The 285,359-nt window shown below is 43.7% G+C and overlaps 1 protein-coding gene and 1 non-coding gene across 8 annotated transcripts; both read right to left on the minus strand.

The window, feature by feature from the left end:
* Positions 1–53,092: 53,092 nt before the first annotated feature.
* Positions 53,093–178,183, minus strand: ETS1 (ETS proto-oncogene 1, transcription factor). Of its 7 annotated transcripts, XM_057491036.1 has the most exons (11): positions 178,072–178,183; positions 166,572–166,745; positions 165,318–165,400; positions 152,231–152,375; positions 84,895–85,014; positions 83,099–83,299; positions 80,205–80,282; positions 79,001–79,249; positions 74,552–74,812; positions 57,816–57,934; positions 53,093–56,862 (listed from the first exon to the last, which is right to left on the minus strand). In XM_057491036.1, the coding sequence occupies exons 3-11, from the start codon at positions 165,384–165,386 to the stop codon at positions 56,647–56,649; spliced, it is 1,458 nt and encodes a 485-aa protein (XP_057347019.1). In that variant the 5' UTR covers positions 165,387–165,400; positions 166,572–166,745; positions 178,072–178,183; the 3' UTR covers positions 53,093–56,646. The 7 variants fall into 7 exon arrangements, with proteins under 7 accessions (XP_057347019.1, XP_057347021.1, XP_057347022.1 ...); XM_057491038.1 differs by lacking the exons at positions 80,205–80,282; positions 178,072–178,183 and having other exon boundaries at positions 166,572–166,730; XM_057491039.1 differs by lacking the exons at positions 74,552–74,812; positions 178,072–178,183 and having other exon boundaries at positions 166,572–166,729.
* Positions 91,036–91,142, minus strand: LOC118934677 (U6 spliceosomal RNA). The gene has a single exon (XR_005033545.2). It is a non-coding gene; the product is annotated as a U6 spliceosomal RNA (small nuclear RNA).
* Positions 178,184–285,359: the final 107,176 nt, after the last annotated feature.

A 285,359-nucleotide genomic window follows, 5' to 3' on the forward strand; every position in this document is an offset into this window, starting at 1 on the left:
GTTCATCTTTTGTGTTCCTCTAAATTTTTAAGAATACTTGAAATTGGGTTCGTTTGTATTTTCATTTGCTGCTCCACAGAAACCAATCTCACATAAAAGTCATTCTGAAAGTTCTTGTACTAAGATAACTGTTTGGTGTTCATAGTCAGTTAAAATTTTTTACAACAACATTAAAACACATATTTTCAATCTAAAATTTCCTGAATAAACTGTGTTTTTAATATTTAGTTTCAGAGTTTTGCCGAATTTGAAGATGGTCAATTTTAGGCCACCTCAGAAGAATTCCATTTCAACTATAGAATATAAATATATCCAATAAAAATTAGGACCTATATCAAAATATTTTTCTCAAAATATATAATAAGGAGCAAATCTAGAATTTCAGAAGCAAACCCTGTGCCTTACTTAAACTCTCTTCAATGATTAAATTGGTTTCCTCTCTCTTTGAGAGTAATAAATTTAATGCATTTCTGAGTACATTCTTATTTACAAGCAATTTTTAATAATTAAAATTTTCTAAAAGCTACAAAGATGACTCTCAATTTCTTGTTCTTTGAATGCTTCAGCTGAGGATTTTCAACTGATTTTGGAACAAATGTGATCAAATGCAGAGGACTCATTTATTAAAGTTTCAATAAAATTGGAGCCTACTGAAGTTGATTTACAAAATTCTTCATTGCAAGTTCACACCTTTCTAAAATTCAGTTGATGCCAGACAGCAAAGAATAAAAATGCACATTGCCATGCTAAAGAAATGATTATGTTGATGATCAAGTGTCAGTATTTTGTTTAATTTCATTACACACAAAAGAGAATAAAGATGTATTTTTGTCCTGTTTTGCTGTTAATCATTCACAGTTCTAATCATCTAAAAACATTCACTATGCATTTTATTCTATTTCCCTCTAGTCTTTTTCCCAATACATAATGTATTTTTAAGAAAATTACCAATCTGATATATACTTTCCATCTACTTTTTCTTATTACATCAAAATTATTTTTCATGTGAGTACATATTTTCAAAAACATGACTTTCATGGCTAAAAAAACACCATTGAGTGTTTTGTTTTAACCTAGTTGGTTATTTTAGGTAATTGACAATTTCTCTATTTTTATAATACTACAATAGACATCTCTGGGCAAAAGATTTTGGTTTTGTTTTCAAATTTAGGATTATTTCAGTAAGGAGAGTTCTAGAAGTGGAATTATGGTTATCATTGTTAAGAGTGAATTCAGACAGATTGTAACAAATATGAGGCTATCAGGCTAATTAAATATATACTGGAACTCTAATATCTACCTCAGGATCCTCACAGAATCAGCATAAAATTCAACATTAAACCACAACACTAAACTTATCATGGTGAGCATCAAAATATATGTAACTGTCACATCATTATGTTGTACACCTGAAACCAATATAATATTGTGTATCAACTATACTTAAAACTTAATAAACTAATTAAAACCAGTATTCTTTCTAACCGTGTGTTATTTCCACTGTATCACAATACCACGCTAAATAATTCACTTTAAGTCACATATAAGGACCTAAAGTTACTGAAGTATTATAAGAACAGCAAATGAAGACCTGAAAGAGAAAATTAAAGATACAAATTGCTTAAGAAAAGCCTGTATTTGATTCCGAAGCTTGACAATAGTTTCTTCAAAAAAATGTGTTGAAAAGTAAAAGAAAAAAGAAACGTATTCAGTGCTTAGAATGTATTAGCTTTCATCATCATACATGTGACTTTTATAAATGAGTCCTCTGCATTTGATCACAAGTTATAGCTGCTCTCACCTCATTCCAGATACTTTAGCTAAGGTTTACATTTGACATTTATAGTGATCGACATATAACTTTTGCCCAAAGAAAGAAACAGCATGTTATGGACATTTACTAAATATTTGTTATTCTCTATGTTAACTTCAAGAAAACTTGACTCCATTTATGTAGCCCAAGGTGACAAGAACATTTACATAATCAATTCTAATTACATGAAATAGTCTTGTCACCCACAACTTGGTAACTACTAAATTCAATATAAACCAAGATATGACCAGTTGACTTGGTATTATGTCAAGTCTATGATTCTAAACCAAGAATCTCCATGGAAGCCTGGGCTGCAATTTTCAGGGTCACATTGAAGACCACGTGTTGTGAGATTTGACTCCCTAGTATCAAGAGCTCCAGACAGCTGCCTTTAAGGAGGGTGCTTTCAATTGGGTGGTCATATGTCTTGGATTTTCCATGGCAGCCTTATTTGAACATATTGCTTCATAGTATTTTTTACAGTGCCCCGTTTCACACTCAAGAGTGTTCTGCTTTGAACAATAACTTATGAAATAGCCTAGCCATATGGGGTATATTTACTTATTTAACATTCAACATTTAGTGAGCCTTTCTCACACATGACCCTGTGCTCAAGGCTTAATAGAGATTATTAGGCAGATTTAACTTCATTTTACCAGAGTCATCATATACTAAAATAACTCAAAGCCTGTCTGAGTCCTCAGACTAATTCCATAGCTGACATGGGGTGGCTTCTGAAATTACGTATCCTTTATTCTTAATTCATATAACTGTGAAATGGGAATAATTGCATCAATCCTACCATACCAGGTAATAAATAATGGCCTAGGAGGTAATGAGGCTTAGGAACTGGATATAAACTGAGCAATATGCTTAGGCACTAATTGGCAGTATAGTTTAGCACATTATGGTTGATTGATGCTCAAATGAATACAAAGTGACTAACTCACCTCTAATTTTTACTGCCTTCCTCATCTGTTTTAATTGCATATATCTTCTAAGTGTCTTCTCTTTAGAAAGTATCAACCCTGAATCAATAGGGCTGGGTGCTGTTATTTTTTCTGTGCTATCAGCATCTGTTGACCCTAACCGTGAAGGGATGTTAGTTAGCATGACCAAATAAAGTAATTCCATGTCACTGAATATGTTATTCTGCCATTGTAAAATACCATAACAAAGAACCCTATATTTTATATAAGATACATATGTAGTTTAGTTGAAGATTGGCTATTCTGCTCTTAGGAGTGCCAGGCTTCATTTAAATTCTGTGTGGTGGATGTTCTGATTCTCATTTTGCAGATGAGTTAACTAAAACTCAGAAAACATCGTAAATAATGTATCCAAAGTTACAGATATAATAAAGGAAAGAGGTAAAATTTAAGCTCAGACCTCCTAACGTCAAGACTGGTTCTCTGTCCTCTGTATTATGTACCCAACACCGCGTTGCTGAGAGCAGCAACTCAAGTAAGGAGGTAACCCCCAGATGCACATATTTTCCATGCTGGAATAGTTAAATCCCTTCCTACAAGAAAGGCATATAAATAATAAAAAGCTTTTTCTCCACATATTTCTCTATTGCAGATCCTTAGAAGTCCTGCTTCTATTTTTATTCCTTATGTTTTTCTGGTTACTGAATTCTTGTGCAATTATAAAAAGAAAAGCAAGAGGGGAAAAAAGGAAAATATTCTTTGGAATTTCTTTCATGCTCTGTTCCCAGCCTGTGCGTGTATTTCTTAGTGTTTTTTTAAAAGGTTGCATTGACTCAGCAACAGGATAGCCAGCTAGGTGACAGTTCATCTCTGGTTTCTATTACCCGTGATTAATGCCAGGGATCGTGTTTATACTCGGAGTCTACACACCAGTTAAGGGCTCAGGGAATTTGGTTCCGGCTCTGATAAAAAAAATTTTTTTTAAATAGAGTGTGGGGGTGGGGTGTGTGGACAGGATGGGGCCAAGCAGCTAAGCAGGGAGTTGCAAGCTGTTCACTGGCTGTAGGGGTGGGCAGTGATGGGCAAAGGAGGAACTCACCAATCCTGGATTCCAAGTGAGCAGTATATGCTTCCTTGTTCTTGATGACTCCCAGACTCCATTCAGGGACACACTTAGGAGAAGGTGATGGAAGTCAGAGCTGAAAGCTGTGTTCTTGTCAGATCAGAGAGGCCATAACAATCATTCAGTTAATGAATGAACCCCTCTGCCAGCCATGAGTTCATTAGAACCAAAACTCAGAGTGGGTGATGGGGTGTTGGGGGACAAATGAATTGTTGAGAGACTGCTTTGGAAGGGCACCAGACACCATGTGTGTTCACGGGGCACTGGTTCTTTCCATGTCTTAAAGAACAATTCTGTATCAGGGTTGGTGTAGACTTGGAAAATCACCTGGCCCAGCCTGCATTTCATGTTAGAATATCTTCTATCATGTCTCGCCAAAGATCATGTCTGGATAATTTCAAGAATGAAGAAGCCTTGTCCATTTTGAGACAGCTCTTAATTCTTTGAAAAACCATTGTTCATTCATTCAACAAATATTTATTAAGTGGTAACTAAGTGCCGAAGCCCTATTTTAAACAGTAGTGAAAAGCAGTGAACAAGCCCCCAAAAAGCCCTACCCTCACAGAATTACGTTCTCTATGTTAAGCCACAAGTGTTTAAATGTCTACCCCACTAGGCTACTTATAATCTTCTGGGTCCTCTTTTTAGGGGGAAGAATGTTCTTAATTATTCTCCCTTATAAATGTGTGAAGACAATGATGGTGTCCAGGCTTAGTTTTGTCTGTCCATTACCTTCAGCTATCCTTCGTTACATTGTTTCAAGACTCTTTACTACACTGATTCCACATTTCTGACCTTATTCTGGTTTGTCCATGTTCCTTCTAAAGTCCAATGCCCAGAAATAATGAAGCTACTCATGAGGAGTTCTGACAAGAGGGAAAACACAGGGGTATCACTTCCTTTTTCCAGGTCTCCGATGTCCATTATTACCATCTGAGTTTACATTGCCATTTTTGATATCACATCTCACTGCTGACTCATAAGAAACACTCAGCTAATTTTTCCAACTCTGTTACTCTGCTAGGGTATCTATCTGCCTTGGAAATAGGTCCTATTTTCACTGCTAACCAACAGCAACCAAACCACAGTGCAATGAGCCTGAAAAAACAAGTTTGGGGCTCCTCAAAGAGGTCTTCCTAGATTTCTAGGCAGTCTGAGGACCACAAGTGTACCCTGGTGCCAGAACTCTCCTCCACCGAGTGAGAAGTTGCAGATGCTAGTTATAAAAGTCAAACCTAAACCTCAGCTAAACTATCTGGAAATAATGATGCAAGAGCAGTTCTAACGGCATAGCATTGTGATGACAAAACTAATACATTTGAGCTCTGCATGCATTATTTCATTTAACCGTCATAACGACCCTTTGGGGTGAGTGCTAATTTTAGCAATACCCTGATTTATGAATGAGAAAATCAAGGTTTATTGAAATTAATAATTTGTCCAAGCTCAGACACATTTTAAGGATAAAACGGGGCTTAAGCACACATTGTTAGACTCCAAAGCGCATCTACCTGACCACTCCAATCACATGCCTTCTCACCTCCATTGCTAGCTGCCTGGGAATGTTCCTGAGCGGGAAGGAGACACACTGGCCCTAATTCTTAATGGAATTCTTGGAAATTCTTGAAAAAGTTAATTAAAAAAAAAAAAGGAAATGAGTAAAAAAAAGAGAGGAAGGAAGGAAAGGAGGGAGGCAAAGAGAGACCCAACTGATCTATTAGCTTGAGAGGGACTAGGCTGGTTTCTCCCAAGGGGTCTGATAAGCAAACACACTATCTGGGATCCTTTCATGAAAAATCCCTCTGGTTCAAACTTGGTGAATTATGACTTTCTCCACTTCAGAAGTCAAATGGGGGATTGAACTTGACAATAAATAGCACTTTCCTTGTGTCTGCGTCTTTTTCCCAGAGTTTACAACTCTTGACTGCATTTTATCTAATGGCCTGACTCAATGGAGTGGTCTCTAAGTTAGGCTGCACAGACCCACGGGGTGAGCTAATGGAGAAGGTTCTGGATCTCAGCATTCTCAGCACTAAGCTGCGCAACCAGACTGCACCCTGCCCAGGCGCTGGCAAGGTTCCAGCTCTCTCACCAACTTCAGGTAACCCAGGCATTGGGGAGGGGACTTTCACAGACTGGAGAGGACACCCTATTAATCAGTGATGAACAAGAGAGGAGTTTCAGATTCTTGCGCAATGAGTACATAATTAAGTCACGATTCTCATGCTCTCCTCTCTGCTTATACAGGGGAATTCATTTTCTTTTATTTTTCCACCTATATATGGAAATTCATTTTTTCTTATTTTTTCTGTGCTCCTTCCCTCTCTATTCCCTCTCCCTATACTCACTATGTATGTCCAACAGAAACAACCAGACCATGTAACAAAATTGGAATGATTAGTTTGCTATAACTTTTCTATTCGATTTACTGAGATGGCCAATGGTCAAAATATTGGGTAGTAATCCATGTTATAGCAAAAGTAGATAAACAATAGTGCATTAATTAAACATTTACAGGGAGAGTTTAGATGTAATTTTTTATTCCCTTTTCATCCAATTTAAACTGATATGCAAGGGCCTTTCTCACAGAAGAGCTCCTGTTTACCTGGTATAGTCACAAAACTAGGATACCGAAAAGCATATGGCTCTAAATCCAATTAGGACCCAAAAGGGTTGATACACTGACTTATTTTTCAGATATGGAAGTTTACTAGATGATATGCTAATCTTACAGCCTCAATGTAACATAAAGTCAGAAAAAAAAAGAGCTAATATATTACTTAACAGGTATCTATAATCACTGAGCCAAAAATTCACTCAGAGAAGACTAACATATCTTTGCACTAGAACATTCTTCCAATTTATATGGTAAAACTTCTATGGAGATCTAGAATGTCAGGGCCTTAAGTCATCTTTTCAAGTACTAATCCCAGAGTGGTATTTCCCTCTAAGGTCTTTCTTCATAGGAGATGAGAAGGCCACAGGAAGTTCACTGTAAACTCCAAAATCTGCTGGTTCTTGGAAGGACTGGTTCATCCTCAGAGCACTGCAGATGATCTAAGAGTTTTGCTACTTGAGGGTTGCTGAACAGGTGGTTTTAACAGCTTCAACAGGGTGCAAGCAGTTCCAGGAATATATGGTTGATGGTGACAGCAGTGAGGAGTAGGGAGGCAAATGAGCCACATGAGATTTGTCAGCCTGAATCTGTGCGGCATGACTCTTGATTTATCAGGCTGGAGTGCACTGCAAGATGGGGATGGAATGATATAAGGGTCTGTGCCATTTATTCCACTAGACAAATTTGCTCAACTGTCATATCTGTGCACTATTAGCCTAAGAACTTGGTCAGCCTTAGAAATGCTGTTGACTGTCAACCTTACAGAAACTTTGATTCTAAAGGTGAGTTTATGATTTGAACTTATGGTTTCTAAGCTTTGAGTGAGTGTGTTCATGGAATGTGCTCAGAATCACAGACAATAATGATGATGGTGAAAATAAAATGACCTGAGTACAGCTTGTATACAAACCCCAACTCACTGATCTCAGGCTTGACTTTCACATTCAACCTAAGTAGGATTCTTCCTTAGATGGTTATTTCCTGACCCATGACTGCAGGGGCTCTTTGTGCTGTCACTTTCCTATGTTGCAGTGTTTCTGAAAGACCTTCAGGGAATTTCATCTTTTTGGGAAGCCAAACACCTGAGGACTGGACCAGAAGACCCAGAGAACCCAATTTCCCAGCCAATTCTGCCCAGAAGTCAGTTACTTTCTGGGAACATGGTATACACGTTTGAAAGCCAAAGGCATTTTGGAGACCAGAGAGCATTAGACTGACAAAGATTTTCTATCCTCAACGTTGACCTATTCTAGCATAGTTGCCAGAAGTGGTTGAAGTAGTAATGTTCCTTTAAATGTTGAGTTCTACCATATGCATTAAACCCTTTACACAAATTAACTCACTTCTTCCTCACAAAAAAATTATATTAAGTTCGTTCCACATCTCTGTTGAGGAAAAAATTTCAGATAAGTAACTTGCTAGAGACACAAAACTGGGAAATGACAGAGGCTGGATGAGCTCAGGCACTTGCACATCATGCCAATGTTGCCTTTGAGGTGCCTTAAAAATGTCTGGAACCTTCCATCCCAAATCTTCCTAACCAGGAATGCTGACTTGGCAAGGGTAGAGGTGGGGGTGGAAGGTGAGGAGGAGTCTGTTATAATTTATAGTGTTTAGAATTGCCAGTGCATGGAGATAATAAAGAAAGCAGATTGACTTCCATTATTTTTTTAAATTCTTTATAGAAAAATGCACCCTCTTGTTACCTGTATCCAAGGCAGATAGATGTCTTCATTCTCCCCCAGACTCCACCTTGGATTGACTCTGAGAATGCTGGGAGGGCTTTTTTTTTTTTTTTTTTGCTAAGAAAATTAAATCTGAATTCTGTTTGGACTGTGGACCACGCCATCACGGACTATTGGCCTAGTGTTGACAGAGCCCCTATTTCCTGGACCAGCCTCTATTTGCAGCTTTTTCTCTCTGAACTTTTGATGGAATCCCCTTTTAGAAGATAAATTATATTCAGAGGCCATAGGTTATGATTGTCAGGGAAGGAGTTTGGGGTATCAAAAAGGGGTAATTAGCCTTAGTCTTTACTCTGGGGCCATAGACCTGACATTTTGCAAATCAAAGCCAAATCTACGAGAAACACCAGCTCAAACACATCTGTGTTCTATCGCTGAGGTTGAAATTCCATTTTAAAAAGGGAGATACCTTTATAGTGGGAACACCCGGAAAATGCTGCCTGCCTTAACCAACTGGTCAAAGTTAATCTCACCAGTGATAAGACATGCTCGGACCATGTAACCCCTAATATGATGTGATAAGGTGGGAACTTCACTTTTCTCCAAACCCGTAACCCCAGTCTAAGCATGAGAAAATCAGCAGTCAAAACTAAATTACTTGGCCAGTACCACTCAAAGCAATAACAAACATGAAAAATGAGAGAAAGAAAAAAAGCTATCATAAAACATACAGGACTAAGGGACATGATGACTAAATGCAATGTGGTTTCCTGCCCTGTATCCTGAGCCATTATTCTAAAAATTGGCAAAATCTGATTACATTTGGGAGCCTAGTGAACAGCAGTGCACCAGTGTTGGTTTCTTAGATTTGAGAACTGCCCCATGATAATAAGGTATGATGGTTAATGTCGGGGGAACTGGGCGAGGGGTATGTGGGAAATCTGGGTTATCCTTGCAACTCTTCTGTAAATCTAAAGTCATTACAAAGTAAAAAGCTTAGTTGTTTTTTTTTAAGTGAATCCGGGAAAAGATAAAGGAACATAGAAGAAAGCTGTAAGTCAGTATGTGAAGGCAGTCCTATGTTCCTCATGTTGGCCCTGGCAGTCAGTGTCTATGCTTATCTTCCTGTTATATTATTAATAGCATCAATTTCCACTCTTGAAAGTGTCTTGATTGGGTGATAAAAATCAATGGTTACCTATTCTTGACTCCCATGCCTTTGGAGATATTTGCACACTAAAAACAAACCACACACACACACACATGGTTAATAAAAAGATGCTCAGCAATTCTCTAAACAATTAAATAAATATAAACAGACAGCAAACATGCGATTACCATTTTTTACCTCAGAGGCTGACTGACATTAATATTGTATGATGCTTTATTACATGGGCCTTTTATATTTTATCTAGTCCTCTATAACCAGATATTTAGATTGCATCTGGTTCTCAGGTATTATAAACAACACTGTCAAGAACAATTTTATAGCTACATCCATGATTATCTACTTCAGAATTCCCAGAAGGAACATCAACAGTTAGCACATTGGTCTACAAGTTTTCCTTTTACTAGTAAACAAAATGCCTGCACCCAGAGAGCAGAGACAAATAAGAACAATAAATCCAATGGAAGAGAAGCCACAGAACAGAAATGCAAGAAGTTGCTTCAAACCTCACAAGAATAACAGCTCAAATTTGTATTTGTGTATTCTTTCATTTGACCTACCCAGTACGTCTGAAACAAATTATCCTTCTATAGATGAGAAAATGGAGGCTCAAAGTAAATAAACAACTTGCCAAAGATCTTCTCACTCCCAAACCAGTATCTCTCCACTTACTTTCCTAGCCTTTGAAGAGTTGACAAGTGAGCGATGCATGTAACATTGATGTGGCCCTTTGTTCAGAATACAATTCAATCAGTAAGATTTCTCCTGACTGATAATTCTCTGTTTTCTCCATCTTTGCGTGTTCTTCCTACCTGTCCCCACCTCCACCCAGCCCTCTCCTGACTCTGGCTCAGAAACACCTTCTCAATGGAGTTTCTGAGTGTTCTGCTGCTTAACTCTTCTACCTAAACCAGCACCCTCAAGAAGGACCCTACACTTTTGCACTTTGACTAGCTACTTCATAATTATTAGCTATTCTTTCAGTCAACAAACACGGAGTAAGCTGGTACTATTAGAAAAAAGACCTTGGACTAGCTGGGGTCGGGAGGCAATTGCAAGATACAATTCCCAGCCTACAGTAATTTCAGTCTACTAAGGTAGATTTATTTATCCACGCCACAGATGTGAGCTGAGCATGTTATTTGCCCTCCTTTACGCTAGGCACTGACAGTTACTGAGTTAGAAATTAGTTAGGAGAAACGTGCAGGCTGGGGAAGGAATTAGATGTGATTCACATTACACAGTCAGCTGCCACCACACAAAAGGCGATAGAATAAGTGTCATGACAAAGGGACAAAGAGCACACCAAAGGACTTTGAAAGCCACTCCTGGATAGCAGTGACCAAGATGAGGTAGCATTTGGAATGGATCTTAAAGGACAGGTGAGATTTTAACGTAGGATATGAGGAAGGAGGCCTCTCCATATAGAAAGTGACCAAAGTTGGGGAAAGGCAGGGACTCTGTAGGACACATACTTGTTCATACAGTTGACACGTCTGCAGGCAAGTAAGGGGAGGAAGAAGATGATCGGACCAAGAAAAGGATCCCTTTGTGAGTCATGCTAAAGTTTTTGAATTTTATTTAATAAGTCAGTGTGATTTTTGAAGGTATTCTATGTAAGAGAATAAGAGTTCACTCATGTGTTTCCTTAAACCTTCCATCAGTCTGTAAACTGCTGGAGTAAAGGGGAATATATTTTATATCTATTATGCCTTCTTAAACATCTAGAACAGACTTTGGTCTGAAAAAGTTGGTACAATTCAGCAAACACAGGTCCCAGCAATATGAAGAAGAATATGACGTGGTTTCAATCTTCACAACTAGTGGAAGAAGGAGTGAGAACCAGATGACTCGGTGTCAGGAGAAAGATGATAGAGTTATTCCCTGGAGGTTTGGGAGCACCAGGGGGCACTAAATATTTATACTCGAAAAATGGTTGTGGCCTAACTGTGTGGGGGTGTTTGGAGCTCTAAAGCTGGCGAAAGTAGAGTGTGATTTTGAGGAGACCACCTAGATTCTGCTCATCCATGAGTGGCTCAGGCTCACGTCTGATTACCTATGCAAACTTGAGCAAGGAAGACTCTCTTTTGTTTACAAAATTAGGAGTTGAATGACAATAGTTTCTGCTTAAACTGTGATAAACTCTTATTCTACATTGAGAGATTTCGTGATCTATTTGGTTTCCAGAGCCTTCTCTCACTGCCTTCCCCACCCTGGGCTCTGGAGCTGCAGAGTGTAGCTTGATGTAATGTCCCCAGCCTGAAGGGCAGGATGTGAACACCGCAGTCCTCTCTTTCAGGAGAGAGACGGCAGGTCCAGGGCAGGGACCTTGGTAAGTTCTGTGCACACAGTCAGCTTGCAGGTCAGTGGCAGCAGGGACTCTACCTGCTCTGTGTACAGAGACCGGCCACTCAGTGTCCTCCCTGCAAGCCCCAGGACTCTTCTCAGTCCCTCGGGCAGCTGAGCCACTTCCCCCACTCCCACAGTTTCTAAGAGGGAGACTTCTGTGCTGTGTCTAATGTTATCTGGCCCCTTTTAAAAATTAGACTAGGATAGCCACAACTCCCCTCTCCAAGAGAAACCCTCATGGCACTATTTTAACTGCATGACGAATTAAGCCCTGCTGAACTGCTTTCATAAATCAGCTGGATAATGCTTGGAACTTTAGTGGGGAAGATAGAGCCCGATGGGGTCCCTCAGAGTCACCTTACAAGGCAGAAGGGGAAAGAGAGGAGGACCAGCCTTTAGCCTCAGAAATGAGTCAGAGTCAAGCTAGCAAGAAAAGAGCATTCTCTTTCTCAGAGTCTGGTTATTGTTGGCAAGTGGCAGAGGTTCTGCTGTGAGGACCTCCCGTGATGTCCAGCAGAAAAAAATAAAAGATGAGACATGCGGGTGTTTGCATTTTCATTTGAGTTATTTATAGAGCAGAGAATGCTGTGTTTACACGTTGTGCATTTTCTTTCTCAATGGCCACCGTCAGCTCTTGTGGTCCTCTCGTTATAGACACAGAGAGGCAACCCACCACTTCTGGTTAGCACCGTCTGAGGGTTAGTGCACGAAAGGGAGGTTCCAGAAGTCTCTGCTGAGTCAGGGAACACTGAGCTAGTCTCAAGAAGCAAGAGTTCTGAGGTCTTGCCACTTCTGTGCCAAAGAACCTGAAAACTGCTGACATGCCCCGGAAGCCCCTGGGGAGGAATTCTCTGTGTTAGCCTGAACCCGGCATCACAAGAGACAGGAGAAGAAACTGCAAATGCACGTCCCAAGTGGAGGAGTCAGAAAACTGAAGGGAACAACCGAAGGAAAGTTTCCACATCCACCCCCCCCACTGCTCCAGGGCATGGCGGGAGGGAAGAAGGGTCCCTGAGCGTAGAGCTGTTGACTAAAGAGCTCTAGGCAAGGAGTCTGGGGAGCAGATGCTAGTTCGACCACAGCTAGAAGTTCTGGGCAACTCACTCTGCTTCGATGCGGAGCTTCTCTTTCTGTCAGATGAAAAGGCTTGGGCTCGGTGACCTGTAGGCGTCTGCACTGTTCTTAAGCTCCATGAATCAGGGAGTTCCGTGAGAAGAGGTAAGAGCTGCCTCACGCGCTACTTCTCCAAAGCATCCCTGGCCAAGGCGCTGGATTTCCCAGCATGCCCTTGCCCAGCAGCCTAGGAGATGGTGCCCACTTCTGAAGAAAGGGGCGCAAAGCAGCATGGTCAAAATCTGCGCAATTCCACGCAGTACCACGTACACGCAGACATCCCAGATATATTCGCATGTAACAATACGCACCATGAGTATGAACCCCTCAAATGTTTGACATGAATAATTCTCTATTCTTCCACAACGGTAAGTTTGTGTGCCTCTGAAGGTAAGAAAAGAAACATATTCATCCAATGAACAATGACCCAAATGTAAGAGCATAAAGGCAAGGTTATATAGATGGAGGGGTGAAAAAACAAAAAGAAAGGAATAATAGTTGGGGACGTCCCCGCGCACAAAAGCCCCGTGGGTCCCCGTTTCACCGCTGAGCTCCTTATTCCCACCACGCCTTGATCCTGGCCACGCCTCTTAAATAGCCTTTAAACACACCTTGGGCAATGGCAGGAAAAGAAAGAAGAAAGGTTAAAGATTGAGAAATGTATGATTAGCTAAACAAGAGGTAGAGAAGAGACAGAAAGAGAGGGAGGCTACGGGAAAAATTCCCCTTCGTGGGCAGGACAGAAAAGGTAATCTTGTGCTGTACAGACAACCTCAAAACAGACATGAGGCCTGCAGAAAGCCGTTCCTCCTTCACCGCGACCAGAGGAGCCCACCCCTGCCTCTCTCCCTTCCCCTGCCCTGGCTCGGCCGCGGCTTCGCCCCCACAGCAACCTACTCCGTTTCTGAGCAACTATTCCAGTAAGTAAACAGTGTCTGTGCCATATACTTACACAGATGTAAATAGTTCTCACTGTCATGCTGACTACAGACAGACCTCATTCTTTCTACTGCTTCAATCTCTTTTGATGATAAAGAGGAAAATAGTAGGTGGGAAACTATTTTTTTAGGGACCCAGCAACCAAAGACCAAATCTTCTGATTTGGAGTGAGGCTGAGAAGAAGTAGAAGAAAGATTAACAATTAGCCGTGAATTAGCTTATATGAGCTGTGGTTGACTTCCTTGCTTGTGGTCAGGAGAGCGAGCCCCCAGTGAGTCACTGTATTATTCCTAGGAATTTGGCTCACGCTAGCGAGTTCGCTTCAAGACCTTCCTAACTGCTGTGGTTCCCGTATGCTGAGAAAGCCTTTCTGTAAGAGGGAACTGTTACCCATTCCTCAAGTTGTGCAATCATCAATTTGCAAAAACCAAAGCCCATTGCTGCTCCGCCGGATTTCATCTGAGCCCAAACAATTAAGGGACCAGTGCTGGTCATTTACATGGCCTTTGGATCCCCAACGAAATATGAAAAAAAGCACTCATCCTCAAAAGATTGGCTGAAACAATCTCCTAGCAATTTTTCAACTCTGTTAGCCCACAGAATGCTTACAAATCTCTCCTGACACTAGACACAGGCCAGTAATGATATATATATCTGATAGAAATTGCCCAAAGGGGTTCAGTATTAAAGCTCTGAAAGTTGACCCAAATTGAAAAGCACCACAGCCTGATTTTCTTTCAGTCCAACCTCATGTTTTCCTATCTCTTCTTCTAGCTAACTTTGAACAAATGGCCTGATGCTATTCTAGTTCCTTGATTTATTGCACAAGTTGGAGGAGGTGGATCGCCTTACCATAAGTAGAAGGAGACTGGCTGTATACATTTAGATGTCCCTTGTCATCAAACCAAACCACTTCTGCACACATCCCTAAGCCCTAAAGTCATCCATAGCTTCCTTGCCAGAAACATTCTGAACTGGAGACCTTAGCAGACATAAGCCCAAGGAACAAGGACCATTTAACCTTTTTCTCTGAGTGGATGAGTGTGAGGATAGCTCTCACATATGCCATGTCGCATCTCTGTCTCTAAGATGTCCACTTACATTTTCTACACTTTTGATTTTTCAGGAAGCTGTGACTTCATTCAGCATCTTCCTACTCCTAAGAAAAACGTCTATCCATTAATACATACTCTTCCCTTTTTTTTTTAAGTCTAAGACTTCCTATATTCTGAACCAGCAGCTGTATGCATCTGGCATAAACAAGACTTTTTTTTTCATTTGTCACTTCCTAGGTTTCTTTTTATTCACCAGCTTTTGAAATATAATTGACACACAGCCTTGTATTAGTTTACGGTGTACAACATACTGATTCATTGTGTTTATGCTGCAAAATGATCACCCTAATAACTTGAGTTATCCATCACTTCACAAAGCTACACTTTTTTTTTCTGAGAGATTGCAGATTCTGCCAATCTCAGCATCCCCCCTAATTTTTTCTGCTATTGCCCTCATAAAGGAAAGCTTAAGAAACTACTGTCAAATCAGTGCTGCTAATCCTATCTTAGCAAGAAGATCCACCCCATGATTTAACCTCCTTCTAGCCTGCCTCCGTAACACTTCTTTCTTATTCTTCCATTTCCCTTAGAAAGGAGGTATTTCTTCCATCTCAGTTTTGTTGGGATACACATATTCTTCAGCTGTTAGCTTTCTCACTGCAGTGTTGGCAGCAAAATTTCTCAATTTGTACCCTTATCTCCACAGTAGCTTTTGATCGCTTTATACTTTGGACAGAGGTAAGGTGAAAGGCTTGGCAGCACTTTGAAGAGAATTCTCTGGCTGTTGTTTCTATTGCCTTCTGTTCTCTAAGGTTTTTCTTGATATCCCAGGGGGACGGAGCCAAGCACTCACCCTATGATTCAACCTCCACGCCTCACACAGGATGGAATCACAGCTAGGCTGACACATCACATCGCATTCTTCTTCTCTTCATATTAAAACTTAACTATTGCTCAGAACTGGCCTGGTTCCAACCACTGAAAGATAAAAATGTTACTTGAAGGATATGTGAGTCTAAATTAAAAGAGAATGCTGATAATATTGTTTTTTACTATGTTAAGTCATATCCCATTTCCATTAAGGACCACCATATCAGGCTTCCTTAGTGAGTGAGCATAATGATTTCTAATGCCCAGCTAGGCAACCACTTTTTTCAAGAAATATTAGATATTTCTACAGTTAAGGACATTTTAAAAAGTGGATAGGCCCTTAAGATCATAATGGAATGTTGTCTGTAGAATATTATAGTCATACAGGTGAATTTCTTTAATTTTTGTTTTCGTATAGCTCCATGTCTGTCATCCCTTGATCCATATGGCTGGATTAAAACCAGAAGGATGAAGGCCCTACTCTGATCTGCAATGCCTGATGTGACCTGGTGCTTGTTTCATTCCCAACCTACTCTCTAGTCCCTCCCGCTCTTTATCGCTTTTTGATCATTCTGGTCTGAATTATATGTTCTTCCCTACCACACTCCCTAGAAATCTTTCATATGACTCTTCCCTTAGTCTGGAATGCTCTTTACCTTCTCTAAAATATAACCAACCTCTACACATCCTTCTCAGAGACACACCATGTCTTCCAAAGAGAAGCTTTCTCTGTTGTTCCCAGAGTGAACATATGTGGCTTTTGTGACCCTGTATCCATTCAACCACTTAAATAAGCCTATTCAGTCCTTCCTGGGGAAATAGGGTCCACCTCACTCACAAGTCACTTGTCTTACTCTAGTGGGGCTCCACGTGGTTCAGACCTGAGCCGAAGTGATTGATACAGAGATGAGTTTATTACCCAATCAGCCTTTTTCCTGCAAATGCTGGAATAAAGAGTCTTATTCTGTTCCACTGGACTTACAGTTGAGATGTAAGATCTAGAGCTACTGGATCTACAAGAACCTTCTGAAAATGGTAGAAGCGAATTACAGAGAGAGGATCCCTATTGCCAGTGGGAGGAGGAAATGTTCGTGCAATAAAACTCACGTAACCTTCACACTCCATGTGCCTCCTTGGTAAAAAAGACAATGTGTTAATTTTCAGCCTATTGACTCCATAGGCTGTCTTTCAATATCTAAATTGGGGCGAGATTTAAAAAAAATTTAGATACTATTTAATTTCCCTATGAATTCCAACATCTGATTCAGAAAAGGATTGCAATTTGGAAAGCTAAATAGCACTTATAGATTAAGGCTCCCAGTGGTGCCTTGATTGCAGTCTTTAGGCTATAGATGTCGGCAACCAGAGTGGTTTGTGGGGTTTTGACCTTAGGCCATGGGGCTGGTTTTTACAGTTGTGTGGTTGGCTTTTAACAAGTGCAGCTTGTGAAGGCCAATTTAGGACTTAGGCTTTAGAAGTGCACCATATGGGATTTTGACCTTTGTAAGTCACTGTACTTTATGGCAGTTTTGTCTGCAGGTGAGTAGCTTTTCTTAACCCACAGACCTTAGTAAATTGCCAAATAAAAGTGGGGGGCATAGTAAACATGTGCCGGCTGTGCCAGTTCTGGCAAGCATTCGATCCAAGGAAAAGGAGTCTTGCTAATACGCCCCTTGAGGCGTCGTGGTGGAACGTGGAGGAGGTAGAGCATTATGGGGCGCCTGCAGAACGATGACGGCTGCTCCCGCTGTGTGTCCTAGGCCAGAAAGTGGGTCTGCACTTTAAATTGCAAACACAGCTGCTTTCCATTTGTGCAAAAGATCATTCTTATGTGAGATGCTAGCTTTAAAATTTTGAAGCAAGAACAGTCAGTCCTAGATCAGCAACCCATAAATTTGTTCATCCTTTCTGTTATTTTGAAGGAGAAGTGTGGAAGGAATAACTGAATCACGTAGCTTATCTGCAGGTTCAAGAATCACCTCAGGGTAACTTAGTTAATAGCATAAGTTTAGAAGGAGGGTTTAGACTTCAGAGCCCCAAGCTATAGCTTCTCCCAGAGAAAAATAGTAGGTTGTTTTAGTAAACAAAGAAAAAGGAAGGAGAGTCTTTATTATTCAATGAATGTGCCATTATCTTGGGAGATATATATACATATATATATAGAGAGAGAGAGAGAAAGCAATGCAATTATTATAAATCCAAAGGCTAGAAAAGAAATTTAAATCCCTATGTCTAAAATGCTTGATCTCTAGGAATCAAGCCTGCTCAGGAAATTCAAGAGGAACTGGGATACTTACAAAACCAAAACATGCTTGAGTCATACAAACATAGTGGGCAATAAAATATTATGAGACATTGTCCAAAACCTGGAAAATCAAAGGGCAGGATGGTATTTTCTTTTAATATCATACAGAAGCATTGTTTAATAGGCCTGCCCAAGGATTCTTTCATTTCCCTGGGGAATTTGTTTATGTTTGACTTTCCTATAATTTGATTAGAGCCCAGACATTGTGAAGTTTTGTGTTAGCCAGCATATTTCTGTCTGGTAGAGAAGATAATCCCAAAGGTTACAGTTTTGTTGTTGCCCAGGAGGGACATTAACTGATTTGGTATCTATTTTAGCAATCTTACTCTAACATTCTTTGTTTTAATACCTATGAGACCCAGTTCCTCAAAGCTATCCTCTTTAAGCCAGCTTTAGAATCTTAAGAATTTAAGATTTGAGAATCGTATTGGTTCCCTCAATAAAGATAATTATAAATAATGTTTGAGCAATAGTCTTTCTCTGTTTGAATAAATAGTCAGGGTGTTAACTCTTTGAAAATTATTCCAACAGTTTTGGAGGTCCCACTGAGACTTTTAGATAATAAGTCTGTTTCATGAGTGAAGTCCAAATGTCTTTTCTTGGTTCCTGGAATGATTCTAAAGTGGCACTACAACTTAACTGGTCTGGACTCTTTTCCTAGTATTTTTAACCTGATTTTATATTTTTGTTGTTTCTATACCCAGCCAAGTTTGTTTCTGGGTCTGACTTGTGTATGGCTGACGAGTGATTCCCCATAGACGGCAGCAATGATTGGGAATCTGGTTTTATCATCTAATTATTTCATGATCTTTCTTGGGTTATGGGGATCTAGTCTAAGATGAGAAACAGCAGAGTAACTGGTTTGTTAATTTTTGTCTGGCTGGCTGCTTATGAACTCAGATAAATAATATACACCCTTGAGAAGAATCTTTGAGGTCTAGTCTAGTGCATTTTTGTGTTTATTTTGATTCATGGCTGACATTGTAAGACTGAAGCCAGTGACTATCTGTGTATCTATAAGTGAGGAAAGTTTACCTTTCAGCGTGTGAATGTGAAATATTTTTCTTCCTCTGTAGTATATTAAGAAAGTAGGCCAAAATTACTTTAAAGTAAAGGAGCTATGTTTTAATTAGTTTAGAGAGAAGAGTAAGTACTTATATTTTCCAAGAAAATAAAGAAACTAAACACCTAATAATTTAAATATATTTTTTCAGGGAATAAAAAGTCCTTTTCATAGTAACTACTAGACCAGAAGAATTTTTATGCAAAATTCCCACTTTATGTAATTAAGGTGAATCTGTGTTGAATTGGTCATTATGTTTGAAAATAGCCAGATTTTCAAACCTTGATTTTATTGGTGCTTAGTATGATATAAGCATATGTTTTATTTTTATAATATTTGAGTTCTTTTCTCATTAAAAGACTAGTTATTTTGAGTTTCTAAATCTCTTATATTGGCTAACTCATCAAATTAGCCAATATTACTCCTACATAATCACCATGATTGTGAAAATTGTAACACTAGGTGTTCAACTAACTAAAAATATAATTTCAATAGTTTTAACCTGTTCTATAATGTTTCAGCTTAAAAATAACTTTCAAGATTCTTAATTAACTTTAGGACTAATATAAAATTAATGGCTAATCTTTATACATCTGAATAATTACTAGGTAAAACAGAATATCAAAACATTGGCATAATCCATATACTTTTACTTTTTATTTTTGTATGTTATGGAGTGACTATACCTTTGGGTCATGTTAATGGAAATATTAATTTTTGCCATTTTAGAGAGGTGTATAATGACTGTGTATGACTACCAGGCAGTTGTCCATGTATATCATACCTTTGCAAGGCTATTAAAAATGCTTGGGAATGGACAGATAATTACCAATCATCCACCTCCCAGTTTTTTCCTGTGAAAGTAGAAATTACTTAATTTAGTTACAAGTTATAGTTAATATGGGTTATTAATATTATACCAGCTGAGATCGTGGGAAGAAAATACCACTGTGCTTGCCTAGTGAAAGAATGCATATTATTAATCAAGGAAAAGGTGACGGTGGACTAGCAGGGAAGAACTGATACTGCACTTGAGGTTCATCCGCTGGTAGAAATCCCTCTTGCTCCAGGGAGGCCAGCCGTGGTTCGATTCAAGCTTTCAGCTAATTAGATGCAACCCACCCACATTATGGAGAGTAATCTGTTTTACTCAAATTCTACCAATTTACATGTTAATCTCATCCAAAAACACTCTCACAGAAACATCCAGAATAATGTTTGACCAATTATCTGGGCACATTGGCCCAGCCTAGTTGACACATAAAATTAACTATCACACTATTTTTTTTCAAGCACCCGTAATTCTATCGTAAGCCACCATATCTACTTTGAGAACTCTTTTGAGTTTATTTTCCTAAGACTATATAACAAATTTGAAAAAAATAAAATACCATTTTTTTCTATAGCCAAGACCAATTTTGGCATTTTCCTGGAAGACTTGAACAATCACAAAGATTTATTCTTTCATTAAACATACAGACAAATACTAAAAATAGATATACTTGGTATGCTCTATACTTCTTAATTAGCGTGGTGATGTTTCCAGAGCTACACTGAAGAGTTGTTAAAGGATAATTTTATGTAGGTGAAATGTCATTAATATAAATGTTTCAGAGATGGTACACTTTATGAATTGGAAGTACCTGGAGATTTACTTATGTCTTCATTTTATTATATATTCTCATCCTTAGAAGAAACATTTGTTAAGCCTTTATGAAATAGTTATGTATTATCCTCCAATAGAGAATTTTGTACTCCTCTGTTGGGATATTACTGGTGACTGCAGTAAATTAAGGACATAAACTATGGTTAATTTAATTTCATCCACAAATATTTTCTGCTTTCCCCTGATGCTCACCTGAAGGCTCACAGCCTTTTTGGTGTTCAACAAAGGATCTTCTCAGAGCCTCATGCAAATGACTCTACCAGGTACTTTTAACTATTGATATTCCAAGGAGTATACATTCGTAAGTAAGGGCTTCACAGCTTAAAGCTGACAATGCTTAACACACTGTTAGGCTGTACCACAGGACTAAGGAGGGCTTTCCAGGAGTCTTTCTAGTTCAAAGCAGGTAAATTTAAGGACACGCATTCCTATCCAGAATCAAGCAACTTAAGAATTAATTTCCTGGACAGAATGAATTGATGAGGGATATTTAGTTATGGCTATTTATTTGACAGATTACTTATCTCCTAGTATTTAATATCCTGCTGAAAATAATAAGGAAGATCTTTACTTTTCCTTGAGAATGTACCTCAAACTTTCAAATTAGTACCCTGTGTTTTTGCAAACTAAAATTAAACGTGTCAATAATACTTGATTGTCAGGGCCTCCTCAGAATTCAGAAACAATTTGTTTCTTGCAGGCCATTTGGTCTCTGTTGCAACTACTCAATTTCGGTGAATATATCTAAATAAGTATAGTAATAAGTATATCTAAATACTAAAGCAGCCACAGATAATATGCAAATAATGAACATGGTTGTGTTCCAGTAAAATATTGCCTACAAAAACAGGTGAAGAGCCTGCCTTGACCCAATGGGGCATATTTTGTCAACACCTGATCTGAAACATCCTGAAATTTCTCTATTTGCTATCCTAGGCCCTTGACTATTCCAGTGCCCACCTAATTTTCAAGTCATGAGTATACCAGGTACAAGCTTTGTTGGTGAATCTTTTCTAAGGCCTTTGGATCGGTGAGGCTTTTCCTTCACCTTTGTCTAATGGATATTTCATCTCCAGTGTGGTAAAGGTTAATAAGCACAGCCATCTTCCACCAAGTTGGAATTAATTAAGATAGAAACACAGGAGTTAGACAGGGGGGGATCAAAATGTCAGTTTTATCACAGATAAAATCCATTTTGGAGAAAGCAGCTGAGGTGTGCAGCCAAGTGGGTATGCTAACACTTCATTCTGAATTAAGCAGAGTTACTAATGTAATCACAAGCACATCTGGACACAGGCCTCTCCATATGGCCCCATCCCTGATAAGTTAGAGTGCAAGTAGCAAGACTATATATACTCTGCAGGAATCTCTCAGGAGAGAAGTAAGGAGCAGGCTGAATAATTCATGTGCAGGTTTATGTCCCAAATTCTCATTCAGAAAAAATAATTCCTCCTTCCTAGGTTTGAGATAGGGGGTTCTGAAGCCACGAGTGTTCATATATCATGGAATTATCCACAATGAAAGATAAACTGGGAAGGAGAGAAAGGATTTCTTCCAAGAACCTTTGACCCTTTTACTCTCCTGATTTCACAGGATTGCATTTTGTCATGTATGGAAATTTAACAAGCTTCAGTGATCCCTCTTTCCTTAGAGCAACAATTCTGACATCTTGGTCTGGTATTAAAGATGCTTAGCTATCTGGCTTTAAGCTGCCACTGTAATCTTACTGTTAGTGACTGCCTAGTATGATTCTGGTCAGATGAGTCTCCATACTCTCTAGAAGATGACATTCATATTCCTGCCTCCTTTTCCATGACCATTGCTTCCACCTGGAATGCCCTCCCTAATTTTCTTATTTGATTTGTATCTATCCTTTGAAAACTTCCTCGGCCACTCCAGTTGTCAATGACCTTTTTGCCCTTGCACACCTCAGGTCTTCATTTAGTGACTGTACCACTCCTTACACATTTGCAGTTTTATGTTGTCTATAAATCTTGCACCATTATATTCTATCTCCAAACTTAGATTTTGAGCTCCTTGAAGATCAGAAACATTTAGTGGCATTCTTTCTGGTCTCAAAACAACTAGTGCAGTGAGTTCACATAAGGTGGGTGGCACCTATGTTTGTTCATTGATTATATACCCTTTAAAGTGATTTGTTTGATGCCGACAAATTTATAACAACTAGGATTCTTCCCTAATCCAACTACTCCTAGCAATAAAAAATTAAGGACTTGCTATATTCAGACTGTGTCTCTAGGAAATGTCATGCTTTTTTGTGCTGCTATTGACCCAGAACCATAAAATGAGATTTTTAGCTTTTTTAGCTGGCAGTGCAAGCTTGCTGGGCTTCCTGACCACATCATTCCTGTGAATGGCATAGACATTATGGTTATTTGCTCTCAGAGATAGAAATGGAGTAATTAGATTCTTTCTTAGTCCTTCAAGAAAGTCTGTTGAATCATCTTTGCAATGAAAGTAATTTGGAAGTGTTAGAAATTTGTATGGATAACATAGACCTTTCAAATAACACTGTTTCATAAAACATTAAATATTAATTAGTCAAAGGAAATTTTTTACATCAGTAGTTCAATGCAGATGTGGCAAAAAAACTCTTAGAAGTTTTAAGCGAATTTTGGGTCGTCACAATAGTGGAAATATTACTGTCATTTAGTGCGCAATGGCCAGGGATGCTGGCTGCCCTGCGATGCACAGGACATTGCCGTGCAATAGAAAGATACCCCATGTTCCACGTAGTTTTCAAATGTCCCTCCAGACAATGGTGTGGGTGAAAACCTATTTATAATTATCTGAGCCTAACACTTATTACATTTACACGTAAACATCTAGGACCTAATTTGTGTAGTTTTGAAACAGGTTTTATGTGGTTTGAATTTTCCATAAATGCAACTGCTATGTAAATCAAGGAAAGCTTGCATTTGCCTTATATGGAAATTTAATAAGCTTCATTAATCATTCTGAAAATTGATATTGCAATGGCAGTGCCACTTAGGACATTTGAGTACCCACTGCCCCACACATCAGACATAAGACCATCATCTCAAATATTTCCTCCATAAAGCATTTTCCAGAAACTTCTTTTCTCCAGGTGTATTAAATCCACTACTCTGCCCTGCTCTCAAAAACAATAAAAACATCCTCAATTACACATATGAACTTTGGCTACTAATTTTATTTACATGTTTCCATCCCAACTTTTAAACTGTGAGCACCTTAAGAGCAAATATGACACCTTATCCATTCTTATATCTTTAAAATCTTGCATAGAAGTCAATATATGGAAGGAACTTTATAAATGTAGTGAATACATTCATTCATTTTTATTCACTTTTTATATTGGAATATAGTTAATATATAATATTATATTGGTTTCAGATGTATAACACAGTGATTCAGCAATTATATACATTATTAAATATTTACCACATGTAGTTACCCTCTGTCACTATATCAAGATTCCTGTACCACTTTATTTTATAATTTGAAGTTTGGACCTCTTTATTACCTTACCTATTTCACCCATCTTCCCCCACCTGTGGTAATGAACTGTCTATTGTCTGTGTTTATGAGTCTATTTATTTTTTGTTTGTTGTTTGTTTTGTAAGTCAGACAAAGACAAACACCATATGATTTCACTTATACGTGGAATCTAAACAACAAAACAAACATTCGTTTGTTCTTACATTTGTTTTATAATAAATATTTATTTAGCATTTACTATGTTCAAAACAGTGTTAGATGATAGGAACATTTCAAGGAGCAAATCAGATGTGGTCTCTGATCTCATGGTGCTTAAATTCTAATTAGAGAAAGAGAAAAGTAATAATTACACAACTTTCAGCTTTGATAATGTAGATAAAATGAAAGTTCCTATGGCCAAGATTCTCACCTGAGCCAGGTCAGCTTGCTCACTACACACATGTGGACAGTAGTTATTATTGACCCTATATAAAGAGCTCCACCCAGTGCTCTGGGCTGCACGGCTGCTCCTCTGCAAGGCTGCAGGAAAGCAGAGGCTGGAGTGGTGGCAGTGCTGAGGGGCAGAGAGGCCCAGAGGCAGAGGTGTGCTTGTTGCATACAGACTTGCTCTGAGGCAGATGGGATTCTAGTGCTTGACCTGCCACCATGGGAATAAAGTTGGGTATAAACCATTTCACCCCAAGAACGTTCCATTGTCGTTTTTCAGCCTCACTGAATCAAAAGTGAACTTGCCTGGGGCTGAAACCCATTGGCGGGACAGAATTATCATAAATGCTACAATTGACAAATACAAGTGTTATGAGACTGGATAAATGCAAGAACTAGCTCTAGACTAAAAGAGAAATAGAGAAATAAAAAGTGATATTGAAGTGTATCAGTTATCTACTGCTGCCTAACAAATCAACCCAAAACTTGTGGATTGAAACAACCATTATTTGCTATTGCTCATGGGTCTGTGAATCCATTAAGAGCTTCTGTTGATCTGGCCCAGGTTCTGATCTCAGTTGCACTGCCTCAGGGGTTTGTGGTCAGTTACAGGTCAGCTAGGGTTGGCTGGGCTGGGATGGCCTCAACGAGGATCTTCTAGGAGGCCAGACCAGGTTTGTTCTCATGGAGATGGTGGGTCCCAAGAGAGTAAGCAGAAGCCTGCAAGCCCTGCCGAGGCTCAGGCTTGAAAGGGACCAATTTCCTTCTGCAAGGCAAGTCCAAAACTAGCTCAGATTCAGTGGGTGGGAAAAGAAATTCTGCCCCTTGGTGCAAAGAACTACAGTCACATGGCAGTAAGTACAGATGAGGAGGGTGCAAGATTACAGGCATTTTTATAATCAGCTGCACCAGATTAAGACCTCCAGAAAAAGAAGGAGTCAAGCAGACAAACAGGGAAGGGAGCTGTGTCAGCATGGAAAGACCCTGAAGCAGGAAGAGACATGGACATTCCAGGAAGGCAGTGGCAGCGTGCTGATAGTGAGGATGAGCCGTGTAAAAGGAGCCTGGTGAAGGGGGAGGGCCCCGCTGGGGCAGAGCCAGGTTGTGTAGCCTTGCTAAGAATTTGGGCCTTTCTCCAGGAAAAGATTTTAAGCACAAGAGGGACATGATCAGAATTTACATATATATTTATCCTATCTTAGGCCTGGACAGCATCTCAAACGAGTAAATTAGTATTTCTGGGACTAGGTACACGTAGTAGTGAAATTTTCCCAGGTGATATCAGTGTTCAGCCTCTCTTCATTAGACTAGATTTAAAAGTTATTATCACCCATTGTCCAGGTGAGAGATGACAGTAGCTTGAATGAATGTGGTTACTTAGTGAATGAATAAGTGAATGATTGAAATTAAACCTCGGGTGAAAGGTTGAAGATCTACAGTAGAAGTATAGCTTTGTTTCAAATCACAGGTCCATTACTGGCTGGGAGAGCTCAGGCACCTTACTTACCCTCTGAGCCTGGGCATCTTCATTTCCAAAGTGAGAAAGGAGTAACTCCCACCTTGCCAGTGTGTTAGGAGAACTGGGAGGGAATCCTCACGGAGCACCGCACTCCAGGCCAGGCGATGATGGGCAGTGGATGAAGGTCAGGTGCCGTTACCTCCATGGCTAAGAGGATGATGTCTGCAGCAGTACATTGTCTCAGCAGTAACAGCTTTATCCCCAAGGAAACGCTATTCTAATTGCAACCACGCTCTGTAGCCCTGATTTTGTTCATGTGGTTGCGATTAAGCCACAGCCCAAGCTGGGACCAGATACTGTTCATTTCTGCTTGGCTTGCGATCGATCCTCAGGCCGCTCTTCCTGGGGTCTATCTAATGCTCTGTCATCTGGCTTCAATTCATCTGGGGGAGGACAGGGAGAAGCTAGATGGCCATGAATCTTGCTGTCTGCTTGCAAATGTTCACTGTCTAGGGAGGACTGAGTGGGGCTCCTGTCAGGGGAAACATATAGCTCGGTAGCAGAGGCGATGCCCTTTAGCTGTGCCAGAGCCCAGGGTCAGCTGAAAACCTTCCGAGGACAGCAGGGCCCAGTAGAGGCCTGGTTTTACCACAAACTCCGGTGCAACTCAAAAGTGATATGTGGAGGAAAAAGGGGCACTGGAGCCTGAGGCTGTTTCTGCATGTGCAAGTGGGGCTGGGGTAGAGCTCAGTTCACGAGAAAGAGGTGATCTTAAATCATTGTCTGTAAAGAACTGCTTTGACTCAATTACATAAGTCTCTGCAGAAAAGAGGGGTGAAGGCTAAGATATCAGAATGGTAATGGTGATTGTCTCTGAGTGGGGAGATTAGACATGTTTTCATGTTCTCCACCTCTTCTGCAGGCTCTCACTGTTTTCCAATAAGCCTCTATTTTAATAATCAGAAAAAAGTGGAAATTTAAAAATCAAATGCTAAGCATGCCAGAAGTCCCCCCACCCACCCACCATGTTCTTAGTATATTAATGAATATAATTCTACAGTGCAGTTCTGGAGATAAAGGGTTTCGCTTAGGATATGACCAATCCTAATCTGCTCCGCTTAGGTGGATTTGGTAAATATGTGACCCTAACAAAGCAGACCCACCATCACCACCACCTTTGACCCTAATGCCTCCTCTCCCCCAACTCTTTTGCCACTTCCAATTTCCCTCGACTCTTCCTTAGGGCTCAAGAGCTCAGGTGGGGTGTAAATCAGACACTTCTCAGTAGCGTAACCTTGGCTGGGTTACTGAACTTGAGCTCAGCATCTGTAAAATGAAGATAAAAATCATATCTGCATCATAGGACTTTTGTGAAAATTAAGTGAGATGCTATGTATAATGGACTTAAAATAGTGTCTGGCATCGAGTGACATTCAAACCAGTCTCTCCAGCTACAACACACTGTATATTGACTGCACTCCAATCTCTGGGCTTTGCTCCTTTGCCTGACAAGAGATATAAAGAGGAAATAAAAGGGAAGTCAAATAAACAAATGTCACTGTTTTTATTATGCCAGTATGTGCCTTGTTTCAATTGCCAAGATGGTGTTGGCCGGCATCAAGTACTTTGGGGGGCAATATGGGTAAAGAGAACGCTGCTCCAAAGATCTCCCCACCTGATAGATGCCTCTGCCTGAATGGTGGTGATCCAGAGCAGATCTTTGAAGACAGACTTTGGTCTGCTTCCTATCTCATAGCTGTGGGACCTGGTCAAGCTACTCTCTGAAGGTTTTCCATCTGTCATGAGGGCAACGTTACCTACGTTGGAGAAACAGGGTGCAGCATTAATCCATGCTGTCTTTTGGCACACGCCCAGGAACCACCAGGAGATCGCACCCCCTCACTTCTAGCAGGCTCTGATCACATGGCAACCTCTCACAGGCTTTCTCTGGTCACTGTGTACGCAGAGCCTCGTCCCCAATACACTCTGGCTCTCTCCGTCCCCCACCTCTGCTTACCTGTTCTCCTGTGTTCTCATCTCCCCCTGGAAAGTCACACGTACTTATTTGTCTCCTCTCAGAATTTAGTGCCATGAGGACAGGCTGGTTACATGTTTTATTCACTAATACCTGGCATGTAGTACGCACTCCATAGATACTTGTTAAATGAATAAGTAAGCAAATGACTGGATTAATTGGCTAGTCTTTGGGAAAGAGGGAGAGATAACACCACAGCTTGGTGTGGGAAGAAGTCCTAAGATTGGTCTCCGTCAATCGATGACTTGCTGATGTGACACGGGACTAGTTACTTGGCCTCTGGGCCTCAGTTTCCCATCGCTAAAGTGGAGGCAATACCATACTCATCTCAAACAACTACTTGGGAAATAAACTTTAATTATGGAAATAAATCTGCTCTGAGCACTAAATCACCAAATAAAAATGAGGTGCTAGTGTCATTTTTTAAAAGTAGTACAGCAGTTTGTTTCCTGGGTGACATCCTAAGAGAGAGCTGCTCCAGTCAGAAGAGACAAGAAGAAGCTTCATTCGGGACCAGTGTCTACCCCTAACCTGCCTCACTCATCCCTACCTCACTCGCCCGGCCCCCGAGCGCCGCGGAGCTCTGACTCTGGACCCCTCCATCTGCCCCTGTGGGCCATGAGCCGGCCCCGGGCTGAGTAATGGGATCCAGAGCTTCTCACTGGGCTGAAGTAGTTTGCGTCAAAAGTTGTCGCTTTCTGGTGGTTGCCTAGTGACCATGATGGAAAATGAGCAGCTGCAGACCATACCACAGAAACCACTCCCTCAGCTGGCACACCCCTCGGAATGCCCGAGGGCCACAGCGGCATAAAGGAAGGGTGGGCCCAGCACAGTCCTGAGTGCGGGCCAAGGCCCGATTGTAGATAAAGCACCCACTCACACGCAAATTCCACCAGCGGTTGACACTCCACGGCTCCCGGACACACGAGGGTGCACTGTGGCGCCCATGCCGACTCCCTGCCTTGATAATTACAGTGGCCATGGAAGGAAGGTGGGGCACCCTAAGGTGAAGTGACCTGCCCAAGAGATGCAGCTTTCTGGCTGTGCAGCCTGGTAGAAAGAATGCTGAGAGGAGAGTAAGACACTGGTTGGTTGGGAAAATACATATGAGTTCCAAGAGGGGGAAAGGGAATTACCAGCAGACTGAAAAGAGACGGAGCTGCAGAGCCACACCTGCTGAAATGCCGACTTACCCGAAGCGTACTGAGGCCCTACTGTGCTCCAGAGGCTCTATAATCCCCCCTCCCACCCTTGCCTCATTTAACCCCAGGGTTATTATGATAACATTATACTATTAAAGGTCTTGCTTTAGAGATGAAATGGAGGCTCAGAGAGACTGAACAATCTGTCTGAGGTCACACAGTCACTCAGAGTCAGGATTTGAGCCTTGCTCTTCTAACTGAGTGTTTAATCTTCCTTCCCTAACGTCCCGTTACCACCACCACCACCCCAGAGAAAGTTCTTTTCCGCCACCACACCAGCTCTCTTCCCCTGTTCTATCCCTTTCACTCAATCTCTGGCAAGTAATACTCCCCACTCCAAGGCTGGCTTATCATGACTTCAATGAATCAAGAACGAATTCCGTTAATATATTAATTCCTTTAGTCACTCATCCATCCAAAAGCTATTTGTTAAGTTGCTACCAAATTTCAGGCATCAAGCAAGATGCTGGGGCTGCCACAGTGAATGGGAACTATGCCCCTGAACCTCAGGAAGCACAGAGACATATATTTATCCCTTGAAAAGATAGTTGACGGATCTGTGAAGCAGCACCACAAATAAGACACGAATCTGGGTGATGGTTACGTGAGTGTATTACATGTCAAAGTTCACTGAGCTGTACACTAAGATTGGTATATTGCTTTGTAGGGGCTGCAATTTAAAAAAGTGGGGGTGGGGAGGAGGACACAGCAAATACCCATCTCCACACGGTGCTCCCCATTACTCCTGCTCGGTTTAAAAAGAAACAGAATCTTCATTTTATTTCAGCCCCTTCTACTCAGATAACTCCATAAGCATCGTGTCAGTAATCATTTCAGTCACAGGGGCGATTACTGTCTGTCCAATGAAAGGTTATGAGGTTATGAGAAATAGCAAGTAATATTGTCTTGATTCGTAGTTTTAGGATTGAAAAAGATTTGCTGAAAGTGTTTCAATGAATTTGTTACCAGCACTTACATAACGGTCTGAGCTCGATGAATAATGGCTGAGACCACAGCTGAGATCAATCCCATTCATGAGCAAATGAGTAAGGGAGATCCTGCCAAGGAGCTCAACCCTCCCTGTCTGCCTCTGGGCCTCCCGAGTTTGGAGCAATCCTCAGAGTTCTGGGTGCTTCAGTTCATTTGTACTTGGCTGGAGACAGTTTCCTGTTTCTAAGAAAAGACTGCTGGGATGTCTTATGAGGTCCTTTGGACAGCAAGTCCTGCTGGCCTAGGCATGGTCCAGGGACAGCACCAGGAGGGAAGCTGTGCTGGGAGGGCTGGTTCTCATTAACCCCCTGCAGCCCAAAGGTGCCCCAGGACTCACAGAGTGAGATTATTACAATTATTTGTCAGATTGGCTGAAAAATGAAGAGAAGTGCGTGAATATGCCTGAAATATCTGAGGAACATCTATCTACATTGGCTAAGCCTAAACCAGAAGCTAAGACGTGTGCGTGGAACCCCTCGGTGAGCTGGCATGGAACGCCCCTCTTGGCTTCTGACCCAGCTCTCTCCAGCCCTGTGTCCCTCCTTCCTGCTGGGTAGCTCTACAGATCGCTTTTCCAGTGATATCCCTTGCTGTTGCCATGGAGGCAGCTGTTATGGCAAAACAGAGCAGTCCCATCCTCTCTCTGTGGCTCACAACCTGAAGCCAAAGGAGGGAGGCCATCCTGTGACCACAGGCTCTGGGGACAAGCACAAACGCAACCTCTAGGACACTCCGTGGTGGGAGTGGAGACCCTGTGGCAGAGACAAGACCCCCATGGGAGGGCGGAGTGCAGCCTCCAGCAGCAGGGAGCCCAGCCAGCCCCGGCTGTGATGCAAACAGCAGCTGCCTGGCCTCTCCCCACCCCCAGCCCCCGCCCTGCCCAAACTGCACCCATCTCCCCAGCTCCACCGGCTCCCGCCAGCCATTGATGAATCATCCCTGCCAGCGATATTTGCAGCGGCTTAGAGAGGCTTTTGATGGGAGAAACAACGCACTGAAAGTTTAAATTAGACTCGGGGATTCATAGAACTGCCTGGGTTCAAATCCTGCCTCTACCACTTATTAGCAGTATGACCTCCCAGAAGCCACTTGGGCCCCCAAAACCTCAGTTTCCCAACTAAGATAATAACTTGTCATCTGTCATCAGTTTGTTAAGATAATCAGTTGAGATAATATAGGTAGTTTCCTCCTAACAGACCCCCAGATTTCTCCTCTTGCCTCATTCTGTCATTGACCAACAACCAGAGAGCTGCTATTAAAACGTAATCAGATTCTGTCACTTCCCTCTGAACACTTCCAGTGGCTCCCGTGGGGAATCACGTTCTTACCACGGAACACAGAGCATGCGCGCTGGCGGCCGTGAAGCTGCTCCCGCGGGGCCCACTCACGCATCTGCTCCAACCCCCGACCTCTTTCTGGCGCTCAAGTTCACTGCTGCCTCAGGACCTTGCTCTTCTCTCCACCAGGATCAACTCCCCCCCTTCACACGGTTGGTTCTTCTTTGCCTCGTCCGAGTCTAGGCACTGAAGTCACCTCCTCAGAAGGCAGGTATCTCTATGGAACTGCTCCCCAGAGACATTCTATCCCATTTTCTATACTATCTACTTCACAGTAGTGATTAGCATCTGAAACTGTCTTCGTTTCTTTCACATGGCAGTTTATTGCTCATTTCCCCCAGGAGAGCACCATCTTGTTTCCAAGTATATTGCCAATTCCTAGAACAGTGCCTGGCACATAGTAGGCACTAAATAAACCTTTGTTGTATAAAACGAAAACAAAATATCTGATACAATGTCTGTTAAATACATCTTGGCTGCTTTTATTAGTACCTAATAACATAATTAATATATGTCATTAACTAATAACATACTACCTTGTGTGGGTAGTAATAAGAGTCACGTCATACACAGAACAGCCCATTACAGATTTGTGGGACGCTTTGACGTTCATACCTCACGAGTCTTCCGGCTCACCTACGACATGGCCAGCTTTGCTCTCACTGTAGATGGTGCTTGAGACCTGAAACCAGGCCTTCAGACTTCAAGACAAAGTTACGACCTCCCATATGACCTGCCTTCGGGTAAGATGTCTCACACCAGGAAAAAATTATGTCTCTCCTCTTCAAGAGGCCCAGGGAGAGTGAGGTAAGGTAGGGATTTCAGACCCGGTGGCAGGTAGGAGAGGGATGACCCTCTGGTTGCCTCCAAAACTCGAGTTCCTGCCACCTCTGAGATGGGCCATTTCTGATGGCGTCACTTGGTTAATATCTGGCAGCACTCACGGGCTAGGGCACAGAATCCTTCCACCTGTGCACAAGAATAGTCAAAATTATAAGGATAATGCAGGTGCCTGTACAGGGCAGGCAACTTGGAGGTGCCCGCTGGGCTCAGGATATTCTGGAAAAAATCCAGCTTCCTCTGGCTGAGCTGGCTGGGCTGAGGAACTTCTCCTTGGCTGGCCCAGACTTGGGGACATTTATTACCATTTTCTGTCATGCTCAGCCTTCTTTTTCTTCCCATCACCTCAGAGTGGAGGGGAGAGTGGGGGGCCGGGGGAGGATCACCCATCGCCTTCTCACCTTTCCTTTGGATTTGTTCAAGGAAACTTGTATCCTGATATTTCCAGTAATATTAGCACTCCTTTACATATTTTCAGTAATGCAATAAAAACCAAGCTCACCCTTTCCCACTCCCACCCACATGCCAAAACTGAAATGGAATTAACATGAGTACCAGGGCTAGAGATTTTACCAGCAATTTTTCTTGGGAAGGTAGAAGAAGAAAGGTACGAAACATCCAGCTCTTGGAGACCTGCCCTTGTCATACTCCAAATGCCAGTGGCGTTTACTAGTTAGAGCATTGTGGGCATGTCAAGGGACCATCTAAGGAGGTTCAGGGATAAATGCTGACTTTATCTCAGAGCTCTGTTTCCAGAGAGGGTAGACTCTGCAGTCAGTCGGCCTGGGAACCTTGCTCCTTATTAGCTGTGTGAGTCTGGGCAGCTTGTTTAACCTCTCTCCCCAAGCCTCAGTTTTCTCATCTGCAAAATGGGAACAATTAGAATACTTTTCTCTTAGCATTATTGTGACAGTTACATGACATAATGTATGCGGCGTGATTGGCACAGTGACTGGCACATAGCAGGGACTTGACAAATGTTAGGTGCTGTTATTATTACTGTTATCATTCAGTCTATGCTGTGGACAGGGTGGGATTCAAACATGGTTGTGAATTTCTGTCACATTCATAGTTGAGGCCACCCCAAAAATTGTACTTTTATTAGTCCTGTGGGATCTCTGGGAGACAATTCATTCTAAGGAAAGTTGCAACTGGATACAGGTATAGTGAATTGTCTCAGCAGTAAAGCTTTAGTCCAACAAAGCTGTGGGGAGATTCCCACATGCTCCTATAAATAGAATCAAGGCCCCTCTAATGGGACCTTGAACCTTTGTTTATAGTAGGAGTGGGAGGCCATCTGTTCCATTCAAACACCAAATCCTCTCCGCATTGCCCTCAGGCTCCAATATTAGTCATTTACCTCCTAGTATTCATTCCACCAGGCTATTATCCCTCCCTCGCATTAGTAGTACAGGAAACTTATTCTCAGGATGAAATGGAAGACTGTGGCAAGCATTATGGAAAACACGAGGTCCTTCCCTGGAATCCTAAAAAAGAAATGGGAAAAGCACTGGTGCAGTGGGAACGTTGAGTCCTTGGTTGTCAGGGAGGGTCTCCATTTCAAATCATCTCAGCTGTTATGCTCATAAACCACCAACGTTTTCTGGGAAGTGCATTTCCCAGGCTTTTCCTCACACTTGGACATGGTACAGAAATCCTTTTTTATACCATGTGAGTCTCAAATTTAGTCTGTTTGAAGTGAGCCAATTCATGAAGGGAAAGCACCAGTTCTAGTCCCACTCTAGGCCTTTGAGGGGCTAAGAAGTGGGGGAGACCACAGATGACACTCAAAACCAAGTACTCTACTGCAAAGGCCCATTCTAGATTATTCCCAGACTCCCACAAGTAATTCCAACTCCTGAAGTAAAAACTTCCCCCCAAGAATAATGGAGTTCATAATGGAGATTTATTATCAACACCATCCCTAGGGAACTTCAACCCAAAATCTACATATTCCTAATACAGCATGGCTTGATTTATCAAGGCTGATGAAACAAAGACCTGGTATTAACTGATCTACACAAAGTTTCACTGTCTATCAGAGAGATCAGACTGGAACTTGACATCCTGACAGGTTCATCTGTGATTTCCTTAGCCTGTGGAACCTTGTGCCCTAACCTGGCTCTCACCAAATGTCAACATGAAATAGCTTAATTAAGTAAAAAGCAGCTTAAATTTAAAAGGCAACACTGTTATAGAGAAAGTCAGTTTTACTACCAGCCTACAGATTCCAGAAATGGCATTTCTTATTACTTAATTTGTATGGTCTCACGTTCTCCTCTGCCTCTATCTGCTCCAAACTGGCCACAGAGTACTCTCGAGTCATCTGGGCGTGCTCTCCCTGCCCCTGTTTGCTTTCCTGTGAAGTCTGAGGGTGGCTAGCATGGAGCAAAGCTTTGGGGCAGACCTGGCCTCTGCAGAGACTTTCTCATGGGGCGCACACCCTTGTCCTTAGGGGGATGGGACAGGCTAGTGCTGGGAGGACCATGAAGGCTCAGCCACTTAGAGGCTTGACTCTCTGGTTCCTACTGAGAGCTGTAAGGAAGGGTCTGAGCCATCACCTGGACTCATCACACGCACGCCGCACACACACACACACACACACACACACACACACACACACACACACAGCCCCCAGCCCCTCACCCTCCACTCTTTGAGAACCAGGTCACAGACTTATCCCAGGCCAGGCGTTCTTTACCAGCCCTCCTCTGATGGGTCTGGTTCTCTACAGTGAAAAATGAGCCCCAAAGCCCCAGAGCCTTCTTGGTGATTTACCGAGAACTTTACTTCCACATGGGCTTTCCGGCTGCAGCCAACCCCAAGAGTCCGAGGGAGGAAGAGGGAGAAAATCATAAATGGATCGTAAGATGAGAAACAGATGTTTGGAGCCTTCGCTGGCAGGGAATCCTCCACCTCAACCCCCTCTCTTCATGAGATTAGAAGGGCTCTCGCTCTACCTGCATTTCACCTCCCTCCTGCCCCCGACCAACAGGTACTCCACCTCTCAAGAGTCTTCCTGGCACCCTGCCATTTGCGTTTCCACCTTGTTAGGTCATTTCTGTCTGATTTTAGTCAGAACAAATGAATGCTAGGCTCTCTGACCACAAACATGTATTAGACATAATCCTGTGCCATCAAAGACCTCACAAGCTAGCAAGAGAGACAGAGAAACAAACAGGCAGTTTGACATAATCCCACTTGTCTATTTGTGCTTCTGTTGCCTGTGCTTTTGGTGTTAATATCCATGAAATCATTACCAAGACCGATGTCATGGCATTTTTCCTCTATGTTTTCTTCTAGAGGTTTTAGTTTCAGGTCTTACTTTTAAGTCTTTAATCCATTTTGAGTTGATTTTTGTGCGTGGTGTGAGATGGGGTCCAATTTCATCCTTTTGCATGTGGGTATCCAGTTTTACCACTACCACTTGTTGAAAAGACTACCCTTTTCCATTGTGTATACTTGGCACCCCTGTTGAAGATCAGTTGACCATACATGCATGGGTTTATTTCCTGTCTCTCTATTCTGTTACACTGGTCTATAGTGTCTTTTTAATGCCAACACCATACTGTTTTAATTACCAAGTCTGGGTCTTACTGCTGCTAGAATCATATTTTTGGCACCCAAATTTCCTCATTGCATTCTCCAATTAAAAATTTCTTAATCACCATTGGCTATAGAGAAATAACTGAATTTCTTAATATAGCAGAGCCCTTTGGGATAAGATGCTTATTTGCCTATCCAGTCACATCTCTGGACACCCTCAGTCCCTCAATCCAGGTGACACATTCTTCCATGAAATAATCATGCTTTTTCTGTGAACCCATTGCCCTCTGAGTTCATGCCTGACCTCCTCTGCAACAACTTGTCTGATTCCTCTAGGCTGCCCTTTATTAAAGTTCTTTGTAGCCTGCACCTGTCTACATGGTGATGGGAAGGATTTGAGGCGTCAGAACACAGCATCCCTTTTTCCTACCTGAGCTCTGAAATAAACAGAAAAAAAAAAAAGCAGATGGAATGGGATATCAAAATATTACTCTTATTACTGATAATGCTGACTTAATAGTAAGGCACTTACACCTATGGGTGACAGAACAAAGGAGCTTCCTAATAATGACCTCCAGAACTTGGCTAACTTAACCTCCAAGGCACAGGTTCAGATGGACGGGGTCAGACTTCCCCACTGGAGGGCCTACCAGGGCAAGACTTATGGCATAGGCTAACAGAAAAGAGTACAAATCCCTTATGAATAGGACTAATTTCTTGTTTCAAAAACTCACCAATCAAATATATCACTCCTTGGAGTAGACAAGTAAAGGGCAGTGGAAGGCTAGGAATGTCACAGTAGTAGAGCTCCTCCCACATTAAAGGAAACTCCAGGAAGAGAGAATAAAATTGCCTGTCCCTTCCCCTACACATGCATACACATTATCACTCTGAGTCACGGCATACGGGATTTTCCTTTTGTCTCTCCATGTGGTTAAAATACTTTCATTCTGTATAAGTACAACTCAAATACTCATACTTGATGCAAAGTAAATGTTCAACCTATTTATTAAATGTTGTTGAGGAGTGAAGAGCCAAAATATGGTGGGCTCATTTAAGAAGGTGCAGCTCTATCAGCAAAACTGGAGAAGGAAAAATTTGGGGGGAGGCTTCACAGAGGAGGAAATATTTGGGCTGAACTTTGGAAGTAAGTAGACTCTTACTACACAGAAAAGTTGCATCAGCCAGTTTATTGCTGAGGAAGTCCTTGGATGAAAAAATATTGCATGGATGTAGACAGAATGTAGGAAATGAGGCAGGAAGGACTTACTGTATTTCTCCACCCTGGAATACTTCATTGAAATACCTACAAATCAAATAGCCAAAAAAGTGACTCTCAACCTGAGTTTAATTTTTTTTTTCTTTGAGTTTAATTTCAATCATGGATGCAGTTGGAGCAATATTTTCAGCTATAAGGAAGCCTCCTTTAGACCTGTCTGCTTATTCTTCCTAGTCCAAAAACAACTCATACTAAGAGTATTAAAAGCCTCCAGGCTCACATATGGGAAAACCCAGAATGCTTATGTCACTCCAGTGGTGTGAAGCAATAGGGAGTTGGAGGCCACAACCTTTGGCATCAAGAGAATCACACACTACATGTCCAGATGATGAAAAATGGGACTTCGAAGAAGCTGCTGGTTGCAGATGGTATGATTTTTCCACTTAAATGAAAACCAGGAAAATGGGATGATGTTTCCTTTATTTGCATTTCCAGAATTTTCTTTTTCATGAAATAATTATATGAAAATTTCCAGCATAAAATTAAGCTTTATTTACTCAGGAAATCTTTATCTGAACCTAAAGTTCACCAGCGATGTGCGGAATATATCCCAAATTCTGATTTCAGCTAACACATGTCCCTCATTCTATGATGTTTCAATGACTCATGCAATGGCCACCTACAGAGTGCTCCTTCTGAACTCTGTTTTCTGGGAACAACACACCCCACCCACCAAGGCTGATAACCATTCATATTTCTGCTGTGTGACCTTGACCCGTGGCTATCCCAAATTGGTCCAGGAACTTGACCTATGCAGAGAATTTGGAATTTGGACGGAATGGGTGAAGAGTCACATCCTCGTATGTGACTTAAGCTGTAAAATCTAAACTTGGGAACTGAGGATCTGCCTGCCATTGCCTTCTTAACGGGGCTGAATAACAGAGCTAGATGGTGAGCTTATAGGAAAACAAGATGTCTTCATACATGGCCAAATATCTTGGCAATAGATTGGATACAGCAAAGAAAGGCAAAGGAGTAGTCCACATTGATGCCTTGGTTTCTGGGCATAAATATTATATGAATTACAGTGCTAGTAAGAGAATAGAAGAGCAGTTAGGAAGGTAATGCAGATATTGTAGACCACTATTGCAATAGTGCTAACTGAAATGATGAGAATTGGTAAGTTCAGTGAGAGGACTCCCTGAGTGCTGAGCCCAGATCCTTTGAGGCCACCCAAATTAGGGACAGAAGAAATGGAGACTCTAATAAGTATAGAAATGAGTTAGAGATATAGGACAGATGTTCCATTTTGGGGAAAAGATGCAAAATTAGATGCTCCCTCTACCAATATTTTAATTATCTAAATTGAGTATTACATTTGAAAGACTTGGATGGAGTGCAATAGACTACAGGGTTGTTATTTTGATTTAGAAACAGTTGCTTATACACATTATTGGTGGGAGTATAGACCATTTTGGAGGAAAACATGATAATGCACATTAAAATTGTTTCATGTGTAAACTTGGACCCGATAGCATGGAAATAGTGAGTTGCCTGCCCAGACATCTATCTCTGGGCACCGCCTGCCCTACCCACAAGAGAAACACCCAGAGGGAGAGTAACTTTCCCACAGCTACATCGTCAGGGTAAGTATTTCACCCATCCTGGACTAACCAGAGTCCTTTCCTTGGGATTTTTAAATTGTGACAGAGAAAGAAAGAGGTTTGATCTCTTGCTATGTGGCTGGACCCAGGCCACCTCCACTCTGGAATTTTCTCTAGGCCATGTTTCCCTACAGTATGAAACAAGCGGAACAGTGGAAAGCTGCCTGCAGAGTGAAGGGAGAATACTGCTCAAGTAAACGAAGGAGAAACAAAAAACAGAGAGGAAGTCCCAACAATTTTCAGCTCCTGGTTCTGGAACCTCCTCAGTTCCAGCTGGCTTCCTGATAGTCACAGGGACCCATCACTTAGTCCTAAATCCGTAAAATATGTATTTCCCAAAGAGGGCTCAAGATGTCTCCTATTTCTTGTAACTAAGCAAATATCAAAAATAATTCCATTATGTAGTGCTGGTGATGGCTGTTAACTAGACTTATTGCGGTGAACATGTCACAATATATACAAAATTGAATCATTATGCTGTGTACTTGAAATTAATATAATGTATGTCAATTATATCTCAATTAAAACAGTAACGATAGGAATTCCATTTCTAAGAATTTGGCCCTAGGAAATATTTGCAAATGTGTGAAGTTACATATATTTACTCTTACTATATGATCTGGCAGCCACATTCCTTGATATTTACCCAGAGGAGCTGAAAACTTCAATAAAAGCCTCAATAAACTCTATTTGTAGAGTTACCAGTTGGTTGATGTCCTGAGTCAGAGACTAAGCCCATGAACTTGAGTCATTCAGATGCCGGTTAGCTTATTTTCAGTAGTGAAAAAATGTACCTGTATTTTTCCTAAAATTTAAGGTCACTTAATTAGATTAATGGCTTAAGAAAGCCCATGAACGACTATAAGAAAAAACTAATTTCTCCAAGCAAATTGTTTATAGGCAATAGAACTTAATTTATAGGGGAGAACACAGTGTTTTCTTTTTTCTAAAAATGGTTTCTACCTAATTAAAGTACACTCAACTGCACATATGTAAAATGTACAGTTTGATCCACTTTGAAATATGTATATGGACATGACACAATCAAAATAACAAATATTTAATCAACTCCAAATTTCTTTTGTGCCTCTAATCCATGCCCCCTTCCCCAGCTCATACTCAGCAACTGTGGATATGCTTTCTCTCAGTACTGAATAATTTGGTTTTGTCTATAATTTTACATAAATGGAATCATGCAGTATGTACTATTTCATTCCTTATTATATTTTAACATCTTTAGAAACTAGTTATGCCATCTCTCATATTCCTACTATTAGTAATTTGTGCCATTTTTTTTCTGATCAGTCTAGCTAGAAGGTTATTGATTTTAATGATCTTGAAGAACTGTCTCCTGAGTTCATTGATTTTTCCCTATTACTTGTCTGTTTTAGAGTTCATTGATTTTGGCTCTGATCTTTTTATATCTTTTACTTTCTTCAGGTTTCATTTACTTTCCTTTTTATAGTTTCTTAAGGTGGAACCTGAGTTCATTGATATAAGGTCGCTTTGTCTTTTCTAAGGACTTCTTTGTTATTAATGTCCCCTTCAGTACTACTTGAATCCACATTTTTTAGTGGTATCTTTCCATTTACATTCAATTCAAAATACTTTGTAGTTTCTCTCTTGGTTTATTCTATGACCCATGCATGAGTTATTTATGAATATGAGCTTGAAACTACTTGGGGATTTTTCCAGCTATCTTTCTGATACTGATTTCTCATTTAATTACATGTGGTGGTAGAAAAGATTTTCTATGAGTTCACGCCTATAAAATGTATTCGATTTGTTTTATAACACAAGATATGGTATGATCTATCTTGGTATTAACACTTGAAAAAAGTGTATTCTGCTGTCAGAGTGTTCTATAATTGTCAATCCAGTCAATTTGAATAATAGGGTTGCTCGATTCTAGATACTTACAGATTTTCTGTCTATATTTTCAATCAGTTAAAATCTTTGACTATAATATGGGTTTGTTTTGCATGTATAGTGAAGCTTCATTATTATTATTAGGTGCATAAACATTTAGGACTGTTACCTTAGCTTGGTGAATTGATCACTTTTATCATTATTAAAGGACCCTCTTTATCCCTGGTAATATTCTTTGTTCCAAGATCTACTTGTTCAGATAGATATTAATATAGCCATTATGACTTTATTTTGACTAGTACTGGTATTGCATACCATTTTTTTATCTTTTAATTTTAACCTATTTGTATCCTTATGTTTGAAATGCATTGGGTCTTCCTTTTTATCACTCTGCCACCTCTAGTTATTTTGGGGTGTTTAAATTATTTCTATTTAATGTGATTATATACTATATAGTAGATATTAAATTTACCAACTGGATAATTTTTTCTACTTTTTGTTCTTTCTTTATGCTCCCTTTTGGATTAACTGCATATATTTTATTATTCAATTTTTTTGTTGCATTATTTTAATGGTTTATTTAGGGTTCATAGAGTAGGTCTTTAACTTATTACACTCAGCCTTCAAGTAATATCATGTCACTTTACATATATTAAAAGAAACTTATAACAATATACCTCCATTCCCTACCTCTTGAATTTCGTACATTTTATTTCTACATATGTAACAAATCCGACATTACATTGCTCTTATGTCTGCCTTAAATAATCAGTGTTCTTTCAAAGAGATACAGATAATTAAAAATATACATATTTTATATATCCCCATATAATTACTATTTTTAAGGCTCTTCATTTTATGGTGTATATTCATATTTCCATTATTATTTTCCATCTGCTTAAAGACTATCCTCTATGATATATTGGTTCATTGATTTTTATTTTATTTTATTTGTAATTCAAGATTTATATCTGTATGTAGCAAAATAATCACCACAATAAGTACAGCTGACATCCATCACCACACAGTTACAAATTCTTTTTCTTATGATGACAATTTTGATGACTTTATGATTTCTTACAGTTCAATTTTGCTAGTGAAAAAAAATCTTTCTTTGTATAAAAGAAATAAAATTTCTAAAAATCTTTAAAAATCTATTTTAAAAATCTTTATACCTGATAAAAGTCTTTGTAAAATATTTTCACTAGGTCTAGAATTCTAGGTTGACTGACTTTTATTTCTGTACTTTAAAGATGCTGTACATTGTCTTCCTGCTTGAATTGTTTCTGAAGAGAAATGTACTGTTATTCTCACTTTTTGCCCTCTGTATATAATATGTCTTTCTACTCTGGTTACTTTTAATGTTTCTTTTTTGCTACTGGCTTTTTACAATTTGACTATCATATGCTTGGCATAATTTTTTTCAAATTTCATGTGCATGGGTTTTGTTGGGCTTCCACATGTTAGATCTATGACTCTATAGTTTTAATCAAATTTGGAAACATTTCAGCTATTAATCATTTTCAAACTTTTTTTTCTATCATACTCTGCCCCTTTGGGAATTCTAGTTACACATTTATTTAGACACTTAAAATTGTCCTATAACTCCCTGAAGCTCTGCTCATGTTTTTTTCAGCCTTTCTTTTCTATGTGCTTTATTACAGATAGTTTTTATTGCTATGACTTCAAGTCCATTAATTTTCTTCTTCTGCAGTGTTAAATCTGCCAGGAATCCCAACCAGTGTATCTTTCATCTCTTATGTTATAGTTTTCATCTCTAGAAATTTGAGCAGCTTCTTTTTTTATATGTTCCATATCTCTACTTAGCAAGTTCGGTCTTGCTTACAGTTATTTGAACATATGACTTGTTACTTTCTTTTGAATCCTGATGTACTAATTCTCTAATTTGTTTCCTATCTGGAAAATTTCCAACTGACTGATTTTTTTTCCTAATTATGCGTCATATTTGCTTCCTTCTATCCCTGGTAATATTTTATTGAATGTCATACACTGTAGATTTGCTGGATACTTTTGTAAAAAATATTATTGAGCTAAGTTACTTGGAAATAGTTGCCCCTTTTGAATCTTGCTTTAAAGCTTTATAAGGCAGGGGTAGGACAGCATTTAGTCTAAGGATGATTTTGTTCCATGACTGATTCAAAACCTTTCTCAGTATTCTACCCAATGCCCCATGAATTATGAAATTCAAACACCAGCAAACTAGCATTTGGTGATAGAAATCAGAATAGTGACTGATTGCAGGGGTTGGATATGGGAACTTTCTGGAGTGTTGCTTATACAGATTTATCAACTTGAACAGTTAAGATTTGTGAATAGCGCTATATGTAAAATTTACCTCAACAAAAAAGTGTGTTGTATGAAATACACATGCATATGTATAAATTCTGAAAGAATTTCAATATTGAAGAATATTAAGTGATTTTTTAAATCTTCTGAATATTTTTCAGGTATCTAAATTTTCAGTAAATATACAACCTTTTTTAAGAATGCATAAAACCAATATTTAAAAAGAATGAAAGTGTTTTGGGGGCTCTCTGCCCTGTAAAATGGATGAAGGAAAGGAAACTAATGATTATTGGACATTTGCTACATGTCAGGTCCTTAAAAAGGCATTCTATTATATTATTCCATTTGATCAGCATAACAATACTATTAAGTACTATCCTATTTGCAAAAGAGGAAATGGTGGTTTCAGATAGGTTGTTATGTGTCTAAGGTACCCAACTAATCTTCAGTCAATCTGTTTCTGAAGTCCATGTTTTGACACTAAAAAGAGAATTAAGCTCCTGAGATGGACTTTTGAAACTCAGAAACTAAAGAATGCTTGGCAGGATGGAAAAGTCCCAGAAATATGTCACTGTCTACAGGCTTAGGAATTGCCACACTGGACTCTGGGAGTTCACTCTTAAAAAGACAAAGTGAATTATTCGTGAAGGCAGAGTCATGAATCAAGTGTAGTTAATCTAAAACTCAAGGAAGTCTAACCTGAGATAAGAAGAGAAAATGCAAGAGATCTAGGACCTTGCACAGCAGGTGATGGGAGAGAGAATGCCTTCCTTCCTTACGTCCTGTGGGCAACTTATAAGGACAAAGGCTGCTTTGTCCCAATAGAGTAACCCCTGAAAGGCCAAGGGTCAAGGCTGTCAGGTTACCAGGAATGGGTGTATTCTCTGTATCAGCTGCCTCCTGCCCAGGCAAACCTGACTCACAGGTTGGTCACCTGTCTGGAATGAACTGCAGGAGAGCACACCAGTGAGGTCACCCAGAGAGCAATGGGCCAGAGCAGTTTCCTTGTCAACCGTGTTCAGGTCACACCCGCTCCCTCCCCCTTTTGATCTGGAGGCTGTTTCTTTGTGAGGTGAATCTCTTTCAGTATCTACAACATACTTTGAATGCTGGGCTTTAAAAGCTCATTTGCTTTCTCTTGCCTCTCCCAGCTTAGAACTGTGAATGACACATTCATTGATTCTTGTCTTAAAGCTTGGAATGGAGTCCCTGACATCCACAAAGCTCTCCCAGGTCCAAGTGCAAGAGGCAGAGGATCTGGGATTGACTTGTGCCTGAAGCTCTGTTTAGAATGGGGAACTCTGATGGGTAAGGAGAGTCCATATGTGCAAGCTGGTTGACGTTCTGTCAAAAGTAGCATACACCTTTTAGAAGAAATTCTAATCCCAGTTTGAGCAGTTACAGATGAGAGTTGGCAGAGAGGAAGAAAGGGCTCTCACATTTCAATGGCTTCACCGTCCTTTATCTTGAGTCCTTGTGTGTAAAGTGGGAGCTGGGGAGGGCCCAGAAGACCTGAGTCTCACACCCACCCACCCCTGTCCCCTGCAACACACACACTACCTCTTTTATAACAAGGTTGGGCTGTGCCAAATCCTCTGCCAAGCGCTGGGCTCCAGACTTGGTGGGGACTTCCTAGTTTCTGTGGCTCATTCACTTTGGAGACCTTTAGCTGAGTTGCATTATGGGGGGCTAATTACTGCCAATTGTGACACTCTTCTGTTATACCTTCTGACGTTAAAAAAAAAACAACTCTGCTGGGAACTAGACTAAAACCAACATGCAACTATTTATGGCACATTTGTTAGGAGGCCACCAGAAAGGCCCACCCAAAGTGGTTTGTAAACACATACACACTCAAGCCTCCTCGCCTCTTAGAGCCAAGAACAGCCAATCAGTGACGTGTCGAAAAACATAGGGTTACCTTCTCAGCTGCAAGGGAGTGCTCTCTGAGGGTCTCTTTTAGGCTTCCACAGAGAATGAACCCCACCTTAAACCCTCTGATACCCGCCGTTTCCCAGGAGAAGCAAGGTAGGAATGAAGGCACAAGAGTTCTTAGCACTTACTATACAATAAACACTGTTCTCTGAACCTTGCATGAAGCACTTCATGGATCCTCAAAACAGACTGCAATTGTCTTTATTGTGATTTTGTGGAAACTGAGGCTCAGAGAGATTAAATGTATTCCCAAAGTTGCGTTGTTTGTTAAGTAGTGGATCAGAATTTAAACTCCGATTTTAACTGATTGTAAATGTTGAGCTTTCTCCACCGAAAATGCAATTCTGACTGGCTCACAGCAAATACTCTTTTAGAGCAGTCATCTCAAAATGTTTCTGACCTTCTGCTCCCACCAGTAAATATCTTTAAATAACACTTCCAATATATGCTCACTTATTTATAAATTAGATGCACTAATGTCTATTAACACTCACTGATAATACAACACCCCAGGGCACTGATTGTCATTCATGATAATGGAGTAAATCTATATTTTAATGTAGTATTGGTGATTTGGAAATACTTTTTATCCAATATAATTAAATCATGGTTGTTTTAATATTAATATATGGCTGACACATAGTTTGTTCCAGGAGTAGAAGGTGTAATCCAGCTTGTTTTCTTGTCTCTGTGTGCTTGAATTGCTCTTATTGCCTACCACCCAGTTTCACTGCAGGAAACATTTTCAGTCTCTTGTCCATTTTGTGAGGGTTGTTTGGCTAACAATATAAAAATATTAAATATGAAGAGACATGTAAGAATAAATATGAAAAGACATTCTAACAGTCCCCTCCTGTACCCCATGTCTTATCCCATGCAATCCCTGGAGGATGCACTGTGTCCGAGGAAGACCCCTGCCCTAGGGAAGCTGACAGGACATTCCTGCACTGAACCCTGCTCAGATACAGAAGGCTGAGGGTTTGGGTGAGAAAAGTAGCTGGTGAAAACCTGCAGGGTTAGTGGGTAGGCACAGAACAAGGTGCCCAGTCTGGAGGACCACAGGAAGTGCTCAGAGCTCTGGCAGGAGAAAAAGTTCGAGGGCTTGAAGGTCACACCAGTGATGGGTCCTGGGCCATCCCCGGCAGGCCCCCATCCTAGGAGTGGCGCAAGGACTCCAACAGCCTGGGTTTCTAGCTTTCATCCTTTCTGAGCCCAGGTCTCTCAGAAGCCTCCCTCCTCAAAGCTTGCAGACCAGAGTAAATGAAAACACGCTGCAGCACAATGATCCCTTAAGGTTTGTTTCCCAAGATGGAAAATAAAGGCATTTCAGCCCTTCCATGGATAAAAATAACTTGCCGTTGATTTTGAAATCCCTTCCATTTGTCTCGCACAGACCAGCCCCACACAATGGCACTTTGTGTGAGAACTTTCTGCGTGGGCCAGCCAGGCCCCGCGTCCTTGTGCCAGCCAACAGGGGCAGGCAAGAGGGGGGCTTGGAGCTCGGCAGCGGGAGAGACTCCGGGCAGGCCCGGCGTTGCTGTTGGACACCGTTCAGAGGTCTCCACGCAGCGGGGCGTTGGTGGGGCCTGACGAGGAAAGCAAAAGAGCAAGGAGCAGTGGAAAATGCTGAGTCCTGGAGCTGGCCGGAACAGCTCTGGCCTTTCCACGCTCGCAGCCAGCCGCTCTGCCCACCTGCAGCTGCAAGAGCATGCAGGCCCACCGCAGGCAGGGAGGCCTCGGCACTCAGAGCCAGGGCCAAGCGCCTGGAGGGCGGGGAGCAGACACTCCTGTCTCCTCAAACTGGCCCTCCAGAGTCCTTGCACTGAATGCTGAAGTCTTTTCCTTGTTCCAGAAACCCAGGGTTGATGAGGGAAGTGGTTCTCAAAGGAAGGAGGAAAAGACTTTCTGGAGCTGTAGTTTCAGATTTACTAGTAGCTTCCACTAACAAACATACCACTTACTATGTGTCAAGCGCCAACATATATTAATGAATTAATTAATTAATGGCAATCACCATATCACTCCTGTGAGGTTGGTACTATTTTCCCTATGTCATGAATGAAAAAAATTAAGGCACAGAGAGGTTATATAACTTGCCCAAGGTCACAAAACCCAGAATTGTCAGGACTAGGATTGTAAACCATGTAGTTTAGTGTCAGAGTCCATACTCTTAAATGTTACTGCCTTTTCTCTCTTCAGCCTGTCACATTTCATCTCTAGAACTATAAGATGTGAGAGACAAAGAGAGGAAACTCAGATGGAGAATAAAGGGAATGGATGAGAATGAGAAAAAGAATCACCAAGGACTAGAGTGACAGAAAGATTTTTAAAGAAAGGAAGGAGGTGCTCGGCTTAGGAGAAGAGATACAGAGATGTCATGGGATGCTGAGTTGGGAATGGAAGCTCTCACAGCACTGGTCAGACAGACACCTGTTCTGTCCAATGCCCCGAATAGGATGCTAGGAATGATGCTCAGAGAATGCTCAGCACATGGGGCTCTGCCAGGGCTCAGGGAGGCTGAGAAGCAGGCAGCAGGAGCAGAGAAAGGAGCGCCTTCCCTTTCTCTTTCAATTACAGCCCAGGGTGGAGGTAGATGCCTAGGGCCCCAGGGAGACAATTAGCACCGTGATGAGAAGAGGCAGCCCAGGTCGGTCCTGCAGGGAGAGCTGTCACATCCATTCATTAGTGAAATAGCTCTTGTCCCCAGAAGGAAGAGGAAGAGGAAGGGAGGATAGGAGGGAGGAAACGAGGGAGGGAAGGAAGAGATAGACTCTTTCTTGCCTGTGTTTGGAGGGGCAAGCCCTCCATCCGCATCACATACATACCGTTGGCCCTGGAGACAGTAGATCTACAGCCAAATTTTGCCTCTCACCAGTTAGCAGTGTGATCTCAGACCAGCCACCTAAACCCTCTTACCTTAACCACTTTATCTACACAATGAAGGGATTGGACTTTAAGTTTCTTTCCAGGTCTAAAACTCACACACTGGTGATCCTGTGACCAAGGACTAGGACTGTGATAGTCATCTCTGCTTCCCACCCAAAGTCCTGGTCCCAGCCCACTGGCTCACCACCCATCCACACCAACCAGTCTCCCAGTCCCGGCAATTAAACCTCCTAAGTATCTCTCTGATCTGCTCACTGCCGATTCCCTTGGAGGCTGCTTTTCTGAACCAATGAAATCATTTTCCATTTGGTTTCCCTGCCTCCATCCTTGTCCCCTCTGCTCTGTTCTCTGCGGTACAACCAGAACGATTGGTTCACGTGACTTAGCCTGCAGGAAGACCCTCGGGGCCCCACCTCTCTCTTCACCAGCTCTCCAAGTCCTGACTCATCTCTCCCTCCATCCCATCCTTGGCTCTCACCACCACTTTGTGCTGAATCTACAAAACGACTTCCAGTTTCACTACTAATACTTAAAACTGTCTCACCACCAAGCCTCAACCTGAGCTCTTTCTTTCCACCTAGCTAAGAGCTACTCACCTTTTGGGTGCAAATTCTTCCAAATTAGGTGCTTCTCCAAACCATACTGTTGCTCCACTGGATAGCAATTCCCCCTTTACTTGCCTATAACCCTTGAGTTACTAGCAGCAGAGTAAAGGAAAAGGTCATGTTCACCTTCCCCCTATGGTTTCCCTACTACTGAGCTCCAACGCCAACTGCAAGAACAGATAGATGTTCGACGCCATGTTTCTTTCCTGAATAAATGTGTTTGGTAATGTCATCACGTAGGGTACCTTCCAGCTATATCATCCTATAGCCCCGTGCCCTATGCACTTAGAGATGGCAGCCCAGGGTGGAGGTAGGTGCCCAGGATGCCAGGGAGAGATTAGCACTTTCGGTTTCTGAAAACCAGGAGATGCAACACCTTCCGATACCCCGGGACCCACCTTTCTTAGTCTTCCTTTCCTAACCTGAACATCACACTTAGCAGTGGGTTGGAATCCATCAGAACTAATAGAAATAATCATCAAGAACAATTCTGAATCAACTAGGATCAACTTTAAACTAGAATGTGTTGTCTGGAAATTGGATGAGACTCAATATAGTAGAGGAAGAGGGATAGGACTGGGAGGGCCTATAGAATCATTTCTGCATTCAAGTCCTAGTTCTGTCCCTAATGGGGTGACTTTAGGCAAGCCTCTCTCAGGACCTGGAGATCACACATGCCTGATTGAAGAGGTAGGACTCGATAAGCTTTAAACCCCTTTTAATTCAAAATGTAAACTTATAATTCTAGTGTTTTTGGCAGAGAAGGCTATTTGGAATTTGTGGTCAGGACCCAGTTCTGGGGTTTTGAAGAGGCTATATGCATGGGTGGCCAGAGCAGCTAACAAGCCCCACTATCATGCAAGACCCACCTGGCTCCCCTATCTGTTCTTGAACAAGTAGCCTGAGCCCACAGTTAATGCAGCCTCCCAGCTGCACCCTGATGAATCCACACCCTATTCCAGTGGTCCAAGGTCAGTCACTGAAGAAAAAACTTGAAATCTTCTGGGGCTCAAATACACAGCTATGTGCTGTCTTCATGAACACGTGGCCATAGAGAAAACAGATACCTGAATGAAATATCCAGTGCCCTCCAAACATGGTCCTTGCATCTACCATCACTCATATGTTTGTTTCCTCTAATATGTATACACATCTCAGATTAAAGGGGCACTGGCTGCACTATACATATAAACTTTCGTGTTATCATGGAAACTAGAGCAACAAGACAAAATTGGTCTACCTGAGAAACAAGTTAGCAGAGAGGATTCCCTAATTCTCCTGAGATCTGAGAGAGCAGCAACCTGTGCATGTGAACACTGCACAATTACCAAAGCCTTTATGTAGACCTCAGTCCCGTCTCTCCTTCTAGCATCTGGAATATTCTTGCCTCAAAAAGGCAATCCCAGATCAAAGCCAAGAGTCATCATCAGTTTTCCAGCCAGTGGAGACTGCTGCCACCCCCTCAAGTCACTTGCAATTTCCAGGCACATCTGGGGGACAGCCCTTGAAAGGGTATAGGAAGAGTCACAGCTGAAATTTCCTGATCTGCCTGTAGAAAAATTAAAAATAGCTTGCTTCTGCCCCAAGCCAGTGGCTCAGTCTAACAGAGTGGAATGGGTGGGGGAGAAGGTAGTGGCTGTCTCTTGACCCTCAGTGATTCCTACAAGTGGCTGCTGAAAACCTCCGTGGTCCTCCACATGGTATCACATGGCGTGAACAGAGCTGACCTGACGCCAAAGCTCTCTAAAAATGCTGTGGCTGAGAGAGCACTAGAGCCTGAACGGCAGGGATGGGAGATTAGGGACAGGACTGTAAACTCTGAAGGGCTTGGGGATTGTGCAGCATGTCACAAGACCTGGTTATTGTTGATCGCCTAGTGTTGCCGCTATCTCACGTTGGGCGTCAGCACACTGAGATAGGCCAGGCAACAGAACGAAACTGGCTTTCCCAGGATAGGAATATTTTCCAGGAAAATGGAAAAAGAGAAAGGCACTGGGACATTGGATCAAACAGGAACTAGCACTGGCCAAGGTGCAAGAGAGGTCAGAGACACCTTACTCCCTAATTTGGAGTTCTGAGTTCTCAACAATTTTTTTCCCTCAACTGCAATCACCAATTGATCAACACCTAATGTTATCGACTCCTTAAATCCCTGCCTCATTGCTAGAGGTGCCAGAAAAGTGCTTCTGTCTTCTGTCATTTGTTGTTCCTAGGTGAGGATTCTCACAGCATGGAGAGATGCCCAAGGGTCGGGTATGATCAACAGCAGCAAGCTGAGCCAATAATACCCATAAAATGGCAACGGTCAGCTACCCAGAAGGTCAAGGAGCCCTCTCTCTGAGCTAGATAAAGGCTCCGTACAACTGAAACTGCATCACACACCACCTTCCCAGCGCAGCCACTGGGGAAAAGCAGGGGTCAGAAAACAGGGTTGTGGAAGAAGAAAACTTCCCTATTCAAAGAAGACTGTCCTTGTCTGGTATGTGGTGTATGAAGTGCAGTTCTTAGTAACCAGGGCTGTGGCTCCCGTGGATGGAGGGCCATTAGCCAGCATCGTCCAAGGGGACCTTTCAGACTTGTTGGGTGGCAACGTGGCGTAATGGAAAGAACGTGGGCTTAAAAGTGAGATGGTGTTGATAAACCTGATGACCTGCTGTGCTCTCTTCCCCTGTAGGTTCTAGAATAAAATGAGCTTCATGCCAAGTAAACATGGAATGTGGATAGCTATCTTCACAGGGGTCACAAACTCAAACTCTACAGCGACTAAGCTGGAATGTGAATGGGTGAGGCTGACCTACTAGAGACAAAAATGGGAAAGTCGTCTTCATCTCTCCAGGGGGCATCTTCCACTTGGCGTCTGAAGGAATGCCAGAACTAAGGACCACACCATGGCCTTACTGTGCACACCATGCACGAGAACTGCACACGCGAGTCCAATGCTGTGTAGGCCGGACTGAACATCTCTGTGGCACAGAGCCAGCCCACAGTCCCCCGTGTGTCACATCCAGCCTACATTGCCGGCCTCCTTTTACCCATGTTACAAATCTCAGTCATCCCCCTTTTTAGGTTAAAATAGTTTTTCTTCATTATAGGAAAGCCCTGGGGGCAGGTGTTGTTTGTTTGGCATGGGGCCTATAGACTGCTCCAAAGCCACGGCGGTGGCAGCCAGAACTCCTCCCAGGAGCTCTTTCCTGAAGGCCTGCCAGATCTATAGATTTTTGACCACCTGCTTCTTTCCAAATACTCTTTCCCCCGGGTCTCCTTCTATTTTCACCCCAACCCCTGCCCCCAAACCCTACAGGTGTTTTAGAAGCTATAACCTCCCTCCCAGCTCCCACCCCCCAGGCTTCAGTATGGTGGTCTCAGCTGTACCAGGAGAGGCAGGACCAGCACCCAGTTGTCTGAAAGCTCACCTCTAAACTCTGGCTCTTAGGTGGAGAAACAGTCAGGGGTCTAAGTGATTTCATTCAAGCATATCTTGTTTCTTTCAACCTGGTCAGCATTAAATCAGATACTTGGGTGCTGAAGGAAAGCTCTCTATAACTAAATCCTTGACCGAGGCAGAAACCTGTTTTGTGTATCCTGTTTATTCAGGGGGAAAATGGCCTGGATGTGTCTCTGCTTGGCACAGGAATTGTGGCTTTGCCCAGGTTTGCCCCTGACGACTAAAAAATATATAAAGACCTCAAGCCATCTTCCCAAAGTCTCCCACTGAGTGGAGGTGGCTTGACTTGGACGTAGGATCCAGCGCCCTCTTTGCAGGAGCCCAGCTCCCTGACCACTAGACCACACAGTCGGTGTTTAACGTGCACTCAGCAAACCTCAAGCTCCAGGCCTGAAGAAACAGATTTTCCAAAAACAGAGCTCTCTTTTGTGAACAATTCAGCAAAAATTCTCTTTCCAGCTGTGAGTTGGGATTCATGTTGCAAACGCTGGTGTTAATTAAAAACATCCACCTTCTACAGTTTCAACAAGAGAAACATACCATGCAGGATGTGTTCCTAAGCCCTCCTCCCCAAAGCACTTGTAAATATAATTTTATTTATAGCACAGGCTGCTGGGGGTTCTGACAGATATTATCATTCCCAATTTTCAGCCCCAATGAAAGAGTTGGGGCCGAGGAGATGGATGTGATGGGTCCAAATTGGCACAGAATTAGAACCAGAAGATGAAGCAAGAATACTGTTTCTGTACAAGGATTGACTAGAGATGCTCAACTTCCTGTGTCCATATCAGGAACTTTACCTAGCTGAAGTCAAATGTTTATCTGTTGAGTCATTAAAAATTTTCTTGACAAGGTTCTTAGCCTTTCAGACATGGACATAATGAGGTAATGTAAGGCCAGGGACATTCCACAAAGGGTGACACCATGTATTCACTGATTGGGGTATAAGATTATAGTCCCTTAGATTGTCATTACTGTTCTCACTTTACTGGGAAATCTTCATCTGCATTGGTTCTGAGATACTGACGTCAGCAAGGCTGCAGGGCACTCCTCCTGTGCTTGTCTCTGGCCGGTGAATCTGTCCTGCTTTCACACATGCGCCAGGCAAGAAAGGACTGAGCCAAACCCATGTTGTTAGGAATGAATTTCTTTGTTTTAATCTCACACAGTTTAAAATACAATATGAAATCAGGCTACAGTATATAAAAAACTCTCCAGCAAAATGATGTGCCAGCATCAGCTACTAAAATAAACAAATGAAAGACTCCCCCGTAAGAAATTTTTTTGTTTAAAAAAAAAACACATAAGACACTTAACATCGCTACATCTCTAAGCTACCTCAGTTCTGATTTTTAAAAAGCACCTGCTTTTCCTTTTTTCATCTTGCTTTTAAATTTTCAGCTTTTAAAAAATATAAATTATATGAAAATACAAGTTGGAAAATAGTCAAACACAATATAACATCTTTTTCACACCTATACTTCTCAGCTTAAAAAAAACAAAACAAAACTATTCTTAAAAAAAGTTCAATAACTGAGGCAGTATTCCTGATAGAGATAATTTCATTTTAATATATATTTTATATATGTATACGTATACATATATTTATGATTCCTTGACAATTCTTTGGAATGTAGGTATGAGCTCAACACATTTATATAGACCCCAACAGAGAAAGCAGCATGCACAGCATGTCTAGAATAGAGAAGGTGTAATTTCACCATGAAGATTAGGCAGGTTAATGCTCTAAAACCCAGAGTGTTCATCTCCAAAGTGAGGAAAAGGACATCTGATCTTTGAATGCCACCTCCAGTCCCCAAAACCACAAAGCCAGGGCTCTGTGTAGGGAAGTCCCTCCCCTGAATGGAGAAAGGAACAAAAGTTGACTCTGAACCCTACAGCCAAAACCCAGAGGTGAGGGCATCTCTTGGAAAACAAAGGTTTCACCCAGCTAAACCAGATTTGCCCATCCTTCCTCTGAAGTTAACATGTGTTTTTAAAAAGCACAAATGCAACAATTCTGCTACATTTCCAGTGTATAAACCACCCACCACTCTTCCTGGGATGGTCTCTGGCCTTTGGACAGAAGGAGAAAAAGCATCTGGCCAGATCGACAAAACTGTCTTAATAAGCTATCTACAAATACTGAAAATGGTGGACCTAAAGAGAGGCATCTTTGCAAACAAGCAGGCTGAGGAGCATGAGGAGGCACTTTTTTGTATCTTATCTGCTATGGAATTATTGCAGGAGTTTAGACACACTCACACATGGGGAGTTTTCAGCATAAATTTAAAAGAAAAGGTTGATGAGTTAAGAAAGTCATTTTATTCCTGGTTGCAAACAGCAAGCAATGACCGATGCCCTGCCTTGGTCCTACTCTTGCCCATGAATGAAATGTGGAAAGAATTAACTAGAAAATCCAGGTATTACCTCAGCTGCAGTTTTGCATGTCTGCAAACATACACACACACTCACACACACACACACAAGTGCCCCTTTGCCAGTGCCCAACAAAGAACACATAATCTAAGAGAAAACAATGTAGTTCAACAGTTCTGCCTAACACTCCCTGAGCAGCTCCTAAAATATTTCGAGAGCTTCATTAAGGCACCTGCATCCGGAAGATCAAAATACACAGCTGGGCTGATTCTGTCTCTGCTTTCCAAGTGCATGCTCCGATTTATCAGTCTGAGGAAACTCATGAATCACAGAGCTCAGTCCCTGATAATTCAGGATCTGCAGGAGGACCTGGGTGTAAACAAACCACTTCCTTGAAGACATGATTCCAGAAGGTAGGTAGTACTTCCAGTTTCTCAGTGAAAGCCCAAGAAGAGCCAGCCCTGGGAAGTCCATCTTAAATGTTTCTTCACCTCTTTCACTCAAGTCCATAAAGCCATCCCTCTTTTCAATCAGGAATCTATATGGTGGGGGTGATTATAGTTGTATTAGACACTTTTCCTCACTAGGTAGATGTTGCCCCCATGACCCCTAACCCTGTTTTCATTATTATCCCTCACAGTTGCCTCAGTTTACTAAGTCTGTATAGTTTGGGGAAACTAAAAATATATTCAAATCACCACCTTATTTTCTTCACTCGGGCTCCTTTTCTTGTGCCCTCTGCCTTCAAGTTATGCCTCTCTTCTGCAATTACTGACCTTCACTTACCCCATGCCAAGAGGCATGGACCCTAATAGCATTTGCACTATTCTCTCTACCTACACAGTCTTAACCCAACACCCTGCTCAACTGGCTTAAATTCTTCAAAAGAAAGCCCTGCATTTCTCCTCCCAAAGACAGCCAAGCCACATTATACTTAAAGGTTCCCTTAATTTCCATCTCTCTGCAAACCCAGTAAGTCTGAATAGCTTGATCAGATGCTCTTTAACTCATGTCATGTCTGCAGTTACTCTCTGACTAACCCATCAGAAAGTGTACATTTCTCTTACTGAATAACAATGGGGGAAAAGCAATACATGTGGGCTGCTGGGAAAATAAGACATAAAGGAGAAAGTGTAGAGCATTAGTTTGGAATGACATGTGTTCAGGACTAATTTCTTAAGCCCTGAGGGGTAATGCCCAGTCATACAGCTTTTGTTCCAAGTCACACAGGTTGCAGGTGTAGAACCAATAAAGAAACAGTTGAATCTTCCTCCTTTGACCTCCTTTCCATGACTTCAACAGTGCTCCTACATTTACTGTGGTCCAAAACCAGGGCTGCAAAATACATTCAGTTCAAAGACTTAATGCTTCTTGGCTCAAGGTAAAGTACAAACCCCGAGAATCCACTAATGACAAGTAAGTAGAGGGGTGTGATAATAATTTTTTTTTTTTAATCATAGATTAAAGTCACATGTACAGTTCCCTTGTACCCGAATCAGCATTAGATTTTCCTTCATATATAAGTCACATGAATATGGGATCCCCCATCTCAGTGACAGCACTTTGCATTTCCAGTGGGGTCTATATAAACAGTTTTCTTGCACTGTGACAGAATCCTCAGCCGGCAAATAAAAACAAACTTTCATGATACTACGATACTGAGACCACCTTAGAGCTTACGACGATTTTTAAGAAAAAAAAAATACTGGCACAAATTTTAATAAAGTAAGTTTTAACACAAAAACAGTGTTGGCCCTTCCCCACTGAAGTCCATCTTTGTTTCGAAAATAGAGTAAAAAGTGAATAGTCCTTGGTTTTTAGAGCATCCCCCAAACAAAATGTTTTATCCCACCTTCCTTGTTTTTGTCCTCCCAGACCTAAAATCAAAAGCAAACTAATTGCCTTTCATTGGTCCCATGACTCCTAATGGGTCAATTTCTTTTCCTATTAGACCATAAATCAAGACACATTTTTTTTTTCCTGGATGGTTATTTTAAATGACTGGACACATTGGTCTCATCCTCCCTTAGGCCAGATTCTTCAAGCTTCTAAGCAAACCCTTCTCGTTCTCCTGCTCCAGAAAATTTGCTCGAGAATTTCTTGTCCCACCCACCCCGCAAGTCCTGGCTCTCTTTATCCAACTGTGCACGATTATAGCTGCAGCTCACTTAGCTCCCACCCCTGAATGTAAAAAATGAGTTCTGGAAAATTAAAAATAGAATAACCATTAAAAATAAAGAGTCCGACCGACGCGGTTGTTCTTTGAAATGTCTCAGCAGAGTTTCCCCCGAGCCCTCTGGTGTCCATCACTCGTCAGCATCGGGCTTGACGTCCAGCATGGCATGGAGTTCCTCAGGTGTGTATCCCAGCAGGCTCTGCAGGTCACACACAAAGCGGTACACATAGCGTTTACCTGCCGTCTTGTGGATGATGTTTTTGTCATAATAGTAGCGTAGGCCACGGCTCAGTTTCTCATAATTCATTTTCGGTTTATTTTTCCTTTTTCCCCATCTCCTGGCCACCTGAAATGAAAAAGTAAAAAATAGAAAGGAGGAGGAGTCAAAATATACAGGATGATTTGAATAGACATGTTTATATCCTGCACCCATTCATTCATGGTGACCCATGACGTTCAAGTAAGATGGTTAGAGATTCATGTACATGGAACATATTTTTCTGGCCTGTCTCTTCTGAATTTTAGTTTTCAAGAGTTGGGCAAGGATGGCAGTCAAGTGGATTCTTTAAGTTAATGAAAACACAATGACCTTGAACTTCTATGCAATGGAGTTAAAGTATCTGATATTGGGAAAAAAAAGAAAAGAAACACTATACCCTCCCTTCTTTTCCTATATTATTTGTAGAATATCCTTGCTTTGAAATCATGACATTTAATGTGAGGGACTGGAGGAGAGCTGAGCTACAACCATGCCCTGCAATTATACCTGCCTTTCATCAATAGGAAGCATGTTTTCTGTACTGAGGCACAGTATCTTCTCATGTCTGCCAGAACAGAGATGCTGTCTCTTGTTCACTGTTTATTATCCTCAGAACTGGGCATGACACAAAGCAGCCCCTCAATAAGCAAGCATTTGTTGAATAAAAGAATGAACTAATGAACATGTTGTATCAATCTTCCAAGGCCCCCTGAATTGTCTGACCCTGTTCAGATTCACAGAGCCATGGAGCCCGGACACATGCTAAGTCAGAGAAGGCAACTCCAATTCATGAAGGGCTGCTGTGTGCTATGCATTTCATGTGCATCATATCAACTAATCCTGGGAAACAAATGGGCGATACAGATACTTTCTCTGTTTTTCCAAGTGATGAATATTAAGGCTCAGACGGGCTGTATACACTTGCTCGAAGTCGTACAGGCAAGAGCAGAGCTAGGATTGAAATCCTAGGAAACGTCGTCCAGGCCCACACAGTCCTCTCCAGGGCTCACCCTGGCTCTCCCAAGGCACGCCCTCCTTACCTCATCTGGGTCGGAAAGCTTGAATTCCCAGCCATCTCCTGTCCAGCTGATAAAAGACTGACAGGATTTATCAGTGAGTAATTCCAGAAGAAACTGCCACAGCTGGATTGGTCCACTGCCTGGAGACACAAGCCATGGGGAATCATCACACCAGATGTTCACACTCGCAGCAACTAATCCCATTATCCAACCCTCCCTCTCCCTCTTCCCTCCTCTCTTTGTCCCTCTAGCCAGAAGAAAATGAAGGTGACATATAAACACGTATGTTGGGTTAGCTTCAATAGACAGAAAGGTGAATAACTTCCCATCAAAAAAAAAAGAATTAAATACAACATACCATTGTCTTACCAATATTACTTTGGTTGACTTTAAGGGTCAGTCCCTTTTTATTGCTATGCAAACACTAGAAGGAAAATACTGGATCTATCCTCTGAGATGTTGTAAGGCAACATTATCTTTTGTGCCTTCAAAAACTATATCATTATTTCTGCCTTAAGGAGTAATAAAGGTGTTAATTAAGGATGTCCTTGCTACTTCCAATCAGAAGCCGAAGCTCATAAGCACTTCTCCAGAGCCGGGGACCTTTGGGCCCTGCTTCGCCAGTGAGGTCACTACCCTGGGGCATCTAACAAGGAAACAGAAGCTAGATGTTGTTTCCATCATCATGTTTTAATATCCCTGCCCACCACCATCCCATCCTCCCAGGCCACTGACAAGCAGGCACCCAAACTGAGGAAGGAGAGCTTCATCAGTTTGTGAGGGATTAACTCCCACCCAGGGAACCCCCAGGGATTAGGGAGGGCTGTCTCAGGAATTCTGAAGAATACTGTTCAGTATATTCTAACTCACACACACACGCGCGTACAGTGTTCTCTTGTATTAGCCATCAATAACGCCAAGATCTTAGTTCTGGAAAGCCCAACATGCTCTGATAGGCAATTTATCATAAGCTAAAGGATTTATACTACATAGATTTCGTTTTAAGATAACTTTCCACTCAGAAATGTCAATGCTGCCAGTGAGTCCTACACCTCATCTATGGGGGTAGCCAGAGACAAATAAGGTTCAGTCGTCCATGCTGCCCTTTCTATGTCTACCTTGTACCTTATAATACCATGTCACAGGCAACCTGGACAGGGTGGGACTGGGAAAGACCCAGTGCGTGGAGACGAAGGAAGCCTAGGATGCTCTAACTCATATAGAAACAATTGACTTTGCAATGCTCTAATCCTTAACCTGAGTTTCAATTTGTCCGATCTAAAGTAAACTGAGATTCAATAGGAAACAAGCTCTAGGTTGTCCTCAATCTAAAAAAGAAATGTCCTTTATGACCAATCAGGACAATCTCTTGTGGTATCTTATACCTCTGCAAGGTGTGTTCACATGCATCATATTGCTTGTTCCTAAAATCCAGTCCTCATCCTCCTCTACAGTGAGGCACAAGCAGTCATACTATTGAATCCTACTGGTGCAACAAAAGGTGCTCAGCAAAGCGATGTGACTTTACTACAGGGCACAGTTAGACCTGGTGGCGCTGGGTCTAGGGCCCAGGCCTTTCGACTCCACACACCAGGGAAACTGCCACTGACGTGCACCATCACTGGGCCACCACAGGAGGCGCTCCTCCAGCCACTGTGTCCCGGGTGGTCTCCAGCACACCTCCTCAGCACATGCCAAGCTAAATATGGAAAATGGAATCTACCTCATCCCTCCAAGAAAGCGCCTGAGCTCTCGAAAACCATCTTGCAAGAAAAACCTTAGACACACTCTAGAATAAAATGATTTGGGGAATGCCTACAAAATAAATGAACATCCAAAGAAACAGCGCACAGTGTTAACAGTAAATCCTTGCCCCCTTCAGTTTCTACTCCTTGTTAATAAACCGTTTATACAACGCAGACATGTGTAGCTTTCTTGGGAGCTTGGTTAAAGTCACCAGCTACCACTCCCTGTCTGGGCCCAGGGGACTAAAGGCGACATTACATGAGGAATCCACTGAGAAGCCATCCTGATGGGCAGAAGTAAGAACAAGTCTCCATTAAGAAATGCTATGGGATTTCCGGAGGCGAAAAATGAAGAAAAGGCAGGTGCAAGAATATGTGTGACGTAACAGATTTCCTAAAAAGTACAAAACGGTTATACATCCAACAAGCCCCTGAAGAGAGACATATAAAGAAAAATCAACTACCCCAAAACTGTGTCAATGAACCTTGGGCTCTGCTGGGTCAAGATCACTCACAGACATAAGACAGAGAGAGGAGTCGCTTTAAGACCCCTGGCGGAGAAAAGTGCAAACAAGAGCTATGAGTTATTGCACGCTTACGATGAAGCAGACTGTGTGTGTAATGCTCTCTACTCATCTCATTGATTCCTCACAGTAACTCCATGGGGCAGATAATACTGTTATATGTGTGTGTACCACACTCTACAGCTGAGAAAGCTGATACGCTGCGTGGCTGTGTCCACTGGCCTTGTCCAAGGCCACTGAGATCAGGAGTGGAGTCTGACCCCTAAATTCTTCATCTCAACACTGCACTGCCCCTAAACAAGACCAACCCAGAGGCTGACATCTAGTTGAAGGGCTTGGCTTGTAAAAGACACCTCTTCATCGCGGCAGCCACAGGACACTGGATAGCCAGTGAGCCTCCCGACTGTCTGACACTAGTGCCCCTGACGGACACCCACCTGCACAGGTGACATTTCCAGCCCAATCATCCAGGTCCCCCAGGGCAGCTGTTAGGCTGTTACTTCCTCATTTCTCCCACCACTGTTTACACTGAACCCTCTCTCACACTCTCTTAAAACCTCTATGGGGAGTGGGGGGCTGATCATACCAAGCTGAGGAAAGGGCACAGAGCAAAGGGCTTCTTCTCCCTGGCCGGGGAGCGGGGAGCACACGCCCAGTGCCGAAGAGGAAAGTCCAAGAGGCTCTGGCCCTTAGGACTCGGTGGCCAGGAAGCAGAGAACGGGACTTCCAACTCATGTCGCTGGAACCAGCTGATAGAGGAAAAAATCTCAGACAGAATTATTACTGCTGTTTTTCCTGCCACCGTCATTTCCCAAACTGCACGTCAGCGTTGCGGGCTCTCTGCCTGGCTCCAGGCCTCCCTGTGTGTATCTGACCCCTGATGCTGTATATATGGACACAGGCAGAGTCAGTCTGACTATGGGTTACTTTTTTTTCTTTCTCATTGTGAGTTTACCTTTGTTTGTAAGGAATATAAAACTGAAATTCGGGACCTGGGAGCGCAGGTCCTAAAAGCAGGGCTCTCTCTTTTTCTATTTAGACCCATGGGAAGAGGGGGCATAAATGCAAAACCCAGATGCCTGAATGGGAGAAATGTCTCTGGTTAGCTTCACACCAGGCAAGTCAAAACAGTGGTGTGTCAGCTCAAGTGTCCTTCCCCCAGGGCCTGAGGAGCCATCCTGGGGGCCCACCCAGGGTGGACGGCGGTGCTCTCTCGCTCCGGGTTGCCTGAAAGTCGCTGTTCACCCTTCAGAAAGCCTACATTTTGGTAGCAAATGAAAAGCTTCCATGTATCCTCCTAAGGATTCCTTTGTCCCTGGGACCTTTCTGCAAACTCCTGAACTGCCCTTTTAGTTGTGGGGAGCAACAGGAACGGGAAGGTCATGGATTACCGCCCCAGCCAGTAACACTGGGTCAGGGCAGGCATGCTGGCCTCGGGTGGGCCCGCTCCCTGGCCGGCCTGACACAGGAGCCTGCTCCCGCAGCGTCGGGCCTGCACTTCAGGCCTGGAAGGGCGATCTGGGCCACATGGAAGCAGAGCGAGTGGAGGTGGTCCTGGGCCGGAACACACACTGGCTACAAAGGCCGGCCAGCAACATCCCAGGCCAGGCCCATGGAACTGCTTATGTCCCGGACTTGTTGAAACACCAAAATGAGCCTGGCGCTCCCGGTCGTAGTCCCCCAAAGGATGTTTCTCTGCTGCTTAGCGGAAGGTCTGCCCAGTCCCCAGGGCTGCAGGGCTGCATCCTCGCCCTTGTTCTGATACATCCTAAAGCTATCAAGTCTCTTCCTCCGGCCTCCATGCGCCTCCTCTCATCCCCGGGCCCAGCCCATCCACCCACCCAACTGGACTGTGGTCCCAGTGACCTCTGTCCCAGGGAGCAGAGAATGGTACTAAGAATAGTGCCCGTCATGGGGAGGGGGGGCTCACATACTAAATGTGACTCACAATGGTGTCCCTGTCTGGGGGCCACAAAGCAGTCAACAGCGTCCTTCACCACGCTGCCCTGGGGTGTCACACATCAGGAATCTGGTGGTATCACTGGGAAACTATGCTCCTCAAGTCGAAGCTCTCAGCCACAACAACAGAGGGGTCCCTGTTAGAAGGAAGTCTTGCTCCAAAGAAGGGCGGGAGGGAGGGTAAACCACAGACAAGCCCCCCACCCCTCACTGGGCCTCCACACCCCCTGCCGTCTGCTCCATCCTAGAGCAGGGGAATTTCCTCTAAGTGCTTTGTTCTTCTCAGCTTCTGGGTAAGAGGACACTTCTTGGTACAACACTGAGAGTCCTGATTTGAAGGACATGGTACAACCTCAGAAGTATCAGGTACCCGGATGGGACCCAGGCCAGCAGGGCAAATCACACAAGGGTGCGTCCCTCAAGAGGGGCCCTCGAGACGCTTCACATCCAAGGCTACAATCTCATTTTTTTTTTTTTTAAGGCAAAGCTCCAAGTAAATTTCTACTCATTTTGCTTATGTTTTAAGTCCATCTCCTCGTCTAGGAACTGGAAGGCCCACCCTCTACCTTAATGAAGGCTGGCTATTAAAAATCCCCTGCTTTTTCGCTCCCTTTCTGAGTCTGAGAAGTGAGCATTAAGGGAGCACAGAGCAGTGGCTGGGAGGAAATTTCAGTAAGATTCTCTTGCTAAGAATCCTTGCTGTTTGGCTACTTGTCAGTATCTTTCTCCTCATTTTCTAGGCTTGGAGGGTGCCCACCCCCACTAGCAAGAACTCATTGCAAGTGAATCGGGTTCAAGGCTAGACTTCAGCTTTTCCTCTTCGTTTCAACTGCGAGTGTTCACTCTGCCATCTGTGCTGCGGTGGGAGGCTGGCATATAGGTGTCGTCCATGCCGACGGAGGACAGGCCGGGGCAGTCCCTCTCTCGGGCAGAACTCCCCTTGGTTTCCTGACACCAAAGCCAACTCTGAGGAATTGCTCTATGCCCTCTCTCTCATCACTAGAATATATGCTCCAAGGGCAGGGCTGTGTCTTTCCACTGCCATGCTCCACAACCTGGGACAGGGCCTCAGTGCCAGACACAGTGTCTGGTCTCTGACAGTAAACATTCACCGAACTGTGTTACTGAAACAATCTGCCTCTGAAGCAAGGTGTAAGGATTTAGGAAGCCACCCAAACTGCTTCTCTCTATTAAACTATATTTAGGGCTAATCAATATGGGTGACTCCCAGCTATGTTTCATCAACATGCTCCCCAAAATAAAAAGGACCACACCTCCTGTCCTTTGGGGATTAATTTGTTACTTTGAGAAGCTAATCTCTTCACCTCAACTCTCAAAGTCAAATCAAATACCTCCCAGTGTGGGCAGGACACCACATTTATTTTAACCTATGAAACTCTCATGCTTGGTCGCCCTCCAACAGGGCTGACTCTGCTCTGAGGGCACACATCTGGCAGGTGGTCCTTAAACAGAGGAAAGGGACTGGCTGGTCCCTCCCTTCCACCCAGGTGTCTCTACCCACAGCCAAACGATGATGGCAAAAACAGAACACTCGAATCCAGAAATGACCCATCTGTTCACAAGTGTATCTTCCTACCATTATACTACTGTAGGGGCGCCCCTCTGGGGGGTGCAGGGGGCAACCCCAGAGTCTAAGCATCAGCCCTCCCTATCAACCCCCTTCTAAATTATCATGCACTAAAGATTCCAAAATCTCTCCATTTCTATTAAGTCCTTATGAAAGGAAGATCAATGACAAATTAAACAGAAACATCCTGACAGTTTCTTGCCCTCTGGACCAAACCCAACCTGACGGTGCACACGTCTTCTGCCTGACAATGAACATTTCAAGAGATCATATTGCTGGGTTGTATGGCAACCAGGGCATTGGGAAGCTTTTCCAAACAAAAGGAAGGTAGGGACCACTTTATACTTTGGCTTGGCTTTATGTCTACAGGTGCCTTTTCCTGTTTCTTCTGAGCAATGCCCTTCTTTGGCTCCCACCCTGATCCAGTCTCTCCTCATCGGCAACACGATCCATCTATGGGCCATTTGTAACAGTGCCTTGGTTTAATGAACCACTATAGAGTCAGTAGGTTTTATGCGTATGTTCCTGTATCAGTAACTCAAGGGCAGCAAATGGGGATAAGAAGTTCTAATAACTGAACTCATCGCCACAGAGAACATTCTAACAGGTGCTTGGAACACACACTTCATGAACAGAAGGATGGACAATAACTTCATGAACGTGCATTTATTTAGTGTTGAAATAGCCAGTCTCTAACAATGGAAACAAACTAAAAAACAGCTCTCAAATCAGTTAGAAAGAGCCTTTGATGTCAAATCCATGTCTGTAACACATGAGACCGAAAGAAAGGAGGAATCATTTCAAAAAATTAAAAACACCAACAAGAATTATGCCAGGCAGTTAGCAACTGAGATCTGACAGCAGATAGTATCCTATAAAATTAAAATATATATATGCCTGAGGGAATACTCAGAACAAGGAGTCAAGCTTCCAGGGCTTTGATCCCAGTTCCTCCCTGATTCACTGCCTGGTGTTACACAACTCATTTCATCTCTCTGGGCTTTAGTTTTCCCATCCCTAACTGGAGAGAGTTATCCCTGCTCCTCCCTACTTTATAGAGATGTAAATTAAGTCTCTAAAAAGAAGAGGTCACAGTGCAGAAAAGTTTGAGAACAACATAAAATACAGCAGTGGAAGTATGCAGAAAATATATTTTGACTGCAGGCTGTTCAAAGCAAGACAAGAAAAGAAGATGGAATTAAAGAAAAAAAAATGGAACATGGCAAAACATCAGGTAAAATTCAATTACTCCTCCAAGAATTAAACTGGCCTTTTATACAGCAACTTCAAAAAAGGAGAAAGTTGGGGACTAACACAAAGGTTAAAGCATATAAATCTAAAATCTTTTAAATATTATAATGAGAGTAACAAGTTTTGATTTTTTAAAGTTACTGATAACTCTGACCCTCTTGCTCTAATTCAAAGCAGGCCCGACACAAAAAAGAGCAGATGCACACACTGTTTTGCAAGTGAAAGTATCACAGGCATTTATGGTTTGGGGAAATCATGGCCACAGACAGACTTAGATCCTCTTTCCCACAATGCGCCTTTTCTCCCTTATCATTTATGCTTCTTCTTCACCAAGCACAATCCACCTAATTATGATGTAGGACAGACCACGAGAGAGGCACATTCCCCACAGAGGTCAGTAGTTTGTCCCTAGAGCCAGATCCCATCAGCATTAACTGCTGCATTAAGCAGGTAAGCAAAGAGTCTTGTCCAGCCATCAGCATCCAAGATGGGCTGGGCAGCTAGCCCAGGGGTCTGGCGACGGGTCACTGGGTTGCCCTATGGGGGACAGATGCAGGGAGGACCATAGACAAGTCTGCACTGGACCTGAAACAAGACAGTTACACACTTCCGCGTATGGAGGGAAGACCCTTGATTTTGCTTGGGTTCCTCACACCTGCAAGTGTTCAAGCACACATGTGCGAGGGTGGCTGTGGGACAAAGGGGACTGTTCCTGCTTAAAGGGGCAGCCTGTACTCAAATGCAGCCACCTCTTTCCTCTAAACCCAAGAACTCTTGTCTAACCATGTTCAACATGCCACTCAGACGCAAACCTGGATGGAGAGCCAGTGAGACTCAGGTCAGGAAGTGGGTTTCTTTAGAGTTTTTTCCTCCTGATGTCTTCTAGGTAACTGATTGTTTTAAGAAATCACCAGAAATAGGTTGGGTTTGGATTTGAGGGTGTGGGGTGAGAAATGTGTTAGAAACCAAAGAAATGCTTTTTTTCATCAATGTAAATGTCTAAAGAAAATGCCTTCCTAAGAATCTAGGTAACAAGGAGGAAGATATAGTTGCCAATGAGGATTAGAAAACAGGAATTGCTAAGTCGGAAGCTGGTGCCTTTTCTCAGCAGATTCTGAACACCATGTCTGGAATTTCTTTTATCCTTGGGGTAGCTGCCCCTGCATATCAAGGATGAGTTAAATGACTAGTTAAACCTATTAGGATTCTTAGGGAGGTGAACTACAGTCCCCGTGATCATTTGAGCACTGAAGTTTTCAAGCACTTATCTAGCAAATAATTTCTGAACACCCCTCACCTGGAAGGCACTGTGGCCAGATGGGGTTGAGAAACAAAATAGAATATTAACAGCACAGAGGGAGCAGAAGAAACACTTTGTTCCACCACAATGTGATGAGAGCTGAAAACGTCCTACCTACGCCTTTAAAGAAGAAAGGACGGGAACCCAGCCTTGGGGCCTTCACAAGAAACTGCACCCACCCTGGGTCTGAATGTCAACCACCTCCACATGCTGGGCCCTGAGCGCCTCTCCAGCCAAGCCGGTCCCAGCCTCCCTCCAGAGTGAAAACTTTCACATTCACTCACCTTAGGAGAACTTTCACTCTCATTATCTCTCAGGGAGACGTGAGTCACACACGACACAATGCAGTTGGGTTACTTAGTATCAACAATATACAGCCTGCTCAGGAGCCTATCCTAGGCCGCCAGGAGCACTGGGACATGGTCTGAGGCCTGCAACACAACCAGCCAGACAGAAGAGCTGCACTGGCCTATGTGACATCCCCGATTTGTCAGCCTGTATGATGAGGAGGTCACACCACCCATGGCAGCCGTGACAACATGCCTCTCCCATCCTTCTGCTGGGAGCATGACTGACTGGATTCCCCCGTCCCCACCAAGGCCACGCTCCCTGGGGGCTGCTCCAGCCAGGCACCACGCACAGTTGGGCAGCAGGCCAGTTCCTTGGCGATGCAGAGCTCTCCACTGGGCAACTGTGACGCAAGGATGCCCCGTCAGCCCGGCCAAAGCATCTTTGGAAGTGAGCTGTGGTTAGAGGCTCTTCCTGCCCAAATCCCTTCCTGCCCGCTCTCCTTTCCCAGGTGACAACTGCAGCATGGTCTGAAGACTCCACTGCCTTCTCTTGTTCCCTCCCACTTCATCCCTCAGAGATGTCCTCCTGCCAATTCATTTCTTGCAAGTCTAACCATGTCTTAACATGTACTTCTCAGAGCCAAACCAATACCCTAACATGTCCATGAAGAGTGGACATTTTCCTACTAACTGTCTGCCATTGTGGAAAACTTTGACAAGCATCTTTGTTGCTTGCTGTGTGACTCTGAGCTAGACTCTTTCTCCTCTGAACCTCAACTCTCTCATTTGTACAATAAGAACAACAGAAACTCCTTGTGTGGTTGCTGATGACAGTTAAACAAAAATTTAATATGTAACTGTCAGGCACAATGTAGGGGCTTAACACATATGCAGGTTGAGCTGAATAACTAAAGTGACCAAATCTGATATTAAATATCTGTTGTACCCCAAGACACTGCCAGGAACAGAGTTCTATAAGTAAAATGCACTGCCCCTGACCAAAGGAATGCAGAATTATATTGGAAAGACAAAAGGCTGGAGAATAATATGAAACAGTGGTAAAACAACTAGAACCTAGAGAGCACTTCTCATGGACCTAGCCTTGTTTATGGGTGCTTTCCATAAACCACTCAATTCTCACAACAATCCTATAATTATTACCATTTTGCAGATAAGAAAACTGAGGCACAGAGATATTAGTTTGCCCAAGGTCACACAGTTGGCCACTGGAAAAGCTGGAACACGCTCAGCCTGGACTGGCTCCTAAGTCCATGCTCTGAACCCCTACATGAAATATAACCAGTGGTTAAACAGCCTGGATGGTCCCCCTCTCATGGGTGTAACCTGGACTTACATCTGAAGGGCAAACCCAAGTGACAGACGGGAGGCTGACCACCATCCACCTGCAGGCGTCACAGGAACGTCCTCACAGGGAGGACAAGGAGGGGTATGGCCTCTCTTAAACTGAGTCTCCACTCTGAGGAACCATTGCTCCTCCAGAGCAGGGAATGCAGTCCAGGGAAAAGAGAGATGCCACAGGACGAAAGGAGGCACATCTGGCAGGGCCTTTCCCAACAGAAGCTACGGGGAGTTTCCAGGGCCTGTTGTTGAAAGGCAAGGAGAACTTGCGTGGATGCCTCAGCAGCATGCTGGCTGAATTCTGCTCAGTGGAAACATGTTACTTCAAAGACAAAAAGGTGGAGCTTCAAACTGGAGGCAGAGTGCAATTCCAGAACCACCCAGTTCCATCACTTGTTAAAGAAACAGCGACCCAAAAAAGGTGAGACCCAGAGACACCTCTACAACAGGCAGGGGGCCGGCCCAGAAAAGAGGGGGCAATGTGTGACTCCCCTGCCATCCAAAATCCAGGCACCCACTAGGTCTCAGAGAGCTGTAAACAGCTTCAGGGTCTGAGATACATTTTATAAAGTAGGAATGAGCCTCTTCTGCCCCAAAGATAGCTTGCAACGTACTCCTGTAACTGAATCAAAGCAGGGAGGCAGTTCAGCCAGTTGCGGCCTTCAAAGGAACCAGGGGAAACAGGGAACGTCCACTTTCCACATTTTTAAAAGGCATTTAGAAAAAAAAAATTCATAGCGAGGGTGATTCCTCCCACCTTGTGATCTTTTTCTACCGACGGCAGATGATTAACAAAATCTGTCCAGAAGCCAATCAGTTAAGAAGGCAGAAGCAGTGAAACAGCGAAGCAAGCAACAGAAAGAGACTCCACCTCCCATCCAGGTCACATCTTTCAGGAGTTTTCCTCCTCCAAGCTCCAGCGTGTGTTTTCCCATCAATCTCATAACTGACCAGCATGTTAACTCATCGCTTTGGTGAGACCCCCAAACCGTGCATGCCATGTACCCCTTATGGACCCACTGTCAACACAGCAGAGAATCAGAATCCCTCCCAGCTTCTGAGAAGCTGGCTGGCAGCAAGGGTCTGTTCAGGCTGAGGGGGTCTGTCTGGTTTCCTGAGCCCAGGAACCTGCTGATCCCAGGGGCTTCTGAGATAAAGGGAAGACACTCCCCATCGCTGCCTTTCTTCTCCCTAAGCTTAAACCTCCTGTCCATTCAGCAGCCGTCCAAGGAGGCTCTATGTTGAGACTGATTTTTTCCAGCCCACAGGCCAGCGCCAGCTTTGCCTGGCCCAAAGAATGTCAGGGCCCCCTGAAAAGAGAGCCACTGCACAAAATGGGTACCAGACTTCTATGCTCATGCCAACAAGGGTTCTTCTAGACCCAAGTCCATTCACACAGTCTTACACCAAAAACAGAGAGTCTGGCTCGGGTAATAGATCCCCCCTCGTTAAAAAGTTCCATGCTGTTCCTAATAACATGGATTTAGAATTTTTAAAATCTTCTTCTGCACAAAGTCACACTGCACTACTAATTAGCTTGGGTGGCCCCTTTCCCCTTTCCTTATCAGTAACTTAAGCTCATACCAAAAGTGTCCTCAGTTGTTTGTACCCCAGCACACCGAGATCATTTTGCAACCCTGCTTTCCTTCAGAAAACTGTGATTTCAGGTAATGCTGCCAAATCTCAGGTTTCATTCTGAATTGAAGGGTTCTGAAGCACTTCCTTCTGCAGTGAGGTTGTTTATTTTCAAAAACATGCCTTAGCCCTAGCTTTGGGTTACTGAACCCTAAAGCTCAACTATGAGCCAGAACACCAAGGTTCTGGGCTTGGCCCAGGGACTTTCTTATTGTGTGACTTTCGACTGGCTCTAATGCCACCTACAAAACGGCAACAAGATTTATTTCAGGCCAGAAGCAAGTTGAGGACCTACAAGGGGAATGTATGGGGCTTTTTATTTCCTACAAGACTGCTACCTCTTTTTTGTGACATGTCACACAAAAATATTTGGAAGTTGAATTCCAGAAAGTCCCAAATTAGCCTTAAGGAAACTGAGGGACAATACATTCACAAATCTGCACAGCACTATAAAACATAATTTTGTGACAGTTAAGAGGGTTCAAAGCTTAGCTTTTTTTCAGGCTCCAAGATGAAAACAATGACCCAAACCACTTCATTCAAGATTGCAACCTGAAGTGTGGGGCTACACGTGGTCACTGACTTCAGGAGCATTACCACCATGCCAGCTTATTAACAACTGCAGATGTGATGGGAATGGATTGCTGATCTGTGGCAATGTCTGGCAATCTGGAATGAAGTTTGATAAAGGTGATTTACAGACCAGTAATTCTACACTGGAGCCAAAGGCTAGCACTACCTCCCCTAAATACTCCTAACCCACATACATACAGTAGTCATTAGCAACAAGCAGTATTAATTAGCAACTGAGATGCTCACTCCTTAATATGGAGGAAGATTTTGGATTCAGGTGAGACATCTGGCACTTAAGATTCAGTTTGGGAAGAACCTTCTGTACAGACTGCAATTACATGGTCCTCAATAAGTCATTCTTTGGGCCTCAGTTTCATCATCTATAAAATGGGCCAGAGGGACAGAGAGGAAGGGTGCATCCAATTAGACAATCCAGTATATTATTCTATACCTACTGAAACTGAAAAAGAAAACCAGAGAAGCCTGTGTCTCTTAAGGGTCAGGAAAGCATTTTGCTTAGGCCTATCAAATAGATAGAAAACACTGGGCCACTTCTCTCAGAGAGTTTTCTAATTAGATGGGGTTCATAATGCATCTCCGAACAAGAGAAAATGGAGCTTTCTGATTGTATCAGTTTGATAACCGTAAGCAGTTCACAGTAAGGTAAGAAGGTGCATTTTGGCGGAAGCCAGCATTGCATTTGATGTATTCTTAACTCAGCTAACAGGCAGGCTTTCAAGCCATGTTATCTGCCCCCGCATCTTGACCTAATTTAACAAGTTGCCATGGGAGCCCAGGGAAGGTTGATGCAATTTTCTTATCTTTGGAGGAAGAATGTAACTGTGCAAGAGAATGTGAAAATTCAGTTTCTAACTGATTTCCACACTTACAGTGCAGTAACTAAGACATCATATAAAGAAGTAAAATGTATTCCTTTGAAGGTGAGATGGATAAAGACTTAGGCTCCTAGTGTAATGGCAGGAAAATGATTCCCTTCACACCTCAGACAATCTCTGCACACACCCTTTACTTCAGGCCAAGGACCAGCGATGTGAAGGTAAAGTGCTCTACTCTGTAGCCACACATGTTCTGGTGCAATGGAGTTTTTAGGGAACAGACAAAAAAAGAGGGCAGAACTTGAGATAGAAAACAGGTGTAAGTTTTAGATGCAACAAAGTTTTGCAACACTTAGGCAATTATATCTACTTTCCAAAGTATTTTTCCCAACTGCAGCTTATCTTAACATGTCTGCATTAAGTCAGAGATGCATTTATAAGAACTCCAGCCACCACGTGCACTTAGGTGGCAGAGGGGGCCGGATATGTATGCTTCATCCCCTCCCCCTTCCTAGGTATGCACCTGAAATGTTAAGGGGCCACAGTGAGGGTGTGCAAGCAAGGGAAGCACCACACAGAATCAGTTTGCAGAGTGGGCAGGAGATACTCACCAGGCACTGAGCACAGGAAAAAAGCCACCAAAATTTGGGGTGTACCCCACCTGCCTGACAAATCCTGACCTTCATTCAGACCACAGCCACAAGAAAATCCAGGTCAAATCTAAGGACAATTATAAGATCTTGAACTTGACAAGACAGTGCATCCTAAGGGCTACTAGCACTTATCTGCACTCAGCACGTGCTGGGAAACATTTGCTGAAATGATTGATTTGTTGCAACTGAGTTTTCCCCCCCTGTGTCTAGCACGATGTCTAGCACTCATTTGTTTAATTAATTGATTCAGTTCAATTACATTTTCACACATCTCCTACCACCAAGATAAGGATGAACACTTCTACTTCACTAAAAGTAGCAAAAGGTACAAGAGAAATTTGCCTAAAATCACCCAGTGTGTTGGAGCTGGGAGGCAGCACAGGGGACTTCTGTTTTCTGGGCTATATTGTTCTCACCAGCATTTGAGAGAATATGAAAAGTTAGACCCCATTTATAAGGGAGAAACCACCGAGCGCCGAGATGATTTAAAAATGGCGTTTAATTTAAATTACTTTAGTCTTTGAGACCTTTGAGGGTTGCCCTCCCTTTTCTTCTACTCATTGAATGTTTCTCTTAGAAAGAGAGAGAAAGAGGGAGGGATGGAAGGAGGGAGGGAGGGAGGGGAGGAATGTTTTAAAGAGCGCCTATTAAAAACAATAAAGGGTAACATCACTATAACTCAGACCTCCAGGACATACTTGTACTTGAGCTGGAAAGAGCTTTGGATACACCTGTGTCTGGCTCTGAGTTGGCATTACCAGAGAAGACTTAGAGGCAGCATTTTGATTTTGGCTACCTTGATGGCACTTCGTGTCCCTAATTTTTGCTTCACACTCATTGCTCGGTTTTAGACCTTCCAATTCATCCCTTTCCTTCTGTCCTTGAAACTGGGATGCTTGGAATTATTCCTCAACTCTCAAATTAATTCTTGGCACGGTATCCTCTGAGCCAAAATCCTTTGGGTCACTCTCGTAGACTTCTAGCTATGCAGGCTTCTCCCACATGGGAAATCCAGTAACTCACACATGTCATACTCTCAGAGGAGTTGATTTCGGAGGTGGCGATCAGGCCTTCACCATTTCTAGAACTTCCAGACCTTTCATGGTATAGCCACGGATCCTTACCAGAATCTTATCCCATGAAGGCTGACCTCAACTGTAAGGCTTTCTTTGGCCATAACCCAAACTTGAGAACTTAAAAGTCAGGTTACTTAATCTCATTATCTACAAAAGTGCCCTAACTAGCAAAGTTTTCAGAATCACATACCTAACTAGGAGAGAAGGATGAAAACTGTCTTGGAAGAATTATGACCAAAGATGCTGATGGTGGTTATACGGTGATTCCCCTTAATACGGGGAAACTAAGTGAAGGACTTGATACTGGAAGGTAGGGTAGAGGAGAAGGTAGGGACACGGCCATTGTACACAGACAAATAACAGAGCCTAATTATCCCTGCACCACAGAGTGGAAGCAAGCACAGCCAGGTAGAGATGCTCGCCCCTCCAAAGCCACAGTCCTTTCAGAGCTCCCTGAGCCTTCCCTTTCTCTTCCTAGTAAAGCAGCACTCTCCCCTCCTTCATCCGTGTAGCCAACTGGAGTCTAGTTCTTAAAACACCAAGGAGCTGTAATGCAGGAGCCAGACTCTGGTACATCTCGAAATAGACTTAATACAGTTTTCTTCATCTGGATGTCATGCATGGAAATGGCAAACTTTCTAATAGCCTGCTATGCGGAGAGGGTGAAGGACTCCCCAGAAAAGTAGCAAATTCCCACACACTAGTACATTCAAGCAAAGACTTTGGGGGCTACTGTAGAAAGAACAGAGTAGAGGGCCTTTAAGTTCCCTTCCAGCACATGGCTTTATATATATTAGCCCTACTTCGAAACAAAGACATAACTCCTGAGCACCTATTCCTGCAATGAACTGCTAGGAGCTACATGGAATGCAACATAAAAGACATGCTCCAGATCATGGAAGGAGAAGTAATTTTTCTAAGCATTGGAGTTAGGACTCAAAAGGTCAGCTAGTTTTCTTGGTACAAACCTGAGACTTCATGGATGCAAGAGTAAGGGTATTGCGTGTTTTTACGATCGGACATACAGCTCAACAGAAACAGACTGTGCTGTTTGTCTCCACCTACACAAAGGGGTCCTGCATGGTGACAAGTCCAAGGTGGAGTAAATTATAAGAGCGTAGAGGCCTACACCACAGCTGAGCAATCAAAGCTTAAAACAAGCTCCACCTATAACACAATGTCTAATTTTTAGGAATCACTACAATTGTACAGAAAGAATCCGATCATTAACACATTAGGGCTCCCTGGATATTTTTCAGATATACTCTTCAAACACTTCCAAGGTTAGGCAGCTTATATGCTACCACTCACTTGGGACAATGAATTGTTTTGCTCTATTACCAGATTCTCAATTAAAGCCCCATGCTCTCAACATACATCTTCCTTCCTCTATGATATTTCTGTATTCACCACTACCATAACTTTCACCAGAAAAAATCAATACTAAAGCTACAAGTGAAAAAAAAGGGTTTCCCAGATAGGCCAGGATCTGGAGTTCGGGTAACGAGGGCGCTGTTCCCACTGAAGAACTGCCCCATGAGCGTGCTGCCATCGAAGAGGCTCGGGGGGAGCCCATTCAATGACGCCTTTGAGATGCTGTTGCTGGTTTGGTTTAGAAAGACCTCCCAAGAGCAGGCTAAGAAAAGTCCCTTGATGCTAGCCTACTAGGCAGTTCCCAGAAACACCAAATCAATATAGTTCCCTTCCCCCAGATGTGGAAAAAGTTCCAAACTATGTTTTTCCTACCACTCTTGGAAATGATGCCCTGGGATAGAAGGATACTGTTTGCTTCCAAAACTCAATGGCTATTCACAGAGTGGCTTGAGGGCCTGACCAGACCTCTTAGAGTCTGCTTCTCCCCACGCTCCACAAAAAGAAAGAGGCTGGGAATATGCACACCGTGCCTTCCGCTGAGCCCACCCACAGCAACGCGCACAGAGGCTGCGGAGGTGCCAGGAGGGCGCCTACCTGTGTAGCCAGCCAGGGCAGCAGCAGGAATGACAGGCTTGTCCTTGTTGAGGTCAGCACGGTCACGCACATAGTCCTTGAAGGTGCCCTTGGGCTTGTGGTTGGGCAGGGCGGTGGGATAGTCCTCTGAGTCGAAGCTGTCATAGGAGGGAACTCGCTGCAGGCTGTTGAAAGATGACTGGCTGCTCCAGGACTGCGTGAGGCGGTCACAACTATCGTAGCTCTCTATGCTCTCAAAGGAGTCCTGGCCCCCGAGCTTACCTGGAGGTAAAGGAGGAGGTGGGAAGAGGGCAGGGGAGGAGGGATTGGGAAAAGACACTGTGAAAACCCTCTTAGTGAGGTCGGGCTGCTCATCAGATCCACAGGAGGGGTGGAAGAAGGGAGAGGGCAGAGGGCATGGAAGCTTCTGCAGAAAGGGGTGCTCGGCTGCGAGCTGAGGGCCCAGTGCCGCTGCCTCGTCTTGTCATATGGCATCTAGGATAGAGATTTGAGTTCAGCGTGGCTCCTGTCTGTCAGAGGGAGACACCAGTATTTGGGACCTCAAGAATTCTAGAGCCAGAAAACTAAAGGCTGGGAATCGTGTACGTTATTAAAGACTTTCTGGCTGATGTGTTAGACCCAGTGACTAGAGGAAGAAATCAGAGCAGTATCAGGCTCCATCCCCCATTCCAACTCAGCTTATAAGATGATTTCAAAAGGGCCAATTTGGCAAAATGTTTTGGTTTTAAGAAAAAAAAATTCCATTAGACTAAGAGCAGATTGACCTTCCTTGACCTTGGAACCAAAGTGATATTTTTTAGCATTTTTTCCAAATACTATTTTTAAATGAAATACATGCACTGCCTTCTATGCCTTTTCAAATAAAGAAAGAAGTATGATGCCTTTTCCAGGAGATTAAAAAAAAATGCTAGCACTCTTCCAACACAAAAATCCATGTTCTTTATCTTCTCCAAGAACAATTTTGCACTCAAAATTTTTACTTCATTGTGGAAGGGTGGGCAATTAAAAACAAGGGGGTTGATTAAAGAGTTAAGGCCCACTAAATAGCAATGTCAGAAATCCTTTACTCTTTGAGTTGCTTAAGGCATTCTTAACTGACCACAAGATCATGCAAGTTCATTAATTTCCCAAACCAGGTTATAAACAGCTGCTATGATTGCATAAGAGCTCCTAGAGAAATTTCCACTGGCAAAAATGCCATTAAAAAGGAGGCAACAAAAAAGCTCTTTTTTGAGGAAAATAAGTACATCCAAGAGCTGAAAAGGTTCAGAGGGATATTTCCTATGTACTAGTTTTAGATACTTGTCAGGTAATATCATTTAAATCATGGGAGACTAAATAGCCACTTCAATTCAGCACAAGTCAAGAGGCAAAAGGTGTATACAGAAATACCTGTAAGTCCACTCCGAATTGTTCTAGGATAGCTGATCTACCACAAAGTTTAAATTTCACAGGGAGGTTGGCCTACCCAACCGAATACTAGTGTTTCTGGTGTAGTCTCCTCTTAGGGTTGGTTAAAACAACGAAATTCAAATGTTTCATTGTAGTGTCCAAACCAAAAATTAAACACATAGTAATTAGGAAGATATGTTGCTCCCAAAATTCTTTTTAAATATACATATATATCAGATTAAAGGTAATAAATAGATAATTTTTGTAAAATCCACATTCGGAGACTCTCTGATCCTCTTACCCTGCCAATACTGTGTATAACAGAAAGGTAGTTAATTGAAGAGCTTCATGGAGTCATCGGCCGTGCCTAACCACTCCACTGTCACACTTGTAACCCTCCATTATTATTAAAAATGAAGGAATTGTCCCTCCCAGAACTTCACATTAAAAAACTCAAGAAAATAGCCCACAACCAGAATGCCACAGCCTCTTTTTAACAGAACAGGAAATTTTGTGCATCTCATAAAAAGGTGTTTACCAGCTATCCCACTTAATTAATGGTCCTTCAATTTCTCTGTGAGGCAAACCCACCGAGACCCTTAACAAGAGAATTTATATTTTCATGAAGAAAACTCCACCAAGTCACTGAGATTTAAGCAGTATTTAGGCGTTTGTCTCTGAAACGACTCTACCAGTGATTTTTGTACTTGGAGGGCATGGGGACTGTAATTTCCGCAAGCAAGATAGCTGAGTTTCCAAGAGTCGCAGTGAGCCCTGAACTGGGCCAGAACCACCCTGGCAGCCTCCCAGTCATGAGCCAAATGCACTCTTCTGAGAATTGCGGTTTGTAGCAGTAGGCTGCTTTCATTTTAGCTCGATTTCACAATCCTGGAGCTGGGAACCTTCATTTACGGGTATTTTCTCCAAAAATGGGTTACGTCCAACTGGATCAAGCACTGAGTTATGCTACTGTGCTCATGCAGAGAAGCATGTATCCTCTAAGACATCCACTGGCCAGCTTTGCTGAAAAGTGTCTCAGCAAGGTCCTTCCAAAACTATTTGACTCCACCAAACAGACCTCAGAGCACTCAGACAGCAGATGGGGTAGCCCCACAGCAACCCACTGAACAGACTAGCACAAAGAGAGTTCTCAGAGTCCAGATACGGGGGACATAGAAGCACTCTGTATACCACCATGCAGCATGTGAATACCAGGGTGATTAATAATAATCAGCTGACAGTAATGCTTTTAGTCTAGACCAGCCATGCCATGTCAGATTCAATCAGCCCTTTGGATACATCCTGTTTGCAGCAATCCTAACATGCAAAAAGCAGCTGTGAACAAAATGGTCTTCCCCCAAGTCTGTGTGGTCTGAAGCTTGATGTGAGGGAGGGAGAAGAAGGCCAGAGAGAAATATTGCACGTCCCTTTGTACGAGTCACTATCTGGTCCATAGTCATTAACTGGCAACTGGAGAGGCAGTGGAGACCAAAACCAAGCACCACGAGCAGGAGAGGGAGAAGGAACAATTAATTACACAAATGCAAAGCTAGACGCAACTGAAAAACAATGTGACAGAAGATCTACCCAAAGTTACGACATGGCTGCACCCCAAGCCACAGACTCGGCCTCATCGCATGTATGCACAGCAAGCCCCACGAGAAGGAAAGTTGTTCTTTTGCTTTGACCTGCCTGAGCAAAAAGATCCACATACACATGTGTGTATGTATTTAAATAGACATGCCTCCAAAAATAAAAAGAGAAAGGGGAAGACAAAACTGGTCCCACCCATCCCCTTCAGTCTGAAACACAAACAGCCAGGGGCCCTAAGAAGGAAGACTGAAGGTTCAGATCTTGCTCGGGACTTTCCCTGTGCAGGGCCTGCTGGTTACCCTAAGGCCTGCTGGGAGGAAGTGGGAGCCCGAACACTCCAGGATGACGACGTGTGTGGCCCGTGATGCCTACTGGGTGATCCTCCAGAGCACAGATGCCTTTGGGCTCCCCGGGGAGCCTCAGAGCAGGCAGTCGGGTCACTGAGCAGAAGTCACTAGCAGACCCGCCAGGCCTGACTTCTGGACCAAATCCCTCCACACAGCTCCTGGATGGGCTCTCTCCTCTTCCTCTTCCTGTCCGTAATTCTTTCACGTTTATCTAGGAGAAGAGTCACCTTCCTCAACTTTTTAGAAGCCAGTGAGTTCTTCCTGGATGAACAAATCCCTCCTTATAATGGACTGCACTTTTCTCAGAAACTAAAAAATTGGGACACTTTACTAGGAGGGCTGGGCCTCTGAGTGCTTATGTCCTGAACTTAAAAATTGGGTGTCCCCAACCTTTTTCGTGTTGTAAAGTCAGCCAGCTCTATTCTGAAGCATTCACTTCACTGTCTGAATAGTTTATCACTGTCATGGTAGCCCTGTCAACAAGAGTACCTTCTTTTGGAAGCCTCTGGCCACCTCTTTCCCTGATCCTCTGGTTAAATACACACTTTCACCACACTGCTGATGACCAGTTCCAAATAAACCATTGGTTAACCATCTTGTATCTTCCCAAACCAAAGAAGTGACAGGAGGCCAGACAGCCCAGGCTGAGAAGCATGGGTCATTCAGCTACCGCGCCAAGGCCTGCAGTCTGACCAGAAATACTCTGAGAGGGGACCACCAGGAGTCATGCTAAGCAAAGGGCCTTCCGGGAGGGTCACCTGAGCTGTTTTTATTTGATTGTGTTCTCCTTAAGCAAAATCCTCTCAAAGGAAATACAGCAAACCTTTAAAAATAACCATTTTCAACTCAAGTAACTATTTGGTAAAATGTTTTACCCAAATAAGAAATGTGATTGATCGTCCTGCCTGATGTCAGTCTTGGTCATTAGGATGAACATGGCTAAAATTCCATGATGGGAAGGAAGTTGTCAGTACCTAGACATCCTAAGATGGAAGACCTGAACATCCAGGAACGCACAAGGCCCACAGTGAGAAAAAAATACATGGGACCTGAAAAACTCACAAGGTTAGGTAATTCTTGGAAAGCCAAGAGCTTCTAGAGAAGAAATCTGACCTACCACGGCTGGTCCTCCCCATGCACATGTTGTCGGGGGTGACGACTTCTTGTTTGATAGCAAAGTAGTCAGTCTGCAAGGTGTCTGTCTGCAGAGGGTCCCGGAGAATGACGGAGGGGTAGTCGTTCTCATACTTGAGGGATAGGAGTTCCTCCGAGCTGATGGGGTGGAGCGTCTGGTAGGACTCTGTGATGAAACTGGGCTCTGAGAACTCCGAGGGGGGAACACACTGGGCGTGCTCGATACCATAGCCTGCAACAAATAGTGTGAGCAGTTGGAGAAAGGACACATTTGTACCTAAAACAAGCAGCTCGTCCCCACTCACACTGGCCCCGTGATGTGAAGCAAGCTGCCTACCTTTGAGAGAATGAAAGGGAAACATTTTAAGTCAGAAGGGCCTGGGTATTTAACCTTGCCCCATGACTTAATAGCTATAGCCCTTGACAACGTACTTCCCTTTTCTGACTTGATTTCCTCATCTCTAAAATCAGGCTGACTGCAGTCTTCCTTAGAGTGGTGTGAGGAAGATCCAACCAGAGCATATATGTAAAATGCCCAGCATTGTGGCACATGGGAACCTCTTGCAACATAGTAGTTAATGTTGTTTTTCCACTAAAAATCATAATCATGTAAAAAAGATAGAATGGAAACAAATCTGCTTAAGACTCCCTTTGAAAAGCAAGGCCATCAGATAAGAACAGCCCTACCCTAGTCCTCTTCCTCCAGCCACCTCTCTAGTACAGTTTGACATCACACACTGCGAGGGAGAAGCCTTTATTTTCTGTGACACAATCTAAGGCTGCATGGCACGCTCCTGAGGAAGGATTTCAGCAGAAGTGTGGTCGTACCTACTAGTAAAAGGGACAGAGTAATGAGGGCCACAACCATATCCCTGACCCAAACGTCTGACGGCCATCCCAGTACACAGGATCAAACAGGATCAAAGCTGAGGGGTCACACTGTAGTCTCCCCTTGGTACTTTCATGCTGAAGCCATCAGAGAAATCCTGGTGTGTAGGAGCTTGTAGGTTAATCAAACATGATTTGTGGAAATAACAAAATAAATAGCAAAGGGTCTCCATTTAAGAAAATATTAGTATCTGTAAAAATTGCCATGAAGTCGCCCGAGATCAACTGGGACAGGGGTCCTTGCTAAGTTCCCTTTATGATGGTCAAGGTGAAGGCAGAAAAGAGGGAGATGGACTTACTAATGAAGTAATCCGAGGTATAACGGGATTCTGGATAGGTAGGGTTGATTCCATTCACTTGATAAGGTTTCACGTCCTCTGCAACAGACAGGGTAGGCAACCCAACAAAGAGGTCAACACATAAGTAATGCTTGTGGCCAAAAAGGAACTTGGATGCAAGGACCGTGATGATCTCAGCCCCTCTTCTAAGATATCTGCACGCTCATTAACTGAGTTGGTGTCTGAATCTGCTCTGACTGGGGCCTTGTCTAAAGATGAGATCACAAAAAATATGGCTAAATTTATTATTTCAGTAGCTATGAAATGGAATTTCATATCTTGGAAAGTGCACCTGGGAGTAATAATCCCCCAGGGCTAGAAAGGCTTCCCACCATCACTCAGATGCACGGATACTACACAGGCATCTAAGGCCTGGCAACACTTGGGAAGTCACCAAAATCAGTCCCCAGCACTCCAGCTGATCAGTTCCAAAACTTGAGTTCCAAACCGATCGCTTCCAAAACATAACGTATTCAGAAATATGTTACGATCTTTTTAGATAGGTAGATTTTAGAGCCTCCACTTCTTCTAACAGATGTCTGGTTTGTGTTGTTTTTCCCATTGCCCTCATATTTCAAGTTCAAGCCCAGATAAGAAGCAGTACACTTGGTTAGGTGATTCTATTTGATGAAATATGGCAGGACTCATACAGAGACAGAGAAGAGCAATGAAACCTAACTGCTGCCAGGTGCCAACTTCCCCAGGAATGAGAAAGGAACGTAGAGGAAGGTAAATAAGCATAGAAACACTCCCCACTGAACTAAGGTGAGCTTGAGGATCCTCTAATTACCCTGCAATCAGATGGTGTGGCCTCTGATCATGGTATGGAGGGGTCTGATTATATTTCACTCTAAGAATCAGACATGAAAAGAGAGTCCTAGTTTGAGTCTGTCCTCAGGTATTTGAGAGCTTGTTGGGAGCACAGGCTGCTGGGAAAACAAGTTTATGCCTGTACAGAAAAACAGTTCCAGTTGTGAAAAAAAAGATTAAACTTTGCTTTAGTAGCTTATCAGATTGAAACATCCCCTGCACCTTTGGCCTCCCACCCCACCCCAAATAGCTATGTTCTTTCGGTGCTTGTGTTGCTCTCGTTTACTTACAGAACAAAAGCTGTAGCCTCAATACAAACACCTTGCTCAGATCTTCAAGAATCTCAAGAGAAATGACTCTTACTGCCTCTCTCAAATGGAAATAGGTGGGATGACAGGATTTCAGTTCTCAACCAGACTCCATTATTTCCTAGTTCTCCTGAATTGGCTTAAACTGTGCCTTTGCAGGAATATAGGCCAACCCTGTCTTTGGGGCCCAGAAGCTCCCCCATGAGTCCATGTTATTATACAAAGAACAAAGGGCAGGAAGTTAAATTGTAAAGACTAGGTTTAAGGAAATGAGTGATGCTGAGGGAACTACCTACCCGGTCCCATTTTACAGATGAGGACACTAACAGTGCATGCCCTTCCCATCTCCCGGGGTTGTTTTGAGAATCCAAAGAGAAAATGTATTTGAAAGCACTTTGTCAACAAGGAGGTGCTATGTAGATATTAATTACCACTACAATCAGAGGCAGGCTCAGTCACTCCAGAACACCTGGGCCACTCCATGTGGTCCAGGGCAACACATTAACAGAATGTGTTTGGGTAGCATGGTCTGGTAGAATCCACTGTTGTGTTTATAAGCCAACGGTTACAGCCAGTCTGTCATGAGCCTGCCATATCTTCTCCCTCTATAAACAGGTCGCTCATGTCAACACATACGAGTGGGCGTGCAGTTACCCAGAGAACATGTGGGTGCTTGGGGGCAGCCTATGCAGCTGCCCCACAATCCCGGGCAACAGCAGCCGCTGTGAGATTCACCTAGTTCTTGACTGTTGGTTTATTTATTTTTCAGCAGAAGCTCATGAGAAGGAAGAAAGATAACACTTCTGTACGCAGAGGAATCTAATTTGGGTCTCTCTTGAGCATTGCAAAGTGGAAAATATCCTTGAACAAAGGAAAGTATTATATGGAGTAAAAGTGCTAATCGTGAGCTGTGCTCCCTGCCCCCAGCATCTGCGCCAACACTTGGAGCTGGTGACCACAGAGAAAGGGTGGGCCTGGGTCAGGGAGGGCAGCAGGCTTCTAGGCTTACAGTCAGCTGGAGGGCACTGCAGACTGCTGGTAACTGCAATTTATTTTAAGAAAAAATACAGAAAAATACGCACAAAAACACCCAAGTTTGCTGCCTGCTGCTGTTTCTATACTCAGCCAGGACTGTGGTACGTGAGTCACTTGGTCCAAAAAGGTTGGAAGAGGCTGGCAGGGGAGGTCATGTCACTACAAGTTTGCAACACATGGCGCCCTGACATAACCCTAGTTTCTGTCCCAGATGAAAAAGGTGCTCCACACTCGTGCAATTCCAACCCAGAGGGCAGAGAAGCCCGTCTTATTAATAAGTTCTGAGAAACTAAGCTCTGTTGTAGATGCAGCCAGGTACCACACTGCCATGGATCAAGGGAGTGGGTATTAAGTTTGCCAGAAACAAAACCAAACAACAAACTATCTTGTTGCTGGCTATGGGCCCTGTCTTATTCAAAGCGTGCATGAGTCTAAGATAAAGATTGGGATCAGAATTTTGTATCCCAAGAAGCTTCAGAAGTACAATGTTGCTGAAGATTAAAATTTAAAACTCCAATACATAAAGAGAAAGTAACTAGCATTTATGGAGCACCTGCTGAACACATGTCTCCACAAGCCACATATGCTGTGATAGGACACCCCCAGACAATGGCATCGATGCCCCACAGCAGAGCACGTCCCTCACCTACTCTCCCAGCAACTCCACGCAAGTGTCCACCTCACTCTAGCCCACACATTTACCTTTCTGCAGGATCTCAAGATGTTCCCACAGGATGTCCCCAACAAAGTCCGGGGCCAGCTCGAGAAAGCAGTCTTTCCCCAGCGCACAGAGGGCTGCTCCGTTCATACAGAACTTCTGGAAGTCCACACCCTTCAGGCTGAACTCATTCACAGCCCACATCACCCAGTCCCGAACGTGGGTTTCTGTCCACTGCCGGGGGTCTGAGGGGAGAGATCAGATAAAGACCCAGCAGGTGAGCTTCCTAACTTCCACCCGAGCCTCAGACACCACACCGAAGGATCTGAACTTCACCAAGGATGTTCTCCGACTTACAGAGGTAGGAGGCACCAGCCTATAAATGCGTGCCATGGGGCCCTTGCATAGCCTTCTCCCCACATTCAACATCCCCACATTCTCTATCTTGCCAGCTAGGATATCACTATCATCAGCCAAAAAGTAACCCATGAGTTTCTCTACCCTCCATTCAGACAAAGTCCCCATGAATTTCCTCTCTTGCTGCCTTATTTCCATTAGACCTTTTTTTTTTTAAAGCCTGGGACAAGAGAATAAATGACTTCTTTAACAGCAATAATAACAAAGTCAAGCATGTTCTAGAGATTGCACTCACCCCTCCCACTCTTAACTTAAAATTTACTTGAGACCATTATTCTTAATTATTTTTATCTGAGCTAATTATGTTTAATAATAATCACAGCAATTAGCAAAAGTCATTCAAATGGCACTTAGTAATAACAACGTTATCAGGTGCCTCTATTTATTACACCAGATGTCATGTAAAGTATACACGTCTCACAAGCCCGCAATAAGTAGCACTGAAGAACAGACATATTCTCCAAGTGTGGCCCAAAGTTTAACGTGGTTACACTAGCCAATGACATTTATAAAGCTCAGATGATGGCAGGTTGTGGTGCCTACAATACACCTGCTCTCAAGGTTACCCCTTCAACCTAGCAGATGACTTTGTGAGATGTGGAAAAACCCAGGTGCCAGAATTCATTTTATTCTGCCTTGAGACCCTAAAAGCATGTTGAGCACTGCTGTCAGCTGAGGGGCGTGGCAGGTAGCATACCTGGGAAAAGGGTTACAGCTACATTCAGTCTCTATCGAAGGCTTCGGTCAATGAGGGCTAGAAGCATCTTATGTAGCAATCTAAAGACTGGCCTGGTCTGAAGGCAGCATTACTCTTACTCAGTAGAAAAGGGTTATTTCTGCTCTCACTTGTTCAGGAAATGGCACTTGGTAAAGGCCAGTGTTCTCCAGGCATTTCTCCTTTCTGACAACTCTAGCCTCTGAGCAAACCCTTTCAGGTGAGAACACCCAAGTATGAACCCATTTCACCAAAGCACATTGGAAAAAAAAGAACAATCAGCAAATTCCAAGAAAAGTAGCTCGCTGAGTTCATCCAACGGTGGCCTAGATTGACTCTAAGACCATGGTTTTCCTAACTTGTCTGTACTCTGGAATCCCTTGAAGAGTTTCAAAACAACTGATGCTACCAGTAATTGTGACCAAATTGGTCTGGGATATGGCCTGGGTTGTGGAACTTTTTGAAGATCCTGACTTTAATGTGCAAACAAGTTTGGGAACCACCGCCCTAAGAACAGGCTGGTGGCGACAAACCTGGGAGATGGAGAAGCATCAGCAGGTGTCTAGGACTGTTCTGAGAGACGTCTGCAACAACTTGTGACTGCTGACTAAAGTGTGCTTAATATAATGTCTATCTCACACTACAGGTCCAGAGAAAACTAACGGGGCCTAAGAGTCCAATCCCATCCTCTCCAAATACACAACATACCTTTTGGGATTCCCAGTCGTTGCTGCTCTTTAGAGAAACCACTGAAAGTAGCTTTCAGTGCTTGAGACATCATTTCCTTGCTGCTTGGAGTTAAGAGTGGGACATCAGCACATTCCATATCTGTAAGAAAAAAAATAGCATATGAATAATAAAACTACACAGGTGATAGGTGGTTAGCTACACTTATTGTGAGCATCAAGTCATTATATTGTACACCTAATAGTCAATTATATCTCAATTTAAAAAAACTTAAATAGGTAATTAACCACCCATAACATATAACACGGCAGGAAGAAGACAAGCTGAGAAATAGCTGTACAAACATCCTTACCAGGACAGGTAAAATTTGGGGGGCTTTCCACAGTGTGCTAATCCTGAGTCTTGCCTAGAATGTTCTTCACCCCTGACAAAATAATATGCCTATTCTCTCTGCATAGGTCTCCTAATTCACCAGTAGTCCCTTGCTTATCCTCCACTTTCACTGAGAGTATTAATGCTACTACATACCTCCAGTTACCTATGGAAGGAAATCACAATATTCATCCATTCAAACACTAATTATTTAGCACTTGCTATGTGCAGGCAATTAGGGAAACAGCAGTGAATAACACAGACATGATTCCTAGCCTCAAGGAGCTTCTGCAGGGGATTAGGTCATTAAAAAATTATTCACACAAGTAAACATTCAATTGCAATGTCAATAAGGGCTTGATTTGAGAAGCAGAATATGAAATGCTAACATAGAAGAGGAATTCCTGCAAGTCTAAAGGGATCAGAGAAGGCCACCCCTTAGGACAAGAGAGATGTTTGACCTGAGATCTAAAGGAAGAAAGGGAGTTCAAAAAAGAAAAAATACTGCAGACCAGCAGTTCTCAAAGTGTGGTCCCCAGACCAGCTGCATCAGCATCATCTGGAAACTGTTAGAAATGAAAATTCCCAGCACTACTCCAGACCTCCTGAATCAGAACCTCTGGGTGTGCAGCTCAAAGACCTGTGCTTTTCACACAGAATCCAGGTGATCCTGATGACCATTAAAGTTCAAGGACCATGACCCTACTTAAAGGAAAGAGCATAAATGAAGGTCATGAGATGGGGAGGAAGGGAACCTTGGCCTGTTCTAGTATCAAAAAGGTCAATGAAGTCAGAGTAGAATATCAGAAGGACAATGGCTTGAAATGAGGTTAAGGAATTTATAATTTCATCTTAAGTAAAACAGAAAGTCACCGAGAGTGTTGGGCAGAAGAACGTCAAGGTTACATTTTGTTTTATCCACCAATAGTGCACAAGGGTTCCACATCCTTGTCAGCACTTGCTATTTTCTGTTTTTTTTACAGTAGTCATCCTAATGGATGTGAAATGGTTATCACATTATACTTTTGCTTTGCATGTCCTTAAACAATTAGTGATGTTTAGTCTCTTCCCATGTGCTTATTGGCCATTTGTGCACATTTCTTTGGAGAAACATCCATTCAAGAATTTTGCTCATTTTTAATAAAGTTGTTTGGTTTTTTGTTGCTGAGTTTTAGGAGTTGTCTAATACCTAAAAGAGTTGAAATAGGGTCTCAAAGAGATATTTGTACACTTATGTTTACAGCAGCATTATTCACAATACCTCAAATGTGGGGCAACCCAAGTGTTCATCAACAGATGAATGGATAAACAAAATGTAGCACATGCACACAATTGAATATCATTCAGCCTTAAAAAGGAAATGCTGACATATACCATGAAATGGATGAATCTTCAAACTCTACTAAGTGAAATAAGGCAGTTACAAAAAAGACAAAATATGTCATGTATAGAATAGTCAAATTTATAGCAACAGAAAGTAGAATGGCGGTTGCCAGGGCCTGGAGGAAGGAACGAATGGGGAGTCACCATTTAATGGGTACAATTTCAGTTTTACAAGATGAAGAGAGCTCTGGAGATGGTAATGATGGCTGTACAACATCACAAATGTATTTGATACCACTGAACTGTACATTTAAAAATGGTTAAGGTGGTAAATTTTACGTTGTTGTTGTTGTTAACTGCAATAAAAAATGGGGGAAAAAAAGAGATCTTAACTGTTCTGTAAAGATGGCTTAGGAGGCAATCATGAATGGATGTGGAAAAACTTGTTAAAAAGTTGTTGTACTGCCTGCGGTGAGAGGTGACGGTGGCTTTGACTAGGAAGGGGGCGATGCAGATAATACAAATGGACTAATTTGAAAGGCACACAAAGGTAATACCTACCCATAAAACCTGATTTACACGGGTGGTGAAGAGTGAAGTATCAAAATGTGCAAAGGCTCAAGTGTGTCATCCTTCGCTATGCCCATGTGTGTCTTTATCTCTGCTATGTCTTAATCCCTCTTGTACTTGCAGCCCATGTGGAAAGTAAAGATACATAAATATGGGTCAAGTTAAAAATCTTCTGAGTTCACCTCCAGCACAATTTCTCACAAAAAACCAACTAGCCAACCTGTGACCTTTAGGCAGTGATATACACTTTACTGCAGTAATTTCTAGAAGCCCTCTTCCTCACCTTTCTGGATATACCTCATGTGAAACTGTCTTATAAAACGGCTGAGTTCCAAGCATGGTTACTGGAGCAGTTCCTCACCTAGCCATCTATAAACCCTGGCCAGTTAAAAAATTCCCTGGACATACATAACATGTTATTGGCTGAACAGAATGGATACATATATGGAAAAAGATGACAACTGATAAAATCTGGAAGAAAAAGAAGAGCAAATATATTGCCTCTGAATATCAAAATGAATGGAAATTACATTGCATGAGAAAAAGGCAGGCAGCACTTTCCCTCTAGCTGGCTTTGAGCAATGCTGTCAGGAACCTGCTTGGAATCCCGGCTCTACCCTGGAAGAACTGCAGCTGCTCCCTAGGCCCTGCTACCAATGAGCAATCTGAAGTTCAGGAAAGTGGAGAGTTTGGGCTGCCCTGGGACAGGCCCAAAAAAGTCTAGTGGAAAAATCAACATGCTTCCAGGAAGGTTGACAAAATGATGGAAAATCCCAGATTGTTAGAAGGGAAAAATGGGGGGAGGGAATAAAATGTTGATTACATAACATTCAGCCCTCCAAACAATGGAGTAATCATCAAATGAATCACTAAGAAAGACATGAATGCTCCCGCTCCATTCCCCCTCTACAGGCTCAAGAACCCAGAAGTGGCAGGCCCAGAAATGCCTCTAGTTAGAGTAGAAGTCAGTTTTACCCCAGAGAAAGAGACCGTATTTAACCGGAGAGAACTGCTTCTGAAACAAGGGATCAGGACAGCATCCCAGTTCCCAGCACAGGAAGGACCAGGGGGGCCAATCAGTGAATGTTTAGTGAATTAAATGTTTTCCAAATTTGAATCAACTTGCTTTCCCTTCACTCTCATCCAACATAAATTCATGAACTTGCACTGTGTGGGTTTTGTTTTGTGTGTTTGTTCCCTTCATTAGATTTATGACTCGATGAAAAGGACTTTACTGATGGCGGAATTGGCCAGGACAACACATGTGGAAACTACAGGCCAGGCCAAACGGACGAGCAGTGGTTCTGCTACAAGTTGGAACTGAAGGAGACCAGCCAGGAGGCTCCAGGCATCTTCTGAACTGAAAAGCGTGGGCAGTCTACCACCAAGGTGACATGAAGGCCAAGGGCGACAGCAAAAAGCCTGAGAAAGAGGTTTCCTGGAGTCAGTTTCCTACAGCTCCACATATGCGAGCGTGGTGTGGACAGGACCACTGGGCTGACAACACTCTGTGCTCATTTCTGCTTCCTGTCAGGGGCCAGCATTTCCAGGTTCTCACTAGTTCTCTCCAAAGGAAGATGCTGGAATGACTGTCTGTCTACCTCAAAGCCATCACCCAAAGCCCATCCATGGGCAGCTGCACCTGGCTCTGCCCGTCTGAAGACCCAAAGGACTGGACTTGTAGAAAAAGTGCTCACAGCCCAGCTGGTGAAAGCAAATCCCACTCACTTAGGATACCTGCATTTGGACTTCATGAGCTCAGGAAAAGGTATATCATTGCCCTGGACACAAAGGAGTCAGACAAGAAAGTCAGAGCATATCCGTTTATGAAATGTGTGATTTTGGTTTTTAAAAAAAAAATCAAATCTCCTCTATAAGTAATTGAGCAATTAGCCAGGACTATCTTTTTCAGTAACACAGGCAATGCATTTAAATGACTGAATAATCACATTCAAAAGTGGATGTTAATTTAAAATATTAAACTTTTTCATGTAAAATATGAATGCAAAAATTCCCTCTGTGTTGCTGGTTTATGACTGTAGCAGTTGTGTTAGTCACACTGATCAACAACAATAATGAAATCATTACACAGATGGAGAAACTGATGTGCTTTGGCCCAAACAGGCATTCTCTGTTTTTCTTACCATACTTCATCTCTATTGCCTTTTGCATTAAGTACCAAATATTTCTAATTTTAGGAACAGCATGCAAAAATTAACCAATGCCTCCATAGGCATTAATTAATTGTATTTTATGAACAAGTACTAAAATTGTCTTTATGTTAATAATTAGAATTTCAGTATCTTAAATTCAAATAAAACATTTGTCTCAAAATGCTGAGAATCCGATCTGGAGATATACTATGCCAATACAGTGGAGACTGTAAACACAGTGCACTAGAAACTGAAAACATAAATATCTTACAAGTATATCAGATCCATACAAGTATACCCCTGATTATTCCTCAGGACCCTCAATCTGAGTTAATATTTGTAAGGCTTACCCTAAGTTTCTGAGAGGAGAGTTGTGCAGAGAACAAATTACCAAATTCTGTCTTACCAAGATTGCCCAGTACCGAGGCGGAAATGAGCAGGTAGCTTCAGTAGGGACATAAAGAGCCAGTGGCATTCAATACAGGGAAACATCTGCTCATTTTCATTGTGGCCTAATCCTGAACAAAAGCTTAGACACACCCCACAGACGTTTTAAGTCAAATGTAGGACAAAGGTTTTGATTCCCTTACATGTAACTCACAGTTAAGGGCTGTTCAATGTCCAAGATTCCATCGAGGCCATTTCATGGGACCTTTCATAGCATTCTTTCAAACTGTCTAAAACCCAATGGCTCAAATCAACAATGCTGCATAGAATCTAAACCTGAAGTGGCATTTGTTCAGGAGGAGTTCCAGACATAAGGCCTTTCACCTGAGAAGTTTCTGCTCTCACCATTATGAAATAAATGATTTAAAAAGACGGAGCATCTGGGATTTCAGGTGATGAGTGATACAGTCAAGGTGTATCATGTGACCATTAGGCCAAACCCTTGCAGATGATCATGGTGATAACTAGCTGCATGTAGTGAGTACTGTCCCCATCAATGCAGCATGAAGGCACCACCAAGAATTAATATACCCTTTACATCTGAAAACCACTTTATAGTTCACCAATACTCTTCATCCATTATTCCACAATATCCCCACAACTTGAAGCTTCTGAGGGGCCCGGGAAGGTATCACGGGATCCCTTTTACACCAAGCCTGCGAGAAACCAAAAGCTTGACCTCAAGTCACAGAGCCGTGACTTTAACTCTTGAACCCGAAGTTTTTCTACTCGATCCCACTGCTGCTGCAGATAGGAAAAGATCAGAGATTCAAGAAAACTAAACTTTACAACTGAGAGAGAGAAAGGGGGACTTGTAGTTCTTAGTTTGGAAATTAGATATATTTTTCAATAGAAATAATGAAAACCTTAAACAAAACCATTCCTGGATTGAATAAACCCAGAATTTCATATGCCTACCCCCACAAAGACATAATTAAAAGCTATTTACAGAATCATCTATGATCTTTCCCTGTCTTGGAACTGAGGGTAGTGAGGCTTCCTTCCTTCCATACAAAGTGACACAGGTTAAATGACAACCCGGCTTCCTTCCCTGTCTGTGTTTACCCGAGTCACCCTGATGGGTGCCCAAAATATAAAGTTAATTAGTTCCATGAAGTTCTACTGAAATCTGTTTCTCAAAATGAAAGAAAACCAAGAAGAAATATTTTATTTTATTATGGTATCACTAATATACAATCACATGAGCAACACTGCAGCTACTAGATTCCCCCCACTATCAAGTCCCCACCACATACCCCACCACAGCCACCCTCCATCACCATAGCAAGACGCTATAAAAAATACGGAACGCTTCGTGAATTTGTGTGTCATCCTTGCACAGGGGCCATGCTAATCTTCACCATATTGTCCCAATGTTATTATATGTATTGCTGAAGCGAGCACAAGAAGAAATCTTCTAGTGCATACAAGGAGGAAAGAGGAACAACTGTCCCAAATGAAAAGACAGGATTCTGAAGACAAAGAAAAAAGACATAGTGGGACATGCATCGGGCTTGATTTTTGGCTCACTGGTCAAAATCCATGGATTCCCCTCTCAGTTTTGCCACTAATATACTCACACTGGGTAAGTCACTTGATTAATCAAGGCATGGCGAAAAAGAAGTCTGTTAATAGGCAGTGTCTATATCCCTCATAGAGTTTTAAAGTTTTTTATTATGGCAATTTTCAAACATACACCAAAGTACAGAGAAGAGTATTCAAAATCTATCAACATTACTAGTTTTTATTTCTTCTCCTTCCCCACACTGAAGAACTGTAAAGCTAATCCCAGATATGTACCTACAAGTGTTTTTTGTGACAAGGATATTTTTGAGATCATACTATGAAAGCTTACATGAGACAGATAAACTCATGGAAAAAGAAAGTAAGGCTTCAAATTATTGTCCACGGTGCTCAACTCTTGGTCTACATTTCATTTATTGGCCCACCTGCACCACAGAACTGCTCTTAAAGCAACACAATCATGATCTAGAAGATGAACTTGGATCAGAGAGAGACGATTTCAAATCAAGTGATAAGCCAAGGCCTATGATAGCCATGTTCTACAAGCAGAAGACCACAGGTTCATTCTTCCTTACTGTTAATGTCCTCGTGAACTTTTAACTATAGGTAGCAGCGTGCAAAGAAAAGGGGGCTGGGGATTCTGGCAAGCACCCAAAGGACAGTTGCCAAACTGCCTAAAACAAGTCCCAGCCAAAGAGAGAAGGTGCCTTAATTCCTTCAGATCAATAGAAATAGAAAAATGGCTGTGGCCAAATAACTCTGACTCCAGGATTAACTGTCCCCAGAAAGTTGTTATCCATCTCAAAGAGGGCTAACCCAATGAAGACATTACTATCTCAGAAGAATGTGAAGGGAAATCTCAAAAACTATCTCTATGGTCCTCTGTCTCTCATTCATGGAAGAGTGCTCTAGAACTAGGGATGAAAGGCCCTCTGTGTCCTATACTTCAGACTCCAAGTCCTGTTGAAGATCCTAGAAACGTGGCAGGTAGGACTTCCAGCTGAGGGGGCAGGTATAATGCACAGAGCTTCTGGCTAAGGTTAATGCAAAGGGAAATAAGTGTCCCTCCCCAGGTCTGTTTCCATAAGCCTAATGATGGAACAGAGCAAAGAAGGACAAGCAGGAGCTTGGCTCAGTGAAAACTTAAGTAAGAAAAGGCTTAGTGCCCTTGTTGGGCCACCCATCCCAACCGCGGTCCATCACTGCCCCTAACAATGGGACACCATGAATCCCCACTATGTTAGGGACACATACAACTGGGCTCCTGCCCATCTCTTAATACCCAACCCCTCAAACTCACCAGCCAATAAAAAAAACAAGAAGGGAGAAAGAAGCTGCATAGAAAATCTCCAAGTCACCCTTCAATGACCTGACTGACCAAAAATGCAATCCAGTCTCCAATTTCAGCAGCTCGATTCTGCTGCCAATGCACACAGCCACCAGGGAATGCACACTGCTTGGGTACAACATGCCAGCACAGAGGTAAATGCCTCTTCACAGAGGGAAGCGGCCTCAGGACCAAAGAGGCGGTCCTCTGAGGGGCAAGCGTGGTCCAAGCTGTGCCGGAGGCTGGCCAGTCTGGCAGCCAGGCCTGGGAAAGAAGCCTACAGAGAGGCTGAGCCCACCGAACATCTGTAGGAAGTGACTTCAGCCCTCTCACGTCTTCCCTTCATCCACCCCCTGCCCCATCCCCCCAAAAGGAGTTTTAACACATTATAACCACTAAAGTCCTGAGGATTTGGTGAGTCACCAGGCTCACACATGGTTCCAATGAGCCCTTGACCATTACATGGTAGGGGGGCAGCAAAAACAAATGAAAGCAGTTGTAATTCGGCAGCGCCGGGGTTCAGATCTGCCAGACAAAAAGGATTGCAGGCATGTTCCCAAATCCGTTCAGGCACCTGACATGCAAAAGCTATTTTTAATCACTGGATTTATTTCTTTCCTACCCCCTCCACCTTAGCAAATGCTTGGAAGTCAGAGCAAAACCCAAATCAGCTCCAGGTGTTCAGGGAAACCCAGAGAGGCTCTTCCGTTCCAGAATCTGAGCCAGAAAGTACAACTGTCCCCCAGGTCCTGCAGCTAAATTTTCTTGCTCTTTCCCTAGAATAGCTCAGATCTTCCTCCTTAAACACTGGGCGAATAATGCCTGCAAGAGGAAATATTTGAATGAATGTGCCCTAAAGTCATAGGAATGACTCCTAAATGTGTGTTTTCTCTAGCAATCCTTGCAAGGGAAGGTGCATGAGATGAGGTCAAAGACCACTGAGATGGCGCATTCTCTCATTCTCTAGGATTCTCTACTTGCCTTGCAGTGGGGATTAAATTAGATGCGTTCTACAATGCCAAAGCCTAATACTTTGTATTAGTAGGTGCTCAATGAATTATCAGTGAATCAAACTGAACTGAAAGGTGTCTTGTAAAAAAGAAAGACTAAAAAAAGTGTATGATGTTATTTCCAAATGCTTAGAGAGACAGCAAGGAGAAGGAATCTGGCAATTTCCCAAGTACAACTAAGCAACTGAGAAAATGAGAAAAAATGAATGCAAAAATCTGATTCTGAGATAGAAATGGAAATCTGAATCTCTCTCTTTGTTTTCACAGAATAGACTGATTTCTTACCTATTCTGCAACCTCCAATCTGCTACAGGGGAAATCTTTTTTGTAGCAATAATCATCTAAATATGTGTTTTGCCATGACAACACCTCACAGCTGCAGGATCCCATGGACCTAAGATACCTTTTGGTTTTAAAAACTTCCTAAGAGTGTCATTTGAGAGTCATGGCACAAAACAAAATTGTGATTCTGTGCTCAAAACTTTTTTCTGTATGTTTGCCATTTGCCAAAACGCGAGTTGCTTTTTACCCTAGTCATCACATGCCCTTAAATGGATGACACTCTCATAGCTGAAAAGAACGTTTTAACTGAGATAGGATTTCCGTACACAAGGCCCACCTCAGTGAAATACTTTAAAGAATAAAGGTCTTACAATGATCATTTAAAGCCATTTACAGAGTGCTTCACATGTTTCAAATCATTTCCCACATAGATGATTACACTTGACTACCACCACACTGTGCATTTTACAAGTCCTGAATGTCCCAGAACAGTGTGACTACTTTGTCATGGAAAACACAGAATCAAGACTCCATATTGTCCAGGAGAGAAGTTCAAACTGGGCCCTGTCGACTCCAAAGCTTTGTGGATAACTGCACTGATTCTGATCAGTTCTTCCCAGCAAGGGCAAAGTCCTGCCCTGCCTTAAGTTAGAATACTCATGACAGAGTCAGAAGGCTTTTGGTACCAACATGGCATAGGATAACCCCACTCAAGAAGAACACAGAAAATATCTGACATCCTATATCTTGCTATGATCCCAGGTTCACTCTCTGAGATCCTGAAGATGCTAAATAATCGGGCTAGCCAATTCATTTTAATTTCATTTGGATCCTCCCTACAATTTTCAGTATTGCTATCTGAACAGAATTTTACATTTTAGAAAATGTTTTCTCCCCTATGCTAACATGATCCTGGAATCAACCAAGTTGTTAGTATTCTCTCCACCCTACAGGTGGGGATATGGAGGCTTACAAAGTTTCCTTAAGTGATTTAATCAAGATGATCAAGCCAGTCAAGTGAAAAGAACCAGCCCTCAACCCCAGATCCTAAGACACTAAAGCCAAGTGTTTCCTACCAGTACCTATTAGCAGAATGAAAAGCAGGGGAGGCAGAAGTGATGGACACAAGGACATTTCGTTTCTTCCATCACTGCCATCAGTGAGCCCAACCTTTCTGGAAAAGGGAAGCGCCTCGGTTCCTGGGGCTCTGCGGACAGCAGCTGCAGCGTCAGGGCTTCCGGCTCCAAGGGCGTCCTCCCCAGTCCGGGCCGGCCCAGAGCCCACCTGCCAACTTGGTCTGGGGGCAAGACAGGCACCGGGGGCGTGGTGGTGGGGGGTACTCCTGGGACTCACTGGGGAGGCTGAGCTGGTCAAAGTGGAGGACGAGGTGTTTTCCCCACGGGCAGAGGAAAAAAATCTGCGCAAACAAATGCAGTGGAGCCCGTGTATTTAGGCTGGAAGAGGTGAAGTTTTTCTGCACTTCTGAACTGTTTTCTCAAGGGCGGCCTCGCCCTCCCACGCAGGAAACAAACCCAGAGGCAGGCCTCTCCCGGGGAGGGCTCCCGTCGCTGAGGGCTCGCCCAGGGAAGCAGAGGAAGGGGGTCTTGAGGGAAGGGGTGGGCGGCAGCGTCCACCTGGGCGCAGAGAGGGCGGAGCTGCGAGAGGAGGCGCAGGGGCGGGGCCGGGAGCGCCGGGGGCAGCCCGGAGGGCAGGGGAGAGGGGCAGAAGGGAGGGCGCAGAGGAAGCGAACCTCGGAAAATTTTAAACCAGGAGGATAAGCAGCCAGGCGGCAGAGTGGAAGTAGGCTGGGAAGAGCCAGCGACTTACTCCCCAATGAATGATGTTCAGAAAGCAGCATTTGTCCATGAATTTTGAGAGGGAATTCTCTCTCCACTTTCTTATTTATTTATACATTATATAAATGCATTTTTAAACCAAAAAAGGACCATTCCTTCCAATGGGAAAAAGCCTTGTTGAGATGAAAGCCAGTCTTCAAAAACCCCTTAGAGGAAGCTGAAACCCCACGTCTTGGAGCTGCAGAAAGAAAAACAAAGTGGACAGTCTTCCTGTGTTCTAAGGCTTTTTTATGCAGATGTGTTTTTCTTTTAATAAATAAATCTGGACAGAGAAGGAAAAGGCATACCCGTAGCCAGTCACACAGTGCAACTATCTGTTTTCAACCCCAAGAAAGCACAATGAAAAATAAAAATATGTAAGTCCATTTTCCCAGTACAGGGACAAATACTTTCAACATGCTGACCACAGACACTGAAGCAATACGCTCTACGCTCTACAGACGTAACCCACCCAGGCTTTCCAAATCAACAAAGGACCACCTGCTAATGAGTAATAACAATAAGAGGCCGGGCGGGACCTGGGACACAGTCCCCAGACTTCCCAAAAAAAGACGGACAAAGGTCCCTTAGCACACCACCTTACTTGAGACACTCGGGCGCTCTCTACATTTTGAGCCACTCTGTTTCACTTATGGACTGCAATTATTTTTAAACGATTACATACATAAAGTTACCATCTGCCTTCTTCTGAATTCCACTTACTGGCCCTACCTAGTTTTGTTGGCTGAAGCCGTGCAGTACCAGGTGAATCTTTCTTCATCTCTGTTTTTCAGCTGCTTTACTCATCCCTTTGTCATCGCCTCGGTCGGGCTTTAAAGTCCCTTGGTTCCTTCAACCATTCACGGTGGCTTGGTTTTGCCCACCCCACCCAGAGGCATCCCCGTCTGCCTGCATTCCTGAAGAGCATGCTGAGAGTTCAGAGGGAAACACCACACTTCTCAGGAGTGGAATGAGAATACTGAGATGATGCTCTTCTGCCAGGGCAGACTAATGCTGAGTTTTGAACAGCCACCCTACTACAAAAGCCACGAGGTGCACCACCCGGTCTTCTCCATAGGAACTGCTGCTGCACCAGTTCTGCACCTTTGACTAAATGTTATTAAAATCTCCATGTAGGGCTTTGTGTTTATTGCTAAGCTTGACCTTATTTGTTTTGATCCCTGTTTCCAGGCAAAAAAAAATTTTTTTTTACACCACGAATCTGCCCTCATCCTATTAGCTTTGCACCATCTGCAATTTACTCAGCATGCTTTCTGCAGCCGTCTCTAATCTGAGCCCTAGAAAAAAGGGTTGGGAAGGCAGTGACCAAGTACGGAGGGAGCCCCATAACACACCACCGGAGACCATGCATCACTCTGACACTGACACGTTAATCAAGAGCTTTTGGGTGCAGCTGCTTAACCAGTTACAAATCCTCCTGACTTTGCTATCCTTGGATACACACATATCCTCATCTTGGCCACAAATAATATCATGGACAGACTTGGCCAAAGTTTCCCTGGAGTCAAAACACGAGGTTACAATACTCAGATGATCGATCCGACGTGGAGCTGGTTCTCCCCTCCAGTTTCTCACTAAGCTTCACACAAGTATATAGGCAGCCAAGAGAAATGGTGGAGCTGGGATGTGGGTCTCTGCACCATGAGAGAAAGACAAAGAAAGAGATTCAGAGAGGGAGGAAGAGAGAATGAGACTGAGCATACAACAGCCACTCTGCTTCCAGAAACAATGGGCAGTTAGAGAACAATGGCTACAGACAAAGTCTTGGTCTATTTATATCTGCCACTGTTAGTCCCAGACAGGAGGAACTGGAAGTCTGCCCTGCATGCACAGCTCCAACTGCACCCAGAGTTGGGAGGAAGATGAGGTCACCAAGATTGCTGCCTGCTTGGAACAGGCTCCTTTTTTTTTGGCATAGTTTCTTCTTAGCCTAAAGGATCTCTGTTAGCCAAGTGAAGAAGTTTGCTTGCCCACAGCTAAAATACAGCCACTGCTCACAAAAACTCTCAATCATAATATAATTTTGTCACGGGGATGGCAGCACAGCATGGAGAACATGGAGAATACAGTCAATGATTTTGTAACATCTTCCTACATGGACACATAGTAAACGCACTAGTGAGGGTGAGGCATTAATAATGTGGGTAAGTGCTGAACCACTGTGTTGTATACTTCAAACTAATATAGGATCATAGATCAACTATACCTCAATTAAAAAATAATAAAATAAAATAAAATACAGCCCCTGCTGAGTAGGGGTAGGCCAGAAATATAACTGCTGTTCAACCCAGCCCCAGCAGTTAGGCATTTCTCTACAGAGGACAAAGGGGGGGATGCCAAAGGAAGGTGAACCAGCAGACGGAGGTCGACACTATCATCCCTGGAACAACAGTCTTAGCAAGTCTGTTAATGACACGTGTTTAGGGGCCCGGTAAAAGAATTTGCTATGGGAAAGTTCCCTCCTCACTTCTTTGGAACTAACATAAAGAGGCCAAGAGCTGAAATTCATAGGTAACTGTGCCTCATGTCTCAATGACAATCTCTGCCTGTCCTTGTTCGGTTCAGCCTCTTGGACGGTTTCTCTATTTTCTGGAAATGTCACTTTTGCTCCAACACCACTTTGGAGTGACAATCGATTTTAATCCTTGCCAACTGTGTTATATTCTTAAACCTCCTAGAGGCTTACTAAAGAGGGCCAGCAGTGGTCACACAAACCTGTGATCGACACCAGACTGAAAATGAGCAGAGCGTGGGCCAGGGAGGAAGGCGTGGGGACAGAGGAGTGAGTCCTGCAGACGGTCACCCTGCTGCACACCTTCACTGTGAGTTCGTTCCCCTGCCAGCCCTCATGGTTAACAGGCAACTGAAAGAGTCGCCAACTGCACCCCTGGATCCAGTCCAACCTTACAGCCTTAACAACCCCAGGTGTGAACCTGAGATCTCCCAAAGGCCAGAAATGCAGGACTTAATGCACAGACCCCCTGAGGAGTAACCTCAGCTTTCCACTCAGGCCTGCAAATGCCTACCATCCCTGCCTTCCTCACACCTGGAAAACGAACACTAAATAGACAAGGAACCTCAGTAATATCATTTTCCTCCTTTTCACTTAAATAGCTTAGGATGTTTCTCTGAGAATGTCCCAAATAATGTCACCAGACTTGGAGGGGACAAGAGGCAAGTACATAAATGTTTTATAAGGTAAAAGCTTAAGCACAGGGCGGGCAAGTGCTGGGCATGGCTGGGGCCAATGTAACCAATAAGTGGTTAAAAGTGACGCACTGTGTTCCTTCCCCACCGCCACTCTCCCTTTGCTAACTGCAGCATGCATGAGTCATGACGCTCAGGGTTCAGACCATCTCAGGATGGTCTAATAAACTTGAATTACAGGAAAACCGAGATACCATGTACAAGGCCACAACAAGCAAACACTCCTGCACATCTTTCTTTCTAAGCAGATGGTGAAGACAGAAACCCAAAGGAAATATCTGACGATCTAAAATATACCAGACCGTGGAGACAAGTGGGGGCATGGGACACGGCCTTCCAACACTGCTTCCTGAACCTCTGGCTCCACTCCCTGCTCCCAAGGCTGCACATCCCCATCTTCTCCAAGGGCCCTGCTGAGTCGTCCCAGTGTAATTCACAAGAGTCATGTGGGAGCCACATGGCAGGGTGGGGGAGAAGGCAGAGACACACATCACAGTCTCACCCTAAAGTGAGGCTGACTTCAGAGAAGATGCAAGAATTCCCACCCATGGTGCGTTTGGCAAGTGCATGAGACAGCCCTTCTGTGGACCTATCAGTGTTCAAAAATGCCTGCATACCAGCTAAATACACCAGAAACCAAGGGCACTGCCCTAACATGGGACATCTGGAGTTTACAGTATCAGGCTTTATATGTCCAACAAGTCATGAAATAAAGGCCCCACTCAGTTCAGTAAATCCAAATGTACGTCCCTAATGAGGACTCAGAAATCCTGTTGCTTTGAGGGATTTAAGTAATGATTTCAGAGGACCAGCTCAAATTTGCTGAGCTGCTCAGGAAGTACTTAGGACTCAGAGAGAGAGCTTTAAAGGGATTCTGGATACTGTCCCTCACCCATCAGGTTCACTGCTGAGCCTATCGCTGGAGGCTACTCCAGGGTTTGTTTAGACCTTCCTCATCTATCATTTTGGCCCCTATACCTCTTCAGCTTTGGCCTTTTTTACAGCCATGGCCAGTAGCCACCATCCCAAACCCCCCGATTGTGTGCTCACACATTACCCTGTCTGCTCCCCCGTGCTGCCTTCTCTATGGCTATATGACACACAAAGCCTTCGCCGGGGCCAAAAAGCAGGAACAAGGAATTTACAGAATTTGCTATAAAACTTTAACAACTCCTGGGAGGCATGTTCTCCTTCCTGACAACTCGACGTAATTACAAGATGAATGAATGCTAAGTGCGCTGTGGGTAGAGAGGAGCAGCCGTGCTGTTCCTGGTCAGGGGTCCCACACCATTCCCGGAACACAGAACTTGAAGGAACTTTAGACGTCATCCAGTTTCAAGCCCTTTCTTTTACTGACGGGGAAAATGAAACCCACAGAGGTGACATCAACTTGCCCTTGGTCACATGGTTACTAATTCTAGACCTCCTGACTCCTTCTCCAGTATTTTTCCCTCTACACCATTGCTGTTGACTTACAGCAGGATGGTAGGAAGGGCACGGTCTCCCTCGCATCTTTGCTACTAACAAGCCCTGGTACATCATTCTAGACAAACAGCAGTCCTCCCCAAGTTCGTAAGAACCACAGAGGCCTAACCCATCCAAAAACCTGGCACACATGACTTGGGATTTTACAGAACCAGGATGCCATCTGCTCTCACTCCAGGTTACAAGTTTTCAATAGCGATGATCAGGTTCTACCACAGAACAGTTTCCTTCAAGCAGAAATGCCAACTGAACAGCAGGCATTATAAAGCAAGCAGTCTTCAATACCCAGTTTCAGTTGCACATCGGCACTATGTACAACAGCTCTAAAATCTGAAGGTGCTCTTCCTGTTGATCCAGACAGAGAAGGCGGCAGTTCATTTCAACGATCTATTGACCTTTAACAAGCTTTTACTGGGGAACAGATCACCATGTGTTTGTTCTAAAGTTCTACAACACTACCATTCCAGTCCTGCTGGCGTTCCAATCAGGATAATGGGGACACAGGCATAAGATTGAGGGGACACAGCAAACCCTACTGACAAAGCCAAATGCAGAATCAAGGGTGTTGGCCTGTAAGGTGAACCTGATGTCATGTGTCTAATATGAAAAGGCCACCTCCTCAAACAATACCAGCAGCTCCAGTTCCAACAGCAAATCCATTTGGAGTGCAGGGACTATGGATTCAAGGAAAATACACCTAATTATGATCTCTTTTGGCCTCCACAGGTTTATTTGTTTCCCCTCTTCTCAGAATGGTCTCTCCTAATGGCCCCAAACATCCAGACGTGGGCATTTTGACAATCCCACTGCTGCCCCAGAGTCTCGCCCAGTGCAGACAACATCGGATGCCTCTCCCTGCAGCAAACCCAAGAGGCTGAGGAGTCGCCAGGCAGACCCAGTCTCCAGATCAATGGGCGTGCTAGGCCAATGGGTAGAGAGCAGAGGGAGAGTGATCAATGCAAAAGAGGGAGGGAGCAGAAGCCGCTCTCCATCTGCCTGCATCAGGTGGGCAGGGGAGAGCGGGTGTGCAGCCCTCATCCGCTGCTAATGAATGGCTCTGCCTCATCAGGAAGCCATTAGGAAGCTGCAGCCACCACAGCCCCAAGCTCCTGCACTGAACGCTCTGCATGCAGCTGGTGAAAGCACTCATTATCTTTGCCCAGACGTACAGAGGCTCACTCCACAGTGGAGCCTGACCACGTGAGCCACAGGAATAAAGTTGGCAAGGCAGCAAGGGTTGAAAAGGACTTCAGAGACTACAGAGATGCAGGGAACCCCCCGGAATGTGCTTGGAGCATCAGAGGGGAATGGTGGGTCTCCATCAGCAAAGGGGCCCACCTCCTCACATCCCCTGCAGGACGGCCTTACCAGCATTCCTTTACCCAAAAAGAGTGCTGACTGCTCATGAGTATGGGGTTTCTTCTGGGTGTGAGGGACATGACCTGGAATTAGAGATCAGTGATGAATTGCACAACTGCGAACGTACTAAAATCCACCAAACTGTACTTTAAAATCGTGATTTCTACGGGCTGAGCAATGGGAATACCTTGGTGACTGGGAGTCATGGACCCTCCACCTGGAATTTCCCTTCCAGCAGGGGAAACAAACCCCATGTAAGAACACAAACAATAGCTACAGACTCCCCGTTTGAGATGAGCATGGTGATGACTAAGACAGAGGTTTTGCAATGGACACTGAGAGCTGTGGCTGGGTTCCAGAAGCATCGGGGAAAGGGACAGGGAGAAGCCTGCTGGGGCCCTGAGCACAGGGGCCAAGGAGTCACAGCAGCTCCAGACCTCGGCCGCGTGCAAGTCTTGCAGGGCTCCACTCACCGAGGGACGGTGGGAGAGGCTGGGCGACGCCCATTTCCAGAGACAGACACCTGGCATCCACGTCTTCTGGGGCTGCATATGTGAGGAGAAGGGACAGTCACAGGCTCCAGGAGACAAGCCACACACCACCAATTCCCCTAACCTGCGGATGTCCCCAGAAGCACTCATTTAAAGTGAGTGATATTTGCATTTTTATATTTCTGCGTACAAGGCTTTCAGTGGGAAGAAAGCTCCATCAGACCTGGCTCTTTGTGGATGTCTCCCTCCCAACCCCTGGGGCTCACTCAGATAGAACAGGGGCTTCAGGAAGACAAGCACAGGGCCGGGCTCACTGGACATGAACCGAGAAAGGTGCAGTCACAACTCTGTGACCAAAAGGGATCTTTTGGAAAATTCTTTTCCAAAAGGGATCATGAGTTTCGTCCCCTGGAATGCCCCAGAGCAGTCCTGACTGGCTCCCTGGCCCTGACTCAGATTGAGCACAGCCCCACCCTCAGATGAGTAAATACACTGACCCAAGCAATGGAGGGAGGCAAGAGGGGGCTGGCAGAGAGAAAGGCAGGAACCAGAAGAAGGCGAGTGCTGACGCTGGTTCAGGGAACAGACAAATGAAATGTCTAGTCCGTTCCAGAGACGGGTGGTGTGGCAGAATTCAAGAAATGATTCTCTGAGCCTTATACACTACTTCAGTTGGGATACAGCCCTGTCTTGGCAGCCTGCTCGTTGCTGCATTATAATATACTGAATTAGTCACTGGATTAGCAAGCACACTTACACATACTGGCACACAGCTGTTTAAAGACACAGGATCCCCTTTTCTAGGTGCCAGACTCTGGCTGTACATCAACTACGGCAATTGGCAACTGGCATACTCCAGTTACACAGTTCCTACAGACGTCTGAAGTTGCAAAGCACGTTCACAGACTGTCTTCTAGAACTGGGAAGGTCTCACAGGCATTTGCTGGGGACAGAAGGGACAGGAGGGTGAAGAAGAAAGGACAGGACAGTGGGCTTTTCAGCCTTGAGGCTTATTGTCTTCAGGAAGTTACCAAATTGATTCACCAACCCAGACCTTCGCCACCCGTTTAACGTGGAAGGCAGCAAGCTCAGCAAGAGCAAGGAGAATGGAAGCTGTATAAACAGGTTGTAGAGATTTCCTCCTAAAAAAAAAAGGATTCCAGGGCAAAGAGGAGAGCACTTCGGCAATTAAAATAATTCTACAACCTGATCACAGCAATTCCAAGGATGTGGGCAACTGGCAAGGCAAAGCCTAAAAGTAAAGCTTTGGAGTGGAACTTGACCCAGGCAGTTCCACTGGGTCAAGTTAATGCAGGTCTGGTAAAGATGCGTGAGAGGAAGAGAACATAACTGGCCACAGGGACGGCTCTGGCCCACTTGGTTACGAGGGTGTCAAGTGGAAAATTTTCTGTAACCAGGTTAACAGTAACCACAGTTTTAACAACCACTGAAGTAGTAACAGCACTGTCAGCAATGAACATCTGTACAGAACACAGTGGCCTACGAGATAATGATAAAATACCACTTACTAGGACCTATGGCAATGCAAAAGTGTTTTACAGGCATTACCTCAGTTCTTACAAAGGCCTGAAATCCTCAAAGCCAGGAAAGTTCTTTATGATGATCTCCACTGGAAGGATGAGAAAAGCCAGGCTAAGAGAAGTTAGATACCGACTTGCCTAAGGACAAATTAGTAAGCAGAAAGTCTGAATTCAGACCCAGGGCTGTCTCACCTCCAAATCTCTTTTCCAGGACACCTGGTGCCTTCAGGGAAGGGGCATCATTTTTAACCAACATGATGAATGAGAGGCTGTGACTGGTGTAACCTAAATGAAAATCCCTCTGACTTAAGAGGCCTCATCTACTAAATGGGAAAAAGAGAATTTACGTGCACTTTAAGATTATGGCAAGAAATGTGCACCATAAACAAAGCCTCCTGATGAATATAAGAACCAAGTACCAATTACTAAAAAAAGAAAAAGTGAACTACATTTAGGCTCCATTACAAGAGGAATTTTGAGAAAGTCACAAATAGGTTTGTGACTGGTTTGCGTAGGAGAAGCCTAGCGTGTATCTTGCGCCAACTCCTGAAAATTCAAATATTACTTCCTAAGAATTGGTTTGGCCATAAAAGCACTGAGAATATTCTCTTCTTTCAAAGCCAGGTGGTTGGCAGGGGCTGCTGGAGACTGGACGCATCTCTGTTCCTCGCTAGCTGTCCGCAGCACACCTGTGAGCAGCACAAGCTGATCAAACCCTGCAGCAAGTCACCAAGACCCAATCTCATTTGAAAAAAGAAGTTAATTCTTCTGTTCACTAGCACCCAAAATCCTCTGGAGACACTATAGCGAGCCTGGGATTTCAAATTTCTCCCATAAGTCCATCTATCACGGAAGAGTATAGGTGAAAGCGTGGAAAAGCCACAAAAGTCTCCTCCCCTAAGAGGAGCCTTCAGAAATACAGAAATAGAAACTTTATTAAAAAAAAAAAAAAAAAAACTCCAATTGAATCAGAGGTTAACTCCAGGTCCACTATGTAGACATTGATTCATTCCATGTGTGTGTTTATTTTTCTACAAACATTCCTGTTGCATCAAGTGGCTTCAAGGCCTAGACTTGTGCTTCTAAATATCCTCTCCCAGGAGAATTCTCAAGCACAGGTGGGGCTTTTACTTCATTCCTCGATTCCCCAGTCTGGAAAATGGGGGACACAGCACCAATTCTGTACTCAAGTTTAGTAAAATTAGTTAGCCATTCTTCATTTGTCCATTTTAAATTTGAAAATGCACAGTGGAAATTATGTGAACTATTTTTTTTGGCTTCCTATGACGCATCCCAATGGCAGATATTTATAGACACACTGAATGTTTTCTCTCTTGCCCTGACAATAATGCAGAGTCTAAAACAGCACACCCCACAGAAGGATGTTCCGAGAACCAAAGCCTCTGATGAGAATGTTAGCAAATTTTCTCTCTGAACAGATTCTAAGTTGGTAGGACTCTGTAATTAGAAAGATCTAGTTTCAAATGTGTGACTTAAAAGCTCTGTGGCCCTGGGAAAATTATTGGAGCCTTTCTGGGGCTCACTTTTTATCTTCAAAATGGGGATTAAAAACATCAACCTCACTGGGTTGTTTGAAGAATGATTCTTTGTGGAAGGCACATGGCAACATGCCTGTTACATAGTTTGCGCTCTGTAAATATTAGCTTCACTTCTCACTCCTCCAAACTGAAGCACAGATAGGAACAGAGAGCAAAAGCAGGCACCCAGCAGTTTTGAAGAACATTTGGCTTCCATTAGGAGGTGAGGAAGGTGTTACATTGAACTTTTGATCTTATGTGAAATCAAGGATGCGTTTCCTGTACACATGCACATGACTCACCCTTAGAAAGTTCCTATATATTCAGTATTGCCACTTTGTACCGTATCTCTAATTTAATAATGCTCCTTGTATCGCAGTGACTCCACAGTCCTCTCTGAAAGTGACCTCACTATCTCTCCCGCTCTCTGCCAATGACAGGCAGCTCCCTCACAAGGAGCACCTTCCTCCAGAAGAATACAGAGATGATGCAGAGATGGGGTTATTATTATTATTATTATTATTATTATTATTATTATTATTATTATTATCTGGCAGCTCACAGTAAACCCGCGCTCAGGTACCCTGATTCTCACACCAGGCAGTATAAGGTAAAAGGATGACCATCTATAGATAGCACAGAAAATGTTCAAACCAGGAAAATGCAAGACTAGGACCAAAACTATTCACAGGTGGAGGGCAAGAAGCCAGAGGCCTGAACCCCAGTTTGAGGAGGAGACACACTTCGCAGCCACACTACAGTTTGCTTTACAAGACTGTATTTTCCTGGCAAGCATTAACGTTGGTGCCTAGACTCAAAAGTGCCAAACTTAAAACTACTATCTCCATTTTTGCTGCCATCAAGTGGACCACCTCCTACTTCCTATTTCCACCTCTTCTTCCCCAATCAACCAGAGCACCTGAAGGGCACAGCTGGCTATCTGGGATTACGCCCACTTCCAGGGAAACATGCCAGCAGGATCCTTCTCAGTTTAACAACCCGTTATTTGGCCTTGGAGCGCTCTAGCTTCCAGAATGACCAAAACTAGGGGACAGAGGACTCATTTTTATCGCTAAGGGACAACGCATTGTATGAGGGAGAAAACACAAGTTTGCTGAACTCCGAGGGTATACAGGTGCTACCACAGCCAAATGTCCCTGCCCCAGAATATTCCTAACAAAGGTGAAAAAAAATCACTCATCTACGATGTCATTACTTCTCATATGCCTCTTTGGCACAATCTTTCCCATAATATACAGCATGAGATTCAAAGGTTTTTGTTTTTTGTTTTATTTTTTTTCTTAAAGCAGACCTCACTTGCTAAAAAAGGGTAAACCGGGGCACAGAAGACTAAAGCAATGCGTCATGTATTTCAACATAGGAAAAACAGAGGTTCAGCAGGAATTCTTTTCAAAACTCTTTAGATGAAAACATGTATTTCTAAAAGTCTAAGAGCATCCTACCCCAGAGGGAACTTGCATTTGTCAAGCAGCCTGTGGAGTAACTCATGTTTTTTTGTTTGTTTGTTTTACTTTCTGAAAGGGAATTAACTTGCAATCCTACTTAAAGTTTGGCAGGTGGTTTGGCATCCTGCAAAGCAATGCAAATTTTCTAGAGCCTAAGTTGCAGCAATCTATGCGACCCACTCAGATCCCAATTATCAGCCAACTTCCTGGGACCCATTAACCACACAAAAAAACCTGTGGGGGAAATCTATCTCAACCAAAAGAGAAGACTGCCTTTTTGACACCTCTGATCTCAAGCTAATATTTATTATCATTATTATTACTAACATGAACACACACCACATACTCAGCAATCAAAGAAATATTGGAAATGTGTGTGGCTGAATGAAAATGCGAGGGGTTGGAGAAATCCTGCTCCAAGCTCTAACCCTGCCACTTACTGACCGGTACCCTTGGGAAAGAAACACTGTCAGTGCTCTGCGTCTGATCACTTGTAAAGTGTTGATAACTTGAAGAATTACCCAATATGGCCACGTTACATGTCGAACTGCAAAACTCTACCATATTATAACTATTAAGTGAACTGGTAAATGATATGCACACACAGACCTAAGTGTTTCCCCCAATTCAACAAACATCCAAATAGTTCCCAAGAATTTTTTAAGCAGCGGCCACAGAGCTTTGGAGTCGGTTACAACTGGGTTTGAACTAAACTCCTCCAACTCACCAGCTGTATGACCTTGGCCAAGCTGTTTAACCTCTCTGTTTCTTCATCTGTGAAATGGGAATAATACTTAGCCAATTAGGGGTTAGGGCAAAATAATGAGGTTCTTAGACATTATGAAGGTAACTCATTAATAAGTTAGCACCTAATAACTAAGAGAAAAGAAACACAACGGAGAGGTAAAGATGAGAGGAAACGAGTCCCAGGAGATAAACTCTACACTATCATCGATGGCAGCTTTCTGGCTTTTCCCCCAAACTGGAGTGCTGAGCTTAGGTCCCTGCTGCTGAAAGAAAACAGTAAGTGTGACAGACCTTTCTCAAAATGTAGAAATAACATCAAGAAAACGATTTTCAGATAACAACGGTGAGCAGGCAACGCTTTTCCTCTGCTGCAAAAGCAGCCTTTGAAAAGCAAGGCGGCCTGTTCTCACCACACCCCAGCACACACTTGCTTCCTGGACGGCAGGGGAAATCAAAGCAGGTGGTGTCTTGTCTGTCCCCAAGGTGGCTAGGCGGCCAGTGCCCACTGAAGGGCCAGCTGGTTGCTGCACAGACACCATTCTGTGAGCAGCCAGAAGCCAGTGGGCCTGGGCTCTTCGCTTGGTACAAACAGGATGCAGGGCCTGGACTCAGTGGGTATGTCAGGAAGAGGCACCCAGGTGGCTTTCTGCAGAACGCACTCCTGCTGAAGGAGGGGACTATTTATGTACCAAGCGGTATGCTGAGAGACGGGCCAGCGTGGATGAAGTAGTAAGTTCACTGCTCAGAACACATGCTCAGCCCTGAGGATGCAGCTGGGGCTGGCTGCTACACCTACTGGACCCCTAATCTACACCTCCTTTCTCCAGAGCACAGCCTGCCCTGGAGCTGCTTTCTGCTGCAACTGTAGCAAAGGCTTATGGGAAAGGGACACTGTTTCACTGAGGAAGACCAAGAGGAAGGTATGAATCCTGGCCCAGCACCACCCCTGAAACAATGTGCCCGGTTTCTCCAATGGTAAGTAAGGAAAGTAACAATTCCTAACATCTCTCTCCTAAAAAGTTAACCTTCCCAAATGCACTTGAAGTTCCCGATGACTGACTTGTGTTTAATAGAATTTGGCAATTAGAAGAAAAATATCCCTATGAATGACATTTTATGCTCTCTACAAGCCTTAATTATTTTAAATGCTACCTAGTCATTTGTTAAGAGAAACCTTATAGGTCATCTTCTCTAAATAAATAATTTACTTGACCAATCAAGAACATGAGGTCCAGAAAAATGAAATGACTTCCCCAAGGTCACACAAACAGTTGGAAAGCCATGGCTAGAATCCAGGCCTCCTGACTCTTCAGCCAGCAATGGGCCCCCTAGAATGTATACTGTGTTTATTGTCCACAATATTTATCCCTACTATACTGACAGATCTCCCTTTATCACTCATGAATCCTCATTGCATTCTATGCTTTTAAATAGTATTTCAATGATATGAGACAACCTATGCATAGTGTGTAGCATTAACTTAGGCAAGGAATATCAAATAGATAGGAAAAATGTATAATCACTAGAAATATAAAACTCATTAGGTGGAAACTCTTCCACTGAAAATTTCCTATGACAGATTTTCTCAAGGGTATTATACAATCAGACACAACACAACACACTCTGGTTTTGAACATGAATGATAAGTAATGAACTACCCTAGCACAAAGCTGTAATTGCATAGAAATATCATTAACTGGGAGCAGATACAGTACTTGGCACATAGTAGGTGTTCGTAATTCTTCAAAAGTCACATATCTACAAACACTCACCAGATACAGGAATTCCCTTGCCCAACCTAGATATTTTTTTTTTCCATTTGTACTTTGAAGATACCTGGTTGATTCTGTCATCTTCTCTGAGGTTTAACGCTTATTCTGATAAACTGATAGATTTTTAACAACAGTATGAGTGGGAGGTAAAGTAACGCTACCAAAAAAAAGAGAGCCAAAAAAGAAAAACCACCTCTCTCATAAGCCTTTTCAAAAACACTGCTCTGTCCTTAAAATCTCCCTACTCTCAAAGGCAAAATTCATCCTGAGATTCAAAATGCTCTTACATAGGTCCTGGCCTCCCACTTCCTTTCTCTCTCCCCTTTCTACAATCAAGGTGTTTTTCTTCATATTTACATAAGCCCTTCTTTCACTCCAAACTTTTGGGTTCTTCCCACGCTGTTCTCTCTGTTTAAAATAATCCTTTCCCTGTTTTTACACCTTCTGCAGATGCCTCTGAAATAACCCATGCTCTTCCTGAAGCTGAACCATGAAATCAGGCTAGCCTAGAACAGTTGGAAGGGCCCAACAGGCACAGAAAATATAAATCATTGATCCACATGTACTTCCATAAATTCAAAACAACAGTCCTCCTGCACTTTTAGCCATGGAAGCACCTGAAACAAAGGGAATATTTCATCTAAGTTATCCTGACCATCATGCACTAAGGGGTTTAACATACTCAGAAACAATTGCACGATCAAAAAGTGGAAACAACAGACCCCAGGTTACCCATCTGGCCACCTGAGACTGGAATTCCTACCCAAAAGCAATGCTTGGTGCCTATGCGGGTTTTTCCAAAACTCTATGAAATATCACTGAAATTCTTTTATTCCTCTTTGCCATTATTTCCTTTTGCTCTTTCACACTTTCTTCTTCTTTCCCTATCATCATGCTTTCTTCTTTTTCTTCTTTTGTAACCAAAAGTGAGGTTGCAATTGAATCCACCATTCCCTTCCTCCCCCCTAAAGAATCAAGGGCTTCCTTTTTACTTGTTTTTGTTGTTTCTACCCACTTTAATGATAACAAAAAAACCTCTCTTTTTTGCTCCTTTTGATCCCAACAATAAAACTCCAGTGTAACTCCTCATCTTAACCATTAAAACAAAACAATTTGTCTTTACTTGTATAATGACGGCATGTCCCACTGAAGTTCTTTTTCTCACACGCACACACTACATGCAGAAAGTTTACAGTTACTCTGCACAGCCCTGCAAAGCAAAACTCAACAGCTTAGCATAGCTACCCAAAGCAACCAAGAGGTTTCATATGCTTGAAATGAACTTGTTTGAGGTTGATTTTTACTTGTTTCTCAGGCTCTGAGAAATATTATATTATGCGTCAAAAACACATTTAAAAATATAACTCACAGTTGGGGGAAACCGCACTGAACTTGAATCGCTTCAAACTCTTAATCTGGTCTTCTTAGATTACTTTGGATGGCTTAAACCCTAAGATTAAGAATTGACAGTAGATATAAAGAGTATTACTGTCCAAATTCAGTAACCAAGTAGTGTGATCCTCGTTTGCTGGGAGAGTCCTGGTTTATGTCTAGTTCTGGTGTAAATCATAGTTCCCATTACACACTCAAAAGTATTCTAGTTTGTATTATAAATTATATGATTTTGCTATTTACACCCCATCAAGATCCGAAATCCAATAGCCTAAACTTTGCAGTGCTAGGTTGGGTCTTAAAGCACCATCTGGGTCAGTGTCCTATAATTCTCAGTGACAGAACCAAATGCTCCAGAAAAGGACAAATGAACAAAGTTGATAGGGCAGTAAGAAGCCACATTCCAAGTGTCCAGTGACAGGCTTGAACCCAAGCAACAGAAACTGGAAAGCACCTGGGAAATATGATGAAGTTGGCCAAATAATCAATAAATATTTACGGCCTGAACAGCAATATTTTGAGTGTGTCTGTAAGCATGGCTCACTGCCAATGAAACTGGATCTACTGCCACCTACACTACAGACCAACTCCTTTCTGTGTGTGCATGGAGGCTATAAACTACACAATTAAAAGAAAAAGCTAACACAGATAGGCACAGGGCTTCAGAAAAGTAGCCAAACAGAAATAGCCTGTTTATGCAATTTGAAAAACATCTACTGATATTTTGGAAAAAGATATCTTCAACGCAACTGAAAAAGAGAAAGAAGGTAGCTGTCAACCATGACAAGTAAAAAATGACAGATGTAGGAATAGTCTTGACATTCCTAACAGTGAGTTAAAAAGAGCTTACCAACATTAAGCAAAGAGTAGACCTAGAACGCTGTGATCATGAGGATCAATGCCATCAGAGATCCCATCTGAGTGGTGAAATGGGAGTAACGTTGCATTCTAGAACAACCAGATTAAAAATATGGAGACCAGGAAAACAAAGCCTACCATTTGCAACAACATGGATGGAGCTAGAAGGTACTATGCTCAGTGAAATAAGCCAGGCGGAGAAAGATAAGTACCAAATGATTTCACTCATCTGTGGAGCATAAGAACAAAGCAAAAACTGAAGGAACAAAACAGCAGCAGACTCACAGAACCCAAGAACGGACCAACAGTTACCAAAGGGATAGGGACTGGGGGTGGTGGGTGGGAAGGCAGGGAGAAGAATAAGGGGCATTATGATTAAACACACAAAATGTAGGGGGAGCACGGGGAAGGCAGTATAGCACAGAGAGGACAAGTAGTGACTCTCTAGCATCTTACTATGCTGATAGACAGTGACTGTAATGGGGTATGTAGTGGGGACTTGATAATGGGGGAAGTCTAGTAACTACAATGTTGCTCATGTAATTGTATATTAATGATACCAAAATTTAAAAAATAAAAATGAAAATAAAACTTGGAGACTATGTTGTTAATACACAGAATCACTCTATGATGGTGTGGACCCAAAGATGTTAATTATTTATAGAAAATCTCCCCATGACACAATTATGGGAAGCAAATACCTTACCCATGGGCAAGTAGCCAGGGTGTCTGCTTGTTTCTCTACTAGCCATGGGCCTCGGAGGGCTGGCGGGTAGAAACCCAGGGCTCACCTCCCCTCCTTGTACCAGAATAACTATGAGCAATGTGCCCTGACCCATGAAATGGACTTGAAAATACTAAATTTTAGGTGGGAAAAATAAAACTTATTTGCTGTGTAGAGAGCAGATGTAGGTACCCATGGCCTCTTTGCCAGCAAAAATAATTAAACTACAACTGTATTAGGAAAACACACTGTTGCTGATCTATGTCTCTCTCATCATGCAGGTTGTGAGCAAGATTATATGCAGAGCTGGGTCCGTGATGAAAGAGGTAAAACGGACAGGATCAGGAGGTTCCAGGAAGGATGTAACCTTGGAAATGAGCATCACCACCTCCCCACCTGTGCAAGAGAGAAGTACATCTGGAAGATGTTGGAAAGTAAGACCCCTGGTTCTCTGCTTGGTGATCTGAAGCAACAAGCGTTACTCAAACCTTCAAGTTTCTTCTGAAAAGTGACACATCTGGATTGCCAGGCCTGGAGACAGCCATGGAACACACCCTTTGCCCAAGCTCAGAGGGGTCATGCAGGATGGCAGGGAGCCTCTGCACCTCTTCAACCCCTAAAGCACCAGCCATCGCTGCCTTCTCATGCCCCCTTTTCATTTCCAGAGTTTCCGCAAATAATATGAATAACATGTTCGCTTTAGGTATACAATGCCTAAAACAGCTCATCAGTTTGTAAATGTCTAATAATGTGAGCTTAAGCAAATTATGCATCTCTCTGAATATCACTTTTCTCATCCGAAAAATGGATCAAATAATACCTCTCCCCACCAGAACCAGTGTCAAGTGTAAAAGTGCTAGCTTATGTAAAACTGTAGGTAGATAATGCAGGTTCATTAGATGTTTCAGAAACATCCCTACAACTTGTGAATGGCAAGAATCTGACTTCCATGCAAGCTCATGGAATGCCACCATAGCCAGGGTGTACTCATTCTACAAATGAGAGAGGCATCTGTAACTATGCTGTCGCTATAGCCATTACAAAGTTATCTGTGCTCTTTGAAACGAGGCCCCACGCTTTCCTGAAAAATCCTGACCTACACTAACCAGCTCTCAGTTTTGCAGAGATTTTAACAGAGTCCACAGCAAGCTGGGCTCTGGGAGCTTGGCCATGGGATGGTTTGTCTTCTAGAGGAAGGTAATCCTCCTACAGGGTGGTCTGGTCTCTTTAAGAAAGAAAAAAAATTACAGACCAAAAAAAAAGAAAAAAACAGCAATACAAACCAAACAAAAATGCCAGGAATGTAAGCTCTGCCAACCCAATAAATAAATAAAATGTGAGATACTTTATAATAACTGGACATGATGCATTTCTCAAGTCTGCATAATTGAAACACTCTTTTTTTTCATCCACCCTTCAAATGTCCCTCTGGTCCCTGATCGTGGTGGCCTTCTTGCTGACCACCTCTATCACCCAAAGTGACTGACTGATCCCTGTGCCCTTAACTGTCATTTGGGACCTCGAGACACTCTGGTACTCTGAAAGCTACCTGGGGCACAGAATGGAACTTCATCAGCATGTGATCTCAACCAAGCAGGTGAAAAGGCGAGTCTCTTTAACTTTATTCTTCTTTCCCTCTCAAATAAGAAATTAGGGGGAGTTCATAACACAGAGGTGGCCCCCATGAAATACTGCAAGCACCCCTGAAAATTCTGCACTGGTCAGGGTCATTTTTTGTTAATTGTTTTTGAGTTAACTGTTAAATAGAACTTACTATAGGTCAGCATTATTTTAAGATTTTGCACGCACTAGTAGATATAATTCTATCAACCCTATGTGGTCGAACAATTATTATACGCATTGTATAGATGCAAACGCTGGAACACAGAGAGATTAAGTAATTTGTCCCAAGTTACACAGCTAGGAAGTGACAGAGCTGGGATGCAAACCCAGACAGGCTAGCTCCAGAGTACCTGCTCTGAGCCTCTGGGTTCTTTGTTCACTACTGGGAGTGCGGTCCATGGGGTCAGGAAGTACAGTGACAAAGCGATCCTAATAGACTGGGTAGCTCCACCCTTCTTTTTTGTCCACACTGATGAAAATACAAAGACTGACCAAAGGGCCTGGGAAAGGGACAAAGCTTCTTCCTATCCCTAAGGACAATTCAGGTCCCAGACGATGGACCTTCTCTGCAGTTAAAAGACAGACCCATGTACCCTTGTAAAATAGCAAACATCCAGAATTAGAACGCCCACTCCTTCCCTGGGCTTTATGCTCACCTTACCAAGAAGGCGGAGTGGGGAAGGACAAGAAACACTAAGTGGCTTGAGAATGTCTCTGCTTTGACACTCAGCCCCCACCCCTTCTCAGCAAGCTCCACACCAGGAGAAACTCCTTGGACACTCGGTGGCTTTGTTCATTTTAGCTCATTTAAGATCTGAGACCCCTGCAGTCACCTATTGCAATCAAGACGGCGTATCCAGCTTTCAACTTACAAGGAATATTCAATTCCAATGTCATTTCAAATAATTTTTACTTTGGTACTCTCAAAGCCGTCAAAAATCTTGTGAGGTCTCAATCTAGGACAAAAGTAAGTAAAGGTTCTTCACCAGGTCCAAGCCACAGACAGGCAAATAAATCCAGGACTCCTGTTTCGACACCGCCTCCCTACTGCCTTACTTTGGCTCACACATACTGGGGTGGAGTGGGGGTGGGGGGATCCTGGTTTAATCATTTAAATCAGATAAGATCCCAAAGTAGTTGTCTCCACACATATGAAACTAAATAACCCAAAGAATCATTCTGACAAATATTTAAGTCACAGCTGTGGACACAAAGCCACACTGTGAGAAGTTAAACTTTAAACACATGTCCTATATGGTCTGATGGGCAAAGCAAAACCCCAGTTAGCCAATGTCTTCTCCTCCCACCAACAAAAGCAGGCAGCCCTGGCCAATGTTTCTTCCATCCTTGCACCTGCAAGTTTAAGTCTCAACTGACGTTTCTTTGCTGAGCTTTCAAAAGTTAACTTGCAGTATTGCTCAAGGCAACATACAACGAGAAGTTAGAAAAAGGGATTAATTTTACATCAGGTGCTGGCTCACTAGATATTTTTAGGTAAGTGACTTAGCTTCTCTGTGCCTCTATTTCCCTCTCTGAGGCAGGGTGTAATATTCACATACATGTTACTAAACATGCAGAAAAAAATAAACTGAAATTTAGTTATTATACTCTCTATGTATTTTCACGTTTCTCTATTTTCCCCAAGATAGTGCCAAAAATCAAATTTCATTACAATGAATGGCAGAAGATTTTTTGCAATTGTTTGGTTCAGCTGAAATTTTGTTGTATTGACGATTGCTTACAAAACTTGTTCAGTGGCTTGTAAACCTTTTTGAAAAACAGAGGCACAATAAAGGTGCTTATTATAATGGCTGTTGACTGTAGCATTAGGCCTTAACTTTATAGATGGGAAAGCTAAGGAAAGTTAATTGCCCAGGGCTTACCTTTATCACTAACCAAAAATAACAGCACCATATACTTAAAATCTCTATTATTTAATATTAAATTGCCCCCAAAAATTGCTTTAGCTCTTCCCTGTGATCTAAAACATGTGTTGCCAGGGGCTCTTTTTCATTTCCAGCACACAAAATCCATTGTAGGTATGTGAACTGACATATCTCCACGATATATCCCAGATGACCAAAATCTGTCTCGTCCCCATAAGCACACATATAAACAAGCCATTCTTAAGGAAAGAACCCATTAGTTGAGTTTATATCTTTGCTGGGAACTGTCTTTTCACTTCTTTTATAAATGGTTTGAATCAGTTGTGACTAACAGAATTTATTCCAGCTTCCCTGAAGCCCCAAATGCACCCATCGTTGGGACACCATTTCTGAATCCTAGTTCCAAGTGCCTGAAATGCCCCCACAGTTCTAGCTGGTCTCAGCATTGCTCTGACCATCACCATCCTTGTGACAGCAAACAAGCTGAGCCTTCTTTGTGCACTTCCCAGAGAGCAATACACCGGGGTTGAATGTTAGATGGTCTTAAGAGGGGAGGACATGACCTTGTCTTCATTAACATTTCTGAAGGATCCCCAAACGACGAAACATCAGCTTGGCTTGCTTGGAAAGTTTAAGCAGATTAAGAAAGGGTTAAAATAAGTAAGAACCAGAGAAGTGTTAACCAGAGAGCAGCAACTAAATTTACTGATAATCGGATACAACAGAACATGTTACTAAAATTATTTTCCAGAAAGTATCACAGTATCACCTTCTGTCTCTATCTTCCTTATACCTTTACTTCCCAAATCACTGATCTCTAAGGACAGCGGGCAGTTCCCTATCCTCAAAGAAAGCATCTTTTCTTCTCACACTGCATTTATTCCAGGAATTCTGGAGGGCCAGACTCCATTAAACTGCTTAACTTCAAAAACTGTGTCTGAGACAAAATTAAATTTCTTTCCTACCCCATTCTTCTTCAAATCCTTCCAGTCAAAAGAGTTGGATAAACCACCAATCGAAGACCCAAATTCATATCAGGTTTTGGGATGTTTTCCCTCTTCTAACAGATCTTTGGTACTAGAGGACAAATTTATGGCAGATTAGAAAAATGGATAAAGTGAATGATCTGCCTAAACGGAATCGGGATGCGTCCTGAAGTTCGGATGATAATTTCAGTTCTCCTCCCATCTCCTTACCCTCAACCCAGAAGAGAGGAGGTAGACGGCAAAGGGACATGTGACAGTGGAGCTCAGAAAGGCAAGACATTTGAAAATGTGCTTGAAGGCCAGGCAGTTAGACCCCATTCCGCTCTCACTGCCAGGGCCCCCGCGTCCAGCTCTAATTCTGGGTAAGGGGGTGCAGGGTCAGGGGAGGATGTCCTCTGGACGATGCCCACCCCTCTAACATTAACTACTGAGGCCAGAGGTTCTCGCTCATTTAGAGAAATTTTAAAAAAACGAATAGGGGTGGTGGCCATTCTATAAGCGTTTTCCCACTACTCACAGAAACACAGCTGTGAAAATAAATAGCCCCCAAGCAAGGGTCTCGGGCCACCAACAGCCCTCCTCATCTCTACCTTGCTCCAGCTGCCGCCAGCATCGCCCCGCTCAGGCAGAAACATGCTGCCTGGAAGGGAAGAGCAAAGAGGGGGAGCAGTGGAGGGCCCCCGCCCCGCGCCGGCCTCTGGTCGAGAGCCGGGGTGGGGGCCTCGGCAGTCACCACTCACCCGGGGAGGGGAAAAGCTCCAGATCGACTTTTTCCGTCTTGATGATGGTGAGCGTCGGTTTGAGATCGACGGCCGCCTTCATGGTGCCAGGAGTGGGGGGACAGGATTATAGCAAGTTTGCTGTTTTTCTTGTTTTTCTTTTTAATGGGGATTCGTAACCAGGGGCAGGGGACAGGGGGAATCCGACTTTCTTCCCTAAAATCTGCAGTTTCCGCTGACTTTGCGCCGCGCCCAGACGGTGCGCGCCCGGCCCTCTCCCCGGGGAAGTTGGCACTTGGCGGCCGAGTGCGCGCGCCCGGGTCCCAGCCTCGCCCCGCTCCCGCTCCGCGTCCGCGGCCCGCTGCCTCCGCTCAGCCGGCAGGCAGCTCCGGCTCGCCCGCGCTCTCCCCGCGCTGTCGCCCGCCCTCGCCCGCGCGCTCTGCCCTCCCCTTCGGGGCGTGCCTCGCGCGCCGAGCCGCGACCGCCCGCTCCGCGCGCCCGGCCCCCCAGCCCCCTGGTCTCCGCGGGGGGGAGGGGAGGGGCCGCGGGGGCGGCAGAGGGGGCGGGGCGGGCCCACGGCCCGCGGCCAATCGCCGGCGGCGGCCCAAACCGAAAGGAAGCCGGGCGGAGCTCCGCCGCCCCGCGCCCTCCGCGGGCTGTCGGGCCTGAGGCGCTGACCCTGCAGCGGGGCGCCGAGCCCGCGGCCGAGCGGGCAGGGCCGGGGCCGAAGGGCTGCGCGCAGAGGCTGCCCGCGCCGCTGGGGAAAGTCCGGCCGATTCTCCACGCATTCTTGAGGGCTTGGTCACCCGCCCTGCCCCCTCCCCGCAGCAGCATAGTTTTCCGAGTGCGTGTACATCATTCATTCACAAAGACTGACACACAGGACGTGAGGCATGCGGACGAAGGGGCGTGCGTGCGAGCGGGCGCAGGGGGGATTGGGGAGCCAGTGTCCTCGAAGGGCTTTATGGATATTGGACCCTAGCCGGGTCGTGAGTCAGAAATGGGGGCTGTGTTTGTTTCCAAAGGAGCCGTCGGTTTCTTAGACCCCACCCGTGCCGTCCTTAAGAAAGAAAGCAGTTAAGAAATGACGGAGGCATCATTCGTGAGCAGAAATCTTGTTTCGCTGCCCTCCAAGGATGAAGCCCAGGGCAGCCTAGTGGAGACCCTGAAACAGAGGCCCAATTCTTTTGCATCATACTGTAAGAGTCCAGAAAAGGACCCCCAACTTAGAATTCAACCATGGGCTGCCATAAGCTTCCCGTTTACCTACAGCAGTGGTCGGGTTTCGGGGTGGGGTGGGGGAGCTATTGTTCCTTCCTCTAATTAGATCACTATTGACCAGAGTTAAGTCTTCCTTTCCACAGATTCTCCTCAACTAGATAAAACTGGCAACCCCACTACTGCCACCACCAAAAAAGTGAAGCAGAGGCTCTGAGGTTTTGAATTTCTGGAGTACATCATTGGAAGCCATGACAGAATCACAGTGCAAGCCCCCATTCCATTTAGGAACTCCAGACCCTTGGGATACTACAACATGATCCCGAATAATGAATGTTTTGCCACTGATATATTGGTTATCATAAGGGAAGAGAGTTGGTTCTCATTAACAAATCAACCAGTAGACAGAGACTAAACACATAGACATATATCCACACCTAGAGCCAGGCATTAAGATCTGTGATTAACTAAAAGATTAAACATGAATCTTTATGAACAACCTTAGAGAAAGTTATTTTTAATACTGTTTCCTGGTTTCTAAGCATATGTTGAACTCCCACCACTTGCCCGGAGCTGTGACCTCTGCCTCTGATCACCTGCTTACCTTTAATGCCAGTTTTGTCTCCTTGAAGCATTCATAACGTGCAGGTTTCCACAGCAAATGAAGAAGAAAGGAGCCAAGAATAGAAAATAAATCTCCAGCCCCTGGTTCAAACTTCAGATTGTGCCCCTCCTTCAGGGACCAGAGCAAAATATTGTATGTGCTAATCCTAATTTTTGAAGGATTGTTGAAAGCCAGCTGTGTTTCCAAAAGGTATGAGAAAACAATGCGGGCCTCCAGATGACTAGAACAGACAGTTCTGATCCTGGGAAAAGCAGGAGGAAACAGCTGATGAATGAATTGTACATTTACACATCCAAATGAGGAGCAAGGAACAGATCTTGAACCAATCCTGCCTTACCCACTATGAATAAATACATCAGCAAGAAAACGGAGCAAATCAAGAGTTGCTTGGGGAATTTTGTTTTATTGATGTTGTGTTAAGAAAATGCTGGTATTTTTAAATCAAAGTGTGAATACTTCACTATTTTCAAACAGAGCTTTTCCCCAGCAAATCATTTTCTCCCTACCCCAGGTCGCCCCTCAGCTTTCTTCCCCAGGCTAACCTAAACACTGCTGCTAACAACCCTGCCACATCAGACACTGAAAGAGCCTGCCATCATTACACATAAATACTGGCACCGGGGGAATTTATTCCTTCAACCCTTCAACAATGACAGCTCACTTGTCAATCATCCTTTTCTAACCTGAAGCACAGAAGCTCAAAATGTTTGAATGTCCAGAGCAAGGAACGGGGTCGGATAAAACAGGAGTGTTGGCAGGATAGCCAGGGACCACCACTCACCACCTCCATGAAAGTTCCTTCTACTTGAGGCAAATTATGAATAGAGATGTTGCCAGAAGTTATGCATCTAACCTCAGACTTGACTGAAACTTCAGTTTTAGGACAAGAAACACTAACACAGAAAATTTTAAATATTTCTTACATACTTGGGATATTAATCCAATCAGGCCTCTGAGTATCCTCTTTGATTAATCAGTTTTGATAAGGGATATTTTCATTCTTGTTAGTAGGACACAGGTAGATTAGAACATCTAAGGATGGCATTTGTATCTTACAATGCAAGCTGCTCAATAAGTATGTATTGAATAATAAACTGTCAAGTTCCTGGTGGTGACGGGCTTCTACATTGCCACCAGCTCTTTTTTAATTCAAAGGTTAAGTTTGTTGGATATGTTATGGCTTGTTAAGATGAACTAAAAAATGTCAGCGACTCCACCTCAAGGTCTGCCCTTTGTCCCACAAGACAGCTGTATCAAGCCTCTATCTGATTCTTAAGGCGCTAAAGAAAAATCAATCAAGGAAATAATTTCTTTGCTTTTGCTTGTAATACAACCGTCTGCTCCTCCTCCTGCATTTAGGAGAAAACAAAAGTGTATTTTTAAACATTCCTAAGACAGGGAATTCCATTCAGCCAATGCTGAAACTTCTTAAAACTAGGAGCAGCATATCAATAAGGGCCAAAAAAAGCAGCAGGAGTTGGGAGGATAGGGGTGTGCACTTAATATTATCTAGAAAATAGTCACATCTTTACAAGAATTCCCTGAAACACATGGAGTATATAAAAAACATACTTTCTTTTTTATACGCCTCCCTCAACTCCATCCCAACTTCAGTATAAAAGAAATATAAATACATCTAATTTAAAACGATCATGGAAGACAGACTTCCTCTCCAAAAGTGTGCTACAGTAAGCTGTCTATTTCCTGAATCTCGAACTTCCACACACCAAAGGATCTCTGAGTTTTGAGCTAAAATATGCTTTATTGCAGATAGGTGCAGAAACATTCAGACCACTAACGGCTGATCCAGAACAAGTTTATGACTCACAGATGTTTACTGGTTTAAATGTAAGATTTAAAAAAAAAAAAAAAAAAAAAAGTCCTCTATTAACAACCTGTCTGAGTTGCGTTTGTGGTTGTTTTTCTCCGAGAAAAGGCAACAGCCCCTGTCACACACAGAACAGGCTTCTAAAAACTTAACTCTACAGCAAGTGGTTTCTATGTGATAAGTTGAGTCATTAAAAAGCACACTGGGGAAGAAAAATGCCTGGGGCTTCAATATATACCGTTATCCAGAGGCAATAAAATGGAAAAGTGGAGATCGAAAGGAAAACGAAAACAACTCTCTTAATTAAATGCTGGTGCCAAAAGGCTGTGGGGTCAGTTCAAGAACCCAACTGGGGACTCAGAGCTCTGCTGTCACTAACTGTGGGCTGGCTCTGTGACCTCACCAAAGCCACTTAACCTTTTTGTGTCACAACCTCATCTCTGTTTCAGGGAATACAATCACCCCTGGCTCATCCTACCATATAATACAGATTCATTAGCTATTGTTTGGAAGGTACAATAAACAGTGAGCATAAGAAGAGCTGCAATTGGGAGGGAAGAGGGGAGGACTGGGGAGCCTGTTTGCCCTGGGGGGCCTCTCCACAATCAAACAAGGATGAGAGACAGTAGAGTAGGCTCTGAACAAAGACTCGGGTTCCAATTCTAGCTCTACCAAATAGCCAGCTGAAATACTGCACATAAAACACTTCAATGACCACAGGCCTCTGTTTCTCCATGTTTAAAGGAGGGACTAAAAGCACCTACCTTCAGGGATGTTTGCAGGATTAAATGAGATAACGCATGCAAAGCACTTAGCACAGAGTCTAGGGCAGAAAAAGTGCTCAGTTGTAGTTAAGTCTTTGTTACTGCTACGAAGATCCAGTAAAAGGCAGACAATGCGAGAAATCATCTTAATCTCTTTTCTGTGGTCATTCCCCCTTGCAGAGAAGCTTGAACCCTATTTACCTGAACTGTCTACAGTGAGAAAGGGAGAATGATCAAGTTTAATTGAACAATCTCTTCAAGCCCCTTCCTCAGGTCCTGACTTGGGGATCATGCTCAGCTTTGGCCTCCCTGGAGAAGCTCCAGCACTACCTGATTACAAGAGAAACTGCAAATTTGCATTTATTTTAAGTCAGAGAATAGCTGAAGTTCAAGTTCAGAAGGAAGACAATGTTTTTGGTGCCTCTTTTGGAGACAAAATTTTAGATCTCGGTTTCGTCACATGTTGAGCTAGTTGGGAATTTCTTAGAGATAGTCGGGTCCAGCCCTCTATTTACCAGAGGGAAAAAGGAGCTGGAGAGAGTGAATCATTCTGCCCAAGGCTACAGCCCAAAGAAGGCAGTGTCAGTGCTAGAATGGGGTCCCCTAATGGCAGTTCTCTCCTTGGCATCTTCTTGCATTTATAGATACCACATTTGCAGAAGTCACTGTCATTCAGCTTAGTCTGTTACTGAACCCTCCTGAGGCATGAAGCAGGACACAGTGTATACAGGAACAGATAAATGATCAGACTCAATTTCCAGAAATCTAACAGTTTTCTCTGCACCGTATGTGTTGTCTTTGGGCATTTACATTGCAACACAGCCAACCACACTACCATTCCCCGGGGGAGACAGCTTGGCATGGGCTATAAGGAGGGAAAGGGTCTGGGTTGGCTCTATTGCTGTCTGCAGTTTCTTTAGACTGTAATTATGAGCCATTCAGCTGCATCTGCAGCCCCAACAATGTGGGATGGATTGGCCTCATCCACAGACCAAGTGACACTTTAAAATCCACCAATTTAGACATCATGTAGTTCTCTTACAGTGAATCAGGCTGTGCTCACATGGAAAGAGGTGAGCAGCTGCCCTTCGAGGCTACAGGGTTCTGAGGCTCCCTCCACACCCAGGGTCAGTTTGCTTTCTTGAAGCAGACTGAGCATATTTCCTGGGAGTGTGGCTCCCTCCTGGGTCTGGATAACACAGAATGCAGGCTCCCCTGTGAGCCTTGGGGGATCTTGCAATATGTATCCCAATTTAAGTTGCCCTAAATTGGCCTCTTGAAGCAGTGGAGGGATGATGGCATTGGCACGATGGCAGGAGAACCAATGTTCTTTAGTAACATGGCAGAAGCAGGGAACCCAGCCCCTAGCAAGGAGCTCCATACCCCAGAAGAGAAGCCCAGCCCCAGCCCAGGCTGCAGGTGGTTTCATCTGGTAGAAGGCTAAGCCCTTCCTCTGATCTTACCCTGCTTTTCTCCTACCCTGTTTTCTCTTGGGTTCCAAAGACACCAGACTTCAAAATAGATGTTCTCTGCAGTTGTGGTCTGAATCTTAAGATAATTTCATTGTGCAATCTTCCCCCACCTCCTCCCCCTTTCCTTTTGAAATGCCAAGTCAATTGCCCCAAAGGATGAGCATTTACCACCCTAGAAATAATAGGAGCAGAGATGGGGTAGAGAATTTCTCCATCCTGTTCTTGCTGAAGTCAAGCAGAGGAAGCATACGGCACTAGATGAAGAAATAGCCCTGCCTGATAGGAAAAGGGAAGATGGTACAGCAGGAAGCAGAAGAGACTCCTCTCAGAAGAGTGGAAAGGAATTTTGCAGGAAGGAGAGACAAGACAGGGAGGTAGCATCACAGTGATTATATGTCCTTGTCATTCTGGGACTTCAATACCCAAGATTCCAAAATGAAATTAAGGCCTGGTAAGGTATCCAGAACCTTCACAGAGCCGGTTTCATTGCCATACCTGGCCAAGAGTCATGGAATGACAATAAAACAAGTCAACGGGAGATCCCCCAGCTGGAAGAGTTGCAAAAGAGTAGAAAGGACGTCAGGAGAAGGTCACAGTCAGTGCAAGATAAGGTCAAGTTAAAAATCTACAGGGAACACACAGGGTATTTCTCAGTCTTTCCCAGACAAGGACATTCGTTGTATGCAAACATCTCGTTCCCCAATGGGGCAAGGTGCCCCTAGTGTGCTCAGCAATGGAGCACAACCCTAGTGAATATTTGAATATGCATATCTGCTCCCTGGGCTGCCTACAGTAGCCACTGGTTTCAGTCACTATAACCTCCCTTGCTCAGCTCCAGATGGTAGGAGCTTGATAAACTATGTTGATTATTTTATTACAAACAGATAACTTCCCAACATCCCAAAGATGGATCTTTAACTCAGATATCAGTTTTATTTCTGTGGGACTTTGTTTGTTGGTTTGTTCTGTCAAAGCCACCCAAAGCTTAAAATTAAAGAGCTAACCAAGTGTTTCTTTTACAACTGAAAGATCTGTATAAAGTTTTAGTCTGCTCCTCTCTTCTCCTACCTCCCATGCCCTTAAAGGAAAATGTTGCTTAAGGCCACCACATTCATTTTATTTTTCATCTGAGTACATAGGGATGTATCTGTTTGTGAAAAAAAATGGCATTTGGCTTACCACAAAGCAAACCAGTTGTTTTGTTGTCCTCTGAATTTTTATACAGCACCGCTTATGTTCTCAGCCTGCTGCTCAGAAGCAGTACTCAGGACTTTCTGAACTTTAAGTGGGATCTTTTATTTTCATGAAGGTAAGATGTACAATTGCTGTATCCGTTATTTGTACTGTATGCAGTGAACCCAATTTTCTCCATCTTTGTAAGGAAAAATAGACCGTTAGATGCTTTTTAGTGAGCCTAGTGCCTGTTAACAAATCCCAGCCACCTTCTCTAATTTGCCGTAACTGGTCAGGTCCCCAGAAGCGTTGCATTTCTTATCCTGTGGCCATACCATAGGCATCCCCGACTAAGTGAGGCAGGGCATGGGTGGAGAGGAGATGGCAACAGAGAGCAGGGACAGTCCACAGAGCTGCTGCCACCTAACAAGTGGCACAAAACACATAAAGTAGGCTAGGCTGTGAGTGACTGCTACTCTGCATGCTTCTATCTGCTAATGGATAATGGACATGTTGCAATGAAAAAGAGGGCAGATTTTAAACCATGGAAACCAAGGAAACATGGGTTTGGTTAGGGTCCACCATTGCCACGGAGCTGCGATGAGGGTCAGGAATATACATTATCGTATGTCACTTCCTCCAGACCTAGGTCCATGTAACAGGCCCAAGAAAAAAATTGAACAGGTCACACTGAGAACATCTTACAAGCCGGTAAATATGACATTCTTTGAGTGCATCATCGTGGCCCTCTACAACACCTTACTCAGGAAGCCATTCCTATCTTACCTTCAGCATTCCTGTGTCATAGTGAGTGAATACAGACCTGCCTTTGCCATTGCTGAATCTAGTAAGAGAAAGGGGAGCACACAGCATATTTTAAGCCCCCTTGCTCTTTCAAGTCTCTTTTTGCATTGTACTGTCCTAGAACATGTGCTCAGGATCTGAGCTTCATAAACATGCAGGAACATAAATCCATAAAATCAAGTCTAGGGTGTCCAGTGTAATAATTCATATTTAGCAATTACCGAGCACCAAATATGCCAAGGATGATACAAAGCTGACGGTTGAGAAACAACCTCAAGAAGGGATATGTCAGCTTCTCTGGGGTGACAGCTCACATTTACTTCTCTGTTCCTAAGAGCCAAAAAGAAATGAAGCCTTCCTTCATTTACAAGAAGCCAGCTGTGCTCGCTCTGCATCTTGCATCACCCCTTGTGAAGGAGTCAGAAAGCAGTGGATGATCGTGGCGCTGACGCATGAGGTGGAGCAGACCCCAGCTCACATCTCATCTATCTGGATTGGCTCCAATACAATCAAGACCTCTCTTCCTTGGAGTTGGTGAAGAGGAGAGAAGCAAATCCGGCGTGTGTGACGCGCAAGAAGGCGCCATTTAATCAGTCGGGCCTCTGAAGCCCTTTCAAGTATTCAGGGCTCGAAATGATGGGTAATGATAGGTAACGTGGAGAATGAGCAAAGTGGAAAACGTTAAAGTTACTTCTTCATGGAAATGTATTTCATCAGGTTGATCAGAAACATGTGTTTTCCCCAGACTGCGAAAGCATCTTGAAGGACTTTATCACAAAAAGGCCTTGGGTGGGAAGGGCCACGAGGGACCCGGGGGTGGGGGGAGAGAGGGGAGGTGCAGCTGGGTTGGGAGCTGGCAGCTGACCACGGAGGAAGAACAAAGGGCCCTCCACTCTCTTGTGGCAGGTTCCCCGGGAGAGATCCCTTTCCAGGAATTAAAAATTCTAAATAATGTTGTGAATTTTTAAAAATCAGAAAGATGATGGACTTTTCTTTCAGGGGATTCCACAACTTTGAGAGAGATCAGATGGCTGGCCACAACTGTTCCAGATCCAGGAGCGACCCAACGTCCATGTTTACTGCTCATTTCCAGCGCACTCATATTTTCTCTCGCGGAGGGTATTTTTCAAATTGGATTGACTTGAACCGAGGTGTGGAGGTACAGAGACAACTCCAAATGAATGTTCCTGCTTGCGAAGAGCCCATACAAAGACCCGCGCTTTCTTGCCAAAACGACTTTCAGTCTTTGGTTTCCTAACTACACCGAATGCACTCAAACTCTAAAATAACTGAGGAGGCGGAACAGTTAAGTACAAGCTTAACAGAGCACAAGCTTTGGCAGCAGAGACAGATTGGGTTTCGGGTTGGCCCCCTCCAGCTGCCAGTCCCTTGGCCTCACAGAGCCTGCCTTCATTTCTTCATCTATACAATGGAGCTGATCGCAGTGCTCAACTCACAGAGTTGAACTAAAGATGGAATGAATGTGTGCCACGTGATTCACATAGTGTCTGACGCAGAATGAGCATTCCGCATTGTTGCTCTTATTATGTACGAATTTGAAAAATCAGAATTGTGACTTTGGATTTAGGGAACATAAAATTTCCCAGGGAGTTAATCCCAGCTGTGGTGTATCATGTTCTCACAAAGAGATTAGGAAATGGTGGTCCCTCTTGGTGTGTGGCATTAAAGCATGGCATAAAAATAAAGATAATTTTAGGTTTAAGTATGCATATCACACGAATCTTGACACCATCCGCTTGGATGAAAGAGAGTGGATTCCCATTATGTGAACATGACGTGCGGTTATGGGAGTTCTAATCATACGCTCACAGCTACATTACACATTAGCAGCAAAGAGAGAAATATTTGCCTTCTGGAATATTCCTTCTAATGTTGAATTATCTCCACTCCAGGTTGCAGGTTTGATACCCATTTTGTGATTTTGTACAACCTGCTCAAAGTAAGACCTTAAGCAAAAGGACCTTGCTTGTGTCACCACTTCTTGCACTTTCCCTGGCTATCTCTTTTTCTGACAGCCAAAATGTTCTAACAACTTGTGCTGTAAATCTGGAAACCTCTAACCATCTCTAATTGTGCCACACAGGTGCATTTTAGTCACAGAATTCTGGACCCATGTAACACTCCCTCTGAGCTTGGACTCGCTGCTGGGAATTCAGATGAAGTGTTTTACTTGCTGGTGTTAAATACCTGTGCTGACCAGTTGCTCAAAGAGCCCCAGGGAAGGTATCTCACATTGCTCTTCTGCCACCAGTCAGAAACCACTGTAGCTCTGCCAATGCCCACTAGCAGAACAGATTTTACTTATTTAGGGGCCATCCCAGCTCCATAATTTGTATTCTGGCACTCCCAGGGCCTGGCACCTAGCCGTTGGGGCTGGCAGCTCAGAACACACAGAGTCTCCTCACTAGTTTCCTGCTCCATTTTGGCAGGATTAGTGCCATATTAATGAGAAAGTGGATTTAATTGGTTTTCGGGGGGTGTTTAGTTAAGTCACCCCACCTCAGCTCCAAGTTGATTAAAGTGTAGCTTTGCCCTTTCCAACAAGCGTAGCAAATAAATGATGGGGAAAGACTCCAAAATGCACAAAACTGGGTCCTCGCACTCTCTTTTTTTTCCTAGGGACTTTGGGGAGGTTTGGGCACTGATCCTGCATACACAATACTCTTCTTGTTCTTCTTTTCTTTACAGAGCAGCCTTGAATAGCCCTGTCTAAAATTATAAGCAGGGGCAGCCCTAGGCTTCAAGAGATCAGAGCCCTCATGCTGGGCCTGAACAAAGACCCTGCTTTTTCCCAACAATTAGCCCTGCAAAAAAGGACATCTATCTCCCTCTATTAAAACCACCACGTGCCTTCAAGTCAGCCCATTGTAAAGCTAATTAAATGACACGCCTCTCTCCCCATGCAGGTCTCCTGATTAGCTTTCCTCTGTCCAAAACCTCCACAGAGCGCCTAGAGATAGACAAGCCCATGTCCCCCTTCTCATAAACTCCCCTCTTGCCAATCTTTAGCCTCTAAAAAGCCATCTTATCAATACAATTGCATTTGTTCATGCTCTGTATTCATCCATAGCTCAGACTTTAGCCAACTCCAGATCAAAGGAACAGGTGCAATTTACATTATTTCAAAAATTGATGACTGGGAAGGAAGCATTTCTGTGACAATGTAAAGCCTCTGGTGGGAATCATCCACAGCACTGGCGTTAACTGCTGCCACCAGCAGCGGAGCAGAGCGTTGGTGAAGGACTTTCATCAGGTCACCGAGACTGGCGGGGCCCTGTGGGCAGCTCTCTACCCACTGGAGAAGTGCCCAGGCATGCACCAAGGACAACGCACAACTGCTCCAAAAGGTTTGACAGAGGAAAGAGAGATAAAGAAAGCTACTTGAACCAACATTTTTAAAACCTGATACAGAAATAACAAATTCCCCCATTCCTTGTTGCTAAGTGGATGAAATCCAAGCACAGCCCAAGAGGCCAAAATTGCCCCCTGCCCACCTTGCGGACCACATTTCACCTTCTTTGCCGAAAGTGTCCTTGGACTTATTAGAGTCCCTGAACACACCCTTGTGCTTCTGTGACCTTCTACAGGCCCTTCCCTTCTGGACAGCCCTGGTTCACCTGTCCCACACATCTGCCGGGACACAGCAGCAAACTTCCCCTCCTCCACCAAAGGCTTCTTGGTCTTCCTGGAAAAAATCAGGCACTTCCTGCTCTGTGCTCTCTCAACAAACTGCCTTCAAATCAGCACATACCAGCTGCCGACTGAGCACTTTTTACATGGCTGAAAATAATCTCAGCTCTTGAGGGCAAGAACCATATTCTATTCAAATTTTAATTTCCAGCTTAAAACACAGTGACTTGGACACAGTGACACAGTAAATGATTGATAAATGTTGAAAGAATAGTGAACTGAATAAATGAATAAGTGAATGAAATAATGAATAAACTGAGGAATGAATAAAAATGAAAAACAACTATTTGATGTTAAATGTGATCTGAGATGGCAAAACTAAGCCTAGATGGCCTTGTGTGCTTGGAAAAGAGCATTATTTTTATGGGGACATGGTCCTCTCCCCTTGAAATTGACCAATCTCCTATACATGCACACACACACACACATTTTTCAGATACAATTTCTTTTTTTAATGATAAAATGGAAGAAGACCAGGTTAGCCATTTTCTAAATCCACTTAATAGCTCTAAAGCTTAAAGCTTCAAACCACCTACAGTCTTTGAGATTTCTAGCTCATTTAATCATTAGACTATATAAACCTTTCCTTCCATGTTCTTTAAGAAGACTCACCAATCTTCTTGGATGTCCTGTACAGATGAGTGGATGACTAAATTATAAAGTAATCCCACATTCAATTAAATTTCCCATGAAATACTCATGGGCCTCAAGATTAGCAGTTAAAAAAAAAAGTTAAAGTACTTGGCAGAACAGATTTTGAGCTCTGCCAAATCCCCAAACATTTAAAAACAGCCCAAGTCATTGAATGATTCCCATCCCTAAAACATAAAGCCTTGTAGCAAAAGTTACTGCCTAAAGATGCTTGCATAAATTCCCTTCTACGCACAGTGCTATTTGGAGTCTCAACTTTTAAAAAGATGTGGTTTTCTACTATCCAAGGGCACCTTCCCACTGAGGGAGATATCAAGGAATAAAGACGAAGACGAAGATCCACGACCACACTGTAGCCCAACGTAATTGTTTCAACAAAAAATGTCCAGCGTCTCCAACCTGAGGCTCAGGGAGAAAGCCCTGTCGTTCACTTGGCAGTCACTTTGTTCTGGCGAGCTTCCTACTTGCTAAAGTGGAATGCCCACTTTATAATGATCATAATAGATTGAAGGCTGTAAAATTGGATTCTGGCTGGCAATAGCTCTTTATTACTTGCTTCTACCATGGTGTGCCTCCATTCTCAGACTTTGCCTGAGAGGAAGACTCATCCAAGACTTCTAAGATATGCAGAAAATAGGATAATGAATGAAGACAAATAGGTCTTCATTTTTATATAGATCTGTCTCCTCGAGTTGTAACTTGCTATGAATACAAAGCAGCCATTGAAGTAGTAAGCATGTAAAAAAATCACACCTGTTAATTTATCAAGGACAGATCAAATAAACTACATGGCAGAAATAAGCAATTATGACAAAAATGAATAGAAAACACTGTAGAAAGAGACGAATGATTGGAAATGAATGCCATAGTATTACTCAAATAGAAATATCAGATGCATATAATCAAAGCACTTTAATCAAAGAGTAGGAACATCAGATAAGAAGTTATGTACTATAAATGTGAATACTGTCATGAAGATACTGGGTATAAGAATTAAGTACATTGGGTAATAGAAAATAGCATCATTTATGTGGGAGAGAAAGAGCTGCTTTCTAAACCCAAGTGAAGTTCTGAGAAATATCAAAAGGCATAATAAAGACAAATCAAGACACATAAGAAGGCTTTCGTTAGAAGGAAGAAGAACTTGGAATTGTGCAGAGTATAGCTGTGATAGTTCATGTCAATACATTCCAATATTTAAGCAATGATTTCAGGGTAAGCTGGCCATGTCGCTCTGCAAATGCAATCCCTTAGAAGAGCAATTAAGAGACATTTATTTCCCACTATCTTCATAGAGTTTAGGTCATTTTAAATCCTTGATGTGCCAAACTGCCCTCAGAACTAAATGTAAGTGGGCACAGTGCCTTTCATGTGATTGAAATAACACAGTGCTTTACCTCTTCTGGCCTGGGAGGTCACAATGCACTTCCATCAACACCATCTCCCAGCACCTCTGAGAAATGTCTCGGCAGAGGGCAAGCATCCCAGCCCTGAGCATGCAGTGTCTGTCTCTCCTGTGTTTCACACAAGTCGGATCCAAGTCAGCTGTGCAAAACACTGAAGAGACACATCCGCTCCCTCTTTCCAATTATTCATATGTCCCAAATCACTCTCACCTACCACTCGGAGACCTTTAAATGTGGTTTTCTCCTGCCAAGTATTTTGTCATCATTTCTTGGATTTCTTATTAGACCTTTTCTCACTCATGTACCATAAGCCATCTGAGTCATTATCTTCCCACCAAGAAAGTGCAGGTAGGGGGAGAAGGAGGGAAGGACTGGTGTGGTGGAGAAGAGACTATTAAAGTATTAAAGCATTCATTCCTACCCATCTTCTCTCAAAATAGGAATAAGCCAAGATGCCATTGGGAGGTGGATACAGTAGGATCCCCAGTGATGCATCTGCCTGTGCTCAAGAGTGAAGCAGAGGAGGAATAAAATTGGGACTGGAAATTCAGGGAAGGAGAAGGAAGACTCAGCCCCTTTCCCATGGGAATTACAAGGCAAGGGAAACTGACATGAACTAAACTCCTGCGCTCAGAGTGTTCAAGTCTGCCACACCTCTCTCTCTGCAGCAGGAAAAAATTGGGACGCATTAGAAATAAGAGCAGCGGGTCATAATAGGGATTTTACAAAAACATGTTCCAATATAGACTTCAAGTAGGACATGGCATTATAGATGCACAAACAATACATTCTGGGAAATGTTCCATTGTTCTAAGGTCACATACCCCAAATTCTTTACCAAAAGTCAAGTAAGCACCTGAAAGAATGAAAACAAAAAGAGATGGGGAAGAAGACTCAAGGGGCTGATTTCAGGCATAATACGTCTTGACACCTCCAACGTAAGATATTTCTGCTTCCCTTGGATTCACAGTGGTTATTCCTTCAAGATGCCCACATTAAATATATTAATTTTATTAAAAGTTTCTATTTATCGCAAACTCTATAGATTCGGGATGTCTGCCAGACAGATGTCAGTGAATTTTTTTGAAACCTATCAGAAATAAGACAAAAAACAAAATAAGGAGAAGTACAATATTAATGACTTGGGCAAACAAACTGGCATTAAATGAGATTTATACAATTTACTCATAAAATGAATTAATAAAATTTTTTCAGAAAAGTCTGCATTTTTTTTTTCTTCTTAGAGTTAAAATACACTGAAGTAACTTAAGAATTAAATATTGTTTGTTTGGGTTTAATGAAGGTGTTATGTTCCTATTTAGAGATAAGGAAATTGATAAGCATTTAGCATAATTAGGTTCTCAGATTTTTGCATGCTTTACAAATTGCACACATAGTAGCTGCTTCCTGGTGCCTTTTCCTGGTTTCTATTATATTACATAACCTGCTCAAACCCAACACAGTACTTTAACGCTGGGCTACAGAGTTGAACTAACTTGAGCCAAAATTCAGGGACTGAAACTTAGCACCAGTGTAACTTTTGGCAAGTTACTTCAACTATAAAGTTCAGCTTATTCATCTATAAAATGGAGTTAATAATAACTCACAGGATTTTTTTGGTAAGATTTAAATAAGATAATGTATGTAAAATATTTGACAGCATCTGGCTCAAAATAAATAATGAATGTCAATTTGGGTTTTTTTTTCAGGTTCAAAATAAAATAATCACATTCCAAACCAGACTTTCAAACTCAGGTATCTTCAACCCACTAAGTTCCCCACACATCAAAAAATACTCATTTAATCATACTGATCAGTGGTGAAGAACTACTTAATACAAATGATGATTTATGTCATAGGTTAAGAAAGCAGTTCAGAATATAGGTGGCCTATGTATTTAAAAATAGGCTTACCAGAGTGCCAAGACAATAGGGAAAGAAAAATCTTTTGACAAATAGTGCTGGGACAAGATATACATATACCAAAGAAAGAAACTGGACCCCTTACTTTACACTATGCAGAGAAATTAACTCAAAGTGGGTCACAGACCAAATGTAAGAGCTAAAGATAAAAAACTCTTACAAGAGAACATAAAAGTAAATATTCCTAACCTTGGGTTAGGCAATGATTTCCTAGATATGACACCAAAAGCATTAGAAACAAAATAAAACAGATAAATTGGGTTAATCATAACTAAAAACTTTTGTGCTGCCCATTTTAACATCAAGAGAATAAAAAGACAGTCTGTATTAGGGCAGAAAATATTTGCAAATCATATATCTGATTTGAAACATACATATCTGATAAGGAACTTATATATCCAAACTACATAAAGACCTCTTGCAACTCAATAGTGAAAAGACAACCCAGTTAAAAACTGGGTAAAGATTTAAATAGACATTTCTCCGATGAAGATATACAAATGGCCAATAAGCACTTGAAAAAATGCTCAAGATTATTAATCATTAAAGAAATGCACATGAAAATCACAATGAGATGCTATTTCACATTCAGTAAGAGAGCTATCAAAAAGACGGACAATAACAACTATTAATGAGGACATGTAGAAACTGGAACCTTGTACATTGCTGGTAGGAATGAGAAATGGTGCAAACACTTCTGAAAGGTTTGTCAGTTTCACAAATAGTTACACATAGAGTTGCCATATGACCCTCCAATTCCACTCCTAGGCATAAACCCAAGAGAAATGAAAATGTATGTTTACACAAACTTACATACGACTGTTCATAGCAGCATTATTTATAATAGACACAAAGTGAAAACAGCTCAATTGTCCATCAAATGATGGATAAATGAAATCCACATTATGGAATTTTTCAGTGGTTAAAAAAAAAGAATGAAGTACAGATATATGCCACAACACAGGTGAACCTTGAAAATAGTGAAAGAAGTTGGTCACTAAAGGCTGCATACTGTATGACTCCCTTTATAAGAAAAGTCCAGAATGGGCAAATTTGTAAACACAAAAATTAGACCAGTGGTTCCTAGGGCCTAGGGATAGGAGGGACTGTGGATGCTTATGTGATGCCTTTTAGGAGAGACAAAAATGTCCTAGAATTAAATTGTGAATTTAATATACAGTTCTGTAAATGTTGAAAAGCTTAAATCATGCATTTTAAATGGGTGAGTTGTATAGTATGTGAATTGTATCTCGATAAAGCTTATTTCAATAAAGTTGTTTAAAAAAAACCCAAAACTCTGCTTTTCCAGAGGTGAAGGCAAGAAAAATAAAAGAGAATGAATTTCTTATCATCCAGGAAAGTTTGTCTAGTGGAGTCTGTGAGCATCATGTCAAGACCATTTGCTTAACTCGGGTTCAGTGGAAAAACATCTAACATTTCCATGACCTTCTTTTCTAAACTTCCTAAGTGGCTTAGAGAGAGGCTGCCTGCACAACTCCAAATGGAACCTAAAAATATTATCTCCTGGCTTTATAAACATCAGGAATGCTAATGAAGTGAGGAGCAGCAGACTAGCGAATGGAACATTTCATTCAGGTTGGGAGGCAACGAGTGGTATCTAAACTCATCTCTGAAGGCAGGCAGGAAGGTCCAAGAAGGGCCAGATTACAGCCAGGGAGGGGAAAATCAACACAGGGGAAAGAAGAAAAGAATAACAATGAACTTGGGTACATAAAGCAGAGCAAGAAAGACCACTATTCTAAACATAAGTAAAACTACTCCTTTCAAATCAAACTCTGCTCTCGTTCTCCTGACCAAGTTTGGACAAATTAATGACCCCAAGTCAGCCTCCCTCCACCTGCTCTTCCATGCAATCTGCAAAGAGGCCATGGGAGCCAGGTTGCATTGATCTCTCCCTCCTCTACTCTGCAGCGGAAATACTCTCTTTACAGTGGTAACTGCTGCTCACCGACCACCCAGCGTGTTTATGTCTGTCTTCACTTCCCATCAAGGATATGCTGATGCTCCTTGAAGACAAGTGTGCTCCCCGGCTTATGGCCCTAATACTTCATGCAGAATAAGGTCTCAATAAATATGTGTTGATTGATAAGGAACAGAATAAAAGGACTCTGATGTAACTGAGACTCTCGACCAGCCAAACACCTTGAATTACCTCTGACCCAACTGAGGAATTAGGATGAATTTGGACAACCAGGACACAGATACTTGTCACATCCTTTGTTCTGTGGAAGTATTGGGCTAAACACTGGGGATATAGAAATAAATGTGAAAGCCCCTTGGCCTTGGAGGGATAGGAACCAGAACACAAAAGTCTCTTAGAACAATTTTTGGATTTTGTTCTGAAAGGTTTTGGGGGTTTTTTTGTCATCATTTTTAATTTAGTAACTTCTTTCTTTAATCGAAGTATTATTTATATACAAGCTTTTATTAGTTTCAAGTATACAACACACTGGTTCAACAGTTACTCATATTATTAAATCCTCACCCCCACTAGTACAGTTACTATCTGTCAACACAGAAAGATGTTACAGAAACATTGGCTATATTCTTCATGCTGTAGTACCATCCATTTGACCAACTTATATTATGATGGCAAGTTTTTGTGCCCCTTTATCCCCCTCCCCATCTACTCCCCCACCCCAAACCCTCCGGGTAATCAACAGTCACTTCTCAGTGTCTGTAAGTCTACTCCTATTTTATTCATTTTGTTTTGTTTTTAGATTCCACAAAATAAATGAAATCATATGGTATTTGTATTTCTCCTCTTGGCTTACTTCACATAGCATAATACCCTCTAGATCCAACCATGTTGTCACAAGCGGCAGGAATTTTTTATGGCTAAATAATATTCCATTGTGTATATGTACCACATCATGTTTATCGATTCATCTACTGATGGACACTTTGGTGTCCATGAAAATATCTTAGGTTGCTTCCATATCTTGGCTATTGTAAATAATGAGGTGAGGTGATAGACATAGATGTGCATATATATTTTCATATCAGGGATTTTGTTTTCTTTGGGTAAATTCCTAGAAGTGGAATTACTGGTTCATATGGTATTTCTATTTTTAGTTTTTGAGTAATCTCCATACTGCTTTCCACAGTGGCTGCACCAATTTACCTTCCCACCAACTGTGTATGAAGGTTCCCTTTTATCCACATCCTCACCCATACTTGCTACTTCTTGCCCTTTCAATAGTGACCATTCTAGCTGGTATAAAGTGATATCTCTTTGTGGTTTTGATTTGCATTTTCCTGTTGCTTAGGGATGTGGAGCATCTTTTCATGTGCCTGTTGTCCATCTGTATTTCTTCTTTAGAAAAATGTCTGTTCAGGTCTTCCACCCATTTTTTTAAATTAAGGTGTCATTGATAGACAATCTTATGAAGGTTTCACATGAGAAACATTGTGGTTACTACATTCGCCCATATTATCAAGTGCCCCCCACATACCCCATTACGGTTACTCTCCATCAACATAGTAAGACGCTATAGAGTCCCTACTTGTCTTCTCTGTTCCACCCATTTTTTAATCAGGTTATTTGTGGTTTTGGTGTTGAAGCATGTGAGTTCTTTAAATATTCTGGATGTTAACCTCTTATCAGATAAATCACTTACAAATATATTCTCCCTTAATCTAGGTTGCCTTTCTGTTCTGCTGAAGGTTTCCTTTGCTATATAAAAGCTTTTTAGTTTGATTAGTCCCACTTGTTCATTTTTTATTTTGTTTCCCTTGCCCAGGGAGACGTGTCCAGAAAAAAATAGCTTGTGCTTAAGTTCAAGAGATTTTTGCCTGTTTTCTCCTAAGAGTTGTATGGTTTCATATCTTACATTTAGATTTTTGAAACATTTTGAGTTTACATTTGTGTATGGGGTTAGATAGTAATCCAGTTTTATTATCTTGCATATAGCTGTCTAGTTTTCTCAACATCAGTTATTGAAGAGACTGTCTTTTCCCCACTGGCTCCTTTATCATATATTAATTGACCATATATGTGTGGGTTTATATCTGAGCTCTCTATTCCGTTCTGTTGAGCTATAGGTGTGTTGTGCCAGTACTATTCTGTTTTTACTACTATAGCTTTGTTGTATAGCTTGAAATCAGAGGGTGAAATTCTTCCCAGCTTTGTTCTTCTCAGGATTCCTTTGGCTATTCAGGGTCTTTTGTGATTCCATATGAATTTTAGGATTACCTGCTCTGGTTCATCGAAAAATGCCATTGGTATTTTGATATAAATTGCACTGAATCTGTAAATTGCTTCAGGAAGGATGGACATTTTAACAATATTAATTTTCCCTATCCATGAGCATGGTATGGATTTCTATTTATTGGTGTCTTCTTTAATTTCTCTTATGAGTGTCTTATTGTTTTCAGAGTACAGGTCTTTCACCTCCTTGGTTAGATTTATTCCTAGGTTTTTCTTTTTGATACAATAGTTAAGTGGAATTGTTTTCCTGATTTCTCGTTCTGCTAGTTCATTATTTGTATGGGAATACAACCAATTTCTGTGTATTAATTTTGTATCCTGCAATTTTGCTGAATCAAGTTATTAGTTCTAATAGTCTTTTGGTGGAGTCTTTAGGTTTTTTTATATATAATATAATATCATGTATCTGCAAATAGTGACAGTTTCACTTCTTCCTTACCAATCTGGATGCCTTTTATCTCTTTGTTGTATCTGATTGCCATGGCTAGGACATCCACCACTATGTTGAATAAAAGTGGTGAGAGTAGACATCTTTATCTTGTTCCTGATCTCAGAGGAAAAACTTTCAGCTTTTCACAATTGAGTATGGTGTTAGCTGTAGGTTTGTTGTACACACTCTTTATTATGTTGAGGTACTTTCCCTCTATACCCATTTTTTTGACAGTTTTTATCATAAATGGATCTTGAATTTTGTTAAATGCTTTTTCAGCATCTATTGAGATGATCATGTAGTTTTCATCCCCCTTTTGTTAATGTGGTGTCAAATTACACTGATTGATTCACAAATATTGTACCATCTTTCCATTCCTGGAATAAATCCCACTTGGTCATGATGGATGATCCTTTTGATGTATTTTTTAATTTGGTTTGTAATTTTGTTGAGGATTTTTGCATCTATGGTCATCAGGAATATTGGTCTATAATTTTCTTTTCTTGTAGTATCTTGGTCTGGTTTTGGTTTTAGAGTGATGCTGACCTCATACAATGAGTCCAGAAGTATTCCTTCCTCTTCTACTAATTGGAATACTTTAAGAAGTATGGGTATTAGCTCTCTTTTAAATGTTTGGTAGAATTCAGCTGTGAAGCCATCTGGGTCTGGAATTTTGTTTGTTGGGAGTTTTTTTTATCACCAATTCAGTTTCATCAACTTCATAATTGGTTTTTTCAGATTTTCTGTTTCTTTCTTGGTCAGTCTTGGAAGGTTGTACTTTTCTAGGAATTTGTCCATTTCTTCTCACTTGTCCAATTTATTTGTTGCATAATTTTTCATAGAATAACAATTCTTTGTATTTCTGTGGTGTCAGTTTAACTATTCCTTTTTCATTTCTGATTATTTTTATTTGTGTTCTCTCTTTTTCTTGGTAAGTCTGGCTAGAGGTTTGTCTATTTTGTTTATCTTCTCAAGGAACCACTCTTGGTTTCACTGATTTTCTTTCTATTGTTTTATTCTTTTTCATTTTATTTATTTCTGCTCTGGTCTTGATTAGGTCCCTCCTTCTACTAACTTTGGGTTTCATTTGTTCTTATTTTTCTAGTTTCTTAGTTGTGAGCTTAGACTGTTTGTTTGGGATTGTTCTTACTTCTTGAGGTAGGCCTGTATTGCTGTATACTTCCTTCTTAGAACCACTTTTGTGGCATCCCACATATTTTGAACCATTGTATTTTTGTTTTCATTTGTCTCCATGTATTGCTAGATTTTTTCTTTGATTTGTTCATTGATCCATTGATTATTTAGAAACATATTGTTTAGCCACCATGTGTTGTGGGGTTATTTCATGTAATTTGTTTCTGTTTTCATACCACTGTGAAGTTAAAATATGTTTGATACAACTTCAATCTTTTTTAATTTATTGAGGCTTTTTTTGTGTCCTAATAAGTGATCTATTCTGGAGAGCATTCCATGTTCATATATGTACATATCTTTTTGAATCAGAGATTTTATTTTCTTTGGGTAAATTCCTAGAAGGGGAATTACTAGGTTGTATGGTATTTCTATTTTTAGCTTTTGAGGAACCTGCACATTGGCTGTTTGTATGTCTTCTTTGGAAAAGTGTCCATTCAGGTCATCTGCCCATTTTTTAATTGGATTATTTGTTTTCTTGGTGTTGAGTCATGTGAGTTCTTCATATATTTTGGATGTTAGCCCAGTAACTTCTTGATTGTTTAAAAATCTGGGTGGTTATCACAATCACCCTTACAGATCAATTTAAGAACTCTGGTTTATTTATCCAACATATCTTAACTGAGCATCTATGCCAATTCAGGCAGTCTGCTGGTTACTAGGAGCATGATAGGACAAAGGTGCATACAGGCCAACAGGAAAGAGACATATCAGTGATTGCAACTGTGATCATCTCTTTAATACAGGTAGTCCCAATACTTGGGGAATGCAACTGAGGCCTGAACTAAGGTACTGAAGATAATAACAGAGAAGATGTTATATATTCAAGACATATTTAGAAGAAAAATTAACAGGACTTATGGCCAAATAAAGACAATGATATGGTAATCATCTACTGCTTTTCTGTCCCTAGTTTTCCCTCTTCTTCCAGTATAGACCCTTCCCACCTCCCTTCCTCTACTAAAGTAAAGGAGTGGGCTAGGAAGAGAGGAGGGGAGGGGGAGGAGAGGGAAGAGGGGAGAGGAGCAGGGAGAGAGGGGTGTAAAAAGGACTTGACAAGACTATTCGATTTCCTACAGCCTCCCAGTTGGACTCTTTCCCTAGACATCTCAGTTCTGTAAGACAATAAATTCCCACTTAAACTTAAGCTAGTTGAGCCAGATTTCTGGCACTTGCAAACAAAAAGAACCTTATCCAACACAACGGTTAAGGCAGAAAGGAGGGAGTCAATAAAACCTACCAGTTTTCTAACCTAGTGATTGGGAGATAACTGGACACTCACCAAGACAGGAAGAGGTCAAGAATAGGTTACAGTGGCCAGAGAGAAAGTGGTGATCTCAAATCCAACTTTGAGATAACTTTGTGATATCCAATGAACTATTCACAGAAAAAAATCCATGGACGAGACTTCAATGAAGTTAACCAGTAACTAATGGGACAAAACTGCCATTTCCTCCTCTAACTATTCTGTGATTTACAAATTTTCTTTAAGAGCCATATTATTTTTATAATAATTATTTAAAATAATAAACAAAACATGGCATATGCACTTTATCATACACATGGTAAAGTACTAGTAGACAGCCAGGAAGAGGGGAGTAATAATGTGTTTTAAAGCAACCAAACTGCATAGATTCTCTGTTGCCTTTCCAGCAGATCTTTCACTTTTGTTACAGGGAGGGAAGAATTTCCGCCTGCCCACTCTGCCATAGACACTGGGAGATGGGAAGTGCAAAGAGTAAGTGATCAATAGCAGAATTACATTGCAAATTTTCTACCTTTTCCCCCAAATCTCCCTGGTTGAGTTTCCCTATCAGCCTGCCTAGCTGAGACCTCTTTTTGCCTCACTTGCAGAGAGGCCGAAGTGAAAGATTATTCCCAAAGTCTGTAGCTTTCTTTTCATACCTGACCTGCTCTTTCCCACTTGATAATCTCCTAAAACATCCCCCTAAAGTTCCCTTAAAAGGTTTTGACATTTATGTCTAATGTGATAGAAGTAGAAGGCTAATAAAAATTATTTAAACAACTCCTAAAATATCCTGAAAGTTATTTGAGGGGAGAGGCAATTTCACAAACTCCTTGAATAATGGATTTCAGAGTTGAATTTCACCATAGCTAATTTAAATCCCTCTTCTCCCATTTATTCCCATCTTTTTCTTAGTCTTCAATGGATCTAAAGAACAGATGGTAACTCCCAATGATACTTTAAGAACAGTGAAGGCTCCACAGTACTTAATCTTAATTGGTTTTATATTTAGTTCCAACTCAGTGCTTACCTGAAGTTCAATTTCTACGAAAGGCAATGAAAAATGTGAAGAGGAAAAGTAATTTAATCCAGGGGAGATGAGTGGGTACTTGGTACAGCACTTACTGGGCATAGCACCTGTAAGGTCCAATATGTCCTAATCGCAGAAACCTACCTAAATGTTCTAAGAAAGCTGTTTATCTGTATATTTGACAATTTAAAGTTTGTAAATGCTCTTTGGTATAAAAATACATGGACAGCAAAACACAAAAACTCATGAGACCAGGAAGGAATTTGAAAAGGGAGATGGAAAAGTGATTAATTGTTTACTAAAAAAAAAAAAAAGAATATGGAATTTCCCTCCTCCATAGCCCAGTCACTAGGGCTGAGAGATGCCGACAGCCCAGGGGAAATGTGGATAAATGTGCTGTGGCTAGAAGCCACATCCCTCACCCCTCACCCCTGCCTTTTCCCATTTGTGCTCAGAGACATTTCAATTCTATTCTCTTCCAAGGCTCGCTCGCTCTCCCGTCTCCAGAGCAGCAGCCAGGCATCACATTGAGTTTAAAATAAAGAAATGCTTTTCCTAAAGAATTCGCACACAAATAATCTCATTACCCCAGCGCTTAGGTTTATACAGCAGACGGCTTCTGCCAGGAAAAAAAAAAAATCACTCTACGCTCACTCACATGGAACAGCTGCGAGGAGAGAAATGGTATTTAATTCATTGTGAAATATTCAACAATGGCTACACTGCACTTTTAAAAGCCTTTTGATAGTAAAACCCACAGAGAACAGCCCATCCTGTGTGCTGAAAGGCAGCTTCCCCACAATTAGTCTCTCTATTCAGAGGTCTGAGAAGTCTGTGTAAACTTCAGCACGTGCTGTGTACACTGTGGAGAGCTTCAAGGGTATAACCTTCCAGAAACTTCTTAGCATTTAGTCTTGCTCAGCAGCTCTGTCTGCTCACAGGACTAGCTGGTGGAGAAGGAGTAAGGGGGCAAAGGGAGGGCAATACTTGGGTAACTGACCCTAAGGGAATGCCCAGAACAAAGGAAGACCCATTCTATGAAGCAGCCTGGCAATTTGCTGAGTTCCTTTCAGGCCCTTAAATAACCAATGTTGGACCAAAAGAAACTGGAGAAAAGGTCCAAAAGATAGGCCACAGAGGTTCATTTGCCCTATTCCATCTCCAGCAGATTTTCATAGGTCTCTGATTTGTGGGAAAACCAGGAAAGCTTATACTCTTATCCTATATGATGGACAGCAGCCTGTAGGGATGAGGCAACAACGAAGACCTTACAAACGGTTCGGGCAGGCCAAGGCTGTGCATTGGTGAAGGCCATGGGCTATGGAAGAGGTCCCAGCTAAACAGACCCTCTGCCTACTGCCCAGAATTACAGTTCAACTTCTTTGGGGAAGTGAATTTACCTAAGCCTTGTTCATCTCATCTACATAATGGGAATAACATCACCCATCTGGGAATATTATAATAGTAAAAGATTCCACCATATATGCGTTCATCAGCACATAGAAAGCGTTAAATGAACAGCAATTACTCCACCTCTCAAGCTGTTCTAGAAAGAAGGAAGCCCTTCTCTTGGACTTTCTATAATAAGATTATTTAAAATTGAAGGATGAGATATGAACTATTTTTACTCTATAGCCTTAATTTCTTTTTATTGATTTGTAGAGAAGTGACAAGAAATAGAGATAAGCACGGAAATCTACATGGAAATTCGGAGGGATCTGAACCATGTTGAAAATAAACCCACTCAAAGTCAGACGAATTTGCATCATGACAGGTTGGTTTTGTCCAGGAACTTGAAACTCAGACTTTTTCAAAGCACAAAGTACTGATGAAATGCGTATTTCAGATACGGTTGAGGCAAACACAACTTTTCTGTTCTTTCCAATCTTTATTCAACTTTCCAGGAACAGACCACAGGCATTTCAGCCACTGCCATTACAAAACCCAATATTCAACCCATCCACGGGATGCAAGCCCTAAGCTCTCTCAGTTAAGAATATCCATCTGTAATGACCAAAGAAGGAAATGCTAAGATGTCACTGGGCAGTTTTAAGTAGCTGATCCAGGGTGGGGTGAGCTGTCCGGCAAGATCTGAGACTTCTGAAAATGGTCTCCACTTGCCTAAGTTAGTTTGTGGCAGTGATATAACAATTCGTGGTTCCCAGAGAAGCTAAAGATAAGAATGAGGGCTAGGACTCCAAAGGTGGGCTAAGTAAGAGGCAATTTTCTAAGAGGCTTATGTGCTCTAGTTATTTCTGTATACATTGCTGCCAGAGAGTGTTAGCTCTGGACTTCTGGCCTGCTTCAGAGCATCTTTTCTACCATTCCTTTTCCGCCCAGCATGAGATAGCAGTGCTGGGGAACTCCATTGTTCACTGGCAAGGCTGTGAGAAGCAGATCACAGCGACTTTCCTCTGGAGCTCAGAAGTGGCCCAAAGTGAGCCCACCCCAACCTTGGAGGGATCATCCTGAAAAACCTGAAACAAAAGATGTTGAAAAGAAAAAGCAGAGATGTGGCTGGACTTCAGGCAAGACTTCAAAGCCCAGAGTCTCCCAGACAGGGGTATGGAAACAGCTCCCAGATTAAAATACATTCTTGGGACTGACTAGAGCAGAGAGAAGGGATTGACAGGAAGGAAACTGATGTAGGTATCTAAGTTCAATTTACTCCTACAACTATGCCCGGCATAGTGAGTGCAACACGCAGGTGCTACAGGTACAGAGACCCCGTTTCCCTTGGGGCAGTAGTTCTTAACCTTTTGGGACTCCTGGACCACTTTGAGAATCAGAAGCAAGCTACAGACTTAGAAAAATCCTTGCACACAATTTCAGAGGGTTCACCTATTTCTGAGACTTATCTGGGTCAAGCACCCCTGCTCCATGAGAATCTGGAGTTGGCACAAAGTTGTCAGGATTGACTTTGAAAACTGTATGAAGCAGATAGGAAAGCAAGTGACAAATGGAAAGTCAGCTAGAACGCTGATTTTGGAGGTATTTGATCATTGGTGTCTCTGTATCTCAAACTTCAGTGAGTCTCCTCAGACTTGCTGAGAAACACTGGTAAAACAACTTCAGAAATGAGGAGCTTTGTACCTGATTTTTAATGCCACCTGCAAGGTGAACAGAAGTTTCAAAAGTCTGTTTTCTTAAAGAGCAAGAAAATCCCAAAGAATCAAACATTTCCTTGGGGGTCATGAGTGAATCTAATTGGGATGTTCAGAAATCGAGTGGGAGAAGCACACCCTACTTTAAAAAAAAGTGATGTGGGGAGGGGATGGCCATCATGATACAGGGGCTGTGAACGGAAAGCTGAAGGACCACGCACACCGGCGGCCTCGCAGAGAGCCAAAGGTTGCCCTATCTATCAGTGGAAAGGTGATTTCTCTCAGAGCGCAATTAGGTCTCATGTTTGACCTATGACTTTTGGTCCATGAGATATTTATGCTCTCCAGACAGGCAGCAAGGTGGGGTCGAATGAAGATAGAGGCTGAAGGCATTTAATAGGGAAAGGAAGGAAGAAGGCAAGGAAGGGAGGAAAAGTGGGAAGGGGGGGAGAGAGGCCGCTGGTCAGTATCATCTATTAACTCATGAATTGGCAACCATGCTTTGGTGCCTGCCTGCCATTTCAACACCCAGTATTGTTTTGTGCTCCTCACCACAATTCTGTGCGGTAGGGCACCTTTCTATTACAAATGAGGAAACTGAGGCTCAGAAGGGGTCGGTGATTCGGCTGTGTTTGAAGAGGGGGTAGGCGGCAGGGCTAAAACGTTAACCCAGATCAGCCCCAAGAAAGCTCCTACTAGCGTCTGAAGGGTGCGTCCCGGTCCGCACGTGCGCGGCGCAGAGCGTTACTCCCCCTCACCTCTCTCTCCATCTCCCCAACCAATCTAGAACTCCCTCCAACCTCTTGCAAAACTAAATCTAAGCCCAGAATCTCTTGTTCCAACCGTCTCTTCCTAAAGCGCTGCTGGGGGCGGATGGGCCAGCACGCGGAATGGGAGGCAGTCAGGCCAGGCCCAGAGGGCAGTCGACTCCTCTCTCCTCCGCTCGCGGCCAGGATCCGGATCTAAAACCCGCGTGGCGGCAGCCCCACCCCGGCCGGCTGGGCCCGCGCCCACGCCGCTGGCAGCGCCGGGGTTAACCTGCCCGCCCCGCGGAGCAATGCTTTCTGTTTTATTTCAGCAGGGGAAGTGTGTGCCTGCCTGATTAGCCTGATGGTTTCCTCTTTTCCCATAACCTCCAGACCCCCACGGCCCAAGTGTTTACTCTCTGAAATAAAAAATCTGCTGGTGTTTTTCTTTTTGTGTGCTCGTGTATTTTGGGAGACTGCAGAGGAGGGAGACGGGGTGCGGGGTGCGGGACGCAGAGGCGGGGCGCCTTCCCCGGGCCCTCCCCCGGCAGGCCTCTCCAGCTGCAGGCTCAGGCTGAGACCCCTGGCTGCAGTGCAGGAAAGAAACGTATTAACGAGGGAGTCGGGGCTCCTGCTTCAGCCGCTATAAACACTGCGAACATCTGGAGAGAGACGAAGTCTCTCCGCGGCCAGACACTGGGAAAAACAGGCCGGCTCTGCGCGTCCCCCACCCCCGCGCTCTCCCGCCGGCCGCTCCTCCAGCGGCCGCAGCTCCCACACGCCCCCCCCCCCCCCAGGATCCCCGCTCTGGCCTCCGCTCGGCCCCCAAGCTCGGCCCCCCGCCCCGGTGCGCAGCAGTCCGGCCCGCGGGCCGCCGGGGCGCAGAGCAGGCTGACGCCAGGCGCGCATCCCACTCCCCAGCCCCCGCTCCCGGAGGTCCAGGGGAGGGGTCAAACTGCTTGAATCAAATAAGAACTCGGTGCCCCAGGGACCTTTTCCCAACTCGGCCCAAATATTTGTGGTTTGAACAAGTTAGGAGAACTTTTTTTTTTTTTTCTCCCCTGCCCCCTGGGATTTCCAGAGCAATGCTGTTACTTCCTAGGATTTTTGAGAAGCGGCGAATCGGAGGGCGGCCAGCAGAATGCCCACCCTCTGACTGAGTTCCCCACGAGAGAGAGAGAAAGAGAGAGAGAGAGAGAGAGGGGTCTCTGGTCCCTAACACCTGGTTTCCTTCTTTCACTGGTAAAATGAGGCTCAGAGACGGGCAATGCTAGCATGTTTTAGAATATTAGCCTTGGGCAGGATGAGAGTGGGCAAGACTCATTTGGGTAAGGGTTGGGTGGTCCAGTTTCTTTGGCTCAAATTCACACTCGAGTCAGGCTGAAAGGAAGGAGGAATGTAGCACTCCGTGCTCACCTGCTCCGGGCCATGACCTGTTAGTGCACTAGTCTGCTTGATGGGCACAAGGCTGCTTTGAAGTAAGTGTAAGTACCCCCCTGCAAGGGGCGGGAAAATACCCCAGGCGTGTCCTTGCTCTCATCACCATTCCACACTAAACCCTTTGCTTGGACTCAACACCCCTCTGCTTAAACTCAAAAACTGACACTGAAAGGTCTTGTAAACTGAATATGAAACGGTGCAGGCTCAAAAGCTACCAAGGGAGCAGGAGGTGGGAGTAGAAAGGAGGCCCTGTCACATTGCTAAATAGGAGCAAATTCAGTCCACAGCCAGAAGCATGTCCTTCAGTTACGGAGAAGGGGGCCAGGCATTCGTGGCAATCTCAGGAAGAGAAGAACACAGTGATACAGCGAGACACAGGAGGGGTGTTCTCCGTATGGATTCTCTTCCTAATGCACTGCTTGGCGAGGCAGATCCTGCTTCTCATTCCTCCAGCGTTTCCTCCTTCAACCTCTGGCCCTCTGGGACATGGGATGTGGGTGGGGAGAGGGTGTTCCTGCATCAAGCTTCCCTTAGTCCCCGGGCAGTAGCTTGCCAGAGCAGCTGGGCCCCAACCACAGCCTTCTGTGAACGGCCAAAACCTGAGACGGGCTTGCAGCTTCCTCCTTCCCAAATGCCGCAACTATCACGTCAGAATCTGAGAAGGTCACAGTTTTCCCCGAGTGGAATAGTGCCCATTACAACACCCCAGAAACACATACACACACACAGGGTTAGAACTGTTTGAAGAACAAAGAAACTGAAACAGGTCCTCTAGAAAAGGAAAACACACCCTGAATGAGGAAAGAGCAGAGATGTGCAGCAGATAAAGGTTAAAATACTGTTTTTTCAAACCCCAGGGACATCTGAGATGGTTAGTTGAAAGAACAAACCTGCTATGAGAATAAACATTTCAGAGCAAGGTGAATCTCCATTTAACAGGTCTCTCTGGCATCCCCTCCGTGTTCTCAACACTTAAAAGCCAAATTGGAGGCGTCTGTTTTCCCACTGAAACTTCCCACCTGGTTGTGGATAGAGACCTTTCCAAACACTGGGCGGGGCTTGATCTCTCCCAGCCGCCTGGCCGTCTGAGAAAGCCACAGGAGAAACAATGGACTTGGACTCTCAATATCTCTTCCACTTGAACTTCCAAAGTTCATTTGGAAAGACATTCTTTATTTCCACCATTTTCCTGGTAAATTGATTTTGAATTTTAAATAGTGAAACCAAAATCACACATTTATATTGCCAACCTTTAGCTCATAAATAAGGGTAATATTTCATGTAAGAACCATTTCTTCCATCCTATAAAGGTATTCTCACATACACACTTGAATAAAAAGTTGCTCAGAAACAGGTATGAATCTCCCCTTTTCACCATTTATCTTCTGTTTCCAGTACGTGGCTCTGGTCACCAGCAGTGTTCAACCAATCAGTGGATTGCTTTCTGACTCAGGGATACCCAGCCATTTTTGGACTCCTAAGCACTTCAGGATAATGAGTTATAATAGCAAACATTCTTATCATGCTTACTAAGTGACAGCACCGACTTAAGCTTTATATATATTAACCTAGTAGTTTTCAAAGTGTGGTCTCTGGACCAGCAATAGCAGCACCATCTGAAAACTTGTAAGAAATGCAAATTCTTGAGTCTTACCCTAGACAGACTGAATCAGAAACCATGGGGATAGGACCCTCCACCCCCAACCTGTGTTTGAAGAAGCCCACCAGGTGACTAACACACTTTGAAAACTACTGCTGCAGATGAGGAAACTGAAGTACATATATATATACCTCTTATCTCATGAAGAATGAGAAGTGAAGGGTAGGCTTTGAATATGGGTAGATGAGCTTTTTACTATGTTCAGTAACCAAAAACATACCAAATGGCATTGTAGGAGAAGGAAAAAAAGTATTGCTTCTCAAACAAGGACCACGGTAATGAGACAAAAGGTTCATTTCCAGGCAGTTCAGTTGGGTTTACTGTGTTCTGTAGTTGCAAACTGCTTTCCAGCTCTAAGCAACTATTTTGTGAAAGTTAAGTTTGGTTATGACATCATATCCATAAGTTTGGCCCATTCAAGACAAATCCATCCCTTAAGTGAAAAACAATTTGATAGTGTTTTGCTCTGGAAGGGTGCCACATAGGCATCATTTTTATGATAACACGACCATCATTCATAATCATCCTAACTATGAGGTTAAAATCAAGTATGGACAGCTGTCAGTGGATGGGATGGACTGTAGTCTTGTGATCTGGGTGATCAGTTGGGTTTCTGATGTCAGTTTTCTCATTCTCAATGGGAAACAGGCATTGCGTGGCTCCAGCTGGTCTGGCACCACTCTCAACTCGCTGCCTCTATCTAAAAATGGTTTTCCATCTACTCTATCCCTTTTCAATGGGGCTGTGGAAAGGAACTAGTTGTAATAGTTCATGGCAGTGAAATGCTAGTGAGTTCTTAGAGACAAGGAGCAAGAGACTGGCCTAAAAAAATGATTCTTGCTATGATGATTGAGAGAAGGGGCTGAGGTTGGGAGACAGGAACAGAGAGGAGGCAGGGTCAGTGGCTCCCCTCCAGTAACACTATAAACAGTAACAGACATTTCAGCTCTGTCTTGTGTAAGGGGCTCCATTGATTCACAGGACGCCCTGACAGAGGGATGCTGAGAAGCTGAGACAGAAAGGGCTATTCATTCATGCAGAACACCGGCTCTCCATCCCATTGGCTCTTGCTAATGGCTCCAGGCTGATAGGGAGGAGGGGGGAGAAGGGCGGACAGAGGAGGAGGTAGGAATGAAAGAAAATGATGACTACAAGATTGTCATGAAGACATGTACAGCTGCACAGGCAGTCGCATGCAAATGTGCCTTCCCTTTATAGCCACGGAGTTAATGTCCTCAGATTCATCTGCTCTTCTCTTGCATGTCATCTTCCCCTCCCCTTCTCACCTCGTCTTTTTCCAGGCTCCCCTTCCTTTCCCCTTCTCATTCATCTTTCATTTTCTCTACCCATTATTCTCCACCTCTCTGCTACCGCCCACCTTTACTTCCTTTTTCACACACCTCTTCTTCCTTCCCCAGCATCTCTTTTACCGTCTGTTCTGTTGTACCCAGGTCTGGACTCATCCTGGTTACTGAGCATCGGCTCCCAGTCACCTGCTAAGGCTCTCCCCGGCTCACGCTTTCTTCCAGTGTTATGCTCTCCCTTCCTGCATCCCCCCTCCTCCTCCTCACCTCTGTCCCTTTCTAAATAGGGACCACATTCAGACTAAGGGGACTACCCAGTCCTCCACGGCCCCTCCTGTCGGGCATTCCAGGCACTGAGAGATGCGTAGTACTTGGAAAAGAAGTTCATTCATCCCTTCTAGAGCACAAAACGTGAGATGGGAGCGGGGGTGGGGAGTGGCCCTGAGACGGAGGACGGGAAGGAAGCTGAAGTTATAAATAGGATAAAAGAAGATGAAAAAATGTAGAGTATTTTTTTCTCTCTTTCTTCTTACTCCACACATCTCCAAGGAAATGCACTGCAGCTGGAGAAATCATTGGCTGGTCCGTGTCTTCATCTCCCTTCCCCTTAACCCCACGGCCTCCTTCCAAAGGACGCCCATCATGGGAGGCTGGACCACAGCCCGGAAATAATGTTGCATCTCCTTCATCTGGACAGTGCAAAGGCAAAGGAGCTGGAAGAGCTCAGGGATCTTGCCAGATATTTCCATCAGAGGAAGCCTAGGACAGATGGAACTACAGACATTGCCTTTGCCACCAAGGCAACCCTCCCCCATGGCGGATTTCTAGCATTTCTGAGCTGCAGCTGATGACAACCCAGATCATTTTAGAACTGGTTGTTATGTGTCCCCATCCTCCCATCCTACCCCCAAACCACTAGTCTGGGTGACCCCAGCTTCCTTCTAGCAACGATAAGATAGACTATAGGAAGAGGGTGGTATTGCCCTGCTGTTAGTCCTTGCATTTTAAAGCAGCTTCATCCTAAGAGGTTCTTCACATGCATCACAGCCACTGTCTCATTGGCCCTGAAATAACTCTTTTGCCTTTGCGAATCCTGACAAGGAGGAGAATGAAAAGTCACCTCCACCTGGGAATTTATGTACCTCTGAGCAAAGAAAGAGGAGGACCGTGTCTTTCTGCTGCAAAGAAGAGACATTCTGATCTTAAGGCTATGGGCGTGTATGGAGGTGACCTCAGTTATTAGTAAGATGTAACTTGTAGCACACAGAAGCACTACCAACAGCTGCAAGTGTCAAGGTAACTGGTAGCTTCAACCTCTGTTACACTGGGAGAGACAAGACTTGAGCCAAGTGGCATTAATAGGTTTCAAAAATCAGACAAATATAACTATTCTGACCTTTTGCTGATACTAATGAGATCTAATTTTAAAGGATTACTTTTTTCATTTCTTGAAATTTTAAGTCCTTAAGTGTAACCTGTAAACAGGTGCCGAATCTTCCCTGCCTCCTCTTGACATGGATAGCTAGCTGAGACATTTGTGTTTATTCCTGGGAGGAACTGAGATACCAAGCAGAAAGTAACAACATTAATGTTATGGTGTTTGAAATCCAGGGCAGTGCCGAAGAATTCTTCAAAGGTCAAAATGGCTATTGAGTCAAGAGAATTTTGAGCAGAGGAATTGATTTCATTTTGCCCTAGAGGAAGAGCTAAGCAATTGGAAAGCAACTCCCATGCCTTCCCCAAGCCCCATCAAGGACAACTCCTTCTTGCTCTGTACCTCTGTGTACATTTCTGGCCAAAGACAAAGCGTGGGGAAAAAAAGTAAATATTTCTTTTATTTCACCACTATTACAAAAGTAGTTTACTGTATAATTTTATGTGATAAAGAGACACTGAACAAAAAAGGGGCATTTCGTTTCCATGGCTTTCCCCCTATGGAATTCCTCGGAATTACATACTTTCAAAACATGATAGAAATGAAATTTCTTATGCTCTGAATTCATCCTGGGAGAAAACACAGATTTTAACTGGCTTTTTTTGGAATTTGGATTTATTTTCATAACTTGGTCTCATTCAGAATCCCCAACTTCAAGTTTTATATTCTGTATTAAAAACAAACAAACAAAAAAAGCTAGCAGGTAAACAAAGACAAATGGAATCTGTGAGAAACAGTGACTCCTGCAAAACAGAAGGGAAGTAAGGACTTGGAACTTCTAGGGTCTTTGGGAGCACGGGTCCGTTAGTTCTCTAGCGGAGCGTGATGCCTTCCCCAGGGGTCAGCACTGTGCCCAACGAGTCAGGAGTGAAGGGAATGCTGCTGAGAGACAGAGGGTAGGAGGGAAAAGAAGCCAGACACAGGTGGTCACAAGCAGAGGACAGAGAACAGTGGAAAGAAAAGGCTAATTCGCACACCCTCCATTTACACAGCTCATACTCTATGACGGCAAAACTTCTAGGTGCTTTGTCAACAGGCAAGCTGAGGAAATGCACACTAGACAGATTTATAAATTGCAGACCTGAAGTAACCTCTCTTCGGCACATTCCTAGAGTTTAGCCTTCCTGTCCTTAGAAAATAAAGTAACTCAAACTTATCAAGACGGCCTGGGACTTTCCACCAGAGAACAATAGCATCTCGTACCCACATAAGCCATGGCGGCTGTTATTTCAGAGAATGCAGCCCTCATCAAATCCCCATTTGTCCTTCAACTCTGTCCTCATTCTCAGCCTTTGTTTATGTTCCTACCTGAGCCACAGTGTTCAAGACCAGTAGGAACTTCCTGAGTAGCCATCTCATCCCAGAAGCGGTAGCAAGCTCTTTGTGGGTAATAACTGGACTGGAAACCACAGGCGATCCGAGGATCTTCATAAGAATTGATAGGTCCCTGCCTCTGTGGCCAGAGAAAAAAAGGAAATACATCAAGAGCAAAATTTCTATAGTTTAGCTCTCATGGACCAATGACTTCATATCATCCAGCTATGTATAAATAGAAATCATCCATAGATGATAACAGAATAGAACCATCTATTAATCACCCCCTCCCCAAAAAAAGACACAGGCAGTGAGCAGGGTTTCTGACTTAAACTATGTATATATTTGTTTCATCCATTTCTTCAAGCAATTGAGGACTACCTTTTCTTATTTTCAAATAAGGAACCATGGTTAAGAGCAAGACAGAGTCTTTGTCATCTTTATACAATTCTGGCTTTTAGTTTTGTATGTTATTTTATTCTGTAAAAACACCATGAAAGGTTTTCTTACATGACATTCCAATATCACAGAACCAGTAGGTAACAGATACCAAAGGAGAAACAAAATGGACCTACATCATTTTTCAGTTAATCAATGTGCCTAGGTTTTAGTGATACTGTTTCTCCCAGTATCTGGAGACTTGTGCTCATTTCTTATCAGTTTTATGAAATTCATAAAATATAGTATCCTCCCAGTACTCTCTAAGGAAGACAGATGTCCGAAGTGGGAGGCCATGTTTTGTAGTGTTTAAGACCCTGTTCTTTGAAGCCAGGTAGACACAGATTCAAATCCTGGTTCCACCACTTACCAATGGGGGACCTAAGCCTGTTTCTTTATCTAAACCTCAGTTTACTCAATTCTAAGATGGGAATAACAATACCTACCCCATATGGTAAAGGATTAGTTGACATACTATATGTAAGAAAATTATTTATAAATAAATAAAATAAAATATGAAATGCTTGCAGTGAAATTACAGTATATAAAATGCATTAATAAATCATGTATGCAAAGTCTAATTAAGGTAGGTATTATTTTAATAAGAAATGCCTAACATTCCTGGAATTAGGCAAGAGGGTTAAAAATTAAGACACAAAACAAGAAGCAGCAGATTCATAGAAAAGAGATTTTCTGAGTTTAGGAGTCTACAATGACCCATCCTCTACTTTTCTTTTTTCCTTATATATATTCTTTTTCTCCTCTATGGACCCTCCACCTTTAAGAAAAACCTCTATTAAGATAATTAAACTTAGCTAGAATGTGATATGATTAAATTTATTGATGTTAAGGCATTAATTATTAAATGTAACTCCTCAGGGGCTATTCTCATCCCTAAAGAGTAGCTTGCTAACCCTTACATCCCTTGAGCTGCAGTACACCATTATCATAGATTCGATCACTCTGCACTCTATTCCACATTTTGCAATTGTCCGTTCACTTAAGCTCAGTAAAAATAACATAAGAGAGTATATTGGTGCAGAGAACAATGACAACCAGACCCAAGCTATAGAAGGTGCTTTGTGCACAGTACTTTGGGCCATATTTTCCATAATATTCAATAAACCAATCAAACTTGGAATGGATGAATTTGACTTTGGGGCAATTCATCTTCCAGCTGGAATAAAGGTACTGACAATGTAATGACACCCCCGGGGACTGAATGGAGTTACCTTGACTGTAGCAGGGCATGCTGGGAGAAGCACGAGAATGAAGAGGAAGAGGTACCTCTGCTAGCTACTTGTGTTTGGAACCAAGAGGTTCAGAGAAATCACTGTCAAGAACAATCTACTGAGCTTCCGTCAAAAATATGCCTTCAATTCTGGCTTAGAACCCTCTAGCTGGCATTGTATTTAATATTGTAAGTTCCCGAAGCAACGACACTAAGGTTTTCTTTTGAATTCCCAAGGAAAAGTAGGTTTCGATAATACTTTGCAATGGCGTCCATTTGAAAAGCACTTTCTAGATAGCTGTGTGTTCTCAATATCAAACTCCACCTTTTCATATTTCTCTAGAGTCTTTCTCAAAATTCAATGTCAAGCCTCAGAGCTATAGGAATAGGGTCTTGAGGGAAAACCTGTTGATTCTAAATGGTATGAAGGGGAACTCTACATTGTCCAGCCCTGTCTTCTTTTGGGACAGTATGGGCATGATTTGCCTAAACCAGAAGCTCCTTGTAAGATGGCAGTAGGTTGTACAAGTAGGATCCTTGTGAGTAGGTAGTGGGTAGTTCGTTACAGGCCCTGATAAGGTGGTGGAAACCTGAGGAGACCCTCTTCCAGGTTTGAAAGTGTATGCTTTCTCTGCTAAGGAAAGGTCACTGGAGGCAAAGGGAAGCATGCAAAAAAGTATTGCAGGAAAATGGTCTGGATGCAACGTGCAGGAAAGAGATAGAAGGCAGAGGAGAGGTTGCAGGGTTAGGGATAAAGCAGTGAGGCTCCGGACCTGAGCAATGACATAGCTGTACAGTGAGTCACCTTGAAGCCTTCAATCAACAACCACAGGCCACATCAGCCTGAGTTTACTGGTGGGCCTTCTCCTTGGCGTCTCTCCTGCCCCCGACCCAGGCTCTTTGTTGTTAGGGATAGTTCACCGATTATTTTATGAGTGGAACTCTATTTTTAAGATGCATTATTGCCTTGCCACTCTGGCTGTTCTCAGTGGAGCCAGAGGACACTGTGCTTAAGGAGCAGGAGATAGGCACCAAGCCTACCATGAGCCCCAAACACCTTTGCTAGTGGAGGCTCCTGGGAGCAGCATGATTCTTTTTATCTAGACCCCTGCCTGCTTATTAGACGTTTCACAAACTGACTGAACCCCTATTTTATACAATATGAAAAGAACATTTTTACTCAAGAGAACCACACAGCTAGTTCCAATTCATTACGAAACTGTCTCCGTTGGGGAGAGAGAAGCAGGTTATTAACAGGTCAGGTATATGGACAACACAGCCCCCCAGCTCATTGCTTTCAAAGGGCACCACCCAAAACAAGTCTGAGTCTCTCGGTTGACATGTTTTCCTGGTTGCAATTGCAGGTAAGCTCATGAGATGCAAGGCACACTTCCAGTCCCCATCACAGTTTTAAGGAAACCCCCTGAAAGGCCCTCACACAGTATCCCACAGGTAATCACTGAAGGGAACTAACATGCATTGCACACCTCCTCTATACCACTTGGTGTGCTAAGCATTGTGCAGTGATGGTTGCATTTAAGAGTCACAGCGGTACAAGATTAGGATTTTTATCTCCACTTTACAGAAGAGCAAACTGAGGCTTTAAGAGAGCATGTAAATTTCCAAAGTCCACGTAGCTAATAAAAAAGTGGACATAGAATTCTAAACAGGCCTGTTTGATTTCAGACTGTCTTCTCTCTTACATGTGCACCACAAATCCTGTGTGGCTCCAGTACACGGTGCTCAAGAAGGGTGTCTGCTGTCCCATGGTAGGTGTAGATGGATGGCAGCAACGAGCACTCATGAAGTGCTCATGGAATATACCATGCACCTGGTCTATGCCAAGTATCCTGTTGGAGACTAAGAATACAGTATGAGCAAGAAACGAACTTTACCCTTAGGAGCATATTGACAAGTAAACAGGAAGTTGCTGTGAGGGGCTGAGACAGGGTTAAGTACCCATATGCAAGGGGAGGGGAGCAGCAGGTACAACATCCTGGAGGAAGCCAAGTAAGGTAATAACTGAAAGGCTGAGTAAGATGTAGCCTCAACTTTTGGTGATGGACGTAGAGAGCCAAAGAAGATGAGACCCTTAATATACATACTGCTGTGTAGGGAAGGATGAGAAAGATGGACAGAGGTGCCATAGGGATAAAGGTGGTGACAGGTGTGAGGGGAAAGTGTGCTCCTGGGCAGTGAGCAGGCTTGTGATGTAGGATAACTGGTACAGAGTAAAGCGGGAGGGACTGGGCAAGATCCCAGTGTTAAGGGTCATGAATACCAGACAGGGATTCGGCTTCAGGAGAAAGGCTTCCAAGGTCACATTAGAGGAAGTGACCTGTGCAACAGGATGCTCTAGAAAGGCTCCTTTAGCTGTGTTAAGTGGGACTGGTGGACTGGTGGGGCAGGAGCTGGGGGGAGGAGCTGACACCAGTGGTAGCAGGCGCAGAGCCATATTGGAGACTGAGGCACAAAGGGAAAGCCAGTTCTATTAACCCTAAATGTATTTAAAGTCTTTATTGTTTATAGTGACTTTTGCATTAATTTGGATGTTTCAAAATATTCCCTTAAGGTGTCATTAGCTTGACTACTGCTTTGGGGGGCCCCTGATGTTTTGGCTCCATGTGAGTGTCTCACTCGAGTCCCGGGGTTCCCATGCTGGGCAGGAGTCCAGTTGTGAAGACAGAGTTGGATTTGGGGCCATGAGTGCAGAGGAGAAGAGGAAACAAGAAATTTAAGGTGTTGGAAAGGAAGAATCAGCAAGATTTTAGGACTGCCGGGAAGAAAGGAAAGAGGGGGGGTCCAAGAGCCCAAGACAACGCTGAGGTCGCTTGCTTTAAACACAGTGAATGAAAACAGTGTAAGGACGTAACTCGGGGGGGTGGGGGCCCATTTCACTTTGGGTTGCATCCAGATGGGGGGATGGCAGCGCCCCTTGGTGGGGTCCCTGGTGGGGGTGCCTGATGGGAGAATCCAGGAAAGGTGGAATTAGATCTTGGAGCAGGAAGGATCTACTCAGAGTGCAGATTCAAGAAAAATGGCAGTTAGTCCCAAAAGAGAAAGGATCAAAACTGGGTCTGGAAATTACCTACAGTGAAGAGGAGAAATGAGGGGAGAAAACAACCAAGAAGACATAGGAGGAAACACAGAAAAGTGCAGAATGTCTCAGAAGCCAAGGGCAGAGCTTCGGAACAAGGGTGGTTAGCAAGCGGCTGCTAAGAAGAGGGTGGTGGCCAGGCAGCCCTGGAGGGGCTGGGTCCCCCAGGCATCTCAGGAAAGCACACATCTTTGCTCTGCTTTGTCACCCACAGCAACGGCCACCTAGGGAACCCCACCACTCTCGCTGTCCCCTCAGAGGCCATCAGAGGACACAGCCTAAATGCTTTGCCTCTCTGATCCTGGAAAGGAATGAAATGAAGCTGCCGAAACTTGGAAGCTATTAGGGTAGTGGACACAGGCTTATCCCTGCTCTTCTGTAACAGCGAGCCGGCCCCAACCGCCACCAGCACCGCTGACCCCCTCTGCTCGCCCGCCAAGTAAGGTCTCAGCCAGGCCATTACCTCTCCCCAGCCCCTCCTCCATGCTTCCGAACCAGGGCCTCCGGCTTCCCTCCACACATGCGTCTGTCCGTCTGAGTGTCTCCTCACCTTTGCTACCCAGCCCTGCCAGTCTCTCAGCCAGAGGCTTCGCTCAGATACTTCCTTCTCTCTGCCTCTCTCCTACCCCCCAAGATTGAAAAAGAGAGAATAGGGGAGTACTTTAACAACACTGAATCACAAACACATGGAGTCTGCGTGTCTACAAGCGTATGTGAGATCTATTTGTCAAGTGTATTTCGGTCTTTAGTCAAGCAGCCTTAAATGTCCAGGTGTTTGCTTTTTAACACCCTCCTCACTATCCTGTGTGTCAGTGCAAAACTCTGTGGGAGCAAATCTGTCTTTTCTTTGATTGACTTCAGAATCCTAGGGTCTGATCTTAGTGCAGGGCCATTGACATATAATACACAATAAATATTTCTAAATGCTGCTGCTTAAAAAACATTTTCTTTACACCAGAGGCAAAGCTGCGTTAACACTGGATGGGCGGGCACAGTGGTGTGCCATCCCCCAGCCCTCGGATAACTGTGTTATTCCAGGAATGTCATGGATGCCAATGTGCTCTAGCAGGAAGACAGAAGCCTGGAAATCTGGGAGCCTGGATTCAGGTCCTGCTCTGCCCCTGGGGAGCTGGGGAACCTCCAGCCGGTCACTTAACCTCTTTAAGCTTCTGCTTCCTGGGGAAGGTGGTGACCTCAATGATCCCCAAGTTCTTTTCCAGCTTGAAGCCCCCTTCTGCTGCTCCATTCACATTCTTTCCCCCTAACCTCATAACTGACAATCTTCATCTGACAGACAGACACCCCAGGGTGCAGAAGCCTACAGAGCCAGAAGTTGTCAGTCATGATTTGGATTCAGGATACATGATACCCTCTTAAAATTTATGAAAGCTTTATATTGTTGAATTCTTCCCTCAAACGAGGCTCATACGCTGATTTTAGGGAATTCCCCGTTTCTCAGTAGAGAAAGGGAAGCTTAGGGAGCACCTGGCTATTGAACAGCTCTAGGGGCTCTTGTCTGGTAGGTGCTCAGTAAAAGTTTGTGCAATAAATGGTCAGTTTCTCAGCTTAAAACCTTTCACCCCATCACCGGGCTGAACAACCCTGCAGACTCCTAGTCAAGTCTGGGCTTCACCCTCCTCCGAAGATGCTAGATGAGCCAGCACCTCCTGTCCCTGCAGTCCAGCATGCCCTGGAGGGCGCTACTGGCAATGTCAAGGAAACCGTTTGGGTAGAGGGCACCTGGCCTTTGGAGGGACACTGGGGTCCCTGTGCTGCAGGAGGGCACACCTGCCCTGCCCCCTGAGGGGAGGGAGGGGCGGAGCCAACAGAAATGCTCCCTCCCTCAGTGCCAAGCCCTCCTGAGGCTGCTGCCCAGGAGGAGGTGGGGGGAAGGGCGGGGCAGCCGCCAGGAGGGGCAGGAACAGACAAAAGAGGAAACTCTCAAAGGGGACTTTTAATTTTAGTCTCAAGGCCAGGAAATTCTTTTTAAAACAATAAGAGTAATGGGCTTGGGCCTTGGTGAAAGGGCGGGCCTGACAGGTTTCTGAGAGAGGAAAAACGTCCCAGGCACAGAGCGAGCTGCAGAGACAGGAACGTGGAATTCTGCTCCTCAGGAAAAGCCTGGCTTGGCTTCTCCACGGGCAGCGGCTGAGGCTACCCTCGTGGGCCCGCTAAGATAGCACCCCAAGTCAGTGTGACCAGCTCAGCAGCTCTTCTCGTCCCCCTGAGACCACAGCCCCTGCCCGCACACCAAGCGTGCAGTGACACCTGGCTAGTGCTCGCGCCAGGAAAGGGCAGAGCGCCTCTGAGCCTCACACGGTCCAGGTGCTGCCCTGGCCGCGCTCTTGCTGAGAGATCTGGGGATATGTGACATTTGTCAGCATCTCTCACTTAGTGTGAAGCCTTGCAACTCTCAGTGACAGCAGGGTGACAGCTCAGTAATGCACTGCGTGGACACGGCAGGTGGGGCCGACGCAGACCTCATCCGGGACCGTGGGACTTGGAGGGGAGAAGGCGCCCTGGCTGAGACTGGGCAGTTGTTCCAGTTGCTCAGCAGTCTACGAAATGGAACGTGTCTCTTTCTTAAAGCAGGGGAGGCCAGTTCACCATAAACAAGGCCTAGAGATGCCCAAATTAAAGCCAGTTACAAGTTCTTACAGATCACCACAGAGCTAACAAATGTCTAAGGTGAATTCAGTAGCAAGGTGCTTCCTAGGCCAGGAGTCAGGAGGTCAGGACCACGCTCTACCTCTTGCCAACTCTGAACGCACGGGTATCTCACTTTACCCCTTAGGACCTTAATTTCCTAATATTGGATGATGGCCCCTAGGTTGTGGTCTGGCTCCAAAAGTCTCTAGATGGGGCTGACTGAACCCATTATCCTAGGAAAGCCCCACTTTCTAAAGTGCTGGAAAAATATACTTACCACTCCTTTTTCCTTCAGTTTTTCTGATGGATACTGAAAGTTATGACTACAAAAAATTTTCCTAAACATAGGTTCCGGCAATCTCTCCAGGGTAAAGCGATCACCATCCCAAGCAACAAGAAAAAACTTTCTTTTCTAATTTCCATTTACGTTCCCAATTTCTTTTTGTGTATCCCTACTTCTTAATCCAAAATGCTTTATCGATTATTGCCCAGGATTCGCAGAGAGCAGGAAAGGATGTCTGTGCTGAGCTGCACAGGAACATGCACAGGCCCTTCCCAAGAAGCCCAGGGACAGCACAGACCCCCCTGGGACCACTCCAAGACTAGGATTCTGAGGCATGTGGGGTGGACATGAAGAGTGTGTGAACAGCCCTGGGTAAGAAGGGAAATGCTTCCCAAGGAGGCCCAATTAAACTGCAATTACTCAAGATAAGAGAACCAGGTCTGTTTACACAGTGGCGTTGTAAACCACCAGCCCATTACAAGAAAACTTTGATCTGGTGGCAAGGGAGCTGTTTCTAGCCCAGGGCAGTGACAAAGCAAGGTTTCCCAATCAGAATGTCTCCATCTTTACCCAAGTAGACCTATCTTATTCTGGCAACACCCCTGTGTGGACCATAACTGGAATCCTCTCCACTCCTCCTCCCATGTGTCCATCCAATACAATCAAAAAGTCCAGAGAAAAACAGAAAAGAGATGGTGAACATGAGGGAAAGGGGAGTAACGGAGGCCACGTTAGCGGCAGGCGCTGTACAGCACGTTCTCATGTGACCATCACGGCGACTTCACACACTCTGCCTGTTTGACGGATGAGGACACTGAGGCTCAGAGAAGTTAAGTAACTGGTCCAAAGTCACATGGCTAAGGGGTGACAGACCAGAATGTAACCCAGGAAGGTCTTTCTGACTCTGAGGCCCGAGTGTTTTCCATTTAATTGGCTGGGCTGCACACTCCACAGCGGCCTGGCCCAGGACTGAAGGCTCTGTCTAGTGTCTGTTGTGAAAAAGGCAGGAGGAAGGTGGGTCCCCTTTCTGTCTCACCAGAGAGTCACAAAGTGGAAACAGAGTTATGGGTCCAAAAATAATCAATCAATCAAAGATGTAAGGAAGAAAGAAAAATGTACAAAAGAAGATTTGTTCAAACCAGGAAGTGACTGGCAAGATCCAGTCAATCTCAAAAATCTGAGACAGGGAGCTGCGTCTGAGGGCAGTGGTCTGGAGCTCACTTTCACGAGGCATTGAGCCAAGCCCCAAGGCCATGAGGTTCCCCTTTGCAGACACCATACTAGAGATTCACCAGGCCCACTGGAACAGCCCAGGAAGGACAAAGGCTGATGCCTACAACTAGCCAGTGGCTGACACCCTCCCGGCTGCCACCTCCATGCTGACCTCCAGGTTGCCATGTTTCCATCACCTTAGTCAGTGATCACACACCTGAAATAGCCCTGACTTTATAGCACGTTACCCATACAATCATAGCAATTAAGGTTCTAATAAGTGTGACGCCATGTAAACAACCTGGAAATTTTTCACATAGTAAATTCACAAATCAAAAACAAGTCTTCTGTCGAGCAGGTTCTGAAACCCTTGTTTTCATTCAGAAATATAGTCACCGCAATTGGAAGACAACAGAAGAGCATTTGACCTACAGAGTGAAAGAGTGGCAAGCCTTGCATGCAATTACTCCACCTCACACTCCAAGGGATGTTCCCGACGCCCCAAGTCTTATCCTACAAACATTTGGAACAGCCACTGAGCCTCTTGGGCATCGCTGCCTCCCTTGTGGCCTGGTGCTCTGAGAGGCCCTCTCGACCCAGCCTACCCACATCCCAAGGCCCCGGCCTCTGAGAGGAGTGAGTGGGCCGTGGCGCTCCCTTCCTCTCAACAGTTCAAGGTGCTTCCTAAAGCTCGCATGGCCCAGGGGTCAGTAGTCCCCAAGGACCTCTACCACACATCCTCCTTGCTTGCAAGGTAGCCAAGGACTGGGACATGTTTGGTCAAAACTAGGAGGGCTCACCCTTCCCATTCCTACCCTCCCCCAGCTCTGCTGGCTTGGTGGCACGAAGGAGGATGACGCACGGGAGGACGAAGGGACCAGTGCTGAGAGGGACTTCCAGGGCTGGCCAGGGGCTTGCTGCTGTAGCATAACAGGAAAGAGCACTTCCTCCCCTCAGATGACAGAGCGCCTGACACACAGCCCATGTAAGTACCTGGAAACGTGGCCCCCTCCCACACAATGGCCAGACAACTTCCCAAAGCGTTGTTGTTCTCCCTTCCCGCCTGTGACATCACTTCATTCATTACAGTCTCCCGAAGGGCTGATCTCAGAAGAGGGGAAACATGTGTCCTGGTTTGGACAAAGTGACCCTGAGGCAGATAATGTGAATTTTGTATAAATCGCCAGGTGATTACCTGGCAGAGGCATGAATTTTAATCTGTTGCTGTGATTAGTTTAAGCATTCATCTGGTACAGCCAGTGAACAGTTACTACCAATGAATGCTACCCCTAATTTACAAATTAGATTTAACAATCTTCAGGGGCTAGAAAATATCCCTATCTGATTTAGAAGATTGCTACTGGGACAATGAAAGCAGCGTACTACACAGAGCCCCTCAGAACACGAATATATTCTCAGTTTTCTTCTTTTTTAACATTCCCCTTTCTAAAGCAATAATTTATAGACAACAGAGACTTGCTCAGACCAATCTGCACACATAATATCATCCTGCCTTCAAACCTGATCCATGGCTACGCCAGGCCAGGGCTTCTCTGCCTGACACTACTGACATTTGAGGCTGGCTTATTCTTTGTTGTGGGGGACTGTGCTGTGTACCGTGGGCTGTATAGTTTTGTCCCTGGCCTTTACCCTCTAGATGCCAAAAGCACCCCAACCCCCAAACTGACAATCAAAAATATCATCGTATATCCCCTGGGGGGGTAAAGTCATCACTGAACGCCCACAGATCTTACGGTCTTCCTGCCACTCTCCAACTTCCCATACCCAGAACAGAGTTTCTTGGTGGCACAGTCCAACTAAATCAGAGGCCAGGCCTGGGCAGGACTTAGATCACTGGATTAAGCACCATTGGTTGCTCCAGACAGAGAGGCTCCAAGAGAATGGGGACTACTCAAGACCCGGGGGCTTTGACCTTCGTGTCTGGGAACGGTCATAAAGCTGTGCTCACTCCTGCACGCAATCTCAGACTGGGATGGAGAACATGATATTTGTCAGTTTCTCTGCTGCCAATGCCCCAAAGGTTCTATTCTGCAGACAATTTACAGATTTCTCCGACTGTTTATCATAGCCCAGCCTAAAGTGGAAGGTTATCTGTAGGAGCTGGTTTACTGAACTTGAGTTTGTACCAATAAATTTCATTTATTTATTTGTTTTTATTAGATAGTCACATATGTGAAGCAGTGAAAGCACTTTTCAGCTTGCTCTGTAGCCCTGAAACGTTTCCTAGCTAGGTCTAGTGATGGGGACACTGAGGCCCAGAAAGAGGTTAGGAATGAAAATGCTAGAATGACTTAGCAGTTCTTGGATGCAACCTTCTGTTTTTACCCAAGCAATTTTGAAATTTGTTGTGAAAAGGATCCCACATGTTGATAATGCTTTTCAGATATGGCTGTTGGTGGTTTGGGTAAATGGATTCTTTGTTTTGAAACCAGTGGAAACCATTCAAAATGCATTAAAAATACTCACTGTATTCAGTTGGGGATGGGGTCTTTAGTTGAAAACATGCACTTAGACATGGTTTTCGGTCTTTTTAATCTCATGCAATCTCCAGATACCCCATCTAGGATAATTTGGTATTATACCTGCAGCTTGTACACTTATAATAAAATGTATTTCAGTTTCTAAAATAAAGTAAGTACACATTTGCATGGCATTGCTTTTTTTAGAGAAGTTATTAATCTCGTTTAATTTGATTAAAACCTCGGTAAAGAGAATTAACAGCCTGGCTTCTCCTTCTACTTTCCCAAGCCAATGACACATCTTGCCCTGAAATCACAGTATCTTTATTTATTTTAACAAACCTCTACAATATCGTCTTTAAGAAAAATTAGTGTAATTTGTGCTGACCTTAGATGATAACCTCTGCAAGAAGCAGGCAGAAACTTTCCTCGGCAACTTTTCCAGCCCCTTATATGATCTTAAAGTCCAAGTCCCTTGGCAATTTGTATTAAGCAAAACGGAGTGACTCTTGGTCTGGACTTGTGTGTTTATGTGTGTGTTTTTAAATATTATTTCTGATATAAACTGTAATCTGAACTTTTTTCTGATTCTAATTTTTGAAAATAGTGCATGGTGTTTATATGAAAATAGAAACCATTTAAAAAAGAAGACATATGTGTCACAGAACAGCCAGTAAAGAAAGATGTGTTAGTCATCCCATGAACATAGAAGGGCTTTTTATTATTTTTTCAATACTATAGAATATCATTTTCAAGCACATCAGATCTTTCAATATGTAATGAGAGTGAGTCGTATGGTTAATTTAAGGGTATCATTGTGAAAAATTCTGCAGAACATCAGGGAAGGTACTGAAATGACGGTGTCAGAGAAGAGCTCTGTTCAATCAATGTCTATTTAGACCCTGAAATGAACTGATAAGGGTTAAAGGTCAACTTATCTGTCCATTTCCAGAGTAAGTAAAAAAAGTTCAACATTTATGATGGCCACCTTTGTATAAAAACATACAGAATTTAGGATGAATAGTTAATGATATATCTGTTAACATAAAAGTTTCATTAAACATTGAAATTGATCAATGCCATTATTATGGGACCTCTCACACAGTATATAAGAAATTTATCTAAGCATTTCTATAGGTCAGCACATAGGGGAGTCTTCTTCCCTAAGGGCAAAAAACTTCATCTAGTCCTATTTTAAAGTTCCTTTACTTACCCCCCTTATTCTAGGATTCATGAAATGTCCCTATAAATTTACTGCCACATTTCATTTCCAGTTTTCAAATCTGTGATTAGAAAGCTTGTGCTATTTAGCTTCTATGTATGAGGCCAAAAATAAGTTAAATTATGTGAACAATAAGTCTGAAGTTCATCAATATATGAAACATGTTTGCCAAATGAACTGAGCAGTGAAAAATCACCTCGCTTTAGCCCCTAATCGTGTTTGACTCACATTCTCTGAAACACAAACATACTAAAAAGTCTTCCCAGAAAATCCATCAGTCTTGGATTTCTACTTTATAGGCTGATGAAAGAATGGATAATCTCAGAATTTAGGTCCTCCAAAAGGTTCAAAGCTGATTCTAACTTTGGAGTCGGGTCCCTGGCTTCTTTGTCTAGCAGACCTCAGGGTACGCAGGTGAGGAGAGAGGGATGGGCAGGCCAGGGGAGACCAGGGGAAGGACCCCACTTACCACCACTGCAGGACGCACCATTGCGTAGGGGCCAGGCCCACTCACTGAGGAATCCACGAAGTAGCTCATGGTACTTGCAGCACCTGTGGGGAGCAAGCCTTCACTGAGCCACTGCGGGTGCCAATGCATGGGCTAGAAACCCCAGGGCGGCTCCTAAGGAGCCCTCCCATTCACCTCTCTGTCTTACAGAGAAGGAAAGGAAAATTCAGAAAGATAAAGACCCCAAACAGAGCCAATCCCCTGACTGCAAGGTGGCATGGATAATGGATAGCCTCTGCATGCTGCCAACAAAAAGCAATACAAGATTCTACAAAAAAAGACCCTGGGGCAGGGCGTCTGGGCAGGGACAAGCTCTCCCATGAGGTTTTTAGCATAACATCTCCACCGGGGTAATACCCTCCCTCCACCCCAACTAGGCCTGGCACACGGCCAGAACTCAATGCAGAGTTGTGGAATAACTTAATTGATAAAGGAATAAATAGAAAAAGGATTAAAGAGAAGGATAGAAAAGCTCTACCCAAGGGACATGTCAACCTGGACCCCAAGACACAGATCAAGAGAGAGGAGCCCCCAAACAGGGGTTGAACATCATTCACTCAGGGGAAAAGAAGAAGACTATTAAATAATCCTTGTTGAGAGCTATTATCAACAGTGACAGCCTGCATGACGGGAACAATGGAGGAATGTTCTGGCTTGCAGGGATTTTCCAGCTAGCTGTCGGTCACCAGAAAATCGTTTATATATCAAACTTTTCTGTTTATCTAAATGTCTTCTGAAGTGCCTCAGTTCACACACTTTAATAAATTCAATATTACACACTGAAAAATGTCTTTCTTGAATGGTTTAGAAGACTAAATTCCTACGCATATCATTCAGAGGCCAAATTCTTATTGCTAAGTAGTGACATTTTAATTCCAACATAACTGCTTTTCACTTTGTCTGTCCTTTTCTTTTATTCTTGCTAATATTTAAAGTCGCTGACACATTTCAAGATAAATAAGGAGTACTGTATGTCTTATGTTCAGTTTGAAGTTTTAATTCACCATCTTGATACAGCATGACAGCTAAGGGGAAAGTCTACTTTCATATGAAATGTATTTAAATGGCGTAAACAGGCTCAGCAATATAAAATTAGACTAAGGGCTACAATCGCAGAGCAACTAATAAGTGGTTGAGAGAATTAAGTGGAAAACCTTTTGAAGACATAACTGTGTTAACCAGAACTGGGCTTATTGTCTTTAACTACAATTTTACCTTCTTAGGATGTCTTTCCTCCAAAAGCGGAATGCAGCCAAATAATAACAATTCTAAAAAACAAAGTGACTAAGGGTAGCTAGGCTGTGTTCATCAAGATTTCTGTTCTCGTGTTTTTCGGGTAATTGATCTCCAGTGCAGCCAAATGGCCCCAGGAACTTCCCAGTGGTGAAACTGAAAAGTAGAAAAAGATCAAAGAACTCTGGTCAAAGACATGGTAAACATCTGTATCGGTGGTCACCTATTCACTGTGTGTTTCTAAAAAATAGTGAGCAGCTAATAACTAATTTTTAAATTAAAAAATCTTAAAACCGAGTTTAAAGTCCTAATGAATCATCGATCTATACACACCCACCTCAAAGCTTTTGATCTACTCATGGATCAGGCTTAAAAGTTAACAGCATGGATGGCGTCAGACCAACTAAAGACAAACCATGATGACATTCCCTAGGGAAAAGCTGGTCATCCGCCCCAGGGCCCTGCAGGCCCACCTAGACCTTTGGGAAACATCCAGGTATAGGAATGCTGCTTTATGCAAGCCACACAGTTCTTTGATTTGCTGCGGAAGAGTCCCGTGGATCTCCTGAGTCATCACAGAACTTGGTCATTTATTCAATAAAAACACTGACGGCTTCCTTTATTAGGAACTTGTTTATTCACTCAGTACATCATGACTTTGTGTATGCTATGTGCCAGGCACTGTTCTGGGCCCCGGAGACACACGGGTGAACAAAAATCCCTGACTTCATGGGCTTTGCATTCTAACAGACTCAGGAGACAGCTGAGAAAGACTGAGTTATCTTCAGGCAATGGGAAAGACAAACCTACATATAACTATGTATCATGTGATGAGTAGTTTACCGATAAGATGGAAAGAAATGATAAGCAGTCAGCGATGCAGGTCTGGGGCAATAGGAAATCACAGAAGGTTGCACAATGTGAAGTGTGACCATATGGCCCTGTAAATCACCCCTCGACTCCCACAAGCAGCAAAAGACCTTTAGCCTTCCGAATTCCTGTTCTACATATATATCTGTAAGAGAAAGGATTTGGGAATTGGCAGCCTTGTCCTGGAGCCAGCTCAAAGGCACCGAGAGCTTCAGTCTGCCAGCCAGACCACACTCCTCCTCACGGCAACACTCCACACAGCTTGGGAAAAGGTCCAGTGGAAATATGTTTTCTCTTTGCAATTGACGGGGTGAGGGAGGAAACCTGTGGCCCCACATATGGAGATTCTGTACCGAGCTGTGTTCTCGAAGCTACATTCTATGTGAATGACACTTCCCTGGGGGAAAAGCCCTTCGCCCGGGTAGGAAGCTGAAAAGAAGGAGTTGCCGAGGCTCTCATCTCAGGAAATAACTCTGGGACAGAAATGGATTACTGCTTTATTATTTTTTGGAGAAAGAAAAAAAAGAACCCACCCTTTTCCCACTTGTAGATTGTGACACAGAACAGCTGCTGTAGATGCAAACCCTTTCAGAAAATGCAAAAGAAGTGTTTGGATGATCTTCTTATTTTTATTTTATTTTTTTCTTGACATGTTGGCCAAAGAGAATTCCCTCCCACACAAGAGCTATTTGAACGTCAGTCTGACCAACTTTTTTTTGTCTTGGCATTATACATGTTTATTACCTAAATGCAAAACAACTGTGTGATTTAAGATTTACTCCCCAGCCTAGCAGCATCCATGGGCTTGACAGAATACAGAAATGATCTGAACCCTTGGTGACAGAGCTGTGAAGAGCTAGGTCCATTTTTCATGAATGGGACCGGCGATGCGCAAGCAGCAGAATAAATGTGTCTGATGTGATTGTATCCTCAGGAGGCTGCCAGCTCCCGGTCATGGTCTGTCTGAGCCTCTGCCATCTGGGTTGCCGCCTCGCCAGCCCCACCCATCCCCATGCACCAGTGCAATGTCCACTCCCGTGACGCGACCTGTCATTCCCTTACGCACGTGGTGCTGTCTCACTTCGCTGCCCTTCTCCTGTGATCGTCTTGAGAGAAATGCCCGGCTACCCTCCTGCTCCTCAGCTGGTGAACCCCCTCACCTCAAGCTTTTAGACTCATCTCAGAAGTTTTCACCACCAGGACTCCTTCTAAAACCACCCTTCACCCCATTCAGGGCCAGCTGCCCCGTCTCTCTGCTCCCCACCTGTGTTTCTACCACTGTGCATAACGTATTTTTTTATAAACATCTGTTTCTATTTGCCTCTCCCACTGAACTCTGAGCTATTTGTAGTAGGCACTTCATCTTTTTCATCTTTGTTCTCCAGAATTTAGAAAGACTATGGGGCATAGTAGAATTCTTTTCTTTTTTTAATTAGTGAATGAATGAATGAATTGGTCTCCTGAGACTGAACATGTTAAGAGGTGGATCAGAAGTAACTACACATGATTCAAATCAGAGAATCTGATAGGTTGTGGATCTGCATACAAATCCACTTGAAATAATAGGTTTGCTTTGTGTTCCATTTCAAAATAAGAAGTTTTCCTTGGTTCACGAGCTATTCAATGCTACCTTGTCAAAGAAGCCTTTTCCCCCACCCCATACAAACAGCAGCACCCTACACCCTCTGACTGCTGGTTTACTGTCTCCCCCACTCCCACCCATTCATTAGAAGGGAAGCCTTTCCAGCAAAGATTCAGTCTGTTTCTTCTCTGTATCTGGAGATCAGTGTGGGTAGTCAGATGGCCCCCAAATCACTGTTGGATGAACGAGTGTAAGTTAGAAAACTTGTACACACCCTTGAACTCACTTAATGCCCCTTTTTTCTATCATCAGTAAGGAGAAAAACTCAGGTAATGCTGTTCACAGTCTCTAGGTCTTTCGCCACTTTTCCTGTGCTTCTCTGTCCTCACCATCCTGGATTTTCAAAATAAAAATGGGCCATCTGTGCAGAGAACAAAAAAGGTGACAACCTGGTTTCTGCAGGGGGGGGTCTCACAACCAGTAAAGCACTTTAAAGGACTAGTGTTCTGTGGGGCCCTGCAGAGAGCTCTAGTCTTCATAATGCATGTGCCCACTTCTGGAGCTTTCCCCCCCACCTCCATCAGCTTAGTAATAGGACCAGGATCTGCAGGCTGATGCTTCCTTCCACCCAGGCCTCTCCAGGGGCAGGTTGAGAGATGTCCAGAATGAAGACAGCATGGGGAGGGAGGGAGGTGTTTCAGGCCAAGGCCACCAAAGAGTAGGGAATGCCAGACAGACAAGGCCTTAATGGATGCTAAATCCAGTTCACATCAACTCTGTCTCTGCTTGGCTGCATTTCCGGATGATAAGTGTAACGTCAGTTAAGGATTTTTCATTTGGGTTACAGGCTCTTCAAGAAAGACTATGTCTAGGTAAATAACCCAATAGACTACACTTAAATTTTTTTTTCTTTTCAAAATCATTGCTTTTGCCAAAATCCATATTTATTGAAAAAAATTCAGTGAAAATGCAAAAAAAGTCTAAAATGAATGCCAAAATCACCTGAAATCTCACCAATCACTAGAGATAATTGTACTAATACTTGGTTAACATTCTCCTGGGTATTTAGTGTATCTATACCAATATAAATATAACATATACCCCTGACCATAATTTCACCCTTACAATATTATTCTCTATACACTGTTTTGTAATCTGCTTTTTTCATCAGCATTTGTTTGACATAATGCTATGGACATGTTCTATGTCAATAAATATAGATCTATACCCAAGGTTTACAGCTGCCAAGTATTCTGTTGTATTTATGCTTTATTCTTTTTTCAATGAGCCTCTTATTATTAGATAATTAACTTGTCTCCAATTTCTTGTCATTATAGAAGTTCTAAAATAATTTCTATTCTCATTAAATGCCTAAAAGTGGTCTTGTTGGGACAAAGAATGTGTACATTCTCTATATGAATACATATTGACAAACTGTCTTCCATACCAGAGAAGTCAGAATTATACCGTGGCCAACAAAGGCATTGTGTTTTATATCTGACCTTACCCCCCAAGTCTCTGTGTTGGTTTCATTGGTCAGGAATTATAGCTACAATACATCCTAAGTGTGAAGATTGCACATGGGGAATTCAGCAGTGCAGTAGAGCTCTGACCAAAAAAATGTACACAATGTAGTTTTTTCCAATGTCTTTCCTCTTTGAAAGGTATGCAAAATTTAAATAGATTTGCAAGGAGTGTTTCTCCTAATATCAACAATTTAGGATTCTTATTGATTTCTACTAAAAGGGTAGATGCCCTTCTGGAATGCAGAAGAAAAATAATTTGGCTTCCAAAAGGACTAGTCATTAAAGGAAATGTGATCCCAGTGACAGCACCTTTGCAAATCTGAAGATACTACTGTTGTCCATGTTGTCCGGGCAACATCTTTAATCTCCAATGAATAGAGTTTGAGTTTCTTCTTTCTGAATGCCATATAAATCTGTTTTTAAACATTGAGACTGTTCACTATCTCTTTCAGGAAGCTTTCCCTGAACCTCCTAAGCAGTTAGATTGGCATCCTTGATCCTCCTCCATGGGACTCACTCTAACAATGTACCTACTTTGGTATCTGCTATTTGGTTCATAGTATTTCCTGCAATATATGTACACTTCTGCTCCTGAATCTCGAGTTGCTTAAGAGTGGGGACTATGCTTATTTAATAGCATATAGCAGGCATGGAACACATTTGTTAACTAAATGGAAGAGCCTGTACATGAAATGGAGTTGGTATGGACAAGAGCTATGTCTCAGGGCCTGGGTATATCTAAGAGTGAAAACCTCTCTAGGACCAAAAAAGAGCCATCGCCTGTGATGATATGTGTCCATATGAAAACCTATGCTAGGTTTCTTTAATGTTAACTGCAGGCAGGATCATATTTTTCTCTAAACTAAGGGCTGTACCAGACTGATGAGTTTATCTGTCCTCTTCCATCATTTTCTTTCTAGTTCTCATGACTAGTCCATTGGTGTTTCTCAAATCATCACACTAGAACTCTCCCCTGAGCTGGCAGTGTTTCAAGAGCCATCAAGACCAGTCCCCCAAGAACTCAAATTTAAGTGTATTTAGGTAACCGGCCATTCCTCACTCTCCCGAGGAAACTTTGTGGTAAGACTAAGTAGAAAAGAAAAATGATTAGAAAATGTGAAGATGGTTTCAGTGTCTCACTCTTAAATCTGGAAGAATCTCGTGTTCTTGACTAAGTATTCCAGCATTACGATAAACTTTCCTCCTTTATTTTAACTGGGAAGCCCTGACCCATAAAGACAGTGTTCTGATTTATGTGCTACTGGCTTCTGTGTCTTAAACTAAATCCACCAGCTCTTTCACCAGTTCACAAAGCAGCCACTCACAGTAAACATTCAGCCTTGTTTCTTCTCAACTTTACCAATAGTTCATCCAACAAGCCTTACTTGAATTGAGGCCTGAAATGACTCATATCCATCTCCTATTACTTTAAAAAAAGCCCCATCTCCTAATTAAGCATAACACTTTCAAGTTCTGTATGAACTGACATAGCTCAACTAGTCGTTCTTGGAATCCTAAAAATGGAGTCATGTTATTATAATAAGAGTACGTTGTGTTGCCCTTTCTCAACGAGTAACTCATAAATATGTCCTGAAAAACAGAGAGAATATGAAATGGTTTTAGTCTGCTGTATCACTGCAATTAGGAAATAAGGAGAGCCTTGTAGATTATTTTATGTTTCCTCCTTCTGGAAACATATTCTTCCCAGTCCCACTGCTGGAATGGCACTGTGAATAATGGGCAGAATGGTGTTGTCTCTCAGAAACATCAAGGGAATACATCAAAACCTGCCTGCACTTATATGTCCAAGAATTTTATGAGCACAATGCCAATCCTAACCTCAGAGAACACTCTAGTCAATCATCATGGAAACATTGTCTAGAACACTAATGGTAACATTCAAGAAACTTTTACAATGAAAGTGGTCACAGCCTTGCCTTCAAATGCTATTCCTCAAATCCTATTAATTAACCATGAAACTCAGTAAATGATGACTACTGGCCTTCAGACACATGTCGGTAACATGTGCATAGTAGGTGCTCCATGAATAACCAAATAAATAAATTAGGATTGTATTTTACTAAAAAACTTGGAAAAAAACGGTTAGTGGGGGAATGATGTTAAATACTCTTTGTTTCACAGGACAGATGGAGCAGAGGTCACGGTATATGAAATTCCTGGCCAAGTCAAACCCAAAGAAAGGTTTTAAGACTTAAATGTCAACTTTAACCCAATTGTTGATGCCAAAGAAATCCCTGAAGAACCTAGAATTTTACATAATTACTTTTCAAGTCGCAGCATGTGGAGCAAGTCAGAAACTATCTAGAATTTAGATATGGTTCTGGTTCTTAAGAAGCTCTCAACAAAACCAAGAGACACCATAAAAAGAGACAGATATTAAGAGAAGAACAAATGGGGACAGTATAGTTTTAACGATGCCAGTTTAAAATTGAACTAAAGGACACCAGCTGCCTTAGATCTCTCAGATCCAGCAAGCAACTTCTTGAACTATGTCTGATTGTGATTTTCATGGCAGAGTTCCGTTTGTTTTATTGCCCAAATTGTAAGGTTCAAATTTCTCAGTATAATACTAAACAGCTTGCTGGCATTTTTATATAGAGGGATTTGGCAAATTCAAAGAATTTTGGATTTGGACAAACTTCATCACCTCTATCATTTTTTTTATTTGGATAAACTGAGCTCAGAGAGGTTAATTATGTGTTTCGCAGAGTGGTAAAGAGCTCTCGAGTTACAGACAATGCATTAACCTGGGGCTCCACACTGAGAATATGGCCATGGGCAAATTCCTTAACCTCACAGTCTTCATTTTCTCAACTATAAAATGGAGATAATAATGCCAACTCCTTCAGGATTATTGAAGGGGGTTTTGTAAAAAGTTCTTAGAGTGCTTTACACGTGATAAAATAGTCAATAAGTAATGATTATTATCACTGCCGTTTTATCACAATGACTGGCATTAGTAAACATGTATTAATTAACAGTAGTAGTAGATTTTATTAATTATTATTTTTACGGCCCCAGGTGGCAGAGGTTATTTATTCAGGTATCAGAGCTAGAATCCAGATGGCCTAACTCCCTTACCTCTTTTTCTAAAGGACTTGCATTTAAATACTCAGAAAAGGATTCCCTTTCATAATCATAGGCTGAGTAACATTAGTCAAGAATTTCACAGAATAGAGCCACAATTTCTGTTGAATGGCACTCTGTTTGTACCATTGTTATGCATAAAACCAAGAAGTAAGCATTTTTCTTACAGTGGGGAACAAACTCATTGAAAGATTGCATAGCTCAAATGGGGAAATATGCTAGCTTCCTGAGTTAAACCAATGTCTTTTGATATAAATGTCAGTCCTCTGTGGAGTAACACTTAAGCAGTTAGATGTAGATAGAAGGAAATAGTCAGCCACTACGGAAACTTGCGCGAGGGTTTCTGTTTGCTCCGTTTAAAAATTTGTTTGTTTCTGGTTTTTCTGCAGAGCCGTGCTTCCCAAGCTGATTTGCATAGGAATCACCTGGAAATCACTTCGCACTGCAGGGCTGAGTCAGCAAGTCTGAGGTCAGGCCTGACCTTCTGCATTTCTAACAAGATCCCACAGGCTGCTGCCGCTTCTGGTCAGCGGGTCTCACTATGAGTAGGTAGGCAGTGCCTGGACCACCTTGGTTAAGTTCATGAGTAATTATAACAAAGCAGGTGTTCAGGAGGCAGAGCCCACTGGGGAACAGGCAAGAACACATCTGGGCCACAGGCTGGTCAGAAGTTCGATTTTTAACTTGGCTGAAAACTAGCCCGCTCAGGCAGAATGTGCTGCTCAGGGCCTGCGCATGCCTCTCGAGCCACGCACCAGGTGAGGGCCATATCTGACAGGGCTCCTTGCCTTCACTGAGAAGCCGGTGTCTTAGTTATTTACTTCTAAGCTCAAGGAACTGTCACTGCTGCTCAAACCCTACTGAGAGGAATCCTTTTGGATGCAGGGCCACTGGAGACGCCAAAAGATGATTAAGGAGAGTAATTTGCATGATTGTTTTTCACAATTTTAAAGGACTTACATCTTTTGGAAACTCTTTGTATTATGTCTTGCAACTTTTTATGCATCAAAATTACTTCAGGATGAAAAGTTAAAGAACTTTAAAAACGAAAGGCCGCAGTACTGAGGTTTTCTACTCTTCCATTTCTCTTGAACGTGAAAATAAAAAGTACGCTTTACTTCCCCTGCTGAGAATATTTTCCTGACTACTTCATTGTACGATTGCTACCTTTCATTCTTGTAAATATCACCCCAACAGTCCCCTCTAAGTCCCTGAGACGGCACGGCGCCAGGACTTGGCCAGCCGGAGGAAGCTCATCTACCCTCTTCTTTGAGAAAAACTTGATCAGAAACATCCTTTCCTCACAGCTCTGCTGCCATTTTTTCCATCTGAACTCCCCAGTCAGTTAGAGACTGTGTCACATTGCTTGACAATTATATTATCTTTTATTTTTAATCTCTTTTCAGGAAGATCTTGCCTCCCAAAATAAGTTAGGTTAATTTAAAAACGGAACTTACATTATTGGTCCTTCTGTATCCATCGCAGCACCCAACACAAGGCTGGGCACAGCGGAGAAATTCTACTGATGGATATTTGTCACAATTGGGAATGCAGGAGAGATTCACTGACCCAGTCAAGCAGACCTTGTAGCGTTTCTTCAGAGGCAGTCAGTATCTTTTGAACAACGAATAATTAATCCATAGGTTTGCCTTTGGGAAAAAGGCCTAATGTGCAATATTCTCCCAGGAAGAAGCAAATCACCAGTCTGAGCAGAAAACCCAGACTAACCTTGTTTAAGTGTCTTAAGTTTCCTGTGAACTACAACTCCAACTACACTCTCTGGACTCACATTTCCTTGGTTCTGACCAAGTCCCACCACTCGACTGGTTATATTGTCAAACCTCAGCATCTTCATCTGTTAAATGGGAATAGCAAGAGGGTCTACCTCAAAGACTTCTTTGTATGTTAAATGAACTAGTCTGTGCAAAGCAACTAAGCAAGGGCCCTGGGACATACTAACTGCTCAGTAAACCCTGGGGATTCATATTCTTCCTCCAGGGAAGTGGATTATACCCCAGAGATTCATCAAGATTAAAAGGTCGAGTTCCCTAAAGCTGCAATTTCAGCAGAGCATGGAAAAAGGAGATGAAGAGCCAAAAAATCTGCTGCTGTCATATTTAAATTTGCCCAGAATTGGAGAAACTCACAAGATTTGCCTCAAATGCCAATAAATTGCTGCATGCCACCTCATGTTGTTCAAATACTAAATGCTTTTTAATTTAAGGAAGGAAGAGAGACTAGGGTAAGAGGGAGGGAAGAAAAGGAGGGACAAGGCCCCAGCCTCTGAGATGTAACCCTCCCTGCTATCTGATGCAGAACTGGGACTTTTGAATAATTAATTAGAAAAAGACAGTTGCTGCGGAAAACAATAAACAAGATTATGAGGTGTGGCAGAACTTGAATCCGCCATCAGAGATGAGGCAAGGACACTGAGGTTGTGTGTGTGATCAGAGAGAAATGTCAGGGCCAATTATTTGTTTCCAATTGTAGCATTTGTTTAACTTCTGCTTCACCCTGTCCTGGGGCCCTGCACCTACACACACCAGATTTGTTACAATATTACTTCAGACTGTCCGTCATCCTTCTGGACACTTTTATGCTTCCATTCTCTCATCGCTGTGAAATAGGTGGGGTGCAAATCATTATGCACATTTTAGAGATGAAGCAAATCAGACCCAGTTATATTAAAGATTTTGTTCTCAGCCACAAAGTCAATCTGTAACAGTACCCAAGTCGCCAGTTCCCTGACTCCAGATCTAGCACCAGTTCCTGTTGTGACCCTACTTGCCTTTGAGCTCCATTAAAGTCTGAGGTAGCCCATTGGCCAGCCAGGTCCATGTTCTCAGGCAGTTCTCCAAGGTCACAGACTACCAGATGTTGAAGGATTACACTCTTTTTCCCACCCTCCCCCAGGTGGCCCTCCTGTTCCCTCTACCAACTAGCACCTTGGGGCAAGGAGCCTGTAAAGCAAAGATGCCCCCTCTGTAATCAGCCCCTTGACTTCCCAAATCCTCAGCAGCGGAACCCGGATGGAGGAGGCTGCGTGGCTGTCTTTGCTGTTTGTTTTTTTACTACTGAGTTGGCAAGGATAGGAGTTGTTGATTTACAATTAGAAGCAGCATGCTTCTTCAAATATTAATATTAATAACTACAATGCTGAACACATGAAAAGGTCTTTTCATCTTCAAAGCACTTTGCAGACATGAACTCATTAGCTCTTCCTCCGTCCTTTCAGGATCTACAGGTACCTAAAGTGTCTCAGCAGTAGCAGCAGCCACCAGGCACCCCTCTGTGCAGAGCCCACGCAAGCAAACGCAAAGGGCTTTCTCTTCAGAGAAAAAGGAGGCGCTGCGATCCAGAACCACAGCTGATAAAAGAATTCAAGTGTCAGTCATCCCCAAATCCAAAGGGAGCTGCCAGTGATCATTCTAGAATCTGCACTTTCTGTTGCTTAACAAATTACCTCTTCTCAGTTGCCCAGTAGTGGGATGAAGTAGGGGGAAAAAGTGGCCTTGAGATTTAAAAAAATGAATTAAAAAAAACCCCAAAAGGTAATAAGGAAAACCTACAATTGAATACCTTGATCTCGATAACCTAGCATCTTTTTAAAGAGTCTGCCCTTGTAAAAAGGAAGTAAGTAACAGAGACGTTTTAACAGCAGATGAGAAGCCACAAATACAGTGGGATTGCCGGATAAAATCAGCAGGTTGGGGGAAATGGGCATCCACAACCCCTGCTTTTCCATAGCGAGGCCGCTGAAGTCCAGTTCTGCAGTGGTGAAAGGAAAAAATGCCCCCCTGACTTTGAATTAACCCCCTGCCTCCACTAAAGTCTGCAGCACAAGGTTTAGCTTGGAGAACTGGGAGTCACGGCAGGGAAAACCACACCGAAAAGGCTATTTGGGCTTGCAAGAATTCAAACCTAAAGCAATTTCCTCTTCATAAAAGCAGTTCATTAAATTGTTAGGCAGAAGGAAAAAAAAAAGATGTAAAGCAGTAGGCTCACTAGAAATGAAAGAGAAAAAGTGAGAAATCTTTCTGCTTAACCACAGCTTTTATTTCTTTGGAACTGCTCCAGGATGCAAAGAAAATTCAGAGTTTCTGACAATCTACAAGTATCTAAAACATGTATGTTTTTGTTTTTATAGAGCAGGGGAAAGACTGAAACATCGTCTTAATCTCAGGCTACACTAACAAGGTTAGAAAGTGTCTTATAGAATTATTAAACAATTAAATGGAAAACACAGAAAAATGTGAAGAGAGAAAACTCGCTTGTGCCCCCCAAATTCCCTATCAACTTACTGTTTAATTGCACAGAGAGAAACAAAAGAAAAAGAAAAAAGGAAATTGAAAATAGACGGCATAAAGGTTTTGACAGAAAATCACACCTCACTTACTACTTTGCCGGGAGACGGGTGAAGAGTAGAGCCTGAATGGGGTCCGCTCAATGTCTGTGGTCTCCTTCCAACTACCTGAGGGAATCCACTGCTCGGTGGCTAGAGAGGATGCAAAGACCATAATGTTTCTAATAGAGCTGCCTCCTTAAATTGGGGGGTGTGGTCAAGCCAGGGAAAGCTGGAAAAAGGCAGTGTTCCGCCAGCCCCTGACACCACGGGGGCAGGCGTGTCGGTCTAGATGCAAAAGCAAATGTCGTTACTGGCTGCGGTAACACCAAATCATACCTAATTTTCTATCCTTCAAATTATCCTTCAATTAAATGTAACTCAGCCGTGAGGAGTGATGGGGAGATGAGCCAAAGGTAACCAGCCCAGTGGGAGAACACTGTATCTCATCCCTTGCTGATGCGTCAGATTTACTCTCTGCTGAATATGTGAATATTCATGGTTCGCCTTTCTTGACTTTCTCAATGGGTCCCCATTGAACCTAGGCCAGGGGTGGGGACAGGGAGAGGACAGCTGTAGAATCAGGTGTGAAAAGGCTGGCAGAAAGGAGGCTGTCTAACCGCCCAGTCACCTGCTCAAGCTTCTTGTTTATCTCTATTAACCTGATGTGAAATGTGGCATTTCATAAGGAAAAGGAAATAGTTATAAAACAGAAAGTGAGGATTTCTGAAAAGTTGAAACACCCTCTTCATAGAAGTCTGGTTTTAGGAGATCTCTAAAATAGATCTCTAAAAAAGATTTAGGATCTCTGATACATAGTCCATGAGGCAGGAATAAAAGGGCAGAAATATTCACATATGCCTCATTGAGAGAAAATGTAACATGAAAATCTTGAATCTGTTCTAGATGAAAATATACAGCATCTTATATTCACATATTTAGAACCACGGTCATAATGTTACAGTGTAATATTGTTTATTTGAATGGGGTGATTTCATTACAATTTTTTTTTTAAGTCAGTATTTGGCTGCTTAATTTAAGACTTTTATCGTAAAAGGTTCCATTTTCTTTGAGAAATGGGTGGGGCTTAATATTTACTATGGATGGCTTTGATTTCTTCCTAATGAAGACACAAATGCTCAACTCTGAAAGTCTGTGAAAACCTAATATATGTCACCCAGAGCAACGTCATCATTATCTTTCATTGTATAAAGCTAGCAATGCAGTTCAGAGGGTGGTGTGATTACAGTAAGGTTTTACTACTCATCTTTTACCTCTGTACATTAACATGGCTTAGAAGAAAAGAAGAGATAGTGCTATTGGTTTGGTTGTCTTTAATAAATGTCTGTGCCAGGCAGTATAACAAGTTCATACTATAGCAGCAAGAGAGACACATAAATCAACTATATCAATCAATGGCAATCCAGGCTATGAGACAAGTCTATGAAGAGAACTACAGAAGCTTCAGCTGATCCCCTGTAGCCAATTCCTGCATGCTGCCCCACTTAAAAAGCCCATGGTCAATTAAACCAATCACAACTAATTATAATTATATTCACTATGTTTGCAAGAGAGTTAAAAGAAAAACATCTTAGGGAAGACTTGGATTCTTGCCCTGCAAGTGTATTATTGAGGCTATCCAGGGTCTGGAGTTGTCTGCATGGAGTTCATATAGACAACAACCCTTTAGGCCTTCAGCTCCATCCTTTGCCACAGCCTGTCTTGGTGTGGATGTGCATAGGCTAGAAATCTTAACCATGCACAGTAAGCCCCACTGCTGTAACTTGCTTGGAGAATGCCCAAGACAGCAGTAAGTTTTGTTTTAAACAGTACCTTGAATATAGCTTTGGGTCGGTGTTCAACATGCAAAAGGATGAAATTAGACCATTACCTTACACCATATACAAAACCTAACGCAAAATGGATCAAAGACCTGAACATAAGAGTTAAAATTAGAAAATTCTTAAAAGAAAGCATAAGGGAAACTTTATGACATTGAGTTTGGCAATGATTTATTGGCACTGACACCAAAAGCACAGGCAACAAAAGAAAAAATAGATAAGCTGGACTTCATCAAAATTAAAAACTTTTGTACATCAAAGGACACAGAATGGGAGAAAATGTTTTCAAATCCTTGGTAAGGCATTAAACTCAGAATATACAAGTAGCTCTTACAACTCAATAACAGTGACAACAACAAAAACAAAAAACACCTACATTAAAACCCAGGCAAGGTCTGTTGAGCAGACACTTCTCCAAAGATATACAAATGGCCATTAAGCACCTGAAGAGATGGTCAGCATCACAATCATTAGGGAAATGCTCATCAAAACCACAATGAGATGCCACTTCACACCTATAAGGATGATTATTACCAAACAACACAACAACAAAACAGCCAGAAAATAGGAGTTGGTGATGGCTGTGGTGAAATTGGAACCCTCCCTCACTGATGGTGAGAATGTGAAATGTCGTGGCCACTAAGGAAACATAGAATTAAACATAGAATTTACTACAGGATCCAGAATTCCACTTCGAGGTATCCACCCAAAAGAACTGAAAGCAGGGACTCAAACAGATATCTGCACAGCAGTGTTCATAGCACAATAGTCACAATAGCCAAAATGTAGAAACAACCCAAATATCCATGGATAGATGAATAAACAAAATGTGGTATATAAATAATGGAATATTATTCAGCTTTAAAAAGGAATGAAATTCTGATGCATGCTGTGGTGTGGATGAACCTTGAGCACAGCATACTAAATGAAATAAGCCAGAAAAGGATGAATATCATATGATTCCATGTATACAAGTTACCTAAAATAGTCAAATTCATAGAGATGGAAAATAAAATAGAAGTTACTGGGGACTGAAGGGAGGGGGGAATGCGGGGAGGGGTAGTGTTCGGTGGGGACAGAGGTTTAGTTCACAATGATGAAAAAGTTCTAAAGATGGACAGTGGTGATGGTTACTTATGCCGCTGAACTATACACTTAACATGGTTTAGATGGTAAGTTTTATGTTACATGTATTTTACTAAAGGAAACAAAATCCTGACAAAATAATGTACAGCACTAAGGTGAAGCAGGCCCTCTGCAGAAGGAATGCATTAAGGCCCACAGGGATGGTGCACAGCAAAGAAAAAGGGTCCTGCATAAGAAGAGGGTATGAACAGGTACAGGGGAGCACAGCACCCCCCCCTCTCCCCTCAACCATGGCATGGAGCCACTCACTGTGTCATCTGTTAAAGCGGAGCTAACAATACCAGCCAGCTTCTCAAGGTAAGTGAGATTATTGTTCAATTTGATGACAATGTAATGCAACTCAAAAGGCAATACTGGTTGTTCTTTTCCATGCTCTGTGGTATTAACTTCTGCAGAGAAGGACCTCCATTGAGAGGACTATGTATTTTAAGATCCTCAAGAAAAAATGTTAAAACCTAGAGGACAGTATACCATTTGACTCCCATGTGAAAGAGTGACATTAAAAGGGCTGTTGGCTTCTCTGAAAGAGCATCTCCATAGCCCAGCCTAAAGGAGGGTAGTTTCAATATAGCTTAGACACAGTTGGAATCAGACCTGAAATTCTTGAGTCACCACTAAGCTATTTGCTGTTGTTACTGTAAAGAAATCATTTTCCTTTTATCAGCATTACAAGCCACATTGCAAGTCAGTATCTCCCAGGAGGAAAAATGGAGAAGATGAATTCCCAGAGTCTTAGCCCCGCATGGGTACCCGACCCTTCCAACCATCAACACTTGCACCCAACTGCCCAAAATGTAGGGATCCCCTTCACAGCATCTCTAATGACTCTTTAAAGCATCTCAGCAAAAAAGTTGAGTCTGGACAGAACAATGGCATTACATTTAATAAGAAACAAAGCAAAACATCCATTTGCTGCATTTCCCGTATTATCTCTTCTTCCCTTCCATCCCACTTAGAAAAAACATCTGATGCTTCAGAACACTACATATATACTCAAGGAAGCAGTATCTAAACCAATTATCAAAACTGTGTGGGGGTGAAATCCAGATACCATCACAAGGGTAGTCATCACCAAATATCAGGAGGCCCCAGAAGATAAGATGAAAGGGAAGTGAGGAGCAGGGAACCTTTGTCTATTCTCGCTCCAGCTCTGGAACTTCTTATCCTGTACTTTGTAATGAATTTATCTCCTTTGCATGATCAAAAGCCAAGCCTTTGTCTTGAGCCACAGACAGATCAGCAGTGGCACACGTGCACATCTGGCTCCCAGGTGCCGGTGCTTCTGGGAGCCAGAGAAGCTCGAGTTCATGGCACGGTCCTCCCAGGCCCCTGTGCTGTGTGCTGCATGGCTGCTTGTCCCAGCCTTGGCTGTGCCCTCCTCCCTACAATGTACAGCAGGCTGGAGTCAGGGCCCCAGGTGGACACCATGAAAGGAGCTTAGATAAGGCTTGAGAAAGATGCTTTCCCTTCTTGGCCTTGCTGAACATCCTTTAGATTCCATAAATTCAAAAAATTCCAACAGAGCCAGAAGGGATGACTGTGGGGAGAATTACAGCCGATGGAAATCCATCTTAACCACTCCTTCTCGGACCCCATGCCTTTCTCTGTATGTTTGTCATTCTTCCCCCTGCTCCCCACTCCCTCAAAATGCCTTTACTTTTTCTCTCTGTCAATCTAATCCTACAAAGTTATTCTTACATCTTAATTTTAATTACAAAATGAGTATGTATGAAAACCTATTCAAACAATCCAGAAGAGGATGAAATAAAAACACAAAACCTCCATCCCTGCCCCCTCTCAACCAATTTCACACAAAAGGTCAACTCCTGTTTACAGTTTGATATGCAGGCCCCACTGTCCCCAGACTTCTTCCTACAGCTTTTTCATGGGATTATGTCATATGGATCACTTGGGGACTCGCTGTCAAGCCCTGGGCTGAGAGTTTACTGGTGTCATCTTTCCGTGTCATCCTTGGCAGAGCTATGTCATTCATTTCTTTTCTCTTTTTTATTGAAGCATAGTTGATATACAATATTATATTGGTTTCAAGTATACAGCATATGATTCAACAGTTACCTACATCATTAAATGCTTATCCCAGCTAGTGTAGTTACTGTCAACCCAGAAAGATGTTACAGACTCATGAGTATAGCCTCTATGCTGTACTTTCATCCCCATGGCTAATTTACATTGTGACTGAGATTTTGTGCCTCTTTTATTTCAGCAGCCACATTGTAACCCTCTGTTGTATCTGCTAAGTTCCACCTGGAGTCCTTGTCCCTCTGTGTCCCTCCCAGACATCCCAGTCTCCTTGTCCTGCACTTTTTTCCATGAACATCTTCTTGTTCATCTGTGGCCATGACATGCTATTTAATTTTCTATGTTTTCTTCCTGCCATATCTCTCCAACTAGACTTGATTCTGGGAAAGCGGGGTCTGTGCTTTCAACATTTTCATATCACGTTAAGGGCCTGAATAATGCACATTACCATGGACTAAATGAGTATAAAGTTATGGCCTGACAGGTTATAATATTATAGTATATGCAGTATGACATCACTTGTTTGAAATGTAAAAGTACAAAACCCTTAAATATCAGGTAGTCATTTCTGGTGGTATGGGAGTATTTTATTCTTGTTGTATATTACTGTTTTCTGATTTCATACAATGGTGTGTTTCATTTATAATAAGAGGGAAAAAAGTGGTATTTTATTTTTAAGTATGGGACTTTATTGGCCTAATTAGGGTTAGAGGGGAGCACAGTATTATAGCACAGACTCATAGGTTAAACTATCCCAAGTCAAATCCCAGCTTTGCTTCTTTCTTTTACTATAGGGATTGTAAAATTTCTGATCTTCAGTTTCATCATATGTAAAATGAAGATAACAACACATACACCAAAGGAATTATTGTGAGGATGAAAGAGGTTGTGAGTGCTAAACACTTTGAGTTGGTACTCAATAAATATCAACCTTTGTTTTCCATGGCAGGGCCAGGGCTAGGCCCAAGGTTTCTATTTCCCAACTCTGGGTCATTCTCACCACACTCCAGGAATCCCCAGAGGAGAAGCAGGGCACCATACTCCCTTCTGGCTGGAGTTCTGGGTTGCTGTTCCGAAGAGAAGAGACTAAGGCAGCACCCATGGAATGAGGATGGCCTTGTGAGGAGAGCCCTGCCGAGTCCGTAGGACAGCTGCAGCCGTGTCTGGGTGGCTCACACCAAGAGATGTTGACCGTGTCACCTTCCCAGGATAACAGGGTGAGCCCACGCGTGTAACCAGGCCTTCTCCTCAAGATGACCAAAGGGCCGACCTGAATTTCCCTAAGCATGCTTTCCAGTTCTGATTTACAAGGCAAACCACTTTCAGTGGAGGGACACTGAGACCATTACTACATTTCCTGATCTGTAGTGGATAAAGTGGTCCTGAACTCCCCGTCCTCCGTGTCTCTGTAAGGGCTCCTGGGAGTCCTGATCTGCTTTCCCCAGGGTGCTGAAGCCACTGCCTCCGCTCCAGGTGGGCACTGTCTGCGCCCTGGACACCCCTCTACCTGTGCCCAGTGCCTGGACTAACTCAGAGCATCTGTTCAGACAAGATAGGCTGCCCAGAACAGGTTTGTCGTGACCAATATTTCTAGCAGCCATGAGTTTGTGATTTTGGAAGAATCTTAGGAGTTCTGCCATCTCTTCACCTTTCAGGTGAGTAAATGGAATCAAAGATTAGGCTCTTGGCTAAGAGAAAGCCAATAAATAAATTCGCCACATCTTTTCAAAGCTACATGGTCAGCTACCTGTAGGAACCATTGTCAGCTGCGTGTTGATCCCCATGCGTGAGTGTGTGTACCTGTGTTTGGAGCTAGGGTGACCAGTACTAAAAAAGCAGCATTCAGACTAATTGAATTGTTGATGGAGTAATTCTCTCATTTTCACACCAACTGCCTGAGGTTCAGTGGAGAGCTCAGACCCCAATAAACTAAGGAAAGGGAAGAGCAATCCAATGCCGCATAAAAAATCATCAAGCATGCTTAGGACCAGAAGTCCAGTAACCACAGTCAGATACAGCCATAAACACATTGAGAAATCTCTAGAAAGCTGCATTCATCAGTTATTAACAAGCTTATTATTTTGGTCTGGTGCTGATGAATGATTAGAAGTAGACTGGTTTGCCACTGAGCTTTTTTTGGAACATCATACCAACCAAATGCCAGGTTGCCTGCAGATGTCTTTATCCTGAATATTCCCCTTCCTTCCTCAACAGAGCCAAGACAATTGCTAAACTCAGGGACCAGGGAGACAAACTAAGAAGATCCACATGTCTCAGATATTCATATGTATCTGGCTTTGACCTGAATTCTATGTCTGCTCCTTTGTTTATTATAAAACCGTGGGGGCAAGAAATGGATCAACCTTGTTTACCATTGTTCCTACAACTCTTATCCCTGTGCCTGAAATTTTAAGCCTACATGAATATTTGATAGATGGATGAATGAATGCTTAGATGGATAGATGGATGGATGGGTGGGTGGTGGATGGATGGATGGTTGGATAGATCAATAGATGCATATTTGAATGTTGGGAATATATTATCTAATTTACCTATAATTTCTTAACTTTGGTCCTTTGATCTTTAATCCTTCCTTCATTGTTCCTGCTGTTGTCACAAAACATGGTGCCGAATTCTGGCACCCAATGTTGTCCCTGAAGTACACATCACACAACTGTTACAGCATGAGCTTTGTTCCAGTCAATGCCTAAATAAACCTGCCAGGAAAATAATTCATCATTTAAGTAGCACAGAGTGAAGTGAAGAACTGACAATTAACGAAAAAATTCAGGCTGTGTAAACAGAAAGAATGAGTCACCACTTCACACCAGATTTCTTTTTGTCTGTTATCTGGGTAGTTCAGTCCAGATCTGGTGTGTTTGTCCTTTACTGTTTGAGCAGTTGCCTCACTACATCCCTCATCTGATTTTTCCTTAAGTAAAATAGAAGCAATTGATTTGTGACTGCTGGACTGAATCTAGACTTTTGGGTTTTATGTCCCTCCTGGTTATCCAGGAGTTTTCAAGTCTGAAAAACCCCTGAGCTATGTCACTCATTCTTATAAGTGGCTATTGGCCCCAGAGAACTCTTCGAAGTGCGCAGGTATGTACAAATGGGGTGTCAGTATTGATCTGGAATGGGATGAGCATAGAGATGGAAATAAGCACTTTGGTTGTATATTCCAGTATTTTAACTCCCCCATAAACATAAATATCGGTTACAAACATCTTCATTTTTTTAAGAGCCAGCTAAGGAAATCACATAAACTTGAACTCAACCTTTGCACCAACAAGAAGCATCTGGAATAGCCGAAGACGCTGATCTTGCTTCCCAGGGAGAGCTTGTGACCAGAAAGAATCTGGTTCATTATCTAATGGAATTGAGCTACTAATTAGGGCTACAGCAACTTGATCACAGCTCATTCCTGGCCAAAGCCCAACATGATACAGTCCAGCACTTCTTTTTTTATCTTTTTTGGTGGCATTTTGAAAATAAGTATTTAGAAATTCTGGGTGTTTAGATAACAGATACTTCTGAAGAGGGCCAACAGAAACAAAAAGAGTAGAGGCAAAAAGTCATTACAGCTCCTTGCTTAAAGTAGGGCAAAGTCCTCTAACGGATCAGGTGCAGAAGTGCTGGCTGGTGCTTGTCTAGACTGCAGAGGTCAGCTCTAAAGGTGATCAAAGTCCAAGGAAGCTTAGAGGGAGGAATTTATATTGAAATTATGCTCTTCCTCTTACATCACTCTCCAAGATTGAAATTCAAGGACTTTAATCTTGAATCCAAGAAAAATTCTGCTTTCTAACTCTTTTTTTTCTAACTCGTTATCTTTTTTAATCCCAAAGTAATACATGTTTATGTTAAAAATTCGAAGAAATATGGGAAAGTAAAACAGAAGATTAAATTTATGTATACCACCCAACCAGATATAGCCAGTGACAACATTTCAGTGGATAATTTCTTTCCTATCTTTCTATGTAAATAGGTATTTTTTATTTTATAGAAAATAAAATAAATCATATGGCACACGTATTTTAACCTATTTTCTTCATAGTTGTAAATCTTAACCTGCTTTTAATGCCATTAAATGGTTGCCTTCTACAGTGTTTTTTAAAAGCTGCCTGGTATGCTCGTGTGTACCACTTAAAAGTCTATAAATGTAGCATAGGACAAAGCCTCCATTTTATCTGATGTTTCTAGTAATTAAAGAATCATGAGACCTGGAATCCGAGGCAAGGTCTCTGGGTGGTGGTTTTCTCATCTGTGAAGACGAGGGTTGCATGGCTGATTTCTAGAAAGTCCAGGAGGAGGACTCCTGATACGTAAATCGAGTATACACAGTTTCTGAACTGCTCCACGTTGCCTGCTACGTACACTCCATATGAGAGGAATTTCCCCTTTCCCTTTATCCTTTGATTTATTATTTTTTTATTTTTCCATTTCCTTTCCCCTGGAACAATGAAATGCGATGCCTTTGATCTGCTCTTCAGAAGATGGGTGGTGGGCTTCTTCCACACTTCTGCAAACTCGGCCCCACTCTCCTGCTGGGAAGGGCAAGGTCTGTTTTGAGTTCCAGGCGCAATGCAGGTACTTTGACGCATGCTCCTGCCACCAGGCTCATCTGAGCAACATGCCCCTGGTGTAGAAACTGACAAAAATGGACTCCTGGAGCTTCAAGTAAGTCTCGGCCTTATTTACTTACTCAGTCTTACTCTACCATGAGAAAATATAAAAGGTATATTCATTGTCTTTGGACCAAAAACAGAAATGTTAATCTCTTCCTCTTTTAAAGGGGCCAGTAAGGATTTTGTGTTCCACATCAAAGGGAAGCTAGGAAGACACAATGTTTCTCCACCGTAGCCTGTGAAAATGGATGGGGACTGGGTCTGCCCAAGGTTGGAAATCTAAAGGAATTCCTGAGGTCTGATACAGTAGTTCCTAGAGAGATTTGCCAGGTTTCCTGAAACTTCCACGTGCAATCCTGCACCACTGAGTTCTTAAGGTATTTTTCATGCCCATTGCCTGAAAGGAAGGAAACCCTTCTCCCAACTCCCTGCCCATTCAGGTGCCCAAGCTGGTCACGTAACTGGAGCAAGATTAACACAAATCAAGCGACTAAGTATAGATTTGAATTTTATCTCTGCATGTATTTTGGAGTCTGCAATTGGGGTATCTTAAGAAGAGCCAACATCTCACCAGAGTCCTCTGAAGCACATCCATTGAGAAGATATGAAGAAGCTTCTGATGTTTTGCTTTTATCATGAATTCCATTAACCCCAGACATTTGTGATTCTGGTGTGAAATAGGAAGGGAGTGAAGAATAGCCCCTGCAGGTTTCATTATCAGGAGGTGCTGATATTCCCACGTATCAGTGAGCAAGATTCCAAAGAATGATGGCTCAGATCACTGGGCATCTTGGGAGACATTTACTTCTTGATTACTCTCTCCCATCCTTGTCAATGTGACTAAACACAGCAGTGATATTTTTTGGAGGAGGCACCTTGCTCTACCAATGCCTATGCTCCTAACAGGTCTTTTCTCATTGAGATGTTGAAAAATAAAATGAGATAATAGAGAAAGAGAATGCTTTGAAAGCAAAACTCTTTGCATATGAAAGGGACTGGAGATTTTGTTTATGATAGCTCAGATGAATCCTGCCTTGTCTCACTGCAGCAGTCTGATGTAGTATTTCATTGTTAGGACTGAAACTGCCTTATAATAGACAAGAGTCACAGAATTTGGATCAGTAGATAAACATTAAGGAAAGCATGGTTCAGATAAAATGATGAAGGGTTTTTGAACATCTAGAAAGTTTTGAACATTTGGAGCCATTGATAAAAGAAATGAATGCCTGAAAAACCACTGGACACATTGCAATAGAGTTGTGGGACCGACCAGCAGGGATGCTTGTACATAAGTGTCTTGCACTGGGCTAGACAACAGCTAAGGTTCCATCCAGCTCTAAAGAGCTGTGAATCCAGCATTATGATGATCCTCCCACTATGTTTTTTAGTAAAGGGCTGTAATGTAGAATAGGAAGTGTTTTGTTTCCAAAGCACTGAACTAGGCCTAGTTGATAGAAGTTATAGGAAGGTGAGCTTGGGTACAACAGAGGAACAGTATTTAAATATTTAACAATGTTACATAATTCGTTGCTTCAAACTTCAGCAGATGTAGCTATGGAATAGTAATCTAACCAAAGCTGCCCCGCCAGTGTTAGACCACAGACTCCTGATGTTTAACCCAGTTCTGGGTTCCCTGTCTCGCATGCCTCCTCTGACCCAAGGCCACACACACTTGGCAACTCTGGGTTTTAAAAATCACAGGAAAGCCATGTGTTAGTGACCATTCACTGAGAGTCCTCTTCTGGCCCTGCTACCTTATAATTCCTTCTTTTCTGAGACTCTTTCCCTTGAGGCAGGAGGAAATGTAAGTTAATATACTTACGCTGCTCTCAGACCTCCAGAAACTAGATTGAACTGAATAAAAGTTCTTGGTGGGAATTTTCTATTTGTTATTGGTAATCCAGTGGTTACTGTCATTTGGAATACCCTCCTCTACCCTCATGCATAACACAATCCAAACCCCATGCCCCTTCTCTGAATTGTCCCTGCCTGACATCTCTCTTACCAGCGATATCACTGTGGAATCAGTTATTCACATTCCCAATTACTTTGTACATAAATCCATCCAATAAGTATTTTCTGACTTAAAATTAGTTCTTTGGACTGTGACTTACTTGTCTTCATATCTCCAGTATCTCACTTGGTGTCTTCTCAGTATAGGTTTATATGATTGAAAATATGCAAAACCTTTTCTTTTATTTTAGAGCCTTGTGTTAGTTGCAAATGGATCCAGTGACAGTCTCCAATGCAACAAATCATGAGTATCTTAGAATTTTAAATATAGTCAAGAATTTCCCAAAGTGCCTTTTTGGGCTACCATGTAAAAGGATGAGAGAGCAAAGAAGCACCTTTCTCAGGGCCTTTGCACTTGCTCTTCCTGCTTCAGTTCTATGCAGTTCCCTCTTTCACTTCATACATGTCACATAAATATACTAACTTACCAGTGAGGTCTTGCCTGACTATACTGTGTAAAATAAAACCATCCATCCCCACACTCCATACTCCCTGTTCACCTTATACTGCTTTATTTTACCATCTGATGTACTGTGTATATATTTATTATCTTGTTTATTGTTTGTCTCTTTTCTTATCAAAAGGAAAGATACTTTGCAAGTTTTGTTTATTGCTGCATTCCCTAGAAAAATGCCTGGCATGTAACCAGAACTCAATAAAAATTTACTAAACAAGTGAATGATGAATGAACGAATGAATGAATTGTTGAAAATGTTTTTAAAAATCATTGCCCAATAAAAATGTAATAACATGCCTGAAAAAAAGTTAAAGTCTCTTGACAAAGAACAAAAATGTAAAGATACCAAGTATCAAATAATATACTTTGTGAGACATAGAAAATCAATCCAGGATGTCTAATATTCACCTCAGGAGATTTCCCAAAAGAGAAAAGAGAAAATAAAAAGGAGAAAATATTAGAAGGAAATGTTTGAGAGATTTTAATACTTAAAAATTAAAGTATTGTTGAAGAATAAGAGAAGATACAAAAAGATTTTAGAAAGAAGAGGCAAAGAATGAGAATAAAATTGGCATCAGACTTCAAATCAGCAGCATGGGATATTAATGGATAATAAAATAAGATTTTGAAGATTTTGAAGCAAAATTATTTTGAACCCAAAATTCTATAGTGAAAACTATCAATCAAGTATAATAACAAAATAAAAATCATTTTGGGCATAGAGAGAATGTGAAAGTTTACGTCCCATGAAGCCTTTCTGAATAATAATATAGCAAATGAAAGAGAAGAAAATAAGATCAAAGAAACAGTGAACCCCTTATCCAGGACATAGTTGTACAGTTGGTATAAAAAACATGAGAATGTCTTTAAGAGAAGTATATATTTTAAACCTTGCAACATATGATTATTAAAAGTTGGATGAAGGTGAAAAAACCATACCCTAAAAACTACAAGACACTCATGAGAGAAATTAAAGAAGACACCAATAAATGAAAATCTATCCCATCCTCATGGACAGGAAGAATTAATATTGTCAAAATGGTCATCCTGCCCAAAACAATTTACAGATTCAGTACAATCACTATCAAAATGCTAACAGCATTCTTCAATGAGCTAGAACAAATAGTTCTAAAATTCATATGGAACCACAAAAGACCCTGAATAGTCAAAGCAATCCCAAGAAAGAAAGCCAAAGATGGGGGGCTTTGGCTTTCCTGACTTCAGGCTCTACTATGAAGCCACAGTAATCAAGGTAATTTGGTACTGGAACAAAAATAGACCCATAGATCAATGGAATAGAATAAAGAGCAAAGATATAAACCCAAGCATATATGGTCAATTAATATACAATAAAGGAGCCATGGATTTATAATGGAGAAATGACAGCCTCTTCAACAACTGGTGTTGGTGAAACTGGACAGCTACATGTAAGAGAATGAAACTGGATTATTGTCCAACTTCATACACAAAAGTAAACTCAAAATGGATCAAAGACCTGAATGTAAGTCATGAAACAATAAAACTCTTAGAAGAAAACATAGACAAAAATCTCTTGAATATAATCATGAGAAATTTTTTCCTGGACACATCTCCTCAGGCAAGGGAAACAAAATAAAAAAATGAACAAGTGGGATTATATCAAACTAAAAAGCTTTTATACAGCAAAGGACACCATCAGGAAAACAAAACGTCAGCCTACAGTATGGGAGAACACATTCATAAATGATTTGTCTGATAAGGTGTTAACATTCAAAATCTAGAAGAACACTTATGCCTCAACACCTGATTTAAAAATAGGCAGAGGACCTGAATAGACACTTCTCCAAAGAAGAAATACAAATAGCCAATAAGCACATGAAAAGATGCTCCAAATCACTAATCATCAGGGAAATGCAAATTAAAACCACAATGAGGTACCAGCTCACACCAGTTATAATGGCCACTATTCAAAAGACAAGAAACAACAAATGCTGGTGAGTATGCAGAGAAACAGGAATCCTCCTATACTGTTGATGGGAATGCAAACTGGTCCAACTGCCATGGAAAGCAGTATGGAGGTTCCTCAAAAAACTGAAAATAGAAATACCATTTGATCCAGGAATTCCATTTCTAGGAACTTATCTGAAGAAAACAAAATCCCTGATTCTAAAAGATATATGCATCCCTATGTTTATTGCTGCACTATATGCAATAGCCAAGACATGGAAGCAACCTAAGTGTCCATCAGTAGATGACTGGATAAAGAAGATGTGGTACATATACACAACGGAATATTATTCAGCCATAAGAAGAAAATAAATCCTACAATTTGCAACAACATGGATGGAGCTAGTGGGTATTATGCTCAATGAAAAAAGCCAGGCAAAGAAAGACAAATACCATATGATTTCACTTATTGAAAACAAAGAAAAACAGAAGGGATAAAACAGCAACAGATTCATAGACACTGGGAAGCAACTAGTGGTTACCAAGGGGGAAGGGTTGGGGCAAGGGCAGGGAGGAGGGGGAGAGGGATAAAAGGGTGCAATAATTCTCAACCACAATATAACTTGCTCATGGGGACTGCTGAACCACTGTGACGTACACTTAAAGCCAACATAAGATTGTATATTAATGATACTCTAATTAAAAAATGTTGGATGAAAGGTGAAAATATAAGCTGCTTTAATTAATAAGAAAAAAGAAAAGCAATAAAAAACACCAAGGAAAACAAAACATTATATAAGAAAGTCATATGATGAAAAATAGAATGTGATCTAATTTTAACCAATTTATGGAATATAAGAAAAATAACTCATTGCCACAGGCACATGAAAAGATGCTCCACGTCGCTAATCATCAGGGAAATGCAAATTAAAACCACAATGAGATATATCACCTCATACCAGTTCAGATGGCCAACATCCAAAAGACAAGAAACAACAAATGCTGGCGAGGATGCGGAGAAAGGGGAATCCTCTTACACTGAAATTTGAATTAGTCCAACCATTGTGGAAAGCAATATGGAGGTTCCTCAAAAAACTAAAAATAGGAATACCATTTGACCCAGGAATTCCACTTCTAGGAATTTACCCAAAGAAAACAAGTTCTCAGACTCAGAAAGACATATGTACCCCTATGTTTACTGCAGCACTATTTACAATAACCAAGATATGGAAGCAACCTAAGTGTCCATCAGCAGATGAGTGGATAAAGAAAATGTGGTACATATACACAATGGAATACTACTCAGCCATAAGAAAGAAACAAATTCTACCATTTGCAACAACATGGATGGAGCTAGAGGGTATTATGATCAGTGAAATAAGCCAGGCAGAGAATGACAAATACCAAATGATTTCACTCATTTGTGGAGTATAACAACAAAGCAAAACTGAAGGAACAAAATAGCAGAAGACTCATAGACTCCAAGAAGGAACTAGCAGTTACCAAAGAAGAAGAATGGATTGCAGGGGAGGGAGAAGGGAATTAATGGGCACTATAATTACCACTCACAATATAGGTAGGTCACGGGGAAGGCAGTACAAGATGGAGAAGACAAGTAATGACTCTATAGCATCTTACTACACTGATAGACAGTGACTGCAATGGTGGGGGGGTGGGACTTGATAATATATGTGAATGTTGAAACCACAATGTTGCTCATGTGAAACCTTCATAAGATTGTATATCAATGATACCTTAATTTTTTATAAAAAAGAAGAAAGATAACTCGTTTGATCTTAACATTTAGAATACTTTTCAGTGGCAAACAGGTTTAGTGACACAGAATTGTATCTTGTTCTATAAAGACTAATTACACAACTTGATTCTGTGGTGAACCATCTAAATACGAATACATAATAATTTTAAAGCAAGTGGGATTTCAATTTTAGAACTACTCTGTAGACAAACCATAAATGACTTAATTATGCTTGGAAAATTGAATGCAAATATAACTTTGATGATATCAGGAGCTAAAGAGTATGTAAAAAGGTAGAAACATAGGAGTGCTAATTTCCTCATTTCACATGATAAGAAATCTGAGATATTGTCTAAAGATGAATCAAGAAATAAATAATTGAGGTATATTACTCCAAGTTATAATAACTAAAAGAAAACTAAAAAACTGAAAAATGACTTAAAGATTGGGAACTTAGTGGGATTGGTTCTAGTGTGAGTGAACTACATATTTTATGTCTTGTATTGAAGGTCAATCAGTATGTCTTCAAGTGGATATAATAAAGCAATAGCAGTAAAAGTATATATAATATGGAATTAACTACAAAAAACTAAAATTAGAAATAGGGGTTGTCTCTTGAGAGTGTGACTGGCTACGGGATGGGACCGTTGACTTTCATATTTCATTTCATAATACTGTGCTCCATTTGACTTTTCTCGATCTTGTGAATTTTTCTGTTTATTTTTATACTTAAAAAACTCAGCTTTTTAAAAGAGGATACAATTTGTATTAGGAGGTGCTGACCTGTAACCTTTTCCTCTATGACATGTGGTATGTCAGGATGAAATTAATCTAAGAAATTCTAAAATGAATATTTGGCTTTATTTTTCTAATTTGGTTGACACGGAGGTAATGAGGACCTTTGGATGGACTATAGAATTTGGAATCAAAAGAAACAATAATCTTACACAAATCTTAAAAATTTCCTATGCCTCCATCTTTCTACCCTTCAGTGAGGTCCATGCCCATAATTTTATACTACTTTATTCCATGTCCCACCCAAGGAGATGAGAAATTCAAATCCTAAGCTATAGGAAGCCCTGCCAGTGGTTGTTTTTAGACTATGTGAACCAGAAATTGTGGAGATGAGCAGGGCAGTTTTTATGAATATTTAGCATGCAAATGAATGTGCCAAATGCGGTTTAAATTACTCGGTATGACTTCTAAGTCAACAGCTCTAATGCTTCCTATACCAGAATCAGATTTCTGCACCAAGATCTGAGGAAGCTACTGACTTACTGAATACTCTGCAGCCAGCCACCCACACAGCTCACAACACACCTCAAAAATGCTGACATGGGGGGCGGAAGATGGCGGCATGAGTAGAGCAGCGGAAATCTCCTCCCAAAACCACATATATCTATGAAAATATAACAAAGACAACTGTTCCTAGAATAAAGACCAGAGGACACAGGACAATATCCAGACGACATCCGCACCTGAGAGAACCCAGCGCCTCGCGAAGGGGGTAAGATACAAGCCCCGGCCCCGCGGGAGCCGAACGCCCATCCCCCCAGCTCCCGGCGGGAGAAGAGCAGGCAGAGCGGGAGGGAGACGGAGCCCAGGACTGCCGAACACCCAGCCCCAGCCATCCGGGCCAGAGTGCAGACACAGTGCGTGCACAGGGGGCCCTGGATACTAGGAACACAGGGCAGCAAGAATGGTGAGCAGACATTGGTGGCCTGGCGCCGGAGGACACCGGAAAAGCAAGCAACCATTTTTTTTTTTTTTTTTTTTTTTTTGCTGTTCTGTTTTGGCGAGCGCTTTTTGGAAGTCTTAAAGGGATAGGGACCCCAATACTAGGGAAACAGGGCACCAAGACTGGTGAGCAGATGCCTGAGGCTGGCGCCAGAGAATAAAGAAAAACGAGCGGTCACCTTTTTTTTTTTTTTTTTGTGGTCGTTGTTTTGTTTTGGCGGGTGCATTTTGGAACTCTTAAAGGGGCAGGGCGGGACACTTAATCCAGAGGTAGGGAATCTGGGGATCTCTGGGCACCCTAACCCCTGGGCTGCAGGGGGCAGGGAGGCCCCTTACGGAGATAAATAGCCTCCAGGCCGCTCCCCCTCCAACGCGACTCCACCATTTTGGAGCAGCTGCCCGAGCCAGGCCACGCCCACAGCAACAGCGGAGATTAACTCCATAGCAGCCGGGCAGGAAGCAGAAGCCCTGTCTGCGCGCAGCTGCGCAGCACAAGCCACTAGAGGCCGCTGTTCTCCCAGGAGAGGAGGGCCACAAACCAACAAGAAAGGAAGTCCTTCCAGCCGTCACTCGTCCCAGTTCTGCAGACTATTCCTATCGCCATGAAAAGGCAAAGCTACAGGCAGACAAAGATCACAGAGACAACACCAGAGAAGGAGACAGACCTAACCAGTCTCCCTGAAAAAGAATTCAAAATAAGAATCATAAACATGCTGACAGAGATGCAGAGAAATACGCAAGAGAGATGGGATGAAGTCCGGAAGGAGATCACAGATGCCAGAAAGGAGATCGCAGAAATGAAACAAACTCTGGAAGGGTTTATAAGCAGAATGGATGGGATGCAAGAGGCCATTGATGGAATTGAAACCAGAGAACAGGAACGCATAGAAGCTGACATAGAGAGAGACAAAAGGATCTCCAGGAATGAAACAATGTTAAGAGAACTGTGTGACCAATCCAAAAGGAACAATATCTGTATTATAGGGGTTCCAGAAGAAGAAGAGAGAAGAAAAGAGATGAAAAGTATCTTAGAAGAAATAATTGCTGAAAACTTCCCCAAACTGGGGGAGGAAATAATCGAAGAGACCATGGAAATACACAGAACCCCCAACAGAAAGGATCCAAGGAGGACAACACCAAGACACATAATAATTAAAATGGCAAAGATCAAGGACAAAGAAAGAGTTTTAAAGGCAGCTAGAGAGAAAAAGGTCACCTATAAAGGAAAACCCATCAGGCTAACATCAGACTTCTCAACAGAAACCCTACAGGCCAGAAGAGAATGGCATGATATATTTAATACAATGAAACAGAAGGGCCTTGAACCAAGGATATTGTATCCAGCACGACCATCATTCAAATATGATGGTGGGATTAAACAATTCCCAGACAAACAAAAGCTGAGGGAATTTGCTTCCCACAAACCACCTCTACAGAACATCTTACAGGGACTGCTCTAGATGGGAGCACTCCTAGAAAGAGCACAGCACAAAACAACCAACATATGAAGAATCGAGGAAGAGGAATAAGAAGGGAGAGAAGAAAAGAATCTCCAGACAGTGTATATAACAGCTCAATAAGTGAGCTAAGTTAGGCAGTAAGATACTAAAGAGGCTAACCTTGAACCTTTGGTAACCACGAATTTAAAGCCTGCAATGGCAATAAGTACATATTTTTCAATAGTCACCCTAAATGTTAATGGGCTGAATGCACCAATCAAAAGACACAGAGTAACAGAATGGATAAAAAAGCAAGACCCATCTATATGCTGCTTACAAGAAACTCACCTCAAACCCAAAGACATGTACAGACTAAAAGTCAAGGGATGGAAAAACATATTTCAAGCAAACAACAGTGAGAAGAAAGCAGGGGTTGCAGTACTAATATCAGACAAAATAGACTTCAAAACAAAGAAAGTAACAAGAGATAAAGAAGGACACTACATAATGATAAAGGGCTCAGTCAAGCAAGAGGATATAACCATTCTAAATATATATGCACCCAACACAGGAGCACCAGCATATGTGAAACAAATACTAACAGAACTAAAGGGGGATATAGACTGCAGTGCATTCATTCTAGGAGACTTCAACACACCACTCACCCCAAAGGATAGATCCACCGGGCAGAAAATAAGTAAGGACACGGAAGCACTGAACAACACAGTAGAGCAGATGGACCTAATAGACATCTATAGAACTCTACATCCAAAAGCAACAGGATATACATTCTTCTCAAATGCACATGGAACATTCTCCAGAATAGACCACATACTAGGCCACAAAAAGAGCCTCAGAAAATTCCAAAAGATTGAAATCCTACCAACCAACTTTTCAGACCACAAAGGCATAAAACTAGAAATGAACTGTACAAAGAAAGCAAACAGGCTCACAAACACATGGAGGCTTAACAACACACTCCTAAATAATCAGTGGATCAATGACCAAATCAAAATGGAGATTCAGCAATATATGGAAACAAATGACAACAACAACACTAAGCCCCAACTTCTGTGGGACGCAGCAAAAGCAGTCTTAAAAGGAAAGTATATAGCAATCCAAGAATATTTAAAAAAGGAAGAACAATCCCAAATGAATGGTCTAATGTCACAATTATCGAAACTGGAAAAAGAAGAACAAATGAGGCCTAAGGTCAGCAGAAGGAGGGACATAATAAAGATCAGAGAAGAAATAAATAAAATTGAGAAGAATAAAACAATAACAAAAATCAATGAAACCAAGAGCTGGTTCTTCGAGAAAATAAACAAAATAGATAAGCCTCTAGCCAGACTTATTAAGAAGAAAAGAGAGTCAACACAAATCAACAGTATCAGAAATGAGAAAGGAAAAATCACAACGGACCCCACAGAAATACAAAGAATTATTAGAGAATACTATGAAAACCTATATGCTAACAAGCTGGGAAACCTAGGAGAAATGGACAACTTCCTAGAAAAATACAACCTTCCACGATTGACCCAGAAAGAAACAGAAAATCTAAACAGACCAATTAACAGCAACGAAATTGAAGCGGTAATCCAAAAACTACCAAAGAACAAAACCCCCGGGCCAGATGGATTTACCTCGGAATTTTATCAGACATACAGGGAAGACATAATACCCATTCTCCTTAGAGTTTTCCAAAAAATAGAGGAGGAGGGGATACTCCCAAACTCATTCTATGAAGCTAATATCACCCTAATACCAAAACCAGGCAAAGACACCACCAAAAAAGAAAACTACAGACCAATATCCCTGATGAACATAGATGCAAAAATACTCAACAAAATATTAGCAAATCGAATTCAAAAATACATCAAAAGGATCATACACCATGACCAAGTGGGATTCATCCCAGGGATGCAAGGATGGTACAACATTCGAAAGTCCATCAACATCATCCACCGCATCAACAAAAAGAAAGGCAAAAACCACATGATCATCTCCATAGATGCTGAAAAAGCATTTGACAAAGTTCAACATCCATTCATGATAAAAACTCTCAGCAAAATGGGAATAGAGGGCAAGTACCTCAACATAATAAAGGCCATCTATGATAAACCGACAGCCAACATTATATTGAACAGCGAGAAGCTGAAAGCATTTCCTCTGAGATCGGGAACTAGACAGGGATGCCCACTCTCTCCACTGTTATTTAACATAGTACTGGAGGTCCTAGCCATGGCGATCAGACAAAACAAAGAAATACAAGGAATCCAGATTGGTAAAGAAGAAGTTAAACTGTCACTATTTGCAGATGACATGATACTGTACATAAAAAACCCTAAAGACTCCACCCCAAAACTACTAGAACTGATATCGGAATACAGCAAAGTTGCAGGATACAAAATCAACACACAGAAATCTGTGGCTTTCCTATATACCAACAATGAACCAACAGAAAGAGAAATCAGGAAAACAACTCCATTCACAATTGCATCAAAAAAAATAAAATACCTAGGAATAAACCTAACCAAAGAAGTGAAAGACTTATATTCTGAAAACTACAAGTCACTCTTAAAAGAAATTAAAGGGGACACTAACAGATGGAAACGCATCCCATGCTCATGGCTAGGAAGAATTAATATCGTCAAAATGGCCATCCTGCCCAAAGCAATATACAGATTTGACGCAATCCCTATGAAACTACCAGCAACATTCTTCAATGAACTGGATCAAATAATTCAAAAATTCATATGGAACCACCAAAGACCCCGAATAGCCAAAGCAATCCTGAGAAAGAAGAATAAAGTAGGGGGGATCTCACTCCCCAACTTCAAGCTCTATTATAAAGCCATAGTAATCAAGACAATTTGGTACTGGCACAAGAACAGAGCCACAGACCAATGGAACAGACTAGAGAATCCAGACATTAACTCAGACATATATGGTCAATTAATATTTGATAAAGGAGCCATGGACATACAATGGCGAAATGACAGTCTCTTCAACAGATGGTGCTGGCAAAACTGGACAGCTACATGTAGGAGAATGAAACTGGACCATCGTCTAACCCCATATACAAAAGTAAACTCAAAATGGATCAAAGACCTGAATGTAAGTCATGAAACCATTAAACTCTTGGAAGAAAACATAGGCACAAACCTCTTAGACATAAACATGAGTGACCTCTTCTTGAACATATCTCCCCGGGCAAGGAAAACAACAGCAAAAATGAACAAGTGGGACTATATTAAGCTGAAAAGCTTCTGTACAGCAAAAGACACCATCAATAGAACAAAAAGAAACCCTACAGTATGGGAGAATATCTTTGAAAATGACACATCCGATAAAGGCTTGACGTCCAGAATATATAAAGAGCTCACACGCCTCAACAAACAAAAAACAAATAACCCAATTAAAAAATGGGCAAAGGAACTGAACAGACGGTTCTCCAAAAAAGAAATACAGATGGCCAACAGACACATGAAAAGATGCTCCACATCGCTAATTATCAGAGAAATGCAAATTAAAACTACAATGAGGTATCACCTCACACCAGTAAGGATGGCTGCCATCCAAAAGACAAACAACAACAAATGTTGGCGAGGCTGTGGAGAAAGGGGAACCCTCCTACACTGCTGGTGGGAATGTAAACTTGTTCAACCATTGTGGAAAGCAGTATGGAGGTACATCAAAATGCTCAAAACAGACTTACCATTTGACCCAGGAATTGCACTCCTAGGAATTTACCCTAAGAATGCAGCAATCAAGTATGAGAAAGATCAGTGCACCCCTATGTTTATCGCAGCACTATTTACAATAGCCAAGAATTGGAAGCAACCTAAATGTCCATCGATAGATGAATGGATAAAGAAGATGTGGTACATATACACAATGGAATACTACTCAGCCATAAGAAAAGGGCAAATCCAACCATTTGCAGCAACATGGATGGAGCTGGAGGGTATTTTGCTCAGTGAAACAAGCCAAGCAGAGAAAGAGAAATACCAAATGATTTCACTCATCTGTGGAATATAAGAACAAAGGAAAAACTGAAGGAACAAAACAGCAGCAGAATCACAGAACTCAAGAATGGACTAACAGGTACCAAAGGGAAAGGGACTGGGGAGGATGGGTGGGTAGGGAGGGATAAGGGGGGGAGAAGTAGGGGGGTATTAAGATTAGCATCCATAGCGGGGTGGGAGAAAGGGGAGGGCTGTACAACACAGAGAAGACAAGTAGTGATTCTACAACAGGTTGCTACGCTGATGGACAGTGACTGTAAAGGAGTATATAGGGGGGACCTGGTATAGGGGAGAGCCTAGTAAACAAAGTATTCGTAAGTATTCGTCATGTAAGTGTAGATTAATGATTAAAAAAAAAAAAATGCAGTTCCTATGTGGTGACCTCTAATGAGTTCTACACAATAATATAAAGGACATATAAAAGTGTAGGCAAAGGGTCTGTTTGTGTTTATACAGAGGATCAAAGCCTAATTTGGCTACCCCGAAAATGAACTAAGAAACGATATGAAAGAGAACTTCCAACACCAGCACTCTCGGGAAGACTCATGCCAGAAGATGATCATCAAAAAACCCCAACAAAGATCCACGCACTGCTACAGCTGTAGATGCACTCATCCCACCAGCTCCTGGACTTGCCATGGGAATGATGAAGGAGATATCTAAGCTGGCCTGTGCATACAGTAAAACAACAAATTTGACTGGATCTATACTGTTGGAACTCAACCAAGAATTAGGAGAAGTGCAAATTGTAGCGCTCCAAAATCTTACAACTACAGACTATTTACTGTTAAAAGAACATATGGGATGTGAACAGTGCCCAGGAATGGGTTGTTTTAATTTGTCTGATTTTTCTCAAACTATTCAAATTCAGTTAGATAATAACCATCATATCATAGATAAGTTTTCACAAATGCCTAGGGTGCCTAACTGGTTTTCTTGGTCTCACTGGAGATGGCTGGTAATTACAGGTATGCTTTGGTTATGTAACTATACTCCTATTATGTTAATGTGTGTGCGCAATTTAAGTAGTAGCTTAAAATATATACATGCTGAAGTTACTCTACAAGAAGATATGTCAAAGAAATAATCAATCTTCCCATGTTTTCTCCCGCCTGCTACTTCTATAGCTTTTCTTCTTCCTTCCTAATTACAACGAATTCTTAAATAGAATTCGTGCCTCATATCAAATTTACCGAGTATCATAACTCCTCCAAGTGGTAAAGATACCTCAAGACAAATGCTGGGCATAGAAGCCACAGGGCATAAATATGCAAAGAAATAAAAAGCTAACCATTTCAAACAATAAGGCTTCTCTCTCACTTACCAACTTAACATTTCCCTGTATGGCCCCGGAAGATGACTGGTTAGCCAGAGACGGGTAAGATTCCTCAAGGGAGGAACAACCTAAGACAGGCACAGTCGCTGGGGGGTCATCAGGTGAGAAATTGGGGATCAACAGAGGTGAGGCTTAGAACCTCACCCCCCCTGTTCTGAGAGAAATCTTCTGCATATGTGGATGTTTTATTGCCCTTGTCTAGCTTGGATTAACACATAGTCTACAGGCACACACCTGATCATCTACATTTGCTCTCTTACAACACTAAACTATGTTTTCTACCTTTATGTTGTATCTACCTACCACTTCAGCATCTTATTAAAAATAATAAAGAGAGAAATGTGGTATCCACATATAAATCAAGTATAAAAATCAAATGTGTATTCATATTTGAACTGACTGTTTATAGTTCATAATGCATGAGCAAAACCAAAAGTTTCTGTGATGACTGCCCTTGTACTGTTCACCATGTAACTTATTCACTATGTAAGAATTTGTTCTCCATGTAAGAACTTGTTCGTTATGCTTCAGAAGATTGGAGACTGACGAAAATTAGGCTTGGGGTGGATTAATGATGTGCATTGAGCATTGACTCCCCTATACAGAATTTTATTGTTGTTAACAACCATTTGATCAATAAAAATGAGAGATGCCCTAACAACAACAACCAAGAAAAAGTACACACTTCCAATTGTAAAATAAATAAGCAACCGGGATGTAATGTATAGCATAAGGAATATAGTCAAAATATTGTAACAACTTGGTATGGTGATAGCTGGTACTTAGAATTATCATGTATATAAATGTTGAATCACTGTGTTGTACACCTGAAACTAATGTAATGTAATACTGTGTGTCAACTACCCTTCAATAAAAAATAATTATCTAAAAAAAAAAAAAAAAAAAAAGGATCATACACCATGACCAAGTGGGATTCATCCCAGGGATGCAAGGATGGTACAACATTCGAAAGTCCATCAACATCATCCACCGCATCAACAAAAAGAAAGGCAAAAACCACATGATCATCTCCATAGATGCTGAAAAAGCATTTGACAAAGTTCAACATCCATTCATGATAAAAACTCTCAGCAAAATGGGAATAGAGGGCAAGTACCTCAACATAATAAAGGCCATCTATGATAAACCGACAGCCAACATTATATTGAACAGCGAGAAGCTGAAAGCATTTCCTCTGAGATCGGGAACTAGACAGGGATGCCCACTCTCTCCACTGTTATTTAACATAGTACTGGAGGTCCTAGCCATGGCGATCAGACAAAACAAAGAAATACAAGGAATCCAGATTGGTAAAGAAGAAGTTAAACTGTCACTATTTGCAGATGACATGATACTGTACATAAAAAACCCTAAAGACTCCACCCCAAAACTACTAGAACTGATATCGGAATACAGCAAAGTTGCAGGATACAAAATCAACACACAGAAATCTGTGGCTTTCCTATACACTAACAATGAAAAAACAGAAAGAGAAATCAAGAAAACAACTCCATTCACAATTGCATCAAAAAAAATAAAATACCTAGGAATAAACCTAACCAAGGAAGTGAAAGACTTATACTCTGAAAACTACAAGTCACTCTTAAGAGAAATTAAAGGGGACACTAACAGATGGAAACTCATGCCATGCTCGTGGCTAGGAAGAATTAATATCGTCAAAATGGCCATCCTGCCCAAAGCAATATACAGATTTGACGCAATCCCTATGAAACTACCAGCAACATTCTTCAATGAACTGGAACAAATAATTCAAAAATTCATATGGAAACACCAAAGACCCCGAATAGCCAAAGCAATCCTGAGAAAGAAGAATAAAGTAGGGGGGATCTCACTCCCCAACTTCAAGCTCTACTATAAAGCCATAGTAATCAAGACAATTTGGTACTGGCACAAGAGCAGAGCCACAGACCAATGGAACAGACTAGAGACTCCAGACATTAACCCAGACATATATGGTCAATTAATATTTGATAAAGGAGCCATGGACATACAATGGCGAAATGACAGTCTCTTCAACACATGGTGCTGGCAAAACTGGACAGCTACATGTAGGAGAATGAAACTGGACCATTGTCTAACCCCATATACAAAAGTAAACTCAAAATGGATCAAAGACCTGAATGTAAGTCATGAAACCATTAAACTCTTGGAAGAAAACATAGGCAAAAACCTCTTAGACATAAACATGAGTGACCTCTTCTTGAACATATCTCCCTGGGCAAGGAAAACAACAGCAAAAATGAATAAGTGGGACTATATTAAGCTGAAAAGCTTCTGTACAGCAAAAGACACCATCAATAGAACAAAAAGGAACCCTACAGTATGGGAGAATATATTTGAAAATGACACATCCGATAAAGGCTTGATGTCCACAATATATAAAGAGCTCACACACCTCAACAAACAAAAACAAATAACCCAATTAAAAAATGGGCAGAGGAACTGAACAGACTGTTCTCCAAAACAGAAATACAGATGGCCAACAGACACATGAAAAGATGCTCCACATCGCTAATTATCAGAGAAACGCAAATTAAAACTACAATGAGGTATCACCTCACACCAGTAAGGATGGCTGCCATCCAAAAGACAAACAACAACAAATGTTGGCGAGGCTGTGGAGAAAGGGGGACCCTCCTACACTGCTGGTCGGAATGTAAGTTAGTTCAACCATTGTGGAAAGCAGTATGGAGGTACATCAAAATGCTCAAAACAGACCTACCATTTGACCCAGGAATTGCACTCCTAGGAATTTACCCTAAGAATGCAGCAATCAAGTATGAGAAAGATCAGTGCACCCCTATGTTTATCGCAGCACTATTTACAATAGCCAAGAATTGGAAGCAACCTAAAGGTCCATCGATAGATGAATGGATAAAGAAGATGTGGTACATATACACAATGGAATACTACTCAGCCATAAGAAAAGGGCAAATCCAACCATTTGCAGCAACATAGATGGAGTTGGAGGGTATTATGCTCAGTGAAACAAGCCAAGCGGAGAAAGAGAAATACCAAATGATTTCACTTATCTGTGGAATATAAGAACAAAGGAAAAACTGAAGGAACAAAACAGCACCAGAATCACAGAACTCAAGAATGGACTAACAGGTACCAAAGGGAAAGGGACTGGGGAGGATGGGTGGGTAGGGAGGGATAAGGGGGGGAGAAGTAGGGGGGTATTAAGATTAACATACATGGGGGGGTAGGAGAAAAGAGAGGGCTGTACAACACAGAGAAGGCAAGTAGTGATTCTACAACATTTTGCTATGCTGATGGACAGTGACTGTAAAGGGGTTTATAGGGGAGACCTGGTATAGGGGAGAGCCTAGTAAACATAATATTCGTCATGTAAGTGTAGATTAGTGATACCAAAAACAAAGCAAAAAAAAAAAAAAAAAAGGGGGCAGTTCCTGTGTGGTAACCTCCAATGAGTTCTACACAAGAGTATAAAGGGCATATAAAAGTGTAGGCAAAGGGTCTGTTTGTGTTTATACAGAGGATCAAAGCCTAATTGGGCTACCCCGAAAATGAACTAAGATACGATATGAAAAAGAACTTCCAACATCTGCACCCTCTGGAAGACTCATGCCAGAAGATGATCATCAAAAAACCCCAACAAAGATCCACGCACTGCTACAGCTGTAGATGCACTCATCCCACCAGTTCCTGGACTTGCCATGGGAATGAAGAAGGAGATATCTATGCTGGCCTGTGCATACAGTAAAACAACAAATTTGATGGATCTATACTATTGGAACTCAATCAAGAATTAGGAGAAGTGCAAATTGTAGCGCTCCAAAATCTTACAACTACAGACTATTTACTGTTAAAAGAACATAAGGGATGTGAACATTCCCCAGGAATGGGTTGTTTTAATTTGTCTGATTTCTCTCAGACTGTTCAAGTTCAGTTGGACAATATCCACCATATCATAGATAAGTTTTCACAAATGCCTAAGGTGCCTAACTGGTTTTCTTGGTTTCACTGGAGATGGCTGGTAATTATAGGTATGCTTTGGTTATGTAACTATACTCCTATTATGTTAATGTGTGTGTGCAATTTAAGTAGTAGCTTAAAACCTATACATGCTGAAGTTACTCTACAAGAAGATATGTCAAAGAAATAATCAATCTTCCCATGTTTTCTGCCACCTGCTACTTCTATAGCTTTTCTTCTTCCTTCCTAATTACAACCCTTAAATAGAATTCGTGCCTCATATCAAATTTACTGAGTATCATAATTCTTCCAAGTGGTAAAGATACCTCAAAACAAATGCTGGGCATAGAAGCTACAGGGCATAAATATGCAAAGAAATAAAAAGCTAACCATTTCAAACAATAAGGCTTCTCTCTCACTCACCAACTTTACATTTCCCTGTATGGCCCCGGAAGATGACTGGTTAGCCAGAGACGGGTAAGATTCCTCAAGGGAGGAACAACCTAAGACAGGCACAGTCGCAGGGGGGCCATCAGGTGAGAAATTGGGGATCAACAGAGGTGAGGCTTAGAACCTCACCCCCCCTGTTCTGAGAGAAATCTTCTGCATACGTGGATGTTTTATTGCCCTGGTCTAGCTTGGATTAACACATAGTCTACAGGCACACACCTGATCATCTACATTTGCTCTCTTACAACACTAAACTATGTTTTCTACCTTTATCTTGTATCTACCTACCACTTCAGCATTTTATTAAAAATAATAATAATAAAGAGAGAAATGTGGTATCCACATATAAATCAAGTATAAAAATCAAATGAGTATTCATATTTGAACTGACTGTTTATAGTTCATAATGCATGAGCAAAACCGAAGGTTTCTCTGATGGCTGTCCTTGTACTGTTCACCCTGTAAGAACTTATTCACTATGTAAGAATTTGTTCTCCATGTAAGAACTTGTTTGTTATGCCTCAGAAGATTGGAGACTGACGAAAATTAGGCTTGGGGTGGATTAATGATTGTGCATTGAGCATTGACTCCCCTATACAGAATTTTATTGTTGTTAACAACCGTTTGATCAATAAATATGAGAGATGCCCTCACAAAAAAAAATTTTTTAAGTACACACTTCCAATGGTAAAATAATAAGTAACCGGGATGTAATGAATATAGTCAAGATATTGTAACAGCTTGGTATGGTGATAGCTGGTACCTAGAATTGTCATGTATATAAATGTTGAATCACTATGTTGTACACCTGAAACTAATATAATGTAGTACTGTGCATCAACTACCCTTCAATAAAAAATAATTATCACAAAAAAAATAAAAGTGCAAGGAGAATATTATGAACAACAACAAAAAAAATGCTGACATGGGTGGTGTGTGGGGAGCTTAGGCATTGTAAACAGATTCTGGGTAACCACCACTCTACTGCTTTGGGCTCTGAGAGGACAGTGGAAGGGACCCTGCAAAATCCCTCTCCCACCATCATCACAGCATTGCTCTCCTCTCTTCTAAACAAAGAGCTCTCCAATTCCTCTCCCCAGAGTGATGGTGTTTCCATGGGGTGCATTGGGTTGGGGATGGGGGTGGACAGGAAATATACAGAAAATGGAAAACAAAAATGATTTGTGCAAATACTCATCTGCGAAGCCTGCATTCCTGGTTGCCTGCATTTATAATATTAAGGGGGGAAAATTACAAATAAGGCAGTCAATGAGTTGGTATGAATCAGATCTTTGTTCTTTGGCAAATCCTGCCTGGAAAGCCGAATTCAGGCTTCTGATTGACTTGCAGCATCAGTTTTAGAGCAAATAGCTTTAAAATGTTCCCAATGGCCATCCTCCTACCAGGCCAGGAAGATTAAGAAAAGGTGACCACGCAGCTGGATCCTCTGTGCTCAGGCTTATAAAAGGTGAAAACTCTATGCAGCGCCTATGCACACCCACCAAAACTGGAAAGTAGATGAGAAAATGCTCCCATCAAGGGACCTGGGAACCGAGGAAGGGAGCCAGCAAGAGTAATAGCCCTCCTAGCTCTGTTATATGCCACCCACATCCATGGGACAGATGCTCTCTCTGAATGCCAACCTTGCCTCTCCCAGTCACCCTGCAGTCAGAACATAGTTTGAGAAGGCAGCCAGAAAGTTCTGCAGCCAGAAAGTTCTACAGCCCGGGCAAGCAAAAGAGACAAAACCATGGGTGGAAAGAGAAGACAATAAATTATTTCCTACACGTGTAGAGTCCTTTCCAAGTTCAAAACTCATGCACTTTTAACTAGTTTGCCCTCCAGATAAATTGGTGGGGCAAGTGTGTTTTCTCCATTTAATAAATAATGAAATCAAAGTTCAGATTTGATTCGGATCATAGCCAATTTGCACAGATAGGACTACATTTTTTTCTTTGGTCTTCTTGTTTTGTGGTCCATTCCCCAGACCACATTACCAGTAGATGTCATTCTCTGACCAGCATACAAATGCTTGACAACAGAAATTCTAGCCACCTGGCTGGGAGTTAAGTTTTGGGGCAACTTTGCTCTAGTATGGGAGAGACTTGAAGCCTGTCTTCTTTACACAGAACTGGAGGACTGGATCTCAACACTATGATGATTTCCTCTTCTACGGACACTCAGTGATGCATTGCTGCCACTCAGATTTTCTATCTCACTGAAGCCCTACCACCAAAAAAGGGAGGTGTTGGACTACAAGTTTTTCCTTCAGACCTAAAATATAATTCCAAGGGGTTTATTGTTACATTATTACTATGCTTTCTTTCTTTGTGTGTGTGTGTTACTTATCCCCTCTGGTCATGAGTCTGCTACACACCCTATAACAGCTGGGTTCAAATACCTTCTATTCTAATTTTAATGTCTACATGAACAGAATAATATGGCTGCCTTGATGTCTTGTTTTCCTATGCTGATGAAAATTAAAATTCAACCTTTTTCTCACTGGACAGCTTACTGTTTTGATGCTGCTACCATTATTAACGTGGCAGCTGTCATAGCAGTTACCATGGAAAGATCCATGAGCTCATCTGATTCCAACTGCCTGCCAGGACAGGATATAGGCCCTAAAAACCCTTCCTGGTCTAATGACTGCTTCAGAGTTTATTTATCCTAGGTTACAGCAAACATGGCTTCAAAAAACAGGAAATAGAGTCTCACCTTAGTTAATTATGATACCAGTTATAACAATGCAAAGGAGGTTTTCAGGAAGCAAAGCTTGCACTTCCATACAAGGCTGGGTTAGGACCTACTCTACTATCAGGGAGCTGAAGTGTGCAGCTGTGACAACCTTAACAGGACATTGAGAGTATAGAATATTCCTACTGTCATGTCCCACGGGGCCATCAGAAGTTAAGAAAAGTCTGTCAACTTGGGAAGTTCTTAAATTGGTCCTCATTCACTGAGCTCCTTATGGGCAAATTAATTGTCTCATTTGCCTTTGATTGTAGCCAATGTTAAGAAATGCTCAAGGAAATTTTAATTAACTAAGGCCGATTGAAAAGGAGCCCAAGTTTATCAGGGAGGAGGGCAAAGAGAAAGTACATAAGGATTCTTGGTTCATTTGTATGGGGGGCAGCCTAGGTGAATAATGTCTCAGCTCAAATTCAAGAAGCATTTGCCTACTAATCACTGCATTGTTAATACTAGTAATAATAGCTTACATTACTGCATGCTTACTACTTGTCTGGCACTGAGCTAAACATTTGACATGCACTATCTCATTTAACAACCATTAAGGGGGGTGGTGTTTTATTACTCCCAATTTGTTGAAAGAAAAAAATGAAGTTGAAAGAGGTTAAACAATCTGCCTAAGGTCACGTGCAAGTGAATCTGAATTCAAGTTCAAGTTAGTCTGATTTAAGCCCCTATTATTGGCCACAATGTATACTGCCTCTCTGTTCTTGGTTTATTTTTGGAGAACCAGTGCTTTTAAAGAAGAGAAGTGAGAGGCAATATCATTGCTGTTATTCATCAGATAATTTTAACTCCACCGCAAGGCAGTTGTTTTCCTTCCCCACCCTCCTTGGTTCTCCGCTGACCCTCACCCTGTCTCCCTCTGCCCCACTCCCCACTTTCTCCTTTCAGCATCTTTCCTATCAAAACCCTAAATGATGGCTGAACTAGTAGGCATGGTCATGGTCAATATCCTTGGAAAATTCCACTTTCTTCCTATCCCTGCCTCATGCTCAGGAGAGGAAATAATCTCTTGGGTGCTGCCTTCTATGAATCAGGGTCTAGCAACAGTTGGTATCTGTGTATAGTTCATCAAACACCTTCCCTCTCGTTGCCTTATTTGATGTACAAGACAACCATATAAATTAGACCAGGCAGGATTATTCACCTATTTCACAGATAACAAAACTGAAGCTCAGAAATCAGATACAGTTGGGATTTGAGTCAAATCTGTTTTCCATACAACTATGACAACTTCTAATGAAAACGGTAGCCTGTCCATTCATGCCATCTGAAAGAGATGGTCTGCTTTATCTGGGATCCACCCCATGCATGCTGATTCATTCATGTAGGTGCAGTTTTCTTGCTGAGCAGAGGTTTCCTATGAGACCTCATATTTACAGGGATGGGTCTTCTCCTGGCATGTAAACTACATTATTTTGATCCCCTTCAGTCACTTCTGCATTTCTTTTACATGTTGTCTTGATGTTGAGAGAAAAACATAAGATCTTAGGTGTCAATGTAAAGCTTATCAACAACTCTGAACAGAAATATGCCTCTATAAATATAAAGAGCAGTGAATTGTGAGTCAAAATACCTGGATTCCAGCCCAGATCTCCCAGTGAAGTTGAGGAGGCTTTGAGAGGGTCTCCAACTCTCTAAGCCTCAGTTTCTGCAAAAGAAACAGTGGTGGGCAGAGGATGCCTAGAGAGCCCCAGAATTAACAAGTCTGTGTTTTTAGGATTCTTGGCCATGCTGGCCTTGATCTGAATAGGAGAAGTATATTTATTCTAACCAGTTGCTATTGTAGAAGATCAGGGTACTTTTTTCTTGGGATGGCCAGGAAAAAGGTGTAGGTAAGAAGATGTCCAGAGAAGGGCAAGTGTGTGGTGGGGCTGCATAAGAAAGAGCTGCTCTGCTGGGGAAAGTACAGAAGGGCTGAAAACCTTCACAGAGGAGATTCCTGTGAGGCCTGCCTGAGCTGGTGACTCTCTCTGGGTGGTCTTCAAACACTCTCTCTTCTAAGAAACCTGTTATAAAATGGGCTTAGCAGGATTATCTCATCCAAACAACATGTAATAAGCCCTTCTTGTGTTCCAGATATTTGATAAGAACTGAAAATAAAAGATAAAGTGATACCTGTTCTTAGAGCTTGTAGTTTACCAGGGAACGAGTAACAAGCTGATCTAAATTTTCAGTGGAAGTTTCAAAGAGTGAGATGAAGGAAGAGCTGGAGAAACTAAACCTGATCATCTCCAAGGGCCCTTTCATCCCCCTAAATCTGTTTAATTGCTCTTTCTATTTGAACATCACACTATCTAGGGCTTTTTTTTTTTTTTTCAGATCAGAGTCTCCTCATTTTTCTCCTCAGGACTTAAAACACTGTATCTGAAATCCTACTGTTCCTTCCCTTGTGATTCAACAGAATGCATTATTTTATACCAATTTATAATGCTCTTCAATCATTGGATGAGTGAAAAGTCTTCATTTCCCAGCTATGTACAAATTCTTTGAGGGCAGCAACAAGACCGGTATTTGTTGGTTCAAAAAAACCTGACCCAATATGGGGCACATCAGATTTGTTCACCAAATACTGCAGTTCTTCCCCAAACTGGGCACGTGGCGGAATCTCACTTCCCCGCAGCCTTGAAATTGAGAGGGGCCTTAGGACTTAGATGAAATTAGAGCACTTCTGACAGAAGCTGGGAGAACGCATGGATAGTTTCAACCATGCTGTTTTTCTCTCTGGCACGTGTCAGGTGACAGCTGCTTATCAGCCTAGGACCCTGAGTGACTCAGAGATGTGTAACAAAGCCCCCTGCCAACCTACAAAGGTCATGTTGCATGAGTAAAAAGGGTTGCTTCAAGCCACTGAGGTCTGACATCTTTCCCCACAGCGTAACCTAGCCAAGCCTGACTGGTACAGAGGTGCTCAGCAAACAGAGCTTTATACCAATGTCTCCATCATAGCAGATTCGTTGGAGGTAAATCAATTATGTTGGCAATGCCCTGGGAAAAACTACCTCCACTGGACAGTACTTTGCTAGCTCTCTCTAATACGCTGTTGTTCCTGTTTCTAGAAAAGCACCACTCAAAGCCAGTGATGTGTCACATCTTTTGATATTTCTTCCACTTTGAAGCCACTTTAACTTAGCAGTGAAAGTCTCTGTCTTTGCCTACAGATTTTAATAATAATAAGAAGAAATGCCGTGAATCATCTGAGAACTTTGGGAAGAGTTAAAAATAGATTTCATCTGAGACAGGGTGCAAAGATTGGAAAGGGAAGGTCCCACAGAGAGAGTGCTTCAGGGCGACCACAGTCCAAAAGCCCTGGGAGGTTGAAGACTTTCAGAGCTCAGCCTCTGGCATCAGTCAAACCTGAGCTTGGATTCTAGCATTTTGCTCACATGCTGGGTGACTGAGCAAGTTCCCTAACCTCTCGAACCATTCCAGTTTTCTCATCTGGAAAAGGAGGGTAAGACTGGAACTCAGCTCTTAGAATTATTGAAGACACAGACGATAATAATGTGTCTTCATGATAAGGAAGCATTTTTATTTTACACACTTTAAAAAATAGTCTTAAAGAAAGATGAGATCATTTTTGGGTGTACTTAGCACAGTAACTATAATATAGTAAGTCTTCAAAAAGAAGAATAGCTCTAAGAAAATAAAAGGATATGGAAACATTCACTAAGGGCCATGGAAAATAAAAAGGCAGCGCTGCCTGGGTTCAGCTTCCAGGAAACTCTCAAACGCTTGCCCAGAGCACAGTGAGGTTGCCACTGGCCCTCACACAAGCCATGATGATTCTTTTTCCAGGTAGCAGAATTTACCTAAACCTCAGCCAGTGATAAATGCTCTCTGGAAAGTGCTCGACAAGAGCTTGAGAAAGCTGGGAGACTGTGATGAAGAAGGGGATCAAATGAAGTGAGAACTTCATTTTTCTGGGGCTGAGTTCTAGGACATTCCATAAAGTTGGAGGTGACTGGCCTTTGTTCTGTTCGCTTGACTTAGAGACATTGGCCAGAGGCCACAGGACAAGTGACACATGGAAGGCCATTGTCCTGTCTTCATCTGGGGGTGACCACACTTGCCCTCTTGTTCCGGCTGGATGCAGCCCCAGAAAGAGCAGTGAAGGAGGCACCTCCCTTTCCTGGGCCTTCTCCCTTACCAGGGGATCCTGCCTGGCCCAAGCTTCCAGCGCTTTCTTAAAGTAAGGGCCCCAGGGTCCCATCTCCCCAGTACGGTGGAGAAAGCAGAAGATTGGAAATAACTAGCTGAAGTTCAATGTGCTCATTTTTGCTTACTGTTCTAAAGCCTCAATTTCCTGGAAATGGTAATAACCACCTCAACATATAATGATTATTTTATTATATTATAGCAGTCACAGATTTTGTGGGGTTTTTTTTTAACAGCAGAGACAAAATAAGATGAATTTTTGCTCCTGTAGGTGAAGTAAAACCTTTTTAATCAGATAGAATTCCCTAACCTGCCTTTTCCATTTATTCTTCCATCAGTCCCTTCGCTCACTAAACAATTTATTCTGTGCCCGTTACTGTACGAAGCAATGCTAGATGAGGAATTTGAACAGATAATTAAGACAGAGTCTCCAGCCTCAATGAGCTTACAGCCTGAGGAAAGAGCCAGATGTATAGACGGTAAGACAAGGCAGTAAATGCTGTGTTTGAAATACGGCCAGCGTGTTGCAAAAGATGAGCACAAATTCATCCTAAAGAATTCAGGGAAGGCTTCCTGGAGGAGGAAGTGCCTGCCCTGAACATGCATGATGGCTTAGAGGGAAACAGGGAAAAGAAGCAGGAGGGAAAGGAAGACAGGGATAGGATGAGAGGTGGAGAGGTTAATTCAGGCAGAGAGGCAAGAAAGGGAAGTGTGGGAACAAAAGTTCTTCTGTGTTGTGGCAACATTAAGTAGGAGGTGGAGAATCATGTAAAATCCAGATTTCCCTTGCAGCCGGCAAACCTTTGCTTTAGAAAGGAAATTCTAACATCAACCCTTCCTCCCTGGAACCACCGCTACATCCCATCCTCCATAGATTCCCAGGTACACTTAATTCACATGGAAATGCAAGGAAAAAGAAAATGTGATCATCCAAACGTTCCAAGCTCCATCCAAGTCTCTCTCTCTCCCGCAATGGTAGGAAGCATTTGTCTAAAAATAGCACTTCTAAAAGACCCAATCTTTTCTGAGTTTCATAAAACATCTGCTGAACAGTTTCCTATAACTGTTTTTGGCCATTAAATCAAAGCCAGGAGAAACAATGTTATGTTTCTGCCTTTAAAGCAAAGAATTGCCATCAGGCCTTCCTCTCAGACCCCCGATGACAATGGGGCCAGAAATAGCCATGGGAGGCTTTGAAACACCTTAAGGCCGGGGTCCAAGCAGAGAATGACTAGTGTCTTGTTTTTCTTTCTTTTTAAGGAGGCTGTTCATCTCCCAAGATCAGAAAAGAAACTTAGATAGGCGAAACCTCATGGGAGCAGCTTAGCCACCCCATGCAAATGACCACCTGCAGTGGCAGGCTGGTGTGGTGTGTGCAGAGACCGGTAAATGTCTCGCGGTGGGTTGGCAGGGACAGCCACATGAGGAGCCTGGTGTGGGGTGGCTGTTATTTGACGGTGTGGCTGTGCTGGGTGCCTGAATAGGTCAGCCCGAGTAGGTCTGACTGGGTTCTGTGGTCTGTCTGAGCATTCCCAGGGCTCACCCTTGTACAGGTGGCACAGAACATGGGAGTTTGCACTCACCAGAAAGCATCTGGAATAGCCGAAGATGCTGATCTTGCTCCAGGGAGGGGCTTGTGACCAGAGAGAATCTGGCTCATTACCTAATGAAATGGAACTCCTCATTAGGGCTATTGCAAATTGCATCCCAGCTCACCCCTGGCTAAAGCACATGAAGTGATCATGTTTGCTGGTCTCCGGGGGGGAAACCCCCAGACACGAGGTCTAAAGACTAGGGGTACTGTTCAGATGATGCTTCCAACTAGCTGAGCGTCCCTGGCAAGACAACTCACCTCTCTGCCTCTATCTTCTCACCTGCGAGTTGAAGCTATGCTCATGTGAACAAGCACTGGTACAAAAACCACTGGGCCTTGCAACAAAGGTAGCAGGAAGAGGAAGCCTGGGGAGTGTGGTCTGGGAAGGTTCCCCGGGGCCAGGGCTGGCTCTGCACAGCAGCAGGAGGTCAGCACTGAGTTCAGCCCAGGGCTACAGGTGGGCTGAGGGGCCAGGCTGGGCACAGTCAGCACCACCTGCAGTTCTGGGAGCTGGGACATTCAACCACAGGTCCAAGACTCGGTCACAGAAAGCTAGATCCTGTCCCCCAGGGGAAGAGAAGGCACAGGGCACCTTTCCTCTCTAGGACAAGCCTTCAGTCGGTGCAGCTGACTTGAGGATCAGGGAAAAAAAAAATCAAGGCAATCTCTTGATGCCAAGGAGCAGTTGGCACAATAGGTGAAGGGGTGTGTGACACTGAGATTGGAGCACAAAGGGTGACCTGTGTCTACTGGCCTCTTATGGCACATGCTTTTTGGCCTCAAGACACTACTGTCTTTACTGTCTTATGATTGGCGATGGAGCCAAATTCATAGCCTGCTGGTGCCCTTGTTGGGAGCAGCTCAGATGCAGATGGACCCTGGAACCCACCTGTAAGCACAAGTGTGGAAAGGTGAGGGTGAGTGGGGCCAGCAGCACAAGGCTGACGGAGGGCCGGACTTGGTGAACAGAACCCTCCCCAAGATCCAACTGTCCATGACTGTGCTGTCTCGCCATTTGTGTAGAATGGCCCTGGCAGGTTGGCGGAGAAACTGGTTGCCATGTTTTCTGTCCATTGTAACTTGTGACTGGATCAAAAGGTAGTGGCGGCTAGCCCATCTACTCCATGGGCACGGGGAGGTGGGTGCCACATCTGTGATGTAAAAGCAGAGCCAGAGGCTGGAGCTAGCCTGTCTTCATCACTACTGTGGGCTTGCCCTGCCCACAGCCAAAGGTTGGCCATGCCAGGAGCCAGGAGAGAAGGCTCACGTACTTTGTTTTCCTTTTCTGCACCCCTCCCTTCCTTCCTACTTCTCTTTCCCTCTCTCTCACTCCCTCTCTCTCAGTAGATGCCAGTTGGTATTAGTAAACTCTGAAAAGACTTTAACAAAAAAAGATGTAGGTTAACATTTTATCCAAGACAACACAGCCAAACGCCAGTTAAGGTGAGCGACTATCCCTACATAGTTGTAAAACCCTCACCTGATCTGCCTGAAAGCCCACAATCCAGGAGATGCGGGAGCATCTGAGCAAACAACACAGAGCAGGCCAGCATTTTAGCTCGTCCGTGAAATCATTTCTGCACACTTGTCATTTTTTGAAACAAAATGCCAAGTCTATTTACAGATCTGTATTTGTCTGATAGAATAGCAACAGCATTGAATGGGCTGCTTTAGGGACTGCCTGTTGCAGATTAAGTGCATGTGAGTGTGAGTGTGTGTGTGAGAGAGAGAGAGAGAGAGAGAGACTGTGTGTGTGTGTGTGTGTGAGTGTGTGTGTATGTGTGTGTGTGTGTGTGTGTGTGTTAGTCAAGCTGGGAAGCCATAATAAATACTCCGGCTGTGCTCCCAGCTCCTGAGTCCCCTCCTCAGTTAAGGGCTCGCACCTCACACTTTCCCAGCCCCTGTGCAACAGCTCTGACCCTCGGCAGTGCTCCTGATGAGCAAGTGCGCGCAACTAGTGAAGCACGAGCGTGCACAATTTGGAAGAGGAAAGCAGCTTAGCATCAAATAGGTCAAAATGATTGTGCCCAATATTGTAAATGGAGGGAAAAGCTTCAGAGAGTATAATTTTTAAAGTGAATTCATTTAATTTGCCATTTTCTTCTCACCTTGCCTGTCCTGGGAGACAAAAGATAAGCTGTCAGCTTCCATACATCAGGCCAGGTATGACCAACTGGAGTGGACAATGGCCAACAGATTCCTGGCTTTGCTGAAAACTTCCAAGCCCGGGTGCCTGTCACAGTCCCAGCCCCACTGTCCAGCCGCTGGGAGGCCCTCCCTGCAGCAAGGAACAGGCCTGCTATCCTCATGAGGCCCATGCGGAGCCATCACTGAACTCCCAGGAGGCAGGCCTGAGCCTACCGGGAAAGCAGGGGCTGCCAAAGGGGGCTGCCCTAGGGGGTTCCACCGTGTAGGCAGCTGGAACAGGGTCTGGCTGTGGGCACGGCAGGTAGGCATCTTCCCTGCCTCCCTTGTCAGGGCTTCAGGACCCTTTCCACCTGGCTTGGGAGTGCAGCCCTGGTCTTCCCACCTGCTGTCAATGAGCCCCTTGTTTTGCTTTCTCCTCACATTTTCCCTTTCTGTGGAAAGGACCAGTGCATTCCCTGCAGGATGCAGACGTGGGCCTCATGCCCACTGCGGGTGGAAAGGAACGGGGAGGCCAGTCGGGCCCTCTTGGCTATGCCCACGTGGGCTCACGTCACTGAGCCAAGCCTGGGCAATTGCCCCCTGCTCGGTGGCAAGATCTAGACAGGACTGATCCCGTGGTGAGAGGAAGCCGAGGGGCTACATCTGCCGTGCAATGCCCCAAATCTCCCACATCCATGTGCTCTGTGGCCAGGAACTTTGGGCCCTTTGTTCCCTGAGAAGCCATGGAATTGGTAGGGCCCAGAGGACAGTAGGCAGTCATGGGACCTCACGGTGCTGGGCCCTGGGGCCTCCGCAGGAGGTCTATTGAGGACAAAGTGCCCTGAAGGGTGGAGGAGTCTCTTCAAGCAGCATTCAGTGTGCCTGGGTAGCCAGGCGAGGCAGCCGCCTCAGTGCAGTACTGGAGAAAGGGCACAGATGCTCATATACTCACCCCCACGTGCACACACGCACGAGCTTGGTGTCTATGGGCCAGTTACTCAACCTCTCTGAGCCTCAAATTCCTCAATCCAAAAAAAACACAGTATTATAATAGTACTTATGTCACAGACTGCTATGAAATAAGATGACACATAAAAGTGTTTCTTTCACATTTATTCAATTGGTATTTACTGAGCCTGTACTCTCCGTAGGTCTATGCCAGACACCAGGAACACCATAGAGAATAAAGCAAACACGCTCTGATAAGGTGGCAGTCAGAGAGGAGGCAGCCGGCAATAAGTCAGAGCAGGAGTAAACGTATTTACAAACTGTGGTGTAAGCTCGGCAGGAGGGTCTGACGGAGCCCCAAGAGAGGGGGCAGAGGCCACTATTCTGTGCGGCTTATCCCTCAGGAAGCTGCATTCAGGCCACAGCCTGAGGGTGAGAGGCAGCCAGCCTTCTAACACAGCAATGTCTGTCCGCTACAGACCGCCTGTCATGCGTCATCAGGCTCCTGGGACACAAAGACAAAGGTCCATCCTCCGGGGTGTCTGACAGCAGGGGGAGAGGAGCCAGACAGCAGAAAGCATCAGGAACAGTGATGACAACACCGAGGGGCAGGACCAAGCAGGGCAACAGGGCAGGGCAGAGCAGGGGTTAGCGCTGTCCTGTAGGATGTCAGAGCGGCCACATTGAGAGGGAACATTTGGGGGGACTTCAGGGAGAGGGTAGAAGAGTGGTCCTTCCACTCTGGCTTCTTCTGAGAGGCAAGAGCCAGGGAGACCGAGGGCGTGGGGAGACGGGCAGAGAAGCCCCTGCAGTGCAACAGGACATGGCTTAGACCGCAAGGGTGGCAGAGCAGGGGACGAGACACTGCCAGACCCTGGAGACAGTTTAAAAGCGGAGCCAACAGGATTTGCTGACACACTGGATGTTCTTGCAAGGAACAGAGAAGCCACGCGACTCTGGGGCTGTGGGCCCAGGATGGAAGCACAGAGGGGTGTGGGCGCACTGGTCCCCCTGCAGCTGTAGATCCCGCGTCTGTTTGTGAATTTCACGTGTGCACCCAGAACATGAAGGGAGTGGGGGCCTGAGTGACAAATGACCGTCACCAGCCTCTGGGTGCCTCTAAAGCCACGAGCCCGGATGAGGACACTGAGCAGGAGCGGAGAATGAAAAGAGCCGAGAGCCGTGGCCCCTGCAAAGCAGAGGAGAGGTGACGGGCCGTCTGCAGGTGCTGAGCAGACTCCGTGTCTCAGGAGGAAAGCCAAACACAGCAGCACCCAGAGGCCCTCAGATGAGCAGAGCAAGGGAGAGGGACTGTGCCCCACGACCAGCAGTGAGCCCAGGCTGACCTGAGGGGTGTCCGAAAGCCTCATCCCCCCAGATGGTCCCTGCTCGTGGCAGTACCCCCTCCGCTGCCACGGCCTGGACTGCCTCCTGGGCACCCACCTGCCCAGGCTGAGACGGCGCTCCCCTCAGATTCACCAGGACATGACTGACGTGAGAAAGAGAAGGGCTCTTCCAGCCCCGGAGAGGGGCCGCTAACCCTGAGGGAAGGGCTTCGGCGGCAGGAGGATTTGTACAGGAATGGTGTGGTGAGGTGAGGCTCTCAACAGTCACCCATCCCAAACCCTTCTGAAACCTCTGTGTGATCCGTAAAACACCTCTCAGCTGAAGATGTGGGAGCCCAGGGCAGCCGGACACAAAAGGAGGCCCTGCTTTAGCATCCAGACAGCAGCACGGTCAGGGGGGCAAGCAGGGAGAGCCCAGGGCCGCCTCGCCTGCAGGCCCCTGAGCGGCCTTCCTGTCCCCTGCCCCACGGTGTTTATGGATAGGAAGGCAGCGGGGCTGGGCCACCGAGGGGGAAGCCAAAGCTCTGGTCTGCCGCTGCTGATAAGTGATTCCACAAGACAAGCAGAAGGAATCCAGACAGAGATCTAAGAGCGTCCAGATGCTTGGCACAGCGGGGCCGGTTCCTGAGGTATGACAGGCTTTCATGTGCGCCCCAGCTCCTGGAGAGAGGGGCCTGCCTGCAGACCCAGGCCCCCTAGGCAGGGGAGGGGACCACGTCTGTAATCCAGCCTCCCCAATCCTAGCTGCTTCTCCCCTTTCCCCCCAAAGGCATGGCCCAGGCTCTCTGTACAACGCAGAATCAAATGTGAGGTCTTTCGTAGGTGTTTAAAAATTGAAATGAGGTGTATGAATTTAGCACCATGCTAAGTACTTTAGATACTTCAACAGATTCAGTGCTCACACACAATCTATGAAATAATTACTATTTTGTCTCCATTTGACACATGAGAAAATGAGGCTCAGAAAAATGAAGTAACTTTCCCAAGGTTGCACAGCTAATAAACGGCCACACTGTGGTTCCCATCCAGCCCACACAATCCTTAGGTATTAGTATCTCTAGGCTTGCCAATTTAGCCAGCCACTGAGCCTAGCTTTCTTAACAATAGGGGGAGAAAGACCATTCAAACATTACATGCAATTTTTCTCCACCTGAAGTATATTACATCAATCAAGAAAGGGAGGGAGGATTTCACAGAGCTAGGTACCGCATGCCAAAAAGCACAGTGCAGACATTTCTGGGTCTTCCCATCCCTGCATTCCCCTTCACCAGAAAAGGAAAAGCAAATTGCCTAGTTCCTCTCCTCCCTAAGTTTGACAGAACAAAGAAGCAAAGGACAAAAGTGGGGAAGGATGAAGTGACAGGCATAGAACTGTGCACACCAACACAACCCACGTGACAAATTGAAACAAGCTCTTCCCACGTACCTGAGGACAAGAAGAGCTGCCCTAGGAGAGACCCTCCTTCCCGTCTGCGACCACTTGTCATCCTGCAGGACAGATGGGAGAGAAACACCAGGAAGTGAGGACAGAATCAGAAGAGAAAAGAATGGGGCAGTGGCGAATGAGGGGGAGAGAGACAATGAGAGAAAAGAGCAAAGGACCCAGCATGCTTACTTTTAAGGTCTTTTCTGACCTTCCGTGTCTGTGAGATCTGGGGATCAGGGGGATGACCCAGAGCCTGGGACTCCAGACTGGAAAAAGCCAAGTGCAAAAGAAAAGGAAAGCTTCTAGGTTTTCAAAGCTGTTGGTAAATAGAAACCAAAGATTGACAAGGTCCAGCAGGGAGAGAACTTGGAAAGCAGGAAACAGGGATGGGCTTGAATGAGAGTGGATCAGAGGTGAGCAAAGAAAGAAAAGTCATTGAAAGAGGGACAGTCAGAGGGATGGAGGCAGGAAACAAGATGAGTGTGATTACCTAAACTTATTCCTGCCCTTGACCTTCAGGTCCCAAAGCAGGGTCCCACAGGTCCCACCCCAGGACCCTTGCTGCTCCCTCCTGGCTCTAAGATCCATCTGTTTTTTGTCAACCTCTTTGGGGGTCTGAGACTCCGTTAGACTGTGAGTTCTGTGAGGACAGGGAGGATGGTGGGTGCTCAGGAACCACTGGCCAGAGGTGACACATGGCTGAGCGAAGGCACCGCAGAGCTTGGCTGCTGAGACTCATCCTGTGCAGGTCTCTCTCCTGCTCCCCCTGGGCTCTGCACTGCCTTTCTCAGAGCTGCACCCCTGCTGGGGTTCCTCTCCCTTTCCTGATTTCTAACTCTGCCTCCAGATCTGTGCCTGCTTCTCCGCCTGCTTAGTGTGAGAAGCCTCCCGTGGAGCCAGGAGACAGAAAGAAACTGGAGCAGCAGGACTGGCAGACACATTGTCTTCCGTGTTTGTTTGTCTGCCAGCCTCCAACCTGTGCCAGGGGTGGGGGAGGTGGGCGAGGGTAGGAGGCAGGGATGGGGGTACAAAGGGAGGTGTGCCATTGGACACTGGAGGAGTGGAGAATTTAAGCCAGAGGCTGATAACGTATTGCAAGGAGTGAGGGAGACGTGGTGGGGCAGGGGTGTCTTCTCCACAAGAAGCAAAAAGGCCAACATCCCCAGCGGTGTATCTGGGAGGCAGAGCACCCCTCTAGGCCTCTGTACTGGCTGGCCCCCAAACTCCCAAGTCAAATCCAAAATACGTTCTCTATGGTTTTCGACAAATACACTCTCTTCTGAGCCAGACACTGGATGCTCAGGGCTAGGAGCCAAGCAGACAACAATAGAGACTAGGTCCCTGTCCAAAAGGTGCACATGGGCCACTGGAGAAGTGGGTAAACGAGGGCCTAGCCATCTGATGGGCACCTGCGGTAAGCACTGTGGAAGAAAAGCCTGGGATGCTTGGAGTGTATATGCAGAGGACTCTGGCTCAGTCAGGAGAAGTGTCCCTACTAAGTGACTTCCAGTGTTCCCTTAGGAAGTGAAGGGTGAGTAGGAGCAGCCCAGGCAGAGACGGTGGAAGGGATGTCTCATGGGAAGACCTGGTGGAAGTGGCCTGGCATATCCGAGGGACAGAGAGGTCAGCGTGGCTACAGTGCCGTGATATGACCTTGCCCAGGTAGCTCCAGCGAGGATGGGAAAACAGAAGGGCTGCAGCCACTAATCTTGCTTGCAGAGTCAAGGCCCTGGACACTGGAAGTGATCCAAAGCAGTAGATCTGCATCTGTGTACAGGCGAGCCCTTCACCCACCTGAGGCTGGTGGCAGGGACCGGTGAGCCTGCCTAGGAGGCCTGGGTGCCTTTGAAAGGGAGTTGAGCTCTGCAGAACCAGAGGCCCATGGGCCTCCCAGCCAGGGCCTGGGGCAGTGTCTGCAGCATCAGGGGAGGGGCCTGGCACAGGCCAGGAGCTGGGTTAACCTGTGCATAAACAAATGCTAACCTATGCATCACAGACTGAAAGATTGCAAGGATCCCAAAAAGCATGGGCTAAACTTATTTGGGGAGTCTTGGTAAGGGAAACAGAGAAGGTTGGACTTGAGGAAAACCAAAGACTGGCTTAGCTGGAAAGTTGGGGGAGCACTCCCAGGTAGGGAGGAGAAAGCAGGGCTGAGGGAGGCTGCACCCCAAGAGGGGTGGACAGCCCGGTGGTGGAGGGTGCTCAGTGGAGGGATGGCTCCAAATGGCGGGGCCCCAGGAAGATTTTCTGAATTCTGGGCAGGGGATTCTCTGGCAAGGCCAGGGGAGCTCAAAAGTAACATAGGTGAAAGAAGAAGTTTAGTGAGACAGCAGTGTGCAGCAGAAAGCAGCCAGTTAGACGCTGCAGCAGGCTAGACCCCAAGAGGGTGGGACCCATGGGGCGGCGGCAGCGAGGGTGAGAGGGCCACACCTAGGAGGCATTTCGGAGGCAGCAGCTGGATCCTGTGTGTGGGCCCATTAGGACCCCAGTGTGCTCCTGGATCTGGAGTCTGAATGGGGAGGGGGGTTTGGTTGCAATCCCAAAGGAAAAGGGGGTGATGGGGAGCAAATGGGGATGGGCGCATTTAATTGGAGAGCTTTTAAATTTCAGCAAAGACAGGTTCAACCTAAAAGTCAATGGTGGCCGAACTATTTTTGAGCAATAAATAGAATCTTAGGAGGAACCTAATACACACAGCAGATTAAAAGGGAGACGCACATGTTTAAACCAGGTGTGCCATGAGCCCCGCCCCTCAGCACCCCAGCTCCACCTTTGGATGCTGAGGAGGCCTCAGAATTACCATGGAAACCCACTGCTAGAGGCAGATGAAGATACTGGCCAATATCGGCTGAGAGACTAGAGCCAGAGACATAGAATCAGGGGCCCCAGCAGAGAACTAAAGACATTTATAACATCTCAGAGGAAGATGGAGCCCAGCCCTGAACAGTGGGGGTGCTCCAGTTAGGGACGAGGAGAGCAGCTGTGACCTGGAGCTGAGCCTCTATCTAGCCTGCCTGCTGCGTCATCTCAAGTGGGAATTGCGTGTTTGTATGTCATACACGTGACTTCTCTCAGTCTCTGTCGGTCCTCTATCTCCTCTCTCCCATGTCAAGGTGCTGACTGTCTCTCCGCCTTATTGAGGGTCTCTTTCCCTCTTTCTCGTCTTTCCCTCCTTCTTCTAGCCCCACTGGCATCCTTCCACCTCCCGTCTCCTTGCTCTGGACTCTCTCAAGCTCCTCCCAGGCTCTTTTTGGTCGTGGTGTATTTTTAGCCCCCATGCCATCCTGAGGATGTGAGCAACATTCCTGAGTCATGGTTTTGCAAGGAAGCAGAGACAGACAGCTCCTCTGACATCTCTGAAGATCACTTATGAACCTCTGGCCAGGCCTGCTGGGGATGGAGCTTAATCTGCCGGTTCCTCTTCTGAATGGAACCTCAGCTCAGCTTCTCAGTCAGACAAGCAGCTGCTCCCAGAGAAGCAAGGCGAGCTAAGCCTCCTGGATCCCCGTCACCCCCTCCACAGAGCCCATCTCAGAAGCAACGACCACAGGGAGTCCCTGCTGTCTGGGACTGGAAGCAGAGAAGCCTGCTCAGGAAAGGAGCAAGATGCAGTCAGCTCTAAAGAGCCCTGACTCTGAGCCCAGAGACTTGGGGTTTAGGGTCCTGAGTGGTTTGTCCGTTCTGCTCAAGTATTTACAGAACCACTCCCTCGTACAAAGTGCCAGTCTCAGGTCTAGGGGCAGCTGACAAAATGAGACAGTTTTCCCAGCCTATAAGAAAAATTCCCCTTGCATTGTTGCAGTATATGCAATGCAACACATGAGACCCGCAGAGGCGCTCTCACATCCACAGGGAGAAACTGAATCTGGAAGGGGTTAACAGAGCCCTATGCCCAACAGGTCTGAATTTAAAATCATTTTAGCATCCTCCAATGCCTAGCATTTCCACTGCACTCCTCTGTCTCCCTGGACCTCTTCAGCTCCAAGCTTTACCTGTCCTTAACGCAGAAGAGCATCAACCGAAGTCTTGTGATGTTATCCACTCCAGGAATGCAGGCTGGTGGTATAAAATTAAGGATTTCAGAAGCTCACAGTGATTATGGATGTGGAGATCCTTTGTTCTCCGGGTCCCAATAACCAAGCAGGTGCCATGTTTGGTGAGGCAGTGGGGAACAGGCCTCAGGTCAGAGACAACAGATTAAACACCTGAACACAAAACATCCTCTGTTGCACGTCCCCAAATGGGGGGGAGAAAGACGTTTTATTTCTGTGACACTGTTTCATTCAATTCTATAATATTCTATAATACCAGTATTTATAACGTGGTCATGTAGTGTCAAATGTCACAGGATTATTAATTGTAATATTACAGTATTAAGTCTTGGAGACCCAGCTCCTTCCTGACCATTCCCTTCTGCACTCCCCTCTCCCCCGCCTCCCTCTCAGCAGCGCGCTCTTCCCCTCTACCCAACACACACATATCTTTGGCTGCAGTTTTCAGTCTCCCTGCTGGCCTTTTAGGTGCTGTGGAATTTCTCAACAGAAAATATAAAATGATGCATAACTGACACAGCTGGGTGAGAGGTGGGAAAGAGAAATAAGTCCTCAATCAGGCTCAGAGACTAGTTTCTTCCAGATGGGCTTAAATAATCCCAAGGGTGTTGCCCAGAGGGGCTGGTCTGCTGACCCCGATGCAAGTCCTGGGACCCAACTGATCCCTGTAGGATATTAGTCACTCTGTAAAACCCCTAGGCCAGTTTCCCAGGCTGAGGGGCCCTATAGGCAATTTCCCATAGGGTCTCAGAGCCTGGGAACCTATGCGTCTCACTGCTTGGCGGTGGGTTCATGTTGCATCAGATGTGATTTGCCTCTTAAAACTTAGCCAATGTCCCAAGACAAAGCTGTAAACTTTCTCAGCTTCTTTCACAGAAGGAGCTCTGGGGCCCAGCAGGTCACCCTCCTCCTGGCCTCACTGCATTGCAGGGCCTGGAGGGGTCCAGAGTCCTTGCCACATGTGTTTCCAAGAAGGCACACATTGGGAGTCCCAGAGATGGAGTTGGGACAGGCAGGGGGCAGCAGACTGCTGGGAGAAGTCTGTCCCCCAGGGTGCCTCTGAGAGGAGATGGAGGTGGCCAGGACCTGAGATGACAGCCCCCAAGCCCCCAGCACAAATCCCATCCATAGCATCCCTTCTCAGATGCATGGGGGCTTGGCTTAACTGCCTCTCTTCCCTCCCCAACAACCAGTTCCATCTCGGGATTCCTTTCAGCACCATGGCATTTCTCAGCAATGGATAATCCAAGGGAGGGGGGCTGGTGGCAGGGATATGTCACCGGAGACAGGGCAAGGGGCACATCTATTCATTACTCTTTCCATCTCCCAGTTATGTAGCTCTCTTATGTCCACAGAAAGGAATTCAGAATGAATGGGAGAGAGATCAGAATGAATGGAGACTGGGAGAGGGAGGGAAGGGTAGGACAGGGGCCTAGAAGGTGGAGGGCAGAGGGAAAGCTTCACCACCCAGCCCCGGGCACTAACCCAGGCCTAGCTCTCCTGCCTTCTGAGACTGCGCTTGTCTTGACGTGAACAGTCCAACGTGCTTCAGGAGTGGTTCCCTGGGCACATGCCTTTCTTCCTGCCCTGGGTCCCTGGGTCTGTGTCTTAATCTCCCCAGACAACATTAACAGCTTAGGATGAACCTAGAAGCATTCCTCATAAAAAGAAAAAGTGGTATTTTTGCAGGATTGTCACACTTGGTGATGAAATACATGAATGTGTCACTGGCTGTGAGGCGGGAGGATCAATCAGATAACAGATGGATTCCAGAAACTAAATCCACCGTGGATTCTGGAACGAGGCCTTATCCTTCATTCCAAACACCGTAGACCGCTGCCCACTTGCAGAATGAATGTACTCTTCAAATCCGTGGGCAGGTTCTCCAAACACACCAGTGTCTTTTCTTCTAGGTCTCCCTCAAGAAGCTCAAGTCGGAGTCCACAGGCCAGGATGTGCAATCTAGAAGTCTGGAAGAGGACAAAAAGAAAACGGCCCAGGCTCCAGACACCGAACTTGCCAAGTCTTAAACCAACTTTCTGAGCACTAATGAAATCTGAACCTGGGTGTGGGGCTGATTTACACTGGCCTGAGATGACTTCCTGTTTTTGAAGAAAAGAGGTGGGTAGAAATTCAGAGACATATTCTGGGCCCCAGTGAGCTTTGACAAACAGTCCTCTTCTGACTTCAGCATACCTGGTACAGATAGGGTGAGACAGGATTACTCCAGACTGGAAGCTTTTCTCACTTGCTGGGCCATGTGCTTAGGAGAGGAGAAGGCACAGGGTTAGGCGCTGGGAGCTGGAGACGGCGGGCGCAGCATTTAGTGAGCCCCTGGGCTGAGCAGCCTCAGTCACCTTTCCGCAGCACGGAAGAAAGAAAGCAGTGGTGAAGGAGGGGACAGAATCAGAGACACGTGCTAGCTGATGGGGGGAGCCAGCTTTCCCACTGCGCGTTGTATTCCCTGTTTAACCACAGGAAAACACCTAACAGTGGGAAGGCTTCTGAGCAGGTGCCCTGGGATCCGAGTGTGCCAGCAGGTCAATAGGGCAACAATGCACCCTGGAGTTTCCAGGCAGGACCCTGTTTCAAATCGCCAGTCCCAATGCGTCCATAAAGAGCACCCAGCTGTCAGGCCATGTGTCCCGTTTCAGTAAGGGAGTGAAGCTGCCGTAACCGTGGACACACTAGCTAGCTGACAGCACTGGCTAGCTGAGATCTGGCTTTGGGGCAGGTGTGCGCCCTGCTCAGTGAGGCCTCCTCTGACCGCCCCATAGGAGCAGCACACGCGCTCCGATACATACCCTGCTTACCCTCTGTCTTGTGTTCTTTTACTAAATAACAGCAACTATCATCACCAGACATCTTGTTTGCCATTGGACTTCCCCCATCTCACTGCTGAAAAATAGTAATGTGCTCAATAAACAGTGTTTAGAAAAGTGAGTCTTTGTAGAAATTTATCCCTTCCCTGCCTAAGCTTCTCAAGGACAGGGCCTGTGTCTTACCAGCATGCACCACCCTTATTGCTTTGCACGCAGTAGGCACTCTAATAAACATGCACTGACTGATTCCAGGGGATTCTCTGGAAGAACAGAGAGGAATAAAGAACAGGACACAAGGGGAGAGAAGCCCCTCCACAGTTTATGCCGACTAGTTCTGGGAATGCATACAGCCATCAGACCCCACGTTCTGGGTGCCCGCTCAGCACGCGCTCTGCCTGGCCTTTAGTGGTGCCAGCCCACAGCATGCTACGCAGCTGCCAGGGCCCTCCCCAGCCACACACACACACACACATACACTTGGGCTACCATTCCATCCAACACTCCGTCTCCATCATGCTTTCCACCCTGCGTACGGTGTTACCTAGCCTCCACATATTCTCTAAGCATTCCTACACCAAAATCTGCCTGGCCCCCTCCTGCCTGACCACAGTGTACAGATACAAACCCCTGGTTTGCACCTAGCAACCCAGACTGATTGCAGCTGACCTCCCCCAGGGGTGAATTTCTTTGGCCAGGAAAACACAGTAAATTCAGGGTGGGATAGGGAATAAGAGAGGGGAAGGGGTAAAGTCCTCATGGTCTTACTTTACTGTAATGCCTAACAATTGCAGATGATCTATTATGAACCTGTTGCACTTAGCAACCATCCGAAGACTGCATTTAGAGTTTCCATCTCACACATGGAGGGCTGAGGCACAGAAAGGTCAACAGCACCCAGTGAGCTGCAGGGGAACCAAAAGGGGGGGCCCAGGTCCTCCCAGGCCTGCGTTCACACCCTGAGTCACTGGGCAGGTGGTCAGGAGTGGCTCACAAAGCCCAGGCTTTGGGGTCAGGAAGACCCAAGTATGAACTATAGCAAGTGATATGCTAACAGTGTGGCCTTGAAAAAATAATTTAAATTCACTGAGCCTCAGTCTTTCCCCTGTAAAAATGAGAAAATAGCATCTGACTCACAGGGTGGTACGATACTGAAGTGGAGGTGCCTAGGCGTGGCCGATAAACGATAGTGCATAAATTAGCATGGAAACCTTTTTTTTTTTTTTTGGTAGAACATTGGATACCAAATGAAGCCCAGCAGAGATTCCAAAGCATCATTAGCTACTAAAAAGGGGGAGGAAGAGATGAAGAAGAAGACAAAGAAGAAGAAAAAGAAAAAGAGTGAAGAGCAGTTGGCAGTCTATTTGGATTGAAATGACAATGTCAATAGTCAGATGGTAGCTATTGGATGGGGAAGAGCTAGAAGCAAAAATGCAAAGTTGGGGGTGTTCTCCTGGAGGGGGTAGAGAACTCCCACCATGAAAACTGACATGGGTCTTTACGGGCAAGGAGGAATCCAACGAGAAAGAGGAACGGGCGTTTCAGGCAGAAGAGCTCACGCATGCCAGGGCAGCAGGTGAGAGCCCCCGTGGGCTGGAGGCCTGTGTCCTGGAGTGCACGGGGGAAGTGACAGAAACGAGACCGAGAAGGCAGCCAGGGCCGTGCTGTGAAGGGCTCGCTTTGCCTGGCTGAGTTGTGGGACTTTTCCTGAGTCCTCAGAGGTCTCCAGCGGAGGGAAGGGGGGAGATATGACCAGACTTGTTTCAGAAAAGGCAATGCCACGTGGCTGTGTGGGGGTCACAGAGGAGGGGAAGTTGGAGCCGGGAGACAGTTAGTAGCCTCCCCAAACAGGAAAAGTACAGGCAGATGGCCCCAAAGAGCAAAGGAGTATAATCTTCAAAGTCACAGGTAAAGCCCAGATCTAAATGGGAGCTGGGTTTCTCAGTGTTGGCTTTTTTCTCCCACTCGGTGTGAAAATCACTATAAACCCTATCTCTGCTTCCCAGCTGCTTTCCAACCCCAGAGACAGAGGTGAGTAATTCAAAGGAAAGGGCCCCCAAAACCAAAGGGAATATTTATTTTAAGTAGATTGACGTCTGTAGGAAGGGGTAAAAAAAACTGCGAAGGTCTGAATGGGGAACCATGACATTCACATAGTCCGGCCATTGTGAAAAGAGTAAAACTCCTCAAGATTGTGTTTGTCCAAGAAATCAGACAGTTTACGGTCCCTGAGTCAAAACACTCGAGGATTGGAAGCCAGAGTTTCCTGGGCTGAACCCAGTTACTAAATAAAATAAAAAGGAAAGAGCAATCAGATGCCATGAATTGTTAAGCGGGTGGGGTTGGCTGCCAAGCTCTAATCCAGCAGATTCGACGGAAGAAATTCAGAACAAGAAACTGGGTTTGCTAGGCCCCCTGCCCCCCTGACAGCCGGCCTCCCCACACCCAGCTGGCACCGCTGGCGTGCACAGGGAGATCGGCTGGGCTCTGGAGATGCCCGGGGACCCGACGGAGGCTTTGAGCCTGGCCAGGCCTTGATGACCGGTCTGATTAGCACCCGGCTCTAGCACCCACTCATCCCTGAGATCAAAAGAAATTCCTGCTCTTCTTGCTAATCTGAGTGACCGTCTCTGCTGGGGTTCTGCATAGACTGACCACTGGAGGGAGTGGGCCGGTCCTCCATCCTTACTGAAAATGTTGTGAGGAACAAGCATGGTGGGGACTTTATCACCTAGGGGGAAGGGGGATTGACAGAGAAAACCACCCAAGTGGGAACAGTGGAAAGGAAAAGGGGGGAGAGAAGAATGATGGGGAGGCTGCCACATAACATGTGGGGCCTGTTCCCTGCTCCCTCACCCCCATGAGCACAGGAGCCGCCACTGCACGCAGGCTGTAAGTAAAAACTCTATTGGCAACGGAGCTCTTATCAGGACCACCCTGGCTGAACACTAGGGAAGAAATAGGGACATGGATGCAGAGTGCTGCTTGACATTGTAATGCCCCATCTGTGCTCCTGGTCATTGCATGTGACCTGTTTGCAGTAAGTTAGAATCCAGCTGCCTTCTGCTTGGGGAAAAAAAATACACCAGGCCACTTCTGGCCAGGTTGTTGGTGTTTGGGGTTGCCCAGTGACCCTGGGCACTGCTCAGATGTCTCACGCACGATCACACCTCGGTGGCCTTCAGAGGGCTGTGCTTTCTGAATTGGGGTTACTAATGGAGTGGGGAGGCATGTGATTCTTGGAGGGTCTCCAGGATTTAAGTCCTGAAGATCGCACTTGATGAGAGATCCTAAAAGTGTTCCCTCAAATGGAACTGGGTGTAAGGTCAGCATCCAAAGTAATGATCAGTTCAGAGGCAGGTGTGAAATTTCTCTTCCAAGGTTAGGAGCAGAAACATTTCATAAACAATGAAAGGAGAAACCCCAGCCAAAATATTTAAACTCTTAACTGTATGTCTGTTTATTTCAGAAACAAGATACAGTTTTCGGACTTTTTACATGTTAAAGGTTTAGATGTTCATTCTCTAAAGTCCTTTAGAAGGTAAGCTCCATTTCCTCAACCGAGCCTTCTGAAAATAGAATCAGGTGTTTTCTAGAATCAGATGGGAGTCTTTCAGCGTCACTGAGGCATGTTTCACGATCACCCGCACTGCATGGCAGAAAACAACACGCTGTCAGGCCGCACTGGTGCTCTCAGAGTGTTTGTGGGGTGACTGATTAACATTCCACTCTGGTCTCCACCTGCTCTGCAGAGACCGGCTCACTTGGGAGGCGTAGAGAGTGGGGAGGCTGAGTTCTGAAACAAGCCTCATCGGCCTGGAGCTGAGCACACTTCACGGCACTGGGGGGATCACAGAACCCTCCTGCTCAGGACCAGGGTCTGCCCTGAAAGGTAGCCCCTCATGCCTTCCTTTCCTGGTTGCCTCCTCCTTCTGCTCCACTCCTAATTTTTTTCAGCGAAGAGAAAAATCTGTGAACTAGATCACATGAAGACATTAAGGACTGTATTAGCCATCCCTTATGGAGGCATTTGCATTTTACAGAATGGAAGAATTCAGATCGGGGCTGCAGGAAAGGGATGTGAAGTCGAAGCCAGGAAGGCTGAGACCAGGATGGGGTCCTGGGGAGATCTAGAGGGGCCTGCTGAGTGGGCCCCAGATGCCTGCTGAGTGGGCCCCAGATGCCACCAGATTGGCCCTGATGGTTCTGCCAGAAGCGAGGACACTTTTTGATGAAGATGAACTTGGAGAGTGAGAGGAGGCAGGAGTCGGGGCTGCGGCAAGGGGGACAGAGCAAAGCTGGTCTTATCAGCACACCCCTGGGCAGCCCTGCATGAGGAGAAAGCAGCCACGCAGCGGAGTAGAAAGAAAAAGGGGGAGATAAGAATGATGGGGAGGCTGCCGCATAACATGTGAGAGTCTGGTCATCGAGTGACCGGGCTTAGTTCAAGAGCTGGAACCTCCACAAAGCCCCTCTAGTCACCAAGCGACACTTAAGCCCCCTTACCCCCCCCCACCCTACTAAACAAGGGTGATCACAAGAGGCTGCTGGAGAGCGTGAATGGGCTAATGCGCCTTAAGGCCCCTCCATTTACAGGTGGTCAGAAAGTATTTGCCAAATGACCTCCAGAAGCAGTGGGATCGGGCACGTTTTCTCTAGAGCAGGGTAGCTCTCTTCCACACTTGGCTTTTGCCTGAGAGGAGAAAGAGAAAAAGCGGCCACACAGGTGTGCACCGTTTATGGGAAAGAAGAGTGATCACAGGGCGTTTGACAATTCTCCAAGACGCCAGACCCTGACCCCAAGGAGGCTGACCCCAGAGGCTGGCGTCAGGGCAGCAGGGACACGGACAGGGCAATGACCCAGGCAGGCTCAGCTGGTGCTGCAAGCACTGAGACCCCCTGGCTTTGCCATCGAAAGCTTCCAAGGAAGTCACCTAGCCTGGGGCCTCAGGTTTGGCAAAGAAGCAAAGGAAAAATAGGTCCCAATTATTTTCCAGAGCTTCCACTCTCTCTGATGTGTTAGAGTCCTGTTAGCATTAACCAGAGGCAAACATTTGTTTTATGCTGTCGGTGGACAGCCAGGCCATAAAACACCTTTCCTGACAAGGTTAAGGCTGAGCGTCTGACGCTCGTAGTGCCTCCGCGTTACTGGTGTCCGTCCGTGTGCGTGTTTTGAAGGTAGCTTTATCATTTTCTTTTGAAAGTACATGGAGCAAAGAACTGAAACAGCACACGTTGCCCTAACCTTGACTTCTGAAAAGTCCTCTCATTCCTGTAGGGGAGCAATTTTGCTGTTTAAGAACTGTTTTGTCATAAAGCCAAAAGCCTCAGCAGTTTGGAAGTCCGCCTTCGAGTTTTTCCTTTCTTTCCGCGCTTGTTTCAAATCGTGCTGAGGTCCTTTGGCCTGGACCTTGGTGAGTACAGCTCAATGGCGCCCCCTAAAGGCGAACGGGGAGGGTGCAGTTGAAGAGGATGCACCGAGGGGCCCTGGAGCCCTGTCCGACCCAGAGGCAGAAGCAGCAAACCGAACAGAGGCATTGCCACCCAGCTCGGACCCAACAAGCTGTTTATGTATGTGCCCCCCGCAGTCGAAAAGCGATTGGGCTTTGGCATAAAACAGGCCTTGGCGTGAATTCCAGCAAAGACAAGTTACTTAACTTCTCTGACTCAGATTCCCTTCTACTGAGTGTAATGCAGAATGCCAAGTAGAATTTTGGGGTCACTTACTACATGACAGGCTCTGTTCTAAGTGCTTAGCAGGTGTTAGGCCACGTAATCCTCGTAAAACCCTGTGACTCATGTGCTATTACTATTACCTTATACAGATGAGGAAACTGAGTAGCTGGTAGTTGGCAGCACCGGGTCTGAACCGTGGTGGTGCGCTTGTGGGCCTAGACTCAGTCACACATCACACTGCCTCCCGTACCTCCCCGGCTGGGTCGTGGGGGACAGGGAGGAAAAACAGTGCCTGCCTGACTCTGAGCCTCACACCAAACAAATTCTCGATAAGTACTAGCTATGATTCTTGATGGACCACTTCCATATGCACGACCAAAGGCGGAACATTTGACTTCTCTGTGTCTCAGTTTCCTCATCTGGAGAATAGGTCTACGAAAGTACCCTCCCAGGCACTAGGCCGACCTAAGATTCTCATGGAATCTACTAGACAAACCAATCACTTTGACTCTTAGGACATTTTTTCATCAGCAAATAGAAGTGGTTAGTGATCCTTAAGAACATATATGGGTCAATGACATTTAAATCATTTCTGGTAACCCTTGAGAGAGACTTAGAATATTATGGACAGTAGGCATGAACACCAAGACCTTTGGGTTTTCCCTTCAGCCATGCCCTTGCTGAGGGTTCTGGGAACCTTCTTAATGGGAAGGCTGGTTAGGAGTCTTAACAATGTGATAAGTAAATAGGCTTGCAGGCAGAGAGGTGGTCTGCAGGCTCTCTAGTGTTCTGACACATGCTCTGGGCTTACTTGTCCACCCTATAACATCTTGCTTATGTTTCTCCCACACTCAGCTAGAGGTAGCATAAGAAGGAAGAATGCACATGGGTACAGTGGGATCTCTAGGTAGGCGGGCTAAGCTCTACTTCCCACTGTTGGATGGGAGAGAGAATATAAAATGATGTAGCACCCAGCAACAGAAGTTCCTACATATTTAGGTAATTGGTAAAAAGAGATAATTAAGGTGCGGGAATTAAAGATGGTGGCGTGAGAGGTGAGACAGAGAACTCCTCTCAAAACCACACATAATATGAAAATATAGTTAATACAACTAATCCTAAAAGAGAGACAGGAAAGAAGGCTGTGCCAGACTGCATACACCTGGAGAACAGAGCAGACCTCAGGAAACAGGCTTCTTAAGAGTGTGTATCAGTGATACCTTAATAAAAACTATTTTTAAGGAGATAATTAAGAGGATGCTCACTGCATTTTAAAATTTGATTACTTTGTGTGACTGGCTTATTTTACTTAGCATAATATCTTCCAGGTTCATTCATGTGGTGGCACATGGCAGAATTTCCTTCTTTTTTAAGGCCAAATAATATCCCATCGTATATATGTATGGACCACATTTTCTGATCCATTCATCTGTCAATGGACATTTAGGGTGTTCCTGTATCTTTGCTCCTGGGAACAGAGCAGCAATGAACAGGGGAATGCAGGTATTTCTTCAAGAACCTTATTTCAAGTCTTTTGAACAAATGCCCAGAAGTGGGATTGTTGGATCATATGGTGGTTCGATTTCTAATTTCTGAGGCACCTCCACATTGCTTTCCAAAGTGGCTGCCCCATTCTGCATCCCCACCAACAGCATACAGGGTTCCAGTTTCTCCATATTCTCGCCAACACTTGCTGTCATCTCTCTTTTTGATAACGGCCTTCCTGACAGATGTGAGGTGATATCTCAATGGGGAGAAATACCATATGAAAGCAAAGTGTCTAATTAAGGACTAAAGAAACCAGTAAATAGTATTTGGGCAGTTGGCATACCATATCCACAAATAAATTATGTAAAAATAAAAAAAATTACATGAACTCTTAACTATAAATTCTTTGTATTCTTATTGTTGACATTAACTTGTGACAAGAGGAAAACAATTCAGCTCAGGGAGGACTTTCCAGTGATACCTGTCACACACACACACACACACAAACGTGGTCATAAGGAGAAACCATGTCTCTATATACTTTACTTTGAAGAACAGAACGAGTAGAAGCAGAGAAGACAGAAGCTATCTTCTATAGAGAAGGTGTCTTGGAACATGTCTCCCAAAGCGAGGCCAAATTTAGGGGCACTTCTTTGGGGAAAAGAGAGGTGCAGTTTCTTCAGTATGGCAGGAAAAGGACATACACCAGACTCTCAAGGAAGCCTGGCTCTGGTCCCTTCCTAGATGCCCCCCTCTCAGCGGCTGCCCTTGCCTGCAGCTCTGGGAGCCCGTGCTCTGCAGCCAGAGAGACCTCTTCTGCTCAAACGCTGGTGGTGCAACACAGCCCATGGCTGAGATGCCACAGGAGCTGCTGGAAACAGGCAGGGTCCCAAACCACCACCCCTGATCCGTGCTGAGGTCCTTTGGCGTGCTTCTCTGTCCCTCATTGTTGTGCACACCCTGGACCACCATGTCATTCAGCAAACTCTTCCTGGCTCCTGTGCTGGGCACCAGGCACTGTGCTGGAGGGCTGCTGGGGACAAACGTGGACGCAAGGCTGTCCCTTTCCATGAGCTGCTCAGAGCCAGCTGCAGGAGAGAGCTGGGCACGTGTGGCTGTAATGTGGGCAGAGGGTCACTGCCAGAGGGGCAGAGCAGGGCAGTGATGATCCTGTCAGAAGACATACAGAGCCTTCTCTGAAGAGGAGCTCTTTGAGCTAGTGGAGAGGACCACCCATCAGATAGAACCGGGAAGACAGCAGTGAGGTAAAAGGAGGGTGTCAGCTGCAGAGGCCTGAGGGAGGGAGGGCAGCAGGGTGGGGGGCCAGGGCTTTTTCCCGGGCTGGAGCATGCAGCGGGAAGCAGTGGAAGCCAAGTCTGGAAAGGCCAGAGGAGGGGCTGTGGGAGGGCCCTGTGTGCCAGGCTGAGGGTTTGCAAGGCAGGGCCTCCTTGGAGTTTTAGACGATGTTGAGGGTTTACAAGAGAAACCTGGGACTCCTTTAAGATGCACACCTGCTCTGGGTTTAGAATGACACAGGGGCAAAGCGGCAGGGCAGTGGCCTCCCAAGCAGCCAATGACATTTTCCTTTAGCCTTAGATTTTTATCTAAATGTCATTTATCAGCACTTTCCTGAAGACCGTATGATGCACTTAGGACCAGAGGAGCTGGCCACGGAGGCCCTTATTAACTTAAAGCACATAATCACCGCACAGAAAATTCTGTACTTCTCTCTGGGACTTAGAGGCAACTAGAATCCAACTGGGAGGAGGTTTGCAACAAAACAGGGGCAAAAAGATGAAAAGCAAAGATGTTAAGAAGGGCATTACTAAACTCACATTTAGAGCACATAAGGTTTTTAAGAAAGATAAATTGCATCAACCCAGCCATCCTGGGTGACCCTCGTGATGGAAGAGGCGTCAGCTGGGCAGGTGAAAAATGATTTGTGTCCCAAAAGGCCCAGACTTCTAGCATCTCTGCAATTTCTTTTTAAATGCCCGTAATAAAACAATGGTCCCTATAAGACGTAAATAGAATAACTGACCAGGATCCAGAAGCCTGAAGCCCAGCCCACTCGGAGCCTGGCCATGGGTGACTTGTCCCAAAAAACCCTGAGGGCAGCGGGTCCCAGTCACCAGGGCACCCCGGGTACAGAGAAGAAGTGAAGAGTCCATTTGGCAAAAAGGACCAAATAGAGGGATTGCTATGCTCATCAAGAAAGCATAACGATTCTCCTAAAAACCCTGGGAGCTGCGGAACTGACCTCAAGCCCAGGGACGATCCTAAAGTCTGCAGCCTCGCCAGCCCCCGCCCCTCCAGTGCCTGCTTCTCCAAGCAGAGGAGGAGAGTGAGGGCCTCATGCGCTCCTGTTACCACGCAGGGGCTCCAAGTCAGGTAAGGTAATCCCCTCCGGGTCTCCACCCCGTGGCCTCTCACAGCCCGGCTGCCCCAGACAAACTCCAAAGCCTCTGACAGTCCTCTTTCTGGGAAGGAGCAGTAACTGGGGCTCCCTGACATCCTGGAGGGTCTCTCCTCAAAGGCTCTTGCCAGGCTGGCGTGTCCACTTGTTAGGAAGGACCAGCATACTCAGGCCACAGAGTCTCAGGGCTTTGAGGTGACCTCCAGGTTTGAACAAGGCCAGGCTCCCCACTCCCAAGGGTGGGGACTGTGTCTGGTTCATCCCTACACTTCCCTGCCTGGCACAGTTCCCAGCATGCAGTAAGTGCTCAATCACTGCTTACTGGGTGTCCCCGTCACCACCGTCATCCCCAAACCCACGGCTGCAGCATTTGCACCTAACAACTCCCCAGCCCCCCACCAGGTGGGCGCCACTACATCCCATTCTCCAGGCCGGGCAAGGGACTGATGGGAGCAGCTGCTGGCGGAGGTGGGCTGCCCAGCCTGACTGATCTGCAGCCTGCGCACCATGGCGCTGTTTCTCGAACACAGACTCCTCCTTGTCCATCACCTCGGGCTCAGCAGCCCCTGGAGTGGGGCCTCAGGAATGGTCTCCTCACCACCCAGAGGGGTGGTGAGGCCAGGACAGAGCTTTCTACCCACTCACACACCCGGGAGCAAATCATTGGCATTCTCCTCTCCAGCCTGGTCTTTCATGCCTTTTACAAGGAATTGTTGGGGGCTTATGATGTGTTCCGCTAAGCATGTAAGATGAATAGTGAACATGACACAAGCGGGTGTTTGCAGGTCTTTGTGGGTATGTGTCTGTGAGTTTTCCTGGGCAGAGTGGAAAGTGAGGATTGGAGAGGGATTAGCCAGAACTGTAACCAGAAAACCATTCAAACTAGTCTCCTTGCCTCTAATGCCTACACCACCCCCACCCCCACCCCCACCCCAAAGGCCTGACTTTCTACTGATATCCACCGAGGCATCTAAGTACCCACCAGCAGTGCCTCCCCAGCTGCCGGTCATGGGAAAAGCATAGATATTAGATTCAAGAAGCCTACGTCTGAATTTAAGCTTCACCTTCAATTTACTAATCGAAGAACTTCCGGGGCATCAGTTCACATCTTTACAGTAGTTTCCCCTTTGGTGCTCCCAGAGAGGCGGGCGTCAGTGGGACCAGACATAGTGTGGACTGGGTCAGGGTGAGAGAACGGACACAGCAAATGAACACTGCCCTGGGGAAGAGTGCATGAAAAGCAGAGGAAAACTTGGGAGTGAGAGATAGTTGAGAGAGGGGGTGTAGGAATGAGAGGGAATGTTGCACATTCATAAGCTGAGGAAAGCACGCAACAGTGTGTGGGGCGCTAAAGACACAGGAAAAGGAAGTGTGGCTCTTGGAAGACACAGGAAGAGACAGGTTTTCACAGCCAGGGCAGAACTACACAGGTAGGGGTACGGCCCTGCTGCTGGGACCTGACTGGGAAGGAGGCAAGTATACCTAGGGACAAGGGCTACGGACACATCTAAGCAGTCTTTGGACACGTGGAAAAGACAACCTCACTCGTTTTCTATGAAATGGGAACAGGAGCAGTGGTGAGAACCAGGTAAAGGAAGCTTGAGGTGACGGGGAGAAGGTTTGAGCCAGGCAGGGAGGGTCATGGAAGCAGGAGCTGACCACAGTCAGGTGGAGGGTTGATGGGAACTTGGAGTCCCAGCTGGGTTCGGAGACCATGAATTTTAGTTGTAAAATTGTAGGGGTTTTTAATACAGTTACCAAATGGTAGAGGGTAATGAAAAGTTGGACGGAGGAGTCCTGAGGCCACGTGGCAAGTGCTGGGGAGGCAGAGTGAGAGCGAGGAGGGCGACCTCAAGAGGAGCAGGAGGCTGAGGGGGCAGAGGGAAAAGAAGGGCCGAGGCTCAGGGAGGGCACTGGGCCTGCAGTGACCTGGAGTCACAGGGCTGAGCAACACGGCTGCATGTAGCTGACCTCAAATACCTGAACTTTGGTCCAAATCACTTTGGAGCCCAAAGTGGCATTGGGTTCAAGATGGGATTAAATCCTGCTTTGGGGAGGCAGAAAAAGGCCATCATAGCTGTCTCTGTCCCTCAGGTAATGGCCTCCTATTTTCCATGTGCTCTGTCTCCTAGGATCTGCTCCGGATGAGCTGCCTCCATGTTGGGAGCAGCGATGAGGGACCAGGGCTGGCACCAGGCAAGCTAGATGCCCAGGGCACAAAACACAGGAGCACTCATGCTTCGTGAGGTGCAGGTTCAGGCCATCGCGACCTGCCACCCTGCAAAACTGACCGTCCTCAGCTGGGTGGCGCCCCAAGGTGCAGAAAGAGTAAAGTGAATACACTGCCTAGTCTCAGAACTCACAGACTAGCATGGGCAGTATTTTAGCAAGAGGCTTTAGACACAAGCAGACAGGCTCTAAAACAAGAAACAGAATCAGGCCGCACAAACGTGTCCTGCTTTTGCCTGAAGTGGAGCGAGTCCAGCACATTCAAGTTCTGGTGTCATTGTCTGTGAATGATCAGCCCTGGGAGAACCTGAACCACCAGCAGTCCGAGCTCTAGGATTTACTCGTAGCACCAACAAGCACTTACTGAACGCCTCGCACGTGCCAGACATTATAAAGCATCCAGGGGCCCTCGTTTCTGGGAGTTTACCGCCTGGCAAGCCCACCGCGCACCGCTGTCCGCTGCAGGACTCAGACTGCCTGCCGCCCAGCAGCCCCGGGCCTGCGTCGGCCCCGGAGCCCGCCCGCCGCCTGGTGGCCGCGTGCTCTGCCTGCAGGTCCCGGTCCCCCACCAGCCACTTGAAAAAGCTGTCGTTCAGAGGCCTTGGCCTCGTGGCAGCCAGTGCCCCTTCCTTTCCCTTTCTCCCCACCTGTTTCCATAAACTAGAAGCCACTGAAATGAAAAAGTAAGTAAATGACAAAGCTTCGCAGGAATGAGCAAAGAACCTGAGAGAGCTGCTGAGGTCCCCTTGGCCTGCCTGCCCCTCGGAGCTGCCGCAGGCAGCGTGGGAATCTCACTCTTGAGGTGCCAAAACCAGCAGGAGCCGCTGACCAGACATACATTTGCTTCTTCCCCTCCCCTTCCCACTGGATTATTTTCCCATTACCTGCAGCCTCGATGGGGCCTTGCTGAGTGTGCCCAGCTGAGGGCCTGCTGGGCACGCTCGAGAGTGACACACGTGGGCCGTGCTCCCACACGCTGCAGGTGGGCCCGTGAAGACCCCCAGGTGCTCTCCTAAGACTCCATGGTGTCTGAAGGGAAATGGAATAGGTAAGACCGGGCCGTCCACCGAGGAATCTCTGTGCCTGACCCAGCAGCCCCTCCCCAGAGCCGGCCACTGGCAGGGGACCCGCTTTCAGCCTCCTTTCCTTCTCCTTCCTACAGAGGGATGAATTCCGACGAGGCAGAAGTTGGCACAGGCAGTCCGAAGGGACAGGAGGCTGTGGCAAGCACTAGGTCACTCAGGCATTGTGAAGCCAAACAGGAAAATCCGAGAAAAATAAAACCTGAATGAACTGAATTTTAGTTTTAATTACCACAGTGACAGTGTGTCCCCAGTTGTCATATTTTCACTGCGTGTGATTCCGATGGTGCCGCAGCACCGGGCTGGAAGGAGAGGCCCTGTGCAGGCCCTGTGTTCTCTCCAGACGCCCAGCCGAGAGGAAAGCCCACAGCTCCCTTCAGACGTGCTTCCCTCTTCGGTGCTCATGGCTTAACATCCCCCTTGTCACTTCTTTGTCCCGAAACACCAAAGTGTGTATTTTATTTAAAAAACTCTGAGTGTCGTAGACCTGATTTCCACACCACGGGGATGCTTACTAGGGTGTCATCCTGCGCCTTCTGCTGCAGCCCCTCAGTGGCTCTGCCCCTCTGACCAGTGACAGGACGCAGGGCCCTCCTCGCACCTCGTCTCCTGCACCCCTCACTCAGGCTGCATCCCGAGCACAGGGAGCCGCTCTCCCTTCCCGACCATGGCAGGCCCTTGGGGGACTTCAGCCAGAGTCCCTCCCGCACTAAGTCTGCCTGAAAAATCTTCACTTTCAAGCATCCTGTGAAAATGTCCCTGACCCCACCAGAAAGGGCATGGGGTGCCCCCGGCTCCCATAGCACCTCCTACTGCACAGTCAGATGTCCGTTTGCTCCATCCTTCCCACCACAGTGAGCTCCCCCAGGAGGTATTCATCCCTGAGTCCCCAGAAGGTAGACATAGCATTGCCTGGCTGGAGACACACTCAAGATTCTCATTAGAGCAATGATGAATGAATGGAGAAATGAAGCAATGGGAGAAGAGAGAAAAAGAGAGAGAAATAGGAAGAAAGGAAAGGAGAGAGGAACCTGGGCTGCTTCCATTTCCAGATGCTCAAAGCCCATGCCAGCAGGGACCCTCCACTGTGGCATATATCCCCGTCCGTCAGGTAATACCTCCATTCTCATTCCCTTAGAGCCTATAAAAATCACATGCTTTGGTTCCCATGCCTGCAGGACCCTGAGGTGGGGGGGGGGCAGCAGAGAGGGTAGCTCATACTGTGCCTACCACTTATTTAATATTAGAAATGTCAGCACTCTTTAGTGCCTTAACCCCAGTGAGTCGGAGTTATAAAATGTTGATCCCTCTGCCAGGGGCTATATTTGTAAAGCAGAAGGGAATTTTAGAGCTTTTAAATTATCTACAGGGTTTATACTGCTTGCACGACTGCACCAAAATAACAGCTTTCTCCAAGGCTGGAGTAGACCCGTGGGGTCCCTGCCCCTACCAGAGGCCCTTGAGCTCAAGGTCTCTGAAATCCTCGTTTGGAATTTACAGGCAGAGTCTGAGAATTGGGGCAAGTGGGGCCTGGAGCAGAGAGATAAGGGAAAAGGAGGAAGGAAGCATGAGGAGAGAGGGAGGAGAAAGAGCCCCCCTGGGGAGCGCTCATGCAATCTGACTCCCCGTTCCGCCTGCTTCTTCCATGAGCCGAAAGTTACGTTGGTGCTGATGGAAACAGGAAATGGGAGGAAGCCTCTAGAAGAGGAAAAAACATTTCAGAGGAGAAATCAACACTCTGTAAACCCAGAGATGGTGCTTGGCTGGCCACGAGCTGGCCACCCTAAATGGGGACCCCAGAGGCTGTGGTCACTGTAGCTGTCACCTCCGAGGCCACACAGAGGAGCACCGAGACAATAATCTAGATGTATAAGTCCCCCCACCCCCACTGCGTCCTCCTTAAATACCTAACATGTCAGGCAAACACAGTCTAATGCCATTGAAACTTGAAGGGATCTTGATTCCTCACTTCCCTCCAGAAGCATAAAAACTCTATCATGGTTTCGACTTCACTTTCTTATGAAATAATTTCTGACTGCACAAACTGGGGGGACCCGTCCTGTGTGTGCCCCCAGCTTCCAGGACCATGATATAAATAAACTGTTCTGTGACCCCCTGATTGCTTATCTGAATCCTTTACCATAGTATCCCAAACAAGGCAGAGACTAGGTCCTGTTTACTCAGATAACTGCAGCAAAGCACAATGCCTGACATAAGATGGACATGCATTTGCCCTCTGTCAACCTGGCACAAAACAGATATTTGATTACTATTTGTCGAATTGACTCAAATATTGGTCATGCTTAATAATAACAGCACATGCTTACCGAGTGCCTGCTGATAAAGTGCACTTTGGATGTATTAATCCATCTAATCTCTGCATTCACCCTCTGAGGTGTGTACTAGTATTCTATAGAGAACAGACACAAAAAGGGATGGAGTTCTTGCCCAAGGACAGCCAGGAAATGAGTGTCACAAACAGGCTCTGGATGCAAGGCCATCTGGCTCCAGACCCCTACACAGCATTGCCTCTCGGAACTTTTAGAAACTTCCAGTTCAACACACATTTACTCGTTATCAGCTATTCTAGATCTGGAGGTAGAAAGATGAGCAAAGACATGGTACCCTGAAGCAACTGATTGACAGGGACACCTTGTGGAAAGCAGTCACAGCTACACTCCAAAATATTCATAAACTGAGGTTTTCTCTACAAAATCTCCTTGAACACTGAAGAATAAGCTTTACGATATGCTGGCAAAACAGCTCTGCGGACGAAAGTGCTAGAAATTCCTCATTAATTCAGACCCCCCCACAATTTAAAGGCTTCTGTTCTTTCCAACTTTGTGCTAAAATCTCCCTTTTCACAATATATGAAAAAAATAAATAACTTAAATACAATCTCCATGTTACAGGAACAAAATGATTTCTGGAAGGCAAGTATATGTTATAACCATTTGATACAGGAATTACTGATAGACGCTCAATTCTAAAATGTTCACCCAAGCAGTGTCTCTCTGACACTACATTAACAGCACAGTGGTAGCTAAATTCCAAGTGACAGGGTCCAGGTCAAGAGTACAAATGAAGGCCAACGCACCAAACATCTAAATGTTTAAAAGTTTAACTCAAGCTAAGAAACTGGTAAATATATATGTTCCAGCCCCCTGATTTGATAAACAAACCTTTACAATGGTTTTTTAAAACGTGTAATGCTATGTCTTTATAATATTGAAAGTTAGCATAATACCAGACAACTGAATTTAATTATTTAAATTAGTAATTTGATAGATCTCTTAATGGAACAATGTTTGGGTGAGAATAAGATAAAGACAAAGACAAATAATAAATTGTTTGATATTTGTTACGTAACTTTGTCATGCCTACAGTTTGGTTAGATCATTAATTATATGGTTATAATCAGGATTTTCAAATAATGCATGCACAACTGATAGCACTAACTGAAAGATAAACTAAAATTGTGCTCCGGGTGTGAACATTTTGAACACTTCATATCAAAACCCTAAATTAAAGTGAATATTAAAAGGGAAAACCTAATGGTTAGCTTTCTTTGCCAAGTGACCTTAATCAGGCACATAATTCTGTACTATTGTTTAAGAACAAACACCAACTATTTTTTCTGCCAACATGTCTTTTCTCTACACCTCTCCCCATATTCCAATATGAGATATTTAGAACATTCTACTTTTCCCTACTCCTCCTTACCCCCAAAATGATCTTTATGGCATCTTTCCTTTCCCATTTCACCAGCTTATTTTGTTGAAATTGTTTAATTCTAGGACATTATTAGAATTTCCCATACAGTCTCTATGGCCAATACCTTTATTTGAAGAATTGTTATCTAGCACCTACTATACATTTCTAGACAGTCTACTATTAATCCATTTGGTTCCTGTTTAGATTCATTAGTTGTTGGATTCTTTGACCTTCTCCTCGAACTTTTGCTGTTACAGGTGAGAAGTTAGATGCCAATCCTATTGTTTCACATGTATATATAATGTGTTCTTTCTCCTCTTTACTTTGAAGCTCTGTTATTTTACAACAATGTGCCTATGAATGTCCAATACATACTGAACACCTACTATTTGCTGGGCGTTACTCTAAACAAACTTTCATATATTAATTCTTCTAATCCTCACAACATTTCAAGGTAAATATTATGTCCATTTTACAGGTGAAAAAAACTGAGGCTCAGAGATTAAGTACATGGCCTAAATTCAGACGGCTCCTAAGTGGTGGAAACAGGCTTCACATCTGAAAGGTGAAAGATCTGAAACTTCCACAGTATGTGCTGTCCACTGCTCACCACAGGTGTTCCTTTTTCAAAAAAATTCAGCTTGACTGGATCTGGGTGCCCTCTTTGACTTTGTAGACTTAGGTCTTGTTTCAACTCAGGAATATATTTTCCTATACTAGAGTCTTCAGATATATTGGTTCTCTTCTATATGTCCTTTTCTCTCTAGAGTTTATGCATCACTTCCTTTAGGAAGTCTTCCTTGATGTGCTGAGATTGGTTACTTTGTCCCACCCTTGCTTTTCCTTGGTACCATGGACTTTGGTCAATTTCAGGTCTTACCACATATAATTTCCTTTACTTTTCTAGCTCCACCAATAAACTCCAAAGTGCTAACAGGCAGAGAATGTGACAAGTTCACTCTTGTATCCCCAATACCTCTATCAGTGCCTGACACATGGGTGGTTCTCAGTAAATATTGCTAACTGTTAAATGAATGGAATGACCTCTGACTTCCAAATGCACTATGTGCTACTGGAGAATAGTCCACCAAGATGCCCAGGCTCTTCCCGTCTGTTGAGCCTTAGGTATATCTATGAGGGAGCCGGCTAAGTGCAATGTGTGGTGGGCACATGTCTGCTCAAAAGACCCTGTTTGCAGCACCCTCTCCCTTGATTTCTTCCCACACAATTAGACTTGGCAGCACTGATTCTTAAGCACATTTTAAACAGCCAACTAGAAGTAATGGAACAGTTTTGAGAGATGTAGGAGATAACAGAATCCTCAAGAAAGGGGAGCTCTACGCAGTTTAAGAGGCAGAAGAGAATCAGGTTGTAGGAGTCCTTCAGAGTGCAGCAAAAAGTAAAGCTTACGGCATGCTGAGGGTTCCACGACCACAGACCTCCTGCCGCATATCAACAGCTCCCACCGTTTCCTCACCTCCGCTAAAAGCTTCCACCTTAATTGATTAAGATTTATTTCTGTAGCACCAGCACTCAAATTTTAAAATAAAAGTAAGAAATAGCAGCTGGTTTCAATTTAAGTCCACCGTTTCAGACTCTGCCAGACTCCCATTTAGCATTCTTATTAAGCTAGAAAGACAAACATTCACAATACCAAATAGCAAGACTTCCTGGAGAATCTGAGATGATTTCCACCGGCTCTAAGTCTGGTAGAACTAGACTGACAAGCAGTTGGTGGTGTGGGGAGCAAGGCAAATCTGCCCGTCACTCGCCTTTGCATCAGGGCTGCAAGACCAGTGCCAGTGGGGGAAAGCAGTCAGCTCTCCTGGGTAACACAGGCACTCCCGTCCCCGAGCGTGCTGCTGTCCCAGCTCTCTCCACGTTCACATCAGCATCACATCGAGCTTCCACAATGAATTAGAGACTGCAAACCCAAGGATAAAATGAGGCAGAAGCTGGGCACAGGGGGCTGGGAGCAGTGCATTGCCTCCCGTGAGGCATGAGCATTAGATGGAAAACTCAATAGGGGACGTACAGTGACAGAAGCAAGGACAGTCCGGTTGCCATGAATGCTGGAGTTTACAGCTTTCATGTAGCCTCTCTGTACAGCTTAATGGAGCAGAGCAAACCAAAGGCAGAGGAAAATGCTCTTCTGTGCCAACGGAGCAAGCTAGACAAAGAACTGGTAGACACTGGGAATTTAGATAAGCCCTGAATGTGTATCAGCTTGACATACATCTACTGAAACAGAAAGAAAATTTAACAAGTGCCCAAGGAATCAGAGGACATATGCAGGCAATCTGCACACTTTGAATCTTTGCAAACATTTTGTTTGGTTAGCCATGGATCTTAGGAGAAAAAACATTTGCAGAGCATGAGTAAGGGCACATTACCTTAAAAGCTCTGAAAAATATCAGAGTTTTAAAATGGCAACTTTTATATGAAGAAGATATGGCCTCTATGATAATAAATTAATGCTATTAAGAGATAGGAGATAAGTAGGTAGAATAATGGAAGATAACAAACTAATTAAAAAAATGCACAGTTGACCCTTGCACCACATGGGTTTGAATAGCATGGGTTCACTTATACATGCATTGCTTTTCATAAATATACTGGAAAATTTTTTGAAGAATTGCAACAATTTTGAAAAAAACATTTTCTTTTCTCTAGTTTACTTTATTGTAAGAAAACAGTACATAATACATATAACATACAAAATATGTCTTAATCGACAGTCTATGTTATCAGTGAGGCTTCCCATCAACAGTACGTTATTAGTAGTTAAGTTTTGGAGGAAATCAAAAATTATACATGGATTTATGAGAGCATGGGGCATGGGTTCCCCTGACCCCCATGTTGTTCAAGGGCCAATAGAAGTGGCAGGATTACATTGAAGTCAGAATAAAGTAAAATTGAAATTGCAGAAAAACCAATTGGTATTTAGAGAATAAACTTAAAAAGTTCTCCCAGAATTCAAAGGAAAATGGTCAAAATGAAAACAGGGAAAATATATCAGACAAGGAAGACAAAGAATAAAGTGCTGGGATAAGCATGAGAACCTGAAGAATAAACCAAAACTACCCAAACCAGAATAATAATCAGAATCATAACTAAAGAACACTTTTTTGAGGGGAGAAAAAAATGTCCCTTGAGACAAAAGTATTCACCATGTCCCAGGCTAAATCAACAAGTAGCCATTCTGGGAATTTATTGTAAACATATGAATAACAGATTATAAACATGAGAATAACCCGATAAGCATGCAGGTAGGAAATCATGTTACCTACAGTGGAACAGAAAACAAGTCTGGCAGAGTGTTTATGGAGAATACCGAAATAAAAGAATGATATGCTCATTGATGTTGTCTTTAATTTGTGAAGGTAGTAAGAAAACATTCTCAGTTTATTCAAGAATTCAGAAAACATATTACGTTTTTTTTTTTGAACACCTGTACTAAATGAGGGAGGAATTTCAGAACTCAGGTATGGGGGTGCCATGGTGTCAATATACAGGCAACCAGCATTGAAATGAATTACACTCAGAGTTAAACCTAAATAATTGCTTTAAACCATTATTACAATATTAAATATAAATGTCAGAGTGGTTTTAAGAAAGAAAATACAAAGTATAAAAATCAAGTATTTTGTAACCATCATCTGGATTAAGAACTCAGAAAAAGTTAAAACGGCAAAATTGCATAACCTTCTATAGGAAATTCTTCAAAAAGCAACTTCACTCTTGACTCTGGATAATTTTTTAAATGTGGATTAAAACTATTTTGAAAAAAATGTCAAGGTAACCAATAATACAGTTAAAAGTATAATATGTTCCTTCTAAACCACTGCTTTCTTTCTTTTTTTACTTTAAAAAACCTTTTTATTATGGAAAATGTTGAACATACACAAAGTAGAAAGAATAAGATAGTGAATCCTCATACATCCATCATCTAGGTCCCACAATTATCAACATAATATTGACATTTTATTTTATTTTAATGTTTAAATTTTTATTTTTTATTTATTAAAGTATCATTGATCTACAATCTTATGATGATTTTAAATATATAACACAGTGGTTCAACTTTCACCCATATTATCAAGTTGCTCACCCCCTCCAGTGCGGTCACTGTCTATCAACATAGTAAGATGTTACAGAGTCCTTAATTGTGTTCTCTGTGCTGCACTACCATCCCAGTGCCCTACCTATATTGTGACTGTGAATTATTGTGCCCCTTAATCCCCTTCTCCCTCCCAGCCCCTCCCCTTTGGTAACCACTAGACCCTTCTCAGTGTCTATGTCCACTACTATTCTGTTCCTTCTGTTTTGCTTTGTTTTTATACTCCACAAATGAATAAACCACTGCTTTCCAAGGCCTTTCTCTCCTCTCCAGCTCAGGATTTCACAGTCAACTGTGCCTTCTCTTCCCTCCCACACAGGACCTTCCCATCAACAAATAAGTATGTTCAAGTCTCTGCAATCCTTACATTTGTATTTATTTGTGACCCACATCTCCTTCTCACATGGTGTTTGTCAGTCTAAATCGCACAATAAAACCACCTGGGAGCTTTATAAACTATCTCCATGCTTGGGTCCAACTGCCAGAGGTTCTAATGTAATGGTTTGGAGAGTGGCCTTGACAAAGGGATTTTTTAAAGCGCCTCACATGATTCTAGCACACAGACCACAGCAGCCCTACCTCTCCGCTCTCCTTCTCAGCAAAATTCCTAGAAGAGTTTCATAAAAACCATCTCCATTCCATTTTCTCCTAACCACTCCGCAAATCACAGCAGACAGGCTTCTGCCCCACCACTTCTCTGAAATCATGCTTCCTAGGGTCGCCACAGGTAGAAATGCCTCTGAATCTAACAGACACTTTTAGTCCTCATCCACACTGGCTTACACAGCTTTAGATACCTGTGAGGACGCTGCATTTCTTGATGCATTCTCTTCCTTTACATGCTGAGACGTGTAAGAAGGTGTGTGTGTGTGTGTGTGTGTGTGTGTGTGTGTGTGTGTGTGATGGAATATTACTCAGCCATAATGAAATCTTGCCATTTGCTGGAAGTGTTATTGCTAAGTGAAATAAGCCAAGCAGAGAAAGATAATTCATATGATTTCATTTATGTGTACAATGTAAAAAACAAAACAGACAAACAAAAGAAAAACAGAAACAGACTCATAAATACGGAGAAGGAACTGGCAGCTGCTGGAGGGGAGGTGTTGTGGGAGGATGGGTGAAATAGGTGAGGGGGAGAAAGAACAACAAGCTTCCAGTTATAGAATAAATAAGTCACAGGGATGAAAGTACAGCATAGGAAACATAGTCCCTAATAGTGTAATAACTGTATGATGACAGATGCTAACTGAACTTTTAGTGCTGAGCATTTAGTAATGCATATAACTCTCAAATCACTATGTTGTACACCTGAAACTAATATAATATTGTATATCACCTATACTTCAATTAAAAAAAAAAATCAGTGCTCCTGAAGATCTGCCTGGGTCCGTTTTGTGAGTAGGAATCTCACTCGCATTCTCCTTCGTGAAGGACAATCTTCTCCATGCTCATGACTGCAACAATTTCTATCTCTTCTTTGATGATTTAAGATGTGTTTCTCTAGCCTAGACCTTTCCTGGTAGTGCAGCCCACAGCCCACTCCACGCAGCGTCCCCACGTCTGTCTTTCCTGGCCACACCTGCCACCCTCTCTCAGCACCCACGCCCCTTGCTCACCTCGCTACCATTCTCCACAGCTCTCCAGGGCTCAGCCCCATTCCCGGGGCTCTCACCATCTCCTAGTCATCCACCTCCTCACCTCTGCCTCCACCTCCACCCACCAGACCAGCGCCAGCCTCCCCAGAGGCCTCCCAGCTGGACCCGCCCATCTGTTGTCCCGAGTGAGGTTCCCCAGTGGCAGATCTGTGCTGTCACCCTGACCAGACTCTGTGATGACTTCCCTCCCTTGTGTCTTAGGAGAAAGAAAGAAAAAAAGAGAAAGAGAGGGTCCTTTTTGGTCTGGTCCTTGCCCTTCTACCAACTCCATCCACCTCCGCCCTACTCTGCCCCACCACCCTTTCCCTCGGCCCCACCCCACCCCTCCCCACAGGCCCACCTCAACCCTCCCCACAGGCCCACCCCAACCCTCTCCTCCCACTCCCTGCATTCCAACTGTGGTGACCTTCCAGTTCCTCAGATGTGCCTAGCCACTGCCTTGACAATGGCCTTTCCTCATTCTTTTTCTTGTGCAGAGAAGGATCTCCCTACCCCATGCCCTCCCTCACTCCAGCTTTCTGCCTAACTTACTCGACCATCATTTCTGCATGGAAACCTCCCCTTAACTTCACAAGCCCTCCCCGCTGTCTATCCACAGGTCTAGATGTATTCTACACAGTTGGCCCACCACACACATTTCCCTTCTTAACACAAGCATCATTGTGTGATAATGCATTCATCGTTGTAAAGCTCTGACCTACGTTTGCTTTGGGCACCAGCCTGTGAGCCTCAAGAGGACAAGGACGGCTGTTGGATTTTACTCATTGTCCCAGGGTCCATCACTGGCATGTAGTAAGTCTCAATAAGTGTTTGTTTAATGAAAAGTAAATCTAAAAACTATTTTAGATAACACAAGTGACAAAAAGTGAACTTGTAAAAAATTATAAAAAGATACACAAAACATAAACCTAAATAAATAATGTTCAGTTCAATCTCAGTCACTCTGAAATAAATATAAATGGTTTAAACATGCTGCCATTTAAAAAAGCTTTTTTAATGATTAAATAAGGACATGTACATTTTCATAAAACATAATGTTTTGGAGAAAAAATCAGGATATAAGGCTTTGTACAATAAAATCTGTAATTTTTACCTCCTCTTCAATAAAAACTAGACAGGAATCCCCAAGATGTAATGACAATTATTCTGGGTAATAGAATTATGATTTTTATTTTCTTTTTTATATTTTTCAGAATTTTCTAAGTTATTTGTAAGAAAAATATATTAATCAAAAAGAGGTTGCATGTCAAGTATGCTTTCTGTTATAGGTTACAGAAAACCAAACTCAAAGTGGCTTACACAGTAAAAGGAATTTATGGCTAACATACCTGAGATTGTTTGGTTGTGGTTTAATCAGGGCCCTGATTTCATTTTCTGTGAATATCTTATACTTGGTCTATTTCTGTGTTTAGTTTCATCTCCAGATTTACTTCCCTCATAGTGGCAAATGGCTGCAGTGGCTCCAGGCTTCTCATCCTTACATCATACCATAACAAAGGAGAGAAAGCATCTGTGGTCCACCCTAATTGGAGCATTTTAGGGCACGAGCTTAATTCTAAACCTATCACTGTGGCTGGGGGATGCTGCTAGTTAATTTCTCCATAGGTAGAGCTGGAGGTCCAGTCAGATTCCCAAAGACCATACAGACCACCAAACAGAAATACAGGGCTGTTGGAAATGGACAAGGGAATGAATGCTTGACAGACATGCCTGCTATAAACATTTTAACATAAAATACTTGCTTGCCTAATTTAAAAGATTAAAAAGCCCTAAGATGCAGTGAAAAGGGCATTGGTATAAGACAAGGATGTTTCCTCTCACAATTCCTTTCAACATCATACTGGACACAATACTAACGCAATAAGGAAAGAAAAGTATGCAGATTGGGAAGGAAGACATAAAACTATCTTTGTTGGAAATTATATCATCATTTATATAGAACATCCAAACAAATCAAGGAAAAGGCTCCTGTAATCAATAAGAGATTATTGTAAAGTTGCAGTATATATGGTTAACATACAAAAGTCAATTGCTTTCCTATATACCAACCATGAACAAGAAGAATTTGAAATTAAAAACACAATATCATTTATATTAATGTTCCAAAAAAAGTATAATATGTATAACTATAACAAAATACATGTAAGATTTATATGAGGAACCATTAAACTTTTAAGAAAAAGCCAAATAAGAGACACATAAATGGAGACATATCATGGATAAGATGTCAGTCCTTCTCAATCTGACCTATAGATTCAATGCAATCCTAATCAAAATCCCAGCCAATTATTTATGAATATTGACAATGATCCTAAAGTTTATATGGAGGGGCAACAGGCCCAGAAAAGCCAACACAATATTGAAGGAGAACAAAGTTAGAGGACAGGTGCTACCCTATTTCAAGACTATAAAACTACAATAATCAAGACAGTATGATTTGCAGAAGAAGAGAAAAATAGATCCATGGAACAGAATAGAGCCAGAAATAGACCGATACAAGTGTAGCCAACTGATTTTTGACAAAGGAGCAAAGGCAATACAACAGAACAAAGAGTTTTTTTCAACAAACGGTGCTGAAAAAAATGAGTCTAAACACAGACTCTTACACTTTTCACAAAAAGTAACTCAAAATGGATCATAGAGCTAAGTATAAAATCAAATATAAATATAAATATAAAACTCCTGAAAGATAACATGGGAGAAAACCTATATGATGTTGGGTATGATGACGCCTTTTTTAGATACAACACCAAAGTCATGATCCATGAAAGAAATAATTAAAAATTATTAATTTCATTAAAATTAAAAACTTCTGCTCTGTGAAAGACAATATGAGAATTAGAAGACAAGTCACACACTGTGAAGAAATATTTGCAAAAGACATACCTGATAAAGGAAAGTTATCTAAAATACACAAAAAACTCTTAAGACTCAACAATAAGAAAAAAACAACCTGACTAAAAAATGGGCCAAAGACCTTCACGGATATCTCATCAAAGAGGATATACAGATGGCAAAAAAGAAAGAGTATGAAGAACTGCTCTGCATCATAAGTCATCAGGGAAATGCAAATTAAAACAACAAGATACCACCATATTCCTAATAAATGGCCAAAATCCAGAATATTGACAACATCAAATGCTGGCGAAGATGTGGAGAAACAGAAACTCTCATTAACTGCTGGCGGAAATGCAAAAATGGTACAGCCACTTTGGAAGACAGTTGGGCAGTTTCTTGCAGAACTAAACATTCTCCTGCCATGCAATCCAGCTATCACACTCCTTGGTGTTGAAAGAATTGAAGACTGATGTCCACACAGCAACCTGCACAGATGGTTATGGTAGCTTTGTTCATAATTGTCAAGCTTGGAAGCAACCAAGTTGTACTTCAGTAGGTGAATGGATAAGCTGTGATACATTCAGAAGTAGAATAGTATTCAGCACTACAAGGAAATGAGTTATCAAGCCATGCAAAGACATAGAGGAACTTTAAGTGCATATTTCTAAGCAAAAGAAGCCAGTCTGAGAAGGCTACATGCTATGATTCCAATTATATGACATTCTGGAAAAGGCAAAACTATGGAGACAGTAAAAGATGGTGGTTGCCAGGAGTGTGGGCTGGAGGAGAAGTAAAATAAATAGGCAGAGCACAGAGGATTTTTAGGGCAAGGAAAACACTCTGCATGATGTATAATGATGGATATATGTCATTATACACTTGTCCTAACCCACTGAATATACAATACCAAGAATGAAACCTTAGATAAATAATAGACTTTGAGTAATTTTGATGTGTTGATGTGTCAGTAAAGGTTCATCCTTGATTAAAAAGAAACATGTCCCTTTCTGGTGAGTGATGTTGATATTATGAGAGCAGGGGTTACATGGGAAACCTCAGTACCTTCCTCTCAATTTTATTGTAAGCCTAAAACTGCTCTAAAAAAATTAAGTTTATTAAAAAGTGGAAAAAGAAAGAAAAAGAGTATTGGGACCAAAAATCAAGAGATCTAATCTCAAATACTGTTGCTGGCTTTGACTAGGTGGAAGATATTGGACAGTTGCCCAGGTCATTCTGCACATTTTCTGCTCTGTAGAACAGCTACATAAGAAACCCTTCTCCACTGTCATAGGAAGGAAGAAGGGAAATATGGGAGCAGATATAAAATTCAGATTGGTGGCAGAAAATTAAAGAGGTTCCCAGCTGATAGCTTCTGTTCCTCAGTGAACTAAGACCCAGGATCATCTGTTGTAGGGTGTGGGGGTGAAGTGGGGGTAGTAGAGGCTCGAGACAGCAGAGAAGATTTAAGTTGTTGCAGAAGTGGGAGAGGAGTGTAGTAGGATCATACACACAAGCTAGTAGCTCAAATATTTTCTGCATAAAGCATAGGCTTAAATTTTGTCTATTTACATCACAGTTTTATGATTAAGAGAAAAATGAGCCAAAAGTGTGAAATGCACTATACAAGTATCAAGTGGGATTATGATAGAAGTCAGTGGTTAAAAGATTCACTTCCCAGACATTCGTTTGGATTTTCTAAAATGCAGATGTTCTATTATTCAGTAAGACCACTTTGTAGGACTAGCTGTATTTTCGCACGCACCACCACCACTCCTATACATTTTGGACTGATGGCTGGGTCGCATGATAGTTTACCTCATTTTTGAGCATCATCAGGACTAACTCATCCTGGAAAAGATGAGAAGTTATTTTTTTAAAAAAGAAAAACAAAGCGGCGTTTTCCCAGTGTCAACAGAGGGGAGCATAAGAGACTAACATAGCAAAGAAATATTTGATAAGGGATAGGTTCTGCAGGTGGCCTAGACAAGGGAGTTTTATGCGCAGGATATGGGCAAGATTATTACTGAAGTCCTCTTTTCTCCCCAACACCAGTCAGGGCAGGACTATGAAATGCCATCAGGCTTTCCTTTAAAGTCTCCAACAGCTTACCCCCTCCACCCCTCCATCTCCACCCCCGCTTCCCTCCCAGTGAAAACTTTCCTTGGCATCCCAGCATCAGGCAAACTAACCTCAGTGGAAAAAATAAATTCTTACCTCTCATCCCAACTCTCAGCAAGAATACCATGGCTGTTTCTTGTGAGCACTGCAGTCTTGTTTGACAATATAATGAGATCTGGTTAAACAGATGAAAAATGCCTTAACCTGAGTGTTTATCTCAACCCTGCCAAGGCGTTCAGCCTCCAGACACTCCCATCTCTGCAGAGAGGGCCAAGAACCTTCAGTGGCAGCCCAGGGCTCTGAGCTGGCGTCTTGCTACACCAAGCCACTTTTGCAATAGCAGAAGGCAGGGGTTTCTGTCAGTTTGAATTTACTGAAGTGTACTGGCCTGTGTCATGATCTCAATGGTGTCTGGGGGCAGTCTGTTCTGTTCAAACCCCTAGAATAGAAAGGAGAGAATGGGTGCAAGAAACCAGCAGAAGAGCAGGTTGCTTAGTGATGTTCAACAGTGTTCATCTACGTCTGGGCCCAGTGGGCCAGGGCTGGGACCCAGCCAACAAATAAACCTAAGCAGGCACCCTCTTGGTGTTGTAGAGAACTAATACAGGCTAGGTAGAGTCTGTAATTCTGGGGACTAATTGGTCATTCCTTTTAAGTCAAGTCTACAGAGGACACAGTGAAAAACAATTGGAAAATCATCCTTTTAAAATGAAAGTAAATGAAGTACCTAGCCAGTCAAGATGATTTCTAATGCAAAATGCAATTAACATCTGAATATTTAGTTTGAGAATTACTGTGATACATATGAAAGACTTTCAACCCATCCACCTTGGGGTTTTGCCTTCCAACCAGATCTTTCTTTATCTTCCTCTAATCTCCGACACAGATCCCCAACACTTACCACAGTGTGTTGTCATTGTCTATTTACACAGTTTTCCCTGCACCTGACAGAGCTCCTTGAAAGCCAGGGCTTGTCAGCCCTTTACTCGTCGTCGTAGGTGGTGCTCTGCAGATAACCCAGTAGTTAAATTAACCGATTGATTCATGATACAAAAGGGTATTTGAGAAAGACCACAGAAAGATATGCCTTAAGGGTAGCACTTTGGGGTCTCAGGAAATACTACAAGAACTAGATTATCATGCCTCCTCACCCACTGCACTCCAAACAAGGGAATTTCTTTCAGCTCAATACAATTTCCCCAAGTGCAGCAGAGAGAAATCAGCTTTACCTCCACTTCCTGTACCAGTGCTGGGTAGCATGGCCATTCAGCGGCCAGGCTCCCAATGCTTCCCCCACCTACACTTGATTTTGATAGATGATCAAGTGATTTCCAGAAAGACTTTTGAAGGGGTAGAAAGATAGTCAAAAGGTTGGTAGGAGATATTTAAGCAAGTAATTTATTTTCTTACAGTGCTTCACTTTATTTTTGAATATATTGTATCATATCGCATTGTGTGGTGTCATGTGCTGTGGCTCACTGCATTGTATTGTACTGTATTCTATACTATTCTATTCTACTGCAACTGTTCATTTCCATGTGTTGACTCCTCCACTAAATTGTAAGCTCCTTGAAGGCAAGGAAAGAGTTTCTACCTTGAGTTTTTTCCTGCGACAATGCTTGACACATGGTACTTACCCAATATTAGCAGAATATATAAATAAAAGAGTTATTTGGGAATGGGCCCAAAAGGATGTAAGGTATACCTGTCACTTACATTTGGTTTTGCTTTCCTTTGAGGTGGGTACCGTTGCTCTTTCTTATTCTTAATAATGCTAAACATTGTAATTGAGACGCAGGAAAACCATAAACCTTAAGTGCCTTGTGTGAAGTTTTTGTGTATATTTTTGGTGGGTTTTACTTTCTCTTTTCAGCGTGTATAAGTGAAAGAAACGCCAAATAGTCTGAAGTGCACAAAGTGCTTTCCTCCTAGGGTAGCTTGCCCGAATTCAAGGGAGTCAGGTCTGAAGGACAGAAGGAAAGTCCATGGAGAGCGCGATGCAGCGGAGAGGAGGGCAGCTAACGCGCAGAGACGAGCAGGGGGAGGGCAAAACAGGAAAGAACTGAAAGAGACGTTTGTCACCCTTTTCCCCTTCGAATTGTTTCCACAATGTTAGAACTGAGCTAAAGCTTCACGTTCCTCAGAAAATTGAGATGTCCCTTTTAAAAATGATCTCTTAGGTTATATCATTGCGGGGGCGGTAGGGGGAGGGTTGTGTCTCAAGGGTCATTAACCCTCTGCCCTCTGTCCCTAACCCTGGGGCTCCAGGGTATCTGTCTAAGAGATTGGCTTCCAGAGGGGGTCAGTGTTCCCTCTCAAGAGCCCCCAGAGCAAATGACTGAACAGATTAGGACGGATTAGACAGATAACAACTCAGACCCTTTTACAAGCACATTTTTCACTCGACACTCAGATTCCCTCCTGTGCCCCACAGTCTCACACAGCCCAGCGACTGGATAGTATTACTGAAATATCTTTGCGCCAGCCGAGTGCGTGGAACTGTGCAAAGCCAGATGTTCTTGTAACCCTGTTTTACTGAGTTATTTATATCCATATAATATTTGACATTTCCTGTGTTGTTAAAGAGTTGGGGGCCCTGACGTATTTTTAAGAGAACAGTGCCGACTTTTCATTTTTTTTCTTTGATACCCAGCACCAGAAATAAGTAATATAGAGAGGGGCTGTATTAAACAGATGCTTACATATCTGAAATCTACCTTATTTTAATGCCTTTCATCTTAAACAATCTTTATGAATAAGAAGACCCAAGACTCATCCAGACTTAATTCATGAATTAAGCCTATCATTCAATAAAAGCACATGTCCATGGGCCTAAAATAAGTCAAAAGACAAAGAAAAAAGCTAATAAATACTGAAAATATAATCCACATTTCTAGGACTAAACTTTATGGAGTATTGAAACATGAACTATATCATCTTTTTGAACTTAACAGATATGGAAAGGGCTAGTTAAAATTTTTTCAGGCTTAGTAAAATATTAGTTGGCAGATTTCTCTGGCTAAATGAAATAATGGAAACTTTATAGAGTTGAAAATATTTGGTTGATCCTAAGTGGTAAGACTATTTAAACTGTATATTAAATTTGACCTCATAGAAGGTAATCATTCTGTTTTCTTTGCTTATTATAACAATCCATTCACAAACTATCCTTCTGAGTTGTAAGATTTCCAAGTTTTAGAAAAGCCTTCCCCTTCATGGGATGTGACAAAAGCCGGGAGGTCCTGCTTTGCAGTCAGTTCTCAATCTCCCTGGCCGCTTGACACTGAAGACAAATGTCAGAAAAGTGGGGGAAGTAAGAGGTGAATTCTTTCAGGTCTCTTTGGTCTTCAGAGTTGCTTTATAAACTTTTTCAAAACTCCTGACATTTTTGCATGTTTGTTTTAGGGTCACTTTCTTTTCCTAAAAGCATAGGAGGTATGTACATGTCATTGTGCAGAGAAACTTCCAAAATACTTTGCCTTGCACTGTATGTCTTAGCCTTGTTCACCCACTCTGCACCCCTCCCCACTCTCTGAAGCTGAGGACATTCCTAACAAATCAAATCCTTCCTACCAGTTTAAGAAAATAAGGCATTGATTGTGGCTTGCTTGTGCCCATTCGAGCACAGGTAAGCCCTCCTCCTCCAAGGCCGTGGCCTTGCAAATCCTCTGAGTTGCCGTAAGTCTCTAGTCCTCAAACGACAGATCCCATTGGAGCTCAAAGGGCAAGAGAGCCCTCACGGCACAGGCTTGCTCATTTGTGTCGCCAATTCTCTAGCCCTGGATCACAGATCATACCAGGTTCTGTACTGCATCCTCCAAGGGTTGCTCCACTGTAACTAGGATGGGGGGTGGGGGGTGGTATCTGGACCACTAACAAGGGTTTTATTCTGATCTGCATCTCCCAGATTCTTCTAGAGCCCAGCTGGGCCACTGGGCTCTGGTCCCCTGGTCAAGCTCCTCTCCCCCCTTCTAAGCCTTTGAATTTTTCCTTCTACTTATATTCAACCCACTACTCTTTTCCTTGAAAGACTGTCTGGATTTAGTTTCCCTCAACATATGTCATCCATCTTTGCTTCTTTACAATATATCTCAGAACTTTCTCCCTGTTGCCACTGACCACCTCTAACTCTAGGCATCTCCTATTAGAAGCCACCTATAGTTCACTGGGACAACAGTCCCACAGTGTTGGCTATAGTGTTTGGGAAGAGCTACAATACTGTTCACAATCTTCCATTGTCCTTCAAATCCACATATCCAATATATTCCCCAAGGCTACCTTTGATGGAACGAAGACTCAAGTCTAAGAGATAATTCCTCCAAAAATGTCTATCCATTTCTTCAAAGATATCAATTGATTCACCTTGCTGGAACCTGGAGTTTATAACACTAAGTTCCCAAGTTTTGACTCTGGGATGGGAAAGTTCATTTCACATGAAGACTTTTACAGTCCACAGAATACCCTTAACCCAGCAACTTTTCTGAGACATTGGACTAATCAGTCTAGATAAATTAAGAAAAATAATCAATACCATGTGGGAAAACAAACAATATTATACTGGGGTTGGTGACAATAATATTCCTAAATGTGTGAACTGCATGTTTAAGTCTAAAGAATGACATCCACCCAAATCATGGAGAAAGAGAATGATGTAAAGTCTACAAGAGTTAGAAGCCATCTCTACAGAGTATCACAGATTCTAGCACATGAGAACTGAATGTAAATAAAAAAATAGAAGCAAAGCATTTAGTACAATTCCTGTCATATTACAAGACCTCTGTAAATTATAGCTAGAATCATTTTGGTTATTATACCATGGATAGGTAGAATCTTGTCTTCAAATAAAGAAATGTAGGCACAGAAAGGTAAAAGTGACCTTCAGCCTGGCCAAAACCACCTGTACTCCTCCTGCTCCTCGTCTCTAGTCTCAGAGGAAATGCTGTCTATTCGAGTGGCCACAGCAGCCACTGTTCAACTCCCAGTTCCCATCCTCTGAGCGTAACATTCAAAAATGCTTAGAAAACAAACATCTAGTTACCAGATGTCTCTAACATCTGGTTAAACCCATAAAACTGTCCTCTACCACCACTACCTCCTTCCTAACTCCAAAGTATAGGGGAAAAAGAACTTAAGAAATCTCTGATGTAGTGAAATAAGATCTTGACATATTCATCTTCGTGGTTTTCTTTCTTTGTTGTATGTCCTGAATGTCCCAGTTATTCGGCGGTATCCACATGGCTAGGAAATTTTTTACTTCAACAGCAAGATAATTTAAAAAAAAAAGTCGATTATTCTACTCTTTTTAAAGTTCTAATCTAAGCTCTTGGGAATCAAAAGGGAAAGTCCTCAGTGTAACAGGACGCAACGTGTGTGTCAGAGCAAAGATGAGAGAGAGAATTAAAATGAGAAGAAAATGACCGTACTCTCTACCCTAAAGAGACTTGGTCACAGTAACTTGGGTTGGCAGTAGAGAAGCAAAGGTGCTCAGGTCAGGACCTTGGAATTGTCAGAGGGCAAGACCATAGAAGTAAACCGAAGGGAATAAGTAGGAGAGAGAGGAACTCACACAGAGACAGGCAGGCACCACCAGTGGCTACCTGCACCAGGGGCCCCAGGAGAAACTGAACATGTGACGCCCATCCCACACCGTTCAGGAGGTGCATCTCAGCTGACCTCAACTCTTTCAGGTAAGAGCCTCTCATCCTCAGTGTCTTGCAAAAAGCCTGTGGCTTTTCTAGTAGAAGGACACCTGGCCAGGCTCCAAGACTTTGCTGAGCCTCCCTGGGAGTGTCAACATGTGAATGTCCCAAGGACACTCCCACAGCACCCAGAACAGACTGGGTTGCTTGACTCCTAACCAAGCAGGAAAGGCATAGAAAGAAAAGCTCAGCACCGGTCCTTGGGACTAGACCAGGCTCTCTCCTCACCTGTGCTGTTATCATTTGAGGCTGGATAATTCTTTGTTGTGGGAACTGTCCTGGGCACTGGACAACGTCGAGGAGCATCTCTGGACAGTAGATGCTGACAGCACACCATTACCTCCTAGCTGTGACAGTCAAAATGGGCCCAGACATTGCCAATAGTCCTCTGTGGGTTGAGGGGTGCAAAAGTGTCTCCACTTGACAACTGTTGGTCTAGACAGTAAGGAGGCCCTCCCTTATTGCTCTAAATCTGTTTCTACCTAAGATCACTTACAGCTACAATTTGTAACCAGCAAGTCACTGTCACAGACGTGATCCCAGCAAGTGCATTCATTTTAATAGGCTCAAAATATTTGAAGCACCTCCTATATCCATTATTACTCCAACACACACACGCACAAGCTTCTAGAAGTGTTGTGTAAACCAACTCTAGCACAATTGATTTCTTTTCTGAGTGCAGTAAATAAGTCCAGAAGCTAATTGCGAAGGGGAAATTTGTAGTAACTTAAGGTCTTAAGCAGAAGCTAGATAACGGCGGCATCAGTGGTAAAACACAGAAAATGGGCGTAAATCTAATGCAGAAGTTGGGACTGGTGGCATTTTTGGAACTGACAATTTCCTAAGCACATGTTTTGGCAATCATATTAATTTTTCTAATGCTATTCCTTCATCTGCTAAGTGAGATCATAGTATACTTTATAGGAAAGCAATGCAGATTAAATGAGTTAAGTCACTAAAGCAATGAGCACAGGGCCTGATACTTAATAATATCTCAGTAAGTTAGCTGCTGTCATTTTCATGATAATGGAATAACAGGTTGAAGTGACAAATGATGCTAATAGCAGCAATTTACACAAGTGTGAAGCTTTGACATACCTGATCCTCACTCAGCCTTGTGACATAGATACAGAGATTATCACACTCCTGTAACATGGAGAGAATCCTGAAACATGGAGGGTTGACCAGACTTGTTCCTGGACACATGAGCTGTACATGGTGGCCTAGAATTCTAGGCAAGATCCTTGGGTGCCTACCCGGGTTCTCTCTCAGCAGGCCCACCCTGTGCCATGCTGAGAGTCTAAACCCCTACCTAGATTGATTAGGATGCTTTCAGCTGACTCAGATGGCTTGAAAATAAGGAATTTTATTTGCTCATATAACTGGATATCCAGGGGTTGGCCAGATTCCAAGAACATGCAGTCAGGACTCTGGCTACATTTCCTAGAGAGCCTCTCAAGCTGTCTTCCCCTGGACATCAGCTTTTTTCCCAGAACAGCTTCCCTTATGGTCATAAAATGGCCACCAGCAGAAACTGAGGCAGAGAAAGAAAGTGGCTATTTAGTGCTCCTCTTAAAAGTGAGAAAGAACATTCACAGAAACCTCTGCAATCTTTGCTCCAAACAGAGTGAGGTTGCATGACCACTCTTGACCCAAATGTATTCAAGCAGGATGGAATCGCCCTGATCTCTGTGCTCAGATCATAGCCCATCCCTGGGGCTGAGGATGGCTCAACTGTCCTGAGAAACGCAGGCACAGGGAAGAGGTATGCAGTGTGCTAAGGCTCGCTCCGGAAGGGAAGGAAGACAGATAGGCAGCCATCAAACCCTTTACAGTTTCCAAGGCTTAAACTTCCCATTGGGGGCAATGTCCAGCATCTACTTTCTTTGTGGTGATCATCCAAAAAAAAAAATTTAGATGAATCTAATAAAGCCCTCAACAAGGAAGTACAATTTGAGGAGTTAGAAAACTGAATCATACACTCCAGAAGATCTCCTGGAGACATTGATCTAAAACAAGAGAAACCACAGGTCTGAAGGAAGAGAAGCTAGATGCATGAGATACTCCAGAAGATGAAAATCCCATGTAGCTGGATTCCGAAGACAAAGCCTTTACACCAACTGCTTTGTGGCCTTTCCTGTCATTTCCAAGTAACAAAAAGCAGCTCTAACCCTGTGTTTGTTATTTAACACGTTGCAAAGAAGATGGCTCATCAGCCTTTCATGAACAGTTCCTCCTCTGAAATATCATAAATTCTCAGCAGCTCTTCAAGTGTTGGGGTTACTCTTTGTTTCCAGGTTTTAGCAGCAGCTGATCCACAGAAACTGCCTTGTAATTGCCTGAAGACGTGCCCTGAGAACCCTTCCTTGCATGCCTATGACAAATGACTACTGGGAAATGCTTCCTTCATGGGTTTAGGGCTTAAGTTCAATGCCGTGGGGAAAGCCTGCTTGTCCTGGTGGAAGGCAGTTGAAGAAGAAAAGAGGAGGAAGAGAAGCGTGGAGTGGATGGGGAGGTTTTGCTGCTACATTACTCTCTGAGCAATGCCCAGAAGCGCAATGGGTGGGAAGGGGCAGCAACAAGAGCAGACGAGCTTCCCAGGTCCTTCCCTGCAGGACCCCCAGACCCCGGCCCTGCATGCAGCGGACTCCTCTGCAGCCTTCCCCTCCCCTTCATTCTAGCTCAAGGCTCAAGCCCTCCCCCAATCAAGGGAGAGTCCTGAGAAATAATATCCCTGAGGAAAGAACAGAAGCCAGAGAAGGCTGGCCTAAATAAGCCTACCCATTGATTTCTACCCAAACGCTCCTGAACCACCTGCCCCACCACCCCTCCAGCCACATCCACTCTTTCTACACTAAGTGAAGAACCATTCAACCAGCATGTCTGTAGCTAGATCCTCCAGAAACTCAAATCACCAACTCAAAGCTCCGTGAGCAAAACACCCCAAGATTGGGGGTGGGAGGTTGGGGTATTCAAAAGAACAAAAAGAAGCCACTTGTTTGTGAGATTTTCTTAGACCTGCTATTTCTTCTGAGGAATGTGCTCAGTGGGTCGTGGATCTCAGGCCCAGGTCCGAGATGCAGTGGCCTCCTGAGCACGGCCTCTACCCTTCCGAGCTGAGCAGCTCCTCCTCAGTCCGCACCACACATGTGCTTCCGGAGTTATGTGAGCTCAAGCCTTCTGTTTCTGTTTATTTGTCTTGCGTTGTGTTGTTTTATTAACAGAAACTTGAAAAGGAGGCTTTCTTTGTTGTGTTGCCATTTGGCAGAAGACTAGAGGTTACAGTAGCAAGCAGAACCTAAACATTTTTTTGTTAAATCTCGATGAAAGTTCCTTCCAGAGAGAAAAACTATATCCGATTCCCTGTCTCCCATTGAAGCTCTGAAGGACTTCCCACACCTTACCTTCAAATAACAGAACCCTAGCCAACAAAAATGGGAAAACATAAATTTTTGCACGTAAAAATGAAAACTCAGAGGGTGCAGACAGGCCTGTGTCAACAGGGTATTCTTAGCTATCAGTGAATTATTTGAATCCACTTTTAAGTCATAGTTCTCTACACACGGACCTTGAATGTTTGTTTGGGACCTCTGCTACCCATGGCCATCCTCACCTCATTCCAATGGCAGGTAGTGACCCCACTTAGAAACCAGAAAACAGAGGCCCAGGTCGGGGGAGAATGGCTCGTGTAAGTTCCCAGCGATCAAAGAGCAGAGGTGAATGTCTAGGAGACCAGCCCTAGATAACTCCCAGGGCAAAGGCATGCCTGATCTCCCGTTCTCGAGATTCACTTGTGGGCCCCCTCCCTGGAATTAAACATCATGCTTGTATTCTGCATTGCTTTGCCTTTCTCCATCACAGTCTGAGGTCCCCATTGCAGAGTTTAAAGAAAAAAAAATTAAGTGCAGAAGGAGCTCTTCTTCAACGTTCTCAGAATCTCTGTGCCAGGATCCTAGCAGAATGGTTTTAAAACGGAGGGTGGCACTGAGTGACAAGCGCTGGCTGGGGGTCAGTTATCTGGAGCCCTGCCCCTTGTGCCAGGAGAGGAGATGAATGCTGCAGCTCAATTTTCCCTCTATTTCCCTCAACAGTCACGGGTGGCTAAGTGTCAACGATCAAGCTGTGGCAGTTAGAGGCAGGAAATGGAATCGGAGAAGAGAGACTTAAACTTACCCACCATGGAGAGCCCAGGGTGCTTCAAACTCTTCCAGGTCCCAAAGCCCCCAGCTGGGCTTGCACCTGAACAAATCCTCTAGGGCTCAGATGGCTCATTGCATTTCCTGAACTCCTTGTGAACTGGGTCTGGATCCCCACTAGCCACGCTGCCCAGTCACCATTGAGGGGCTGACCTGAGCTTCCTGAAACCCTGACTCAAGAGAGTCAAGTCATGCACAAAAGTCTGGGCTGAGAATCAGGTGGTGTGGTCCAGCCACGCTCCTGGCCAAATGGAAAAATCTGAATACACTTCTCCTCCTTTTTGTCCTCAGTTTTTACAAACACTGACATATTATGGATCTAAAATTAGAAGGACAAAGTTTTACGGAGGGTGATAGAGACACCTTTTATCAACACCTCACAATCAAAGGTTCTTTTCTGTGCTAGATCTGCCTCTGCACAGGTATGGGAGCCACAGGATGACACGTCTACACCTAGATGATGAACGTTTGGGCTCAGTAGAGGCAGCGTTTTTCATTTTCTTACAATCATGCAAAAGTAATAAGAAGGTAAACGATTTTTTTTTAAAGCAGCGAAACAGGTTTGTTTTTAAATTGCACTAGATGAATTCCTAAAGCCAAACACAACTCACTTTCAACCCACCACAATGTGTGTGTATGTATGTATATGTGTGCGCCCATAAACTAAAGGGAGCTTTCTTATATTAATAATTAGTTTAAGAAAACTATTAGAACATCATGCTGCCTAGCTCTGCTTAAAAATCAGTCAGCATTCAGTTACCTGTACTTTCAGTTTTTCTAATAAATGACAACTTATGAATATACCCCTTACAAGTAGACTGATTTCAATGGCAATAACTTAGTGATCTTTTTATTAAAAGTTCTAGGGATCTTACTGCATTTCAGAATAGGTATGCTTTGGCAACTGTCCCTACTGGATTCTTTAGAGTTTGGTATAACCAAATTTCATCAATTATAATAAAAATATTTGAAACATTTAAGATAAATATTTTTTGAGAATTAAGTTCCAGACATTGTGCTAAGGATTTTTATACATAAAATAATCTTTATTAGAACTCTTTGACGTATTAGAGTCCTTTGTTACTATCCTTACTTTAGTGATGGGGAAACTGAGGCTTAGGAAAGCTAAGTAATTGGCCATGGTCATACAGACAGTACATAGCAAATCCATTACACAAACCTACATCTATTTGACCAAAAACTGGAATCTTAACCACCACACTATATTACCTCACTGTACTGTTAGTGATGGTGGTTTAACAGTAATTATTAAATCATTCTTGACAGCACTGTTTGTCAATCAATTTTGAACCTTTAATATATACTCAAATTTCTACATATCTTTCTTTCGTCAAGGAGTTTTTCAGTAGGAAAAAAAGGAGAGATGTTCTTTTTCATTGCATATATAATCAAAACATAGGGACAAATAAGTCTGTGTGTGTGCAGCATTGCGTGATTGTTCACATCTCTGGAGACTTATGGCTCTTAATCACCCAGGGTAAATTTATGTTTATATTTTATATCTCAGTCCTGAACCATTTATGTGGTGTTAAATATTGGTATTTATGGCTCATCTTAGCCATTTGTGACAAAGTTGAACAAAAATAGCACAACAGGATCAGATGCAGAAATGAATAGCAGTGCTAAACATATAAATTCCCTAAACTATGCACTCAAATGCTTCTGTTTTTCAATATGGATGAGATATCAGTTCCCTCAGTTTTGCTATAGAGTCAGCACAATCCCTATCACAACAGCAGTGATCTTGTTGGGATATCAAAAAGGTGATTCTAGAATTTATACAAAAAAACAAAGACACTCGAATAACCAAAATAATCCCACAAAAGAACAAAGTCACAGGACTCACGCTATCCACACACACTGTGATTTCAAGACTAACTATAAAGCTACAGTAATCAAGACAACATGGTATTGGCAAAAGATGAGACACATAGATGAGTGAAACAGAATACAGAACTCACAAACAGACCCACATAAATACAGTCAACTGGTTTTTGACACAGGTACTAAGGCAGTTCAATAAATGGAAAAGTCTTTTTAACAAATGGTGCTGGAACAGTTAGCTATCTGTAGGCAAAATGAATCAACTAATTAAATAATAAGCCACTACACACACCTCACACCTTACACAAAAATTAATTCAAAGTAGATCATAGACTTAAATGTAAAATTTGAAGCTATCAAACTTTTAGAACAAAAATGTACAGGAATATCTGCATCTCTTTGGGTATAGCAAAGAGTTTTTAGATATGACAACAAAAGCGAGATTCATTAAAGAATATATATAAATTGGACTGTATCAAGATTTAAAACTCTTGCTTTGGAGAAAAACTTCATGAAAAGAGAAGACAAGCCATAAAGTGGAAGAAAATATTTGCAAACACAAATCTGATAAAGATGTGTTTTCAGAGTATATGAAGAACTCTCAAAACTCAACAGTAAGAACAAAACAACGAAATATTGGGCATCTGAAAAGAAAGAAAGATTTGAAAAAGCACTTCTCCAAAGATGTATGGATGTAAGAGCACATATGAAAAGATGTGCAGCATTATTAGTTGCTAAGGATATTCAAATTAAAACCAAATGCTGGAAAGTAGTCACTTCAGAAAACAGTTTAAGAATTTTTTATACAGCTAAATGTTCCCTTGCCATAAAGCCCAGAAAACCTACTCCATTTACTCAAGCAAATCTAAAACTTACATACTACTAAAAACCTGTATGCACATGTTTATAGCTTTGTTCATATTCACCAAAAATTGTAAACAGCCTAAATGTCCTTCAGTAGGTGAATGAAGAAGTAAAATGTGGCCAAATGGAATAGTACTAGGCAATGAAAAGGACAGCTGTCACTTCAAAGCACAACATGAATGAATCTGAAATGCATTTTGCTAAAGTGAAAGAAGCTAGACCCAAGGCTACATAGTGTATGACTCCGTTTATGTGACACTGTGAAACAGGCAAAACTCTGGGGCTGGAACACAAATCCCAGTGGTTGTGAGGGCTTGGAGACAGGAAGAAGGGCAGCACAGGAGAATCTGGGGGTGATGGAATGGCTTTATAGTTCTGTGTTGACACCATGCATTTTTCAGAATCATAGAAATGAATACCACAAAGAGTGAATCTGTCTTTTTACAAACTTTAAAACTCAACCCCGATTTCAGGGGAACCTAGATGGAATGCAGACTATGACAACTGAATTACAAATGAATGATGTAACCACACCAAAAGGTGGAGGAACAAAGATGCCCTAGATAACTCTGGGAAACAGTGTGTTGACCAGATACTGTAAGGCTAAAACCAAAAAGAACCACGTGTAAATACTGTACTTTAAGTTAGGTGAATCTGTTTCTCCCAAGGGTATGGATTAGTAATCCCAAAATGACTGCATAGGTATACTATGGTTGAACAAACAAATAAATATATTATAGATAATAAGTGCCAGGTTTCTCACTGTTGGAGAAAGAAATCACAAATAAGCAAAGAGGAAACATGAGCTTTATGGCACTGGACTGGCTTTGGAGACATTGGCATTACCTCATTTTTAAATATCTATTCAGATTGTTATGGACTATATCATGCAGATGTTGAAGCCCTACCTACAATGGGACTGTAGTTAGAGACAGGGCCTTTATGGAAGTAACTGGGGTTAAATGAGATCATAAAGATAGGGCCCTGATTCAAGATGACAGGTGTCCTTGTAAGAAGGGAGAGACGCCAGGGATGCGTCTGAATAGAGAGAAGACCATGTGAGGACACAGCAAGGGGACAGCCATCTGCAAGCCCAGGAGAGAGGCCTCAGAAGGAACCAGCCCAGTCAGCACCTTCATCCCAGACTTCCAGCCTCCAGAACTGTGAGAAAAAGTTTCTGATGTTTAAGCCACCCCATCTATGGTGTTTTATTATGACAGCCCTAGCCGACTAAGACACAGGTAGGGAAGCACAGAAAGAAATAGAGTGTGTGTATATTTAGGTTAATATGCATATGTGTATTTCCTCGCTCTGTCTGTTGAAAGGGCCTAGAGGCAGTAACACCAGGTAGCAAGGGGCACAAATAATTGCCAAATCTTGGTTTTTAAATACCATTCTGAGTACATGGAAACAGGGCTCCTTAGAGAAGCAGATGACTCCAGGGCTGGGGCAGGGAAAATACAAGGTAATCCTGAAGTGTTGTGAGGTGCCAGCAAGTAAGGAGATGCTAAAGGAAAAACTTCAAGAAGGATGAGCAGGTCAAAAAGATATAGGGGTCAACCTGAGAGAGCCCCCGGTGACCCAAAATGGAACAATTGAGCAATAAAATAAATTATAGTCATGGATTGCAATCCAAAGAATAAAATAAATATCCATGAGTTCATACAGAAAGAAAGGAAGGAAAATAGGGAGGGAGGAAGGGTAGGAGGGAGAAAGGGAGAGACAAAATAGAAGAAGGAGAAGGGACAATGCTTTCAAAGGAATCCCAATTAACAAGTGTAGAAGACATGAGTGAAATCATGGTTAGAACACCACAGTAATTATTGCTCAAGGTGAAATCTACAACCAACTGCTACAATCAGTAAACCAAAGAATAAGGAAGAATAGGATATTTGCATAGTATCAAAGTATCTCTCCCCAAATTCATTTTAATTGCCCAGGGAAAAATATAGTAACTCTATAGGGAAGTACCCTGGCCAACATCCTCTGACCAAGTTCTCAAGATTATTATATCAACAGTAGTAAGACCTGTCAATATCATGCACCGTCCAGAATGATGTGTGCAAAAGGCACATTGCCTCAGTGGCCTTCTGCCCCAGAATACATAACTCAATCTAATCATGAGAAAACATCTCATAAACCCAACTTGAGAGAGATTCTACATGGTACCTCACTAATACTCTTCAGAAATGTCAAGGTGGTGAAACTGGAAGAAAGGCCAAGCAACGACTATAGATGGAAAGAGGTTAGGGGACCTGACAATTGAGTGCAGCATGAGACCCTGGATCCTAGAATAGGTAAGGATGCTGCAGTGAAACTGATGACATCGAAACAGTCTGTGGTTTAGTTAGCAGTGTTGTGCTCATGCTAAGTTTTGATAATTGTGCCATGCTTATGGGATGTGGTGACATTAGGGAAGTCAGGTGAAGGGTATGTATGAACTAGTTCTACTATCTCTGCAGTTTCCTCCTGGGATGAAAACAAAGGAAATAGAAAGCAACCTTGGATATTTTAAACATGGAAAGAGAGGAAAGGAGTCATGAAACCGTGAATTGGCGTGGAAAGTGAGCCATTCCGCTGCCCCCTAAAGGAGATGGAAGGTCAGTGTATTTCATGGAGCATGTTGATAGAAACTCAGCAAGAAAATAGGAAGTCAGAGGTTAAAAGACAGTTTTTGTTCTTATACAAATTACTTATACAGTTACTTAGATAACGTCTACAACACATAACTTAGATAATGTATAAAAGATGACGCTCAGGACTCAAGATTCTCACATGATTCTGTTTTTGCCACATAAAAAATGGTGATAATAATTACGTCACTTGTTAAGAATGAAATAACATAAGTGTTGCCATGCAAAAGGAAGTGATGTCTGTTTCAGCTTCTGTTTCTTCACCTGCCAACTGAGCATGAATCTCTCTAGGGTCCTTTCCAATCACATATGACTCTAGCGCTACATGAAATATATCACATAAATGTTATAACAATAGAATAAGATCAGGTCTTTACATACATGCATGCTGTTGCTTGACAGAAGTAACATGTGAAGTCTTTTATTAGCATGGATGACCTATTCGATAGCCCAAGTATTAAAACGGGAATAACATTTACCCTAGAGATAAATGGGAGAAGTGGGGAGAGAAAATTCTCTTTACAAAGGCATTTGTTTACAAAATTTTTAAATTGCTAAACTGTAGAATTTATATAAATGTTTCCCCAGTGCATTAAAATGACCTACATTTAATATAACCAATTTAGCGGTGGCTTCTCAGAAGCATGTCAGTTTTATTGATTCATGTCAGCTGAGTAACCAGGCAACACACATATACTGATATGTGTGCATCCGTGCGTGTATGTGAATGTGTGTGTGTTTCAAACAAGTAACTACAGATTTTTTTTCCTTATTTTACATACAAGAAAGCTGTATGAGAAGTGTGTCTGGAAAATAATTGCCTGCTTAGCTCTAACTCACACCATTGTTGATCTTGGTGGATGCCCACTTTTCTTGCCCCAGCAGTTGCAAAGGAGCTGAAATAGAAGGCCTGAGCATCAGCAATGTGCCTCTCCATTCCTGTCCCCAGTGGCGCAGGCAGGAAATGCCAGTCTTCTCACAGGAAAGCCTGTTGTGGTGAGATTTCCCGATTTACTTTATAAATGCAAGAAGGCCAGATACTGGAGGAGATAAGCACTCAAGATTGCAAATGCTTATCATCTCTCAGGGTTCTGGGCCCCACAGCCATGACCAGTTTCTCTTCTAGAGATGCAAGTCAACATTCAGTTTGGTTCTAAATCAAAAGGACTTCTCAACTGAAAAATTTGATCATCCACCCTGGTCAGTCCTTGTAAGGAAACCATGTCAAACAACTTGCTGAATTTTCCCTATGAATGTTCCCATGAGTCTTGGAAATTCCTAAGCAAATTAAGAGAATACCGCTCTCCACCTTGGCTGCACACTGGAACCCTCTGGGGGCACAGTAAAAGAGATTCCCCAAGCTACTCATTGAAGTCATGGTACTCACCGGATTCTTGTCTCAGCTAACCTGGAAAATTTTGGGTGGGAACTCGTCCCTGGCTCTGATTTTCAGTGCTGGTGATGCTTTTATAAAAAGTTTAATGGAGTGAAAAGGACAGGGACCTCAAAAGGACAACAGAGCCAGGAGAAGTGGCTTGCTGACTTAATAAAGGGCATATAGAATAAGCTCATTTTAAACTCAAGCATGCTCTGATAGCCACACAGGCAACCAATTCTCTGGCCAGAACTTGGAGAAGGGAGGGATGGCGGTTTGAGGGTGACCATTACACACTGGAAGAAAAGCCCTCTTTCTCCAAGGTCCACTCCATTCTATCCCTTTGGTAAAAATAGAACCAAAATCAGCCCCCAAAGCAGCAGCATACAGGCTAGGTAGGTAGTGTGAAGTATAATTTCCTGCTTTTTCCATCCCCACATTACCAATTTGGAGCAATGAGATTTTCCAAATCAAACACTCGGTTCATGTATGTGTCATTCACAATTCTGATCTTTTAAAACTCTATGCCCCCTGCCCCCTTGCCCTCTGCCAAAAATTTAGGACATAGACCTTACTTCACAAGGTCTTATTTAAAAACATACACCAAGAAAATGAAAACATATCCTCCACTTTTGATGTCTTATCTAGGAAAACCAGGTTCCCTCAGAGGAACTCACAAGGTGGTTAGCCCCCAGTGTTTGTTGTGCTAAGTGGGGTACATTGTTCTGTGTTCAGCTGTGAGTGCACTGAAGTACTACTGACCAATCATGCTCTCTCTGGGACTCTGCTGTCTGTCCCCTGTCTAAGCTGAGGATCACCAAAATAATAATAATGACACATCAGACCAGTATTGGATCAGACAAGGATTTACATAGCATCTTTTCCCTCTAGAGGTTGGAAGTACTTGGTGAAAGCATTGCAGTTCTCAAAAAATGAGCCTTGGGCACTAGTATTAGGAATATTATTTATACTTCTCCTCATTCAACTTTCTACCACATCTCACCCAGTACTGCTATCTGTGTTAAAAAATATATCCCAAAAGTCAAGAAATAACAAGTATCAGTGGGGATGTAGAGAAAAGAGAATCTTCATGCACTGTTGGTGGGAGTGTAAATTAGTGTAGCCACTATGGAAAGCAGTATGGAGGTTCCCCAAAAGATTAAAAATAGAAATACCACACACCCTGGTAATTCCACTTCTGGGAATTTAACCAAAGAAGACAAAATCACTAATTTGAAGTGATCTGCACCCCTAAGTTTATTGCAACATTATTTACAATAGCCACCTAAGTGTCCATCAATAGATGAATGGATAAAGATGGAATACACAATGGAATATTACATAGCCAAAAAAAGAATGAAATCTTACCATATGGGACAACATGGATGGACCTAAAGGGTATTGTGCTAAGTGAAATCAGTCAGACAGAGAAAGTGAAATAATAAGTAAATAACTGAAATAATGAGAAAGACAAATACCCTATAATTTCACTTATATATGAATCTACAAAGTAAAACTAATGAGCAAACATAAGTCTTTTTATGAGAAATAGATTCATAAACACAAACTGGTGGTTGCCATGGGGGGAAGGGGGATAAGCAAAATAGGTGAAGAGGATAAAGAGGTACAAACTTCCAATTATAAAAGGAATAAGTCATGGGGATGAAAGTACAGCCTAGGGAGCCTATCACTATTATTGTTATTGTAATATCTTGGTATGGTGACAGATGGTAAGTGCACTTCTCATGGCGAGCATTTCATATGTATGTAATTGTTGGATCACCATTGTACACCTGAAATATATATATATTGTATATTAACTGTACACTGATAAAAAAATATACTCAGAAGACTTTCATGTCAAATATAAATGGCATTGGCCCAGCTTGACTTTTGTGTGAGTTCTTTTTCCTTTTCTGTAGTTGGGTTCATGAGGGAAGGAAGGGCACAAAGAATAGCAGTATAATAGTCAACACTGGTCTCTATTGTCCTTAGTAGCCAGAGTGAGCACACCCTCGTTTCTGTGGCAGTTTTCTCAATGGCTTCCCAAAGTGTTGTCTTCTTTTTTTTTTTTTAACCAATGCAGTCATCTTCTCCCTCAAAGTTACAGTGGATTGACCAGTTGTCCCACTCTATGCAACTATATTTTGAATCCTTTAAAGTCACTGATTCATTCCCCTCAAACAATGGTGGCAACTTTTCCTACAAGAGGTCCTAACTTGATGCCTTTATTAATTGTGTTCTCTTTCCTCTTTTTTAGGGTTGAGTAGGCCAGACTGATAGAGCAGAGATAACAGTCTTTGCAAACCTTTATAGTGATATTCCTCAGGTCCTTTCCACGACCCATCCTCCCATGCCCAGCAAATGAATGATGGGTGCATGAATGAATCATTCCATTCTATCAAAAAAAGGACCACCCTATCCAGAGTCATACTGGGATTATTACAAAATGTGAATTCCACAGTTTTTATATAGGAATAGGGACGGAGAACATCTCCCAACAACCTGAAAAAATATAGCCAAAGGTGAAACTAGTAATATGCTCCTTAGATTTAGAAATACAAGAGAGAATAAGCCTCAGGGATTGTCTAATAAAATAAAATTAATTAATTGACATCCATGAAGAGATAACCTAAGGAGGAGAAAAACTTGCTAAGGGAATTTGTGGAATGAACATTAAGTAGAGAAAAAAACTAGTCTCCAGAAGCAACTCTCTGCAGCCTTAATGCACAACCCAATCATTGACCACTGACCTCATCTCTTCATCCCCAATCCTGGGAAATCATATTCATTTGATTTATAGACAGACTGAGTGGATCTGTTAGCTTGGGAGTGGCCTTTTCTCTTGCACTTGTTTAGATCACAGATCTCCTGCCCCAGCACTTCCCATCTGCCCTCTGAATGCCCCCCATTTTGCCCCCTATGCTACCCATCTAAAGGTCCTCTTTTACACTGGGGATAAGTACAAATATGCTGTGTGTGTGTGTGTGTGTGTGTGTGTGTGTGTGTGTGTGTGTGTGTGTTTGCAAGTGATGGGAATCTAAGGACTGATCAGGTCACACACACACTGGAATCCAAAGAGTGCCCAGCTTTCCCACTCTTCTCATGGGCCCTGTTCTACTCATTGCCTCCATTTCCTGAACTTATCTCCCTGAGCACATTTCCAACTCTTTCTCTCTCCTTGTAATTTCCAGGAGCTCAATCTAGGCTTGCAGCCTGTCAAAGGCTACAAGATCACACAGATACGAGAGATAAGGAGCACAACACCTTGTTGGCTACCCTTTACAATCTGAAATTGCTTTTGGAACAGCCAGAAGGAACTTCCTTCCTTCCTTCCTCATCATTAAAAGCAAAAGGAATAGAAAATTCAGAGAGGATGCGAACACTCATTGTGGTTTTGGACTTTTATTTGGGGTGGAAAGACCCCCAAAATAGGAACACTGCTTTACACACAAGGCCACACATTACCAAAAAACACTGTGGATACACAATAAACAGATATGGATCATCATAGCAAGTTCTAGAAGAGTTGAATAAGTGGGTCAATATCACTAATTCCCTTTTACTTGCTTAGAGAAACCAAATCACGGCAAAATACTATTCCCCAGTTGTATTAATTTTCTAGGAATTGCCATAATAATATACCAAAGGCTTAGAGGATTAAACAACAGCAATGTATTTTCTTGTAGTTCCAGAGACTAGAAGTCCAAGGGGTCATTGGGTTTGGTTTCTCCTGAGGCCTCTTTCCTGGGCCCAAAGTTCATAGCCTTCTCACTGTATCCTCACATGGTCTTCTGTGCACCCAAATTGCTGTGTACTAATCTTCTCTTTTTATAAGGACACTGGTCCTATTGGATTAGAGCCCACACATTACTTTATTTACCTCTTTGAAGGCCCTATCTCCAAGCATTCACATTCTGAAGTACTGGTGGTTAGGGCCTTAACACATGAATTTTAGGGGGACACAATTCAGCCCATAACACCACAGTCATCAGGAGCAGAACCAAGACTGGAACTCAAAGTTTCTAACCCTAAAACACTGATTCGCTTTTGATTTATATTTTTTTCCCAGGTTAAATAATCTCCTGGAATCACAGCATGCTCTAATTGGAAAGTATCTCATTGTAGCCCCTTCATTTGCCAAATAAGGAAGCTTGAGTCCTAATTATCTTGAATGGAATCCTAGAACTCATGGACAACTCAGAGGTGCACTGCCCAGACAACTTCCCTTGCTTCCCTACTGGGAGCCTTTCTTGGAGTTCGATCTCCTGTTCTCCTAAAGTCTGTAGCAGGGTCACTTACTGTACAGGCTCTGGATTGCAAATCTATGGCCCAGTGAAGCAGTTTGGTCCAGGCTGATGAGGGAGCAGTAAGCGTGGAGCAGGGAAGCCCATGCCCCTTCTCCCCTTGAAAGCAGCTGGAGGGATGGAGTGGTTTTAATGAAGCTTCCTGCCCCCTTTCCCATTCCCCACTCTTTTTGCTCTTTCTTTTAGCAGCTGTTACCAATTTCAGCAATTTTCTTCCGGCAAATTGAGGACGCCAGGTGACAAAGGGAGCTGGCGGTATCCTCCTGGGTCCTCCTAGCCCCACCCCTGCTCCCCGACTGGGTGGTTAGGATGACAGGCACCTCCCCAGTGGGCATCCACAACCCTCCCTACCCCCCTCATGCACAAGCAAGGCAGCCTTCCAGGTCTACTTCCCCTCTGAAAGGGACTCCAGATTAGCCCTCACTTCATTTTCAGTCCATCACAAGATTTCATTTGAAGAACCCTTGGAATGAATACCCATTCTGGCTCTTAAAATTACAGGAAGAGTAGGAAATAACACACGCATACGTTCACATACACAACCCTGATGAGTTTGGTAGAGAACTTCACACACACACACACACACACCCCTCTGAAGAATTTGGTATAGAATTTGGAGACTGGGCACTTCCACCAGAGGACCTCACCCAGGGTGCTTGGGGAGAGGGATGATCTCACACTCCCTGGTTAAACCATTTATATAAAAATGATGAGCACTGATTTCATGAAACCTGCAAAGGGAATCTTATCACTCAGGTGCAATTTTTCTGTCGGTTTTTCCTTAATAGCAATGCAATGGCTGGCTTTGATTTGCTTTGTATTCTTTAGTTATTGGTTAAAGGAAGGGGGTAGCTAAATAACCATTCCATTTTTTTGCCTGCTAACTTCAGTGTGGACATTGGGTATCTAGCCATGAACAAAACCACCTCAACTCCTGCCTTCAGGAGCTTACAGTCTAATGAAGGGAGTTAACGCTTAGATCACAATATCTACAAAAAGGAGTATAATAACAACTGTGAAAACATAAGAAGAGTTAAAAATCTAGAGAATGATATTCAAGGGGTGTCTCAGAGGCCTCTTCTCAGAAGAAAGAAAGAGCAGAAGGGAGGGGAAAAGAAAATAAAGGAAAGCCCAATGGTGGAAAAACTTACTCTGCATGGTGAGATACTAGTTAGACAGCTAGCCCGGCTAGTTCTGATCTGCTCTAGTATAGCTGAAGCCTTCACTTTCAAACTTCCAACTTTCCTAAAAAGAACTTATCTTTAAAATGCATGACACCAGTGTAGGATGTATTATCTGATGTAGGAGCACCTTCTATTTTATTTGTGGTTGTTTGGAACAGTGTTTGTTCCCTTTAGGAGGAAAGATCTTTCCAAGAATCCCAAGAACAAAAATACAGAGGCAGTGGCTCTTGTAATTCAGCCCCTCCCCTCCCCAAACCCTGTCTTGTTTTCCTAAGCAATGGTCAGGAATGTGCTGGGCGGGGGCAGCCTGGCCGTCAGCGCCAAGCCCAGGCAGCCCTAGTCACGGTCCCAGGCTGGCCTTTCACCTCATAGCTCTCCCGGCTGCTCTTATTAAGCAGCAAAATGTTTCAATATGTTGAGCTTTGGGGGAGGGACAGAGAGAAAAATCGGGATATTGTTGAGAAGGAAATAATGAATAACCCTGCCACCAGTCTTCATACCCCCCACGTGGGGAGATCTGGGTGATAAGTGTGTTTTCTCCAGAAATGGAATCCCAGCAGTTGCCGTTTGGCCAGAAATTTCTAGAGCCATTTGGGAGGGGGAGAAGAAAGAGCAGGTACTAAACAAATTCTCTCAGTATCCAGAATCAAAGTGGTCAGGGATCTGGGTACCCACGAACGAAATAGAGGAGAAAGCTTGCCTAATGGAGGCTAATTCTCCAAAGTGCACAAAGCCATCAGTTTGGTTCTTACAGGTTGACACACTCCACACTCTCCACTCCTACCAGGCACCTGGGCTTCCCTGGCCCTCCGCCAACGCCTCCCCCCATCTCCAAGTTCATCTGCTCTGGTCCCTGTCCCTTATTCTGGGCTCAGACCTGGTGAACAGTTCCCTGTTACCCAAGACTCAGACGAGGGGAGTGCAAGGGTGTGAAAACCGCCCCACTGGGGAGAGAGCACAGACCCAACTCATCAGCCAGGCAGGGTCTGTTTTGTGGAGAATGGCCATGGGCTCCGCAGAGCAAAGTGAGGAGGCTTTTAGAAATCTGAGTCTCTTTCAGGGTCAGGTCTGCAAGTGGGAGCAGAGAAATGTGTGACATTCCAGTTTCAGCAAAACACAAATTTGATGATCCATAGTGATTCCTTAGCAAGAGTGTTTCTAAATAGGTGTACATGTGTTTCAATGAAAACTCCACAATAGGGTTGTTTCTCTGATATTTGCTATCCACTTTGCTCTTATGAGATGCAACGAGAAAAGGTGAGTCAGAAAGAGATGGATTCCTGGGGAGAACCAAGTAAAAGGAAGGTGTAACCTTTAATAAGGAAAACTTATGGGCGTGGGAAGTCAAAGAGGACTTCAGTCCACTCACATTGTCTAAGTCTGAAGAATAATCATTTGCGTAGCAATCACTTGAAACTAAATAATCTGCTTAAAGAAGGCCTGGGTCTGGAAATTTCCTTGGGCTTTACATAGCTGTATGTCTTTACATTATGAAATGTGTGTGGTTTCTAGTGTTCCTTGACATTTCCTCACAACACTGGAAATTTCAGGGAAGGCAACTGGGGGTAGATGGGTGGCTGTCTATTGGGATAAGTCATCAGACAGCAGTTGAAAAATTGATAAGAAAACGGAAATCAAATTAAAAGATGGGAAAAGAGAGAGGAAGAGGGCGTGAGACCGAGAGCGCTGGAGAGAGGCAGCAGAAAGGCAAGTTGCAGGGCACGCAAACTGGAGTGGTTCCTGCAGTCCCCCAGGACGTGCCAGCGCTGAGGCCACCTGTCTGCATGCGCTGGAGAGAAAGGCAAATTTTGACTCCAGGCAGCCAGCAGGTTTCATTTGGAACCAAGGATCTGGGAGCTCTGGGCGCAGAGAATTAGCGCCTAGAACGTGAACGCACTGGCATTGCTAGTGTTCCGCTCGGCTGGCTTAGCAGGAAAGGGTGTCCAAGGTGAGTGTTCATTTGTATGGGATCTCTGGAGGGACACAGGGTGGCAACGCCTCTGTGTCTGCTCTTGTGGCAGTGGGGAAATGTCCAGCTTGCTGGGGCTCTTTTTCTCATTCCCTCCTGGGATTTCTTTTCTCTCTCTATTCTTGCAAATTTCACCCCAACTTTCAACGAAAAAGGAGGAGACTGGAGCAAGTTTTCTGGGCTAGAGAGTGATTGGGAATCTAGGAGCCTCGAGAAACATACCTGGTCCCAAACTCCTGTCTGTTGTGGCTCCAGGAGCCAAAAAGCTGGAACTGGTTAGTGGGGAGAGAAATTCTTTATCAGAAACACATTGGCTGCCGGAGAAGCTGCAGGCTGCCACCTTAAAGATGGTTTAAGAGAAGGAAGGCAAGAGAGAGACAGCTTCCAGAGTTGGCAAGCAGGGAGAGACTCAGGCAGAGGCGTCTGGCATCCTAGGGTGGTTTTTGTCCCAGCCAGCTCAAATATTCCGACCTCAGACACCATGTCCCCTGCCACCAGAAGCAAGGCGGTCTCATTCGCTGCCTTTGTCTCCACTGGCAAAACTGTTTTCTCAAAAGCAGGAGCAGGGAAGAGGGCCTCGCCAGACCTCCAGAACTTTGAGTCAGTCATCCTCCCCAGGAGGTCCACCAGTAGGAACAAGGGGGTCAGTTGGACACTGGCAGGGGTGGTGGGGAGCCTGGTAGGTCTGTGCCCTGAGGGCCTGAGCTTGACAGCTCTGTAATTATTTGCTCCTGGGGCCTCCAGTCGCATCGGTGGGGAGACCTACCTCCAGACTGGTGGCATTCTCTCTTCTGGCCAGGACAGTCTGCTGTGTCCCCCGGTGTGAAACTCCCCAAACCCCTGGGGAGGCAAGTGTCTCCTACTGCGGCAGAGGATGGTTACAGGACTGTGGTGAAGAGCCCCAAAGGTGTGAGCTGGCTCTCAATCTTCACGATCCCTCAGCCTGAAGTCCAGGGACAGAGGCACAAAGAGGGCACCTATTCGTGCCCACTCGGATCCTCTGTCGCTGGTCCAAGTGGACACGAGCCTCCTAACTCCCGTGTCCTCTCCCTTTGCCTTCCCCCTCCGTGCCCATCCCAGCCACTCACCCAAGCTCCACCTGAGGGTGACTGACGTTTCTCTTTCTCAGGTTGGTTCTTGGGCCTTCCCAACCTTTCTTCACCAACCCAGGATGTTTCAGACAGTCCCTGACACGTCGTCTTACGTCAAGGTAAGACATGACAGCGAGTTTAACCAGGTAATGACCCCCAGCCCCTCGCCACCAACTCCTACCCCCATTCCTCCTTTGGTGGGGGAGGGGGAAAGAGTGGGAGGCGGGCCTCTCTCTCTCAGCGGGTCGATCTGGAGCTGCGGTGCCCCAGATCAAAAGAGGGTGGCGCACACCCTCCGGAATCCTTGGTTGAACAGTAAGGCTTCTGGCCACTTCTGTTTGGGGCACTGGCAGTGGGTGTGCGTGGAGAAGGCTGTCCGGAGAAGCCAAGGCGCGGGAGCCTGGACCAGTGAGCCAGCCGTCGGGCCCCACTGGGTCGTGCGCTCACGCCGCAGGCGCACCGCCGGTTCCCTGAGTTAAGGATCTGTAGGGCCGACGGTGTGAGTGTGTGCGAGTGTGCCTGTGGGTCTATGTGTGCGGGTGTAGAAATGCGAGACACTTCTCCCACCGGTTTCACACCCCGTCGGTCCTCAAGCCCACCTTCCTTGGCGCCATCCGCTCCTCGGGAACACAGATTGCTATATTTGACAGCATATCCAAAGATTGCGCGCCCCGCCAGTTCCCAAGAATGTAAACAAACCGAGGCCAGGACATCTGGGTTACACGTTTAATAAAAATCCTCCAGCGGGGCGGGGCCGAAGATGCTGCAGCGCCGCTGGGTAGGGTTGGCGACGAACAACCTGTGCCTCCCCTACTTCGGAGGAGAGAAGACCGGCCCGGGTTCTGCAAGCGCTCACCTACCTTCTTCAAGTCCTGGCTCCGCCCTCTCCTTCCGGAAGCGCCGCGCCCGTACGCCCAATGCCCCCATTGCTGCGTGTGCCCCGGCTGAGCGCACTCCTGCGTTTGTCAAAGCAAGCGCGGTGGCTCTGACTGCCTGCCTGCACGTGAGCCTCTCGGCAGAGTGCGACTGTCAGGTCTAATTCAGGGAGCCCCAGTTTTGCATCCAGCCCACCTTCTAAATCTTTAAAGTGAAATTTGTTGACACACGGTAGCATCTTCCCCTACCTGGGGTCTGAAGAAGTTTATAGTCGCTTCGGGGAGGTGGGGTCCTGGAAGCTTGTCCCAGAAGGGATGTTAAATCAGTGAGGAATGAACGAAAAATGAGTGAGTCCTTGTGTCGATAATCAGATGGACGAAGGGCTCCCAAGAAGTAGCAGAACTGCTATAATTAGTCTAAAGACAGCTGGTTTGCGGTCTCCGGTTGTCCGGAGAAGTTAAGCAAGCTGTCACCCCACCCACCCCCAAGACTCCCAGCTCACCCAGACTGGCTAAACTCACCCTTCCTTCCAGCTTTGCCCTCGGGGCTGCAAGTGGCCCTGGGGCAAAGAGTTGCTCTCGCGCGCTCTCCTTTCTCTCTCACTTTGGCCCCGAAGTCTGCACACAAGCAGGTTCCCCAAGCCTCAGGGAGGACGAACCCTAGAGAGGCGAGTTGGGAGCCCAGGAGCCTGACCTAGGCCAAGAGTTAGAGAGAAAACAAACCCGCCCGGGGGAGCGAGAGGTTGTGTCGGGGAAGCAGGGAGAGAGGCTGCAGTCCGGGAGCTGTGGCCAGCCAGAGGAGCCGCTCACCGCAGGAGCTCTTTTCAAGGGGGAAAAAATGGATTTTTCAGCAGCCACAAAGTTTGTATTGTTGCACAAAGGGGTGCATTGATGACGGCGAAAGGTCTGGGAGGCAGGGACAATCTTGGGTTTGTTTCGCCGGCTCCCCACCCTGACCATTTGCCAGAGGGGTCACAAACAGTCCCTGGCGGACCAGCCCCTGCCATTCTGCGTCAGACAACCGACTCAGGGTTTGTTGACAAACACCACGGGCCCAGGCACCCAGAGCCCCGGGAGCCAGGAGCCGAGCCTGGCCCTCAGGAGTCAACGGTGCCCACTCCACCTGGGCAACGATCTGGGTTCTGGGAACCACAGAGTGCTCAGGGGGTTTACCCACAGGAGAGTGCTTATGGAGGACAGGAGGCTGGCAAGAGGCAGGGAGAAAGGGGAAGACACTGGGGTGCAGTAAGTGAATATTGATCGTAACACAGAGATGGTCCTTATCTTGGCCAGGCCCTGTTGCAAGCGCTCTACCTGGACTAACTCGTTTAATACTATAACAAACCTCGGAGGTAGTCCATTTTGCAGATGAGAAACTGAGCTCAACATAACAGTTCGTGAGGGGCAGACCAAAATACAAATAATAACGTAAAGTTGTGCTGTCAGTCAAGTTCTAACTCATTTCATCTTTACAACAGCTCTTTGAGGTAGGTCCTTTTCATAAAGCCAATGTACAGATGAGGTACAGAGAGGTTAAGGAACTTATCGAGGTCACAGAACTGGTAAGTGCAAAGCTAGGGTTGGAAACCGGAGAGCCAGTCCCACAATGAGTTCAACCAGGACGTTCCACTAGCAGATACCGGGTGGAGGGCGCAGCAGACACATTGGAGTGAGACTGACGGAGAACTCTACAAGGCGCTTGTCACTCCCAGCGCGCGGGTCACATCCCTGTAGGCCCCTGGAGCGCCCTAGAAGACTGGCAGGGTCCTCCTCCGCCCCCACCGCCTGTTCGAATTTCCTAGACTCCTTGCTCTCGCTGCATCACCAACCAGCCTGCTGGGTCAACGCATGCTGCCTTCTGCCTTCTGTGGGTGACACCCCCATCCGGCAGACCGAAGGAGGCTGGCACCCCAGAATGGGCACATCGACCACGCCCGGGGGCGGCATCGGGCTGGCAGGTCCTGAAGCCGCATCTCAAGGACCAGGTCTGTACTCAGAACGGATGTTGTTTGGGCGGCCGGGAGGCTGAAACTCCCCTTCCCCACAAAGCCCCCAACTAGGCGCCGCCACTGGGTGAGAGTCCCGACACCTGGCTGGTCTCCACCTCTTGTCAGCCTGCTCTCTCGGGTCGGCCTTGGACTCCCTCGAGGTTTCTCCTCGACGCCGCGTGGTCTGGGGACCAGGCCCCTGAGCGCCAAGGCGCGGGGCCTGGAGACCCTCCCCGTGTGGGGCTGTGAACCCCCTGCCCTCCCGCCGCCGCGGCCTCCCACGTAGCGTTTGGAACCAGCTCGGCGCTCAGGCCAGAAAGAGCGTGGGGAGCGGGCAGGGCGAGCAGAGGCTCTAAATCTTCCTTCAATCTGCGAGTAGATGAAGTCTGAGAAACAAATTCAAAGCAGGCGCGCCTGCAGAGCCTTCCTGCAGAAATATTCCCCAGCATTCAAGCGCATCCAGGGGCGGCTCGAGCTGCCTTGTTTGGCTAAGGTCAGACGAGACCCGAGTTCTCCAATAAAAATAAATCTCAAATTAATTATGGCCTCGAGCGAGGGGCCAGACACTCGAAGCCGCAGTTGTGCAGTCTGGAGTTCTGGCGCTCCTGGCCTATCCCTCTCCCGCGCGCCCGCCTCTGCCCGCCCCCACCCCTGCCAGCTCGAATACCCGCCGAGGCCGCGCCCGGGCCGCGGGGCTGGGGGCTGGGGGTGGAGGAGCAGGGAAAGGATACGCCCTGGACGCACAGCCAGGCCTGGCATCCTTCGGGGTTTCAAGTGACTGAGCGGTCCCGGGATGCGGAGGCACCCCCAGGCACCCGGCTCCGGTTGTCGAGTCCTCCCACCCCCAACCGGGGCTGGGACCTAAGAAGCCCGGGAGTCGCGTCTGGAAAGTCTTGACCGGGTCAGAAGGGCTGACATTGAGCGAGCCAAGGCACGTTTCACCCCGCCGTTCACCTCCCGGGGGAAGCAGGACTTCCGCATCTTTAAAAATATTGTCAAGTGCCGATGGTGCGAGGCAAGTCATCCCACCAAAGTTCCAATGAAAATGCTCCAAATCCAAATGTTTCCTGAATATTCGCCCACCTGTGCATGCTTTCTGTAAGTGATCCTAGACTTAGAAAAGGGGGCTGGGGGGAGGGCTGTTTCACTGGTGCCCCCATCCCCTACCTCCCTTGCCCAGTTGGTAGCTTTAGTTTTAAATGCTGGCCTGGCTTGCTTGGCTGTGAGCTTCCCCTGACTTGGAAGCCGGCACAGCCCGTGGAATGGGCACCCATGGTAACCAGCTACCGGTCACCAGCCCTGCCCAGTCTGGGAAAGGGAGAGGCAGGACAGTCTCTGGTGAGCCAGGAAAGAGGGTGTGTGCAGCAGGGTGGGCTGGGGTGACCAGTCCCTAACTAGGCCAGGAGGAGAAGGGGGGGATGGTGGGGAAGAGGGGAGAGAAAGAGGAAGAAGGGGGGTGAGAAGAGAGAAGGGGAGAGGGGGAGAGAGACAGGGGAAGGTTTCCCCCACCAGCTCCAAGACAGTTTTCATTCGTAGCGGGCCTCACCACAGGCTCACTATCAATTTGTCTCAATGCAAACATTTGAAATATTCTTTTTGGCTGCTCGTGAAAACAATGTGAGCTGCCAGGATCAAACCATCTTTCCAGATGTCTGGTGGTAACCACATTAAACAAGGCAGACTTGTTTACTGTTGTGTTTGGTTAGGGCTTTTTCCCCCTTTGGGATTTCAAAAAGCAGCAGCAGTAGGGCTCAGCATCAAACCCAGAGTTACATAAGTGGGGCTAGCTTGCCCACCAGCAGGTCAGCAAGGGATGGAGTGACTCTCAGAGTCCTTCCAAGGGTGGCTGTTCAGAGCTGGGGGAGTCTTTCTGGAGGGGAGGACCTTGTGAATGGCAGCAGCTCCTCGTGGGTGAGGTGGGTAAATAGCAAAAGGCATGGCACCAGTGCCAGCTGATGAGTCACAAAAGGGTGACAGTTATTCCTTTGCCAACCACTCCTCC

This window comes from Manis pentadactyla, chromosome 13 (genome assembly GCF_030020395.1).
Source record: "Manis pentadactyla isolate mManPen7 chromosome 13, mManPen7.hap1, whole genome shotgun sequence".
In the NCBI taxonomy this organism is placed as follows: Eukaryota; Metazoa; Chordata; class Mammalia; order Pholidota; family Manidae; genus Manis; species Manis pentadactyla.

Bases quoted from the DNA above. Each gene is read 5' to 3' on its own strand.
- ETS1 (XM_057491036.1), bottom strand. From the start codon at position 165,386: ATGAGCTACTTCGTGGATTCCTCAGTGAGTGGGCCTGGCCCCTACGCA. The intron at 83,300-84,894 runs GTATGTTGTGTA...CTCTCCCCTCAG, and splicing joins ACGACTGGGAATCCCAAAAG to ACCCCCGGCAGTGGACAGAA. The intron at 56,863-57,815 runs GTAAGGAGGGCG...TTTTCATTTCAG, and splicing joins AGCTTTCCGACCCAGATGAG to GTGGCCAGGAGATGGGGAAA.